Source organism: Agelaius phoeniceus, chromosome 2 (genome assembly GCF_051311805.1).
Source record: "Agelaius phoeniceus isolate bAgePho1 chromosome 2, bAgePho1.hap1, whole genome shotgun sequence".
NCBI lineage: Eukaryota > Metazoa > Chordata > Aves > Passeriformes > Icteridae > Agelaius > Agelaius phoeniceus.
This window is the reverse complement of record NC_135266.1, coordinates 90,667,995-90,939,316: the sequence shown is the minus strand read 5'-3', so window position 1 is coordinate 90,939,316 and position 271,322 is coordinate 90,667,995. Positions and strand designations below refer to the sequence as shown.

The 271,322-nt window shown below is 40.6% G+C and overlaps 3 protein-coding genes and 1 long non-coding RNA gene across 6 annotated transcripts; 2 read left to right on the top strand and 2 right to left on the bottom strand.

Annotated features, from left to right (window-relative positions):
- The first annotated feature begins 95,083 nt into the window (after positions 1 to 95,083).
- Positions 95,084 to 103,052, top strand: HAO2 (hydroxyacid oxidase 2). 2 transcript variants are annotated; one of them, XM_054628001.2, is made up of 7 exons: positions 95,084 to 95,214; positions 95,822 to 95,973; positions 96,742 to 97,042; positions 97,439 to 97,616; positions 99,372 to 99,530; positions 101,215 to 101,284; positions 102,997 to 103,052. In XM_054628001.2, the coding sequence occupies exons 1-7, from the start codon at positions 95,084 to 95,086 to the stop codon at positions 103,050 to 103,052; spliced, it is 1,047 nt and encodes a 348-aa protein (XP_054483976.2). The 2 variants fall into 2 exon arrangements, with proteins under 2 accessions (XP_054483976.2, XP_054483977.2); XM_054628002.2 differs by lacking the exon at positions 97,439 to 97,616 and having other exon boundaries at positions 96,742 to 97,025.
- Positions 103,053 to 108,250: 5,198 nt separating this feature from the next.
- Positions 108,251 to 118,991, top strand: LOC129117501 (3 beta-hydroxysteroid dehydrogenase/Delta 5-->4-isomerase-like). Of its 2 annotated transcripts, none has more exons than XM_077174236.1 (4): positions 108,251 to 108,349; positions 108,608 to 108,821; positions 113,607 to 113,771; positions 117,652 to 118,991. In XM_077174236.1, exons 2-4 carry the CDS (start codon positions 108,668 to 108,670, stop codon positions 118,464 to 118,466), a joined length of 1,134 nt encoding a protein of 377 aa, XP_077030351.1. In that variant the 5' UTR covers positions 108,251 to 108,349; positions 108,608 to 108,667; the 3' UTR covers positions 118,467 to 118,991. The 2 variants fall into 2 exon arrangements, with proteins under 2 accessions (XP_077030351.1, XP_054484173.2); XM_054628198.2 differs by having other exon boundaries at positions 108,322 to 108,349; positions 108,612 to 108,821.
- On the bottom strand, positions 113,052 to 123,921 carry LOC143693384 (uncharacterized). The gene is made up of 3 exons (XR_013181014.1): positions 123,167 to 123,921; positions 114,776 to 114,867; positions 113,052 to 113,343 (listed from the first exon to the last, which is right to left on the bottom strand). It is a non-coding gene; the product is annotated as an uncharacterized LOC143693384 (long non-coding RNA).
- Positions 123,922 to 134,662: 10,741 nt separating this feature from the next.
- MAN1A2 (mannosidase alpha class 1A member 2) lies at positions 134,663 to 265,106 on the bottom strand. The gene is made up of 13 exons (XM_054653295.2): positions 264,285 to 265,106; positions 234,708 to 234,963; positions 220,581 to 220,677; positions 204,232 to 204,350; positions 201,821 to 201,901; positions 178,057 to 178,151; positions 176,536 to 176,659; positions 176,027 to 176,120; positions 157,616 to 157,731; positions 151,667 to 151,886; positions 144,633 to 144,805; positions 137,444 to 137,559; positions 134,663 to 134,987 (listed from the first exon to the last, which is right to left on the bottom strand). The coding sequence occupies exons 1-13, from the start codon at positions 264,590 to 264,592 to the stop codon at positions 134,855 to 134,857; spliced, it is 1,932 nt and encodes a 643-aa protein (XP_054509270.2). The 5' UTR covers positions 264,593 to 265,106; the 3' UTR covers positions 134,663 to 134,854.
- Positions 265,107 to 271,322: the final 6,216 nt, after the last annotated feature.

Genomic DNA, 271,322 nt, shown 5'->3' with positions numbered 1-271,322 from the left:
GTTGCAGCCTCTGGGAAAACAAACCAGCCATCAGGAAAGAAGGAGCACTTGTAGCTCTGTTACCAGTGGCACCGTGCATTGGACTGGTGATTATTTCCAGTAGCCCACTCCAACCCTGTCACTGAGGATATTGTTATGGAATGTTCCCAACTCTAAAATCTGGGTTTAAAAGTTAAACACTCTATAGATTTACATAACTGCTTATTTATTTTCACTTTGATGCATTGATTAGTGACAATTTTTTTTATTTTAAAACCATATATGAAGAGTGCTTAGTACATAAGAGTATAATCTTAATTTACGTCCCCAGGCACTGCTCTGATACAAATTGTAAAAAATTGATTTGATTTTTTAAGAACTTCTACTTGTTCTCAGAAATAATATATATAATTTTTTCATCATTTGCATCATCACTATAAATATTTTGCATAATTTGAGCTGAAAACTTCTATGTATGATGTTCATCTTTGATGGTTTTTTTCAGTGTTTCAGGAAAAATGTATCAGCCTTTTTTGAGAACATAACTAGACAAAAATGACGTGAAACTCGACGTGGGAAACATCAGGGAAGAAGCTGAAAAATTGAATGTTTTGAGATTTTCTAGTTCTAAGACCTAAAAATGGTTGGACAAAAGCCTGTGGCTGCTTCACTAATGTGAGACTGAAGATATGATCTGAGTGGAGCATTAGGCAGTATCCCTGATGGTGGGAGGGATGGACAGCTGCCCTACCCCATCTCCCAACTAGAACTAATCTCTTTTGGAGACTAAATGGAGCAGGTAGAGCTGTCTTAAACTGATGCCATGAAGAGCATGATGCTGGAGACAAATGGAATATAAACTTACCTTCAAAAAGTTGTGAAGAATATTGATGTAATGTGATAAGAAAACGTTAAGAAAATTTTTCAGTTGCAGATAATTCAAACCAAAAATCTTTTTCCAATATGTTTACCAGGGAGAAAGCTTTAGAAAGCTTTAGGGAGAATCTGATAAATATCAATATTATAATGTGGTTATAAATCAATAAGTTAAATATTGGTTTGAGTCAAAATTATGAAGAAAAAAACTATGTAGAATTCAGCAATAAACTAAAAAATGAAGATGAAGTTAATACTGCTGAGAAAGCATTAGTGCTAATTTTCAAGGTTATTGGAATTTGAGTTAATAAATGGAACAATAAAAGGTGAAATTTTTGAGACTTTTGACTTTTGTAGTACCTTTGACTTAGTATCACAGAGATTTCTGATAAACATACATGAAATGGCTAAGGGCTGATCAGATGACAGGTCTTCAAAAGTACCCATTATAGTAGAGTTGTATGGTGAGCTGTGCTTTTTCCTGCTCAATACTGCTGCTGGGAATCTGGAAATAGATTCTGAATAATTTATGTTTAAATATGCTGTTGTCACAAATATTGTCAAGCTTGTAAATAACACTAAAAACATCGTGATCATACAGATAATAGGACTCTATTAAAGCAAAGCGTGTTCTGAAATCAAATCGAAACTGAAGTAATAGGTTGAATTAAAGTTGGATTTTTTTCTTTAACAAGAACTGAGCCTGTGTTATTACTTTTAGATCTTTATTTAACCTGAACAAAAAAAAAAAAAATCAATACAATATTTACAACAGCTGTTTAACACAAGAAGAGCCCACTGCTATGGCAGAAATCTAGGCAGGGGTAGAAGAATAAGCATGGGATGTTCTCGGTGCAGGCAGAGAGGGAGAGCGGTGTGAACGTGTAAGGCAGGTAAGATGAGGAAGAGGCTGGCTTGAGAATCCCCGAGGAGATGACAGCTTGCATCCTGAAAGATAGGCAAGTTAGGAAAGGAGAAGGATTCACTGCTAGTATTTGTCCTCTGAAATCTCCCACTGCTGCCAAAACACCTCTGGCCTCTCTTGTGCATTATTCCTAGACACTTTCCCCCTACCCTTATTATCCCAATGCACATTATGAATACATTCATGACTGTTGAGATGTGAGGAATTTGCTACAGAGCCCAAATTAGGAAAATTTGGTAAACCAGACCTCAGTCAAAATATCACCAGTGCAATTTGCTGGTTTTAATACTACCAAACTGACAGTGGATTTAAAAACAAGAGTTTTATACCAAGTCTTTCAGATCAGTGTGTCCCATGGGACAGGGTGATTTTGCAAGAGATCTAGAGATTGTGTTGGACAAATAAATTGATTTCTAATGCTGTCCTGTAGCTCATATAGTCAAGTTTTTAGTACTGGGGTACTAGTCAGAAATTGCTAAGTCCACCTTGGATTTCCATGCTTAGAAAGCAATCAAAATCAGGGAAATAACTACATATGAGAGCTGTAAAATTATTTAAGAAAAGACTAGGCACATGCACAGTTAAGTAATTAGTGACAATGCGGGAAGACCTAGAAGCAGAACAGAAAGTCTGATTGTTTTTTTACAGGTATGAAGACCTCTGTGGCTGGGATACAGCCCACAGAACTTTTATTTTTATGAAGCCTTCAGGAGACAGTGCTTTACATAGGAGCATGTAACATTCTATGATGTGAACAGGCTTCTGGGGATCAGTTAGGGATGTGTAGAGAGATTTTAAGCCTTCTTGTCTTACCGAGCACAGAAATTAGAAGTTTGGATTTTAGCAGCAGAGTGTAAAATGGAAGAATTGTTCAAGAAGTTGAATAAATTTTGAAAACTTGGCTTTGTTTCTTTCCAGTGTGAAAAATCATGTGTGCTGAAGTATTTTTTGTACCTCACCTGAAAAAATATCAGAAATTCTGTGCACTCCAAGCTAAAAGCTATTTTTTTTGTCACTATGCTTCCAATGTACCATATGCTAGAAACATGAAACAGTATAAAATATTGGAAAGATATCTCTTAATTTAACATGTAAGATTTATGTTTTATGCTTACTCGATCTGCACTTTATCTCCCATCTTTAAGATAGAGTGACAGGTCTGCAAGTCAGCATTGCCAAAATAATTTCACTAATATTCTTGAATCATTCACATCCGCTGATAAAAATAACAAAAAAAATGTATAAGGAAATTAGTAACTTTCTACTCAATGAAGGGATTATGACAGGAAATCCTATGGTAAGAAAGATTTCGACACCATTTTGGATAAAGAAATTATTTAAAAAAATTAACAATACTCAATGAACCAAGACATTTGCAGAAAATGTCTACTATGATATTGCTAGAGACAGTATCATCATACTTACACAAAAGAAGAGAGGGAAATTAATTAAATTACATCACAGGATTGATGCTGTCATTTCTCAATATCTGAGTGATCATGTATTTTAATGTAGCTTGTGGGAGGGGTAATTATAATTGTTTTTATTGTTTGCTACAGCATTTCTCAAATACTGTCTAAAATAGGATGCCTTTGTGCTGTGCATTATTCAAGCACACACCAGATGACAGCCCCTGCCCCAAATATCTCTCAGTTAAAAAAAACTGAACACAGATCAAAGATTGCATCACACACAGAGTGGTAAATGAATTTGCAGAAATCAGTATGCAAATATTGTTGTTTTTGACAAGTGAAGATTGTCATTAGCAAGGTAATACTTGAATGAAAGAGCAAGGAAAAGGGATTTAGGCAAGCTGGAGAAGGGAGACCAGGGAGGTTGTGATGTGAAGAAGAGTGAGAGGAGAAGTTTGAACAGGCAGCCAAACAGCATGGGAAAGAGCCCAGTCAAACCCTTCACACTGTCATACATGAAGAACTTCACTTGAGATGTGTAGTTTGCTGTAGTTTAAAAAGCACATCTTCATAATTCTTGAGAGCCTAGAGGTTAGCAGCAAGACTGGCTGAAGAGGGTGAATCAATTACTCTTACCTGCTTCATTTTGCATTTTACACATGCTATGGAAGAATCTTTTGGCCATTTTTATACATCTGTCTGTTCAGTGAAGCTTTAGCAGGGGAGTCACTTGGAAGTGCTGAAGATGTGGCAGAGAGCAGGAAGAAGAGCTGTACTGTCTCTTGTATGCTGAAACTGTTGGTAGTATCAAAGCATTGTTGAGATCTGTATCCTCTGAAGTTAATGGAACAACAGTGTTGGTAGCCACTGAGAAATAAAAATACCTAAAATTCTCTGAAATCTGTAAACCTTTTCTCCCTATAATATGTTGGGGAAAAGAAATCTTTCCTACGTGTTCTTTTGTATTATCATCAGTTATGGTGACTGTGTTCTTTACATTCATTTTGAATCTGTGTTTCCTGTCATGAGCAGATTAAAAACATAAGAGAGTGGAGTGAAAGTTTTCTATTGCAAACATCTGTTTCTGAAAACGGATTGTATTTCCATGTCCTGGAACATCAAGGGGAAAACCTTGCCCTCCCCAGACACACACCTTTGGTTTGCAGCAATAAGGAGTTTATAGACAAGGTTGCTTTACTACAGTAAATAGAAAACCCATTTCTGTATTTCCGGTGAGTAATACAGCCTGGATGTCTGAGGAGACCTTCAATTATTCCCAGCAGAGAGCTATCTCTTTGTATATCTTTAAAATGGTTAACAATTTTTTGGGGGTAACATGAGCAATGCTTTTAATAACTTCTGTCTTTTGTATCTGAAACTGTGTTTTATATGCAAATATGGTTGTCCAGATAAGTTTTCTTAGGGAGTGTCATTAGAAATGGTGAATGGACATACTTACTCCATGAAAGTCAAATGAAATCCACAGAAAAAAAACCCCAAAACTACAGCGTCAACAGACTTCAAAAAGAAAAAAAAATGATACTGATATATTGTCCATATCTGTCTCCTTTTAAATAACACAAGGCTGGAAAAGGAGAGAAAAGATGTAAGAAACACTTAGGGCCAGATATACAGTACTTTCTCATAGTTTTTGGTATTCTTACAGGAATTTAGCCCTGGAAAGGAGTAAATTTATTTGTTTAGAAGCTACCCTGAGAACTTCCTATCTCCTACATACATGCCTTCCTTTTAAAATTTCAATATATTAATATTGATCAGTGCAAATATCATCCAAAATATATTGCACTAGATTAATGTACTCCCTCACCCCTTTGAACCCAGAGATCTGTTGTTCGCAAAACTGGAACAAATTTGAGACACAATTTGATAGAATCATCATTTGGGTTGGTTCTTAATTTGTAATTGTCTCGGGCAGTGAGGAGACTTTTGCTGGTATACAGCAGTGATTTTTCCTTTCCAAAGGGAAGTACATCTTCAAGTAATAGTTTCACTTAGGGCAACATTATTAGTGAGGATGGTCTTCTGTCTCCTAAATATTTCCCTCATCTGCCAAATCTTCATGTATACACAACTGATTGTGATATTTCCATATCTGTGAACATATTAAAAACTCAAGGCTTCAAATATTAATACTAGAATTAATAGAAAAAACAACCAAAGAAAATGTAAAATTAGAAAATTCTTGTAAGCAAACAGATTTGGAAAATTCAGGAATAGGTAGGAATTCACAGTCTGAACCTGTGCTTTGTAACTCTGGTTGTTCAGTTTAGTAAGAGAACTGGCAGTTGGCTGTTTACAGTGGTAATTAATATGACATCTCTCTCACCTTCTCTAGAGGATATATTACAGTGTGAACATCTGCCCGTGACTTACATGGTTGTCCAAGATACTCAGAAGACAATCTAGAAAGAATAAAGAAGTGAATTCTTTGTCCTGTTTGTTGGAATAAGGATCCTTTGAGATGTGAGAGGAGGGTACAGGGAGATCTGCTTTTCTAATTTGCATTTAAATTGGGGGTCATTAGACACCAGACACTTACGTAAAGACGTTGATGTAAACCTTATTATTTATTTTTATAAATAGTTCCAGTTTCCATTAAATATACCCTATTTCCAATATAAATTAGTCTACTTTCCAGTTTTAGATTGTGTAACCTCATTGCCTTTTAAGCTAAAACACATTTTAGTTGAAGAAATCTCCCCTTATAATCAAAGACTGCTTTTATTTTTGTTTCTTAAAGAAACAGCACAGACTTTTTTCTCCCCCCCGCAACTGTTGTAAAATAGGCTTTACACATTTTAAATTACAATTGTGACTCCTTAATCTTTTCAGCTTTTTAAGCTCTTCTGTTCAGGGTAAGCACCAAAATGTGCTGCAATGCTATCGCTATTCTCATTATCATTCATCTGCTTCTTCTCAACAATATGCTAAGAAAAAAATAGAAGCTTTACTGAGAAAGTTTGCAGATGATGCACAGATTGATAGAACAATAAATAGCATTTATGTGTTTGAGAATAGGGTTACCTGATGCACCAAACTGAGCTCAATTTTTTAAATCTAATATCAATCAATTTCAGTGTCATTGTTTACCACAGTCCCACAATTTGTAAGGGTGACAGGTATTTTAGTTTCTAGATGTGTGACCTTCCCCATTTATGTGTGTTCAGACTCATTGCTTGAATGAGTTCCCCTTCCTACCAAATAACCCAGCTGTGTACAACTAGCACAATGCAGTTTATCATTCCACCAAGCTGTGTATCATCTCCAAACTTTATTAGCAGCACTTTCCTGTTCTTTTCCTTGTGGTTAATAAAAATGCTAATTGCTAAAATGAGATTAGAAGCTTAACACCTGTTGATCCGGTAATGATTTAACAGCCAGTTAATGTACAGTTCAATATACACTTTACTGATTATTTCATATTAATCTAAAAAATAAGACTATAATGAAGTACCAAAATAAACTCTTTTCAAAAAATGTAGCTATGGCACAGCCAAGTGTATTTCTAGAAAGAATGAAGTACGTAAAATGCAGAATTGTTATAATTATCTCTAAAAAGATCACTGTCATGTGAATATTTAATAACATTCCTAGACAAAGTTCTCAAAGTTGTTCTGGTTTTTATTTTACCTTTTATATGCACTTTTGTGGCTATGCTGTGACTATTGTGTTCCCTTCTGGGGAACACAAACCACCTATGGTTTATGGGACACTTTGACTGGGTATGCAGCTGCTTTGTTTCATCAGAGCAATGAAAGGCTGCTGAAAGAGATTCTAGCACCCTTTCCTTTCTGAACTCCAAATCCTTCCAGATTTGTAACCCCCCATCATCAATTATTCTTCATACCCCCTTGTTTGCATTCCTTTATCTTGGCTTTATCTGCAAATATTAGGACTTCCCCTGGCTCACATGATTCTTCTCCCCTTGTATGCCGAACTGGTACTTAATTCTGGTGGAGTGACCAGCTGCCAAGGGCACCAGATTTGTTGGGGGTGACAGCAAAACCTCCCTGCTCTGCCACCTTCTTATCTTGTGCAGAGAATGCACATGTCCACTTTCCTCTCACCACTCCTCCAGGGAGAGGGCTCCTGGTTTCCCCTTTGGTGCAGAAGACAAGCGTAGTGCCTCCCACCTTCCTCTCAGCTTGCCTGTAAAGAGGGCCTGGCACAATAGGTACTTTCCTCCCAGAGGCTTCATATGAATGGCCATACTTGCTGTTGGTTTTTGTAACTAAAAGAAGTTGTTTGGTTGTTGTTGTTGTTGTTTTTCCCCCCATGCAGAGATGTTCCCTTTTGTACTGGCCACCATCATCCATTGTTCTCCATGAAACAGAAACTGCCGTTGCCCTCGGGGGAGATGGCGGCTGCCTATACTGTGAGGCATCATAAAACACAGACCCCGTTGGGAACAATGGGGAAAAGCCTTCTCAACGTGGCCACCAGCTGAGGCCCACGCTGAGCCCTGGGGAGCAGCAGCCACGCTGAGGGGAGGCAGCTGTCCACCAAGGAGCCTCTTGGCCCTGCCTGAGGGAAAGCGAGATTACATGCAACAGGAAAAACATCCAAACCAAACCAGCTTAATTACAAGAAGCAAGTGAAATAAAGTCTTTGTGCAAGGTTACAAAGAGTTCTACTTCTGTGTGAGCTAGCAGAGCTCTTAGCCAATTTTGTAAGGGGGGTTGAAATTCTTTTTGCCGCTTTCTCTTTTGGTTGCCTTAACTCCCACTTAAAAACTAAGTGAACAAAATTCTCATTTGACAGTTTTAATAGGCAACAATTTTTGTCGCAGAATAATAAGCATTTTGTCTATGAAAATATTATATTTTTCCACCCTCACTCCCTTTTTACTGGACAGCCTTCTTCCTCATAAACTTTTGGCTCTATGGACTTCGTATTATTTTTTTAACAAGATTGGAGATAAAGAAAGGTCTAATAATGGGTGGTTCATTTTCAATCTCTAAGTAAATCAATATATTCAAATATGTCTTTCAAGTCACTGTAAAATATGTAACCAAACTGTATGCATTGTTCTGCTAAGGAGAGTACACTGGATTTTTTTAATGGAGAGTAAGGAATCCAGAAAGCATGCCTGAGTCTGAAAATTCTGTCTAACTCTAGAATATTTTGTTTTCTCTGAAACATGAATTTAGTGAGAGAAAATATTTTAAAATATGAAAAATTTGAGAGCAAACATCATCAACAATTTTGCACAAACCATACTGTAGGAATGTTGCGATTATTTTTGAAAATAAGCATTGTGAGTGACGGAAAAAAATTGGAAGACCTCTCTTAACAGGAATTCAAACTGTTCAGGTAATTAAAATCACAGTTAGCATACTCAACCAAGTCAAACTGTAATCTGTTAAAATGTCTTGTACATAAGCCTCCAGATCTCCATTCTTGTACATTTACATTTCTGTAGAATGAACAGTCACTTGCTGCCATTATTCTTTTTAGCAGAAAATTTCTTCTTGAGCAGAAGTCTTAACCCTGCCACAGAGTGACACTTTGTGATTATGGCCTGTGGCCATCTCAGTGTCCTTGTAATTCAGTTGATAAAGTTGATCTGTAAAGGTTTAGCATATGCTCTCTGCTCTGCAGAGTAGGGACAGTAATTTTACTTTGAAAGTAGCAATTGATCTAGAATGAAGAAGCCGCATTCTCAACAGAGACAGTAAGTATTTACTGGTACTGTACACTTATTAATGTGACTTTGGGAGCTGAAAGGCAGAGTTTTGGTTTTAAATCACCATAAATCCCACTCAGGGTGCTAGGTGTGCTGGTCACCTTCCACACTGACTAAGAGAGTGTTTAGGAAAAGTTTAAAAAATTGAGTCTGTTACCCCAACATAAGCATTGAATGCAGGGTCAGAAGATCGATGAGAGTGATTGAAACAATGGAAAGCTGGAGGAAGCAAGAAGGGAGCAAACCCAAAAATCGTGATACAAGAAATGAAGTGAATACACAATGGTCTTGAAAGAAAGCCAAGGAAAGGAGTTTTTTGAGCAGAGCCCTGATGGCAAGCAGATCTGGGATCATGAGCAAAGCAACACATTCTTGTTCAATCTTACTGTTATTTCAAGAAGTGGGACTTTTTTTGTAGTAAAACAAGATTACTTCAAAGAAATACCTGGCTCTTGTAACCAATTTCTCATTCTAATGGAAACAGCCTGCTATATCATGCATACAGGCGAACTGCTGAGGCCATGGTGGAGTTAGACACTAAAACCAGAGAGGGCAAACAGTGAAGAAAAACAGGGAAAGAGACAGAGGGAGATTTTAGAAAAAGACATGGCAAAGTGGGAGAAATGAAAACTTGCAGGAAATTAACCTAAGGCACAGAGATATAAAAGAATGTAGTCAGGATGTAATCTCTGGTATGATAGTCAGTCAACCAAGAGATGCTAATGTCTGGGGGAAAGAGTAAACCCTAAAGTGTACCCATGTTCAAATTTCTGATAAAAAAAGAGCCTGTCCCTCCAACCCCTTTGCCATTTCAGAAGAGCAGCCCTTTCTGCCTGACAGGCAGCCAGGCATCATGATGGAGGGCTATAACACACGAAGCTGCTGCCCATTTGGAACACACTCTGTCTCCTTTCACATCTGCAGAGCATTTAGCTGCTTGCATCTGGTTGTGTTTGCGCAAATATAATTCCATATTCACTAATAATTCCCGAGGCTAAAGGCCCCTCTCCTGTAACCTTGTTAATATTCTCACAAGGCCTGGTGTGAACGCCTCACAGCATTTGGATTAGAATTCAGTCTGGTGGGTTTCCCCCCCGCCCCCGTCTCTTACTCCTTCTCTCACTCGTACTTTTCTGGCCTCCAGTTTCCTGGCCACCCACATGACGAGACACTCTCCCTCCCGCTCTCTCCCCATTCTCAGTTTCAAGGAATTTCCTTTTGTCAAAGGCGAAGTGTGATTGACATATTTTCCCCCTCTTAAGTGCAGTCTTCTTAATACTTGATTTAACTATGTCCTTATGGGGCTCGTATAATCATTACCTAGGTGAGAAAGAGACCCCCTGCTCCCTCACTAGCATCCAATCTTGGCCTTCAAGCGCCAGACAACTGGCTACTTAGCGCTTTTTACATGGTTTTTATTCACATTTAAAGACATTTTTATTAATTTGCTGATGATGAGGTGTTCCAGATTGACAGCATTGGAAACTGAAGTAATTTGTTTGTCCACAAAATGGGTACCACTGAAGCAGCAGAATTGCTGGCTCCCCTACCAGTGTTCATGGGGATCCCCTTTCAAAGCACCTCAGCAAAGCCAGAAGAATTGCCTTCTCCTCTGGCCTTTGTGGAAAGAAGGCAATTCAATTTTCTAATCAGTACTCAACCCTGATGCTAACAGTGATAAAAAACTGAGCTGGTGCTCACTCTGATCACAGCGTCACAGGAATGAGGGACACAAGCATTTTGCTGGCCTGCTTCTGGTTTTTGAACTCTTTAGCACAAGAAATGGTTTCCTGTTGTTCTCCAGACTATTTTCCATATGACCTGCATAGCATGGGCTGTGAACACATGTCCACCCCAGGTAGAGTCAAGGTGTGTTAGTGAGCGGACAAAGAGTTAAAGGAAAATGGCTGTGAGATTTGGGAAGGCAGGTGGACTACTGGCAGAAAAAGAGGAAGGTGACTCCCCAGGCTGGTAATTTGGAGTTCTTAATGATTCCCTGGTTGATCTATGTTGGACACCCTGCTGCAATGCTCTGTTTTCATCCATGTCTTGTATACAGGAAAGGAAAATTCTGGATTATGATGTCTGTGGGTTGGCTGTGGGAATGGAGTTTAAGAGATTGCTCAGACCGAACCAAAAATTTTCAATACAATGTAGGAAGGGCTACTAATGAGTTTTTGAATTGATATTTGCAAGATTTTAAGACACCTTTTAATCCATATGAGACACGTTTTAATCCAACCAGAGCTTTGTATTGAATTTAACAGTAATAGTCCTGAAAACTGATTGGTATAACCAACATAAAAGGAAATGTTTCTAATAATGCATGTTGAAAATTTATGCCACAACACTGTAACACTTTGTTTTCTGTTTTGTATTGTCTTTGCTGCATTTGAAATAACTACAATGACATTTCCCATATCAGGGATTAATCTCTGTATCTTGCATCCTTCTTTTCCCCCTTCTGTGAAAAATGAAGGAAAAATAAATAACTGAGTTTTCAGAAAATATTTTAGGAGACTATTCTCACATATGCTGAAAAAACCTGAAAGGGATGCTGGTAACAATTAATAATCCCTACCTAATTTGGATGAAAGAGTTGTCTTTTGATCAGTAGATGGTGTGGAAGATCCCTCTGATGTCAGGAATGTATTCTTGCCCATTTCCACAAAAAAATTCCCACATTTAGTCAAGTTGTGAGCCTCAGGAAGTCCCACTTCACACAAAGACATTAGAAATGCATGGAAGGAAGGATTCTTGGAAGGATTTCTGCCTGTTCTCAACCCCAGAGGTGGATGGCAATCTTCTCTCCCAGTGGCGCAGCTGTGCCCATGCTGTCTCAAGTCAGGGGAGATGAACAGTGCTGCTCCCTCCACTGTGCTTGCAATGTTTATCTGACAGACCCTGGGAGAGGAGAAGAACCTTCCTGACAAGACTGCAAAAGGTAGGGACCTAGGACTGAGGTGCTGTGAATTAAGGCATTGAGACAAAAATCTGCTGAGCTCAATGTCTTGATGTTCTGAGAAAGGGGTGGGAGGCTTACAGTGTGATGAGGGAGAGGCATGGACCTCAGATACTTGGCTCCAGAAACAGAACAGAAATTTCCACACATTGGAATTTCATCAATATAAGAGGGGAAAAAATCACCCAAAACTAGAACTAGAAAATTAATGGTTCAGGCTTCAGAGCAGTTTTTGGATAATATGCAGAGTAAGACATGAGGCACATATTGAACAATGAGTATAAAAGAAGACCTTGAACACCCAGAATTTTCAGCTGTGGTCCAATGGAAAATTGTGTGGTTATGGAATCAAACATGGTAAGGTAGCTCACGGATAGAGCTGACATAAGGTCAGGCTTGATCCTTGACATCTGAGTTGCAACATTGCAACATTAATAGTTTATCAGCATATTATTATTCATAAAGTACATTGACCTGGTATAGTCTGTAGGCCAGGAACTCACTGCTGCAAAGTGAGTTAGGTTCTTTATCTCATTAACAGATTAAATTAAATTAATTAACAACCTTAGCTCTGGTTTCAAGCTGTAAGGATTCAAAAGAACACATCCTTTGCACAGCCATATTCTGTGTTTTCTGCAATGAGATCGGACCAAATGGTAATGATATAAAAAAATCCTTTCATTCTTGTCTTCCTTTCTTCACACAAACATGTGCAGCTGTGGCCCATATCTGCTGAAAATAGTCATCACCACAATATGGCAATGAATATTTTCAACCATTCTTTTAAGAAAGCTTTTATCTTTTCTTGGCCTCACAATGTCTCCAGGCAATCTATCTCCATTGTCAGGGACTTGTTTTGTGAAGTATTGTTTCAAGAAGCATAGCCCAGGACTTTTTTTTTCCTGGTATGTGCCTGGGAAGGAGTTAATTTGTAGATGGCTTAAGCAGTGTATCAGATCACAGTCCTCAGCCTTGCTGCTGCCATGTGCCAACTGCTTCCCTTGCCACAAACACCTATGACCTGTTTTGCCCTGGCTTTGCATGCATTTGGTTTGCAAACTGGCCAGAAACTCACATTGGGTACTTGACTACAGATATTGGTAAAATACTGTGTTTATGAGTTAGAGGAATGTGCCAGATTCCATTGCTGTGGAGCAAATGTGTCAGTGCTTCCAGAAGGTGAGGAGAGAACTGTTGTTTCCAGCTCCAAGGCAGCTCTGCGTTGCTGCAATGGTTTGCCCTGCTTCCGGTTCTCACAGTTATTTCTGTAACTGCAATAGTCAGAAGTTTTTTCTTAAAATCAAAGCTATAATTTCTAGAGCATGGTTTATGGTAGGTGGGTTGTCCATGGCTGCAGAGCTTGGGAAGCAGAGTCTCTGAGTGGGCAGCAGAGCAGGCTGTGCCCCCGGAGCAGCTCACACCACACAGGATTATTGCTGTTCTGCCTTTTCCTCTGAGACATTTCTGTTGAACACCTTATGCCACACATTGTTGTGCACGCCCCCTGTGAGATGAATTCTCCACCCTTGTGTCCTGTTAGCCCAGTTCTTTTGTCTAATGTTAGGTGAAGCATGGCTCACTTTCCTGCCTGCTCAGCCTCAGGGCTGTGGTGTGGTGTTTGGAGGGGTTCTCAGGCTTATAGGACTGCATTGTTAACCACAGTGCTCTAGGTGAAAACCAGAAAGCAGCTTCTGCAAACTGTCAACCAGCCTTGGCTTTCAGAATGACCCATTAGCTCAGGAGATAAGTGACCTGAAACCTGTTAGAATATTTATACAGTCTGGTTTTGCTGAAGAATATCCCCTCTGTTCTCTGCAGTCAAACACTGAGTGATACCATCTCTTCTTTTTATTTCAAAGTAACAAATAATCCTACACCTTCCTTGCCAGATTTAAATATCTTTAAATCTTTTTTTTTTCCAACTGTTTGAATTGCTGGTGGAGTGTCTTGATGTGTCAGGTGTTTTCCAGGTATATGTACAGTACTAAATATTGCAGCTGTATGTAAAATAGTCATTTCCTTAGTGTTCTTACAATGTCAAACAAAGGGTACAGAAATTCTGGAATTGGAAATTGGGAGTGGGATGAAGCCAGTAGCAAGTACCATCATGGTCTTGGAGAATAGGTCTGGAGGGACCTATCAGCACCAGGGTTCAGTTTGGAGTATGGGGAACATAATGCAGAGAGCATTTGAATCACTCATTTGTCATCAGGTGTGATGTCCTGTCATCAGGACACAGTCATCAGGACTGTGAAGTCCACAGGTGAAGTACACCTCACTTCATTTAACAGCCAGGCCAGATATGAAATGGCAGGCTGCTGCTTCTGCTTGCAATTTGAGAAGCAAAGACATTTCTGTCCCATCCTTCATCCTCAAACAAAAAGCAAACATGAGGGATGCTGGGCCTTCTGTTTTTGAATCAGTAGTTGGACAACTACATTGTGAACCTTGACTAATAGCAAGGATAATTAAGATGTGGAATAAGAGAACAAGAGAATCCCAAACCCAGGATATCCCTTGGGAAGAGGGAAAACTGGGATATGGCACCTGGTGTTTCTGTTGAGACATGAGTGATCAGGAGCTCCCTTCTGCATCTGATTTTGAGCTGCCTGCAGACATGTAAGGTGCTGCTGTGGGCTGAGGTGTGAGACAGGGTACCTCCTTTAGGCTTTCCAGAAGCAGCTCCTGCTCCTGTGGATGTTTTGGACAGTGAATAGCATTGTTCTGGGGGCTGCAGCTTGCACCGAGAGGATTTATACACCATGTCAAATCCCTCCTGTCTTGACCCTTCCTGACTCCTAGACATCTGTAAGGGAACACCCCTGAGAGGGTATCTTCAAGAAACTGTTTATTTTGCAGTGAAGGGTAATCTCATAATAACCAGGGAGTTCCTCCAAGTTCCTGGGAGTACCGAGTGAACCTTGCCCAGCATTGCTGGCTGAAATGTTGCAAACACAAGTACAATGGAGGCTCTGAAGAAAACAGAGGAGCTCAGCACCCAGAGCCCGTGTTTATTTTCTCCAGAGATGAAGGGAGGACAGCAGGTCAGCCAGAATTGTGCATTTTGACTGGTATTTATTGACTCAGAAGTCCTTGCTGACAGACAGACAGACAGACAGTCAGTCAGGGAAGGGTTCCATTACAGTGACGTCGTTTCTTTCCCTCTTCTCCCCGGAGGCTCCCACTGCTGGCACTCTTTGCACATTGCTGTGGCTTCTCCAGCTGGTGCTGGGATGAATGGCAGCTGCCTTTCACCTCGCTGGTGCTGGAAGCTTTGCTGCCCCCAGGGAATACAACTGCCGGGCTCTCAGCGACACCCAGCAGCACATCTGTCAGAGATGGGGCAACAGCACAGAGACTGGTGTCCAGCCTTCCCCCTGAGACCTGGGAGAAGGCTGGAGGTCTGGGTCAGATGTTGAAGGTGATGCTGGGTGGCTGCAGGGGGTCAGTGCACAGTGTGTGTCTGGAAGAGAAATATATCCCTGAGCTCTCTTCAGCCCTATTGCCTCCTTCCATTCCCCGATGCTGCCTCTGCCAATTAGGCCTCTGATTGTCCATGACTAATATTGTGCTTAAGGAGAGATTCGAGTCCTTTCTGTAAGTGACAGTAAGGCAGATCTAGTGGCAGATCTAGATAGCTACATGCAGGGATGCTGCGACACTGAGCAGCCTCTGTTCAGGCCAAGGGGCATGGCTTTAATACTTTTGATTCCTAGTATGGGTCCTCTAGTGTGTCCCTTTGGATTTAAGACCATGCTGGAGACTTGTATCTATTGCAAGCAGGACAGTTTCCTATGCTTTCAGCCATCAAGAGCAACTTTTTTTGGTGAGTCCTCACTGGAAGTGTAAAATACTGTATTCTTCATACTTTGTCAGAATTGAAGGCAAAATGTGTGTGTTTAAATAGCATGAATTGTTTCTCTTGTCCCCACACTCTCCATGGGTTTTTTTAGGATGAGTTATCTCATTTTGAGTCCATTAAATCAAAGGGAGCAGCAAGCTGAGACAGGAGTGGTTTGGGTTGGAAGGGACCTTTAAGATCATATAATTTTCAAACCCCCTGCCATGGGCAGGGACACTTCCCACTAGACCAGGTTGTTCAGAACCCCATCCAACCTGGCCTTGAATGCTTCCAGGGATGGGACATCCACAGCTTCTCTGGGCAACCCATTCCAGTGTTTCATCAACTTCACAGTACAGAATTTTTTTGCAGTATCTAACTTAAACTCTCTTGAAGTTTGAAGCTGTTTCCTCTTGTCCTGTCACTCCATGCCTTTCTAAAAAGTTCTTCTTCAGCTCTCCTGTAGCCTTTTCAAGTACTGGAAGGTGCTATAAGACCTCCCTGGAGCCTTCTTTTCTTCAGGCTGAACAACATGAACTCCATCAGGAGCGTTTGCAGCAAAGCAGTGCCAGATAGATCTGGTCAGAAGTTTTTTTATTGGCTTCACAAACATGGTATCAGCAGCATGGGCACACAATGAATCACACTGATCTCTTGGTTAGTGAAACTTACACTAGGGTTGCTACAAAGTGACAATGAGGATGCCTTTTCAGATACAATCACAATGAACATGCTCTCTCTGCAAACACAGATGGATATGAATGAGAACCCAAGCATCAGATAATTCAGTCCACTTTTTGATTGCCAATGAAGATTATGTACAACAGTACACATTTTGTTTTAACAGTTTTTAATGGTGAGATATCTTCCGTGTTTAGATTCTGGCTGTTTTTCCTGTAATTTGAATCATGCAGTCAGGCATGGCTGCAACACTTTCTGTTCTGTGACAGAATGCTTCTTACATCACCTAACATATATGGAATTCTTTTCAGGCTCTACCTCATTAAAACCTGTTGCTTAGATCTCCTGTGTCTCTAATGTACAGGGGCAGAACTAGGCATATTTTCACTTTGAAAAGATTTCCTTTCCTTTTCATTAATGACAGCTGTACAGCTGTCTAAAGACTGTGGGGATCTCTCTCTACACTGCTGTATTTACTGTCTTTGTAATCTGTTTTGGAGAGCTACATGCTTTTGTTCCCCCAATAAAGCTCCTTTAAGTAGAACCTGTTTTCCCTAGTGTGGCCTTCCCTAATGTGGCCCTCCTAGTAAACAGGAATAAAGAGGGTGAGGAGCTCAGTATGTCTGTGGTGGATGCCAGTGATGGGATGGTATTACAAGGAAAAGACTTTCCCAGCTGTGTCTAGGCTGCTGAGAATGTCTCATGTCAAGGGGCTGAAAAAGTGCATCTCTCTGTGAGGGTGCATATGGAGCACCTTCAGGGTGCTTGTACGTGCACACCAACCTGCAGGGCTAAGGATAGGAAGACCAAACCAGCCCCTAAGCATTTTATCATCTAGTCTTGCTGAGCTTTATGTCTAGCAGAGCAAAATGCATTACAAGTACTTGCCAGAGTTATCAGCACTCTAATGGCCTTCTGTGCCTGAAGAGGGAGTAGCTTGACCATAGTGTTTCACCTGGGGACTGACTTACATAACTGGGATGCCCCAAGCTAATTCCTGTTTGAATAAGAGCACATACATAGAAACAAAGCTTGATTTAAAAGCAAACTAAGTGATTACCAGTCTATTACATGACTATCACACTGCAACTTTTAAATTTTTTCTATCTCTACTCCACTGCTTTTCTTAACTTTCCCCATGGGGTGCACTGTCTTTATGGCAGTGGCTTTCAATCTGTGACCACAGAATCCTGGAAGTCGGGGGACTGCTTCTAAAGGGTGTGAGAAATAAGAGCAAAGTACATGGGGCTGTGATGTAATTTATGTAGTGAAATATCTACAGTAGATGTTCCTGTGCCCATTGGGATGGTCAGGAAAGTAAGGTGATAGGTTTTTCTCATGGGAAGAAGCAGAGTATTTGAATCCCAAGTTTATGGCAGTTTTGTGATTTTTAGATTCTGCTTTGTTTCAAGAGAGGCATGGCACTTTGTACTTGGTACTTTGCTGGTACTTTGTAGCTTGATGGCACCTCCCAGGAGTGTCTTGTACCTGCAGAAAGAAAGGATACACAGTGCAGAGGGTGTTCACATGTGATTGGAAGAGGTTCCATGCTACAGAGGTATACTGTATCTGGCTCAAAATTCTGTGTGAGGAAATCTTGGACATGACTTCCATGCACTGGAAAGATGCTGATATCAAAGAGTGAAAGTAATCTCTTTAATAAAGGCAGACACAGATGCAAACCTGTCCTGGACTTGGAGGTGAAAATTTTTTTATCCTGTGCAAATGATACATCAAACATAAATCAGTTATGTTTGGTCTCTAATTCAGATCCTATTTAGTCCCTTTCAAGGACACTCCCTTGTGTTCTATTCCATTTCTTCTACCCTTGCTTGAAGTGCTACCATGGCCCATTTGGCCACCTGTTAACTTTTGATTCTGGTTTTGCTCAGCACCTTGGAGCTCCTTTTCTTCAGAGCCTGTGGTTCCATCTGTTTGTGTCAACTGTGTTCTAGAAACAGATTTTTTTTTTGCTGTTTTTGTTTTCCCTCCAAAGCAAGTGACAGGCACAGTGATGCAGCAAAAGCTCACATCCATTGTTACTTGTAGCTAGCTCTTAGCTTTTCCTTGCAAACCTCAGTCAACTCCACTTAGCTTTGCTGTCTTTGTCAGAAGGGGAAACAGACTTTGCTGTTTTGTCTTCTACCCCAGCAAAGAATGGTACTTACAATATAGAAAACCTACCCACATAGTGCAGATCTGCAGTCTTACTGTCATTGATCCATGGCTTAGGCCTCGGAAAAATTAATTTTGGCAGTTTGGCTAGAGGCAGATTAAAGCATTTTTTAAAAATAACAGATCTCTGGGTTCTTTCACAGATCTCCTTTTGGTTTTGTTTCTTTCCCAAAGCATCTTGTGTTTTCCTGCAGACAAACAGAATGATGTGAGATACTACGTATACCTAATCTATGCATAATTTCTATATAATGCAATGCACATATTTGATTCTCCACAGAAATATATACTCACAAAAATTCTGTAGGCTTATAAATTTAGATACCTTAACAGATGCTGATGTCCACAGGTGCTAGATGTTGTGAATGCACAAAATGAAACTAAAGTTTCATTCGGTGGAAGCTTATGAAATTCTGTTGAACATTAGGGCATTTTGACATATATGAGGAAAAATGCTTTATCAAGTATTTTATTGTCTAAAATAAGCAAGGGTGCACTTACCTAATCCTGGGTAGAAATGAATTTTTTTTCACTGGCTCTTGAACATACATATTTAAATTGGAAGACCTTAACTTTTGGGTTCTGTTTTTGTAGCATGGATCAGCTGTATTATGAACTGGGAGCTATGAAATATGAAGTGGGAAATAGCGCTTTTCTTTAAAGGCTTGTCTGCTTCCACTTTTGTCAAGTTTATGTTCTGTGTTTATCCTATGTCCCTCTACTTTATTTCCATGTCTCTCAACTGCACCTGGATGTCTGTTATTAACGTGTACTGTTAATACTGCAAACTTAATTTTCAGAAGCGCAGCACAAAACCAAAAGCAGTTGCCTTTGGTCTCAGCTGGAATCCAGCACCTCTGAAAATTAGAGACTCCTGTTTTTCAGTTGGAAGAACTGATTCTCATCTATAAAATGCTTTGAATTTACAATTTAAAGAACTTACAATCTATGTAGGTTTTAAAACACTGTGTACATGCTATGTTTGCACAGGAATCTGGCAGCCATTTCTAGGGAGCATTAAGCAATAAGATCTTGTAGTGAGCAGCAGAAATATTTTTTATTTAGAGATTACATAACTCTGACAAAATGGAAACCAGCCCCTGTGCTTCACTGTAGACCAGAACTTTCTCTTCCCAGATGGAGGGTGACCTTTAATTGTGTCAGTTCCACCCCACATCCTCAGAAAACAAGGGCAGCTGCTTCACACATGAAGGGAAGCAGAGACTGAAGCAACCATGTTGATCAAGGATAGATCAAGACTGAGGTAACCTTACAATGGCTCCACAAATCTGACTGCATCCCTCAGTCAGGTCTCCAAGAGAGTCCAGGTAAAAATAATTGGTCTTAAATGTCTCAAAATGAATTATCCCCCACCTACCTGTGTCCCTTTAGCAGCCAGTGCCCTGGCAGTACTGATGCAGGCAGCAAAGCCGCCTGTCACTGCTAATCCATGTGGGATGGATCAAGCAGTGTTTGATGCTAGCAGTACAAAGAGTGACACTGAGCTGGAGTGGGAGGACTGGGCAGACAGGGAGTTGATGGTGCCTTCAGGCTCAGTCAGGGGAGGAGGAGTTCCCATGTGGACTTCATGTAACTGGGACTCATAGCAAAGAGAGAGAAACTAGAGCCACACTGAGTGTTCTGTCCTGAGTTAATCAATCCGAACTCTTATACCCCTTAAAAATAATTGTCCTAAAAAAATCCACCACCAGCTATGCTCCCCTACCTTTCACTCCTTTTGTCCTAGACACTCTGCTAAACATTCAGGATTTTGATTCTCTTTCCCTGTTCCTTTAATGTTTTCATGGTGTGGAGGGGGTGGGTAGGCAGGAGTTGCTGGGACCCCTTCTGTGGAGCAGCTGGGATTGCTTCCCGAGGATGTGTGAGAGTTGGGAAAGATTTTGAGGTATGATTTTTTACTGTACGCTGAAAGGCTTTCTCCATCACCCTGAAGAAGAGAACCTGAGGAGTTGTGAAAAGGTATAGAGTTGTCAGCCCTGAAACAAAAGCGTTTGCACAGTTGGGAAGTAACTGGACAGTGTCTGTGTCCTCTGATGAGCTGAGACAATTCCATTACCCACAATTTGCCATAAATCAGCGAGTTCTCCTCTCTGAAACAGATATTCGGTGTGTACTCTGCTGTTCCTTAAGTTCAGGGCTCTTGGTCAGAGAAATGACTTGAGCTGTGTGATATGGAGTCACAGCAGTGAAGACTTTGCCACTTTGCCAAAAGAAGGCAGTTGCTTGCTAAAACACAGTTTTAAAATAGGAATTCACTCTGACTCTGTTTATGTTAACTTTCTGTGAACAGTCAAGCAATTTACTTTTATTGATGAGAAAATCTGTAAAAAGTCAATGTCAAAGATACATATGTGTGCATTTAAGTAAACTAGTTTAAAGTTCTCATGCATAAGCATTCAGTTTTGAAGTGCTTACACATTCCCTGAGCCAAAGGAATGGAAACAATACAATGTGATTTATCTGACCAATCAAACCTAGCCCAGACAGCTGCGGCACAGGCTCTCCTGCTGGCTGCTATTTTCATGCCGGCAGAAGAAGAGGGTAGATGCCTCGCATGATTGTGTTTTTGTTGTGATCTTGGCACTCTGCTCTTCTTGCTGATGACTCAGAAGCTAGAAAAAGGACAACCTGCCTCAAAGGGTCAAATGGGAAAAGCCCAGGAAACCTGGTGCTCACCAAGCAACTGCCTACCCATGGTCTTCACCACGTTTGATCTTTCATTTCTGTATTTGAATAGGGATATGTTGATAGGGAGCAGTTTGCATGCTGTGCTGGATATGAAATCTCAGCCCCCCCCCCATAACTGATCCAAAATCATTAAAGGAACTGTGGACAAATTCTATGCACCATGTAGCATATTTGGACAAAATACACTGACATTTTGTGTCACAGTGTTGTTCTCATGTAGCATGGGGAACAAGAGATCATCACTGAAGTAACAGCTTCAAGCTATACCTTGTATCACTCCTGTGTATATATCCCTGTGAACAGCTCAGAAATAAAATACAAAGGCCTCATTAAAATGAAAAAAAAACCAACTCACTAGCACCAAGAACCAACATCAAGATTGCTCAGGGACATGCCAAAACACCAGCAAAGCTACTGCCAAACCTGAAGATGTCTAAATTCCTTGCTGGGCTATTACGTTGCCAGCAAAACTCCTTGTGATCTTGAAAGTGCTGCTGAGCAGGTAAAATCTGACTGCATTGGGTGTTGCAGCAGATAACCTGCAAGATCTTGAGAAGAAAACCGGAGAGGTATGAGCAGGATTTCCCAGCACACCCCTTAGGTCTCTGTGACAGAGTCTGCAGAAATGCATGCCTGGGATTCAGGCAGGTTATGTGCATGCTTGTGATGTGCTGGTGATCCCACCTGGCAGCATGGACTAGTTCATAGCTCCCTGTCCATGCTAGTTCTTGGAATCTCTCTTACTTGTCTTTTCTCCACCTGAATTTGTTACAGGGAGTCTTAGCAAAGAACTCGAGAGAAAAGGTAATTTGAGGACGGGTCTGTATTTTCAAGGGGCACATTTTGACTGGGCTGTGCACTTGGAACAAAATGACTCAGAATGCAGTGCTCCTCAAATCAAATATTTAATTAGCTGCAGTAGCATGACCTGCTTACTGTCAAAAGTCAATTGTCAAACAGAAACTTCCTTATAAAAACATTATTTTGAAATCAGAAAAATTGAATGCTTTTCCCTTTTTGAACCAGAAGTCAAAGACAGATGGATATAGCATGTGTGAATGCTGCCATTTTTGGTTTGTTGCTGATCCCTCCCATGCTTTAAAGCAAAACCCTTGTGGCTCCCAAGGTGTCTATGGCTATGAAGGAACCATTTTCCGAGGTGTGGGGAGCTTCTGGTGGCCTCCACAAGGGCAGGAGCAGCAGACATCTGCTGCACATGTTTTATGTAGCTCTTGTTTGCAGCAGCCGTGTGGGCAGCACGGTGCATCTCACACATTTTCTCAATCTGTACCCAACCAGGTAGGATTGACAGCTGGAGAAAACCATATATTCTGGGTGCTAAATAGGTTATCCACCATACATAAGAAAGAAAAGCAGTGAGCTTTGCAGCCGTGCCTCCCAGCCCTGCCCTTGGTTGTGACTTTGCCACCGGCAAGGCTGAGTGCCTGACCCCTGCTAACGTGCGGTGCCTTTAATAAGGAGAGGGAGGGAAGTAATTTTATACTCAGCATGCAAGTGATTCATGTTCTCAAAGGGGATAAAAATGTTATTAGAAAATTCTCCTGCCAAATGTGTGGCAAATGAAACCAATTTATTAATGCTGTGAAGCCAACGTGTGAAATTGGGATAAAAGGTGAAGTGCAGTCTCACCGCTGTGCTTGCTGTGGCAGAATGTGTGCAAGACAAAGGGCTTTTGTCCTCGGGAAGGAGATGCTGCTGTTGTGACCACACGCACCAGCAGCAAACAAACACAGCAAGTTTTCTTCAGCACAGATGCACTTCAAAGTGTTAGGGTGAGAGATGCCAAGACATAAAGAGCAGATCTTGATCATGGGCGATCAAGCTGCTGCTTGAAACCTGTAAAACATTGTCAGGACACCTTTGGAAATGCTTTTATTCATTTCATAGTTCAGGGCTTCCCATTCATTTAAGGTTATTAATTTTATTATGTGTTAAGCAGTCTCAGTGTTCTCTGTGTCTCCAAAGACATGAAACAAAATCAGTCCCAGGCCCCAGAATACTCCTGACCTGAAATGAAGTCCACACAAGCAAGGCATGGGTTTGGAGCCAAGAGGCCCCACACATGGCCCTTGCTTTCATAGTCATGAACTTTACATGGGATGACAATGAAGGTGACCGTATGTTCATGAAGTGCCTATAAAGCAGATGCTGTACCCTTGACAAAAACAAGGTGAAAGAGGTTTATAAAGTGACCCTTGAGAGGTCAAGAGTCCTTTGCCTCGGTGCCCTTAAGCTGAAAAGGTCTGTGACTCTTGCTGCATACCCCTAGTTTTTGCTCTCTCTCTGCCAACACCATGCTTGATGTGCCTGAACAAGTCTGAAACAGTATGGATGGAGCCAGAAACAGGATGGAGCAAGTCTTAGCTCCACTTCTTTTTACCTCATATGCAAATAGCATCATCTGCCTGTTTTCAGTACCTGGAAAAGATCAGCATCTGGACAAAGAACAGTCGTCCAGAGCCTGTCAGGACAAAGGAAATCTGTGGAGGAATTTCTGCCTTGGAAAGCTTATCTTCTCCAGAACAGTATCTGACTTCAAATTATCATGTAAGTAGTCATACACAGTTCTTCTTCCTTTCTCTTCCTGATCAGCCCCCAAAGTATAGATTCTAAAAACTCATTTTTTTTCAGCTGCAGGTATCTAAAAATCTGGACCTTGTTTAATCAAATTCTGATTTCACTGGAGCAATCATCACTTCTAAGGTGGTTTTTTGCATGATTTCGTAGTCAGAAACAAGGCTGAGGATTGTTCGGATCAATTTCTAGAGAGCTTTGACCCAGGCATCAGCTCACTTAGCCCATCCAAGACCAATCTTTCTGATCACATTTCATTCAAGAAAGCACTTGCCATATTATCCCCACATGCTGGCAGTGGAGCAGAAGGGTCAAGCTTTGAACACAGAAGTGAAATGGATTCTGAATGTTCCTGGACAAGAAATGTGAAATCTTCCTGTTGTCCTTTTATGCTAAAGAGGAACACTTAAGAATTTTCTGTAAGACTAAAGGGCATAAAATTTAGCTGCTCTAGTCAAGCCCATGTTGAGTTCGAGTGGCTGCTTATCTTTTGTCATTTACTTTATTGATTTGACCTAGACATAAAGTTGTGCAGATTTAACTATATTTTCCCTCCCCCCCCTCCCCCCTTGAGTCCAGCTTCTATTAATGAATCTTATACTGGTAAATTTTTTCAGATATGGGATTTCTTCAAGCTTCTCTCAGCTTCCATTGTATGACTGTTCTGCCTGCCATCAAACCAGCAAACTCATTCCATAAGATCTTAACATTACTTGTATTTTGTCTAAAGAAGGGATAAATCAATTAGTTTCTGGCATAACATGAACATTTTATTAGCATAAGTCACAAAGCCAAGTGATTCAGAATTCAAATTAATTTTTGGGATTAGTATAAATCCGAAGTCATCTGTCAGGTAAGTGTCTCCATCTGTCTGTGTTTATGGCTGGATTTGAAAGGTGCAGTTTGCAGAATGAGTGGCTCACTCCCTCACCTTTATATCACCAGCTAACAGCACTCAGCTTTCTTGCCACTAGACAACAGTCCTTCCAAGAGTGAGGTAACCACAGCTGATGCTCAGGACACAGTATTCTCAAGTGGAGTCCAAGGTCTCTAACCCATAAAAAGCCATAAATAAATAAAACCTACCACTGGTTGGCAGAAAAAAATATTCAGTCTCAATATATGGTTCAGAGTTCCCAGATTCATGAGAGGGTCCAGTATCACACCTAATCCAAGCCCCACAGTGTTTTCACCTTCACAAGCTGCTTATTGTTGATGCAAGTTCCTATGTCTCTTAACTTTGTGAGTGAGCTTCTAGGTACTCAACATTTTAAGAAGATTTTTGAGACTCGAAGCTTAATTCCAGTATTTGTCCACCCTCTTTATGGAAGTGACCTCAGAAATACCTGGCTGTGGGTTCGCTCAGTTAAAGCCAAGGAAAATCTTACGCGTTTATTGCACTTTGAAATAAATTCAAATATGTGCTTGCCCAGAGTATGGATGTACTTAGTATGTTCTGTCTGATGAGTTGATTCCATGTGTTCTTTGGGCTCTTCAACAACATTGAAAACCCAGTATGTTAAATTCAGGAACTTTCCTAGAAGAACCTCTGGGGCAGGTAGAATCTGTAGACAACTTAGGCAAAGGATATCTGTGCCTAAATTAAGGCATGAGGAACACCTGAAGCTGCAACTCAGGAGATGAAGCCTGAGATGAATGGGCTGTTCAAACCCTTCTCCAAAAATCTGCTAATTGTATTCCCACTTTTTTTTTTAAATTTTTTAAAATTTTTGTTAACACAAAAATATTACTACAATCCCTTCAGCTATCAGGAAAGCCAGGATATTGTCCCTCCCTGAAGAAGTCTTCTCCATGGGACCCCTGGAGACCAGTGTGCTGCATTTCAGGAGATCTAAGAGTTTACAGTCCGATGCTAATTCTGGAAATGCATTCCCTACATAAAGACTATTATTTGTGCAGTTCTAGTTTGCAGACCTGTTATCTGAATTTGCTAATCCCTTGCTAAAATCTATCATGGGTCTGTGATTACAGAAGAATATATTCTGACTATCACTAAGCAAAATACAAGACAAATAACTCCATTAATTATAAAACTGAGGGAACATGGATGGCAACTTGTGGTATTTGTGTGGCATCCACTAAAATTTTGACGCCTAATAATGACATCAAAGAACTGAACCTCTTTCTCTAATTACCTTCAAGAGCAGCTTCCTGAATGGATTCTCTGGGGTCAATGAAGAGCTAATCTTGCCTTGTCATCTCCCCATCAGCAGGGAAGAACTTGCAAGGGCTTTCCTGTACAGGTAGACACTGTCATGTTGACTATCTGGAGTCAATATCTGTGAAATATTGTCACTTGTGTCAGATATAGTTGAAACTGGCTAACCTGTTCAAGCAACATTGTGAGGGGAGAGAGAATAGAAAGGAAATTCTAGGAAAATGAACATCCCAGTCTTCCATTTTCCCCTTTGACAGCCCACATGTCTTCATAAGCCTTGCTTCCTCAGGAAGCATTTTAATTTACTCTCTGAGCAGCAAAAACACCTAACAGACTTTTCTGCCACAGTTTGATAATTTTGTGTCCTGAACAGAGACTTAACAGTCAAAATGATGGAAAGGACAATTAATGAGTTTCTGACATCACCTGTGCTGGTGTGTCTAACCTTTGGAGCTCTGTTGAAGTCACTGGGATTACTCTGTATTTCCACTGATGTGAGCAGACTAAAGCATAGCCTAATTTGTGCTCTAATTTTTTAGGGAAGCATAGGACTTTCCATTTTGTATTACAATGCCTAATTGGGATTTGTTTGTTATGTAGCATTATTTTCATGTGGCCTAAGTGTTAGTGGGCAGAATAATTTGTCAATGTAATTTTGTATTTCCTGAAATCCCAGATCCTTGGATGTCTCAGACACGGTGCTCCAGCTAGTAGCAGCATAGATGTGACTGAGCTGTAAAAATCTTTTGGTATTGCCTTGCCACATAAACTGTGATTTATTGCTGTGTATCTCATTGTTGTTGTTTGCAGCTATATGGCAGCAGTGCTCTTCACAGTGTGCCAGAACTGTATTTGGCCTTGGATGTCAACATTTCCACAGCAGGACTGCATGATTTTGGCTGGGCCAATGAACATTCATATGTAAATGGATATATTCATACACATACCCTCTTGTGCCTGCTCCACTGCTCTGTGTATCTGTCTGATGCTGGTGTTAGAATCATACAATAGTTTGGGTTGGAAGGGGCCTCTAAAGTCATCTTGTCCCAACTCCCTGGAAAGAGCAGGGCACCTCCCAGATCAGGTTGCTCAGAGTCCTGTCTGACTTGATCTTGAATGTTTCTAGGGATGGGGCACCCACCAGTTGTATTGTTTCCCCACCTTCATTGTAAATATTTTCTTTATTATAGCTAGTATAAATTGACTCTCTTTCAGCTTAAAACCATTACCCCTTGTCCTAATCCACAGGCCCTACTAAAAAATTCAGCCTCATCTTTCTTATAAACTCCTTTTAGGTTCTGGAAGGTGCTGCAAAGTCACCCACAGCCTTCTCTTCTAGAAGCTGAACAACCCCAGCTCTCTCAGCCTTTCTCCTTAGTAGAAGTGTTCCAACTTTTTGACTGTCTTTGTAGCCCTCCTGTGGACCTGCTCCAAGGTGCAAGACCCTCACTGAGAGATGAAGGTCGCAGTGGAACACATAGTAAGGTATGCCTTTACAAGGAAGGGTCTTTCAACAGTCTCTGTAGTCACAGTTGGATTAATTGACCTAAAAATTCAATAACACATTCTTGAAGGGTTCTCTTCTTAGTAGCTAAGTGGGGGGACAGTAAGGGCATGCTGGTTTTGGCTGGGGTAGAGTTAATTTCCTTCACAGTGACTGGTATGGGGCTGTGTTTTGGTTTTGTGCTGAACAAAGGGTTGATAATATAGAAACATTTTTGTTATTGCTAAGCAGGGCTTTCACAGTGCCAAGACCCCTTCTGCTTTCCATACTGCCATGCTGGCAAGGAAGCTGGGGGTGTATGGCAAATTGTGAGGAAACACAGCCAGGACAGGTGATCCAAACTGACCAAAGGGACATTCCAGACAATATCACATCATGCTCAGCATGTAAAGGAGGGGGAGGAGGGAGAAATGGGGGATGTTTGGAGTGGTGACATTTGTCTTCCCGAGTCACCATTACCTGTGATGGGCCCTGCTCTCCAGGAAATGGCTAAACACCTGCCTGCCCATGGGAAACAGTGAATCAATTCCTTGTTTTGTTCTGTTTGCGTGTGCAGCTTTTGCTTTCCCTATTTAACTGTCTTTATCTCAACCCATGCGTTTTCTCACTTTTACCCTTCTGATTCTCTCCCCAGTCCTGATGGTGGGGGAGTGAGCAAGCAGCTGTGTGGGGCTTGGCGCCTGGTTGGAGTTAAACCATCCCAAAGGGCAGCTGCTCCCTTAGGGCTGGGAACCTGGAAGCCAACAACAGTAACATGCCTGGCAGGGCAGCAGGTTTACCAGGCTAGGTTTACTTCCATCATACCTAAATGATATAAGCAGAGTAGACCAGGGTCAGCTGAAACCAAGAGTCCAGATCATGAGGCAATCTTGTGATGATGAAGCAAGTGCAAGGTCAAGATAGGAAGTCAATCCATGGGACAGAGTCCAGGATTGTGGGGAAGGTCTGCAGTGACAAGACAGGTCCATGAACGACAGCCAAAACACGGGGCTCAAGATCAGGCACAGGCAAGGCTGTGGCTTCTCTGGAAGGCCTTTGTAGTAGCCCTACAACAAAGGTCAAGCAAGGGCTGAGTTAGCTCAGGACTGAAGTGGGAACCTTCTGGGCCCATGGTGAGTGTGTATGGGAGAGTTCCAGGTGTAAGGCTAGTCACAGAAACTAAAACCAGTTAGTGCAGTCAGGGCACTGACAGCTTTACACTGAAAATACTGTACAAATAGTTAGAAATATGACCCATTATTTAGATGAAATTTTTCTCAGTACAAAATACTCTGTAAGTATCCTTTCTATGTGCCTGAATTCTGTTTGAACTATCCAATATGAAAAAACATTTTCTATCTAAAATGATCATGGTCTGGAGCTAATGTGAGCTCTAGAGCTTACAGGAGCTCACAGACGAGCTTTAACTGCAACATTCAATGCATTTCCAGGGATCATGGCAAGTGTGTATTCATTGAGTTTTTTCTTAGTCTATTAGTCTCATTTTGTGTGAAAGGGAGTCAAGGGCATGATCTCTTAATGGAAAACAGATGCTGTGCTTTCAGTTTGGGGCAGTATTATATTAACAGAAATACTCAGCTGAGAACAGGTCTCCAAAAGAACTTCTTCTGCAAAGGAGAGAATTGTATCTTCAACTTCTCCAAAAGACCTGTAGGCCAAGTGATTTAGCTGCTTTGTGGGAAATTGTCTGAAGTCCCCACAGTACTTAATCCACACTTGCAGTTCTTATCTCATGTATTCCTAGTAAGAACTTAGTCCAAAGATCTGTTAAGTCTTTTCTGGAAATCCAGCAGTTCCTGTGACAAATGTCACTTTTTATGATTATTAATTGGAGTAGGGACTTAAATCTTGTTTTCACCTGCACTGGACAAGTGCCATATCTGCTAAATGTGCAGAACCAGTCACTTGGAGTCAGTAGGAGTAATGCTGTGCTGACTTGCATTTTGGCCCACCAAATGTCTGATTGTTTATCTGAAGAGGAATCCTGTCAGTAGGAGAAATCAAAATGGAGAAGGCTAATCTCATGTATTGGTCTTTACATAGGTAAAACTGAAATCCACAGCTCTGTTCAGGAAAATGTGTCTTCAGCAAAGAGTCCTACTATAAAATTGATACAATTGCAGCTTTTAGTGATTGCCATCTTTCCTAGCACCGGACTATATGGTGTTGGAATCGATACTCCACAACTGAGTGGAAGGAAAGAATGCAAGATAATAAGAATAGCATGTTTCTGTCTTGATAGGGTGCTGAGCACTGTAAATCAGTGTGGACTTCAGCCAGAAAGAATCTTCAGCTCCTGCTGAGAGTGTCAGCAGCAGAGAGCTCCCCAAGTTTATATTCCTTTGCACAAAATTTGTACAAATTCGAGCTCCTCCTCTCTGGTCCAATAAATTCTGAAATAGATCTTCATTCTCCATTCCTGGAACTTGTGATATCAGTCTCTAGGGACTTGGCTTTTCTGTGTATTTTCCCCTTAATATGTCTCTAGTTGAATGAAATAAAGTTGTTTTTTCTACAGTTTATTGGCAGAAGTAATAGAACATCAGTCATAGAATTCCAATATATTTTCAGCCAGTGTCTAATGCCTGTTCAGATATGCTGAGAATGGACAGTCAAACCCAATGCTGGCCTTAACCAGCTTAATTAGCTAGTAGCACATTGTGTTCGGAAGAATTGCATCACCTTACCCTAAGGTTAAATAGGGTATTTGAGGGCAGTCTCTTTATGCTTTTGCACTTGTTTTGATAGAGCATGCCCTTTGTGGTGAGCTCTTTGAGTGAAATTCCATAGTCCTCAGCTGGAATGTAAATACAAGTGGAAATCGTTGGGTGGTGAAAAGTGTTGTATCTTTAGCTGGCCAAAAGTCAGGTGAATAAATACAATTTCCCTAGCAAACATAACCCATAATAAATTAATAGCATGGCTGAGTGGTATGTGGTCAATTTGTTTGTCTCTGTGTGTAGCTGAGCTCTTAAGTGGGATTGTATATCTAGAAATAACTCATACTGGGATCCCTGCAAGACTCCTCATAGTTAGGTTTCTTCCTTTTAGTTTCATGTTCTATTTCCCTCCCTCTCAGGAGGTAAATGGTGCATCCTGAAGAATTCTTATTAAGCTGTCACACAAAGGATATTCCTTAGCAGGAAATGCAGCTCAGATAGGTTTGAAAAGGAACTGGTTGCTTCTGTTACATCCCCCAAATAGTGTTGTGCTGTAGGGGTGAGTCATCTTACAGTGAAATTCTGTGTGAGGCTGACACGGAGTGCCTCACCCTGATGGAAGAAAGTAACTTTTTTCCTACCTCTTTGAAGTGAATGGAATGCTGTTCAGTAGCAGGACAAAGGCAGTAGGTATTGCTGCTGCTGAAGCCTAACTGGGAGGCAGTAACTGTGGAAGTCCAGCTTGTGGCAAATGACTATAAATATGACCTTTTGGTGCAGGGCTATGGCTGAGTGAGGCCAGTGAGTGATGGCTGGGTAATCACTGGGTATATAAACAGACAACACTGAATAAAGGGATCAGATGTCCTCTGCAAACAGCACTGGTCATATGTATCTGGCACAAGATCTGTCCCTCGTTCTGCTGTCCACTCTTCAAAAAGGCGATGAAAAAATAATGAGAGCTTAGAAACTACTGCAGATAGGACCCACAAAGGGAGTCTCTGCAATGAGAAAGCAACTCCACGATGGCCCTTGGTAACTATACAGACAGAAGATTTTGATGAACAGCTTGGGCAAAGGCAGAAGTCACCAGGAATCTGCAAGTTTACACATGGTGAGATAGACAAAATCAAACAGAAAATCAAGTTTGGACACAGGGTGAGGCCAAAGAGTTGCTGGAAAAAAACTCATCAGCAAATGCAATGTGTTCCTCTTTGCTTGAAATAACTAAGTAAATTTACATTATGGCTGGCAGTTTGCCTGTGAAATGTCCTCCAGCTCAGAGTAGTTTATATGGCATTTCTGTGCCTTGTATTTCACTGGAAGTGAAAATAACCTCCTATTTTTCTCCTTTAGCCATAAAATCTATGTCTACCTTCTCTCCTGCTTCTTTGGCCTGTAGGATTGCTTCTTCTCCTTTGTGGTGGGCTTTGAGCACAATTCTGAAAACTGAGATAGTTCATATTCCTAATCTACAGGAAGGGTGGATTAAATTCACTGGGATCATTTTTCAAATTCTCATCATAAACAAAGAAGCTTGCCTATGCTTATTTCAGTTGTGTTATTGTATGAAAATGTCACGTTTAGCAAATAACTGGGATCTTGCTGCTGCTGCTGCTTGTGTCTTCACCTCACTCCTCATCTTCTTCGGGCCAACTGCAGCTGTTGTGTTGGTGCTGAGTGGCTAGGAAAATAATGATCTGGAACTCAGCAGCATATTGTGTGCAAGCAATGAATTTATTGCCAAGAGTATGTATAAAATAAATTACTGCCACAATCCTTTTAGAAATCCTCACTTTCCTTAGCTCTATGGCATCTCCTTGGACAGTGCTGCTGGGCTGGAGCTCTGGCAGGGACTGTGTGTACCTGGACAAGAGGTTGTGATTTGGCACGTGGCTGTGAGAGGGTGGGACAGGAAATCAGAAGGAGCTGGTGGAAAGGCTGAGGCTAAATTTTGCTCCTTTGTGCTGTGGGACCAAGGTAATTTTTCTGAGACAGGCAGCTGGAGGAGGAGAGGAGGACCAATGTGAGAAAGAAGCAGGAGAGAGACACATAGTAGGATAGGTTAAAGAACCACATTGGGAGGAAAAAGAAAGGCCATCATTCTTTTCCAGCCTCTGGATGGAAAACTGAGAATCATTAATTTTTTTTTTTATTCACTTACCTATGAACAAAACTGTAAGGGGGCTTAATCTTTATATGTAGGATTAAAGACATTGACAATCAAATATTTCTCTCTATTTGATAAAACAACATAGATCTGTGTTATTTGGAAAATAACAGGATCTGTGTCCTATTGTCTGCCATACATTGCCACTACTGTGCCACATTTTTGTGTTTCTGATTTTTCAGGAAGCCTTTATAGAAAATGTGTCATATGATTGTATACTTAAGGGTTGAACCATAGTGTGCATCCACAGGAGAGCCTAATTAATGCAGGCAGCATAAAAACCCAAGCACATTAGATTATTTCTGATTTGTGATTATCTGGCTAGCAGTGTTTTCATAATTTCATTTTTCTGTTTGTTGAATCATACGGTTCAACCCGATTAGGCAACTCCCTAATCTAGTAGGGATTGACCTGCTGACTGCTTTTTGCAAGACTCATGCTTGTGCATAAGCCAGCCTCTGCTGAAATCCCTGGTTTGCCGTCATTTTCTCATACTCTTATCATTCCATTTCTATGGCTTCCCTGAGTCCCAGCTGTCCAAACCAGTACATACCAAATTCTGCTGCCCATCTGTTCATCTACACAGTGAAGCGTGACCACATCCCCACAGCCTCAACCAATTTCATTCACTTCCTGCTGTCTTTGGATTCCAGATAAAGCTTTTTTTTTAAAGAAACCTGCCCCTAATCTGTCCGTTGACTGATGTTAGTGGGCATGCTTTCATTTAGAAGGATGTTTTATCATAATGGTTGTATTGCTTTCATAACAATGCCTGCCTAAGTAGGTTTGTGAGTTGAGACCATGGGAAGAGCAGGCATTTCTTTGTTTTTGTTCCTATGAGACATTCAGTGCTGGGTGGCTCCACATTTCCACTGTCACCTGGTTTCCCTAGGAAGTTCTTGTATCAAAAATTTGCATTTATCCATTGCTCTGTTAGGACTGGTGTCAAAAGCCCCAGTCACTAATATGGCCCTGACACGTTTGGTGTTATATAAGCACATGAAAATACAGCCTCTTCCCCCAGTTGCTGACAATGTGCTAGCACCATGCAACACGTACCCCTGCAACAGGCACTTCTCATGTTATTCCCTGGTATGGATGCCTGCAAAATGAACATCATCTGGAAGCAATGGATCATTTTACCTAGGCCACCAAACATGTGTTTGTTGCTAATAACTTTGGTTCACTATTCAGGCATGTCCAAGCAAAATGAATGGCCTGGATTCAGAAGCCTTTGTATTCCACCTCCACTTTTCCCCACACATTATTCTACAAGTCCCTGATCTATGGACATTTGTTTTATAGCCCCTATGTAAAGTACCATGTGTTTTACAGAACAGAATAATAGTGACTGCCACATTTTCAGTCAATGTGGTTTGGAATTTGGATGTCTTTCCTCTGCCTCTCTCCCTGCTTTGGGACACTGTATTATTTTCAGAACTGGCGTATCTCAGCAATCAGCAAGTTACTATGACTGGACTCTGCTTTACCTGGGGCCTTCTTGAGTCCTGCGCTGTGAGTTTGTCCCGAATTTAAACATGCAGTTTCTAGAAAAGGTAATCCCAGCAAGGCAGTAATATTTAGCTTCTTTTTGCAGCCATGACATCCAAGCAATGAGTAAGCCCACCAGAGTACCTGTCTGGCAGTGCACACGCCTGTTGTGCCGGCCTGTAAGCCAAAACACTTCAAGTGATGACCAGTGAAAGCAGGACACCATTGCCTGGGAAACCAAATAAATAGAAGCACACAGCCATCCATCACTGCCATCTGGAAAAGATTGGGCTGAACGTCTTCCTGTCAGGATCTGCTACAGTATTTATTTGTGTAGCTGAGCTTTGACTTTGGGGATTTCAGCAAAATATTTTTTTCAGCGACGACTCGAAGAGAAGATATGGGTCTGATTGTCAGGCTAGTGCTAATTCCTCTGTTCAGTTTTGCAAAATTACAACTGTAACTAATAGTTATGTTACTTGTTTTTTTCACAAGTATGGACTTCACATGTATGGAAACAACATGTAAGAGATGATCTTGTTTTGATATTGTGTACATGTGTTAACAAAGTATGGTGAATGACCATGAGCTGGTGACAAGTACAGGTGTAAATTATTCATGATGGATGAGTTTGCTTCTCCAGTGGATGTCTAAACCTCATAAGAAGAACAAGGTTTTGCTTAACACAAATAGTCTGGTGGGTTCTCCTAACACAGCTGAAAGATGGAGTTATTTTAGCATTAAAAATAGAACCATCTGAATTTACCTAGTGTACAAGGAGCTTGTGGGTCAGGTAAGCAGTTCAGAGGATAAGGCTGTACTAAGGAATGTATATTGCAATACAGTAAAACAAACCTTGAAATGTACTAGAGCCATAATACTGGAAGAACAGCATGAGGTGTCCAAGTTATTCAAAACAGAAAAGGGCAAGGAGGAAGTTGTACTGACTCATTTCTCTAAGTGAGAACACAAGAAAAGGAAATAAACAAATATAAATGTGCTCTTTTTTTTTTCCCCTAACCACAAGCCAGAAGGAGAATATGAACAAAATTTTCTCAAAACAGGATATCATAGAATCATAGGATCATAAAGTCTTTAAGGTCAAAAAAGACCTCCAAGATCACGGAGTCCAACCTTTGACCAATTACCACTTTGTCAACTAAATCATAGCACTGAGTGCCATGCCCAGTCTTTTCTGGAATACTTCCAGGGATGGTGCTGAGTACAGGAAGACAGTCACTGCCCTGGTCCTCCTGGCCACACTATGGCTGATCCAGGCCAGGTGCCATTGGCCTTTTTGGCCACCTGAGCACAGCTGGCTCATGTTCAGCTGCTGTCACCAGCACCCCCAGGTCCTTTTCCTCTGGGCAGCTTCCCAGCCACTCTGGCCCAGCCTGTGCTGCTGCCTGGGGCTGTTCTGACTGACAAACAGAACCTGAACTTGGCCTTATTGAACCTCACACTATTGGCCTCAGCCCATCAATCCAGCCTATACAGATCCTCTGCAAAGCCTTCCTGCCCTCCAGCACAGCAACAATCTCACCCTGGTGTCATCCAGGAACTTAGCCTCAATCCCCTCATCCAGACCACTGATAAAGGTTTTACACAGGACTGGCCCCAGTATGGAGCCCTGGGGAACCCCACTGGTGACCAGCTGGATGTAAATCCACCCAGCACCACTCTCTGGGCCCGGCCACACGGCCAGTTTTTAGCCCAGCAAAGAATGCACCTGCTCAGGCTGTGGGCTGCCAGCTTCTCCAGGAGAATGCTGTGGGAAGTGGTGTCAAAGGCTTACTGAAGTCCAGGTAGAAAACAAGAACAACCTTTCCCTCACCCACTATTAGGGTCACCTGGTCCTAAAGGAAGGTCAGTTTGGACAAGCAAAATACCACAAAATGTCAAGTTTAGGGAGAAGCATAAACTTTGTGCATGCTGACACCTGCCATAAATTCTCTTTAGTCAAAGAAGGGCAAAATAATTTTCTAAACTGAATAGAAAAAATAATATTACAGAAGAGAGGGAGTGTAGTCAGAGAAGGCACTATGAGGTATCTGCTTAGCCATCTGAGAGGGCTGGAGAGCATGTGAAAGGCACAGGATAGTCTGGCACTTGGGGTTGTGCCAACAGAGGACATGGACTAAATTACTGAATTCTCAAATACACTGAAGAAGTAGAAGAAAGAAAAGGAAAAATTAATTAAAAATAGGGATGACAAAAGAAGAGGGAATTGCAGTGGGCTTATTCAGTGGGAAAACAGGCAGGCATTTAATTAACACATTCAGAGAAAGATCTTCTAGTCAATAAAAGTCTAATAATCAAGGTTAATAGTCAAGAACAGAATGCAGTAGTACAACAATCTGTTCTGCAAAGCTGAAGCAGACATATCTGAGAGTAAGAGCTACTATAAAGGGAGAGATTATGGTGCAGAAGATTTTGGTGTGGGCAAAACCAAGTACTGCTGATTTGCAGGAAATTTATTCAGAATTGTTTTGGTCCAGAGAAACCAAACCTCAGAGCATGTGCAGACAACAATTTCTTTACCTTTCAGCTGTTCACTTTAAGTGCTGTTCTTCCCAGTTGAGTGAAATATGTTTTGCCAGATAGTTTGCAAGAGCAGTAATACATAGATGAAGAAATAAGCACTGAGAAAAGGTGAAATTAGGGATCAAGCAATATGGTGTGCAGTTTCTGTACTATTTTACAGGAGGTCTGTCAGACTTGAAAGCAGTGGCCTGAGAGCAGAAGAGGAAAATTTCTCAGTAACTGGCTTGCTTTCCAGAGAAGATGAGACTTTGGCATTCTGTAAATAAAATGTACAAACTCCTGTGTTCATTGAAGTTTATATCATCATCAGCAGCACCACCACCACTGCCAACAACAGATAGGAGTGGAAAATGAGGAGGAGAAATAAAATCAAAAATTCTCTCAGCTTCTGGACTGTGGCTTTATGTTTTTGGAACAGTAACTCTGGGACTTCATCATGGTGATGTAAGTCTACCAATGCTTAGAATTTAGATGGACAGATGTTGCAGAGATGCCACAATAATCACACCTGCTTTCTATGTCCAGCATCTTGCTTACTTAGGACTCACTCTGGAGGTGTCAAACAGCTTTGCTTCTGTGCTCCTTGCATCTGCTCCCTTGGAGGAGGCAGGGGTTTATTTTCTGCCTCGCTCCCTAGAGAAATCCTGAGGCACAGTTGTGTGGGGATGGTTGCAGTGTGAGCGTGTGCCTGATGAGCTCAGCTCGCCTCTCTTCCTGTGCAGTGATGCCTTCTTGGCTGCCCTGCTGGCACGTGGTAGCGAGCTCACAATGTCCTGCCAACATGGAAAGCATGATCAAGTATTCTGAGAGCAGATGTCTTTTTATTTTTGATACCTTATATTCTGTAACAGAACTTGGAAAAAAGGGAGCATTGGTGTTTTCCTAAAATGGGAATGAACTTCTACTGTGCCTTTCCACCTCATTTCATGGTGCTAATTCACACTATTTACCTGTTTGTCCTGTGACAGGTAATATTTTGGTTTGTTTCTTTTGCTAAAGGGATTGTGTATCTCATCCTTTGTCCATAAAAATAGCATATTTGTATACTAAGAGGGCAAAATGTGAAGACTAAAAATATAGAAAGACATAAAACCAATTTATTATTTTAAATATATTTAATGACTTTTAAGTAAACCTAACAATCTTCTTGCATTTGAATAGTGGCTTCTGAGCTCTCTGATGGGCAATGCAGTAGCCTGAAGCTCAAGGGGAATTTTTTCTGTTGACCTTCATAGGTGCAAAACTATACCACCATGTGTTACTGCTAATAAACTCTATTTTGTTTGTATAAGCTGCCTCCAAATATGCAGTGTGCGCTGGGCTGATGAAGGAGAGATTTATATCATTTTAGAAAAGACACACAGGAAGTCTCAGGTGAAAAAGAAGGAAGGAAGGAAGGAAGGAAGGAAGGAAGGAAGGAAGGAAGGAAGGAAGGAAGGAAGGAAGGAAGGAAGGAAGGAAGGAAGGAAGGAAGGAAGGAAGGAAGGAAGGAAGGAAGGAAGGAAGGAAGGAAGGAAGGAAGGAAGGAAGGAAGGAAGGAAGGAAGGAAGGAAGGAAGGAATTGCCTGCTTGGTCAGAGGCTAGATTTTGTTTTGATAAAGCCACAAAGAATGTGAGCACATATGAAGAATGCCTTATGAAAGTTTTTAGAACCCAAATAAGACATACTTCACTTCTTAAAGCATTTCCAAAGAGCAATGTCCCATTTACTACAAAAGCCACAGTGCATCAAGCACCTTCAATTTATCACTCTGGCATCTCTCAAGTACCTTCTGTTCAATCCTCTCCTTCAACCTAGGCACTTGTCTTTATTCCAGCAAGTCTTTAAATGCAGGAAGGCTACGAAGGCAGAAGGAGGACAAAAAACACAGCAGCTTATATCAGGCTACTGACAATTATTTTAAAGTGATAGAAAATGAAGGACGAAGCAGAAGACTTAGTGAAAGCAAATGTAGAGCCCGTCATCAAAAAAAGGAGTAAGATTGATGCTAGTGAATGCTGTGGCTGTCTCACATGGCATGCAGGCTACCAGCTGGACTGTTAGCTGTGATATAAATACTTTGTTGAGGTTTTTTTAAAATATTCATGGCAACTTTTTGAAAACATTTTTCTCATTTCTGGAGTCACACTCTATGAACTCTAAAGTCACAGTAATGTGCTCGTAGGCCAGGAATTGTTTAGAGTCAGGAGTAGAGCTGGTAGATATTTTTCACTTGAAAACAATTTTTTGATGAAAAATGGCCTCTTTTGTGAAACCTTCTGTATTTAATGAAAAACAGAAAGCAAATATGTTCTTTGACTTTAAGTTAAGAGTAAATATCATCCCAAGGCAGTGTGAGCTCCACATGAAGGGGGAAATCAAAGAGTGGGAAAGTGCACACACTCCCTAGAGCTTCTTTCACTCAGAACCTGTCATTTCCTCCATAGGGGTGCTTAATTGAAACTGGTGCAGGATATAAATGTTGAATACAGAGGAAAATAGCAGTTGCAGGAGGAAGACTGCAGCTGTATGCCTCATCAGAGAATATCAGCTAAGGGCTGATACTGTTGTCCTTAGAGTCAGAGTCCATGGTCTACCTGTTTGAAAGATTTACCCATGCAATGATACTTTCTGGTCACTTTTCATCTTGGTGTTATTCATAACCTTCTAGTGATTCTGGAATATTTATGGTCTGATGTGGGTTCACAGAGTGAGCCACGGCTGAGGCATTTTTCACTCTAAACATAATTACCTTCAAGTTGTCATCATTTCCTAATGTGCTTAGTCTCTGTTCAGAGCTAGTAATAAGCTGGATTAATCTCCATCACTTAAGTATTTAAGTAGTAAATAGTTTTGGAGTGATATGTCATTGAACATCTCTTACTTAAACATATGTGAACTCTCAAGGACTAAATTTAATCCCTGACCTCTTGCTTTGCAGGGAGTGTCAGCCTTGTGTGGTGCAAGGGAACTCATTTATTGATTAACCTGGGGCTTCATTCCTTAGGCACATGGCACAAGACAGACTGATGCTGTGACTGGCTTCATTTCACTGATACACTTCTATAAGCTGATGTCTTAATTACATTTCTGGTCAAGGCAAAGGGTTACAGACAGTCCCCAGAGGCAGATATTTTTAACAGGACCTCTGTGACTTGGACTTTTCTTATGGGAAGCTTATCCCAGATAAAGGTCCCTCTTTGGAGGAGCAATAAGCAGAGGCCCTGGATCACCTAGGGATTCAGCTGGCAGCTCTGACAGCTGTGAAATTGTCCTATCAGCAGTGTTATTGAAGGGAGTGCCACACAGATCTCCAAACAGAGCTAAATGACTAGGAATTGCCTACTAATTTCCTCGTGGTGCTTCACTTTGGAATAAACTTAACATTTTCCCTTTAAATCTGATCTGGTCAGAGAGCACTGAGAAACCTCTGTGTGAAGAAATGAACATAGGGAGGGAGTGGTCCCTTGGGGGCCATCCTGTGCCCACTGTAGAAGGTCCTCACTGTTCTGCAGGACTGTGTCCCACTGAAATGCAAGGAACTTCCCTGGGAAGGGAAGTCTTCCTTGGTGAGCAGTATTCAGAGCTTGTGAGCAAGCAAAAAATCCTAGAAAATACATAGCAACTTGCCATTGTCTTAATTTTTTTTCTTGATTCCTAGATTAGTAACACTTTTGATGTCGCAGGTTGTTTCTTCTGCACCAAGGTGAGTGTTAGATAGCCAGGGGAGGCATAGGGCCTTATAATAGATGTGCTACTACACATCTGTGCTCATGCTCCATGATGAGTTAATTCAACTTGGCTTGAGGGTCATGTTATTTATTTTTTATTTCCTTTTATTTATGCTAATATTTGAAAGAAAAAAAAGCATGTTGTTTATTTCTAAAGAAGGAGAAGTTGCAAATAAATGACAAAGCTTATAAATCAAGTGGGAATGATTGCTGAAGCTGAACATGCAGAATTTTTTTTTTTTAGTTCAAAGGCTCTCTTTAATTTGTTCATGACCATCTGTAATTTTCACCTCTGAGACTCACATTTTCAAGTCTGACCACTGGTCACATTTTTTTTTTAAAGTGCGAGAAAAAGTGATTTAGTAATTCCTAAGTAAGGGGAAAAGTGCAAACTCCATGCTTTCTGATTAAAAAGGGATGGAAATGTTCTTATAATACTATAGCTGCAGACAAAAACTTCAAAATCAGCAAAAAAAAGTGTCTTCACTGAAGACAAAAGCTTGTGGATGTCCTGGTGAAAACTGATTTGCTTTTGCCTCAGGGATCAGACTCTGCCTAGGCTCAGTTAGTTTTAAAGTGCTCTTGTGGTACTCTTAACAAAAAATGCCCACTGGAGCCTTTACTGTGTCCATTGTGTCTCCTGTATATGAATTATTTTTGTGAACTGTTTGTCTGGCACATGCAGTAGTGGAGGGCACTGAGCATGTGTATTTGAAGTAGAGAAAATGGTATGGCAGAAGTAGGCAGGTTTCATTGGTGCTGCAGCGTTATGATCTCTGCTTTAATAGTTGCCTTGGCATTCTGAAGGATCAAAATGCTAAGGAAATACAAGTTATAATGTAGTTATATAAAATTAGAGCCGCAGTAAAAATGAGAGTGGGCCAGAGCCAGGAGAGGATACATGAGAAAACAGTTCCTAAAGTGAAACATGGCTTAAAGGTTCATTTAAACAGGTTGCTGTGTAGCTTTGTACTGACCACAAGCATGTTAAGGCAGCATTCAGCTCCTCTGTAAAACATTTGCTGGTCCACAGGAAGAGTTTGTTGCATTAAGTAATTTATGGGGTGCTAAGAAGTTCCTTAAGCTATTATTAAAAACATACAAAATCTTCCCTGGTTAGGACTCTAGTAACTCAGGCTTCTAACTAAGCAGAACTGATAGGGCAGGCCTTTTGATGTTTAATGAGTTCTGAAGCAGATGTGAGATGTGATAGACAGGGGAGCTGGGGTGATTTAGTGCTCATGGAACAAAATGATGAGATCCCCCCCGAAAAAGAAAATGTAGCTAAAAAGGACAGGTTTTCTGGTATTTTGGTTTTTTTTTCTTCTTCCCCCCGTCTTCCTTCTTGGTGCATGTGTTTTTGATTTCCTCACCCCGTGCCTCTCAGTGCTGGCTTGTTTCCATTCAAACACACACAGAACACTGAAAACTAATTAGCCCTGGATGCAGCCACAGGAAGTTAGGCTGCCAAGTCCCCTTTCCCCCACAATTCCTCAACTTTCTCAGCTTGCCTCAGGCCAAGGGCCTTGCACTGGGCCTCTCTGTGTAGGTTGCCAGGTCTAATTTTACAATTTCCCTTCACCTTATCAAGTATGCCCCAGGCCCAACAAGGGGAAAGGATCAGAGCCAATGTTGTGTTGTGGGCCTTTCTCCCCCACACCCAGTCCCCACCCACCTCTTTTCTTTTCTGCATCAGTTTTGGAAGTCTTGGTCGTATCTAGTTTCGGTGTTGACTTGTTAATCTGACCTTTGCTAATGCTTTTTAAAGGAACTAAAGAGAGCTTCACCATCTTGTAAAACTTGAAAGTCCCTCCTCTCCAAGAGCTTCTCTTGAAGGTTAACAAATTTTCCCGAGAGCCAGAGGAGTACAGGTGTCAACCATTTTCAGGCATCTCATTTCAAAGCAGAGCCCACCACAATCCCAATGCGAGAAGCCAGAGTCTGATTAGAGGAACGCAGCAGGCTGGATGCCAGCCTACAGCGGGCAGAGTTGGGACATGTGCAACTCAACTAGAAATTACCAGCATGGCTGCAAAGTTATCACGGGCTGGGAGCATATTGGGGTTCTCTTCCTGATTCTTATGCTTGGCTGCTGTGGGACATTGAGCAAAAGTCACTTCAGCACTTTTGATATGCCTTTCTAAGCTGGTTTTACCAGGACATAACCTGGTACTCAAAGAGAGTACTTTGAGCTTTGTGGATAAAAGGCACTGAAATATGATGCCTATTATCAAATCGCCATGGAAAGAGTTGGAGAAGGAGAGGCATCGGGCAACTGAAGCCCACTCACTTCCTCCTTCTGTGGTATAGAGGAGTGGAATCTCCTGTTGGACTGTTGCCCATCCAGTCCAGTGTCCAGAACCCAAAAGTCTTCAGAAGAAGATTTGAGGATTCTGTGGTACAATAGCTAAGGAAAGATAAGAGGATGGTTTGACCTTGTGTCCCAGTGCCATTAAGATCTCCAGGAGTTGGGAAGTGGCAGAAGCCCTCAAGTATGAAATATTTGCTGTTGCTGTCTGTGGCAGCTGTGGATGTTCTTGGTCTTTTTCAATTGGTGTTACGTTTTGAGCTGTGCCTGTTTCCTGAAGCAATGAGCTCCACAGTGTAATTGTGTGTTGTGTGACCATCCTCTTTCCATTGATGGGCTTTGCGAATATCTGGAGAAACTCATGCAGCATCTGCTGGCACTACACCTGCTCTGTAGACAGAGAACTCCAGCAGGCATGGCTGAGAGAGGGGGAACCAGCTCTAAATCAACTCAGAGTTTGAAAAGAACCTGAAGAAAAATATTAAGTACAGTGCTAGGAACCACTGCTGTAGGAAAGGAAGAATATCCTATTTATATTCTTAATATTCTTATTTCATTCTTCCCTGATGCAAGACTTGAGAAGAGTTTTGTAGCTAAGTTACATTTTAAACACATTTACCATCTTGCCTTTCATTTCCATGAATGTTCTTCCTGTAGAAAAGGTGGAGGCATCCGACGTTGAACAATGTATGGGGAGCTATGCCTGCTGCCAGCCTCTTTTCACAGCCTGCAAAATGCCTGTTATGCTGTTGTATTTAACATTTCATACATTTTGTAAGTGTTAGAGACAACTAGAGAAGTGACTTCACTGCGCAGGCACACTATTCTGGAGTGGAGACCAAGCAGGAGCACAAAAATATGATGTTCTAGAGTCCAGTTCAAAGCATTCTTAAATGTGTTGTGTATAACATGTGACTAGTCCATTCAAATGAAAGGGACTACTCTGGTGACAGCTGTAATGCTAAGTTCAAATAGCTCATTGAGCTCAGGCAACCTAGATAAATTTTAGGGAAAAAAACAACTGTCTTCTTTGGGTACAGACAATCCTGCTCATCTGATGTCAGAGATATCAGTGTAGCATAAGTTCTGATGGGCAGTCTGTTTTTTCCTCTGCATCTAGACCTGGCACAAGTGACTCCCAGTGTGTTTGGCCAGTCCCTATTACAACATTACAAATATAAATTTGGCAGGGTTGTAGAACTAGCAGCTCACTAGCTGGACCTGTAGGCTCTTCCTCTGGATCCAAGTTTCAACAGTTCTTGCAAGAAAATAGCCTCTTAGTTTTTTGATCTCTGCCTGAGTGTCAGGACTCTTGGCCAAGATTATCACATCACTTTTGGTTGCTCTGGAGGAATCTCTAAACCCCAGTGAGAACTAATCAGCAGGACCACGTGTGTCTTAAAAGAACAAAAGAAAGACCATTTATGCAAACACCCATATTTCTTTTGCTGAAATTCCGCATTGCACAGGATGCCTCCCAGACCCCACCAGTGCCAACTCGGGCTGGTTTGACAGTGCCAAGCACCTCCTGCAATCTGCCACCAGGAACCTGGGCTGGTGAGTTTTGTTTGCCAGGGAAAAGGGCGGGTGTTGGTGTTCAGGGGCTTGTGGTGCTAAGTGGCTGGCTGTCTGCTAGGGCTCTGAAAACCAGGCTGCCTCTGCCCCATTCATCACTCTGCCCTTCACCCCTCCCCATCCTGCCCCTTCCCCGTCACTCCCCCCACCGCCCACCGGTGACTCCCTGCAGCAGCACATGGGAACCTGAACATGAGCTTTGTGTGACACACAGACATTGTGGGCTGAGGGGCAAAGACGGGGTGGCTTGACAGGTGGAGAGCTGACACTGAGGATTGGGGCTGCAAAGGACACAGGCTACCAGGTAGGGTTAGGGTACAGGTGCAACCCTAATGGTGGGGCAGCCCCAGAACTCTCCCAACAGGTGCAGGCAGTTACCCCAATTAATAGGTAGAGATGATGTTTGGAGGCCACAGAGTTACAGGTAGGGGTTGAACAGTTTTTTAGGGGTTGTTTTAGGTTTGGGTTTTTTTTTTCCAGTATTTTTTTAAGGATATTTTAGGGGTTTTTTTGGCAGGAGTTTTTTAGAAATTCTCTGAGAATGTTTAAGATGCCTTTAGGGCTTTTTCAGGGCTGTTAAAAGAGTTTTTTAGGGTGTTTTAAGGGCTGTCTTACTACTAACGGGAATTGTTAGGGGTGTTCTTGGGGCTCTTTTAGGACTACTTAAAACTTTTTAGGGCTTTTTGAGGACTATTGAGGGTATATGGAGAACTTTTTAGGACTGGGGTATTTCTAGGGTTTTTGTGGGAAATTTTTAGTCTTTTTTAGGGTCTTATCAGGGCATTTTCAAGATTTTAGGGGTATTCTCAGAGCTCTTTTAGGACTATATAGAGCTTTTTAAAGGTTCTTTGGGATTTTTTAGGGGATGTTTTAGGGGCTTCTTAAAAGTAGGGTATTTTTAGTGTATTCTGAGGCTATTTTTAGGTGTTTGTGGGGTGTTTAGGACACTTTGTAAACTAGGGCTTTCTTGGGGAATTGATAGGGGTTTTTTTAGGGTCCTTTCAGGGCATGACAGAGGCTGGGAGCTGAGGGAGGAGCAGGGAGAGGGGACAGTGGGTGACACAAAGAGATGCTGAGGGTGGCAGGGGCAGCTGGAGGGCGACACAGAGAAGCTGGGGGCTGAGGGGCAAAGGAGAGGGATTAAGGGTGACACACAGGAGCTGAGGGGCAGCTGAGAGGGGGCTTGAGGGGCAAAGGGAGAGGGCTTGAGGGCTGGACAGTCCAGTGGAGATCAGGGCTACAGGGTACAGCTTAGGAGGCAAGTTATGGTACAGCTGCACCACCCCTTAGCCCTGCCCTAACCTCACCTAACCAGCCCCACTAACAACAGCCCTTTGCCCCAACAGCAGCACAACACAGCAACCCAAACAGTGAGACCAGGAACCCTCCTGGTGGGACAAGACAGCAACCCTCACACGAGGACAACAACAGAACTCTCAGAGGACAAGATCCACTGCAAAAAGGTAGGGAAGACATCTGAGGGTTAGAGAGCAACAGGTGGGGCTTGGAGGCTGAGCAGATTTCTTCAGGATTTTTCCACAACTTCTAAGGATATATAGGGGATTCCTGAAGGTTTCTTAGGACATTTTTGGCTTTTCAGTGTATTGTAAGGGGTTTTTAAAGGCTATTTCAGGATATTTTGGAGCATTGTTATGGCCAGGGACAAGATCAGAGGGGATGCTCGATGAAAATGTGGAGTTTTAGGACTGCAGTGGAATGCATTTGAAAAGGGCCAGTGGTAACAGAGTAGATTGGGTAAGACATTGCTGGTCTGAAGGCTGTGAGTTCTAGGAGCAGAGGAGTCATTGTGGCTAGGGTCAGATGCTGGCAGCTTTATAACAGAGAAATCCAGGACAGTAAAACTCACCACTCCACCAGTTTGCCACATGTAAAGTGAAACCAGGAACCTGGGCTGCTGAGTTTTGTTTCCCATGGAAAAGGGTGTTGTTGTTCAGGGGTCTGTGGCCCTGAGTGGCTGATCGTCTGCTAGGGTACTGAAAACCACAAAGCCCAGAGCTCCAGGCACACTGCCACTGCAAAAGGCATCCCAAGGGGAACACAAAACTGCCACAACATGGCTTCCTCCACAGTTTTTCTGGGGAACCAGCCTTAGCCTAAGCCTGCGTTTAGTGCCTAGTGTTAGGGTTACACCTAGCGCTAGGGTTTTTAAAACCACAAAGCCCAGAGCTCCAGGCACACTGCAGCTGCAATATGCATCCCAAGGGGAACAAAAAACTGCCATAACATGGCTTCCTCCACAGCTTTTCCTTGGAATGAGCCATAGCCCAGGCCTGGGTTTACTGCCGTGTTTTGTTTCCCTGGTGAAAGGGCTGGTATTCGTGTTCAGGGACCTGTCATTATAGAGCACGACACAGTACAATAATACACGACTCCATCAAAAGGGTGCAAGAGAGAGATTTATTAGAGCAATGTTGCTTTTATACTTCTTCCTGATATTTACTCCCATCCAACGCACATGCAGTGCCCACTGGCCATAAGAGAGAAACAAAGTTCCCAGTAGGTGACCAGGGAGCCAGGTCACTCTGCAAGCCAGCCAGAGTCCATAGCTCTCAACTTTCTCTCCTTCCTCCCGTCTCCATGGTAACAACCTTGGACTTCCTTCAGGAGAGATATGGGGCTTCTCCTTATCTTCAGGAGGCCCTGCTAGCTCACAAGGACAGCACAGAATGTCTTTCCCACAATTCCCCCTTTTTGTATTTGACCCAGAAATACAACTGCTAAGGACTTCTGCAGGGCCCTTGCAAAAATCCAAGCAGATGGGAGATCCATTCTTCATTCGCTTACAGATAACCAACTTCTACCAACTCCACAACACACACACACCCTCACAATCTTAAGGTTCATATACAAACAGAACACATAAAGACAGATCTTCAAATACCGTTACAGACCTCGCAATTTCCAGATGACACATTTGTAGCAGAATGACACCTTCACTTCTAATCAAATAACTTTCTCCCACACAGAATCAGAGACCAAGTCATCTGCCTAGTCACCACTCAGAACTAAGTAGCATCCACTTAACCTTGGAACTGGTTGCGCTATCATAACGGGCAACCAACCTAGTTGCTCAAAGTGTGGACTTCAGCTACTAGTTCGACTCCTATGCAAAGGCAACACTTCTCCCTTAGGTACATCAAATTCCCCTATTTTGAGACTGTTGGTGCCCTGCAAAAGGAAATGGTACAAGACACACTTCTCAGTACTACCAAGCTCTCTATAAGAGAATTCAAGGAAACTAAACAAAAGTAACATCCACTAACTTAACTTTTGGAATTTCAGTGTAAGCCTATAACTACCTTTACTCTGTCTTGAATTACCATCTTTACCACACATTCCTTGAGGGTCCATGCTTCCATCTACCTAATAACCAATGCAATTACCTATTCATTTTTTTCCCACTGTAGAACCACTCATCTTGTCCTTTTCTGTGTGCTCCAAATAAGGTTTAACACAATGGGCAGAGACCCATCGAGGGCCATTTTCTGTTAAAACACATGCATATCCTCTTCCCCATGTTAGTAATTCCACTGGGCCACTCCACTTTCCCGTAATTAAATCTTTTACCCAAACCTTAATACCTTTCTTAAAGTTTGGTTGTTTTGAATTCAAAGATGAAAAATGATAGAATATACAAGAGACTTGTAAGTCGGGTAAAGGACCCAAAAAGTTTAAGACATAAATGGCTTTGTCTCATCTCACTTGAGACGACTCCTTCTGCATTCCCCCTTTTTGTTTTTGTACCTGGCGCTTCAACACACCATGAGCACGTTCAATAATTGCTTGGCCTGTCGAAGTATGAGGGATACCAGTAGAATGACCAACACCCCAGGCACAAAAAAACACTTGCAATTTCTTTGAAACATACACCGGGCCATTATCCATCTTTACATGTGATGGAATGCCTAAGATGGAAAAGGCGTGGCAAAAATGACGAATAACATCCCGAGCTGTTTGACCTGCCAATGCTGAAGCAACCATGGCATGAGAAAAGGTATCAATTGTGACATGAACATACTTTAAACAGCCAAATTCAGGCATTTTTGTAACATCTGTTTGCCATTCTTGCAAAGGGAGTAAGCCTCTAGGATTAGTGCCGTAATATTATGAAACATGAGACATATGACAATCAGGGCAAGAAAAATAATTGACTTTGCTTCACTATGTGATAATTTAAATTGCTGCTGTAGTGCCTGAGTACCCTGATGAAAAAATTGGTGAGATAGAACAGCTTGCTGTAACACATTAGGCACCGTTTTTACTGCTGAGGCAGCCACAAGGGAATCCACATAGGTGTTACCTTCAACAAAGAATCCAGGTAGCGATGTATAGCTACAAATATGCATAATAAAATAATAATGCTTTCAATTACGAATAACAGTCCACAATTTCAACAACATAAATAATGATTTCTCCTTTACATTATACAACACATCTTGATCCAACTGCTTCACTAAATTAGCAACATAAACAGAGTCAGTAACTATATTTACGGAACTAGGAAATAAGGTAAATGCCAAAAGTATGGCACAAAGTTCAATTAACTGAGGAGACCCTTGTTGAACCATTACTTCATATTCCCAGCGGTCATCTTTCTTCCAGGCTACAGCAGCTTTTCTGGTTCTTCCAGATCCATCTGTAAAAACTGTTGCTCCTTCCACAGGTACTGAAGAGCAAAGTTGTTTCCCCTGAAAAGGAATCCTCTTACTAAAATTCAAAATAGGATGAGAAGGTAAATGATATGCTATTTCACCTATAAAAGAAGATAAAGCAGATTACAGCTCGTGATTATTTCGAAAACACCACTCAAAATACCATTGTTGTACTGGTATGACAATAGTTACAGGATCACAGCCTAAGATTTCATAGCAGTGTCTGCAACCTTTGATAATGCTGTCTGCAAAAAGCTCATACAGACCTGGAGTGGTTTTTCGGGACCTAAGAGACAAAAATATCCACTTCAAAATATGCAATTTATCTTCCCATTTGTCATTCCATTGACACAACAATCCGCATGGTATTTCATCATCTCTCAAAATTAATAATTGCACACCAACAGAAACATCTATCCTGGTAACAAATTTAGATGTTAAAGCCTATTCAACTTCTTCTACAGCCTTTTTTTTCTGCAGCAGTCAAATGTCTCTCATCAGTAGAGGAAGTTATCCCCGACAGTAATACAAAGGTTGCAGTTGATGATTGGTTATCCCCAAATATGGCCTAAGCCAACCTATTGCACCAACCGATTTCTGCATGTCAACAGCAGTTTTAGTATCAATGTCCAATTTTACAGATTGAGGCACAATTTGTATATTGGTGATTATCAACCCCAAATATTTCCAAGGCATCTGTCTTTGAACTTTTTCTGGGGCGACAACCAAACCAAAGGCTTCTAAATTTTTCACAGCATATTGTTCAAGAGCCAACAATTGTTGTTTATTTTCAGATGCCAACAAGATATCATCCATATAATGATAGCAATAACAATTGCTAAATTTCTCTCAGACCTTAGATAAAGCCTGTGCCACAAACCACTGACAAATACTTGGAGAATTTCTCATTCCTTGAGGCAAAACCGTCCACTGATATCTTTGTGCTGGTTCCTCATGATTTAAAGAAGGCACAGTAAAGGCGAATTTTTCCTTATCCTGATCAGCCAATGGAATTGTAAAAAAGCAATCTTTCAAATCAATGATAATTATTTCCCATCCTTGTGGAATCATTGTAGGTGTTGGGAGACCTGATTATAAAGCACCCATTGTGGCCATCACAGCGTTTATCCGCCACAGATCATGCAAAAGTCTCCATTTACCGGACTTCTTTTTTATTACAAACACAGGTGTATTCCATGGGCTAAATGAGTTTTCAATATGTCCAGCTAGTAATTGTTCTTTCACTAAGCTTCACAGGGCAAGAAGCTTTTCAGTAGGCAGAGGCCACTGCTCAATCCAGACAGGCTTATCTGTCAGCCATGTTAGGGACACAACTGGACATTTAAAGCCCTGCATCCCAGTGGCCTCCACTAAGAATCCGTGGTAATTTTAACACCCCAGTGGGTTAAGCAATCACGTCCTCATAAATTAGGTTGAGCATTAGTAACATATGGTCTAATGTTAGCTTGTTGGCCTTCCGGATGTGTTACAGTGATTGCGATTGCAGATAAAACAACAGCAGCTGACCCACCTAACCCAACAACTCCAAAGGTTGATTGAGTAAGGGGCCATGTTGGAGGCCAAACAAGCTGTGAAATTATAGTTACATCTGCTCCTGTGTCAAGTAAACCTGATATTGTTGTAGTTTCTGGGTGACATCACTTAGCAGTGACCAAACATTGTATTACTGGACACTCATCTGTCACCTTTTGAGTCTAGAGAACCTGAGGTGGTCCTGTAGATCCAAAACCTCCAGTGCTGTGACTCTGGTCTACTACAGTTGGAAAATAACTCATAAAAGGAACAAGTTGAGCAATACAAGTACCTTTTTGAATAACAACAGGAGGTTCACTAACAGGCACCATAGCCTGAATTTGTCCCACATAATCAGAATTAATAAGACCCAAATGGACATTAATACCTTGAATAGTGCTACTAGATCTTCCCATCAAAAAAGCACTCAAACCTTGGCCTATAGGACCATAAGCATCAAGAGGCACTTTACACATACCTCTTGTCAAAATGGTCACTGTGTCAGCTACCAGTATATCAATCCCTGCCGAGCCCTTGTGGCCCCTGTGTATCAGTCACAAATGAAGATCTTTGCAGAGCTGGCAGACCTCGTGATTGTCGTCAGGGTATTTGTGTCTCCACGCACCCCTTTGCATTCCTCTTCCAGTTTCCCTGTGCTTGTCAACAACCTGAAAAAGATCTTAACTTACAAAATTTAGCAATATGGCCAAAGTTACCACAACGATAACAAGGCACTTTACTAGTCCAAACTACCCTAGAGTGTGCACATCATCTAGCAGTTTGAGGGCATTGGGTCTTCACATGCCCTGATTCTTCACAAGCAGAACATCTGGGTGAGGACTTCATGACTCTTGCTAAAGCAGCCATTTTTATGTTCAACCAAACTGACCTTTGAGCAAGCAACTACAAGATCAGACAGCAAGGGATCTCCTGGTAAAGAATCAATAATTCTCCTACAATCGTCATTAGCATTCTCTTGTGCTAGCTGTCTGCATAAAATTTGCCTCAACTTATCATCTTCTACTTGCTTCTCAAGGGCTGCAGCAACCCTCTTCACAAACTGCAGAAAAGGTTCCTTCACCCCTTGCTGAATGGTAATATACCTTGGTTTCGGAGCTGCCATCTCCATTGTTTTAAGCAAGGCACTCATACCCAGCTGCTGGGCCTGTGCAAGAACCAGGGAATCCCATCTTGCCTGCAATCCAGGTTAGAGAATGGTCCATTGCCCAGCAAGGCATCAGCTCCCACAGCGTGACATAGATCCTGCTGAGGTAACTGCATATTGTCCAAAGCTACCCTTTCAACCATTTGTTTCCAGGTAGCTTGAAACACACCATACTGCACTGGTTGAAACAGAATTGTAGCAAGGTGAACAATATCATAATGTGCAAATACGTCAGCATTTAGAACACAAATCACTTGTGTCACCTGCGAAGAGTTAACACCATACTGGTCTGCTTTTGACTGAAGGTCCTGTACAACCCTCCATGAAAAAACCTGATGGCTGTCTTCTTGTCCTGAATTAGGAGCAGCTTTGAAAACAGGAAAAGCCACGGGCCTACCTGTGAAGCAGTCATCAGTCATCTCCATCCTTCTAGGTGGACCTATTTTCTCTAACAAATTCCAATCTCCTACTTCAGCTGCTTTAATTATTATGTGCTCCCAAATTTGCAAAGGGTGTCGAGGAGTCACAGCCACCTGGCAGGGAGGCAGAGTCCAAGAAACAGCAGGCCTGGATCTGCTACAAGGTTTAACAGAAACAGATTCCTGTGTCTTTTTAGATGTACTTATAATCGGCAGTTTATCGTCAGAGCTATCACTAGACAGGGAAGGACACAATGTTAAAGAGTGCATTTGTTCGATTAGTTCAGGAGGCGGGGGCGGGGGGCAGACGGCTCAGCGGAGGGTGGAGCGGAGGCAGACGGCTCCAAGGGAGGCAGAGGAAGGGTGGATGGCTCAAGGGAATATGGAGAGGAGGCAGACGACTCGAAGGAGGGCAGTGGTGGGGCAGATGGCTCAAGGGAAAGCGGGGAGGGGAGCAGCCAATCCACGGGAGGGTGGGGGAGGAACAGCCGACTGGGGGATGGTTACAGGGGGGGCAGCTGACCCGCGGCAGGGTGAGGGGGGAGCAGCCGACCAAGCGGAGGGGGAGGAGGGAGCAAACGGCCCAGGAAGAGACAGAGGGGACGATGACCCAACCTGTTTTTCACTTCGCCTCTTTTGTGACTCCATTTTTGCTAGTTGCTGTGCAGGCGTGAGATACTTTGGTTTAGCACTCAGTTCAGCTAACTGTTGAGCAGGCGAAGTATACACAGGTTAAACATAGTCTTTAGGAGATAAATACTGAGGAACAGTCTTAGCCTGCTGTTTGATTCTCACGATAGCAAACCCTGGGAGAAGCTCTACAGCAGCTGCAGCAGCTTCCTCAGGGGGAGATACATCGACAGGCTCAGCCTCATCTTCCTCCTGTTCCTCTACTTCAGTTTCTTGCTCTAATTCCTGCTCCTCCAATTCCTCCCCTCTATCTTGTCCTACTTTCCATTCCTTCAATGCCTCTGTCCTGGTTTAGGGCAAATTTGGTAGAGAATCTCCAAAGGGGGCCCCTCCAGTAAGCAAACCCACACAGCCCCTCCCCCCAACCTGCTCAGGAAGAATTCCTCGGAGAGAAGTGGAAAGAACCTGTTTATTTAACAGGCACAACACCCCCCAGCACACAAAATGAACAATACCAGATGACACCACTCTGAAAAAGATGACAAATTCAGAAAGTCTCTCTCTCGGGGGTGGTCGCTCTGTTATCAGTCCCTCCAATGCTGGGGCAGCTGCTGCAGGCCACAGGGTGCAAACTCTCGGTGTTCCCAGGTCCCAGTCTGGAGCAGGTTCAAGTTGGTTAAGAAAAGGAAAGGAGAAACAGTCCAGGAAGAAATTTGGACAGTTTAGCTAAACTAGCTAATGAGCAGAAGCAAGAACAAACATAAGCAAAGCAGAAGTAAGAGCGAGAGAGCAAAGCGAAAAGCAAAAGCCAAAAAAGCAAAAGCAGCACTATGTACTACCCTGTCTCTGTGTTCTGCCAGGCTGATAAGAAAACCCAAACAAAACTTTCACTCTTCAGAGCCAGTCTTAAAGGCACAGAACATAATATCCAGCATAAACAGAACACATGAATGGGGATACAAACATCATAACCTCACCCTAGGACAGCCTCATACAACGGTCTCTAGGTAGCAGCCAAATCAACAACCGTCTTATCCCCCTTAGATATCACTTCCCATAGTCACTTCCCATAGTCTCTTCCCAACCTTTTTCCATGCCCAGACACTGAAGGCAGTGTCGGCATCAACTTCAAAGTCCTCTGATTTGCACCATATCAGTAAACTACAAAGAGCATAATGAGAAGTTTTAACATTTTTCCTTTTCAGTAAAGTTTTCCATGTGGACAAAACAGTCATTTCCTCCTTTGATAAATTATTTCCCATTATTTTTCCCAATCACTCACCTCAAATTAGATGTCTGAATTAGGTCTGGACTCCACAGAGTCCCTGCTCCTTCACTCATTTTTTATAGAGTACCCTTCAACATTTTTTTCTCTCTTTTTACAGTCCAATTGCAATCACAAAGGACGGCCACCAGATGTTGTTATAGAGCACGACACAGTACAATAATACACGACTCCATCAAAAGGGTGCAAGAGAGAGATTTATTAGAGCAACATTGCTTTTATACTCCTTCCTGATATTTACTCCCATCCAACGCACATGCAGTGCCCATTGGCCATAAGAGAGAAACAAAGTTCCCAGTAGGTGACCAGGGAGCCAGGTCACTCTGCAAGCCAGCCAGAGTCCATAGCTCTCAACTTTCTCACCTTCCTCCCGTCTCCATGGTAACAACCTTGGACTTCCTTCAGGAGAGATATGGGGCTTCTCCTTATCTTCAGGAGGCCCTGCTAGCTCACAAGGACAGCACAGAATGTCTTTCCCACAGGGGCCTGTGTCCGAAAATGGCAGGCTGCGTGCTGGAATTCTGCATTGCGCAGGATACATCCAAGACCCCAGATGCCACCTGTGCCAACTTCTGCTCGTTTGACAGTGCCAAGTGCCTCCTGCAAACTGACACGAGGAACCTGGAATGGTGAGTTTGTTTATTGGGGAAAATGGCTGGCAGTGGTTAAACGGAGTGCTGGCCTATGTCCCGGAGTGGATGGCTCCCTGCTGGAATTCTGCATTGTGCAGGATGCATCCACACCACTAGCCACCACCAGTGCCAACTGAAGCTGCTTTGATAGTGCCAAGTGCCTCCTGCAAACTGACACCACGAACCTGGACTGCTGAGTTTTGTTTCCTGGGGAAATGGCCTAAACATCTGTAGAGGCGCCCATGGCCAAAAATGGCCAGCTGACAGCAGGAGTTCTGCATTGAGCACGATGCCTACCAGACCCCAGCTGCCACCTGAGCCGATGTGAGCTGCTTTGATAGTGCAGAGTGCCTCCTGCAAACTGACACCAGGGACCTGGCATGCTCAGTTTTGTTTCCTGGGGAAATGGCCTGAAAATTTGTTCAGGGCCCTGAGGCCCAAGATTCCCGCCTGCCTGCTGGAATTCCACATTGTCCAGTATGCCTCCCAGAACCGAGCTGCCACCTGAGCTGCTTTGATAGTGCCAAGTGCCTCCTGCAAACTGACACCCGGAACCTGGCCTGGTGAGTTGTGTTTCCTGGGGAAATGGCCTGAACAGTTGTTCCACGGCTTGAGGCAGAAAACGGCCGGCTGCCTGCAGGAATTCCGCACTGCGCAGGATGCCTCCCAGACCACAGCTGCTGCTTATACCACTTTGAGCTGCTTTGACAGTGCCAAATGCCTCCTGCAAACTGACACCAGGAACCTGACCTGCTTGGTTGTGTTTCCTGGGGAAATGGCCTGAGGAGTTGTTCCACAGCTTGAGGCCCAAAATGGCTGGCTGCCTGCAGGCATTCTGCATTGTGTAGGATGCATCCGCGCCACGAGCCACCACCAGTGCCAGCTGAAGCTGCTTTGAGAGTGCTGAGTGCCTCCTGCAAAATGACACCAGGAACCTCGCCTGGTGAGTTTTGTTTCCTGGGGAAATGGCCTGAGGAGTTGTTCAGGGGCCTGTGCCCCAAAATGCTATCTTCCTGCTGGAATTCCGCATTGCGCAGGATGCCTCCCAATCCCCAGTTGCCCCCTGTGCCAACTTGCACTGCTTTGATAGTGCCAAGTGCCTCCTGTAAACTGACACCTGGAAACTGGCCTGCTGAGTTTTGTTTCCTGGGGAAATGGCCTGAACAGTTGTTCCACTGCCTGAGTCCCAAAATGGCTGGCTGACAGCAGGAGTTCTGCATTGTGCAGGATGCCTCCCAGACCACAGCTGCCACCTGTGCCGACTCAAGCTGCTTTGATAGTGCCAAGAGCCTCCTGCAAACTGACACCAGGAACCGGGCTTGGTGAATTTTGTTTCCTGGGGAAAAGGCCTGAACACTTGTTCCGGAACCTGAGTCCCAAAATGGCCGGCTGCCTGCTGGAATTCCGCACTGCACAGAATGCCTCCCAGAACCCAGATGCCCCCTGTGCCAATCTTGGCTGTTTTGACAGCGCCATTGCCTCCTGCAAACTGACACCCGGAACCTGGCCTGGTGAGTTTTGTTTCTTGGGGAAATGGCCTGAACAGTTGTTCAGCGCCCTGGGGCGTGATATGGCTGGCTGCCTGCTGGAATTCTGCATTGTGCAGGTTGTTTCCCAGACCCCAGCTGCCTCCACTGGAAACTCGGGCTGGTTTGATTGTGCCAAGTGCCTCCTGCAAACTGACACCAGGAACCTGGATGGCTGAGTTTTGTTTCAAGGGGAAATAGCCTGAACACTTATTCAGGGGCCTCAGGCCAAAAATAGCTGACTTCTTGATGGAATTCTGCATTGCGCAGGATGCCTCCCAGACCCCAGCTGCTGCCTATACCACCTCAAGCTGCTTTGACAGTGCCAAGTGCCTCCTGCAAACTGACACCAGGAACCTGGGTGGTGAGTTTTATTTCCCAGGGAGATGGCCTGAACTCTTGTTCAGAGGCTTAAGGCCCAAAATGTTTGGCTGCCTACTGGGATTCTGCATTGCATAGGATGCCTCCCAGGCCCCAGCCACTACCACTGCCAATTTGAGCTGCTTTGATAGTGCTAATTGCCTCCTGCAAACTAACACCAGAAACCTGGCCTGGTGAGTTTTGTTTTCCGGAAAATGGGCTGGTGATGGAGTTCCATCGCCTGTGGCCTGCCATGGCTCGCTGCCTGCTGAAATTCTGCATTGCCAGCATGTCTCCCAGACCCGATTCGCCACCTGTGCCAACTCAGGCTGCTTTGGCAGTGCCTAGCGCCTCCTGCAATCAGCCATCAGGAGCCTGGGATGGTGGATTTTCCTTTCCTGGGAAAAGGGCCAGTCTTGGTGTTCAGGGGCCTGTGGCCTGCAGTGGCTGGCTGCCTGCTGAAATTCCTCATTGTGCCATATGCCTTCCAGAGCCAAGCTGGCACCACTGCCAACTCAGGCTGCTTTGACAGTGCCAGTTGGCTCTTGCAATCTGCTATCAGGAACCTGGGATGGTGAGTTTTGTTTCCCAGGGAAAAGGGCAGGTGTTTTTTTCGGTGGCCTGTGGCTTGGAGTGGCCATCTGCCTTCTGAAATTCCGTGTTGCACAGGATGCCTCCCAGACCCACCGCTGGCACCACTGCCAACTCAGTCTGATTTGACAGTGCAAATCTCCTCCTGCAATCTGCCATCAGGGACCTTGGCTGGTGAGTTTTGTTTGACAGGGAAAAGTCGTGGTGTTTGTGTTCAGGGGCCTGAGGCCCGGAGTGGCCGGCTGCTTGCTGAAATTCTGCATTGCGCAGGATGCCTCCCAGACCAAAGCTGGCACCACTACCAACTCGGGCTTGTTTAAAAGTGCCTAGCATCAGGAACCTGGGTTGATGACTTTTGTTTCCCAGGGAAAAGGGCTGGCATCGATGTTCAGGCGCCTTTTGTCCTGAGTGGCCAGGAGCAGAGCAGTGGAGAAATGGAGCACTTGATCAAGATTATTTCTGATTTCTGTTTTGCAGTTTTCTGAGAAGTATTGCTAGTATAATGTCCTACAATCCTGAAACACAGCACACCTGTTTTGTGTCTCTTTTCTGAGATTGGATTCCTATAGTTTGGCTCATTTTTCAGAATTCTTCATTTTTTCTGTAGAGCCAAATGAGAAAAACAGATGTTCAATATGAGAAATTTTCTTTCTTTCATATTTGTGATATCAAAGAAGTGCCTATATTTTACTAGAGTCCGAGGAAAAAGAGCCCATGTGGCTGGTCCTAGAGGTATGACATTTACCTGATTACAAGTATAACAAGCTAAATAATTTCTATCCACACTTTTCTAAAACTCAAAAAGAATTTTCTACTGAAAATGGACAATTACTCAAAATAATCCTTATCTCTTTAAGTTGTTCACCTAGTCTTCTTAAAACCTAAACAAAAAATTTCAGAGGACATTTCTGAGTTCTTTGTGGCTAGGATTTATAACCTTTTGTCAGTGGTTAAAAAATGCTTGCCTTGCCTTGCTTTGCCTTGCCTCACCCTGCTTTCCCTCTTTAGTTTGTCCTTTTTATCAGTGATAGGCTTTTAAAAAGTAAATGTTTGATGTTCTCCTGTCAAGTTTCTCCCTCAGAAATCTTCACATTTCTAGGGGTATTACTGTAAAAGTTGCAGTCTGTCCACTTTTGATAACTCTGTGGAGGAGAAATACAAGTGTAGCCATTGGTGATGATGCCTGAGTATGGTGAACAGCTTCAGCTGAGTGCATATGGTTGGGTTTGAGGAGATGAAATTGCCAGATTGTAATGTCTTAACACAGCAATCAAATTTTAAAACATGTGAGAAGCTGATCTCTCACCTGTGAATTTGTGATCAATGATAGTCCTTCTCCAGTTAAATAGGCCTGACTGTACAAGATCTTAATTATCTTTCTGTGTAGTCTTGCAAATTAGTCTAGGTTCCTTCAAGATTCTTCTAATCTAATACAGAAGATGATGATCTCTGAAGCCCTTTCTCTGGAAAATGCATTTGTGAATATGTTTACAGAGACTCACCAGAATAAAATTTCTGCTACAGTTTGCCATTAAAATCTCTGTGTAAGAATGGTCTAGATCAGGACTAGGGAACAGGGAAGGACAAAATTCATATTCCCCAAACTTATCAAGCCCCTCCCCCCAAAATCAAGAAAATGTGATAATAATGACCGCAAACCACTTTCAAATTTCCATAGTTGGATGTATTATCTTTTTTCTCACCCTCTCATTTTGGTTGTATACTAGAGCTGGTTGAGTGTTGAATTTTATTTGATTTGGGCACTTTCCCAAGGAACTTGGATTCTTTCAGTAAAAAAATCAACATGTGCACAGAAAGTAAGTCTTACAATGCAAAATATCTGGTTTATGGAGTTTGCTTGATGCCTCTCTTCTCCCCAGTCTTCATATTTTTGTCTCTTACAGCATCTGTCTTACCACCAGCCCTTTCCTGGTGCAGGATTGTGCCAGAGCTTTAAGAAGTTATCAAGGACTACACACTAGAGAGGCACGGGGGCCTGAGTGACCCAACAAAGGTGAAAGCCAACATTGGTCAATAGAACTGTCATTAGTGATGATTCTGGTATCTAATATCCCATGGGTGTTTTACACAGATACATTACATTTATTTACATTTACATTATATTTCTGGTGCTTAATCAGTCACAAAAGAACAGTTGCATGGTGTACAATGTGGTAGATAGGAACTAGCGAGAGAAAAATATTTATGCTGGAATATGAAAAGCAAATAAATAAAAACAATATCTCTCAAGAAAGTGAAATCAAAAGATTAATTACTACTACTCTGTTAGGGGAAAACAAAGAGACTTCTCTAGTGCAGCTGATATCCTTAGAAAGTCTTTGATGTCACTGTCATCTGGGCTCCAATTTCTGAGAAACTATCTGCCTCGTTCTCAAATATATCCATGCATATAAACATGGCTTTTTATTTTTGAATCGCATGAAATAATTTAGTATAAACTAGAAAATAACTTCCAAATGCCCTTTTTTGCCTGCAGTCTTCTGAGAACACGTGGGGAAGATAGTACATAGTTTTCTTACAAAGAAAATGAAAATGTCATTGTTTTCCCCAAATGAATTTGAAATATTGGTTTTGAAGAAATGCATCTTTGAGATCAACCCCTCCCATATCAACTCATCAGAGGAGTAACCAGTCACCTCTGCAGAAACATTTATTAGTTTCCATCATGTTGCATTGTTTAAAGATGAGACAGCATATTCTGCAAAGGGCAGAACTTCCTCTTCTCTCCACTTTAATTGCATTTCTGTTCTCAGTATTACATAACTTTAAAGGCATGTTATAAATATTGCTCTGCATGATAGATCATGTCTATAATTTATACAGCAGTTTCACGTAGACATAGTCTCCTAAAGAACAAGTTAAACATGGGAATTCAAAATAAAAGGGGCCAATATACCCATTTGAAAGACATTTGGTGCTTTTTTTTCCCCCAGAAGCCAATTTGATATATTTTGTGTAGCATGGTAATTCTTCAAAGTCAGATTAGAAAGGTTTGATAATTTTGTTGGAGTCAGAAAAAGATTTTTAATGGAATTTCCCCTCCATGTCCATAATGTCATGTAATTATTTTTGTTGTATTATTTTAAATTCGAGATGAAATCATGTCTGATTTCCACCACAGTGAGGTAACCAGATTAAAGATAGTGGGCAGATGTGTGAGAACAACCAACAGGGCAGATGTGTGAGAACAGCCAACTTCACTCCTCGAGATTTACATAGTGGAGCAAGAAAGAGGAGTGCTGCAGGTACAGACATTTGCTCTTTTCACAATTTGCTCCAGGAAGGTATAAGTTAAACTCCTATGGCAGAGAATAGGGTCATAATGCCAAGACAACTTACTGCTTATTGCAAATTCTGCTCATTGGCAACCTTGCAATCCAGCCTACATTTTGCCATTTGTTTGTGAAATCATAGCTATGCAAACTGTCACTTTTATCATTCACGGTATGAATATACTGTCATTTGTCTCCCAGTTGAATCTTTTTAAGTCTACTGTGGATGATTCACCGTAATTTTGAACTTTAGTAAAGAATGGAAATATGTATTTAAATAACAATTATTTTTTCTAAAAATAGCCTTACCATTAGCATATCAAATGCTCAGACCATCCACTTTCCTGCAGAATAGAAGTTCTGAAAAGCTTTATCCAGGAAGATAAATTTTTTGACGTCTTCATTTCTAAAACACATTTCAATATCTCTGAATTATGTTTTCTTGGGGATTTTTTTTTTTTGAACCCTATTTCATTATTAAAATAAGTTTGTGTACTGCATTACAAGCTATGTAGTTCAAGTTCCTGCTCTCTCTTAGAGGTTGAGTTCCCTGGCTGGACAACATCCTTCCATGATGTGCTCAAAATCTAGTGATTCCCAGGACAAACTTTCTCAGGAAAGGAGGAGAATGGAAGTGCATATGGAGATGGGATGGATCTCACCTGATGGTTTCGGTACAAAGCATAAGAAAGTAATGATGGCTTTGTTGATGGCACAGACCTGGGGACATCATGAGCACTAAAAAGGTCTTATTTTACACAGGAAAAAAAAAAGGATATAAATACTGGTGCATGGAAAGGGGAGGGCAAGGTTGTTTCAGAGCAGGATGAAACCTGAGGGTTTACTTGATTGCACGTTGGCTGTGACTTGCCAGTGGGATATGAATGGAGAGAAAACATATGTCATCCTACAGTGTCCTGTAGCATTTCTACCAGGTGTTGTCTTTTAATATCATGATACAAGAGTTCAGTGAGAACACAGTTCATGCCTGGCAAAGCCTAAACTTTGAAATTTAGTAGTAAAATTTCAGGGGATGCCTTGCTAGCACGGTTGTAGGTAGAAAGCCCTGTCTTATGTGTGGACACCAAGATAATTTGTCTTTTTTAACTAAGTTTTCAGAAGACCAGGAAGAAAATACTCGTATTTTCTGTGCGTAATCCAGGGCTGAGCAGCCAGGGTACAGAAGAGCTGTATAAGCAGAGTGACCATCCTGGCACAAGAACAAATGGCTCTGAGCAAACATGTGCTGTGAATTGGAAGAGTTAGGAAAAGCATCAGTAGGAATAATGGAAACTGGAAGCTGAACAAACTCTAAGATGGAGCTGGTAGATATTCTAAAAGGATTACATGATGTGATTGCCTGCTTTGGTGACTGAGGAGGTTCATTATGGTTCTGCTTTCTGCTTCCTTTCAGCCAGTGTAGCCCTTTCCTGGACACCAGCCCTTGGAAACAAAGGCTGAGAGAGACCTCATGAGCTGAGATGTCTGCCCACACATCAATCACATAGGCTGTGCCAGAGGTCCCTTTGCACATCTCAAAGGATGGCAATCATCCCATTGTGTCTCAGTGGACTGCTTTGGCCAGTCATGCAGCATCTGCCCTAGGTTTGCCAGGAGCTGGGTAGAAAACTTCCACTTCATGTTCTCCATATAGCTGCTGTCTAGCAGATGACATCACCTCAATGCCCACAGTCCTGGCTCTCCCCTCAAAAGGCAGTGTGATTAGGGAAAAAATAAACCAAACCTCCTCCCTAATCCCCCTCATCCCTAGAAAAAATGCAGAAGTCAAAAGTCTTAATGAATTTTGTCAACTGAAGAGCAGCAACCCATCCTCAGGCCTCATAATTTGTTACGGATACTTAATTGCAGGGTTGGTTTTCTGTGTTTTTGTTTGGGTGGGAAGCCTGCAATTCCTCTTAAGGCTCTGTAAAAAACTTTGTGACATGTGGTAATGCTGGGGAGAATAAAGACCGGGAAACATATGTGGCTAGACAGGCAGGGCCAGTTGTCCTCCTCCTGCCAAAGTAGGCTGCCTTCATATGTGTTTCTGGCAGGGAGCTGCATGACACCTCTGGTTCCCTCCCATGTCTTTCCAAGAGTAACAGAGATTTTCTTCTTTGCAAAGGAAAAATGAAATCATGACAAAAAGTAATAAAAGCCATCATCCCGAGGCACTCGGAGGAGTATAAGACAAGAGTTGGTAGGTTTCTAGCACAGAATTATTTCTTTTCAGATTATTGCTGGTTAATGTATTTTATCATTTTGTATTTTATTTTGAAGTGTTTCATTTCTTTAAGGTTGCGACCTTCAGCATGCTGACAGCATAAGTGGATGATCTTACCCTGTTTTGTATGGTCCAGTCATCCTTATGCATGTTTCGAACACTATAAGCTGCTCCTAAGGTACTTTGAGACTAGAATTTACTAATTAAATTTTTTGACTAATTAAATGATGACTTTTCCCTTTAGCAGTGCTTGCATTCAGGGGGGCAATGGTAGTTTCCCTGCAGTGCAGAAGGAGCTGGCAGCAAGGTGGGTGGTGGTGTACCAGAGCTTTCCTGCAGCACAAATAGTGGGGAGATGGGTGTCCCAAGCCCTCAAAAGTGATTAGCCCATCGAATTTTAAATATTTATGGATGTATGATTCTTACAATGGCATAAAATCTCTTTCCCTTCACTCAGTTTTGTGATGTCTCTAGCCATTAAATCCTCTCTGAGAAAATTACTTTTTATTTCTTTCTCTTTCCTCAGGAGGGTCTTCACCTCCCCAGCCTCTCAACATCTCTTTGTTCTTTTGCTTCTGACCTTTACAGTCCTCTATGGCTCTTAAAATCCTACTACACCACAGAGTCCCCTGAGATCCTTGTCAGCCCTTCCTTGCACACAGCATGCACACAAGTTTTTGTAACTACTTCCTCTTTATTCTCTGCGGTTTCCCCATGCATCCCTATTTTCCTTCTGTCTCATCCTCCTCCTCTATGTTTAATGATCTCTGTGCTAGTGCAAAGTAGTCCCCAGTAACATATTTACTACTCTTTTAATAATTCCTAATGATTTAAATGTCATGAGAGGCAGGACTTGCCTAAATAAGTGATAATTCAAAGATGAGATCCTAATTCTCTCTTTAAAAATACAATCCAATTTGTCTTCCTCCCCAGCTTTGCCAAAACTACAAACCAGTCTGTCTTACATTTCATATATATGATCTCATGTCAGAGCAGAAGTTTTCTGGAAAATTTGAGACAAATTGGATGAGGCATTTTTGGACTTGTAGAGAAACTGAAGCATTCTTTAAAAGATTTTTTTTTACACTTTTTTTTTTTTGGCATGTCATGACTCAAAAGCACATGGGCTGGAAAATTCCAGATCTGCCAAAATCTTGGGTTTTCTCCCCACAGTCTAGGTTTTCAGGTTCTTCTTGGGGCCCAGAGAGTAAAGTCAATGAAAGGAACAGCCCTTTTTGGTTGGTTGTCTTTCTCCCTTCCCTTCCCTGACTGAGCTGTGGTGTGTACCAAGGGACAGCCTTCCATGTAATTACCCATCACTTCTCAATTCCAGAAACCTAGGGTTAGAGAATGACCTGGGCCAAACTGAGCCAAGCCCATGGTTTTCAATATCAGCCTTTTTTATGGTTACTGAATGTTGGTTTTTGAATAGTTTATCAATAGATGGTTTTTCAGCTTGAATTCTGATTCAATAGTTCTGAAATAATTTTTTTTTTTACTAATACAATTTTTTTTCTCCCAGTAAAATAAAACATTTTTTTCAAGATGACTTTTTTTTTTTTTCCTTCAATGCTAAAGCAGAGGAATAATTTAAATTTAGTGAATTGTTTTTTAGTCTTAAGACTATTACCTGCAGGCAAATTTCAAAACAAAATATTTTGTGGAAAAATGAAAATGTTTATCAAGAAAATGTCAAAATTATTTCTTTCCTGTCCTCCCCCACCTCACTCTCCCCTGCAAAATTTCTGTAGATTTACTAAATTCAGTGTGGATTTATGTCTTGATTAACCCCAAATGATATTTTTCTGAGCAAATAGGTTACTTATTTGCACCAATATACTTTGTAGCTCCATTTTACAGTCTTTCTCTCAGTGATGATCTCATCACTGACTGTCACCTGTGACTAGTTTGGTAAAAGTTTGAAGCTGAAATAAACCAATGGATGCCTTTAGGAACTTTGCTTGCTGATTTTTATGAGCCTGAAGAAGCCCACCCCAGCCAGCTATGACATATTTAAATATTTTGTAGCTTCCCTTTTTGGATACAGCATAGGTTGAATTCTCAGTGCATATGGGGGAATTTACCCAAGCAGTTTTAAACACAGAGAAGGTGACTAGGAGCTCTGTATTTCTTCCATGATAGTGCCATCATTTCGAAGATTGAGAGGGCTTTGTCTGCTGTAGTTGAGGATCACAGGTGCCCTCCCTGTGCAAGCAGCAAGCTATTAGTATGGTTTTTATTCTTGCTAAAATCAGTTCCTATCAGAAATAGAGGAAATGTGCATAGAATACTAAAAAATAAAACATAAAATACTATAAAATGTGCATTCTTTTATCTTTGGAGTGAGAACAGTGGAAAGGAGACTCTTCATTTTTTCTTTCTCCGTTTTTCCTCCTCCTCTCTTGTACGAGCCCTGGGATAACTCACGAGTGGCATGGGTATGGTCTGCCACGAGGGCCAGAGCTTTGGGAGGAGTAAAGCTGGAAGCAAGGCTTGCATGAATTTTTTATTACACACAAGTTGACAGTGATGGGCAATGTGGTGCAGTGCTGCCAGGAGAACAGTGTGACTGTCAGGGCAGAACATGATCACAGCTGCCAACACAGATTTCATGTCCTACCCTGGTATATAAATCAGGTCTTTCACTGGCCTTTTGCATAAGATTAATTTTATTCTAGAAAGGAGTGACATTTCTTCCACAGAAAAATGAGCACTCCAACAGTCTAAATTAAATTAAAATTAAGAAAATACCATTCACATCTGAAGAATGAAAAATAATGGTAAAAGACTAGAGTTTAAAGTAAGTAGGCTTAATGGAAATTCAGTGAGGTAATGTACAAATATAAAATCTCAGTGAGTTCAAGGTCTCAACAATCTGTAGCCTGTTTTCCTCTTGTTGCATGTCTTCCATTTTCAGTAATGAAAACAACCCACACAGATCTGCAATCCCTATGTACATTGACAAGATGAGCCATCAATGTGCACTGTATGTGATTTAAGAACATCTTAAGCTCCCACTCAGGACATGTGGACATCTACATAACCAAAAACTCTCTTCCAGCTCTTATATTTATGGCAAAATCCTGACCTTTACAAAAGGAACAAAGATTCCCAGATTCCCATTTAAATTCCCCCTTCCATGTACTGAAAATATTAAAACAATTTAATCTCCTTACAATTCCCAGTAGTGCCCTTAAAATCAGCTTTTCATTGGGAATTGAATACATACTTTCTGTAACATAAACTGAAATCTGGGAATTGTAGGCTGCCAGCAAAATATGAAGGTATGCTCAGATATATAAGATATGACAATATTTAATATATATTAAATTTAACAGGTGCTATGATCTCCTGCGTAGATACACAATATTCAAAGGTGTACTCCAGAGAACTCTACATTCCCTGCTGGTTCTGCATTTCTGTCCTTTGCAGCATATTCTTATCTCTAATCTTACCTCCCATTTCTTACAATCCAGATTTGTTTTATTTAAGCAACATTATCCATATTTTTATCAAGTTTCTAAATTACAGGCAACATATGCAACCTTAGCTCTGGCTTCCCAGAGGTGTTAGTTGGGGCAATTGCAGACTGTTTAGCTAAGATTTGAGAGAAACAGAATGAAACTTGGATGTCACATTTCTCACCCGGTCAGAAAAGCTCTTTCTCTCACACGCTTTCTATTTGAAACTTATGTGGAGAAATTATGAGGGAAAAGGTGGATGGGAAGAAAGGATATTTTTATTTTTTTAAGAGCTCCTTAGTCAGTGAAGAGTCATCCATTGCTACCTTGATCAGGGATGTAAAGTATATCAATGTGTCCACATTCTAAAATTTACACATTCTAAAAATTACAGGTCTTCCTGTGAAGACATGGTTCTTGATTGCCAGTTACAGCACCCACACGTTGATTTCACTGATGCTGCAATGTCCCAGGCAGTGACCTTTAGTTTGTTTAATGTCTCACCCACTCAGGCATTAATAGAGACATCATCCTATAGGCATGATCGTGCTCCATGTTCTTTGAGCATACGATGCACACCCTCATTCGCTCAGCACTCCCACATCCACCCATCCTTCTGCAGCTCAAGGAAGTCACAGTGAGCTTTCCAGGCCAGCTTTCAGTGGGGATCTGCCAGCTGGTGAGAGGCAGGTTCTCTGAAAGTTTGTTTTTCCTTTTCAGTAAAGGAGGATCACTTACTGGGAGAGCTGTGTGAGAGGAAAACGTTATCATCTCAGTGAGCTAAAAAGAACCATATTTTGCTCTCTGCCTGGTTCAGTATTTTTAAAAAGGGACCTGATGATGATGCACTGTACACAGAAGGAAGGAGGCTGCTCAACACAAAAAGAGAGACACTTCTACACATAAAGAAGCTGCATGAGGTTAAAAGCTGAAGACCAGCCTATTAAAAACAGAAGAGGTAAAATAAAAACTAAACCCCTTAAACACAGGACACTAATGATGTTCCCAGAGATTTTAAAGCCCAGAGTAACCTCTACAATATTTGTAGTGTAGGCTTTTCCATAAGATAGGCCAAGGATTGGTGGTTCTGTCAATAGAATGGTATCTTCTGCTTTATCTCTAAATTAGCTGTTAGAAATACATTCCATTTTTTATTTGAAAATGTCAGCTGATGAAGTGTTTCTTGGGTAAGTGGCTTCATGGACAAGAATATAATCTAATTTATTCTCTGAGATGATCTTCTTCAGTTTCCAGTCATTGATTTCCTTTTGCTTTTATCTGTCTTTCACTAGGTATCTTTTGACTATCAACATGCTTCCAATAATTGCATGACAGTTAACTTCCACTTGTATAAATTAACCAGGATGATGGTTTTTTGCTTCAAAGAAGACCGTGTCACTGAAGTTTGTATGAAGTGTTTGAAATCGTTGAGTTTCCTTTCCAAACCTAACTTCCTACAATTCTGTGGTGAACAGGACTTCAAATGAAATCTTTCTATCAAGATGCAGTCTCATTCTAAAACATTGAAATGTCTTTGTCAGAGGTATCTTGAACGCCATATAGAACCTGTTTTTAAACCTACAAGCAAACAGGAATTAAGCACTTTTGAAATGTGTTAGATCATGCTCCATGATCAGAATGATACCTCAAAAAGAGTTAATCCCATTCTATGTAGTTGTCCAGCAGAGGGCTTGGGTACAGATATCACTAGTTGCCTTGAGAGGAGAAAAATGCTGATCTGAGAATGCACATTATATGAGGAGTTTGGAGGTGTATCGATTCTGGATGTTGGATGCATAAGTTGCATCCTTTGTGTGGGAATCTAGTGCTTTTGTGGATTTCATTGGTTTATGGATGATGTGAATTGGTGAGTCCATTTACTGCAACAACGGGCAGGTTTCAGGCCTCTGCAATCCTGCTGGGAAAGGTGTCATATATATTAGCTACCAGAAAAGAAAACTCCAAAAAAAGTTAAAGATTCTTTAATGCTGGATCCAGCCAAGATAATTTCAGAATCAGCAACAATATTGCCAGCCGTCTGTGGAATACACACACCTCTGACAGCCAGAGGTGCACTGGTCCAATCACATTCCAAATTTATGAAGCTTTCCTCTAGAAATATGAGTGTTCCATAAAAATTCCTAAGCATTTTGTAATAAGGCATCAACCTCGATATATACAGCAGAGGTGCTAACCCTTCCAAGGGATTAGCTTAAGTTGAGCCACAATAATAGCATTTAGATTTTAAAAGTCAATAGGGAATGTATTTTAAGGAATGTATGTTGTATGACATTTTGCAACTCTGGCACAAGAGGCCTGGTGTTTGAAAGCCAAATCTGATCCAATTGAGATGGGGTATGAAACATGTGCATGGCTGTGGAGTCAGTTAACAACTGAAGTAACTTACTCAGGCATATGGTGGAATTTCCAGTAGTTGGAGACTTTAAATCAAGCCTTTGAGCACATGGAAAGGTTGGGTATTGGGACTGGTGTAGGGAGAAATGTTTTAGATAATTTGTTTTGTCTTTACATTCTAGTAAAACCTACAAGGGAAAAAGATGACAGGAAATCAAGCTAGCCTCATTTGTTGGGAAAACACAATTCATACAGAATGAATAAACATCCTGTGGTTCTGAAGTGGAAGAAGGAGAGAAAATTAGGATAAAATGTGGAGCAAAATATTTTTGTTTTATTATTTTGGTGGGGTATGCCTAGGCAGCATCGGGTGCCTACTTTATAAAACAAATAAAATGAAAGAAAGCATGGTATAAACAGCTGTGTCCAGTATGGTGGATATCCCTGCCACATGGAGAAATGAAATTTATATTTGGTGATATGACTTGCTTCTTCCAGGTGGTTGCGCTGGTTTTGAAGCTTGAGGAGGTGTGTAGACACTGCAGCCACAGACCTGATGCTGGCAATTCCCTATAGGTTCTCACAGATGTCCCACCTGGGCATTATTTTGTGGCAGGAATTCCAGCCATTGTAAATACACCTCTGAATGGGTGTGTCCCAGCCCATCACTCATACACTGCAGATGTGTGATGGTTCCATTATGGACAACCAGAAGACAAAATGGGAACACAACAGAACGTAATCATCTGTAGCACCCTCAATGCTATTTGCTGTTGCAAACCACTGATAACCAAAAAAAGCAAAACACAGATAATCACAGACTAAACCAGCAGGAATATACAGGGTGTATATGGTTAGCCCTGAAATCTGATTCCCACTCTCATAGCATATTCACATTGTGATGCTGCCCTGAAATATCTCGTCTCTAAATTCTACACATGTTTTTCCAAAGTGATTTTTTTATGCTGAAAATTATGCATCTTTCTAACCCAGAACTTGTTAGTTAATTGAAAAACAATTAGAATACCATGGAGCTAGACAGAAAATGGTAGCAAAATTGAGTAAGAAGCTGAGATTACTGGAAAAATTAATATATATGGATTGAAAACCTTCCTGAGACCCACAGTGAATATATTACTTGTCATTTTGAATGACATTTGGCACTTCAAGACCTACCAGTAATCGTCTGAACAAAGAAAGGGAATGCTCCATGCAGGAAACTCAAGAACATGGCCAGAGTGTTGGGGGAAAGACAGTTATTATACTAAAGTGAGTACTTCAGGAAAACATTCCTAAGGCAGGAAAAAATGTTACATGAGGGGCTTATTAATGAAACAATTGGATGTCTCCAGAACAGGAAATATAATGGAAACGAGTACAGCACTTCTTAATTAAAACTAAACAAACAAATACATGTACAAGAAACTCATATGAGCAAAAAGTTTTGTGGTTGGTATTCTGTTACACCTATCAGGACCCACAGAAGGCATAGATGTAGCAAGTCACAATGTAAATCTAGAGACAAATTCCCTGTCTGCGGAGCGCGGATATCCAGTTAAGAAACTTTACTGTGTTGCCATTAATTATGAAAGACTTGATGGCTGTTTTCTGCACTCACTTTCAACAGGGATATGCAGGACAAGTGTTTGTTAGCCAGTATTTTTGGTGCTCCCATTGTCTGCCTGACAACATATGTTAAAGTAGGAGTAAAAATTACAGAATCATCTTTGGTTGACCTTGAATATTACCTAGCACAGAGGCTGCCAACAACTTAAGAGGCTATTGGCAGAGTTACAAAAAACTGTAGGCCTCTACAGGATTTAAGATCAAAGTTGTAAACCTAAAGGGTTTAGAAATTTTTTTTCAGTGACTTTAGTAGCCTGTGGTTGAGTTATAGCATATCCTTTGCAAATCTTTTCAGTTTTGATGTAAGGTGTTTTTGTAATGAAAAATACCTCATGTCTCCCCATAGGTGATTTCATTGTTTAATTAGAAATCCTTCTCAACCCAAATTTGTAAGTCTCATAGTCTTTTCTTGCTAAACTAAAGAGCTCTTTCTTATCAGATACCTCTTCCCCACAAATGTATTTGTTGTTAAGGTTCCAATCTCATTTCAAAACATCTATTTGATAAGGTAGGTTTGCATTTCTTCCTTTTCCACTATACAGCAGATATTCCTGATGTAATATTAGTCACTAAATTATTTTCTGGAATTTTTTTGAATCTATTCCAATTTTGACCATTCTTTCGTGGGTGTGGACACCAGAACTAGAATCATTGCTTCAATCACAATACTTTAGCTGTGGGTATAAACTGTTCAGCTGCCCATTTCTCTGTAGAAATTAGAAAGATGAGAGACACACAGTTGTGGAGGTAACTCCAGGAAGAAATGCAAAAGTGCCTAATCTCCAGTCCTCCAAGATGTCTCTGGGAAAAGCCATCCTCTTGTCAAAGATGATAGGGGGAACCTAGAGAGACCAGCTTCCCTAAGCTGAAGTTAACCTTAGTAAGAAACCTTGGAGATAAAAATTGCTTTGCCCATATTGTCACTACATGATTATCTAGCACTACATGAAAATCTAGACAGATTTTCTCAGGCAGCTGATTCAGACAGAACCAGATTTACTCTTTGGCCATGAACCAGGTTCCTGGTTCAAGAACTTTCCTGACAGTTTTCCATGTGGGATGTTATTCTGATTCATGTTTGGTCTGCAGCAATAATTCAGTCCCTCCATACAGTAATTTTATGCGTTTCTAGCTTGTGTTCTTGGAAGATCTCAAACATGTTATAAATACTCATTGATTTACATTCAGGATGATCTAAGGAAGAAAGTAAATGTATCTGCCTTAATAAGATTCTTCTGAGCCTTGTTTTAATATTACATGTGAGGTCAGTTTCCGAGAGGGAAATAGAGCCAGTTTCTCATGCAAACTACTGAGTCCATCATATCTCTCTACTTGATATTAGAATTGTTGTGCTCTGCACTGAAAATTCCTCTCCTTCTTTGTCTGTGTAAGTAGCCAACCCTATTGCTATAGTACAAAAATACTTGGCTATATGCTGGAAAGCAACCTCCAAGTATGTGTTGAGTGTGGCTCCTTTTTTCAACAGGAGGGTTTTTTTCTCCTCTCAGCATTCAAAAGAAGAAGGAAATGTGGAAATAACTTCCCCAAAAGCATAATGGAATATTCCTGGTTCATACATTTCTCCTCTTGGACCACGCCCCATTGGCTTGAAGAGGAAAAACTTCAAAAGGAGAGGGCAGGGAGTTCTTTTTCAGTACATTTGTCTAAGCTGTGGTCCTTCGTGCTATGAGACACCTCTCAAGCAGTTTCAGCAAGAATCTTCTTTCTGCTCCCTTCCACATCCTCCTTTATTCCTACCTCCTTCTCCCCCTCCTCACTTTCTTTCATGTGGATCAAGGCCTGGAAAATGACAAGCCATTTGATTAATAGATACAGAAAGTCTTCTTATGTAATTTATTTGCTTTCTGCACCTGACTAGAATCACTAGGTTTATCTGAAAAAGAAAATATATCGTCCTTCCTGACTCCAAGTGGCAGCAGAGAGGGCTGAGCATGTGATATCAAGCTGCGCATGGAAAGCAAACAAAACGCCATTTCTGTATTTTGTAAGCATCTCAGGTCATAAAAGTGTCAGCACGCTATATTTCTTGCTGGGATCCTCTCTGTTTTATTATCTGAGCCCTTTCCATTGTGTTGAATGTGCAAGGAGAGTCTCCAAAGCAGGCAACATCTGTTTCCCTGCCATGTTTTGATAATCAACTCCATATTCCTTGCAAGTCTCTCACTCACATATTCCAATCAAACTCAATGGGGGCTTCAACAGTGAGGACACTTCCTTATCTCCCTTCCCCCAGACTCTCCATCTATCATTCTCACATGCTGGCTCACTAAATGCTGATGCAAGAAGCCTGTTCTTACATTTGGGTAACATACTCATAACCTCTCCAATTTGTTTTGTTTGCTTAAGTCTAATTGCTGTAAGGATGCCTGCCTTGTCGTCCTTGATGGGGGAGAGGTCAGAGGAAGGAAGCAGGTGGGACATCTGACTGATTTTCACTTTGGTACCTGTGGAGAACAGTTTTCTAATGCAGTTTTAGATGTGTTTCCCAGTTTTCTTCCCTCAAGAGGAAGTTTCTTCCCCTCTTTCTCAGTTCCCAATTGCTAAATCAATCTCTCTGTCTTTTGCCAAGAGATCTGTTTTACCATTTATTCAGGAATTTCAATCTGTGGATGGGGATTCTGCCAATAAGAATCAATTAATCAATTGTCTTTTGCCTGTATTGCACTTAGAGAATATCTGGCACACTGAGATTTGGGAATGCAGAAATGTAAGTTTCATTGAACTATGAGTTGTTTTTCCAGTGATGTTTTGTATTCACTTTCACAGGATCTGTTTGTGACCTTGTGCAGAACAGCACTGAAGAGTCATAGGATGATGCAACCAGTGTTGCAGTTGAGATACAGAAATGGCATTCTGTACAAGAGAATTGTATTTATTTATTTAAACTGTAGATTTCCACCACCACAGGTCATCCATCCATCCATCCATCCATCCATCCATCCATCCATCCATCCATCCATCCATCCATCCATCCATCCATCCACAACAAAGACATGTTGTGAACCCACATAGCAAAATATCCCAAAATATCTCCTAGATCTGGGGAGACTGGACTTCATACTTGCCTTGGTTCCTCTTGCAGCTTGATTAATAGGTGTGGGAAAGAGATCAAGGGTTCAGCAGGTCAATACCAGCACCAAGCTGACTCAATGATGAAAGGCCATGAGGACTGAATAAAGAAGAAAAACAAAAGAAAATGGCTCCTTGCAGAGTACCTGTCACCAAAGATGACTGCAGGAAACAAAAGATAAGAGTGAGGAAAACTGGGGAGAAGTGATGGATGGACATAGCTCAGGTAGGAGCCAGACATGGAAGACCCCAGTCTTTGTTGGTGGGCTCATAGAGCAAACTGTGAGTGCAAAGGCAGAGTGTTGTGAGAAATTGCAGTGCTCAGGCAGCTGCAAAACAGGAGTGTCCTAGAAAGGGGGGTAGGAATCCCTGAGAAAATAAAAGGTGGGGGAGAAGAAAGGGAACTGCAGTAAGGTGGGAGAGTCAGATGGTGCAGGGTATGAATAGCCTGAATGGGAATCATGGACAGGGAGAGAGAAATAAAAAACAGTGGTCAGGAAGAGAAGGAGGTAATAGAAAATTGTGGTGGAGATCCACAGAGTGCTGTGTAGGAAAAAGAGGTAGGACAGGTAAGGAAAGAAGATAAAGAGTGTGAGTGAACATGGGGTGCCCATAAAAGGCAGAAAGAGAGGGAGAGCAGAGATCGCGGCAGAAACTTCCTGTCAGGGATCCAGGAACAGAACATGCAATCCCACAGCTGAGGTTACTCATCAACAGCTTTTGCTTATGTTTCATACACCCTGTATTTATTAGATTTTTTTTCTTCTTTTTTTTTAATATGAATGCTATCTTCCCTACCTTCATGATCAGAAATGTATTTACATAATATATTATTTCCTGTTTTTCTAAACACTATTTAGAATTTTTTGTGTTATTTTAGTATTAAAATATTTATGTATGATTAGATGCATACGTATGATTGGAGCTAGCTCAAACTATTTCCTAGGCTGACTTCTTAATTCCGATTCCACTATATAAAAGTGTGAATGGCCTCATTAGTTTTATTGGTAAAATTTGCCATAATGTTTTTAATAAGTTCATTGGGAAATTTCTAGTATTAGACTCTTCTATTTAATACAGTATTTTTAAAAATGCATAATAATTCACTTTACCCTTTTATACCTTTTAATAAAATACACAGCAGCAAGTTTGCATTAATGAAATCAAATATTTCAGCTTGAAAGTGAATAATTGCCTAGAGAAAGTGCCTAAAGAAAGTGTTTCAGTTATCTTGAATTAAAATTTGAGAGAGGGGTGGGGGGGAATATCCTGTCCTGCCCTGTTCCTTTAAAACCACAGGATAGGAAAAAACAGCATGAAAAACCTTGGATTGGATATCTGGGCACAAAAAGCCTTTGGGAGGACACTGCACTTCTGAAATGGGAGGTGGGAGAGAAGGTGGCTGTGTGTGTGACACTTTCCAAAGGCTGCTCAGCTGAACATTCAACAAGAGGCTCTTGACCATCAATTAGTTAAATTTGTGAAGGCAGTCACTCTCATTGTAGAAGAAACCACATATCTAGACAGTATCAAGAACTGAATGAGATTATAGGGAAATGTGGATCCTGTTACTGGGAGTTAGTGACTTCAGTTTTCATTCATGGATATTTTAGATGTGCTCACCAGGAAACACAATCCAATAAAAGGCAATGTACTGTGCAGTGGTACAAGGAGAGTTGATTGCAAGACAGATTGACTCAGGGCTTAGCTCTGCAATGGCTGTAAAAGCAAGAGCCAAGGAACATTGAAATTCCAAGTGCAGTTTGGCCTCAATTTGCTATGTGGTCCCTTACACAATATAAAGATGCCACAAGGGTTTGCCCTGTCTTGATCTCATGTGCTTGACCTTCCCAGTTTTCTCCCCCATGCTGTGATGACTCTTCTGCCCTTTCTGCTGCATTTGGGAACTTCTGTCTTGCCTCTGCCTTCCACACAGCTCTCTTCAATGCTCCTCCCCAGCCACAGAAAGTTTACAACCTTCCTGTATACTTCGCTGTCCCTTCATCTTTTTGTCCTTTATGGGTTTCTACATTAAGTTTGAACCATGAAGCAGTTGCAGTGCTTTAACTGGGAGATGTCAGATCACCAGTTCTAGTGGCTGGGCCTGGCTGTTGATTAATATTTCGGATAGATGCAGGCTATGATTTTTTTGCAGGCAAGTTCCCATTCCATTTGAAAATGCTGTTTTTATTGAGTATGCATGATTGATAACAGCAGAAACTAATCTGGAAAACCTGAGAAAAGCAATTATAAAGCTATTAAAAACAAAGAAAGTATTGTGTCTAATTTCTATTCTATTTAAAAATATTTGTTCATAAGTGCCATGTGCCAGTCATTTGTGGTGCAGCATCACATCATCTGCAATTTTATAGTCCAGACAAACTAATTCAGACTGGGAGAAAAGATCTAGCCATGTTTTGCAGTTGGGAGTGTGCCACCTTATGACCTGTGCCAGTTTAGGATGGGCTCCTGGCAAACTTTCTGTGCTTCTGATCTTGCCTTCTGCTGCAGCTGCTTGCCTACAGCATATACATCATTTGACTGCCTAAATCCAGTGCTGTCTTTGAGCCTTGATGCTGTGCATCTGAGCTCACTTGTCAAAGGATAAGTAGCAGTAAGATCTACAGTATGGAAACATGAAGAGAAAGTAGACTTTGTCAGACAGAAGCTTTTAAAATAGATTTCAGTAGTGTGTGAGATGAATGGGAAGAGTGAGGGCAGTAGGTGGAGCAAATATGACACGAGAACTTTAACAGAGAGCCAGCTTCAAATGTGCCTTACATGGCCCCCTGAGTATCCCCTGCTCCTGTCCTGCACTGCAGGAAGCCAGTCACACTGCCTCCTTCTTTGTCCCTTCTCCAGGTCACCAATGCAAGAATGTCACCTTCACATTCTTCCTGTCCTCACCTCATCTGGATTCCACATGCCTGAGGTCAGTGAGATTAATCAGAGCAGCCTTCAAGCAGTTTTAGCTTTTAGGAGGCACTTGCAGGCAGCCACACTGGGAAGTGCTAAGAGTGCTTTGCTGCTAAGTTTCACAGTGCTAAGCTGCTTTGTCCTGTCTCTTTTTTAGGATTGTGTCAATCATGTTGTAACTCTGGACTCAGACCTTTGGCTTTAGTAGGACAATTTAAAATGCTTTGTCACTAACAGGCAATCTGAAAACTGCCCAAAAATCGGCTTACAGTCTACAGCTCTCCAGAATTTTGCAGAACACATTGCACACTGAACAATAATGTTGATATTTTCTAGATCTTTTGGGCAAGAGACTGAGGCTCAAGTTTCTCATGTCTGCAGGCATGAGGGTACTACCCAGGTTGGTGGGAATAGAGAAAGCCCAAGAATCAGAGAGTAGGTAACTGGGTGACAAAATGAAATCCTAGTTGGGAAAAGATAAAAACCAGTACATATGGGGAAAATTATCTAAAGCACATTATTCACCAAGGGAGCCATGGCAATATGTAGGCTAAGGAAAGGACCTAAGTTTGAGAGAAGCCGGTAAATTACACATGAGTTTCCAATGTGTCAGCAACAGAGTTTGGGGTGCATACACAAATGATACCACATGAGAGAACGTGACAGTAAACCCCCTCTCTACATGCCTGCTGTGCCTGCACCTGAAAATTTTAAGGACTTTGAAGGCAAGTGGAATTGTGCCAATGAACACCAGCTGAGTGTCTGCCTGTTGGGTTTGGTTATAAGGGTGTCATTAGAAATCATTATTGACAAACTGGGCAATTCCACACAACAGGAACAAAAGTTATGACTCAGATGGCAAGGCCCACACCTGTAAATGTGTATATATATTTATGATACTATGTATGTTTGTGGAATGGTTGGGTTTGCATAGATTTGCATAAGAACAAAGGTCTGTGAACAAACATGGGTATGGGAGCAATATTGGGGCAGTGCTGTGCTCTCTTGGCATGCCTTTTGTAGTTGCAGCATCCCTGGAGCCCTGGGCTTTCTGGTTTTTTCAAACCTAACCCTAAGCAGAGCAGTAAAAGCAGCCTTTTGCTGAGGTGCCCAGCACATGGGTTGTGCCAAGAAGAAAGGTGTGGTGGGAGCAAACTTTGGGCAGTGGGATGTTCTTTTTTTGCAGTGAAATGGACCAAACCTCGCCAAAATGATCATGAAATCCCGTAATCAGGGAATTAAGCGAAATAAAGAGAACTGGAGAAGAAATTGATTAAATGAACCACTAAAAATACCAAAAAGAAACAACAACAACAAGAAAAAATCCAAAGTGAAAACAATAAAAAGGAATGGGATGACATGAAGTGCAGGGAAATGGGCTGAACCATGCTGAATTGATCCTCATTGAAATCACAAGATTTCATTTCCTTTCACAAAAAAAAGAATTTCATTTTGTGAAAGGACATGAAATCTAAAAGAGAAAAAAATGAAACAAACTGACTGGGATGGACTTACAATGAAAAGAAATTTGATTGAGAGAAATACAAAAAAATTCTGAAAAGAAGTGATTGTAATCAACTGTAAGGACATGACATGGAGTGCTCCAGTTTGGATGCCTTTTGTAATTGCAATGTCCCTGGAGCTCTAGGCTTTGTCATTTTCTCAAGCCTAACCCTAAGTGTAAGCCTAAGCCTATGTGCATCATTAAATGACACATTTTGTTGAGGTGCCAAGCACATGGGTGATGCTGAGCTGAAAGATGTGGAAGGAGCAATACTGGGGCAGTGCTGTTCTCCCCTTGGCCTATCTTTCATAGTTGCAGTGTCCCCAGACCTCTAGGGTGTTTGCATTTCTCAAGCCTAATCCTTTAAGCTTGTTTTCTGTCCATATCTTAGTTATATAGAAGTTTAGACATATACATCTCAGTATAAGTGTCTAGATTTTTGTTGCTTAGTGTACGACAGTGAAGTGGCCATGAAGCTCCAAACATTTGCCATTTCATTTTTAAAGGTACACTGGCCTTTACAGCTAGTCAAGGCCATTTAATGCCACGTCCCTTGAAAAAAAAATCCTGAAGATGAAAGTTCCCTGTCATTCTGTATAAGACTATCCAGGACCTGATTCAGAGCACCGGAATTCAGTGAAAATCTTTCCATTGACTTCAAAGCATTTTCAGTCATTCCTAGATAACAGCACAAATGTCACTTCTTTCTTTCTTTCCAGTTGGGTTGTCTGAAACTGCACAGTGTATGATTGAATCCCTATGTCCCTTGCATATCTTGCATGCCAGCTCCCTTTAACACATTCTGTGAAGCTGGTGATATTTAATGACACACTTGGTTGCTGTAGGCATCTTCTTTCCAATCTGGACCCCAGCTGCTTGAGGTCTAACAAATTGCTCTCAAAGGACAATGTGAAAGCAACATTTGATGTATCTACTCAGTTTAGCTGAGCACCTCTAAACAGATAACTATGAAACTTGGAGAGTTAATCTAGTTTCAGGCACAGAAGCCTCAGCAGCAGACAAGTGATTACAAACTTACCTATTCATTGAGCTTGATAAAGGTAGGTATTTTTCTTGTTTCTAGTGTTTATAATACAGAAGAGTCATAATGCTGAAGTGCCTACAGAGAATTTAACCTCTTAACTGTCAGAGACCCAGATGACCCACATAACATACACATATGAATGTGAATACATGACCAAGTCTGCAGCAAGGCTTTTACTCACAGAAAATGACAAACTTATAAAGTCTGCACTCAAAAGAAAAAAAAAAAACCAAACCAAAACCAAAACCAAAACCAAAACCAAAACCAACCAAACAAAAAACACCCAAAAAAACAAAAAAACAAAAAAACCCCCATGCTAAAGATAGATAAACTTCCTATGGTGTAAACTCCTTGAGTTTCCGTCATGTTTTTTTGCCCCTAGATGATGCCAGAGGTCAATATAGGGTTGTTCATCTTTGTATGTGAGATGGGAAATAAAAATTCTGGAGCTACCTCTCTGGTGTCCCTGAAACTGTTCAGTCTTTCCACCACCTGACTGATGCCAACGCCCTCCAGATAGTATTTAGCTGCCATTTAGATCCTATTGTTAGCTCTGGAAACACAAAGTTTGCTAGTTTCATTAACACTTGGTATCCTTATAACAAAAACTTGAAGGAAGTGGAATTATCTATCACAAATAAATTATGTCAGGTTTTTTTCAGGGGATTCAGTCCCACCCCTGAAGCTGGTCTAACCTGTAGGTAGTTCTCCTAAATTCACAGACACTGTTTCTCTCTAACAGTGTACAATCCACCTGTGCTGTCAGCCTCCTCACTTGGACATTTCTATTGCATGTGACAGTGCAAAAAGACATAACTAACTAGTATTGATGTCTAATGAATGCAAAGACCTGAAGTTGAAGAATACATACAAGAGGAGGCAAGACTATTTGCCCTTGTCATGCTGGCTGACTGGTGATTAAAAAAAGAACAAGGTTTAACAAAGCAGATGAGAGGTCAGTGTGTTCCCCATCATAAGGGCAAAATAGCAGGATGGCTTACTAATAAAACCTGCAAAGAAACAAATAAGAAAGCCTTCATATGTAGAAACATTCTCCAAATACCACAAGCACTGATGGGGAGAAAATGAGAGGTTGGGCAGTTGGGATGGGTGAGAGCACCTCTGGCCAATCCAACAATAACTCCTGGACACAGATTTCAGACTCCAGCCTGAAATTTGGACATTCTCAGAAGCTTCTCTGACCATGCCAGACAGGCCTGCCTTTGTGTTTCCATATCAGTCTCAGACACGTGTAGGCAGATGGAGTATTTACTCTGTCACAGCTTCACACTCTCTTTTTTGAATTAATCCACATCTCCTAGAGAAGTGCTTGATCCCTGCTGTGCCATAATTTTGACTCTTTGTGAAACTGAGTGCCCAGTCCTCCAATCTGAAATCCTCTCTCGAAGGTATTAGGAATTATGAAATAATTATGGACTATGACCTATGGTGACACAGGAACATCTTCCATAACTGAGGGCTTAGAGGTGGACATCAGACAAAATCATGCATAATCTTTTGCAGACCAGAGGAGAGGAGAAGAGAACAGACAAGAGTGGAATGCACTTAAGAGAAATAGATACACAGATGAAAGAAAAAAGCCTTGATATTTAAAATATTTATTGTCTTAAAAGGCATGAAAACTGATACTAGCCATTAACTAATAGACGTTCTGCCTTTGTGATGCAGCTTACATCCCTAACTAAAACCACATCTCTCTTCTGACTTTGTCTGAAGCCAGGTGCACAGATGATTAAACTTTGGTCCAGCTGTAAGGAGAGTGTCTCCATCCTGTCCTCTCCTCTAAGCACACACCATCTGTATGATACTTATTCATCTCCTTTTGCTGGGCTGACATACTGAGCCCATATTCTTCCAGCATCAGTTGTCCTTCCACTGTCAAGCTGTGCAAATGGAAGGGATCTAAGCCTAAGGGAGTAACAGGCTCTGGGAGAAGGCTTCTGCTGTATTAAAGCAGTATTAACTGCTCTGCTTTAACCTTGATGCTGTTCATATGCCTTTTCACAAGAGAGATTTGGGGCTCTCACTATTCACTGTTTCCAGAACGACTCATACATCTGTACTTACCACATTGAAACGCTGCGCTGCTGTGAATGTCCCCCGTGTGAATCAGAAAGGGAAGAGGTTGGCTTTGTATCTCCAGGCATATGGATTCCTTGTAATGAGCGGAGGGTAGATTTCTTAAAGCATTTTTATTTTATTTTCTGAACATAATTTTTGAGCCCCTGTTCCTGTGTCATAGGCCTGCTTGTAGCAGGAAATTATAAACCCAGACCCTGCCTCTTTGAGGAAAGGATAGGTGGAGAAAAAGACTTCAAATACATGTATGTTTTTCATAAAAAGATAAGACAGCTACTTTAAGTGTGCTGAACATACCAGAGAATAGAAACAGATTTAATTTTTTTTTTCTTTTGTTTGCTTCTTCCTCTGGTCTAAGCCACGGAGCCTAACCAGATCAAATGTATGCAGTAGGTTTGACCCACATGCAAATGTTATTCAGACCTGGATCCAATTCTTTCACCCAGGTTTTTCACCCTAACAGATATTGAACCACACAAGAGGCATTCAAACTTCCATTTCAAGAACTTCCTCTAAAGCATGTCACTATTGACTAACCTTACCCTTTATTCTCGCTTCATTTCCTCTAAAATGCAAAAAGGCATTTTCTTCCTCATTTTTCACAAGACTTTAGGATCTGTTTTCTGTTGAGGATGGTGCCTTCTAGATGTGATTCTGCCCTGTACTTCCCAGGATTATTTCAGGGGAGGTGGACTTGGGCTGCACAGGGCACAGGTCTCAAATGGAAAAATTTTGAGAAGGGCAGGTAGAGAGCAGAGAAAACACCTGATGGATTCCACAAATAAAGAGGCTGATGGTGGAGATTCAACACTGCTTGTTGAATATATCTTGTCAGAAGACAGCATCATCCTTTACCTCACATCACCCACAACTGGTGTCCCTCCAAGGTACCAGAACAATGCTCGAGAACCCAGAAGGACGAGGATAGATCTGTGCTCTCTCTGCTTTACCAGTAGATCACCCACCAGTACTGCATTAGTTTCCATCTTTCAGTCGGATTAGAATCTAGGGTGTGATAAGCCTAGGCCAGGTCACACAGCCATGCCAAAGTTTCTAGAGATAAGGAGAAAAAAATTGAAGTGTTGACAAGAAGGTGACTGCTTGCCAATAGCATTCTGCCAAGTGTCCTACACCATTGTTTGGATGCCATAAATAGCATATGCTGCAGGACATTGTCCCTTGATAAAAATAGAAGCTCCAAGTGAAAGAACATCCAGAGGAGTGAATTGCTAAAGGTGAGATAGAGGAGAGTATGGAAATTACAAGCTATGCTTTGCAGCCACTCCCTAATCACAAAATCCTTGCTTTCCTCAGCCACCTAAGAAATTTTGTAGGGAAAAACTGTAATTCAAGTACAATTACAAACATATAAAAATTATAATAAATAAATAAATATTTATGGAGTAGTCCATTTGGCTAGTGGGTTAGCAAACAGATGTAGGTGTAAAGGAAAAGTAGAACAGCAGATCATAGAAAGGGTTCTTCTAGGAGCACCAAGTTCCATATCAAGATAGCTTTTAGTAAACTCTTACAGTAAATAGGGCAAGAAATATTTTTCATAATGAACAATTTCCATGTAAATGTAACAAACATATTCAGTCATGGGGGTTTTTTGTTTTGTTCAGTAATGGGCAATAAATTGTTAAACCTGTAACTGCTCACTCTGTCACATGTAAACCACAGTCCAAACATGGGACATTAGGGATAAAAAATAGATTTGGTTTTATCTAAAATTTACCTTAGGGTCATTCTTGGAATCCAACCTTAATTCTGCTCTGAGAAAGGCTGTATCTCCTCTTCTCTCCTGCACAGAGCTGGATGAAAAATGGGAAACCACTGCAAATTGATTAAGAATAATGAGATATAAAAACTTTATGGTGACATTATTAGTGAGATGATTTACTATACTTGAGATTATAATGCTTTCACAGGGGAAAGAATTGGCCTTGCTGGAGAAAAAGTAAGCAGGAGAGCAATGCAGTAGCCAACAAGTTAGAAACATTTCTCACCAACACCCAAACTAACAGGGCAATGGCCAAACTTCAGGCTTCAAAAACAACACAGATGGAAAATCCATTGAACATTTACAAAGATCTCAGTACAGAAAAAGGAAGAGAAGATGAATGTACAGGACTGTGAGTGGGTTCTTTTTCCAAGTAGATATGTTGTTCTGCTAGATTAGAACCTTTTTACTCTAAGGTTGTTTTTACTTTCAAGAAATAATCCTTTTCATTGGGACAGATGCTTGATTGGAAGACAGGACTGCCTTTGCTTCTGGAAGGAACAGAGCAGGAAGTGCTACAGGGAATCAAGGCACAGCAAGAAGTTCTGGTGTCCTTCAGGCCAGCCTGAGGAACCTTTCACAGCCTCTTACACCTGCCCCTCACACAAACCTTGCCAAGGCTCTGGCCTCCATGAAAAGGTTTGGGAAAGGGCTGCTTTTAAAGCTTCTGCCATAGACCCTTCTTACTAATAGGAGCCAGCAGAAATGACATGCATGAAATCTGTGTAAATGGTGAAAGAATGCTACATTTGCATAATAATGATTCAACTTTGTTGTAAGTGTTCTGTCTAAAGGATTTTTTTCAGTAGGCTGAGAAGACTGATAAGAAATTGATTCCTGGAGCAATCACATATATTATTTTCTGTATATACTTCTCTTTGTTACAGAAGTTCAATACCAGAAAAAGCAAGCAGAATACAAAGTCTGTTTTCTCCACTATACCTCAGTTAGCATAGTACTGTATCTTCCCCTGCTACAGTAAAATAAAAGATAAGACCAGCCCTAAGGAGCTAGAAAAAGAACTGGAAATTTAATTCACAGACAAATTAGCTGCATTGCATTTAATATTCCCAGTGAGGAAATGAAGAGAAATTTATTCTGTTCCCGCTCTCCACAAATTCACCAGAGGGAATGATAACCCTTAATTAAAGAAGACTGATTGCTTTTTTTTTTTTTCCCCCAAGCTTTCATTTGCCCTAAAATAAAATGATGAGAAATAAATGGTGCACATAAAAAAATATATAAAAACCTCACTGGAAATGCTGCAGTCATTCAAATTTCTCATTGTAGTAGATATTACGTTCTAAAGAGCTCTTTAATAATCTAGCAGGAGAGGAGCTCAAATTGGACAAATCCATTCAAGAAAACAAACAAAACCCAAGGAATTCTTTCCCTTATTTCAGGACTCATAATTTTGGATAGTTTGCAAGTAGACAGCCTTTTTTTTTCCCCCATAAAGGCTATGTGTAAATATGAAGAAAACAGGAAGATCTGGATGAAGAAGGAGATGGATGGCAAAGCAGAAAGGAGCCTAGGACTAGAACTATATTGATGACACCTTGGCATGGCCAGATGAAATTGAATAGGAAACACAGGCTGAACAGCAGAACTGATCCTAATGCAAGCTTAACAAAGAAGTGTGGTTATGCCTAGAGAGCTGCAAACTGTTAAAATATTTGTCAATATTTAAGGAATATTTGTCAATATTTAAGGAGATGTGAACTAAAACCTTTATTTGCATCTCGTTTATAAAGAATGTTCATCTTTCCATTTGCTTAAAAATGCAAAATAGAGGAGTTGGAAAGTCTAGGTAGAGAGAAGACATCTCAGTACCTTCTACTGCACACTTAGACCAAGAAGGAACTCTGAAGAGTCTGATGGCAAGGGGGCCTTTGATAATGGGTAGGTAAGGTAGAGGATGACTCTTGCATGACTTGTTTCTCCTGGCCTGAATGTAGCCACGGTGCTGCCTTAGACTGGTCACTCAAAGGGGTAATTACACTGTATAGACAGTCTCTGACCCATTTCCCACAGCATTCCACTGGGGGAACTGTTACAGATCTTTTCCAACCCAAACTTCTAGGATTCTATGTTAGAAAGAGGTCTATGAAAACTGTTATCCTGCTTTGATCCAGGATACTTTTAGCTCTGGCACAAATCCTTGTGCAACTTCTCTGGAGACATCTGCTCTGAAAAATATGTATTGCTACTCTCTGTTTCCTTTGTTTCAATTAATTCTTTTTCATAAACTTCTTTCTTATACACTGGCTATTTAGTGTACTTATCAGGCTTTGGTGAGGCAGATTCTGTCTACAGGGCTGTCTTTGACAATCTGCTGATGATCCTTTCAGAGATATGCAAGGAAAGCTCTCAGAGAAGACTTCTCTTTACATAAAGATTTTTACTCACTTGAAGTATATTCTATTTCTTCACATATGAAGAATGAATTCTCTACTGAATGCTAACAATTTGTCAACAGCAGAATTTGCCCTCTGACACAAGCAAACCCTGGTCTTCTGGAGCTGTGTTGTTCACATTTCTAGGCTTAGAAAGTACTATGAAACATAAGAATTGTGTTTCCCCAGATGTCCCCCGGGATCTGTTTTAAAGATTGGCTTCATAAATGTCACCTTTCAGTCTTCAGGTCCCAAAGAAGTTCCAAATGAAAGGCTGCACACTGTGAACAGTAATTCAGGGTTTACATCCTTGATTTCTGCTTGGTATCATCTGACTCCAGCAGCTTGTAAAAAATATTTCACTTTGAAACAATTTGAAATATTTCACTTTGAAACAATTTTGTCTATTTGAAACAAAATCTCATCCACAATTACTTTGACTTCAGATGTATATTCTGCAGTTTCCTGCATATGAAAACTTTTCCCCTTTTCTTCCCAGTGAAAAACACTGCAGAATGGCTTAATTGTCTCTGATTTTTGTCTAATCACTAGCTGGCCATGCAGAGCCCCTAGCAAGATTTTTCTCCAGACATTTTTGATGAAGTACTAGTTTTGATTTCTTTAGCTAGTTCTCCTCAAACTCTTGTAGGATTTTTGCTTTTAATCTGCCTGACAACACTATTCTTTTCATTTTATTGGTTTGGATACAATAGACATCTTTTTGGAAATTGGCTTTTTGCTGCTAATAAACTTTCTTACTTGGCTGTTCATATGTGCTGGCCTCCTTTAATCCATTCTCCGGCCTTTCTCAATAGGTCATACGCAGTGGTGTTATGCTTCCAGTCTGGTGTTCTTCAGAAGTTTCCATGCTGTTTGCTAGGATTTCTCTTTGTTGACCTTTCTAGATTCTTTTTAACAAGCTCCCTCATTCCTGCATAGCTTTTCTTGAAGTGGAGGACAATGGCACTGGCGTATTTGGCCTGCAGTGCTCCTCTAGAGCTGGTGAAGCTGAGCCCTCTGTGGTCACTGTCACAGAGTGGAGCTGCCATTAGAAGGGCTAGAGCCACAAAGCTGAGGACTGCCTTTGCTCCTGTGGGCTCAGACCAGATGCTCCATGAAATAATTGCTGACAGAGCCCAAAAATGTCATCTCTCTTTCATCTGCTGGCATGACATTTGTCAATCTACAGGAGGGCTGTTGATGTCTCCCATTGCTACTGTTTTTCCTGCTTCTCTGATTTCTTACAGTGTATTGAATTCAGGGCATTTGGCTATCCTGGGTCAGTAACATTATCTATCATAACAATAATCTTCTGTTTAGGCCTGGAATTTCAACAAGCACAGACTCCATGTAACTTGAGATAGTGAACTTGTAAATTTTTTTTTTTCTGATGAGCCTTTGATGAGGCAGAGCGATGCTCTGCCTCCTGCACAGTTTATCTCTGTATTTTATATCCTGGGTTTAGTGTCCCTTTAATAGTCTTCTTTGCTTCAGGTTTCCAATATGTATGATTGATCGGCATCTGCATTTTGGGTCAAACATTCTGCTTCCCTATTTCCTTTCTGAGATTTCACATGCTATGTGGAAGTGAGTGTAGCACTACTTTGGTTCTGTTATTGGCATCTTGTATAAAGTTCATTATGTTTGTTCTCCTTTGCCTGCTGGGTTACTTGCATCTTCTTGTGATTTTCTTGCGGATTCAGAACTTCCCCATTTTTTAATCCCATAAGGATACTCATGTTGAATCTGGCCTTTTCCACACCTATTAGCTTGCCCCAGCTACCTGGGTTTTCCAGCCTGTTGGCGAATATTTTAATTCCAAAATTACTGTCTGGGGCCTTCATTTTGCTAAGGATGTTTAAGAGTGTTTTCAATTTGCTGCAAGACCAAGCAATATCATGAAAGAGACTTAGATATGTTGGATGTTTTCAAATCAGCTGGACTTGATGAAATTCCTGCTAGGATACTGGGAAGACTGTCTGAAGTGATGCCAGCACTATTAGCTGCTATCTTTGAGGAACTGTGAGGTACAGAGATAAATGTGTTGCCTCTTACATTTTTTTTCAAGAATGAGGGAGCAGGGGAAGCAATAGTTGAGCCTCCAGAAGTCAACTACAAGGTGAGTGGAAACCAGGGTGGATTTATTAAGAACAAATCATACCAAACCAATCTAATATGCTCCTGTGATGGGACTTGTGGCAAGGGAAGAAAAACAGATATTATTTTAACTTTAGTGAGGCTTGGAACATTATCTCATGTCTCATAGCTTCTAAGAAGCAAGCTAAGGAAATATTGTCTGTGTACAATTTTCAGCAGTTGAGAGCAATACAGACTGAAAAATATAAACAGACCATAGTCCTTGATATTCAGACTTAATTTGATTATCAAGATCTTTATTGCTAACTTTTTATTTAATCAAATAACACAGAAAAAAAAAAAACCCCACAGAATATATTTGAAGAGTTTGAAATTAGTTTAAATGATCTTGATGACCCGGAGAAATAATCTAGAAAACCTAGTCTGCAGTTTTGTGAGGAAAACAACATCTTCTGCCTTTAGCTGTCAGTCACCAGCTGTTTGTGATTGGACAGCAGCATTGCAGGGAGGAATCTGGAGGCGGCAGAGTGTCCCAAGATGAAAGCTTCGTGCAAAGCTGCTGCAAAACAGAGAAAGCCCTCAGTAGAATGTTGCCACAGATCAGTGGGCAAACAGGGTCACACTGCCTCAGCTCAGCTGCTTCCCCACTCTCAGAGTCAGTGTCAGCCAGAAGAGTGCCTCTGAGTGGGCTGGTGCGGGTGGGGGCAGCCTCTGAACCCATACTCGGGCCTCTTGAGAGCAAATTCTCTACTCTCAAGAGAGACTAAAGCTCTGCTGGGTGTCTAGACATTAGCAATAGTAGACAAACCAACTTCCAATACACCAGTGGAGGTTTGCTTCCTGAAGACAGCAGTTCAGGGGTTCCAGAGCCCTAGGTTCAGCTTAAGCACTAATTCAGTCTCAAGGGTAAAAGCAGCCTCTCATTTATACTTCTGAGTCCACAGTCTCATTAACACTGAGATTCATTAAAATCTCCTTCTTTTCTGCACTTCCACCACCATGAAATCTCAAGGCTGAGGTGGACCTGTCATGATAGAGATTGTTCATGACACTGTTGCTCAAGGGCTTCCTTGATACCATAGCAGTTTTCTCTGCCTCTTTTTCTCTGAGGTGACTTCCAGAATGTATTAGGGTGTCTCTGTCATGTATTTGGACGGAGTCTTTTTAAGTCATCTGCCACCTCTCAACATCTTCAGCAAAAAATGAGAGTTCTTTGCTATGTGGTTGATCTCTGAGATTTGAAACTTCTATTACCCTTAGCCTGACTCTTATCTGAGCTGAAGAGGAGATAAGACTACTTCTTTGTTTGGAAGAGATGAACAAAAGTGTTTGTCTCCTTTCTTCATCTCAGGATGGAATGGCACATCTGAAGAAATAAGTAAAGAACATACTGCTGAGTAATGAACACAAAAATACTGTCTATCATCACAGCTGAATAAACAGTAGTATTGGCAAAATCTGTCTTCTTTGTTCCATATGAGGGCCAGAAGAGGACTCAGCTGGAAGATCATGTCCAGTTCCTAGTGCTTTAATTAAGGGAGGGTGTTGAACAGCTGGAGAGTCAGAGGACAGAACTTGGGATGACCAGAAGTCTAGAAAATATGGTTCATGATGAAAAGCCAAAGGAATTTGCATAACTTGGTTTAGAAAAGAGACAATAGAGGGGGTGGCCCATTGATGAACTTTAAATATTTTAAAAATAGACATAAAGAAAAAGGGACTGAATCTTTTTTGTGCCCATTATGGGTGGAAAATAAGTGAAATTACAGGAAGGGAGATCCAGATGAAACATCTGTAAATTTTCATTGTATAGTCAATTGATGAAACTGGTTTTCTTTGGAGGAAGTGGCATCTCCATGAGTGGAAACAGGCATGGGTGTAGCTAATTCTGACTTCAGGAACAGGAGTGGACTGGATGGCTTCTCCTCCCCAGCCTACTTTTCTGTTCTTCTGTGAATATTATCCAGTGGCTGACAATAATTTAATCCTCACTGATTCCCAAATGTTACTGCTGTTAGCAGGATTACTCCCACTGCAAGTAGAAGCTACCAGGACTTTTTTCAGCTGATAAAATGGAAGGGGAACATCAAGAGCAGAGCACTCTTTTGCTCAGACAGGGGCAGGTCCCAGGAACCTCTTGTTTCTGTTTTTAGTGTGCTCTGTGAATTTGAGTAAGCTACTGCTTTCACTGCCAGCACCATGGAACTTTAAAAGCAAGGCAAAGAAGGAAGGCCACAGCTACAGAAGCTGGCCCAGCAGGCCAGGTTATGCTAGGGACAAAATAATCCACAGCTAAAGCTACATTTATCATTATATATGTCAGGGTATATCAGGATTAATGTAATTTCCAGCTGCCTCTGACTCCCTGGCTTCAAGAGGGACAACTGTCCATGGAAATCAAGGGGAAAACCCCAAGCTGAGTCTTGTCTGAGCTCCTCTGCTGCTCCACCCTGTGTGAGCTCAGTGTCTTTGGAGACAGCTTTGGCAGCAGCTGGTGAGAACCAAAGGGTGTTCTGGGAAGCAGCTTCCATAGATCTTCCTCCCCAAGTCTGTTCTTGCTCACCTCACACTTTACACCAACTTTTCATAAAGGCTATAAGTTGCACTTATTTGTGGAGTTCTTTGCCAAACAGTAGTCTTAGATATGTACCTGAGGGGTGCTGTATGTTTTCATACTGAGAATATACAGTCAGTGTCCTCCCTCCTCCAGCATTTCCCAGCAATAGTTCAATGACTCTGCATCTGCTCTCTGAAATCCATTTTAAAAAATGTTTTGTTATGCTTAGCATGTGACTCTGCTTGCACACACCCTCCCTGCTACCTGCAGGTCATCCCTCCTAACATGACCCACCTGGGTCTCCTACATCAAACACTGATGTGGTCCTTCCTCCCAGCCTGTTGGACTTATCCAAGCATTGCTGGTGTCACAGTTTACAGCTCCAAGTCTTTTATGGAGAAAGGTAACCAGGGGAAAAGATTGCATTATCTTTCTTCAGTGCCACAAAGCACTCCAGATCTTCTTCATCTGAAGAAATACAGTGGAACAGACTTCCACAGTAGGACACAGAAACAGGCTCCTGAATTCTTCTGGGTTTTTTGGCGGGGAGGGAAAGGAGGAATGAAAAAGGAAATCATAAGGATGAGATGAAAGAAAGGATACCACAAAAATTCAGATGAATGCTGAGCATAAATCAAGTTCTCTTCTGGTTTTTGGAGGCAGAGGTTTTTGCAGAAAGAGCAGCCAAATGCTTGGTAGTCTTCTAGAACACTAGAGAAGTGTGTCACGGGCCATGCCCTTCGACTTCCTTCCCAAATTTCTCCCCTTCTCTTGATCCTTTTACCCCCCTGCAACCCCAAGATATCCCTGTCTGTTTTGTTCCCACCTGCTCTGTCTCTGGCCTTGTTGCCTCTGCATATCCCTCCCTGCCTGTCCCTGGATGCTGTCCTGTAGGTCCTGTTTTGAGCCATTATTTTTCTCCTCCTCCTCCTCCTCCTCCTTCCCTTCAGTGCTGTTTAAGGCTGCATCCAACTCTGGGTGGCACAGTGTGAGGGAGAGCAGGGCACAGTCAGTTCTCTGCCCTCTGCTCATACTTGGGGCTGAGCTCCTGTGGCACCAGCATGCTCTGCACCAGGCAAGTCTTCAGCAAAGACAACATCTGCATTTCAGACAGGCTCTGCAGGCCACATGCAAGAGGAAAGCAGTGATTTACAGCTAGGTCAGATCTGACAGGATTTTCATATGGCCACCAAGTACCGGCTGGTGTCTCCAGGGATCAACCCCCGCTAATTTCAAGCCCCTGCACGAAGCACTGAACTGCAGTGAAACCACTGTAAGATATTTTCGGCATGGGCCAGCCATATTTTTCACTAACTTCATTCTTGGAAGTTGTTGACCAACTTTCAGTGAAATGTTCCCAAAATAAAAGTTCAGCCTAACACAGAGAACAAGGATGGAAAATTTCAGCCTAGAATGATTAAAATATGAAAAAATTAAAAGCAACTGAAAAACAGATCTTATGATCAAAACTGTTAGGCAATGTAAAATATAAGATTTGTTGCCCTCTCTACCTGCAACAGAGGGATGGCTATTGAAGTATTCAATTTGGGAAAAACTTTCTTGCATAACTGACCTTCTGCACATGAGGCATATGCCCAAGAAAGACATCTGATAAGGAGAAACAGTGGTGACTGTGTGCAAACTGTTATGTGATCTGAATTATTCACATTGCTTGGAGTTCACCAGATTCTTCACCAAAGTGTTTTAAAGTCGCTGAGCACTAGTGGATGCATCAGGGAGAGAGGTGTCAGCTTGACCCACCGTGATTTGCCATCTGTGAAAAGCAAACAAACAACCAGCTGGAGGAAGGAACATTGTGACTGTAATAGGAACTGGAGCACAGATTTACAGAGGATCTTTGTGTTTGGACTCATGAGCCTTTGACTATGTTAGCACTGAAAAGTAAGCAGCTGCAAAAGCCCAGCTACACAGATCTGTGAAAAAATCAAGCTTTGCCTGTTGACTGCTTGACATTCTACCTGCAAGGGTGGACCAGATGTGTGTAATTATTTCCTATACTATTTTCTCTAGTTTTAAAAAGATGATAGCTAGGTTTCCAGCAAAGTTTTTAGAGAGTCTTTGTTAGGTTTTTACTATACTCCAATGAAAAGGCTCTGGGATTTTAAAACTTGTCCTCCTTTTTCAAGTATATACAGGGGTTATAATAAAATATATTATCTCTGTGGCAAATTCTGGTTTCCTCAGATTACAGCTTCACAGCTAAATCAGGAGTATACTGCTATCAGAGAAACTACCACTTTTGGAACAACAAGTCACTGCTACTTTGAATTGAATCCATTGCTGAAAGAAGAAAATATATCTAGATGCAAAGTACAGCCTCTTAAAAGCCACAGCATAAACACAGAGATTTTTTCCCTTTTCTGATCCAAAATACAGTAGTCACAGACTATTTTTAATTCATGTAAAATTATGATAATCATGAAAGCATAAACTCTATGGTTTGCTGAATTGGCTGCAATGTGCATCCCTAAAGCAGGGAAGTACTGAGATCAGCAGAATGAGAAATATGACAGAGGACCCTGCAGATGACTTGTAGGCTGAACCAAAGATCATGCCAGACCAGATGTAGCTACATTTATTGCTGTGCTGTGCACCAGAAAATGTTAAAAATAAGGCCCAGGGACTGAAGATTTCCAAACATATTAGCAGTACTCTGGTGGTGTGATTGTAGCAGTTTTAAGGCCATAGTGCCTTGCAGTGCAGGCCAGCAAGTACTGCATTCTTTTTATTGCTTTTACCAACCTAGATTGAAATATATGACCCAAACCTGACATCTAGTGGAGGAAGAACGAGGGCAGAATTTTCTTTGCCTTCCCAGGGATGCACTGGGCTGTGAGCACACACATTGCTCTTTTCAGAAGAGACCTGAAGGCTGTCTGCCCCACGGCTTGTGCTGGGCAGGGAAGCAAACCAAGGCGCTTGTGGGCATTTCAGCTAAACGTGCACAACTTATCTAGCTCATGACACCTGTATCCACAGCTATCCATGCCAGAAACTGGTTCCACAGTGCTGTCAGCAGATAATGAGCTCTGAAGGCTGAATTTAAAGTTTCAAAAGGCAGTAGTAGAGACAACCATATTTGGCTGAATTTGGGCAGGGTCTCATGAGTGCATCTAACAGGAAGAAGAGGTGTTCACTACAGCTGCACAGATGGAGTCAGTGACCTACAATTTCTGCTGTCATAAATGTCAGGTCTGCTCTCCTGGACCAGACCAGCCAGTTCAATGCTAGCTCATGAGGCTGCAGCTCTATTTAGCTTCCAGCTTTTCCCACCACAGTAGTTCATTCACTCCCCCATCTGGGCTCCTTGAGCTGGGAGGCCAACAATACTTTGGGAAAGTTTTAACAAGTTTCTGAGTTGTCCTCTGCACCTGCCACTGTAATATCTCATTTCTCAGTCAGCAAAAAATCAAAACTTCAGGCTCTCATACTTGCACAGAAATATTGAAAGCATGAACCCTAAAGGCTAAAATAATCTAAAAGCCAAATAAAACTGTCCAGTGTTTATTTTTCACATCTTAGAAATTTAAATCAATATCATAAATTGATAGAAATTTAATAAATTAATAGAAATTTAAATCAATATAATTTTGTTACCTCTGTCCTGATGAGAGCACTTGCAGGCCATTAAAAATGGCAGAAGAGAAAGAGTATTTTAGTTGTTTATACACTGCAGGAAGCAAAAAGCATCTCCCACATGCTAGTAAATTACCCAGGCTTTGTAGCTGGGAGTTGTAACTACTCACACTGTCTCTGAATCATCATTTTGGGAGGATGAAGCAACAAGTTACCAACAGTTTAGAGATTCATTAAACCCCCTGAAATACTGTTGCTTGATTAATGAATGCAGAGCCATCAGCCACTGCCAAGGAGCTCAGCTACAGGGCTCTGTCCCAAGCAATCACAATGCTGACAAGGTGATGCATTTTTTAGGAGGGATTTTTAATCTCCTGATAGCAAAACAAAGTTAGTGTTATACAAACAGTACAAAGTTTACCACAGGATTGAGCTTTAATCTCTGGTGGTTGCTTATTGACTGCAGAAGAAACAGAAGCTACTCAGTGAAAAGACCTCAAAATCCTGTTTGCAGGCAAACTTGAAGGAGAGGCTCTCACCCCCTGCAGCTTTCCCTGAAACCCAAAGTAAGTCTGAACTGAGGTCTGACTTGGAAGACAGGACTGGGCCTGGGTTGCTTAAAATTCCTGTTTATTCTGCCATGAGAGGATTTGGTTTATCTTATCGTGCTTGATGATGTTGACCTTTCTAAAAGTTAGAAAAGCAGAAGTTGTGATAGATGTTTAAAGAATGTCACAGTACATTTATGAAGACTTGTGCTATCAGCATAATTCTCAAAGTCAGAGAAAGCAGGCTTGAAATACTTGCACTCCCTCCTACCTGATGCCTGTCAGAGCAGACAGAACAATACTGAAGAAATCAGTTGCATTTCTTCTTCTTCTTCCAATGAGTTCCTGATCCTGGGCTCTTTACTAGCAGAGAATTGTGAGTGCTAATTCTCAGATGCAAACATGGGTACTTCAGTCAGTGAGAAGCAGGGTGCCTGCAGTTTGACAGGTTGTGTCTGTGTACAGAACCTGTGTGTTTATCTGTGCCAAAAGTGACCAACATGGGACACGTGGGGCTGATTTGGGTGAAGCTTGCAACCCTTGCTAATCTGGGGTGGGAGGTGAATCCTGAACATTAGGATATTTACTTCTTCCTGTATATTTTTTAGAGAAGTCAGACCGAGCCACAGCTGTTTTAAAATTTCATGTTTCCACATATCTTGCTAAATACTTATTTGAATCAGGACCGCAGAAGTAATTGCAACAAACAATTTAGAAAATTGACTTTGTCTGTGTTTTGTGCACACACGGGCATGGTTTGCTAAAACATTCATTTGCATAGCTTTCAGTTCTTGCTTCTTCAAAAGTATGTAAGTGCAGGCATTTTCTGGGCAGCATTTATGTTGGTTTGATTAGACATCTGGGTCACACAACTTTACTTCCATTCCCTGAAAGGCTGAGGTTAGTTCTCAGAAACATGTTTCATACTGTGGAATTTGTTTTTTGCCAGTGTTTTCTCATGGTTTGTCCAAATTCTGTATGTTCCTTTTACAGTATATATCAGTGCTCCAGCATGTAATGCAAACACCCAGAAGGTATTTGTTACAGAAGAGAAAGGAAGATCTGTAGAAAATGGGGTTTTTTCCACAGCACTGGCCTCTACAGTGACTTACTCTCAGGGTCTGGACATAGTTTTACAGTGTGTTCATCCTGGAGCAGGTTACATGTAGACTCTGTATTTACTTGTTTCCAGATTTCATGATCTTGAATTCCATCCCTGTGCTCCATAACTAATTGTTCAGTCACGGTGCCGTCCTTAGGGGTAATCTGACAAATTATGTTCTGGGACAACCTTTGAGCAGAATTAGTGGAACAAATAATGCAGCTTGTTTTAAGATGGAACTTATGACAGAATTACACAATTGAAATAGCAGAGGACCTAAAATGTCCTCTTCAGGCTGCTGTTTAAAACAGAATGAAGAGAAGCACAGAGATGCAAGCTTCCTCCTGCTCTCATGGCTGCATCTGCAATTTTTCCTCATACTAGGGTAGAGGATTTGTAGACCAATGTGCAAGACAGACTGAGACAACTCAGCAGCTCTTCTATAAAACAGATGGCTCCAAGTTTTGCATTCAGTGACATTAGAGCCCCTGGAAGAGAGAATGACAGTTCAGGGATCTAATTTTGCTCCTTGTTATTCTTTTCTTCAAGGTTCCTTACACCTCTCTCAGCAATGTCTATGGTGTGTCTTTCTGACTTCGAAGATTATGCTAAGAAGTATTTGCCCAAGATTGTTTGGGATTATTTTGCAGCTGGAGCAGATGACTGTACCACACGAGATGAAAACATCCTGGCATATAAAAGGTAATGTGAGAAGGGAATGAAGGGAGTCGTACTGGGACCTCTTAAACCGTTTTTGTGCAAGTATTTGGACTTGACAAGCAAAGGAACTTAAAACCTTGTCCTTTCCAGGAGGTCCCCAAGCTAAATGCAAAATCTGAGCACTATATGCTCTGATGCCACACTGAGTATGACACAGGTTGTATGAAGCTTTAGGGATGCTGAGGGTACAGGCAGGTGCTGGGGTAGGGTAGGGTAAGGTACAGTGTGCTATGGAGCGTGTGGCATTACAGGAAAGGGGATGAGCAGCTCTAATATAATGAGTTGCAAAAGGGAGCTCTTGGTGAACAGCAGGAAGCCTATGTGCAAGTAGGGTGGGATTTGGGGAACATGCTGCAGAACCTGAGGGCAGGCACACTGCACAGTGAGGACAGACACATGAATGGTGAGCTGGAAGACCCAGCCTGCCTGCAAGTAAAAGGAATCTGGGGGAGGACAGTGGGAGAACAAGACACGGTGACCTGAGGCAGGAGATGCAGAAATTATGTGGTAAACCAAGACGTGGTTTCCATGAAATTTCAGAAAACTCACTGAACATCTGCTATCCTGAAGGGGTTTTTTTGCCTTACAGAATTCGTTTCCGGCCACGTATGCTGCGGGACGTATCTGTGATGGACATTAGGACTAAAATCCTGGGTTCTGAAATCAGCTTTCCTGTAGGAATTGCCCCTACAGGCTTCCACCAGCTAGCATGGCCTGATGGAGAGAAAAGCACAGCCAGAGGTACTCTTCTGCTCTGGTGCCATGTAGCACCAAAGGGGGTTATAGAAAAGCATCAAGAAGCTGTTAGGATGACTTGAAGTGTGACTGAGAAAAATTTTCAGGCATGAGGGGGCAAACTCCATTACCACTTTCTGACACCCTGCATAGGAAGCTGTATAGATGGTGCCCTTCTTCTCCAGCTACCAACATAAAAAATCAACCCCATGGAGCCTGCTGCAAATTGAAGATAAGGGCAGTGGACACATTTCTGACTCATACCAAAAACCACATAAGGTTTTCAGTCCTGGGAGCTCTAGATGGGTTGTAAAAGTGGTGGATGGGACTCAGACTGTAAATTCCTTGTTACTTGTTAAGAAATGTCTCCCTTGGACAAAAAGATATCCAACAAATCCTGTGGAGAGTTTGGAGACCTGACCCCTAAAAATGTTTTTTTCTTCTGTGTACACTGAGTAGATCCAACAGTACATCCCTGAGAAGACTCAGTCATAAAGATAAAATTCATGCTTTTTAAAAAATGCAGATGCAAAATGAAAGCACAGCTTGGTTAATTACCTCTCCCTTTTCTGCTTTCTTAACCATGGACTAACAAGAGTGCATAGTAAATACAGTCATTGCTAATCCCAGGACATAGCTGCCCTGTGCTTTGTAAGATACACGTGAAATCGGGAGTTGGGCTGGTCTCTGCAAACAGTGCATGGTTTTGTGTCTGATATTTGGCAAGACCCTTCTGATGCCTTTGTTTCTGACTCCTTCCCAATGCCCCCCAAGCGGCCAGAGCAATGGACACCTGCTACATCACCAGCACCTACTCCACCTGCACGCTGGAGGAGATCTCCGCGGCTGCGCCCGGCGGCCTCCGCTGGTTCCAGCTCTACATCCACCGCAACAGGGCAGCTTCCCAGCACCTGGTCCGGCGGGCAGAGGCCTTGGGCTTCCAGGGCCTCGTCCTCACTGCGGATCTGCCCTACACGGGCAAGAGACGCGACGATGTCCGCAATGGTTTCCGCCTTCCTCCCCACATGAAAGTGAAGAACTTGGAAGGAGCCTTTGAGGTTTGTAAAATGAGCCTGTCCTTTCATTCACTGCGCTGGCATGTACCACATGAGAGAAAAACCACTGGGTAACTGCTGCCCTGGCATTTGCTGTACCAGGGTCTATCTTCTCCCCTGGTTCTGCAGCATCCTGGCTTGACCTCTTCCTGGACTGGGTTCTGTCTTCAAAAATCCCCACCCAGCTGCCTCAGAGACACAATCTCCACCCCCATTGTAATTATTCTCCTCCAGAGACACGTGACATTTCTGGAGCTGATGAACATGTCTGTTGGCAAGTTTGATTAATCTGTTCCAGGGCAAGGAAAGACACCAAGAGACCTGTGTATTGTTGCAGCCTGGATGAGTTTTCCTTTTGCTGTTTCATTGTGGCTGTAGGAAGATGACTGCTCTGAGTACGGACTGCCACCCAACAGCTTGGATCCTTCGGTCACCTGGAATGACATCTACTGGCTGCGGAGCCTGACACGCCTGCCCATCATCATCAAAGGCATCTTGACAAGAGAAGATGCAGAGCTGGCAGTGAAACATGGAGTTCAGGGAATTATTGTGTCCAACCATGGTGGAAGGCAACTGGATGAAGGACCTGCCACTGTAAGTGAGAAAAGATGAAAATGGATGTCCCACATTTTCCCCGTTGACAGTCTGCATGTTTGCATTAACCTGGGTGTCTCTATGCCCAGGTTTGTGCGTACACTTCTGGTGGACTTGAGTTTGTCCAGTGGCCATGGATGTGTGCAGATATACTTTAGCTTTAAACTGGCGAGATCCACACCTTGGCATGGGGGCTATCCACTGAAGTATTTCCTCAGCCTCTTGGGAGGAAATACTTCAGTGGATAGCCCCCATGCCAAACTTCTTCACTTAAGTGCAGGTAAACTCCTGGCCTAAGCCAGGGAGAGTTCCTGCCTGTGTCTCCATGAGCTGGTGTGGCACACTCAAACTCTTTGCGCACTGCAGCAAAAAGAAAACAAAGCTCTGGAACTAAAATTGTACAAATGAGAGCATAATGTATTCTCATTGTTCACATCTGTCAAAACATGCAAAACAATGCAGCTAGATTTAGTGAGAGGTCTGCTTGCGTATTTCCAGGCTCAAGTCTAAATGGGAATTTATTGACTTACACGAGCCAGAAAAAGGATAGCTTATCTGGAGAAAAATTCCCCTGCTTTTAAATTTGTACAAAGAAATCATGCATTGTTTAGACATGTGTGTATTTCACTGGATTAATTTGGCTTCTGTCAGTTTTTCCAATTGCTCTTATTTTACAGTTCTGCATTGCACAGTATCTTACGAACTTTCTTTTCTCGGTTTTCTTTTGTTAAATAAAAATAGGTACCAGGGAATTCTGTTCTATTCTGCGTCAAGGCTGACAATAATGAATAAAAAAAATTAATAAACTCAATGCTAAAGGCATAATAACAGAAATGGCATCCACATTAAACTGTTGTTCTACCTTAAAAGTTGTTTTACATACACAGACAAGGCAGTAGATGCCTAGTTGGGCTCTGCTATTTTTCTAGTGCCAAGCCTGGCTCTTCCTGAGTTAGTCCTAGAAAATTTCAGCCTGAAGGTTTTCAGTTTGAAATTCAGAAAAAAAAAAATTAAAGGAAGGCAAAAAGGTATAAGACATTGCAGAAAAGAGCCTTTTGGGATTGCTCTGAAGGAGAGTTAATTATGTCCAGTGCCTTGTCCTGCCCCTGGCTGTACTGCCTTTGGGGCCAGAGCCAGCATCTGTGCGTGGTGCTGCCCTGCAATAACATCTGAGGCTTATTCCACGCTGAACTCTACGGAAAAGACCTTAGGGAATCAGGAGACCTAACCTGGAGGAAATTATTGACTGTACTACATAGCAAATGAAACCCTTCACAGATGCTTTAGAGGGAGGCACTCAACAAGTGGTCACCAGGATTAAGCTGAAATGTAAGCTTAGGTAGTTTGAGCAGTAGAAGTCTGACATCAGCCTTTCTTGGAAACAGCTGTATTATTCATCATTGTCTCAAATAAAAGTAAAATACTGATGACAGTTATTCCCATTGAAATTTATATTTTAAAATCTCTCATAAATCTATTGAAAATGTTGCTTTTTCACTAATCAAAAGTGATAGCAAAGAATATCAGTATATGCAAAGCACTGGAAAATGGCATTGTCTGGAAAGCAGAGCAGGGATCTGCATGTTTGTTATTCTGCAGCTCCTGGTGCTGAGCTATTTGTGATGCATTGTCATGTTCCATTTTGAGAGGGTATCCTACTAAAGCACTGTATCCTCACCTGTGTCTTTGGAATATATCCTCCTTCTCTGGGAATCAAAAGCTGCCCTCAAGGTGAGACTGACTTCTTCTTTGCAGATTGATGCTCTGGTTGAGGTTGCGGAGGCAGTACGAGGCAGAGTGGAAGTTTATGTTGATGGAGGGATACGAAAAGGCAGTGACGTGCTAAAAGCACTGGCACTGGGAGCAAAATGTGTCTTTATTGGAAGACCAGCTTTGTGGGGCCTGGCTTACAAGGTGAGTAAGGAGCTCTGAGTCCACATGCCTGCTTCTCACACTCTCCAGCAGTCCTGCAACTGAAGTCACACAGTTGTCACGGGTGGAGAATATATTATTTAATTTTATTTTGCTGAATTTGAAGTGGAGTGACCCCAAATTGAATGAAACCCCAACATTTCCTCTGATTTAAAAATATCACTGAATTTGAAAATTTCCTGGGATTTTGGACAATGGGATTTTGAAGGTGATAGTGTTGTTTTGTGGGACCTGATTTCTTGATGTTGCAGTTTGGTGCTAAAATACTTTAGGACTCGGTGTTTTTGCAAAGTGGAGCTGGCTTATTTGCCAGAACGATTAGTCTGACAATTTTATTTGCTGTCAGGAAATAGCTGGGAACAATACATGGTTTTGGTAGAACAGTTTCACAGCAGTGCTGTGAATTCTTCAGAAATACATATAGAGCTCCATCCCACGGATGGCTGAAACATTTTGGACCAGGCTGAACAAAATTGTGTCCTGGAGATTTTCCACTGTGGCCTGGGTTTTCCACTGCTATTTCAGTTCCAGCTTTGCTGCTTCTCAACTCCAGGCATATTTCTATGATCCAGAGTCATGAATTAGGCCTCTGATGCAGGAGATAAACATAATATAATCAAAATTAAAATAATATCATTATACCAGTTGGGGTTTTTTTGCTAATTTTTTGCTTTTTACACTCTGGATGGAGTCTTCCAAAACTTTTCTTTAGAAGAAAAGACACTTTTTTTGTGTGGTCTAGACACATTTCCTTTCTCTTAAATGGCACTCTTGTCCAGTGGTGTGATTGCTGTGAGTTCCAGTAGCAAGGCTTTGATCAAGAAATCACCTGAATCTCCTGAAAAAACCTGTAAGAGTTGGCAGTACTGTTTTTTTGGCCAGTAAATATCAACAAAGGGCCTAAGATGAAAAAGGTGTTCCTGTGAGTTGCCTGCACTTTCTCCACAATGGAAACAGAAAGGAGATGGGATTTTGGGGGGTTCAATTGTGCTTTGGTGTTGTATTCCACAGAGTATTCCTAAAGATGTATCTCAGTGGCATTACCAAAGCATACAACAGAGGAAGGGCATAAACAAGTGCTAACATTGAGTGCACCCAAAGCATTCATTATTGCAAGACATAAAAAGAAAATTCAAGAGAAAAAAATTAATCCTCCAGTATTTCATAGGAAGATCAAAATCTTCTATGCATTTTATTGGCTTTTGAGCTTCTTGGTGTCACTTACACAGAGGAAAACACATAGTCTATTATTTTTAAAGATTCAGTCTAGTATTTGAGTAAACTACAGTTTCTGGAGTGGTAACATATATAAAACTCATTACTTTGTTAAAACCTGTCAGCATTGTAAGGCTTGACATTTTAAATAGCAAGCCCATTGGTGGGGGAAAACTAAAAGCTAAAAAAAAGAACCAGCTACAAAATGTCAGAAGTGAAAAACAGCTTTGTTTTCTTTCCCTGGTCAGATGTATCCCAAAAGGAAAAGCATCTAAATTAATCTGTGATGAACTGAGCACATCCATCATATCATTTTAATCATTCATCTGCATGAAAGACTGGAATTGGCATGGATTTAAGGGACTATCCCAGCTCTCAGGGTGCAGGCATCCTGCAGCACTGCTCTGTGCCAGTGCTCCTTTTACCCTGACTGCTTTATCTGTTGGTGCAGGGTGAAGAAGGTCTTCAGGATGTCTTGAGAATCCTTCAGGATGAGTTTCGTTTGTCTATGGCCTTAGCTGGTAAGTATTTTGTTAGTAATGGGTGTTATAGATATTTCTTCATGCAAGCCCTATAAAATCAGGAGTGTGATGGATAGGTGACAAAAAGGGAATCCACAGGAGCTGTGATGGTTCTAGCTGCTATACTTGAGATTCTCTGCTTCCTGTGAAACCACTTGGCATTCCAGCTGTCACAGCAATGAAGTTTGCACAGAGGGAGTAGGTTAGAGCAGCTTTGTGACCCAAGTAAACAGATGCAAAACTCCGAAGTACAGCCAAGCAAAACTTGGAATTTCTGTTCTCCTGGGAATGACAGCATCAGTTTTTCAGTATTTAGTGTTTATCAAGGTGAAATGCACTGATCTTTTTCTGCATGAAGAGCTCATTAAAAATGGATGCAGAATTTTTCTCTGTGTCTTAGAGAATACAGTCTGTAGGTGGTTACACATGTTTTAAAAGCTTTTGTGTCTCCTCCCTTTACTCTTGCTCTGTTTTTCTCACTCCTGCTCCCAGCTGTAGCTGCCCTCTTTGAGCCTCTCACCAAACAGCAAATTTGCAGAGCCCAGTGCAAGCTCCAGTTTTACTCTTGGACAAGAGGGTTAAAGCACTGGAACAGGCTCCCCAGAGCAGTGGTCAAAGCACCAAGCCTGACAGAGTTCCAGTAGCATTTGGACAGTGCTCTCAGGCACATGGTGTGATTCTTGGGGTGTCCTTTGCAGGGCCAGGAGTTGGACAGGACGATCCTTGTGGGTTCCTTCCAATGCAGGATATTCTTTATATTATGACACATAGAACTCAAGTGGTAGCAACACTGACTGGGAGACTGGAGCTGAAATCCCTCTGGCCATAGTGTGGTTTTATGGGTTACCTTCTCAACTAGTAAAGATTCCTGGGTTTTTTCCCTAGCAGACTTTTACAGTTCTTTTCATGAACAAGGGCACAGGATTCAGCAAGAGCAGCAGGTTGGGATCCTTTTGCTGAGGCTGTGAAATTCATTGAATGATACAATCTTTTAGGTTGGAAAAGATATTTTTAGATCATCAAGTCCAACTGTTGACCCAACACAGCCAATTCCACCATGAAAACATGTCCCTTAGTGCCATATCTATGTGTCTTTTAAACACATTCAGAACTGGTGACTCAACCATTCCTTGGCAGCCTATTCCAGTGCTTGATAACAATTCCTGTGAAGAAATTCTTCCTAATATCCAATTTAGACCTCGCCAGAACAGAGGATTCAAGGTGCAGCCTCACCAGTGCCCTGCACAGGGGGACAACCACTGGCCTGGTCCTGCTGTCCACACCACTGCTGACACAGGCCAGGATGCCTGTACCAGACCTGGGTACACAACTGGCTCATGTTCAGCCAGCTATCAGTCAGCATCCCTATTCCACCCATATTTGTCCAAATTAAATGGCAATGCAAATCTTCACCTCTGGCCATTTGGCACACAGCAACCCCTGTCTTTTCTCTGTGTTTTTCTTCTGACTTTACTGGATCAGGTTGCACCCTGCTCAGCTTGTTATAAAAATTTTTTTTTTCATCTTTCTGACTCTTCTTGTGAGGGGACTCCAGTGCTGAACCTCAAAGCTGAAGATGCCGCTGAGGAGTGGAGATATTGAAGTACCAACCTATTTCAGCCTGGCTCGTACAAGACTGGGGTTCAGAGCAGGGGGGCTTCCAAGCTTCAGCCACAGACCTTTCTCTCTCACCAGTGTTTCATTTATTGCAGGCTGTGCCAGCGTCTCAGAGATTGGCCAGCACCTGGTTCAGTTCTCAAAGCTGTGATCAGCCTCCTGCTATGCCCACCAAACAGAGGCAGCTGAAGCTAAGGTCCCAGCCAGACTGAAGATGAAAAAGGAGGTGCAATAAGTATCTGATAAGGCCTTCTGGACACTTCTGAAGAGATTAGGAAAGGCTCTGTTAGCAAAGGCTGTTCTCTGCTCTTACTGAATGAATTCCATAACAGTTTGGGTAATTGTTACTTGTCTAAATGCATTTTCTTTAAACTGGCTGTTCCACAGCATTACCTGTGTTGGGTCTTCCTCCGAAGTTCTGCTACACTGGACAGCCAGACATGGAAAACCCTGTGCCTTGCTTTTTCCACTTATCATGCCAAGTCTCACTGTAACCTGATCAACATACCTCTCCTGCTCTGGGACAGTAAGTGTTGTTACTGCTATCTTCCACAGACTTGGCTTTTCCTGGATGTATTCATAAAAGATATAGAAGTAAGGTGAATCAGCTGCCAGGCACCCCAGCTGCCCTTTGCAAGTGGGGCAGTCCTTGCCCACTGCTTCTAAATGCAAAGCAGGGAAGGGGTGGAGCAGAGTGCCACTTGTGGGGAAAGAGCCAGCTCTTTTTTCCAGTGGTGCAGCCCCCTGCCTCCCCCTGCTTTGGAGCCAGCAGATACCCTGATACCCATTTCCCTGGCATGTGCAGGGGGAGCCATGCTACAAAAAGGTGACCTTTTGCATAATTCCCACTTTAAATCTGCTCAAAGAGGGCAGAAGGAAGAAGCTAACCCTGTTGGCTTGCTCTGTTTAGACTTTGGTTTCTCTCAGAGATAACAGTGTCTGCAGTGATCTTCCAGAGGCCTTCACATGGAGGCCTTCCTCTCTGTTCCAGTAACAATAAACCTTGTCAGCAGACTGACAGCCCGGCAGATAAGACTTGGGAATTACAGCACATCACACACATTGATGGATTTCAAGGATGTACAAGAAGAGAATGAGACAACTGGGAGTGCTCAGTCCCACGAAGGCTAAAGGCAGGGGGAGGGGGGATCACATCACTGCCTTTCACTACTCATTTGGAGAAGATCCAGGCCAAATTCTTGGATGTATGCAGGGTGAAAGGCAATGGGCACAAGTTGCAATGAGGAAAATTCCAGGCAGAAATCAGTGGGGGGGAGAACCACCATGAGGGCAGTCAGACACTGCAACACAGGGTTTGTGAAACCTCCATTGTTAGAGATATTCAGAGCTTGCCTCAGCAAGGTCCAGAGCAACTTCTCTGACACTGCTGTGAGAAGAGGCTGGCACAGAGATCTCCCAAGGTTGCCTTTAATCTGAATTGTAGGAAGATGTCACAGAATCATAAAATAAGAGCTGCACATGAGATCTGTACCCTGCCATGCCACTGTGCTGCCATGACCAACTACCTGGAGCTGCAGAGGCAGCACGTGTATCTCCGTGAAAGGCTGCAAGAAAGCATTTTCTGAGTGAAAAACAATGATATTTGGTGAGTGAACCTAAAGTGAGAGGTCACAGGGTTCAATCAGGATAAGAGGCTATTGAACAAGCCCAGTTTTTCCAAGACATTGAAAGTTTTCTATGATCTGAGTTAAGCGTAAGCCAATGCATACCAAAGTTTTGTGCCCCATTGTCTGCCCCCCAGTTCTGCTTTATGTACTTGATGTCTGATACACATTCAAGGAAGGTTAAATCTTACAAAAAACTGTCCTCAAAGATTGTAAACATGCAGTTTAAGGACTAATCAAACCCTGCTGCTTCCCAGCATCCCTGGAGGATGGGACAGAGAATCAGCCTACTTACAAGGGTAGTTTATCTACAAAATGGATCCAAACATAAACATTTTTCTTTGGCATACAATGCAAATTTCTCCAGCCTTTAAATATATGAGTCACTCATCAATTTCACCTGAGGAAATAGAGTTCTTCCTAAAACTAAAGGGAAAAGGAGACTAAATGTTTGTTTCTAGATAATTGCCCAAATCATGTGCTGTCTAATATGGCAAAGACTACTGCAAGAAGCCTTTTTGATCTTGGAGATAATGTCAGAAATGTTTACAATCACCTTCTCCATTCTACTGGAAGAATTTTGGTATTACTGAAATAGGAGATTTCCTTTGTCAGGTTTGAAGACACAGAAACATTGAGGCCTCTTAAGGTGGTTTTCTTCATACCAGGATAAAAGTGTCTTAAAACTCTTCTCCACTATGAGAAATTGTGTTTATTCGGAGTCCAATACAGGACAGATGTCCACAAGTTAATTGTTTAAATATTTTTCCCCTCTTGTCAATATATAACTAGAAGAGAGGGAAATGTTTCCAGGAGGGAACAGTGCCTCCCACACTGAAGGGCAGAAGTTTTCCTTGAGTAAAACTACATTTCAAAGTCCAGCCTCTCTTCCAGAGCTGCCAGCATGATGTGAGAAGAAACATAGAATTGAGTGTGTGTGTGTGTGTGTGTGTGTGTGTGTGTGTGTGTGTGTGTGTGTGTGTGTTTGGTCACAATTAGTCTATATTTAGAAATCAAAAGGTCCAGCTAAATAATGAGTACTCTTTTGCTGCTTTTGCTTTTCCCTGCTTCAATTCTCATAGGTCTGGGCAACAGACCAGACTTCAGAAACCCCTTTCCTGAATTAAAATTCTTTCTGGACAAATAGATCTGTTTTTCCTTTCTTAATTCTGGATACCCTGATTGATAGCAAAATCAGTTTACCTCATTCCATAATTAAACAGCATTGCCCTCTGTAAAAGTACCTTTTATCCTACAAAACTTCCACACTCATTCCAATACCATGATACAGTTTTTTCTAATGCTGCTGGGAATTTTCCCTTCACTATTTCTCTTTGTGTCTTCTCATCTCCACTACACTCCCTCCCAATCCATTTTTCCCCTTGTGAAAAGGCTAAGAAAATACATTCTCTAACGCCTGCCAGTCATTGCCCCAAAGTATCTGTCACAGCAGGCACCAGTAAAATCAGAGGAGCAGCTGTTCCTGGGCCAGGCTGGAATGGGACATGGGGCATTGCACATATATTAAGCTATCCACTTAGTCCAGGAACAGCATTTCTCCAACATTCATCAAAGTGTACAAGCTCTGATTTTCTAAAATGATGCTCTCAGTAATGCAGCCCATTCTACAGCAAAATACCAGATTGTGGTGGCTTCATTTTACAGTGAAATCAAAGAGAAGAAAGACATCAACATAGTTAAAAAATGTCTATGCCTTGACACAGCTTGGTAAACTTTTCAAATGCTGCTCAATTATGTTTTTAATCTGTGGGTGCAATAACTCTGAATTTCATCAAGCTGTTCCTGGTGGTTGGGGGTCTGGTGGACTTGGGCCTTGCTGCTCACTGGCACCGTTCTGGGGTGTGCAGCCCATTCCAGCATCTGCCTCCCTGACCTTTGGGGAACACCAGAGCCAGTCCTGTCTGCACAGGAGGAGCTGGCATGGCACTCAGCAGCCCCAGCAGCAATGCCAACACAAAACAAGAGGTGAAAATGTTGTCTCTAGGTGCGATTGCAGGAAGGACCAGTAGGTGTGAGCTGGAGTTGAGCAAATTGCTGCTGTCTGACCACTGACATTCACACACAGCAGTTCAGATGAAAGCTGCTATGCAGTGATGTATAAAATTCCCTCAAACTAAGCCAAGCATTTGTCTGAGTAGTACCTAACAGGACAAAGCACAGCAGCAGTAAATCTCCCTGCAGTCCCTTATGAAGCACTCATATTCTCATATAAGCACTACCCCTCCCAAGCTTGGTCATTCTGATAGGCAAGCTTGGTGCACAAAAGGGTTTTGTATTCTAAGAGGCTATGTGGTGCTGTGTGGTCTTATAATGCCTCTTCAAAGCATTTTATTTCCTTTTGGAAAGCAAAAAGGAAGCTTTGTTACAGAGAATGCCACTCAGAGCAGCAGTATTTGGCCAGTTATTTTTCCTTGCAAAGTGCACAAAATTAATTTGCAGCAGCTTCTGATAAGAATATGCAATGTCAAGGTCCTGAATGTGAAAAGCCAAGGAAAGAAGCACTGATAACAAATTTTTTAAAGCTCTGTTGGGGTAAGTAACAGATTTTCAAGGACTCTGGGATTGAAACAGTTGCCAAAACTTTGTCATCTGTGTCAGCTAGAAACCTTTCTCCTCCAACAGAAGTGGTTTTGCTTTCCTCCTGAGACTGGCAAGCCCAGTTTTGCTCTAAAAAAGTAACAGTGTGGGGATGCTTCTTCTACAGCTTTTCTCCAGAACTCCCTTTAATGAGTAAACAAAACCTATGATAGAATAAGAAAGGAGCTTAGTAGTTAGTGGCAAGAATGGAAACAAAGCATTTTTAGAGATCCATTCCAGCTATGCCCCAAATCAAGGATCCTTTCTCCAGTGATTTCAGCCTAATTAATTGTGTTGCTGGGCTTCTTTGTAACTTCCTTGTCGCTCAAGGCAGCTCCCTATTTATCATCCTGCATCAGCAGGGATGGCAGCCTATCCCTGTGTGAGAGAGAGAGAAAATACAGCTGCAGCCAGCGTGTCCTGACAGACCCAGGAGGGCAGTGATGGCATCAGGAGGCTCAGGCTATTGCCCTACCCTGGTCTCACACTGCAAAACAGTTTTGCTGGAACTGGAGTGAAACCCCAGGGAGAAACACCTGGGCATTTTCCCTGAATGTTGGAGATGTAAAGCAGTAAAGACACAGATCACTGCAGAGGCACAAACAGCCTTGCTTTAAATAGCTACTCTTGCACAAGACATTTCCAGAGGTGAATCTTTCCCTCCTGCAGCTCGAATTTAACTTGGATGGTACATTAAACAATTTCATCACTTCAAATGCCTGTAGTGTACTGAACAAATACAAAATCCCCAGGGTTAGTTTCTGATCTTACACAGAGAGAGTGAGAAACCCATACTGTAATGGGGGAGCCCAGTATCCAGAAAATATACAGCAGCAGAATTCACTCCTCAAACCACTTCAAATAGCTTCTCCTCTATTTACATTTAATTTAAATGCTCCCTAGCTTCAATACTGGCACAATATTGGCACCGTATTACACAAGCAAGTGCAGCTGAAGAGAATTATGAACATGAGGGCTTATTCTCTGGGGATTTAGGGATGAAGGACTACATCTAGGCTCAGACCTCACTGTATTCAGAGCCTTCCTCTTTGGTGGGAGTGGTGTGGAAGCATCACATTCTTTTGCAGCAAAGGAGGCCCTCAAGAGGGAGGGGAGCAGAACGACCGAGGTGGTGCCCAGCAGGGTATAAATACAGGCAAATCTTCCCCACGGTCTTCTGAGTGCTAGGGAGGTGGAACCGAGACTCAAGGCAGACTTTTGTGGGGTTTGTTTGGCATTGAAGTTGATTTTGAGCATTTTCAGATTTGTTAATTGAATTGGTTTGTAATGATTTGTTAGAATGTTTTCTTTGCATGGAAAAAATACGTAGACTACTTCTGAATAGGAATAGGTAGCAAGAGTAAGGCATGCTTAAACAATTGATGTAGGGATTAAAGTTTGTTTTTCAGTAGTCTCTCCTTCTGGTAACACCCTTTGATTCGCAGTGTTTCCAGAGGTTGATGTCATATGTTCCTTCCCTCAGGCAGGAGGAGAACCAAGCTCAAGAGACAGCAAATTCACCACCAAGGAGCGACCCAGAGCAATGTCCCTGGCTGGGGTGAGCTGCCTGGTGACAGGGGCAGGAGGCTTTCTTGGCCAGAGGATTGTGTGCTTGCTGCTGGAGGAAGAGGAGGCTCTGGCTGAGATCCGGCTGCTGGACAAAGCCTTCAGCGCTGAGGCACTCGGGAGGTTTGACAGTAAGTGCCATCTCCTGGGACGGTGCTGCAGCTGGGGTGCTGCAGTCTCCCACGTGGGCAGCTGGGAAACCTTTACCTCTCATCTGAAACAGCTTTGCAGACAGAGGTTTTAGCTCAAGGAATCCTTGCTCTATCCCTCCCTCTCCCTCCAGCACAGAAATCAGATGTAAAAAGTGAAAACAAGAGGGTTTTTTGTCAGGCCCTGAGGCTTCTGTGTACTGTTCATGCAGTAAACAGGCTGTCTTCAACCTGACTCCTCTTACAACAAAACCCACAGAGCAAAATTAGTGCAAAAATCTCACATTTCTTCTTGGGGAAAGGGAAAATTCAAGCATTACTATACTAGGTGGGAGGGTAGAGATATCCAGAGCATGCTGTGCTGGGCTCAGGTGTGCCAGACAGCGAAGGCAGTGAAAAAATTGTGGGTGCAAATTCCAATGGTTTTCTTCAACCTGAGATTAATTTGATTAATAGTAATCTTCTGGCTGAGAGCTGTGGTGAGGTATTTTTAAAACTGCTTCTGTTAATAACATTATTGCAGTTTCCTGTTTAAGCAAATGCTAAACAGAAGAGACAGAACCCATTTGCAAAGTGCAAGGCAGGATTCTTGAATGGATTGGAGACAGCACAAGGGAGTGATGTGCCCAGTGTCAGAAACAGTCTGTGGCAGGACAAGCAGCTCAGGGTGTTTTATTTTGAATGTCCTATTTATTGAGATACACTGAGCACATCTATAAAAAGGCATCTAAGGGGCCTAAATTCAGTCAGGTTTGTAAGTCCTTACATTATACTTACTTAACAATAACTTCCCCCATCACATCTTCACTGCAAGACTCCTCTTCCTCAATGCAGGAAACTATATGGGAACCCTTAAGGAATATTTCTGCATGATTTGCTGAAGAGCCTCAATCACTCTATAGAGCATTAAAGTGTCACCAAGGGACAGCAACAGTGCACAATATACCTGGTGCAAATTGCACAAGCCTTTATGATGGTTTTACGCAACTCTGCTCCATTTTACAAACTTCTTCTCCATTAAATCTGACTCAGCATTTCACTGAGGATTTCTAAATGCCCCTGAGCCTTGCAGCAGCCCTTCCTGCTCTGGTTTCCAGAGAGTTTCCACAGAAACAAACCCAAAACCTGCAGCTACAGTAGAGGCTGAAGTGTGTGTGGTTTAGCAGTGATGCAGCAGGCCAGAGGCATCTACACTGCTTTGGGCCAGAAGAGTTTTGTGGGGATAATGGAGAATCCTAGGGAGTGAAAACCATTGTTTGTGTGGGCACAGTCTTGGCTGGGCTGCAACAAACGTTTTGATGTTTTGTTTTTTTGTTAATAGGCAAGATCTATGCCCTCTTTCCTTATCCTCCCTTCTTCCTCCAGGGAGCACTGCCCACACACCCCCTCTCCTATTCTTTTAGCATTCCTTCTGCCTATCTGAGCAGCACAGGAGGTAGGGAAAAATCAGTTACCAAAGCCTTTTCTTCCCCATAAACAGGTAGTAGGGACCATAGGCTGACATTCCAGATGTGTTTAAACAGATTTGAACCCCTGCATTTTGACTGGCAGCTCCTCTATCTGCATCAGCCCTTGTGACTACATCTCTTCTAGTGTCCTGCCCGTCCCTGTGCTCAGAACAACCTGAAGTATTTCCCTGCTGTTCCCTTTCAAGCCCTTCTCTGTCTCAGTGACTCATTCCAAGTGCTGGGCTGCTACAAAACCTGTGGGTGGGGCTGGAGTCTTCTGACCTGCATTATTTTTACTACAGGGACTTTTACTTGCTAGCAGATGTTATCTGGATTTCTGGAACAGCCAGGAGCAGAGCTGAGTGGGTTTTTTCCTCACTAACCTCTTGAGCACCTTGCACTTGCAATATCTGTGCAGAGTCAAGGCTGTGGGTAGTGAGACAGAACAGTGTGTGCAAGTCACAGGTCTTTGTGCCAGAAGACACTCAGGGCCACTCCTCTTTTGTCCAAACCACTTTCCTGCTGAGAGCTTGACCATCCCATCAGTCTGTGCAGGACAGTGGCATTTGTGGTCTTCCACAGCCCCAGGGAGTCTGGGATGATCCAGTCAGTGTCCAGGGCTGTGAGTTGGAGTCCACCCGGTTCCATTGTGTGGTTGAGAATGGATGTCACATTAAACATGGTTCTTTGGTGCCTGGGTTTCTTACTTCCCATCTCCCATGTCAGATTTATCTTTCTGCCTTTCCTGTGCTCCCACTTACACAATCTTTTTTGTTGTTGTTCACTATTGCATTGGCACTTCTGGAGAAATCAAAACTCCTATGTTGTTCTCATGTTTAGGGCAAATAGTCTGACTGTACTGCTGAGTCAAAAACTGCTCACAACAGGACACTGAATTTTATTAAGAAATCATTGCATTTTAAAGCAAAAACTACCCACAGCAAGCAGGGAGATTACTTACAACTCAGAGGACACAGAAACCACTGGTGAAGAAGAACAAGTTTTCCCAGTGAGTAGGCACTTTGTCATAATCACTTTATGCAAAAATGGAGAGCTGACTTGAATTTATTCTGTTCCTCCCCCTCTGACCTACCCACAAGTGTTCTTTTGCTGCCTGGGCAATGGTTTGTCTAGATGGAAATCAAGAGCATTTCTCTCTGTTGGCCATCTCAGACTGAAACCACTGCCAGTCATTTCTTAACTCTCTTTTCTTCCAAGCTCACCTGTAGTTTTCTCTTCACCCAGAGCAAAACAAGATCAATCTGCTGATTCCTGACATGCAGCTGATGCTGCTAAAGGGAGCAAGGCCCATATTGTACTTACCATGGCAACTTCTGCTGGCTAAAACAGAATAGAGGAGCAGATTTCCTGACTCATATCATACACAGACAAACTGCAAGCCCAAACAAGGCACAAAGCACCTAGACAGCAGATTTCTTGTGATCAGCTTTAAAAGGGACAGGCTTCTTCTGTACTTTTCCTGAAAGCTTTGATTTGCATGTGTAAAACTTCCATTTTCCTAACCTCTTCCTGGGCACTGTGATAAGTTTAAAGAGGTCACATGTCAGAATTTATGTTGTAAAAACTATTTCTGTCTGTTCTTGGCATAATTGCAACCCCAAAAAGCCTTGTTCATGGAGAACATCAACCTAAGGGCAGTACAGACGCTAATATTTATTAGAGCACATCTAACTACCAGGAGCTTAAAAGAAAGCCCAGCCCTAGTCTGACACTTTTGCATCCATGCAAGTAAAGATCAGAGTGAAGCTTCTGGAGATAGAATCCTAGGAAATGAATGCAGTCTGTAAAATAAAGGAGCAGAAGAGAGTATGTGGCAATGACTGTGCTGGGAGGGCAGCAACTCTAGATTTAGTAACAGTTCAGCAAATGTTCCACAAACCTTAAATCTCAGACCAACTGTCTGTGGTGGGAGAAAAAAGCCCCTTAAGCCTGTTGCATCAGAATAATTGTTAAATTGACATAGGATTACATTCTTAGCATGCTATAGAGAAAATGAGATAAATCCATTTTAAAATATATTCCCACTCAGTTCCAAATCCAGCAGCTGTCTCTCTCAGTGTTTCCTGTTAAAGACATGGAATGAAATACTGCCTGCTTTGGAGCTGGTGACAAAGCACTAGGATACACAGGATTTCAGTCATGGCAGAAGCTAAAAGCTGTACAAATTGATCAGGTTCTTCTCTTATCTAAAAGGAGCGTTTGATGATGCTGGAAGAAGACAGAGGCTCTGCCTGTGCTGCAGAGTCCCTGTCCAGTAGCTGTGCCTGGGGAGCCATCTAGTGCAGCCACAGCAGAGGCTCCCAGAGGACTTGGTGATGGCACCACTTTCTCACAGGCTGCGGTCATGCTGAGGAAGTCCCCTCCTGTCCCGAGGCACTGCTGCAGCCAGGCCAGCTGAGGTCCCTGCACAACAGCACTGCCTTGGACTGGGCATTTTTCCAACTGATTGTCTGGTGCTGGCTCATTTTGTGTAGCTCTGGGCTGCAGAAAGAATCTTGCTGCCCAGCACAGGATGGCTCTGAGACCTAGAGTTCCTCTGGGGTCTCACACTGCAGCTGCTGTGGAGGGACAGGGCTTAAAAAGCAGGATTTAATCAAGCCAGGCTGAGGTAGCTCGGGAGAACACTCTTGAGAGTTCAGGTATGAACCAGAAAGATGTGCAGGCTAAAAATGACCCCACAGCACAGACACTGAAATGGAGCCAGGGCTGGAGCTGCAAGAGGCACTGTAGGTCCTGGCCAAGGTACAAGAAAAAGATGTCAGAATTGTATGTGATTTATTAGAAGAGCTGCAATACAGGCAAGGTAAAGGTGCAGAAAGTAAGTATGAACACATCCCTGTGCTCACATGCTCTGGGTGGAGAGAGATCATTCATCAGCCTGAAGACAGGAACATGCAGTGCCTGTTCAGTGCTCTTGGGTTAACACATCTATGGCCAGCCAGCCAGCATAACATGCACAGCTAAAGCTACTCCTCTGTGAACTTCAACACAGCCACAACTCAGGGAAGCTTGCTAGCAGTGGAAAAGATCTCTCTCTAAAAAATAAAATAGAAAGAAACACATTGAATATTGGCTCCAGATCTATGGCAGGTAATGCAAAATAAACCTCTGTAGCACTGCAGTTGGCATTTGACAGTGGGGTACTGGGGAGACGCCTTCTGTTTCACAGCCTTAAAATATCCCTGCAGTTCCTGGACAGTCAGCACCTGCCAGGCAGGGTCAGCTCTTCACCACCCTTCCAGTGCTCTTCTTAGGGTGCCTGTAAGCTCTTGTGCTCTGTTTTCTGCTGCCCCTGCAGAGTTCAAGGGGAAGACTGAGCTGAAGATCCTGGAAGGGGACATCCGAGATGTGACATTCCTGCACCGTGCCTGCCAGGGGGTCTCCCTGGTCATCCACACGGCTTCCCTCATTGACACCCTGGGCCTCATCGAGAAGAAGCTGCTCTGGGAAGTCAATGTGACAGGTGAGCAGGGGAAGCACCTCCCTCAAAGCCAAATCTGTGTCCTGATCACTGCCCAGGGAAGGGAGCACCTGAGCTGTGGTTGTTTGGAGCCAGGTTACTTGGGTTGTCCTGCATCTTGCACAGACATACCCAGAGGTGCAAATCCCATGTCTCTGCAGCCCCAGGAAGTTCTGGGCCTCTCCACACCCAGTCTTCCACTTCAGGGCAGTGCAGGATCACTCACTCTTGTCAACACTTAAGTATGTCCATGCTGAGGTCTGCACAGGCTCTGTCTTCAGTGGTGATAGTCATAAACCCATGCTCAGTGGAACTTTCTGGACGAAATTCCCCTCTGAAATCCCAATGCTCACCTCAGAAATTGGTTCTTATTCTCCCACTCCACTTGGCATTCCTGCCTGTGTACATTTTTCAACGTTTACAACTACTGCAGACTTTGGCTGCAGTTACAGAAATGTTGCACTGATAACATCCCAGAGCCTGTGGCTCTCTCCTTGCTATTCTTTTTCTTCTTCTTTTTCTCCTTTTCCTTCTTTAGCCTTTAAGTCTGTGTGTGCAAGAAGGCAGTTGAAAGGAACAAGTGCTCTCTCCCATTGAGCTTATAATTTAGAAGTCCTCAACAAACTCAGAGCTTTGGGAGGGGTTTCAGTGACTCAGTGATGGGATTTTCCCTTCCACTAAGGAACCCCCATTCTTCAGGGAAGATCAGGTGAAGGGAGAACGTTTTGACTGAGGAATGGCCCATGTAGCATCACCTACCAGGAAGTTTAAATGTATTTCCTAAAGGAACAACTTCACCCCCTGTCTGTGATGCCAAAACCCTCAGTGCCATTCAGAGAACTGGCACTGCCTAACCTGCATGCACACTGGCCTCCCTGGCTGTGCTGCTTCAACAGCTTGAGGTAGATTTGGGGAAGATGTTCTTTTTTACATGAACAGGTTTCCCAGTTCTTTGTTCCTCTCTGCCACAGCCACAGGGCTTCTTGACAGAAAAATAAGGAACATACCTGTACAGGCATCACTTTCACAAATATTGGCTGCTCACCAGTGCTCAGAGGAAGAGAGAATTCTTGGCAGTCAAGCTGTTTCTTACATGTACCTGAAAAACAGTGGGATGGCATTTTAGTTGTTTTATGTGCCTCATTCCCTGTATCATTAGCTTCCAGACCCTTTCATTTTGGTTCAATCAAAGCCACAAATTGTCAGTGATCAAAGCATAGAGCCCACTGGGCAGCTTCTTAGGCCCCTGTCAGGAGGGAAGAGTAGAAAGGCAAGTTCCTGGAAACCTATGCATTGGGTAATATGAAAATATACCTGGTTGGTAGTTCAGAGAGAGGATTTCTAAAGCTCTCTCTTGATGCCTGTACTCCTGCTACAATCTGGTTTTTCACAGCAGAATGTGCTGCTTAAACACATTTTACCATGGGGACAAATGAACAAACAAAACAAAACAAAACAAAACAAAAAAAAAGAAAAAAAAAAAAGAAAGAAAAGAAAAAAAAAAAAGAAAAAATCAAACTACTGTTAAAATGTCCCAGAAAGCTCTTTAGCTCTGACTCCCCAGTACTCACTCCCTTGCCAACAGTGTCTGCCTATGGGTGAAAAAAGCCCACTGGGCCAGGGAGGATTGGCTGATAACATTTGCTAGAATGAAATACCACCCACAGTCCTGCTCCCAGAGCCAACTGGCCACAAGGTCAGTGAGTGAATACTGCTGTCCTCTCATCCCTGTTTTCTTCTATTTCCATTTCCATCCATCTTCTGGTTTTCTGACCAGCCAGGGCACTGCTATGTATTTCATGCGCTTGCAGGATGAAAGTTTTGTTTCTCCTAGAAAATAGAACTCTTGTAATATAAAAATAAATGTTTCTATAATATAAATGTTTCAAGAATCAGATGTGGATGTTCACGAACCAGGACAGAAGTGAGAAAGTTAAACTTGCCTTGATGCAGGGCTTTCCTCCATTGCCACACAATATCTCAGAGCAAAAATATCTTTTTTAGGAAGAAAGGGAAGCAAATTTTTAAAAGGAAGGGAATAGAGAAAATAATTAATTACAATCTAAACAAAGTACCTTCTGTGAACCAGACCCTCAGCCAGAAAGGCAAGCAAACCAAGGGGACCCTCTCACTGAATAAAGCATGTAATACAGTAATTCCCATTACTGTAGGAATCTATAAACTTCTACATACAATTCTGATTTGCAAGTAAGCCACATTTTATTTGGGTGAAATTCATCTTCAACAGATATAAACCATCAAGATAATTTTATGATTGCCTTTTTCTAAAACTTGCTATCTCATTTGATTTCATCAAGACCTTCTGTATTTGATTACATTCCCTCATTTTCCAAACAGTATTGAGAGCAGAAATAAAGTATTATTTTTAAAATAATAAAATAAATACATTTTTTTCCAGATGACCCTGGCTTTTATGTCATCTAAACAGGGTGACTTGCATGAACTCATTTTTCACATTAATTTATTCCTGTCTGTGTAACTTCTTTTCAGTGCACTTCCTTAATGTTTCTGAAAGCCTCATCCAGATTTGTTTTCCATTTTTTTCTATTTCTTTCTTTTTCTTTTTCAAGATTAAGAAGACAAATTCTGGTGCCTTAACAATATTCAGTTCAATAATTCTTCCTATTTTTCACTCATTAACCAGTCCATATTTTGCTGTCAATATTCCTGGCTCTTCTGAACCTCTTTAATTCTTTATATTTGTTTCAGTCACACTAACTTGGTCTGCCTTGTGCTGCCTTCAGTTATTCTGTAACAGACTGAGCAGACTTGGAAGATCTTTAATGTGCCTCACTGCTGGTGCTTGATTTTATCCCCTAGATTTTAGGCTACACCCACCCACTGATATCACATCAGTCATTTTGATTTAATGCTCCTTTTCCAAAGATGTTTTCAAATGTCTTTGAGCTGTGTCTTCTCTTCCAAAGTCACTGGCCTTTTTACATTTAATTTCTTTCATTACACCATGCACAACAAGAAAGGCAACTTCTGCCTGAAAGTGGGTGGAAAAAAGATTCTAATTGCAACTATAACAAGACAACTTATTAAAGTATTTATTCCTCCCTTCAGTGTTCTTTCCTTGTTTAACCTTCTTGGCTATTTAAAAGACTTTGAACAGCCGACCTCTGCTGCCCCCGATGAAAGCATTAAAGGATTTTAAATGTAAGAAATCCTGTACTACTGCAAGGAAAGGCCAGATTATGCCAGAAAAGGAGGCATACATACACAAGCTTCTCTTTTCTCATTGCACTTCATGATCTTTGACTACATGTTATAGTGCCTTGCTTCACCATGTTTCTCTCCAAGCCCTTCTCTTTAGTCAGTCAAATACTGGACAGATTTGCACTGGCTGTGAGTGCACTGATTTTGGAGCAGACCTTCAGGTCCCATAATAATTTTGTCCCTTCTTAGCAAACTAAGAGCATCCTCAAACCTGAAAAACATGGGCTTCACCATAGAGCATGGATGATACCTAAGGAGAGGGGCAGCTTCTTAAAGTTCTCTGCCTAAAGCCTACTCAAGTTGGCACAAATCCCTGAATCTGTGGTCAGTCTCCATGCTAGGTTAAGGAAGAGCAAAATTTTGATTCTTGGCATAAAAAAATCTCCCACAACATGCAACTAAGACCAAATATTCACCCTTGTTTAACTCTGGAAGGTGCACTGATACCACTTAAATAGACATTCAGAGCAGGTTCAGTGTCATTGAACATACTGCCCTGTTCAGGACAGGATTCTTCCAGCTGCAGGGAGGGAGATCTGGCTACGCTCAGGCCAGAGTTGCTGTTTCTGATCTGAAACCCCCACTTTTTCCTGGTTAGGGGGCCCTAACCTAGACTGTTTTTCATGTTTGTTTTCTGAAGGTACTCAGCTGCTGCTGGAGGCGTGCGTCCGCTGTAACGTCCAGCACTTCATTTACACCAGTACCATAGAAGTGACGGGCCCAAACTGCAAAGGGGACCCCATTTTCAATGGGGATGAAGATACAGCTTATGAGAGCACATCCAAATTTCCTTATGCCCAAAGCAAGAGACTGGCAGAGGATGCTGTGCTGAAAGCAGATGGCCAGGTGCTGAAGGATGGCAGCACGCTGATGACCTGTGCCCTGAGATCCATGTACATTTTTGGGGAAGGCTGCCCCTTTCTCCAAGGCCATCTGGACAAGTGCCTGCTGAACAAGAACATCTACCTGCGCTTCTCCAGGAAGGAGGCTCTGGTGAACCCCGTGTACGTGGGCAACATCGCCTGGGCGCACGTGCAGGCAGCCAAAGCCCTGCGAGCCCCACAGAGAGCCAAGCACATCAGGGGCAAGTTCTACTACATCTCAGATGACACTCCTCACATGAGCTACGCCGACCTGAATTACGAGCTGACCAAGGAGCTGGGGTTTGGGATTGAGCCCCAGCTCCCCATGCCCCTGACAATGCTCTATTACTTCTCTCTGCTGCTGGAGATGCTCAGCTTCCTGCTGAGGCCCTTCATCAGATACGTGCCCTCCACCAATCGCCACCTGGTCACGCTGCTCAACACCCCCTTCACCTTCTCCTACAGAAAGGCACAGCAGGATTTTGGCTACGTGCCCCGCTACACGTGGGAAGAGGCCAAGAAGGGCACTGGTGAGTGGATTGCCTCTGTGATCCCCCAGAGAAGGGTGTTCTTGCAGAGCAGCACTGCCTGAGCCTGAAGAGGAGCTGAAACCCAGCTAAGCAAGTAGCGCCTTGAGCCAGAGGAGAGCCTGTCACAGACATGTTTTATGAAAAATCCTTTCCTTAGGATTTTTCTCCTGAGAACCTGAGAGGGCTCAAGAACAAAATGTAAACAATGGTTATCTGCGGTGGTGGAACGCAACAGGTGCATCTGTGATTGGTCTCATGCAGTTGTTTTTAATTAATGGCCAATCACAGTCCAAATGTGTCTCTCTCTGGTCAGACTCAAGATTTTGTTATTCATTCCATTCTTCGTCTTGCTTGTTAGCCTTCTGATGAAATCCTTTCTTCTATTCTTTTAGTATAGTTTTAATATAATATATATATATATATATCATAAAATAATAAATCAAGCCTTCTGAAACATGGAGTCAGATCCTCGTCTCTTCCCTGGTCCTAGGACCCCTGTGAACACCACCACAGAGAGCTGAGAGAGCAGCAGCAGCAGCAGCAAACTACAAAGCATTTAAATGAATTCTTTGTGTAAGAGCCCACTGAAACTCTTCACCCCCAACCTCAGAATAAATAAAAGTGAAATGTTCATTTGTTTGTTGAGTACAGGCTGATGAGGGTAACTGTACTGCATAGTCCACACCCACTTGTACATCTCTGCAGCACAAGGACTTATTTTAGCAAGACTCTACACAATCCATGGTGTGAACACTTCAGCCCTTCTTTCACTCCACACCACCTCCAAGGCTTTTGCAAAACACAACTTGTCCTACAAGTCTGATCACACTTTACAAATGTGCACCACTCAGCTACACCCTATTCACTCAGAGTTTGCCAACCTCACCAAACAGGCAGCAGGCAGAAGCCACCTGATGGCAAAAGCTGTAACAAATCTTGTTCACTTTTTCAAGGGTGTTGTGCATTTCATGTTCACCTGACAGTCAAACTCTGAGCACTGTAAGCATCATGAGATCAAAAGTACAATGTAAGTGCAATACAGTTTTACTTAGGACAGCATGGGGAGGGAGAGAAGGGACAGATCTGGTCAGGTGAATACTTCTTTATACACTTTCATTTTGCAATAAATTCGGTGGGTGTCCAACAGAACAACTTCAAGAAAATGGAAAGGAGAAAAATATTGCAGGAAGGCCTTAATCACAGAGGGGTTCCCACTGCAGAGTCAATGTATTTGTGAGCGCTGAGGAAAAATAAAGAGTGCTGAAAAAAATCCTGCTCTTACCACATTTCAGCTGGGAACAAAGGCTAACCTTAGCTGATAGGTACACGTGTGCTGCCCCTGTGCTTCTCTGATGGCCACATGAGCTTCTGCAGAGAATGTGTAACTTGGCTTGTGGGCAAAAATACAGATCTTGTCTGAACAAACAAATCTGATCCAGTGTTTGTTTTTCAAACATGCATCTCACCTTCTGAAAACAACTCTAAAAGATGGGAATTCCTCTGTGGTTTTGGAGGTGTGAACAGAAACATTTTACCTGACTCAATACTAATGTAAATAAATCACATTTCCAGGGATGCTGAGTGCTTGAAGTCTGTGCTGAATTTAATTATTCAGTGCCCTAGACATTAGATAGTCCCAGTGCAAACATAACTATGTGCTTTAGTAACATGTTTGGTTAACTATGTAAGATCTGAAGCAGTAGAATAGCAGACACCAGAATTGTCAGTCATGTTCTGGGGACACAGACCCTCCACAAGGCTTTGGTTTCCATCTGCCTGAGAGGAGATTACTTAATCCCTCCCTCCCTTCAGATGTGTGATGATTCACCTTTTCTGTCATGGTGACGATGATTATCAAACATCCTGAAGGAACACAGGACCTCTCTTCCAGGAGAGCTGCTTTAGGCCCCTGAGCATCAGCTGGTCCTGTCAGGCCTCACCTCTCCCTGCAGCTGGGACACTACACTTAGATCTCTGTGCTTTCTTATTCTCCATCCCCTTCCATGGACACTGTTCCTCTTCCTTCCCCTGCAGGCACACTCTTATTTTATTTATTCTGCTCTCTGCACACCCTTAGAAAAGCAAAAACATGTTTAAAACGGTAACACCCACAGTTTTTCTGGGCTAGTGATATTTCATCCTAATGCTCAGTGAGTGCCAAGCAATGGGTGCAGCCATGGCTGCTCTGTCACTGAGGTAGGAGCAGGAAGGGCAATCCAGGCACAGGGAATTTGATCAGGAAGGGAAGAGGGACAACAGCAGCAAAGCCACTGTTTAATAGGGGGAGACACTTCACATATCAAAGGGATGGGGTATTAAAACACATACCAGAAAACTGGGACAACTTTCCACATGTTTAACAGAGGTCCTAAAATATTCAAAGATGCTGCCAGAGAGAAGAAAGGACAATTTTTCTTCCACAGTTCAGTGACTTGTTTCCCAAGTGCAAGCTCCTATTGCCAGACCTTTCTTTGACATTTTTGCCTTCACAAGAAGACATTTTTCATCTCTCCAAGAGCCTTGCTCCCAACAGTCAGATTTCTAAGTGCCAAATTCCTCCTTTGTTGAACTCTCTCCCCGTGTCTTGCTACCACATCCCTTCCTTCAATCCCCACAACAAGCCATTCCTGCTTACAGGAAGCTAATTCCCCACTTCTGTCCCTGCCTGAGCACCCCTGGGTTGGCATCTGTGTTGTCTTTTGTTTCAGGTGGCTGCCCACAATAGTGGAGTGCCTGCAATAAAACATCCTGGAAGCCCAAGGGAGTGGCTACCTGAGACATTTATCCTGCTGCCCAGAGGCACTGGAGCTGTTGTTTGCTGTTACCCAGTAACAAACACAAGCCAATAGAGATATTCCAAGGATACCAAGAGGGAGAACAGGCAAACTTACTGCAGAGGGTTGATTTTCTGCAAGTCTGCACTCCAGTCTACTTTGCAATAGCTTGTTTCCATGCTCTTACCCTTGGCAGGTTAGCAAAATGGCCACAAAATGCACTTGATCAGGACAAGCCTTGTTGTTTTTACATCAGCTGACCAGGACCATTCTTCTGATTTAATTAGTTTGTCTGGCAATCAAGAAAGCAAACTATTGGTTATCAATGAAGCTCCACTGTCAACAGGACTGCAGTCATTAAGAACTGTACTTCTGTATAAACAATGGAAAAGCAAAAAAACCCAAAACATTAAGGCTGCTTTGCTGGAAAGGTGTTTTTTTACCCTTCAGATATGCAGAAAAGGAAGAAATAGCAAATATGTATCAGTGATACTGACCTGCTACAGGCAAATTAATGACCTCTGGTTCCAGAAGGTTCAAAACCCTACATTTATAAAGACCACCATTTGCTGTTAAATATTTTGTCACCGCAGAGGAGCAGAGTTTTGCTTGCTAAAAGGGACCAGGAACTATAATAACACATATTTTGAATAGATTTAGGAATAAGGAGGAAGCTCCAGAGGAACAGAAGCAAAAGTGGCTATCATGTCAATACCAGAAATCCATGCCTGGAATTGTATCATTAATATAGGATACAGTCAATGGAGGACAGTTGGATAGTTGATGCCAATGAGCATGTTTTTGTGAAAAATCTATTTTATCAGACAAGCATGATATTGGTATTCTGAGTACATTGCAGACTTCAAATAACAATAAAATTTTTTTATATTATGGAGTTAAATGGATTCATGCAGACTAAATTATAAAAATCACAAAATTAACATTAACTTTCTCTATTATGATCTTTAAATTTGCTTTTTTTCTTTTTTAAAGCTTTGGCTCAGTTCACAGGCTTTGTGCAGAATAACAATGTGAAAAGTTATGTCCAGCTCCTGTTATGTAAGAAACCAAAAGTACCAATTGTTTCTTGACCTGAGATATGTAGATATAGTAGATTATAGTGGCTGTAAAGCTAATTTGGGAAGTGGGAGCACAGTTGGGTACATTCCCAAAGAACAACTTCACCACTCCTTGCCATGACCCCTGCAGTCCCATGTGATACTCTTCTCCCTCCTGAAAGCTCTCCATCTGCATCTCCATCTCAGTTCAAAATCCACTGGATAACTGGATTTCATGTGTGGCTGTGCAATGGATTTCTTACTCAGACCAGTGATTGCTATTTCTAGACATTCCTCATTCACAAAGCTAAACTTGTCTCATTTCTTAAATAAGATGTGTCTCTCCAGTGCTGGCAGCAAGCACTGAATATTAAGCAGTTAAGGATTAATCTGCAAAAGGGAAAAGAACATTAATCAAATATAAAGATTTATTAAATCTCCAGCTTGATCCTATAACAGGTGCCACTCAAAATGCTTAACATGCATTGTGGAAGACCATCAAGACAGAGAAAGATGGGGATTTTTTGCTGCCTAAAATGTGGAAAGACAATCTAGAAACTTGAAAGGGAACAAAATACATGTGGACAAAAATTGCTTTGAAGGTACTGATACACTCCGTTATCATCTCATCATTTCTTTTTTTTTAATTTTTTTTTGTAAAAAGAAAATAAATTACAGGAATGAAGCATCTTCAGCTTCTCTATTTTCTTTTTCAAATATTCTTGCACCTCAAAATTTTCTATGTGGTGATTTCATCAGAAGCTAGATATATATTTTTTCTGATAATCCTACATGCAGTTTTAGTTATATATTTAGGTTTAATTTATCTAGACCAAAAGCACACTGGATTTTTTACATGCACTTGGGCTTTCTACATGCTTTATTTGCCATTTATTGGTGTTGATGACATAAGGAAAGCTGCACACTCACCACTAAGTCCAAGAAAGTTCACTTTCAGGGTGGAGTTTCTTTTGGTCCATCTTGAAATTGATGTCTCTTGTCTACAGGGCTCTTGAAATAACCTCTGGGCCACAGGTATTGCTGCAGCAATGGTCTCTCTGGCCAGCCACCAGCAGTCATCAAGAGGTGAGAACTGTCCGATCCCGATCATGGCACGGTAGGTTTTGCCTGTACAAAGTGGTTGAGGCAGTGTGGTTCTGCAGTGTTCAACTTCTCCTGCTTCTCCAGGAACTTTCCCTCAGCCCCCTTAAATGTACTGGCTATGTCTTTACAGAGAGGAGGTAGTTTTACAATGGTCTCATTTAATTTGAACTCTCTGTTCCTGGCATTGCTATAAATGAGGGAAAGGAACCAGGACAACTTCACAGCAGGAGCTGGATCACCTCTTGCAACAAGCTCTGTGATTAACTGCGAACTGACCGGGTCCTGCTGCAGGACAGGGATCCCAGCTGAAATTTCCTGCCCTCAGTGCCTCCTCCTGGGCTATGGGAGCAGCCGGCAGCTCTGCGAGCCAAGCTGGGCATCAGGGGCTGGTAGCAGAGGGCAGAGCTCCCTGATGGACTGGAAAGGCGGGTGGGACGTGGCCACGGACACATCTGGGAGAGGTCCCGGGGTAAGGACCAGATCTGTGTAAGACTCCGTGTCTGGGCGGGCTGCTCAGGCCCAATCCGGCTAGCTGTGGCCCTTAGCCCACACGATCTTACATGGAAGAAAGCAAAAGACAAGAAGCGCTCTTCTCCACGTGGGAATGAATGTCCTCTCTTTATTCCCAGGTGAACTACCAGATGCAAAAATCCACACGGACCAAGAGAGCGGCCTGCTCCCTCTAGGGCATTTTATAGCCGGGCATGGGGGGCGGGGGAAGAGGATCACAGGCAATGGGACACCAGTGAGGAGGGGCGAGGGGAGGGACTGACCGGGGGAGAGACCACCAGGGGGTACTGGGGAGAGGGGCGAGGGGAAAACCATGTGGTAAGAGAGGGGAAGAACAAACCATGTGATATAACATCAACTATTCAGTGCAATGTAAAGACTACTCAGTGCAAATCTCCAATCACCCAGTGCCAAACAACAACTAAATAAACTATTTAGTGCAATACAACAGATCTGCATTCAAATCTCGCCATCCTGTCACAGGGAAAGTTGTTTAGGGCAAGGGATGTCCTGGAGCAGCCGCTGGGTGGGGTGAGTGCAGTGTAAACCTGGGGCTTTCCCTGTGTGTCCCTTCCCCGCAGCTCCTGGGCGAGGACACAGCGGGATCTGAGCCCAGGATCAGGGCTTGCTCCTCGGTGGCATTTCCTCCTTTTCTTGGAAAGGGAGGAGTGCACGATCAGCTGCTGGGTAGGACTGATGCTTTGCTTCACACAGCTTAGATCTGCTGGCTCTGTTGGTCTGTGCCTCTTACTGCCACAAGATGGTATCTTCAGCGATGGTTTCCCCTCACTTGCTTTGCAAAGCCCGACTTAATATTCCGACTGCAGAGTTTCTGTCTTCACAAAGTCTGCACTTTTATCACAAAAAACACCGTGCAAGGTTGCTGGTGTGGGCTGCCTGCTGCTGGGTACGGGGGATCCAGACAAACAGAGACAAATGATCAACCCTGATACATCACAGAAGTCTTCATCCCACCTCCTCTTCTGCATTCTTGGGTGCTTTGCAACCCAAGACAACTCTTCTTACAAGTCAAAATTTCTCAATGTCACTTTAAGGGAATGACTTGATACATGTATTTTAAGAAAAGGTCTCAGGTTCATCCTCTGACGCTGCTCCAGTGGGAGTGATGCCATGCTTAGCTGTGACAACACAAGAGCTACAGCACAGCTGAGATAGTGTCTGGAAGAACCTTCCAAAACTGGAGTGTCACTGTCTAGCTTTTTGTTCCTGTCTGAGAAGAAATTGGTTAATACACTGAAAGTCTGCTGGGTCTCTCTGTACAAGCAGATAAGTAGCACAGGATTAAAAAAATCCCTCGAGTTTCTCCCTTGCTTCCTCCCTCCAGCACTCCTGCTGCAAGTGATGGAAGAACTACAGGTGATAGACTCAAGATAAAGTGTATGAATTCCACTCATTATTCACTTTGGTGTGGAAAAATTATTCTGTCCCTATAAAGATCAGTGCAAGAATACAAAAGTAATTGTGGGGCTCACATTTATATTACAGGCACATTTCACCTGAATGTCCTGGTTTTGAGTGTTATGTTTTGTACTTGGTTACTGTGAGCCATCTCACTAAAACCAGGATGCTGTCAACTGTTTGAACCAGAGCAGTCCACAGGATCAATTGTGTTGTATGTCTATGGAATGAAGACCCATGTCTGCTTCACATTTAAGCCGTAAAAAATTTTGAAATTTTGTCTTCTGAACAGCAAGTTGCCCTTAAGTATCTGTAGCAACGCTCTGGGTGAGCCTAATGCAGCAGTGCCCACTCTTGATGGTTTCATGATGCTGGAACTTCTGCCAGATTGAAAGATAAGCCAAGTTTTATTTTTCTTTTATTTTTAAGGGTGGTTCTCACCATTCTGGGAAAAAAAAAAGGTCAGGGCTTGGAAATATTAAACTCTGAGTGGCACAAAAGCTCAAGATTAAATAAAACCCCACAATTGCAGACATGGAAAAAGATCCTCAAAAAAAAGATCCTCAAACTCATTATTTAGAAGCAATCTCATAATTCTTGCAGACTGGCTCATCAGTTAATCAGTTTTTGAAAAATCAGGCTTGTCAAGCAGCTGAAGTACAGCCTTTTCCCAACAGGAGCCAGTTAAAATCTCATGGTGCCCACAGAGGTTACAGACCCTCCACATCAGGTGATCTTTTTCCCTTCAGGAAGAAGGCTCCTCACAGTCACAGTTCCTATCCCACATCACAAATGCATTTTCATCCTTTGTATTGATTTTCTGATCTGTTCAGGGCAGACTGCTGTGCCCCCTGTGCCTGGCTGGCTCTGCTCAGCCTCACTGACTCCCCAAACCAGGAACTTTGTACATCCGGGCAAGTTACACACACAGGGGTGGACAAAGGTTGTTCAGCATTTGGGAAGACACTGAGAGTGTTTCACATATGAACCTTAATGTTCAAATGCCACCATTCTGGAAGTCAGTCTGATACTATTATTGAAAACAAACTATGACTTCCAGATTCTGAGCTGACGTGCACCAGAGCACACCCAGCCACATCCTTGCCCTTGCCAGCTCAAGCTGGCAAAAAGTTTCTACTGCAGGGGTAAAAAAAGGATGTGGGCAGAGCATCTTCCTGATGCAGCTAACCAGCGTCTGGCACCAAACATAACCTGTTCAGAGGGAATATCTCCAGGGCTACACACTGTGCTTGGTGAAGCCTGGATGTGCTTAACCCATAGACTTCCATTAAGAAATAGCATGAGCAGGATCTGGAGGAAATTTGAGGCAGTATATTGAATGGTTTTCTTAGGGGACACACTTGAAAAAGCAGCATTTGTATATTATTTAAGCTAATAAAAAGTCAGCGTAACGATGTCACCTAGATGTGGCAGTGAATTTTTCACTGTTGTCGCTGAACTCATCAAAGCCTGCTTCACAGCGAAGCAATTAATTCCACAAGTTGATGGCTGGTGTGTATTCAAAGATTTGAAGGATTTTTTCCTGTGGAAAATTTCCACTTCAGCTGCAAAATATCTAATGAGAGCCTGAAAACCTAACCTTGCTGTGATACAAGTAGAAGTACAGTGTGGGAGTTTGGCATAAGGTTTAGCAGACTGTAGTACTGGTCTGACATAAATGGTTGCTCAAGTTACACTGGTTTTAAGATTTGAGCACACTAACAGCAAGAATGTGTGCACTCTTTGAAATTATGTGCCTGGCTGAAGTGTACAAAATGCGTGACCATGTATCAGTGCCGAGCTAAGAGAACACTTGCAAAAATGCCAGAGAACTGTCAGGGAAATCCCTTGATGTGAACATTAATTAGTGCAGAAATAGCCCACAGGCATAAAGCGCCCCAAGTAATAATGGGATGTGTACCCAAAGGACAAGATGAGCCATCTAGAACTGGGTGCAAAAAGAATTTAAATGCATGCAACAGAGAGTATCTTCAGAGATTCTCTCTTGAGGGTACTGATGATCTCCCCTTATTTTGCTGTGTAAGAATTACTGCACAAAGGATTCTACTTGCAGACTGTACCACTCCTGTGTTTTAATGTAATATTCTTAGTTACTTGGGGTTTGTTCAGTAACAATCTTCAGATCAAAAGAAATTGGTGTCCCTCTGTTGTTAACACTGTGCTCCAACACCCTGCAATCTGTTTCTGATTTCTCCACAAAAAATCCAGTGGCGAAAGGTCATTGGATAACAGTGTTAGAATATTTAATAGGCAGTCTTTTGGTGAATTTCTATTCATCAGTACTCAAACAGCATGGCAAATGTGAGTGAGTAACTCCCATCCATGAAGTTAAGGAAGGCTTTTTGCTTCCTGATATCATGGCCCTTTACACTCACTCTGCCCTAGAAACAGATAACAGAGCAAAGGAAAAAGCTTTTGTAAATTCAACCCTAGACTTAGAGATCCCACAGGAGCTCTGGAATGCAGGACAGCAAAGGACCTCCTACATCCTTGATTCAGGTACATGAAACTGCAGGCAAGCACACAACATCACCCTTTTATTCAGCAGATAAACATGTTTTCTACTCCTAGGACCTCATTTTCAGAAATAATTCAGGCATGGCAGGTATCAGTTTGTGCGGGGCCTTTGTGCAAGGTTTGTCCTCCAGGAAAAACAGCTTTTTTCTCTCCCAGGCTGACCAACCAAGTGATGTGTTGTGGACAGCAGATACCCCCTCTGTCAACCTTCCACTTTGCCAGGCTGAATTCCTCTCACCTCCCCTGACACCAACTCTCCATTCCCTGGTAAGCCTCAATACACCTGTCTCACCTGAGACAAGCCCTCCTGAACACAGGTGACCAGAACCACAGACCACATCTCAGAGGCGTTCACCCATCTCTGCACAGCACTGACATGCTTTTTGTGTCATCAGAAACGGCCTCTCAGTGCATGGATGCCTTGCCAGCACCATGAGGCTCCTTGGCAGAGCTTGCTCTGTCCCTGACAGCCACTATTGATTCAAGAAGTGACTGGACTAATTCCAGAGAACAGCCCCCCTCCATGGATGTCAAGGCCTATTAAATACCAAGATAACCACCTATGGCTCAGAAAGCTGCAGATCACTTCAGGGTACGTTTGTGAAGTATCAAAATTCACTTTCCTGCTCTTCTGTTGGAATTTGCTCTTGATCAAAGTAGAGTCAAGATATGAGGTCAGACAGACCTTAGTTTTGACTCAGCACAACCATTTTAATTTTGACTTGCTTTTTTCACCCTGCATTGGTGATGTGTGTATTATGGCTGACTGTATGTTCCATTTTTTCTGTTACCAATTTCAGATTGAGAACATCCCAGATTATAATGAAAGGCTTTGCTCCTCATCCCAGGAGGAACAAGTTCCCATTTTAACTTTTAAAATTTCTTTTGTCTTCCGTTCCAGGCCTCAGCATTATCTGATCCTTCATTCTCTGTATTGACAATTCTTTCTAGATTTTTTCTACAAACAAGTTCTTCTTACCATTACAGACAGACATCACACCTGTCACCTGTGATTACTTGGAAACCACCTAAGAAAGCAAACAGTGACACTGTTGGTACACATGAACACACAGTGCTTTTCCCTTCCTCCCCATATTCTTCCCTGAATTTTTACCTGCAAGTAAGTTTGGCTATATGAGTGACTGCTCTTTCTCAAATCCTTTCTCATGGGAGGTGGCTCAGCCTGAAATATTGTCAAAAAGACTCTTGCTCTTCATATTAAAAAAAAACAAAACCACCATCACCAGCCTTCACACATCCCACATGTGAGCCAGCACAGATAGAGTAATGCTTCCTTTCCAAAGCCCACAGAAAGCCTATGACTTTGCACTGAGAGAAGCCAGCTCCCAGAGCTACAAGACAAAGGCTAAAAATAACCCATTAAAGGATTAATTTCAGGATTTTTAAATACAGCTAATTAATATGCATAGGAAAGGCACATGGTCTCCAGGAAGGAGCACACACAATCACAGAGTCTGCAAGGGAAGGGAGGGGAGTGGGTGACATGCAGGCAGAGTGCCAGTGGAGAGATAAAAGAGGATATTCCCTATATATATCCCTTGGGCAGAGAACATGCAAAAGAACTTCTGTTTCAGAGGAGGTGGAAGCAGAGGCGGGAAGCACTTCACTGTTGAAGAGGCACAGACAATGCAGTGCAACCACAAAGGACAGGACACACCTTGCTACAGCAAGTGAATCCCAGTGAGGTGGCTCAGGGCCTGAGGACACCACAGGGAGATCAAGGGATGCAAAAGCTGCTGCTTCAGAAGCAATGCTGCAGTTTTGGGAGCTGGGCGCAGCATGAAAGTGCCAGTGCAAGAAGCTATGGAGCAGCACATGGATGAAAAACTGGATCTCAAGGTGGATGGCATGGCAGTACACCAGGGGCCAGGTGTTGCACTCAGTTATGGCACTTTGGAGGCAATTTCCTCTTATGATCATTGCATCCTGAAAACAAGGTACCATGTATGAGCAACATGGGTGATGTCAGACAGAAAGGATTATCTACAGTTAATGTGAAACAGAAAGCAAATCTGGTTATTCATAGGCTGTACTGGAAAAAACAGAGCTATAGCAGCAGTTCCAGAGAATTTCAAGGTGCAGGGGGAAAACAAGCTCAGTTGAAGCCATTTCCCCATACCAGTTTCCCTGTGAATAACACTTAATTGGAAACTTTTTCCATTTCCCAGACAGCAGAGGAATGGACGGACAGACATTATTGCCCAACTCACTGGCTACTGCAGTCTCAAGAAAAGCTGGGGGTTTAACCTGGTGGCTTAATAATTTAGTACCACTGCTTGTCTGCCTGACCCTTTACCCTCATCTAAAAGGATCTTTGAACCTCTTAGCCACTTTCACACAATTTGAGAAATGGGGAGAAATCTCAAACTTTTATGAGGTTTGGTGGCTTTCACAACGACACCCAGGAACAGCCTCAAAGTGTTGTGCAGGAAGCTGCATCTTGAGAGCCACCTGAGCACTACAGGGACCTGTCAGAAGCAAGTACAAGGTACAGGGGTTTAATTTTGCAACAAGCAACAGGAGTTTTGATACATGTTTCATAAGTTGACAAAGTCCCTAGTAGAGCTACAGCAGAAAGAAAAGTTGCAGCACCACCACGCCTTTGGAATAGGGTCAGCTTCACACTTCAGTGCTACAGCATGCTGCTTTTGGAGGCAAAGGACAAAAACCACACTCTTTTCACTTAAAGACATTCTTTATTCAATCTTTTTTATATACAATATTATTTTTTAATCTGTAAAAAGTACATATGCAGGATTCCAGGTCAGAGGCAGAAGGTTTCCACATCAGAAGATAGATTTTTGCCCTTTTATTATTTTGGAGGAAAAAAAAATCTGTCAGTTTTAGACAAAGCAAGAATAAAGGCAGAATGCAAATCCAACTTCCACCAAGCAATTAGGATTAAAGGCAACAATTCACTGTAACAGGTCAGGCTGTCTCCTCTGACTTTGGTGGTTCCCAACTTTCCTGGGCAATAACAGAGCAGTTTGTTAGAAGGCGCTGACAGCTGAAGCAGCTCGTGCTTATCATCTCTGCTACAGCTTGCACACAACTTGCAAAAGAGCCTGGGCTTCCTCTTTGTATGGCAACTCAAACTCTTGAGTCAGAAGACTTTTCTCAAAATTCAAGGAGTAAAAGAGGGATGTCTTACTCAGGGTGAAGGGATCTCCCAACTACAGCATGGATCAAGAGCTTGCTTTCATTTTTCTCTGGTATCAAGAAGCCTGTTTCTTATTTGTCCCCTTATAAACACCGGCTAGGCTCAGTAGTGTAAATACCAACAGGGCTTTGCTTAGGGGGTGCACCTCTAACCTTAAAGGATGGCATTACAGGGAGTGTGTAATTATTGTCACCTTTCAGAACCCAGGCAATATTCAAATCTTGTAAAATACTGTGAGGGAATGTGTCAGTGCTTGGGAGCTAGAACACAGTGATACACAAATGTGAAGCAGAGAGCTGAAGGAACAGCAAAGGTGTGACTGGCACATGGAACTACTTGCTCTTCCTTCTACTCCAGGGCACTTTCTACTTTCTTTACTTTCCTTGATCATTCAGTTTGAAGGAGTATATTGTGCAACAAAATTAACACTCAGAATATCCTTCAAGGGTTTCTTTTGTTTAGAGGACAATGCTAAGAATTTGACTTCTTGACTGCAGGACATGCACAGCTCCAGGGTTGTTAACGGAACCTGCAGAAATCTGGCCTCTTTGAAAAGTCAAGCTCTACTTTTTAGAAAAAAAAGTACTGCTGACAGATCCCAACCAACAGGCAAGTTTGAGGCTTGGATTAGGAAAAGAACCATACATCCTTGTTTTGACTGCATGCAAACAGGAAATAGACAATTTCGGGATTTCCAGGCTCTTGCCCAAATGCAGTGTGCCAGAAATGCACATGATTTTCTGGTTTTTATTTTATTCTGTAAGGGAAGAGGGTATTGTAGAAGTTGTAAAATGGGACAGCTACCTAGAGAAAATGAGGATTGTTTTGTTAGAGAGTACAGTGCAAGACTCAGAAACAGCTAGGACTAAAAAGTCATTTTTGTGCTTAAATTTACACTCTTATCTTCAAGAAAGTAAGACAGCAGCAACAGAATGAAATGGCAACATTCTACTGTACCTTATGTACCCAGAGGGAAAACAGTCTGAACTTTGGGTTGCACAAAATGCCATTTTGCAGATCAGAACCTACTTTTCTGTGAAGGACTCAGAAGGAGGGCACATCACTTCAGTCTGAAGTTTCAGTATCTGTGGTGCTTGGTAATTAAGCATGTACCTTGGCCAGAACCCATAACCTCCCAGCTCTGCTTGATCTAGGAAATCTCAGGATGAAATTTATGAAAGAAACAGCAATTAGTCCTTAAAATGCATTGGTTTTGATAGACTCTGCACATCATTAGCTTCTGGAGGAAAAGGCCAATTGGTATTTTAAAGAGTGATAGAGAATAAAGTGACTGTTATTAGGGTAACTGGGAAACAAGAAACAAATATTCTTTATTTGGTTCCTGCTGCTTATCTACACAAAGAAGAAATAGCAGTACTGTACATCTTCTTTGAGAAGAACACATAAGCCACATGAAATGGCTTAGTCTTCAATTCAGGCATTCTTGTGGCAATAAGTTAACCCAATGGGATTCATGGAGAAGTTTGAAAATTTGAAGGGTTCCTCTTTAATTCACAAGAGGGGGATGGAGGAGGAGAAGCAAGTTTGCTGTTTCTGGGACTCCTTGACATTTCTCTGAACAGACTGGCAGCCATTCTACACCTGCATTTATCAGGAGGAGTGCAGGGACAGGTCTATGGGGCAGAAAGTGCTTTTATTATTTTTAATTCTTTTTTTCTTTCTTAACAGAAAGGTCTGCTTTTCCTCTTTCTTCTATATACCCAGAGACATGTAGGAGAACAAGGCAATCGAGTGCAGTTTTAAACTAATAACAGTTCTCATAGGATCAGAAAAACAATTTGAAAACACAGCATATCTGAACTTGGGAAAATGAAAAATTACTAGTTCTTCAGTAAGTCACTGAATAATAATTAGAAAAATAAATTAATGTGGGGCCAGTAAAAAGAATCCATTTATTAAGCTACTTCTAATTTTAAATAAACAATTACTGAAATCAGTATTATTTACTATACCGATTACTTTATAAGTTCTCAAATTATTTTTAGAATACTGCTGCAAATTACAGTAACAAAGTAACTGGTATTAAGGTACAAGCACTGAGACTCAAACTTTTCCCAAGCCCCATGTTTTCTTCCTCTTAAACTAAAGTAACTGGAAAAAAAGGAAAAAAAGCATCTGACAGCATTTTTACTTGAGATCATATGATGATTTCTATGTCTAAGTTAGTGACACAGACAAATGAAGAGTAATTTTGGGGGGAAACTCTACAGTCAGATGCAATATAATACGATAAGGAGCAAAGTTTTTTTTTTTAAAAACTTCATATAAAAACATTTTTGAGGAGGGAAAATAGCACTCACTCCCTTTAAATCTGATGCTGTACTGCTGTAGCTCACTGAAGAGTTCTCCCACTTGCTTCAGTAAAAAACATCATCAAGATTTTTTAAAGACTCAACCTGTGCATTAATTAGGAGGGAAACCTGCAGGCTGTTTGTCAGCAAAGGAGCCAGTCACCATGGCAAAAAGATCTGAGAACTATATAGGGGAATAAAAAGCTGTAATTATTCTGAACAACAGTAAAAGAGATTGGGGAAGACAAAACTGAAAAGATAAAAAATCTCGAAAGATGAAACTTTTTTTAGCAAATAAATGAAGACTGAAAAAGACTCCATTTAAGGGATACTATCCAGCCCAGCCACGAAGTACTTGAAAATACCCCATGCATTTAGCAGCATAATAAATTAATGAAAGAAGAGACTCTTCAGTTTCTTTTTCCAGTCACATATAAGAGATTTTAGGCTGCTTCCAAAGATCATGTTGAATTTGTACTTCAGCACCCAGAAGAAAAGCAATTTTTGTAAAGTAAATCAAAGGCAGTTTTAGGCTTCTGTCAGACACCCATTTACCTGCAAAGAAGGTTCTGTGAATAGTATCCAAAGAATGAAATGTAATAGATTGTGTACAAAAATACAGAGCAGCAAGCTCTCACTGCTTAGCTCAAAGGGAGCTTCTTTTAGTTCCATATACTGTATCCTCCTATGTAAATAATGAAACAATTATGCTCATGTTGTCATCTCTTTTTATTTAGCTAAAAGAACCAGAACTAAGAGGAGAATGGTTTTTTTCATGTGACATAATTAGTGAGGAAGGGAAACTTAGGCTCCTTCCTACTCCTGTGATACGCTCCAGACTCTGACTGAGCTTGCCAAATGAACTAAGCCCACTCTGCTGACAGTGAACTACAAACCAAATGCTTACTAATTGTTTTTTCTTTTTTGGATATTAGCATTATTCTGAAAAGGGAAAATGAGGAGGCAATATTTTTTGTACTTTAGGTCTAACAGATAAGAGGCTCTGAGAATGGCTGCCAGTCTGGACAGATGCTCCTTAGAAAATTCAGACAGGTACAGAAAGAAATTAAAATCCTGATGCTGCTGGTGCAGTGGTGTTGCTTTGTTCATGCCATCATAAAACATTTTGAAAAAAAGAAAAAAAGAAAGGAAAAGAAAACCTAGGTATTTGGAACCCACCCAATCTGAAGAGGTGACTGTGTGTTGTTCCTTGCAACAGCAAGCAGCAAGTTCCTTTCCCTGGATGGGAAAGCCTCTTCTTTCTCGTGCTGCTGCATTAATATTATCTGTAGATTCCATGTCTTGCCAGGGTTCAAAGCATGTGAAATCTCCGTCCTGCAAAAATCACACTCAGGTGTTTTGGTCATGTATAAAACAGAACTTTTAACTTATTTATATGTTGAAGAGCTTCATTTCCCATGCCAATACTTGCTTGACTCGGGGGTCTAGGTTTACCAAGTGTCTGTCTGTCTCCCCTCCTGCTAAAGTCTCAAGTGGTCCATGTAAACAAAACAGAGCTGAAAACAGTCTCTCTTCCTCTTCATAGAGCTGTTTTTATCGATATGCAGGATTTCCTGACAGTGTGGTGTTGGCTAAATGTAAAACAGGCAGAGGATGAGCTTCTGTGTTAAAAACCCAGTTGTCTAATGGTAGAAGATCATCATTGGAGAAAAGCAGATACAAATACCTGGACAACAAGACAGAGATGAAAAACATGGGTATTAAAGCAGAGCACAGGCAGGCAGGAGCAAGAGACCATCTTCAGGCCTCACAGCTCAGCAGCTACAGCTATAAGCAAATTACTTGCTTTCAATCTTTATACAGCACACATCCAACCTTTCCTATTATGGTGATCTGCAGTCATTTTTATTACGATCAAGCCCTTCAATGAAAAGTTGTTATAAAGACAACATTTTAATCTTTCCAAGAAACTTTTGTTTTTCGAGTCTCCCTTCAAAGACCTGCAGTATAAAACAAACATCAAGACCCCAACCACAAGTATTTTGGGGACAAGAGAGCAGAGAAGAAGTTGTCACAAAGCTTTTCTTAATGGAGGAAACCCACTTGGAAATGACTAAGCCTCTTTAATCCAAATCAAAGATTTCATGGCATCACAGGAGAAGCTACTCAACCATGTCAGGTATCTGATTTGTCATCACCATTCTGGAAGCTGGTTCAGCTTCTGGTGAGAGGAAATGGGACAAAAGATTGTGCAGAGGGTTTTCACAGATGTTGTACATTATAATAAAATGCAGAGGACACGAAGCATGTAACAAAATAAGGATTACTGGACATATGCAGAGAAAAAGTATTTGTTGTTCCTTTTTTCTTAATGCACACTTTGACTGTGGCTGTGCTGTAACTCTGTAGGACATACTGGTAGTAGGGATCTGTCAAAGTCCCTAACACAACAGCTAAAACTCAAACGACATTTCCCTTGTTACAGAACACCTGGCTGTGTGAGTGCAAGCACAACAGCGTGCATGTACAGGATCTCTCACCTCCTGCTTGCTTTCCTGCCATCCAGAAAAAGACAGCTCCTTGCTGCACTTGACAAGGAAAGGGTGTCATTCCCATTAGTGGACTCTGCCACATCCAGAATGTGCACACTTGTTCTGCTGCTCCTTCGCTCTCTCTCCAGCAGACACTGGGAGTGTCTGCTGCTTTCAGCCCTTGTCACTGCCTGATCAATTCTTCTGCTGCCTTTATTTGCCAGCTCTATCCACAATCTAGTCAGCGGAGCCCTACTTTTTCTTTCCTTCCTCATCTATTCACTGTTAAAGATAAGAATTTCTTGCAGACATGATTCAGTTTTGTCACACATATCTTGTTTCCTTCTCCACACTCTTCATTTGTCTTTAAAGCATCAGGCCTTTCCTTTCCTCAATACTTCTGCCTCGCTCTCTGCTGCTGCAGCTCTCCAAGCTCTTTCTCATCACAGCAGCAATATTTCATCTTACTCAAACTCACCTTCCTCATTTGATTCACACTTTTCCTTTGAATAACTTAAGCAACCTATTTCTCCATCTTGGTCCTTCCCACTCAACAGGTACCTTCATGCCAGGTACTGCTCAAAACTCTCAAATTTGCTGTGCATCTCTAATGAATTGAAGTATCCAAGCAGCCACAAAGCATATTTGGGACAGTTACCAAATTTAAATTTGAGAGGAATTAATATGCAGAAGTAATCATCAATAGCAGAAAAGACCACAGCAGGTATTGCTTAAGACATATTTTATGCCCCACTTCTGAGGAATATCTTCATTTTCCTCAGGACATACCCAACCCTTCTGTCTTTATTTTCATTTGGGCTATCTCATTGTGAAACCAGTTTCTGGTTCGGGCTATGCTTGTATCAATGTCAAAAGCATCTAATATTCAGCTCTTTAATAAACCTTCATTTTGTTCCACAAGCAGGAAATGCTCCAAACCAAAAGTCAGTAAAAATTTCTGAGTTCTTTCCTAGAAATGCCACCATCTGCAATGCTTGCACTATAATATATCCAGTTTCTGAATGATGCATCAGTGAATTTTCAGATCTCCTTGTGATTATTTAAGATGCAGACAGGATACTGGTGATACATCAAAAGTCAACCTTGCCACCACAGAAGTCCCTTAGGAGCAGATTTCATTCTCTTATTTGGCTTTTATAGGCAGATCAATCATATAGCATCAGTTCCTGGAGAGGTACTGTTTCTCTGCCCTGACCTGTTTGAAACTGCTGCCTCTCTCTTTGGGACCACTGCTTTTAGTCTCCAGAAAATGAACTTGGAGGAGTAAGTGAAATAAAATTAAAGAAGACAGCAGAGGAAGTAGCAGTGGCTGACTTCCTTTTTATAATGGTAACATGAGGCAACAAAGTATTGTGATTACCTGGAGGAATTTGGTAAGAAGCCAGCAGAAGGATAGAATAGCCACACTATCCCCTTAGACACATGAACTTGGAGTCCCTTTTTCCCAGTGAAACATGCTGTGATGCCTGAATTAGACACAAAACCTGCCATTTTCAGGACCTGTTTTCTGTTCTGTTTGGTGCTCCTAATACTCAAAATCAGTCTTTGTCTCCTTTAGCTACCTGTGGAGCATCTTCTAGAATTTAGATGTGAGTTTTTACAGAAAGATGCAGAAGTGAAAAGGACTTACTTCAAAGTTTCAGCAAGGAAAAAGCTCTGCTGTACATCATCATATGTAGGAGATGAGGAATACACATCCTTGACACCAGAAAAGCCACCACTAACTCGGCAATACTTGTCAATTGCCTGCAAAAAGGAAGGGAAAAGACACAGAGAATTTAACTGTAGAACAACATTTGGAAATTTTAAAGCATCAAGCTTGATCAACAAAGAAGGTGGTTCTTTTTGTGCTGCATTTTTCTGCTGTGAATCTCTTTGTTGAAGGATGCTATGGACATTAACAGTTTACGCTGAAAAAAAAAGAAAAATAGACTGGACACATATAGAAGTCGCATCCTTCCAGGGTTATTAATGACATCACATTTGGCAAACTGCTACATGCCAAGAAAGTATTCTGGGGAAGAACACTTTCTTTCCTGGGTATTTACTGTTGGCTGATATTGATGACATGACAAGGACTCCGTAGACTTTTTCTCTGAGCTCATGCAGTTCCTCATCGGACTGGGTAGAACATCACTCAAATCAATGGAGTAAGTGCTGTGATGTGCACAGGAAGGTAACAAACATCCCTGGATTTTGGAGCTGGAAAAGTCTGAAGAGTTATAGGAATTCTTTGATTGGTAGCTACTCATGGAGACTTACTGAAAGTAGAAATAAAATACTGTACTCATCTTTATGGACTGTTGATTCCATCCTGTAAACTCTTCTAGCTCCTGCTTTCTCCCCTCATCTCCTTCTCCTACCTATGCTATTCTTTGTTTCCTGTTTATACAGCTGAAACTCAAGTCAGCTTGCATGCTGGACTGCAGCAGAGCTCTTTACCTTTAAAGCATGGAGTTTAAATCCATGCACATTCCATGAATGAAGGGGCCAATGGATTCTCCCCCTCCCCAGCTCCAACACAGTACTGTGAAAAGGACAATGGAAGAGGAGGAGACTGGAAAGAAAGCATTAGTAGCTCAGAGCACCTCTCGCCTACACTTTCATTATTCCACTCGCATGCGTGACCTTACAGCACACAAGGATATCAGCCATTAAAACTGGCTCTGAAGAAATGATTCACAGGTTATTTGTGCTTCCCTGCTGCTTTGACTGTGCTTCCTCAGCAGATACCAACTCTTTTAATAGATTCATGCAGGGACAGAAAAGAAGCAGGGATGAAGGAAAATGTTTGTCTCGGGATGTCTGTCATTACCAACGACTGAACACAGCCACCTGTAGCTCAGTAATCTATGATTCAGCCTGATAGCCTTGTGTGAAGCTCCTCTCCACATGGTGCTTTAGGCCCACATTTCTGTTAATTCTGATTTTTGCTAGTTATACTCAGCAGAAGCTGAGGGGAGTCAAGGCAGGGGAGCAAATAAGGTTAGAATGATGCCCTTTTTATGCAGAGAAAACAGATTCAATCAAAACTAACTCTTCAAGGACCTCAGTATTGCCTTTGCATACTAGAAATACTGGGAGAGGAATTTTCCACTGGGCAAATGGGCAAAGAATGTCAGCAGATGCTGTCCCTGAAATCAGGAGGAAAAGCAAAAAATTGAGCAGGATACCAGGACAATAAGTCACAGCACAGCAGGTACTACAGCTGACCTCCTCCTAGAACATACTCTTACCCTGTGGAAATCTGAGACTGCTCACGGACTAAAGAATAATCCAGACTGTACAAAGTTCTTTCAAGTTTCCAAAAAGCAAGGTTTTAGAAAAGCAAGTGGAGAGACTGGCAAAAGGATGTTATTGGAATGGCTGTGGCTCTAGAGTCTGATCTTCTGCCAAGAAAGGTACATTCTTTCTTGGCAAAATCTAATGCTTGCTGTAATTCCTTATCTCAAGCACAGTTTTCTCCAAGTTTGAATGGAAACGCTCCATTTTTTGTTAGGACTTGAGTCTAAAAGGAGAAAGTGTCTGGATGAATTCGTTTCAGATTTGGTTACTGGTGCAGGATAGGGCTACAATGAGAGTGCTCACATGCTGAGAGCTGGGTGGACCAGATTTTCTCTACAGTGAAGGGAAAGGTGTATGTGACAGATCTAACCCATGACAATCTCTTTGCACGCTCTTGCACAACAAAAGTGATGCTAGCTACCACATGGCAGCCAAACAACAACATCAACAACACAAACAACCCCAACACCACTCTCTCCACACAAAATCAAATCACACCAATCAACCAAACCAACAAAAAGGAAAGAAAAAAATTAATTGCTTAGCTTCTGAAGAAATAACGCATAAACTGTTTACAGAACCATTTGCATATTCCTCTCCAGAACTCCTACAGCCACCAGGCAGGTGTTATATGAATAAACAAGAGCCAAAGCACTTTTTAGGCAGAAAATGAAGTGCCTGCTCTTGGCACTATCCCCTTTTATAATAATGAAGAACACGACCTTGTGTCTGCTCTGAAGCATGGCAAGATGGAGGAGGAAGCCCCAGTGTTTACAGTAACTCCTGCCAGAATTCCTAGCATACAGCCTGATCAGGACTCTGGTCAACCAGTCAGCAACCCTGATGCTGTCTGCCACAGCCTGTACAGGAGAAATCTGCTAGTGACTGTGACAAAATGAAAACAAGGAATACATGGTACCACTGTTAGGACACCATCTCCTTCCTCCTGAAGAATTAAATCCCCAAGCCAGTGTAAGAGACAAAACTTGCTTATTTTGGAAATTGTACCTAATGGATAGCACTGAGATCCTCCTCTGTGCTGTAGAGGTTTCATATTTGGGTGACTAAGTGCAACACTGGTGAAGCCAGCAGGCCTACAAGACTGGAGAAAGAAAATGTACGATCTATATCAACTTTTTTTTTCCTTACGGTTACTGAGTAACCTTGTATCTTCAGAAATTTCTCCTTAGAAAGACAAACTCATGTTCAGAATAGGCAAAGGATTTATCATAGCTGATCACAGTTCTACATAATACAGGTAGTAATTAACTGTATAGAAAAAAGCCTCTGAAAAATTGCTTTACAACTATTCATCCAAACAGAAAATTTTAAAACATGAACAAGTAATTTGTCCTTGACTCCAAGATGTACAGAACTTCAGGACACTGGCTGAAAAACTTGGTGCCACAGACAAGCTGCTTAAATGCCACTTGAAATTCTCAGTGTTCTGTCTTCACACAGACCTCAGAGCACTTGGTATAGTGGCATCTGCTTTGCCACCCAGATCCACTTTCACTCCAGAGCTGAAGACCAGTCTCCCTGATAAAACAATGCTTAATTTATTGCATCAGAGAATACAGAGAAGCTCCAAGATGATTGGAAGAGTATTAAGGTAATATTGCTACCATTATGTGCCACTGGCAGACTGAATAATTTTAGGATGGCATACCTGATGTTAGTTCCAGTCACTTACAGAGACACATGGAGATATATATTTATAAGAATTAGAGGATAACTGACACCAATCAGCATGGTTTTGTAGAAAACTATTTTGGTCACAAGCTTGATTTCATTCTTTGAGAGCTACAAATTTGACAAATAAAGGTAACTGCAAAGCTGTAATAAACTTAAAAGCTTCTAAGGCAATTGCCATGGTATTTAAGATGTTATGGGAAGACAAGGCAACACTGTACCATATAAATATAATTCCATTTAAAATTGACTGACAGTGCTCTAAGAAAGAACTAGCAATGCAAAATCATCACAAAATAGAGCTGCTTCTCACAGAGATCCACAAGGAGCAGTCTGAAGTTTTATCAATCACTGCAACACTGCTGCTGGCTAAAATGACATACGTAAATAACAGCAGACAGTGTAATCTGCTGGTAACTGGGTGCCAAACAAAATGAGTTTCATAAAACCAGGCACATAATCCTAAATCTAGTCATTGAGACTGTGTAACTGCAGACCCAGGCTAGCCTGGAAGGTAGAGACAACCTTTGGAATGCAGAGACATTTCAAAGACTTCCATGGCCATGTAAGACAGTTCAGTCTGAGTTCCTGTTAGGACATTGCTTTTTATAAACTATGAAAATTCTTTGGAAAGAAAACATGGGGGAAAGGACATTTAAAAATGGCATAGAAAGTCATAGGAAAACCCAATGATTGAGAGCTGAAACTAGGCAAATTCAAATGGGAAATAAAACATGGGTTTTTTAACAGCAAGAATAAATAAATAATGGACCAAACTACAAGAAGTAGCGGGTTTTCTACTTTCCTTTATTCAAATACAGAATATAACAGGAGAATATTCAACAGTATGCTCCTGCCAAATACATGCGTCTCGATTCAAAAGTGACACAAAATGAAATTTCAGTGCCTGTAACATACAGGGAGGTCAACATGAACCTAAGTTCTTTGGAAGTAAAATTTTATATGCTTCTAGAATGGACCCCAGCTCCCTCAGTTTCTCTGAGGGTGTTTTTTGTGGCATATGCAACTTTTCTTGACTGTGCCAACAACATGCCCACAAAAACTGTGCCAGTTTCTTCACCAGCTGTCGTACTCACAGCTTCTAACCCACGAAACTGTGAAACCATATTTCTTTTACCTCCAACTTATGTCTGGCTCTTTTCTGTCTACTCTTCTCTAAGTAGAATCACAGAATAGCTTGGGTTGGAAAGGACCTCAAAGATCATCTAGTTCCAACCTCAATGCCATGGGTATGGATGCCACTCACTAGAACAGGATGCTCAAGGCACCATCCAACCTTACCTTGAACACTTAACATCCACAGCTTCTCTGGGCAACCTGTTCCAGTGCCTCACCATGCTGTCAGTAGAGAATTTCTTTCTAACATCTAATATAAATCTGTCCTCTTTCAGTTGAAAACCATTGACTTTTGTCCTGTCACTATCTGCCCACATAAAAACTCCATCTCACTTCTTTTAATAAGCCCTTTTTAGGTACTAGAAGGCTGCAATGAGGTCTCCCTGGAGCCTTCCCTTCCCCAGGCTGAGCAACCCCAGCTCTCTCAGCCTGTCTTTGTAGGAGAGGTGCTCCCACCCTTGAATCATATTTCTGTCCCTTCCTGGAACCTGCTCTAAAAGGTCCATGTCATTCTTGTGCTGAGGACCCCAGATCTGGGTGTAGCTGAGGTCTCATGAGGACAGAGAGCTATAGGTCTTTCTCCTCCATCTTAGTACCAATCCTCAGTTTGCCTGAAGTTAGCCTGAGCTTCAGGTCTTGGCTATTTATTTTCACTGTTAATAGAAGCTCTGATGAACTCAGCAGCCTCTCTCTGGTGCAGTCCCATTTAGTGAGATACACAAGTCCACAACTCTTAATTGAACCCTTTATTCACACAGCTCAGATCAGTAATTGGCTTTACATGCCTATTGTGAAATGGTGGCTCTTACTGCTTTCAAATAATTAGCTTGAAAAGGATTTTAGTAATTTTCTGTATTTACCCTGAGTATCCTCCCTGCATATTTCTGTAATACTTCAGCCAGCCCCCCAGCACACCATCATCCAATTTGACTGGCCCAATACAATTGAGATGAATGCTGTCTCTAGTGCTAAGTACAGTATTAGGGAGAATTAGCCTTTTTTTCATCAGGAAAGAGACTGAGATGCTGTCACAGGGATTTATGATCACTGAGGGAATGTAAGATTGAACTTTCTGTTTTTTCCCCCAGAGACACTGGATTTGGAGAGATGCAACAAAACAGGCCATGGAAAAAGCATAAGATTTGCACTAAAGTGCATAAGTTTTGTCAAAAAATATAGATAATAAATCCAAGTATGCTTCAGAGGTTGGAAGGCAAAAGGAAGACAAATTCAGAGAGTGTTGTACAACAGCAGTAAGCCAACTGCTCTGCGTGTCACACCAGCTTCTTCTCTATTTATAAATGATGGAATAAACACAGCCAGGGCTGTGTATGATGAGGAAGAAGAAAAAGTAGTGAGTAGGTGTGAGGAATAAACACAAGAACTTATTATCTATATGCAATGAACAGAAAATCCTGGGGAACAAAAAGCTTCAAGCTTCTGTGTCAGTACGATGGTGGGGTAGGAAAATTCCTAATTGTGGGAAGGAGGGGTTTGCAAAATTATTTATGAAGAAGTCAAAAATATTTTATGGCTATGGTAGATAAAGAAATCTTGTATCAAGGAAACAACAAGCAGAAGAAGGCAGTCTGTAAGGATAGAGGCAATTAAGCACAGGGGCTGCTTGATTTACAACTTCAATGGAGGTTGACAGAAGGATAAAATAAAATCCTACCCCGCACACAGAGAAAATTGGAGGCAGGGGAGGAGGAAGGGAGGGTTTGTTTTGAAAGCATTAATGGGAACCAAGATAATGAAAGCAAATGGAGAAAACTGAGCAAAACGCAATTAAAACACATGCTTTGCAGTGTGCTTAAGAGACTGATCCTGGCTTGAAAATCTTTACATCTGTATATTTTTTAACCTATTACAAAGGATCCCGCCTCAGCTTGGATTATTCAGCCATAGCTTCTGAAAGGAGCTTGGTTAGATCAGCAAGAATTTGTAGGATCTACACAGGCAAGGGACAATGTTTTGGAGACAGCAGCAATGCATTCTGGAATACAAATGCGGAACCTGTCTCCAGAATAACATAATTCTTGTTGGAACAAAACAGACTAAAAGGCAAAACCACACTAATACACAACTGTAAAATACCTGGCCTCTTCTAGGTGTTGCAGCTGTGCTGAGGAATGGATAGTAATGAGCTTGGCTAAATATTCTGAATACAGGCATCTCAACAGATCTCTTCCCACCTTTTCTTGATGTCTTGCTTCTGGAGCAAAACTGGTTTTCAGCCACAGAATAAACTTACCCAGTCTCCTGGTTTGTCTCTTCCTTTGCTTTTCTCTCATCTCCTCTGGATGTAGTCAAAATATTTCATTACTGTCTTGTTATCTTTAATGTTTATTCTCATCTTTGAAACTGGCTTTGAGCTGTTTCCAAAGAATGCTGGAGCAATTCAGGGAAGTAGAGAAACTCTCGGGGGCTGCACACTACTGACGACAGTAGGAGTCATGACTAAGGAGTTCTGTTTCAGCGCCTGAACTCATGGGCTGTGTAATGCTGAATGCACCTCTCACCTGAGCATCTGACTCAGCAAATGCAAAATAGCAATAATTGTGTGCACCTTCATATGTACCCTGGTTTACAGGAAACTGTGAAAATCAATTACTACTCCAAGTGTTTCATTACCATGAGACTGAAGTGGCTTCAAAGGGGAAATACACAAAATTAAATTACTAACAGATGATTAATAGAGTTACCTGTGCTGCCTCCCAGCCCCACTGCCTGTACTTGGGATCGTGGGTGAATCTCCACATATACCAGTAGGTCTCAATCACCTCTGGCCTTAGGATGTAGTACTTCTCATTCTGCCGTACTGCCACCGCCTCCACGCCACCATCAAATTTGAATGCTTCTGGGCCCAGCTTTAGTGCTGCAGAGGAAACAAACAACCAAAAAAAAAAAAAAAAGTAAAGGTAAGAAAAAATTTGTTCCATACCAATCTTTGCAGGAAGGATGGGTAGGAAGGAGACTGCTTTATCCTAAGGTTGTGGAAAAAAAAAATAGAACCTTTAAGCAGTCTCATAAATATTTCCTACTTTTGAGGCCTATAATTTTTCTTATGAATAATTTATCTAATTCCTTTGAGAAAACGACCTATTTTGACAGGACTACAGTAATCCTCTTGAAAACTAATGGAACACTAAGAATATAAACACACTAACACATTCAATTATAGGATAAAATTGAAGTGACCAACATCAGTTCCTTATAAGAAAATGAAAAAAGAAGAAAAGGGTCAACACAGGTTTTCCTGTCCTTTGATCCCACCCAGCACAGTAGGAAAAGATCTTGGAACTAAACCAAGTAGTATCATACCAAATAACCTGTATCTTTATCCAAACTGTTGGTTTAAGGATGTACTGTCAGGTCACTGTAACTGATGTGCTGTGATCTTCAAGTAAAGGGTTTACAACTGGGCAATGAAGTCTTAAGTACACCAGAAAATAAATCTCTGAAATAAGAGATTCACTGTTTAAGCCCTTAAAGGAACCTGTAAAGGCCCTGTGCCAGCACCTGGAAGACTACTCATATAAGAACAACACACCTGTAGAATAACTGTCTATAATAAGAAGTTACACATATTTTGTATTAGCTGCACATTGGTCCTCAAATTTAACATTACTTATGCACTCTTATTACTGCACCTCACCATTTATTTTGGCAGAGAATTTTTAAGGTGCTGAACTCTGAAGCTGCACTCAAGCTTTAAAAATTATCAAAGCAATTAATCGTCTAATTCCTATGGGCTAGATGCAAATTAACCAAGGTTTCACGGGTCTGAAAGGGGAACCTTAGAATGCTATAATGAAAAATACAAGCAACTCTCAGTGCAGCCCCAGCAGAAAATCTTCAGAAGTTCCTTAACCTTTTTGTTTCAAGGGACTATGGCTCTGGATGCCAAAAGAAAAAACATCACACCGCTTCAGCCACATGAATGGTAAGAGAAACTCCATCAAGAAATGTTTATTGCACTTCTTTCAAAATGGGCCACTTTACCCACTTAAGTTTCACTTAAAAAATTATATAAATCTCACTATAAAATAGACGGGATTAGATACAGAGTTCTACCAATCCAAAATTCTGAGTACAAGAATGGTTATCCTGGACCAGATGGAATTCTGTCTGCTCCAGTGTCACATCAACAATAGCCAAGATCACACATTGATGGGGAAGTGGAAGCCATCAAGTATATGAGATACCTGTTTCCATCTTTTCTATCAGCCTCCACTGTTTTTGAGCTCAAGACTTCTCCCATACTAGACATACTTTTTTAGGTGGTCAGTAATTCTTAATAAATTTATTTCCCAAGTACTCATCTGGTGCTTCCTTAAATCTGTGTAAGCCTTGAGCATCCAAAACAACCTCTGCTAAGGAGTTCCACATCTCTAATACCTATTTGATGCAGAACCACTCTCCAATCCCTATGTGATTTCTGATGAATTCTACCTAGAATACTATTCAATTCAGTTGTGCCTTGAATGGAAACTGTTCTATGCCCCTAGTTAATCTTTTTGCCCTTCTCTGCAACTCTTCCAGTTCTACTATATCCTTTGTTAAATGAGAAAGGACCAGCAAATACAGGGAAAAAAAGTGCAGGTGAGATTAATACAGTGACATAATGACATTTTCTATTTTTCTCTTTCTCATTTTGTTTTTCCTGAGTGCTACTGAGTTGACGTTTTCATAATCTCAAAAGCAATTTCCTGAATTGCAATGGTCAGTTAGCACTCATCATTTAATATGTAAGGTTAGAAATCATTTTTTCAGAGGTGCCTCACTTCCCAATTAACTACATTGGATTTAATTTAGCAATTTATTATGCAGTTACTCAACCTCATAAGGTCCTTGTGAAGTGCTTTTATTTGTTATTATCAGCACACTTAGTTTATTATTCCTGCCCTTTGCTGATCATTTATATATGTGTGTGCTTTATTTATAGATAATACATACTAAAATATGAAATGCAAATATACTACACACTTACAATGTATATAAATACAGTATACATTTTACACACCTACAGACATACATATATGAAATATATCAAGAGTACAGCTGGTTAACCAGCATTTATACACTGCAAGAGTGGAGTATTTACCTCTATCCTCTTTTCTATATTATGCCCCTTTTCTTCCTCCATGCAGGTACTGGCTGCTTAGATTGTAATTGTTTAATGTCGCCAATGGGCCTTAGTAAAACACTTGTTAAAAAGCCTTTTGGAATCAGGGAAACATCACAGCTATGTTAGTCTAATCCACCAAAGAAGCTGGAGTTCTGGTGATCCACAACCTACAGAAACTGTGATGTCTTCTCTTGCTTTGTAGCCTGCTCGTGCATTAAATCCTTAATTATTTACTCACACCTATTCCTAATGCTATTGAGCACTACAAGAAATTAAACTACCCAAGGATGGGTGACCACTGCATGTTGAGATGATTTCACCAAATTCTTATCTGAAACCAAGGACGTAAAATTATAGCTAACTAAAGAAAAGAAGCTATTATGGACACAATACCTTTCAGGGGCCATTCTTCTAAGTCAAGAACCATCTAAGGCCATTTTACAATGCTATAGTGATCACAGAATAATCCAAATGTTTTCATATTAATAGTGCCAATAGACTATATTCTAGGCAGGGAGAATAGATGAGAAACAATTTCATACCAGTGCAAAGCTGAACAACCACCATTTAAAAAAATTTAACTGACATAAAGTTGACTTCAATGAGAGCTGTATTTAGCACTGCCAAAAAAAGGGGCAAATCTTTGCACTTTTAGATAAATATATTTCTAATTCTGTAAGTATTTTTGAAAATATTGTCTGTTTTGTATGTTTCTTTAAGACTACAATCAATCTACCAATAAATTTCCTGAAAGTAAGAAAGGATTCATAACTATAATAATGCTTGCTAGGCTCTAACTCATACAAAATTGGAGGAACAGAACATTCAAGACACTTCTCTGTGAGACTCTGATTCTCATTGCTATTTCATACATCTCACAAAAACATGTTATTATTCTCATTTCCTCAGCCTTGCCTGTTTAGCTGCTTACTGAAAGTCTTGGGGCAGAGACAGCATCTACTCATACCATTGCATATGTCTCAGCTGAAATCTTAGTCATCTGGCTTATTCTGCACTAGAATTGTCACACATAAAAAACAGCTAAAGCTGTACTGCGATTCTGAGGACAGCTCTTGTCAAGAAACTTTAAAGGAGTGCAAAAAATTTCATCCTAAAAGAAGCTCTCTGTAGTCAGTCAATACTTTACACACTATCAGCTAATGGCTAGAAAATTCTTATGCATAAGGGATGGTAGAGTGTACTAAAAATACTGCATGCTATAGATCAGCACACAATACCATCTAGACAGATAATTTTGCTTATTTATCTAACCTCTACAATACTTATGAAAGCTGGTTATTTAGATTGATTTGTTAGTGATCTTTCCATTCCTTTGATTTCATTGGACTTGTTTTTTGTAGCCATCTACAGATTTCGCATTGCCAATTATTTTATGCCTGTGTCATGGTGCTCAGTGGTTCACATTAAGCATGAAAAACAAAGAACTAATAACCAGAAACCAGAACACCTCAAGATGTGTAGTACTCACACAAGCTTAAACAGCAAGAAACCTTGTGCCATGAGCACAGGAAGCTGTATTTTTGTACCCTTACCAATGCCCACTGACAGCATTGTGATTTCTTCTACTGGCAAACGGGCACACTATCTTTGTTTTTCTCAATCTTCTCTTCAAACTGAGAGCACACAGGACTACAGGAAAATGCTGAAATTTCCTGTCACAGGATGGGAAATTTAGGATGGCTGCAGCATTCATCCATTGATAGTTCGTGGTACAAAAAATAGTAGAGTTGGTAGGAAGCAGAGACATGTACAGACTATACATCATAAGACTATTCTGGTTACAGTTAAGTTTTCTCACTGACCATCAATAAGCCTTTTCAAATCCTTTCTAAGGGGTGCCACATGCATTCACAATTTCCTGAAGAGGGGAAGAGCCTTGGAGGGGGCTCTCATGCTGCCATGCCCAAGAGATCCTGGAAACACAAATCACTTGCTCAGAGGCAGACCAGAACCACGACTGCACCCCCTGCCTTCACCTTCCAAAATCCACCAGCCTCCTCCAGCTGCTGAATTAGAAAGACATTCTTTGAGCAGTGCTACAGACTGATCTTCAGCTCAAGCAGAATATACAAGGATTTTCACAGGGCCATGGCAAGGGCCCAAGCTTCTCACAACATACCTAGTCAGTTCTCCAGCATCTCAGTCTGGAGTCTAAGGTCTTCTCTCAGGTATTCCTGGGGAACATTGACAGGTGACTCAGATTATCAGTGGGACTACATCCCTGCATAAACTTCTCAATTACATGGCAGTGATGCTAGATGCCACTGGGACATAATCCCCAAGAAAATACATCAGGAGTAGTTTCAAGGACTTTCCAGCTTCTCTGTACCAGTCAGCACTAAAATAACCACCTTTCTGAAATATCAGGGGTTTTTTTCTAACAGGTTTTAAACCTGCAATATGTGCAACAGGTTGATGATAGTTGTCAATATAATGCCCTCATTTTCCAGAAATGCTTTTATTCTGTGAAATTCTGTTTCAATTTTGCTGAGCCTGAAGCTCAGCTATGGAAATTTAGGTTGCTTCATAAAGTAGTATTTTCATACTGAAGTATTACATCACCATTACTGTAATTTATTACAAGCAGCTGTGGGATAACACAGGAAAGGGCAGCTCTGCTGCTTTATCTAAAGAAAGAGCTGCCTAACCCCTGCCTGCAGTCTCTGCATCCTTCTCCCTCCTCTGGGCATGCCCAATGGGGCAAACTCTCCCATGTCCATAGGAGAAAAATCAGGAAATTCCCTTTGCCTGCTGAACCATAAACCTATTAGCTGAACCAGGATGACTGTCTGCCCTCTTAAAGATGCTTTTTCTGCCATCAGCCAGTTCTGCCATTAAAGTGTACCATTATGCTCAAATCCTGCTGTTGAAACATAACAAAGAAGTTGACATTTTTGCATATATAAGTTCTTAATATCCTTTGAAAAATCAGGCCAGAAAATTAAAACCAAAACATCCAAATACAAACAATCCACATTCCTGGGACTGCATGACTGAACAAAAGAGAACAAGGGCATTGCAAATTTATAGCTGTCTGTACAGCTTTCAGTCTTTCTTGCTCATGTGTTCTTATACAGTCATTAAATATGTAATCAAAACTTTTATCTCCCCCATCTTTTGACTTATTTAGGGTACAGAATAAACATCTGAAGGAATAAAATTAGGTCTGCTCAAACAACTGTGAATTTAACATTGCTTATTTTTAAATGTCTAATTAAACATTTAAATGCAATTTTTCAGAATGCAACAATAGCTGCTATGTCCTACCTTTTTTTCTTAAGCATACTCATATTTTTTTCTTTTCCTTTTTTTAAAACTGTTGCTACCCAAATAAAATTATCACTTCTGTGACTGAATTATTTAGAAAGACAGGCAACTATACAATGATACGATGTAATCCTGTGGATAAATACATGAATTCTCACCTTAAAACTGCTTAAGTTATAGTTTCCATTATTTCTACTGGGAAGGTATTCCAGAAACACACTTCTCTGATAGCCATGCAAAACCATTTCCAATCTCCAACCTACATTTATGCACAGCGAGCTTAAAAATCTTGCTCTCGTTACAACTGTGTTCTTTTATATCCTAAAATAACTATTTCTCTTCAGTGTTTACCCCCTGAGATGGCAATAAATTTGTTCCTTTCTTCAGTATTATTTTTCTAGCCTGGGCAGGCCAATCTCTCATATTTTCGCCACTGTAAGATAAAAGCTCTGTCACTCTATTCATTCTCTTGGTCCTTCTCTGCATTTGTTCTGCTTGAAATTCAGATTTATACAGAGTATTCAGGGTGACAAATTACACATGTCTTCTAAGGCAGTCTTAATATTATCTAATCTCTGCTGAAATTCTTCATCTGATACAGACCAGGACATTTTTCAACTCCCACTTCAGACAAAGAGCTCCTGACTTTTTCTGGCAAACTTCTTATTTCTGATAGTCCAGTTCTCAAGATGTCCCTGACTGCTATTCTGAGACTCTTCCATTTTAATTATGTTCTACAACTATAGCCACCATAAGCATACTCAGTACACTTCAAGCATCAAGGTCACTATAAAATAATCCTGGTCCAAAAGACTGACCTTGAGAAACTTCCAGCCCAACAATGAAGTCTGATGCTGCCTCCTCACTAGCCAGGCCTTTGGCCTTCTCACAGTCTGTAGAATACTCTTCGTCCTCTCTTGTTTAATTGTACCCACTCAGAATGGACTATTACTAAAACCAATAAAAAGTCTATTAACAATTTTTTTCCTCAACTGTAAGAATAGAATATATGAAAGTAAAAACTTCCCTATAAATCTCTGAGAACAAGAGGTCACACAAATTCCTTCCTCACCATACCCATATAACCCATCTTAGCTGACTGATCCAAAACTGAGGACAAGCATGCATGAAGGAACCATAAAATCTGGGTTTAGATTTACTCACCATGATGAAGAGCAGAAGTAAATACACAGATGTTAAAAATCCACACTGGTATAAAACCAGTGCATGTTAGACAAGGTCCATAACAAATCCTAACAATAATTACAAGAGGTGCTGTATTTTAACTATTGAAATAATTAGGTTAACAAGAGGTCTTACTTGTCCTGTCATATGACTCATGACATGTATGTGCAATTTCAGCTCCGAGCTGCAAATAATGTCCAGCTTTATCATCTCTGGAACCATCTGCTCCAAGGGCAAACATTCCACCTGCAAAACAGGTCAAATGGCCCATCTTTCTTTCAAGATGCCCATTCTTCCACTCCCCAATGAAGGTCAGTCCTCCATTGGACTTTCTGATGAGATGTTTTTCTATGGCCTAGAAAGAGATTAAGAGAACATTTAAATGCTGTTTCACATGCACTTTTTACTTATTAACATTCCTTTATCGAGCAAAGTCTGGCTTTCGAAACAAAAATAATTTTCTTTTTTCAAATGCACTTCTGAGCACTACTGGAACAGACAGCTATAAGAATATAATTTCAAAGCACAAAAAAGAAGAATATCCTAACTGCTAAAAATGCTAATGACATCTAACATAGGAAAATCACAACATAGACAATACTGCACTTCAGAATTCAAAACTTATTTTATGGCTCAAGCAGTATTTGTCTAACTGCTAACTCTGGGAAGTACCAGAGCTCTGTGCACTCTGTGAGTACTCAGAAAACACATCCATGTTGGAAACTTTTGGTCAGCAACATATGCAAATAGTCAGTCTTTAATAGGAAGTGGCAGGAATGCTCCAGCCACCTTCTAGCTTCTCCATAGCAGCTTTCTGATTGCACATTCTCAAATGATGGGTGTTGGAGGAGCTGCTCACAAAAAACCCCTTTATTTTATACGTGACGCAACTGCTGCTTTCTTTTTGCACATTTGTACCAAAACATGCTGTTGCTTGTGACTTAAAAATTGTATCCTTCTCTTAGAAGAACAGCTGACTTAACTTCCCAAAGTTTGCAAACTAGATGGAACAATGTTTGCTTAAGCCTGTTTCAGAGAGGATCACAATTCCCACCAACTACTTCAGTATCTACTATGTCTAGCATTAGACAGTGAGAAAGTAATGAAAGAGAAGTGCTGGCCTGCACTCCTGTTGGGTTAATTCCTTCCCTAATACCACTGATAGATCTGAGGTTTGTGCTCATGGCAGGATCCAGAGAGAAGAAGGCAGAAGTAACTGACAGAGCAGAAACCAGTAAGTCTCTGACAGCTGCCAGGGTGGTTGTCTAACCATCAGGCAAATTGGTATTGACGACTGCCTTCTGCTGCTAAGGAGCCTGATGTGGTTAACTCTACAAGCCTCATTTGGGCAGAAAGTACTGGTACAGGAAGTATTGGATCTGCTGAAAACTGCTATTGGAAAGGATATCAAGATCTGGAGCACTAACTCTGTTGATTCCATTATTCTAGACTGTGACAAAACGGATGTTTTTGGACCACATGGTACATAAAAGTTGAGCCCTCTTTGAAGGAAAGTCACTTGAACTGTGAAGAGCAGAAAGGCATATGGATTATTTATTTCCTAGAGAAAAGCATTTTTTTCCAAATGCTAAGTGACATCTCCTTTTGAATTGTATCTTCCCATAATTTCATAACTGTTGAAGAGCAAATGGTTGCAGAAGCATTTCCAGCAGGACAAAATTGCTGTGGCTAGCACCAGGATAGCCAACAAAGGCCAAATTTATATACTTCTCCATGAGCTACACTTCTACTCCAGATTTGCTTTCATGGTTTGACTGAAGAGGATGTTCTAGGTGCAACATGCTCCTCTTCTGAGCAGAAAACACATCTTCTGAACTTGGAAATAACTGCCTGGTAGAAGGGGTAGTTTTTGAAATCTGAAAATCAAGTCCTATCAGCTACTTAATAACTAGGTTAGGTTCTGAGAGTCACAAAGGAAGCACCTCAAGAATATAAATGCAACTCTCTCAAAATACTTTATCGTTCAACAACCTGCTGCCTGCCAACTGCAAAAAAATGACAATTGGTATTTACAGTAATTAACAAGGGACAGCTGGGCATTGCTGGGAGCCCAAGGGTGCAGGTTGGGATGGGTGTGGCATTTGTACCCTTGGCTGGATGGCTGAGGCCACAGAGCACTCCAACAAGAACTGCAAAGCAGTGACATCCAGCTGGACTACAAGGAGTATACATGTACCAGAGTGGACATGTACACCCCAACTCCCAAAGGGAAGATTTAGTTCACATCAACTAAGAGATTAACTAATGGAAAGAGCTTCCTTAGTCTGAGCAATGCCTGAGCAACAGGGGTGGTTGAGGTCCCTTGGTTTGTTCAGCCTAGAGAAGAGACTGAGGGGAGACCTCATTGCAGCCTTCAACATCCTCACAAGGGGCAGTGGAGGGAAAGGCACTGATCTCTTCACTCTTGAGACCAGTGACAGCAGCCATGGGAACAGCCTGAAGTTGTGTCAGGGGAGGTTTAGGTTGGATAGCAAGAAAAGGTTCTTCACCCAGAGGGTGGCTGGGCACTGGAACAGGCTGCCCAGGGCAGTGGTTACAGCACCAAGCCTGACAGAATTCAGAAGTGTTTTGACAACCCTCTCAGGCACATGGTGTGACTCTTGGGTTGTCCTGTGCAGGGTCAGGAGCTGTATTCAATGATTCCTGAGGGTCCCCTGCTATTCAAGGTACTCTGTGATTCTATGCAAAACCTCATGTTCCCTGAACATTCCCTGTGCTTTTCATGACTACAAAAAAAATAGCATTTTCTGAGCTGTCTTGCAGCAGTACTTGCTATGTTGTGACAGTCAAGCACACGGCTGAATCCTTCTTTTAGCTACCTAATGCTGTGCAGTAAGAAAGAGTAAGGATCAAATTTATGAGCCTAACAGATTAGGCTACTCAAGGCAGCAGATCAAAAAGAAGCTTACCTATCCTCCAGCTGATGTGAGAAGGAAAAAGACACTTGAAACCAGACTAGCTGGAAGGCCCACATGGTGATGTTGAAAGCAAAGTTAAGAGGCCCATCCTCAATTTTTATCCCCACAAAAAATTCCCAGCAGGTTTCACAATTTCAGCTTTTATCACAGCTGTGAATTTCCATACTAGGACATGGCACTGAAATGTCCTTTACAGTGCAAGATTGCACCCGTGTTATATACAGAGGGGTGATGGATATACAAATTGTTTGTATGTATGTAAGGAAGTATGTGGTGACCTGGATAAGACTTCATATGCCATGGATTGGAAACCATGACATCTGAAGAACAGATGCTGCATTCTTCTTCCCTGTGATAGTTCCAAGGAATGAGATATCACTGTCTACTGCAAGACTTAGGACTGAGGTCATGTTGTCCATCTTCCACTCACACTGCTGTAATAAGATAAGGGAGTGAAGTGTGGCTGGACAGAGACATTCTTTTAGACTGGTGGGTGCTGAGAACATTTCCAACTCTGTGCTGTGAGTGGGAGGAATGCATGCTACACCTTTCCCCTTCTGCTTTCACAAATGATGCAAAGAGCTTCTGCTCCACATTTTGAAAAACAAAGAATAAGAAGTGTTAGCTATGGAGGAAGACCTATATTATAGGCAAGAACAAAAGAATGGTAAGGGAACAGCCTCTTAAAAAAATTTAAATAAAAATTCGAATTGCTGTTATGCAAAGCGAATCCCTCTTAATGACTCTTTGCCTATGTCTTTCAATGTCAAGTAGAACCTGGGGGAGACACAAACCCTGAAACAGAGTATGTTCCATAGCACATAAATCAGTACAGTTAATGCAGACTCAAATGTACAGGGTGGGTTTAACTGAGAAAAAGCAGAAGGAACCCTCTGATACTTGGACTGCAGGACATATCACACATGAATAAGGAACAGCTTGGCTTTTCCTCCCTCCTATCCACAGAGTGTTTTCACCTGGTCCCAAATTTGCCTTGCTCTGTCTCCATTCAGAGATGTGCCCAAATAAAATGTTTGCAAGATGTTTTACAGTGAAGAGGATGACCAGGAGAGTTTATTTCCTCTAATTTTGAAGTGTTCACAGTTTAAGAATCAGAGTAAAATATTTCAACAGTAACCACAATGGAAGCTAAATATCAACTCCTAAACATCTCTAAACCCACACGACCTCATACACTGTATTTTAACATAAAATATACACAAGTAATGTTATGAACTAGTAATATAGATTTTAACAAACCCTTGAAAGCTAAGTTCAAAAGGACTGGGAAACAGCCAATGCTTTATCAGTAGTTAAAAAAGTTAATAAAACAATTATATAAAATGAATGATGTGGTTTCAAAAATAAATGTTTGATTGATATGTGTATGCTGATAGTAGAAATATTAGAGATTTTTAGAATTTCTTGGCATTTTACAAAATATTAGTCCTGAACAAGTAAAGAAAAAAAAATTGTGAAAAAATCAAAAAAATCCTTATCCCATGAAGATTCTGCATAGCTACTTTATTCAACACCAGGCAGTATTTCTAACAATGATCTCCAAGAAAAATGCTAGGAAAAAAAATTGCAGATGACACAAAAATTGATATAACTATAGATAATGATAAAGGAAAAGTCAGTTCTGTAAAATCACTGAGAGCAGGTGACAAAACGGGTTTTGCCTGAACAATGTGTTGCAATAGAGATAAGTGTAAGGTCAAACACTGAGGAATCGGGAATGTAAATCACAGTGGTAGGAAAGCAGTAAATCGAAAAGATTATAACCAGCTTCAGAATAAAGCAACTGGAAAGTGGTTGATGGTATGAGGCAAAGGTTAAGAGTACAAGCAGAGCTTCTGGCTGGATGAAGAGGATAAAACCAAGAAGGAATCGGTTACAAGAAGAATCACATCAGAAGAACCATTACATTGCTGTCTCCATACTGAAGATACTGGAAAATACATAGAAAAAAGCTTAAGAAATAATTCAAAATATGCTTTATCTTGTGAGACCCAAAAAAGAGAAAGAAAAAAAAAGGCACTTTTACTTCAGGAGAGAATGTCTATTGTACATTTGACAGTAACCATCTATATGGTGCAGATAACCCTTTAAAACAATGTAGAGAAGGAAAAAGTCAAAGCAGCTGGAAGTCAAATGTAATCAAATTCAGGTCAGATATAAGACATATTACAGCTTCAAAGCAATTTTGCACTAGAACTTTCACTATATATCTTGTAAAATGTGAATTTTGAGAATTCCAAGAATAGGTGTTTTGCTTTAGAAGACCGACCACACTAAAACTAAGCTGTAAAAACTTATGTTGAAAGCAACAGGGCATGCACAGAGCCTGGAACACGTCAGGCACCAGCCACACATCAGCATTGGGACACAGCTACATAGCCCCTGCTGCTGCTGGTACCACGGCTCACTCAAACCAGCTCAGTTACTCTTTATGTGTCTAAACTGTAGCAGGGGAATGATGGCACAGTGAGAACCACTATGAGAGGCTGCTGAGAGAAGATGGAGAAACTGGGAAAGTAAGAGCTGGGCAGCAAAAAGCTCAGAGCCACCACAGAAAGGCCACCAACCCCCAAATCCCACTGAACCATCTGCAGTACTGCCCTGCTTAGGCAAGCATTTTGTCTGTGACAGAGAGTAAGACCATAGCACAAAAGAACAATAGAAACAGGAATAGATTTGAACTGCATTTTACAAGGCAAATATGGAATATAACATGTAAATGCTCTAGAAAATAATGCAAAGAATAAAACAATTTGGGACTTCAGATCCTAGAATGATGAATTCTCAACACTTTGGTTGTTCTGCACACATCTCAAGGTTGCTAGATCTCCTTCTAATAAATTAGAGCCTGGGCTTTTACATTGTACCATTTGGGACAAGCTGATTATTTTTAGCACAATAATCTGCATCACATGTATTCTACAATAATACTTTTTAAACTACTCAAAGTGAAAGCTAGTATTATTCATCACTTGATTTCTTAAAACTTACATAATCAAAACAAGTCCTGTGGTTGGTGGTGGTTTTTCTCCCTAGGTTTCTTTTTTTTTAAATTTAATTTAATTTCCTTGAAATCATTCAAGATTGTTCCACTGTATTGGAAAACTCAATGAATCATAATCACCTCAATTGCATCGTCGTACATTTTCCTTGCCTCCGTGTCCGTCTTGTCTGACATAAGCCAGGCTTTCAATAAATATTCATAAAAACTGTCTCCCAGCCCGCCCACGGATGTGTGATCTGTAGAAGGGAAAGAGGGAAGAAAACAACAAAAAAAAAAGGTTGAAGTTGTTATGTAATAGCACCTTAGATTTATTCAAAACATAAACTTATGTTTTTAAGGCCTACTGCTGCAGAATTATAAACACTTTTAGCCTGTTTAGAAAGCTGCACTGCGCTCCTTCCCCTCAAAACTTACATCACAGGCATAGAACCTTCTGTATGTGTTCCCTAATTGCCATTCTGCACAGGCTATCCCTCATATCAAAAATGTACTTTAACCTCTGTTTTTACTTTATTCCAAAGAACCTAATTGTTTTGCTGCCAGGATTTGGGGGTTTTAGTTTTTGGGTTTTTAAGGTATATGTGAAAAAAGCATGTAGAAAACCTCCCAAGACCTCTGTATCCAGGATGTAACCAGGTCATGTGGCTGGCTACAAACTGTCATTCATTAACTACACAGAATCCAATCTTTCCAGCAGATTTTTATTTCTTACAGAGTAGTTACTCAGCAGACTAATGATTTCCCTAAATTAAATGTTCTTATTGAAATTATTTCTGTCCAAAGGGAAGCAAGGTGCCTTTGCAGTGTACAGCACAAGCCCTGCTCTGTTCCACTGTGCCTGAGAAGCTACACAGAGCTGTGCCATGTGCCACAGGGTAAGAGTGTTTCACTACTAGAATCCACCAGCACATAAACTGAACCTCCTAACACACAGATTTCTTTTTTGTCCCCTTTTTTATTTTATTTTTTCCCTCGCAGAGGTTGCCTTTCACAAATAGTGTCACTGCTATTCTGTGCTGATAGACCATTTGAGAACTATCTGTATTTCTCTTTGGCTGAACTATCATACTTCCCCCACAAAAAGCCTACTGATGGTCTGGCAGCCTTGCAGCTCCTGCTCCAACCAGGGTAAGCACTCACTCAGTACACTCTTCATTCAAAAAGCAGCACTCTGTGAGATTTAATAAGTGACTTCAACCAGAATACACATAACCTTCTCTTTCCTAATGTTACAGCTCTCAAAACAGTAGCATCAGAACAAGTCTTAGACTCCTGAAGCTAGGCAAGGGAAATGTTTAACACCAACATTGTCACAATGCCAGAAATTCACTGCCCTAAGCATGGCTGGTTGAGTCATGCAAGTACCCTTTCACTGGGTGAAGAAAAGATATGACACTTCCTTTTACAAAATACCTCAAAAAGTGGTATTATTCACAGTTTTTCTGGGATAAAGGTGCAAAAGAGAGGTTGAGCTCTCCTTCTGTTCTTTTTTCCTCCAAGCACCACCCTACCACAGCATGTCTGCTTGTCTCTGAAGATGTGAGTGGGAGGTTAGAGCTGGTAGATGCTGCTATCCTAACTCTTCTAGCTGCCTCTTGGCTCCTCTGCTACTTAAAAATGGATTTCTAAACAAAGGCAAGTAGAGAGCCTGTAGCTTTCCCATTTCGTTTCAAGTTGTGAATTTGAAGCAAATTACTTCAGGCTCTTCTTTTGTACCTCAGACTCTCCCTGACTGCCTTTTCACACCCAGTTACTCAGTGATTATGAGTTTTCATAAGCTTTCTCACCCTGAGCTATAAGAGGACATTCAGGTCATGAGTCACTTTCTCACACAAACGCAAGAGCTAGAAATTACTCCTTCGATTTACAATTACATTCTTAAGCAGACACAAGAAACAAGGGTCTGTGGTTTTCAGGAAAAAATAAAAAAGCCCACAAACTATCCCAAGACTTCAAAGCTACAATTCATGCCAGCATTGCTCAGGGACTGACTTCACAAGAGACAGTTTAAAACTACTTCTGTTAAGCTGCTGCCTTGTCCCCAGCTGAGCTCTGTCATTTGAGTAAGGGATGATCCTCAGCCGGATTTCCTTGACAGATGCACTCAGGTCCCAACAAGGACAGGCTGTTGAACCCTCAGCAGTGCTCTTGTAGTAGCTCCAGCTGGGATTGGGACAGGAAAGAGCAGGAAGATGAGCAGAAAAGGTTCATTTCCTAAACAGAGAAATCCACATTCCAGGTGTCTTTCAAAAGTCAATTATCAGCAACATGTCCCATTTCGTGACTACTTCTCCAGGCATTCATTTGAGAATTGTCCTTCTCTTCTGTCAGCAGCTCTTCTCCTTCACATTGCTTCTCATCTTAGCCAAGAGTATAGGGAACACAGGCACCAGAAGCACTGGGAGACACAAAACTCAGAGCCATTCCCTAGACAGCCTGTTTTGTACCTTCTTCGTACAGAGAACAGGGCTGCTCAAGCCTCTTGGATTCAGATCCTCCTCCCATTCAGAAGCAGACAAGCACATGGTAAGAAACTAAGGCCTTTCAAGGGCCTTCCAATTCCCAGCAGCAGCATTTTCCTTGCTCCTTTTATGCATACCTCACTCCAGCTCTGACCAGCCCAGAGTTTTCAAGGCTCCTCTCTCATTCAGCAGTGGGCTACTCCACTCCCCAGCTGATGCCTTTCACAGCTGGACCAGAGGGAAGACCTGTCAAAAAAGGCAAACGGATCCGGTTCCTTCTCTTCAGCAGCAGGAGAAGGACATATGAAATACTTCTGGTGGGAACACATGATGGGATTTCAGGGGAGCTGGCCACATCAAGATGCAGCTGTCTTTATGTCCTGTCCCCTCCCCATCCACAAAAATAGCCAAAAGGGGATGGAAGTGAAAAGGAGGCCAATGCAGCAGCTGAACTGAGGTTTAAACACAGTGAGTTTTCCAGCTTCTGCAGCTGCATTAACTGCACTCTGGCAAGGTCTTCTTCAGCTTTTCTGCTAGTGTCTGCTAAAGCAGAATTTGCTGCCTTTTATAAGAACTGTAAGTAGAAATTACTTAAAACACGGTTTGCGACAGATTGTGGGTCTTGAACAATTTGGTCTCACCTAGAGCAGAAATGCTAAAGAAATATTTTCCAAGATTCCTTAGCAAATATATAGCTGGTGAAGACTGTAGAACTGGGTCATCGCATATCATTCTCTCCTAAAAGCAAACCTCCCTATCCAAACTTATCAGAAGGTCCATGGTGGCTATCACTTTCTCCTGCTCTTTGAGCTATAGCTCAGATGGCTTCAAAGATTTAAGTCAGCTTAACTCAGAATATTTTGCTCAGAAAAATGTTTTCCACATAAAATTTACTGACGTTTTCACACTGGCCCTAACCTTCTGTGTTAATCCAGAGTACTAAAAAGGAATAACTTGTGATTTGAATAACTGAGCTTACAATAGCATCTTGACACTGGGTACTCCACAGTAAACAACTGAGAAGATAAGCATTAAGTACAAGCATTATGAACATTTTAAAATGGATTCGTTCTTTCACAAATTTGATCTACAAGAATCATTTAATTAGCTCTTTGTCATGTAAAGGTTTTTATTTTGAGCTGTTTTTGATGAGTTGTTTTACAGTGAAATTCTGGAGTAGAATTCATTCCAAATTAAGACAAATATAGCAAAAAGAACAGAAGTATGATAGCACAAGAAATGTGGCTGAAGCCACATGTTCTGTTCAATGTATATATTTTTAGAACATTCATTCCTTCAAATCAAGACAAATTTGGGTAATTTCTTCATTCCGCATTTTTTCAAATGTAGGCCCAGATGACTGGGCAAACATAAAAGGATTCCAGTCAAGAATTGCTTTGGAATTCTTTTCAAACTGAAAGACAGAGTAACTGCAGTTGGAAAGAATACCTTCAACTTTTGCAACCAAAAGCAATTAGAAGAAACCCTGTATTTTTTCTGGTTTGTCACATTTGAAAGCATTGTGTGAAAACCTGTGCAGTTAGTCTGTCTGCTTCTTCTTCCCAAAAAGAGACAAATAAAACCTTAATAGAAAGACAATGATATTTCGAGTTCATAGCAACATTTTTGCTCAGCTACTACAAAGGATCTTCATCCTGTTAAATATTGGCATTTTTCTTCTTAATAAACAGCACTCAACTGTAAACAAAAAACCTTCAATGAACAACAAACCAATCAATCTCAGAGCAATACTTTAATGAGTTTTTAAGGTATTGATAAAAGATCTGTGCTTAATAACATATTGTGTCTCAGCTAATATGCCGAAAACCAGATCTACGTCTTTCCCGCAGACTGAGACGGGGACCTTCTTGTAAAACCTCACACCATCATTATCTAATATTCCAAAGATAGTTTCATTCCAAATGATCTTATTGGTATCAGCAACCCATGAGCTCACTGCTGACAGAGTCTCCCAGACAAGAAGCAGGACAGCACTAAACCACAATACAGGCAGGAGGTCAGACAGGGCACATACAGTCTCGCTGAAATGCCACTGGATCTCAGCACCAGAGAGGAGGGAGGGTCTGCAGAGCTCGAGTGATTTGTTCTCTGTAAGAGATTTGTTCTCTGTAACTGTTTCTTTACAAATCTGGGGAGACAAACAGTTTTTTTACTGCAAACAGCTCTTCAAGGCATAGGCAACAAGGCTCCCCCCTCCTCAGTGACAGGTGAGGCACTGAGACGGATCTGGCTGTTCTTTCTTTTCAGGACTAATTTTTGAGGGTGGTTGTAGATAACAGGGACACTATGCATTCCCACAGCTCATCCTCATTTGTCATACCCAGACCTACCTAACATCTGTAAATAACTTCCTCCACAGCAAGCCAATTTCCACATGAACGGCAGTGGTTCCCAAGAATACGGTTATGGCCACAGACTGCAAGTTACCAACACATAACTTTTGTTTACAGGGAAAGTTTGGTTCAGTGAGCAATAGCATGCTTCCCACAACAACTGACAGCCCCCTAAAGATAACATGAATAATGAAGCCTGTTCTAATGAAGGTCTACCTGCTCTCTAGAGCAAACTTAAGATGTGCAAATTATTTTTAAGCAGATGGCTTTAAGTAGTTAACAGCAGCTTAATGAGGCAAATTAAAAACAGTTCATGATTTGCTAAACCCTCTCTGCTTTGTGCCTTAATTGTTCAATTGTCATTTCTTGGCAAGGAGCAAGAATAAATAAAGAAGCCAGGCATTGTATTAAAGGCAGCACCTCATGCCAGAACTGATGCTGCAGTCCCAACACCTGAGGGTGAGGCTTCCTGCTAGCCAGGAGCAGAGGGGAGCGAGCCACTGCCCCTCCCTGACCCCGGGGCACATCCGCCCTCGGCAGAAAGTTTCTGCATGGCTTACTGCACATAGGATAAAAGAGATGAAATACAATACTGAGCAGAGGTATGTTTAGCATGCACAGGCTGCCCTGCTGGAAAGCAAGACAATGAGATAACATTGGAGCAGTGCAGAAGCACAAACAGGTGGAGAACAGGATCAACCATGCCCACAGTATTTTTAATTCAAAAATTATAACTACAACACTGATTCAGTATTTTAAACTAGAGACAGAGAGAGAACAACCAAGCAAAAAGTATTAATTTGGCTATTTGTAAACTGAAATCTCAGAACTGTAATTGTTTAAAATAAAGCAAAACTCACTAAAACCTGTGCTATTGTCACTAGACTGGAAATGCCAAGATAAACAAACCACTGATTAATTTCAACCAAGAGCAGTAGTACAGAATTACTTTGCAACAAAAGAAGAAAGCAATAAAAAGGGAGGCTGATCTTCCTCGAGGATCACAAATTGACAAAGTGCTATTGTAATATGTCAGAGAAGGAGTTCAACAGTGGAGAAGTTAAACGACCAGGAGGGGGTAGCAAAGTGATTAAGCTAATACTGACTTTCATTAAGAAACCCACATATCCCACCACCATTAGTTGTTCTGGCCTGCACCAACTAGCCATATACTGCAGGAGCCCTCTTTCTCTGTGCAGGAAACTTCCAAAGAATTGTTTTTCTGTTTGTCTTTAGGCTGGCTCTGATTAAATTTCAGTTCAATCTTTACTTCATGTAGTTGGTCTTAGTGCTCCTCAGCTGCTCTAAATAGGTGCAAGCTCCCCTTTTAATCCTTTAATCCAGAAAGCTGAGGCCCTGGAAATTGCAGCTGCTGCAATTCACAGCAGAAATTCAACCTAAGGATGTCATAAGCCATAGTGGTTGGCTTAAAAGTGCAAACACTTTTAAATTAACTGCAGCAAAGGCAGCCCTGGTAAAAGGAGGTGGAGGTGCAATTTTAAGTCAAATATAAACTATGTATCACTAAGGAACACATTACCAGCATGAGAATTTTCCTGAAAACATTCAGGGTCTCATGTAACAGAGCCACTTTTGGAGAATTTAAGTTAAGCATTTATCAGTTGGGAGGTAGCTGAAGAGACACTGCTTCCCATTCTACAGTCTGGTGCCACAACAGAATCCAGCAACATGAAACACCTCGCTCAGCTCCTCCCGACCTGGGGGTGCATGAGCACGCCTGCTCAGCACTCACAGCTCTGGAGAATGGAGCAGCTGAACTCTAAATACTCCAGATGGAGAACCTAGATGTGAATATTTTAACAAGACTTGGAAAAATATGGATGGTTCTTGAATTCCTTAACTGTACTCTTTGAAAAAACAAACTTTAATCTGAGTAGAATCACGTTCCATTTCTAGTTTCATTTAGAGATGACTAAAGCATTTTTGTCAAAGTTGTTTAAAGAAACCCCAAGAGAACAGCTTGAGGCAGACAGAATATTCCAGTTGGAAGAACTAAAGTCTGGCAGCTACAAGAAACTGAAAACACAATCATTTAATGGAAAGTATTAAGCAATCTTAATTATAAGTGCTACCAGTTTCTTATATAATAAAATTAAGCAAAATTAGTCCCTAGATCTGTAGGGACTATCAAACTACAGATTAAAAACAGTTAAACTTGCACAATTCAAGTGAGTCCAAAGACAATAGAAATACTTTGAAACAGACCAGCAAGTATAACCAGCCAACTAATACACATATTTAGCTAACTAATGTTCTTAGAATCAAAACATTTCTTCAGACTGAATGTAATTTATGATTCTGTAATGTCAAAGGAATATCCTAATTTGGTATCTTACAACAGACTGTACTTTCACTCTCAGGAATTCACAGCTGGAACAAACGTTTTGTTTTTTGTATTCAAACTTTCCTGAAACATCAAAACATTCCAGCTATTATTTATAATTCTGGAAAGATGTAGGTCATCTCTCAGAAGACATATTCAAGAATTAAACACCAATCAACTAAAAAAATCAAGTCCACATGCTAAAATTAGAAACGCATTAAATCCTTATGTCAGTGTGTTTACTGAGAAGTTTACTCAGAAGCCTTTTATCACCTGAAGTTGTCTTTTCAAGGTTATTACACTCACCACAGAGCCACCCAAATGAAGCACACCTGCCTCTCAGCCAAGTTTGGAGTCAATGTAAATCCCAACTGTGTGGGCAGCTTTAACAAAGCCTCTGGGATTTGCAGTGATTTGGTGGGAAGTCACATGCATGCTTGTCTCTGATAACTTTTTTTTACTTGACAAGGTGGCTGTGAAAGAGCTAAAAGGCATAATAACATCACCTGCTGCAAGTATGCACCCAAAACCCAAAGAGTCCCTTTTGAATAAGAGTTCATATATAGGGGGATTGAAAGTTCTTAAGGTTGTTACACCCTTTACTTTATTCACCTAATCTTCCTTGAAGATCTTGATTCTCCTCTTCAAGATTATAAACCAGAATACGGAAGAGGGAAAACTTTATTAGATTAAATCTAGTCCAACATTCATCTGCACCAAATCAGCTGGCAAAACCACTGTCAAAAACTTCACCCTTCAAGCTGTATCAAGACATGGCAGTTTATATATTTACATATATATATATATATATATTTATATCTCCCACATGGAAGCTGACAGTCAAAAGTGATTCTGAGGAGCAAGGAAAGACACTCCCTGTTTTTGATGTACTTTTGGATTATACCACATGCAATATAAATCCAGGTTATTCTATTTCTTTCTCCTGAATTTCAGTCTATGTAGCTAGTATTTTTCTTCTCATGACAGATGTTTGAAATGGCACACACAGCCGCCTGAAGTTTTGATCACTCTCTAGGTGCTGGGAAATTGTGCTGATTTTAAGACTTGTTCAGTCCATGCTCTGTGACTGACACTGAGGTACCACACCATACATGGACTGCATTCATCACCACCCCTCTCTTACTTGACTATATATGTCATATGGGACCATATCACACAGATCTTCAAGTCGAGACAGTATTTTAGGTTGCTGTTAAAAGGACAGTCCAACTCCCAGTGAAACCTCAGGATTAAAAGAAGCCATTGGTAAGATACATTCAATGTTCACAGAACAGAACGAGAGACCCTCTCTTCTCAATGTCACCAAACTGGAAATGTTTCTCACGTGACCACCAGCAGTTACATCTCCACATAGAACTCAGAATATGAAGGCTCACATACTGAAGACATAATAAAAAGACACAGACGTCAGATATGACAACAGATGTGTCATCTGAATTTACCAATCGTCTAGAGAGCATCGATAGAAACACTTAAGTGCACAGCCTCCAATACGTTACAGAGAAGGAGTAAAATAAAACCAAGAAAGTTTAATAAGGCTGTAACAATTTTGTAAGTGGACTTTGATAGGCTTCCCTTTCGTAAGAAACTAGCAAGTCAAGAATTATTCAAAAATGCAGTTTTAGGCATAAAATTATCACAGAAATAATGAGATTCCACAGGAAATCAAACTCTAAAAACTCACAGAGATGTCAAAGGATAACTTTCTACTCCCCACTGATTTCAAGTTAATGTCTTCAAAGCCAACAGTGTAAGCTCTCAAAAATATCAGGCGGTACCCTAAACACGCTAGACTTCATTAATACAGATGAACATACTGAATTCACAGTAAATGACAAAGATGAGAAAGACAAATGGAAAAGCTGCTGTGGGACAAATCACAAATTCTAGATATTGATGCACTCCCCATCGAGATCATGCTCTAAAAGTATAGCTTGGTGGTACAGCAAAATGAAATATTAATCTCTTTGCCTAGCAATGTATGCAAGCATTCTCATAACCCAAAGTTACACCATATCCAAATCCTCTCTTTAGGAATTATTTATAGACACTCCTTTCCAAATGCATAATTCATATACATGTTTAACCTTCCAATAACACTAGAATCTTTAACACACTAAACAAAGCTTTTATTTGTTCACCTTTTTCAGCATCTTGCTCAGCAGACCAGCAGAGCATCTTAACCTTGTAGTCTTATAAAAGCATATTCCCTGTAATGCACAGTTCTGTTGTATTTCATTAAAATAAAGTTTTAACAGATTATCTTGCTCTTGGCTTCTAATGAATAAACAAATTTGAATGCAGCTTTTTCCTGGAATACAGCTAATTACATTTGTACAAGGTTGTAAAGCAAAAATGCCAGGGGAATTCCCCAGCAGAGATTACACAGATTATCTTCTATTCAAAACACATGCATGTTCCAAAAGACAGAACAACACAAAATAAATTGGAGAGTAAAATTAAGGACACCTGCCAAGATAGCAAAAGAAATTAAACTGCAAAGAACCACCCCCACCTCCTCATATGCAACAGCATGCCTACTATTGGAAGTCTAGAAATACTGCGGTAATTTTATTTGTTCATAATGTAATAAACTGAAAGCAGATTTCAAATAGCAAAACCTCCATAAATAAATGCTTACATAAATGTCCAAACTATCCAACACTATCCAACTATCCAGAACACATATCTCCAGTTCTATAAATTATGTTCCAAACACAAATTAAAATAGAAATTTACTTGCTAAATCAAATAAATGTGCAAAAATGCAGTCAGGTTGGGAACTACTCTACATGTAATTTTACAATATGCCATTAATTACCTCTGTACCATTTCTATTAAAGAGAGAGAAAATCTTTTCCTTATGCTGAAGGGGAAAAATAATCATCTGCAAGTTTAAGTATTAGAAATTATTATTCACAAGTCCAAATAGAAAGTAGTTATCTGATAAGTTTTGGAAAATACTTTGGAATATACAAAGCTGACTTGACCCAATTCCCTTTGCTTCCTTTTAGGTTATGGATGTTTTGCCAGAACTTGACCTTACATTTCAGAGTTTTATTTTCCTGACTCATGGCACTGCTAGTTTCTTTAAAGAAGGTACAGGTATTAATAGACATAATTTAAGATACTCCTTGTGCTAAGCAAGGCATGTAGTAAATAGGTAAGGGTACAAGAGAGAATGTATAATATCTTCACAGTTAAAGGAGATTATGAGCAGCTGGAAAAGACGGGTTTTCCACAACTAGCATCTTTGCACTATCTCTAACTACACTATCAACCTGTTAATTTATGCTACAATTACATTTTTATCTGAAATATTTATCTGCAGTATTTCTTTAATCTTTTCAAAGACTACTTCATTCTTCAGTATTATTCACTTCACCTTGCCATCTGCAAGGGTTTTCATCTCCCAGAGGCAGGTGTAAAGACTGAAAGGGCTTCTGCTTAATTTTAAAAATGAAAGGCTTGATAACTGATAAATAAATCAGGATCTGGATTTCTATCTCTGTAGCACCCTTGAAAGTTTGCATTTTAGAGAGCCACTCTCCCTATGGATCAGATAGAGCTCACACTGACAGGGCAATACCCTTCAGCTGACATGCTGATTTTTCTCAATGTTTGCATTCTCACAAGGGGATGCGCAGTCTGACAGCACCTTCATCAAAAAGGGTCTGCAGATCATAGGGGCTGGGAGAGCTGGGTGGCAGAGCTCAGAGGCTGATGGTGGGTCCCAAGGCCCTAGGTTTACATGCCAGCAACAGAAAACACCTCTGTGTGTTTGTTTTTCCCAGTGAATTTAATCCTGAGTGCATGTGTAGTTCATTAGCAAACGCCCAGCTGGAAAGACCCAAGCTCTGTGCTGATGGCTGCAAGGTCCAGGGTGCAACCACAGGTATTGGACTGAGAGCCTCTGCTAATATTTGAAGGGTCCATGAGCATGAGGATACTTGTGAAGGATAGAAGCCCGTGCATCTATTTGACAGTGAACGTAAGGAGGAGGATCAAAGCCTGGCTACCTGTGGCTATGTTGCAGGTGAGTTGTGGCAGGACTACACAGGGGTGCTGCCAAGGCAGGGCTGTTGGTGGCTCTCTGTGTGGGCAGCTGCACCAGTGTCCTCTAAATGCACCTCTGGAATAATATGTCCTGACTGCAAATGGGAAGTTCAGCAGTCACATCCATGAGAGGGATGGAGACACTTGGACCTGGCTGGCCTTCAAGGGCTGGGAAGGAGGAATCCCCAGGTCTTGGAGTCTGCTAAATACAGTGGTTTCCTTATCAACTTTAACCATGTTATATACATTAACATCAAATTTATTTTCACTGTTCCTTTAAATTCTGAAAAATAAATATAGACAGATGGTGCTGTGTATTTGGTACCATATCATATCACAAATGAAAATAGATAGGATGCATTGCTCGTGGTTTGTCTATTACCTGCAAGAGTTTAAATGAAGCCTTTTGCTTAATTACTTTGCTCAGCCCAAGGGCATTAGCCTCAAACCAGCTGTAAAGACAGGCATAAAAAATCTGGAATATTCACCCAGTATTTCCACTGGCTTAATGACAGTAATTTAATGGTTTTTTCCAATGTTTGAAAATTGCACCATTTTAAAAGAAGGGTAAATCTAACACAAATAAATTAAATCTACAGATGCCTCCTCCAAGTAGTATTTTAAAAGTGCTTAGTTTAATTTAAGCAGTTATTGTTGAAAATTAAAACCACCTGAAGAAAATGCAATGTGCACATCCATAAAGATACTTGCTTAAGTTTATCTGAAGGCCAGTCTACAGCACAACCAGCTGGGAAATAGAGGATGTACCTTTACCTACTCTGTAGTAACAGGTACAACAAGCTGCAACAAAGTGAGAACATCACCAGAGGGGGCTAAGGTAGTGTAACAGGCTAAATAACCTCTGTGAATCTTCTTATTATCTTTAAAGATAGCAATCACTTTGACATGGAAGACACTATTCAGATTTAGTGCATTTAATATTCTGATCACTTGTGATCAATATCACACTGTCAATGAGTCCTTATAAAGATGATGACAGTGTCCCACACTGGGCTACTTGCAAGTCTGAGTAAGGGGCTTGTTTTCTGTAAGGAGACATGAATAAAGCAGCAGAGAACAGACTGCAGCCTGAATCACATCAGCATTTGGTGGTGACAAATTTGGTGTCTGCTGCTACATTCCTAATAGCAATGCTCAGCTCATGCACTCTAAATTCACAGGCTAGCTTACTTCACAGCAACCTGTCAATGTGCCCACATATCACTAAGGTGAAATAAACATGTAAGTTTAACACAGTATGATATTTCTGCTTATTTTCTTGCATATGGAAGCCATATTTGGCCTAAACCCCAACCTTAGTTAAACTGACAACTCTCTTAGTAACCCATCCAGGTAACTCCATAGGTAGCCCAGATGCACGAAATGAGATTTGAAGTTAAGAGTATTTAGAGTTCCCCTTCAACAACATTATTACTTGCAAGAGATGTTGGAACCAGAAGAAATTAAGTAGTTTATTTTCAGTGTTGGAAAGCAAAAAGAAGAATGCCCGATTTACAGAAATGTGCAAACATGACATGTGTGCCCTGACTTTGCAATAACATGCAGATTTGGCTTTTCTTTTGTTATTGCCTTTCTAGTTGGTACTCTCATCTAACATGTTTGCAAATGCAAACTAAGTTTTTTCAACATACTTTAATTTTTTAAGAAACCAATTTTCTTCAGTACCAATCAATTTTCATAATTTTGAAATCCCAGCTTTTTAATCAACTTTTTGTTATATCTGCTTAGGAAGCTTCTCTAGAAAGCACTGTTACTGCTTTTGAAAATAATCTAAATTTAAAGTTCTGATGCTTACACCAATCCAACTACTCATCATGTGTAAACCAAAAGCTAACAAAGTCAACTGAAGGTTAATGTGAGAGATTAGAAAATCCTTCCTGACAGCTATTTTCCTTTCAGTCTTACAGAAACTGAAACCCCAAAGCAGAAGTATTGTAAATAACTTGTTCCTACTGGACCATCACCTTAGCCCATACGTAAAAATGGAATCTGTCAACACTCCTGTAGGCATTATAGCTCTGCTTCTAGCAAATGCCCCAGTGAGCTGACAAATACTGAGCTGAACCCATTCAAAAGATGTCTGTCATGACCCCCATGCTGCAACAATACCTGCACATTATAAGCTTAACCCCAGATATTTAGCTATCATTTTCCTCCTCCTGGGTATAATGAACCCCCTTGCTGCTACACAGCATTAAGTGTCCAGTTGTATTACAAAGCATTTGCATTGGAAAGGCTGGGGATTTAGCAATGACCAGTAAACCATTCACCCAACAGTTCTTAGAATTGGAGTTTACAGCATTCAAGTGGAAAGAAATTATGGGATGAAGCAGTAGTCCCTGCTCAGTCCTGCCTGCTCTGGCTTCAGACCCTGGCTGCTGCTGCTTCATGGAGGCAGGCAGTAAAAGAAAGAAGTAATTTGTTGTCGCAGAGATCTTTTTATGAAAATCCTTTTCTTAGGATTTTTTCTTGCTAAGAAGCTGAGAAGTTTCAGCAACAAAATGTAAACAATGGTTATCTGCTGCTGTAGAATGCAACAGGTGCATCTGTGATTGGCCCATCTTAGATGTTTGCAATTAATGGCCAACCACAGCCCAGTTAGCTTACACTCTCTGTCCGAGACACAGCCCTTTGTTATACATTCCATTCTATTCTTAGCTTAGCTAGCCTTCTGAGATGAAGCTTTTCCTTCTATTCTTTAGTATAGTTATAATGTAATATATATCATAAAATAATAAATCAAGCCTTCTGAAATATAGAGTCAGATCTACGTCTCTTCCCTCATCCTGAAAACCCCTGTGAACACTGTCACAATCTGTCACCCTTCTTCAAGGGCTATGTCAAGTGCATTAAATACAAATGAAAATTTATATTAATTAAATTGTAATCACTTCAAAGACGCGCCTATAGATTAATGCCACACTGACATAATGATTTGACTCATCTCTATAACTTGTTAAGAACCTGGAAGCAATGGTCACATCGTTCATGATGAAACAATTATTACTAATTGACCGGTAGGTTACTGCACTGCTTATAGCTGCTCAGGCATTTGTAAGAGAAACTTTGACTGGTTTGAATGAAAGAGCACGTCTTTGTAAGCTCCAGCAGACGAACAAGTGGAAAAGATGGTCTGCACATCTCAGGGCAGTGTCCCCAGCACATCACTCCCAGCAGTGAAATTGCAGAACATGCTATTTATACTGAGATCAAAAGGTCTGCACTCTGATAAATCAAACCCCAGCAGAAATGACTCACTGGACCCTGTACCCCAACATCAGAAGGATGTTGACAGAGTTACAGCATATCACATACACCACTCCCCTTCTCCTAACCCAAGAACAGCACAGACCACATTTTGAGCAAACATTTAAACAAGGCAAACCAGACAAGACACAGCAACATGGCCTAGGATCTATGGAGGCTAAGACAGAAATATTCTGAGGCACAGAAAAACCCTGTAACGACTGCTGATCCCCAAAATGCCTGAAGGACCTTTACAAAAGCTAGGTCATCACCGTTCATGAACCCTGGATATGCAAAGAGGACTGGGGGGCCAATGTACCTTTGGTTAAACCCTACAAAATTAGGGTGTGCCTAGGCTCCTAGTGCAAACAGCTCTGAGAAACAATCAAAATACTCTAACAAGTATTAAGATAGAAGGTACCAAGAACTTTCCACAAGGTTTTGTTTGCAAGTAGAGATGAATCCAGTTTACAGCCCTATGGGGCCACACCAAAACCACAGAAAATGATGCTTCCCTTTTGTCCCACACTCTTGCAACAGGAATTTCCTTTAAATGTTCAAGTTTATCTATCAGCTTGTTGGAACAAAATTAAACAAAACAGTAATACTTCTAGAAGGGAACAATTTTTCTTCTATTCAAATAATGTAATTTTTTCTTTAAAAAATAAATAAAAAGGCAAAGAAAAAAGTATAACTGCTGAGAAAATTTGACCTAAATTAATTCTTCCACTATATATTTTGTCTAATACTAAGAATCAACTGGTAGTAATAGCATTAATTGGTCTGACTGCTAAGTTCCCATCACCACTGATTTTATTACTACTTTGAATAAAAGTACTCACCACTAGAATAAAGGGTACAGAAATAGAAAATAAACCCACCACTAGAAAGATGCTATATTGCAGCTATATCCCATAGTTCTTCAGCAGAGTATTTAAGTATGTATTTATGCGGATTTATTTTATCTATTTCACACCCCTTCTGACTTAGTTTGAATACTGCACAGACTAACAAAAAAACTAACTAGAATTGAACCAAAAAAGTCTGAGCAGAGAAAAAATTATTAAAAGGAAGAAAGGAAGAAAAAAAAAAAAGGAAAGGAAAGCAACACTAGAAAGGTCAGAGTGAAGTTACTTGTATCTAGGCAAATAAAGTGTTCTGAAATAATTCTCAGAAACTTATCTGCAGAAAGTACTTTGTACAAGATAAGATGCATCAAACTAAAGGTCACAGCAAAGATGAAAAGGGCAGCTTTCCCAGAAGCTGGAAAAAGAAAAGCTATGCTTTGATACTCTTTCCATTGTCTCAGTCTTTCCAGTACAAAGGTATATAACAAGCCAAATACAATGCTCTTTGAAATTACCTTCTGAGGGGAACATAAAAGCCTTGCCTGCCTGTAATACCAACCATGGGACTCAAGCCAGTAACAGTGTAGGGGGCTTAGACACGAGTCCTCTGGTGAATTGGGATGTTGTGTTAAGGCATCATCCTTACTTGGCTCACTCATGCATAGCAGAACACAACCTCTGCAAGGAAGAAAGAAATTCCTGCCCAAGCCCCTGCTACTCCATCCCATCTGTCCAGTGTTTCAGACCATGTGCGTCTTTACTGTAACTTAAATTTTTGCAAGTAGATGCACCTAAGAGTGATCTACCAGGGATACAGCTGAGACATTTTCTCATCATTCCATCCAAGTTTGTGAAAGGAAATAGAGAATTATGCTATCCACAATATCAGTATTAGGTTTCCAAATGCTGCTTGTCCTAGTTTCAGCTGGGACAGCATTAATTTTTTAGAGTAGCTGGGAGGGGGCATGGCCAGACTCTAATGCTGTTCAACACCATCTCAGGTCATTGCCAGAGGCAGGGAAAATGACTCCTCTCAGGAAAAGGGCACAATTTCTGGTCAGGGAGAAGAAACTGGCTGGAAAGAACGGGTCTTCTCTTCTATGTAAACCATTTCTTTGTCTTATACCTTTTGTTATTAATATTCTTGCAGTTATTGTTCATTTTCTTACCTCACTGTTGTTTCCAGCAAACTGTTCTTATCTCAACCAGTGATCTATTGTGCAGGAGGCAGGCAGATGGCAAGAGAGCAGCAGATGTGGTTTTAGCAGAACTACTAAAATGGAGACTACTATCCTAAGCCATGATATTGTTGCACTGTAAAAATCCTAGAAATATTACAAGAATATCTGAATATGCACTTGGAACCTTATTTGCTCAAAAAAAAAACCCCAAACCCCAATCACTAAATTCCAGAAAATAAATTTATGACTCATGATCAGCATAGAAAAATTAAAGGTTCTAAGAATTTGTATTTCTTTTTATCCTCAGAACGTAAGTCTCAGTTTGTACTCCTAAACTTGAGTCCCAAATGTATTATCTTGCAAAATCCATTTAATAGTATGTTTGAGCTCCATCAAACTTCTGCAAAGTTAAACTTTCCACTGTATGTTTATTTTTAGTGATGAGGAGTATCTAATTCCCAAGAGATACTAATTCTGTGCATTGTAATTACAAGAAAGCTGGACAGGGACTTTTTACAAGGGCATGTAGTGACAGGACAAGGGGAGATGGATTCAAAGTGAAAGAGAGTAGGTTTAAATTAGATATTAGAAAGAAATTCTTTACTGTGAGGGTGAGCTGCCCAGAGAAGTTGAGTATACCCAATCCCTGGAAATGTCCAAGGCCAGGTTAGAGGCTTTGAGCAACCTGATCCAGCAGAAGGTGCCCCTGCCCACAGCAGGCGGGTTGGAACTAGATGATCTTTACTTGCCCCTTCCAACCCAAGCCATTCCAAGATTCTATGAAACAGCCTCTAAAGAATCCTGGTGATACATCACATTAGACTACTTTTGATAAAACCAGCACAAGCAGATGGTTAGGAATAAAAAGAAAATCAATACAAAAAATTGTTTCAAAACAAAAATACAAAGCTGTCTTTTGAATAAATAATGCCTGAGTATTTGTATTTGCATATTTTCTTATTTCTGAATATGTTGTTAAACTTAAATTTATCAGAAGAATTTGTCCCATCAAACATTTGCCCATCTCAGATGGTGTCATGATCCACTCAAAGATATAAGATGCTTTGGAGAGAATTTTGGCTTTAAAGATGGGATTAGACAAGTATTTCACAATGACTGCAATGACAGCTGTATTCATCTCCCTCACATACCAGATTCAAAGTCAGAAGCAGATTCTCAGTTTGCAAGCCAGAACATGTTCTGCAGGATATTTACAGCCAACCACTGAAATCCCCAAAACCTATCAATGATGTCAAACAGGACAGAAATAGATCATCTTGCCTGTTCTTCCTAAATAGACCTGCATTTATAAAAGATAAAGAAATAAAACCTTGAAGAAAAAAATTCTCTTTTATCACTGCCACTACCAAAGCACAAAACCACTCAACTTTTTTTGAAAGAACCACTACAAGAAAGAAATCATGTTTGTGTCTCTCTCTTGATGTTTTATCTCTCCTCTTAACTTGTCATCAATAATGCCTGCTTTTTCTTTTCATTCCAAAGCTTTTTTTTTTTTACATCTATAAGGAGGTTCATCATGCCATTTCACATGCCACTAAGGAGATGAATTATGTTTGTAGATGTCAGTGCCTAACACAATTTAACCACCACAAACATGCATTAATGCACGTCACCTTACAATAATCCACTTACCAGATGGTTTGCAGAACAAAACCAGGAACAGAATCAAAATGAGGAAATACTTTCAGCCTTATTCTTTATTACTGAAGATTTTATTGACTGATAAACATAAGGACAGGCATCAGATTAAGTAGCAAACTGTTTTCAGAAAGTACCCTAAAAAGTGAGCTCTGTGACTTCAGACAGAGACAGGAAAAGATTCATTTCAGGAGATTTCAAGTTCAAGCAATCCTTCTGTGTTTTATGTTCTCAAGCAATGCTGTTTGTACCCTATAGAATAAATTTTCTGATCTCCAACTCAACAACAAAGTAAGAAGTAGACTTCTAATTAGGAATTAATAAAATAAGAATACTTACGCTGACCCCACCGGCCTGTTCTTGGATTCAAATAATTTGGATAAAGTCCATTAGGACGATCCATTTTTTGAAGTAACTTCCGAATGTGCATGACCTAAATTAAATCAAGAATCAGGTTCACCGCTAACAACGTTTGTCTGCCCTCTGCACAAAGTTAAATCTAATCTTTTTTTATTTTTCTTTCGTTTTTAGAAGCAAATTTTACTAATCTGAACCACAAGCTTTCTTGAGGGCTTTCTTCAGATTTGTACATTTTTGGTTTTAAAGGACTGCTCACATAAACATGCTTAAAAATAATGATTTTTAAATGTATTCTGAAACAAATAAAAAAACCTGTGTTATCATATATTTCTAGTTGAAAAATACAACTATTTGGTAACAGAAATACAAGCATGAAAATATTTACTTGCTACCAAGAACGGAAGTAGAATTCAATATAGAAAGTACTTCTCCTTTAATGAAATTTATGATAAGAAGTATGACAAAAAATATTGATTTTTGAGACTCACCTTGTTGTAATATACAGGGTCTCCTGTCAAATAACTAAGGTGGACAAATTCCATGTGCAGAGTACCAAACTCAGCAAGGATGCTGCTGCCAGCAGAAGCCCAGCCCCAGTTTCGACCAACACCACTGAATTCCAACAAATATGCATAAAGAAAGGAAGAAAACAACAAGAAAATTCAGAATTATTGTGCACAGCACAACTACCACAGCCAATTAAGCAAGCAACAATAATATTTTAACCCACACTTAAGATTACAGGAGTTGTGATTTGATTGGTCAATTGGTTCACTGGTTGGATCTTTTTGGAATAAAGATACCATAACCTCATCAACAAGAAGTCCTATGTTTAAATAATATAATACCATGAAGTCACACAAATATGATGACTTAACACTGGGCTCAATCACAGTTGTTTCTTATTCACTGCATCTTCTTAAGAACAAGAATCAAGGTAAGACAAGTTTTGAAGGTGGCAGCATTTGCCGCCTTGTCCTGCTGATCTGCTGTGTTCCCTTCACTTGTGTGAGATGGGCTTCCCTATCTTCTGGAAAACAGGATGTTTACTGTTGGCACAATATATGAGTTCCTCAGGCTCACCTAAAGAATCAGCAGAAAGCGTGACATATCTATTTTTTGCACTCAAAGTGATACCATCTTGCTAATCCTAACTCCTAAATTACCTCTGATTTAATCTCATCTGGGAGTTTTCACCACCTTTCAGGATTGGGTCTTTTAATTTCTGTAATTAACTACGTATTTCTGAAGATTACTTCTACTTCCTCTCACAAATTACTTCAGTCACGAGTAAGTGTACAAACAATCTAGATATACATCCCAATTCAGCTACTGTTTAAGGACGTAGTGAAAATTTAAAGAATCGTTTGCATCAAAAACACTCTCAAAATCTGAGGGAAATCCTAGCACTGAGCAAGCAATACAACATAAATTAGGCAAGGCAGTTGTCTTCCATGAGGCAATGCAGACCATCTAAGTTCAGAGTGATCTGAGCAGTCATCTAAAGGAGCCTCTCCATCTGCACAGACCACAGTTCACTTTAGCACATCAGACCCCAAGCTAAAATGTAAAATGAAATAGTAACTTCAGAGTCCCATCATCTTCTCAAATGCTGGGAATCTTCTAAAGGTAACATACACCTCAAACAGCACAGAAAACCCAGTAACTTCAACCATGTCTTGCAAACAACATTAATTTTTTAACAGATTTTGTAATGAGTAAAGAAACAATTATTAAGCTCCAGAGAAACACACAGAATAATACACTGTGTGGTCCAATGGCAAATTGAATGTTTATTGCAGAATCATAAAAAAAACCCAGGATCAAAATGTATAGCAGTTATGAGTTAGAACATGCTGAACTCTATCAAAAATATTCTAACATGCCAAGAATGACAATTTGTCTGCATTTTCTACAGTTCCACTACTAAGAAAAACTGATGTATGCCATTATTAATTTTAAGTTGGAGGGAGGGGGAGGAAGACATTTCACAAAAGAAAACTCATTACCTTTTCAGATTCACCATTGCCCATGGTATACCCGTAGGTGTGTTGAAGGCTGGAAGAAGTTTTCCTGCCAGTTGCACTGCTTTGATCTTGAAAACCTAAGATAGTAGGATCAATTGCAAATAGTTACAACGTCTGATTTATCTCCCAGAACTGTAAAGACTGAAATTTCCTTGCCCCACCTACCTCTTTGTATTAAAAAAGCTTTACGTTGTAAAAAACATATTAACTTATAATTTTTTGCCACTTGCTCACTTTATAACTTTCGGTTAGATTTGAACATGAAAAGCAAACTTGTCATTTTGATTTCTTTCCTTCCAATCTCTCCAGCAACAGTTCTTAGATTCCTATTACAGAAGAATATCAGGTCTCCTCCCACCTCCCTCCGCAGCTATTAGGAAATTCAAGTGCTTTTTAAAACAGTCTTTAAATCATACCTTGTATTTTTCAGTTAAAAACCAAGACACAACTCTCCTACCCAAGCATTTTAGCTTTTACAAACTTCCAACCTCTTTTTAATGAGTTTATTGCAGACAGAGCTCCCATTCTTTTATGAACATTGTCTATGCATAACCAGATATGCAGTTTCCTCTAGTTTTTCCTTCATCGATAATGCATATGAAAAATAATTCCAGGGCTAATCTTCCCTCTCTAGTCTGAACCCCCAAAGAAATTATTGACAGGACAAAATCTCAGTAATTTTTACTGTTATTTCTCCTTACTTTTAGAACATAAATCTGTAGTAGCCTTAATCAGAGCGCAGCATTTATTAGACAAGCAATTGGGAGAATTCTTCTAAGCCTAACTGCAAGCATGTTTTCCAAAGGCATATTTGGTATCTAGATATACATAATATCATCTAGATATACGTAATATAATAATTCATACCCCATGGTATGAATCTGCTTTTACCAGTTAGTTGCTAGCACACATTTTAATCAATGCCCTCTCAGTATTCACTACATTTCTGGACAAGTATCTCCTTAACCTGAAGATAACATTATTTGCCAATTTGATGCACCATACAAACCCGTTAGAAAAAAAGCTACCACATCCCAGAATAACATGCAACACAGACGTAGCATAGAAACATCATCCCTTTGGTCACCAGCAATAGGACATGAAGAAGTCTAATGAAGATGCATAAGGGCAATTTCAGATAGGGAAAATGTTCTTCACTAAGAGACTGGTCACAGCACCAAGCCTGTCAGAGCTCAAGGAAATTGTGGATGATGCTCTTAGTCACATGGTTCAGTTTTAGCTAGTCCTGAGAGAAGCAGGGGGTTGGATTCCCCAGTCCTTAAAGGTCCTTCTAACTTGAGATATTCTACAATTCTATTGTTAACTACCTGACCAGTAATCTGTAATCAAAATGAATAAAAACTTTAGGAAGGACTGCAGCAGCTGATTTGTAAGGTCTATGGGAAGAAACTGAAGAGATGCTCACTAGAAGCAAGCTGAAAAATAAGCAATCAAGAATATCCTTATTTTTCATATGAAGGTGGGAAAAAATCAATATCCTAATGTTTGAGGAAATGACTTGTGAGACATGAAATAAACCAGAAGAAAATATTAAAGATGACATCTAATTGTATTTGATGCAGTGGAGTATGGACAGATAGAGGTGAATCTGAAAGTAATGAGCCAGGATAAAGGACTTTTAGAGAGGTTCTCCATATGAACTGTAAGATGGGATATGTCTAAACTGAAAAAGGATATACCTGAGAATATGATTTGGTATAACTGTGAAGCAACAGAGGCAATGCAGCTTGAATGATTTTTAGCCAAGAAACAGACAAGAGACAGTCTTTGAGAAAATACACAGAAATTTAGGAGTAAAATTCATATAGCATTTTGACCTTGAATAAAGGACAGATTTGGAACAGGAAGGCATAGTATAAGGAAGAGGTATAGTACAGGTGGAATCTACGGTAACTGGGAAAAAAAGAAACCCTTAAGAGAACTAAAACCTCAGTCTTGGCCCAGTTGCATAAGAACTACCTCATTTGAATCCATAAAGAAGCGTCAAAAATTCATGTTGAACTTTTCGAATTTTAAGTAGCAGATGGGTCAAGACCAGACAGAACTATCTACTGGGAGTCATCTGGGGGAACTCCCTCTACAGTGCAGGCAAGCTTCAATACCTAATCAAGAACAGAATGATGACTTCCAGTGAAATGATAAATAGTTTGGAAAGACATTTGTAACATGAATTTGTTTATCTTCAGCTTTCTTATCTTGCACCCTCTGAAAGTGCTATGCACTATCATATGGTTCATTAATAAAAGATACTGAAACATTAGGGTAAGAATATTCAATGGAAGAACATCCTTAGAAACATCCTTGCTCAAAAATATTCTTAATGGCTATTTAGATTGCTATCCAGGTTTTAATTAGTTTGAAATGTATGGTATCTGAGGAAGGAGTTTTTAGCTAGACTGTATGAAGTAAAGGTTGAGCTGATCTAAATGTGCATGAATCTGGATAAGACAGTTAAAGCAAGGCAATCACAGAGCCATTTCAGCATCAGAGCACCAGCAGGAACTGCTAATTCAGACAACCATGCTGTTAGCAGTACCTGCCCAAACTGGCTGTGATTAAAGGCACTTTCCTGTCACCTCCATCGGGCTGGGGACTCTTGAGCACCACTGATGTAGCATCAGAAGGGTACAACACTCCCTCTCTATAAGCTTCACATCTAAAACCAAATGTACAGAAACAAAAAATTGGTTGAAGGCATGCCTTTACTTTCTATTACTGTCATCTCAGTCTGATCTCGCTGCTACTTCTGCATTAAAAAACCACTGAGTGCTTGGCACAGTGTTTACCTATGCAGGCTGGAGTAAGAACTGGGAGACAGCTGCATAGGATTTTATCAGAGCCAAGTGACCACAAGAGCATTTTTGGAGAGAGGGAGAGAAAAGAAATGTAGCAGGCAGTGGTGAGTGAGGTGCCGTTTATGGGAAACTGCGTGTGTCCAGATGTGTCCAGAGAGTTCTGCTGTGCTCATTAAAGTGCCTTCTTTAGCAAGTTTCAAACTCACCATAAGAACAACAGTAAAAGCCTCAGGCTCTAGCTTATAAATAATGTGCTGGTATCAGACAACACAGTTACTTATCATGTAATATTTTTACTTTAATTTTTTTTACACTGAGTTGAACTCATAGATTCTATTTCAGCCCTGGCAGTTCCCTGTTGACAGGCAATGCATTTCAAAAAATGCATAGGCAAGAAAAACAGAAAAGAACAAAAAATGAATGGCTGCCTTAAAAATAGAGCTCATTAGGAAACAGCAGAAGAATTGGGGTTATTTAGTCTAGACATAAGATGTTCAAGAGAGGACAAGATAATGACTTTTCAGTATATAAAAGGCTAACAGAAGTAAAAGGAAATAATATTTTTCCCATGGACACAGAGAACAAAAAATAACACCAAAATAGACCATGGAAAAGTAAGTTAGTTATTAGGAAAAATTTGGTGATAAGAATAACTACTAATGCAGCATGATTGTGATTGCTGCAAAGTCATCACTAAAGCTTTTAAAAATGCTCTGTACAACACATACAAAGACTTAAATGATGTAATTTTGCCAAGGAACAGAAGAATAACTGAGAATTACTCTGCTGTCTTACCACTCTTCCAGCCATGTTGCTGCATTTTGTTTGCATGGTAAGGTTTTGGTAGCAGGGGGACACAAGGATGGCTTCTGTGAGAAGCTGCCAGAAGTTTCCCCATGTCTGGCTGAGCCAATGCCAGCTGGCTCTAAAACAGGCCAACCATGGGTAAAGGCTGAGCCCATCAGTGATGGTGGTAGAGCCTCTGGGATAACATAGTTAAGAATGGGGTAAGAAAAACAACCACAGAACAGCAACTGCAGCCAGAGTAGTAACAATATGTCATGGAATCAATCCTGCAGACTCCAAGGTCAGTGCAGGAGGGAAGGGAGGTGCTCCAGGCATCAGAGAAGAGATTCCCCTGCAGACCATGGAGGTCCATGGGGAAGCAGCGATCCACCTGCAGCCCATGGAAGAGCCCCACATCAGAGCAGGTGGATCCCCAAAGGAGGCTGTGGAGCCTACACTGGAGCAGGGTCCTGGCAGACCTGTAGTCCTGTGGAGAGAGGAGCCCATGCTGGAGCAGGTTTGCTGGTGGGACTGACAACCCTGTGGGGGATACTCACTGGAGCAGTTTGTGAAAAACTATGGCTTGTGGGAAGAACTCATGTTGGAGAAGCTCATGGAGGGCTGTCTCCTGTGGGAGGGACCCCATGCTGGAGCAGGGGAGAGTGTGAGGAGTCCTCCCCCTGAAGAGGAAGGAAGGGCAGAGATAACACCTGATGCAACCCCATTCCCTGACCCCTGTGCTGCTGTGGGGGAGGAGGTAGAGAAAATTGTTAGTGAAATTGAGCCTGTGAAGAAGAGAGGGTGGGGGGAAGGTGTTTCAAGATTTAATTTTTATTTCTCATTATCAATTAATTACCCCTAGTTGAGTCTGTTTTGCCCATGACAGTAGCTGGCAAGTGATCTCCCCCTGTCCTTACCCCTGACCCATGAGTCTGTTCATTGCTTTTTTTTTTTTGTCTCTCCCCTGTCTAGCTGAGGAGGGGAGTGGCAGAGCAGTTTTGGTGGGCACTTTGCATCAACCCACCACAGTTCCCAAGTATGAGATGGCTTGTGCACATTCCGTACACATAAGATTAAAATGTTTTGCCCCTCAGGTGTGGTATCTACTCTGCAGATACACAAAGCACCTTTCATGGATAATGGAGACCATCAATCCCCAAGTTTCTTTGTTAGCTACAAGTATAGAACAGATACACATATATATATACAAAGCTACAAGTATAGAACAGATCAGAATCTTAAAAGACAGCAGCAGCAAGACATCCTGCTTTGAAGATGCAAAAATACTGTTCTAGGTAAATGGGTATTAATCCCAAGGTAGCTGTTCTGTCCAACTCCCAAAATATGGGCATTCTTCAGAAAAGTTTTAGAAGCCACTGTAGCCTTGGAAAAGTGTCTCCATTTTACATGACAAAATCTAACACATTAAAGCCATCAATCTACATGGCCTTTACTAGCCTAACACTTCTTTCTTCAAACACTGTAAACCAATAGAAGAATTTTCCCCCCTTTCAAAAACAAATCAGGCTGTAGGCAGCTAGAAGGAAAGAGAGTGAAAATTGGCAGAAAAAGCAAAATCTAAACCCCAAATCGGATAAGTGGATCCCTCATTAAGATGAAAACAGCAATCAGTATTTACAAACTAGTATGTACAGCAGACCAGCTGTGAGGGCCTGAATAATTTTCATCCATTAAATTGATGCTTAACATATCAAACCTGCCACCCACCTGACAATATGAAAGCTTGCTCCTGAGCCGATTAATCCAAGCAAGGCCATTAAAATATGCAGCAGAAAAGGGCCTTAAAGATTTCAATGATTCTTCAAAAGCCTTATTGATGTATCCAGTGTCTGCCTAGATGCATGGCTTCAGCTCTCAGAAGACTGTATTATGCTAATACTGCAGTTAGGTGTACCCTTCCAGCACTATGAATGGCAAACAGCACCGAATGGCCTCTGCTCCTAACTTTGAGAGCGATGATAGATGTTTTCTACAAATAAGGAATCTCTTTCATTTATGTGCATAGAGCAGCCTTTGAATCGTTCTTATTAAAAAGTAATAAATGCCAGACTTCTCTCTAATCTGATGGTTATTAAGTAGTGAGAATCTATGGCCTTGCAATGTGGCTGGATCTGTAGGCTTGATAGCCCTGGATCATTGAAAAAAACATCAGACAAAGCAGACATACTGCACAAGTTCACAGAAATGTAGTGCTTGGTTCAAGATCAGTACTACTATATTAGTATCAAATGCTGAACACATTTCCTTTGAACACTAAGGATGAAGATGATGGGGGAGATCTATCAATCTACTAAATGTAGATGGAAAAACCAGAGCCCTTGACATAAATACCAGACTCAGATCCTTGAGGAAACTACGTGGTATTCCTTGGCCCAAGCAAGAATAGTCATCTTTCTACCTTCAGAGTTCAATCTGCAGCAGTCAGCTCCTCACTGCCTTTTGGTGGCTAAACACTCATTTAAAGGTCAACGTCTTAGAGAGTACTCTCTGCATGAGTAGAGATAAAGGTTCATAGTGAAAATCAAGCAGCATTATCACAAAAAAAAAAAAGAAGAAAACCAGAAGTAGCTTAATAAGCATTGCAGGTTTGATGATTGTTTATATATGTCTTACTGCATAAGAAAAAGATGTCTGCATGTCAGATAAATAGCTCCAAGTTCCTAGATGAATAGTTCTTAACTTCCAACATATTTTGCTTCTGTAAATTTTGGGGGCCCCCAGGTTTGGGAGCTTCCACTGTTCCTTGGGAGCTTCCACTGTTCTCCCCTGCTAGTAGGGGCCATCTTGCTACCGAGAAATGGAGAAACAGCTCCCTCTTTACACATCTGGTCTAGTAATTTTCGCTTTGTAATTACAAAGTCATCTTGTGAGATGAGGGAGATGCAGTAAGATCCTGGTAACATGTCAGCTATCATAGTATGAAATCAGAGTGGGAGAACACTTGAGGTATATTTCATAGATGTTTGTTAGTGATGATCGAAGAGGTATGCCACATCTAGAATTGGTCCTGGAGAATGTAAATCATGTTCATTGTGAAATTTAGCAAGGCAGTTACAAACTATACTACCTACAGAGGTGAAATGATGTAGAAATACATAAATTCAACAGCACCTCATCAGCACTATAGGTTTCTTGAGTTGTAGCAGATGTTCAAGGAGGGAAAATTTGCAGATACTGTAAACACAATGCCATAGCTGAGATACTATTGCAGTCCTTGGTGAGCTGCAATGATTACCAAAGTACTTGATGAACAACACTTAGCATTTCCAAAAGACTGAAACTCTTTAAACAAGAGAAGACTTATTCTGCAAAGGGAATGCTCTATGAATTTATATTATTTTGTGACAGAAAAAAATCAATATGAAAATGAAAAATCTAAACCCATCCCAGCACTCTAAGATCAGAGTTAAAAAACCAAGAATAAGCTTGAATCTGGACTACAGTGACAACTTAAAATGGCTATGATGACAATTTGTTCTACTTTCTTTACTTCCTCCCTTCAGATATTTGCACACAGTGATGGGGTCTCTCCTGAGCCTTTTTTTCTCCAGGCTGAACAATCCCAGCTCTTTCAGCATTCCCTCAATTGAGAGATAATCCAGTCCTTTAACTATCTTTGTCAATCCTTTGCTGGACTCTCTCCAGTGTGTTCATGTCTCTTATACTATGGAGCCTATAACTGGATACAGTAAAGGCTAAGAACTACCTCCCTTGACCTGCTGGCATATTTCCGAATGCATGCTGGGACACCATTCACTTTCTTTACTGCAAGGACACATTGCTGCTCATGGTCAACTTGGTGTCCACTACTTTTCTGTAGAGCTGGGTCTGTTTGTTCCTCCCCAGGTGTGGGACTTTGCCCTTGCCCTCACTGAACTGAATGATGTTCCTGTCAAGCTTATTTCTCCATCCTACTGAGGTTCCTCTGCATATCAGTTGCTCTTCCTGGTCTGGTGTCATCAGACATCATCAGACACCAAATCTGCTGAGAGTGCCACCTGTGTCATCACCCAGATCATTCCTGAAAACATTGAATAGGATTGGACTTGGGGTATGCCTCCAGTTACTATCCTCAAACTCTATTTTGCACAGCTGATTATCACCCTCTGAACTTGTCTGCTCAGGCAGTTTTCAATCACCCTCACATCTGCTCATCCAGCTCATACTTCACCAGCTTCTTTATGAGGATCTTATGAAATAAAGTCAGTTCATCATAAGTCATCAAGGTCAGCTGAACATGAGTTCCCCAATGACCCTGCTGTTCTGGGGAATAGTTTTCTAAATTAGTTGCTCCATCATCTTTCCAGGGATAGAGGTAAGATTGGCCAGGCTGTAGTTCCCCAGACCCTCTTGCTTGCCCTTTTTGAAGGCAGAAGTGATCTAGGGGTGATACCATCACAGTCATCTTGAGCATTAGCTCTGGTGCCCAGCAATACCCACTGAAACCTTTGGCAGCAAAGCTACCACACCTCTGCAAGGCACTCAGCTGTTACATGCCGGCAGTTTACACAGGCAAAGGCAAAGAAACTCTGCCTAATTCTGACAGTCTCCAAAATTTTAAAACACTGCCAAATTCACCCTCAAGGAAGTCCAGAACTGGTTAAATCTGCTGCTGCAAAGTACTCCTATGGTAGAAGAATTCTGGTCTCTCAAGAGCAACAGGATAAAGCAGATAGTACTTAAGCCATAAATATTACATAACTTGATGATTTGCTCATTTCACAAGGCAGTAAATGCTTCATGGAATGTTCCTTCTTTGTGGAAAAAAGGAACTCCCTTAGTTTTCAAAATATGTTGACTAGGTTGACATTTTCTTTAACCAGTAAAATCACAAACAAGACTTCTACATACTTTTATTTAAAAAAGTCACACTGGATTCCTCCCTGAAAGATACACTCTTGCTGACAATTTTAAAGTACAGTAGGAAAGACAAGAAAGGCTGTCCAGTTTCAGATGACACATGAAATTAGGTGATGAAACACCTAACCTAAACTTCATGGCTACACAAGCTTGGCTTTCCTTAGTTCCTCTGCTTAAGGGTCCAGAGTCTCAGCTTGTAAAAATATTCTATTGCAGGGTATCACAATTATCACAACTTCCAAGGTAAAAGCTGCAACTGTGCTCTACACTCTACTTCTGAACCCAAAAGCTCAGTAAAGCCCACAGGACTGGATAGGTCCATTCATACATCCAAAGCTGCTTCTTTCCTAGAGGCTCTACACTATTTTGAGATGAAAATACAAGTATTGATTTTTTGGAATAATGAATACAGGGACAAAGACGATCAAAACAGATGGGAAGAAACTATCTATCTTATCATAACACTCTAGGAGAACTATCCTAGTTAAGAGTTGTACTGAAAAGCATAAAATGCCTACCTGATCCCACCGTTCAGCTACAGTCTACAAATGAGCTGAAAAATAAACACACAAAAATACTCCAACTCCATCAGTTAACTGCAGATAAGATAGATATTATCTGGTAGACTACAACTTCCTCTATTTACATTTTACAATTTAGCAATTATATATTCAAATAGTGCTTCTTAGATAAAAGATAAATACTCTGGAGTTTCTCTATGATCAGCAGGGAAAGATTTCCAAACAGAATTCTTAAGTGATACTATCTTTACCTTCTTCAAAAGTTTTTCAAAGCTGGTTTCCTGGACAAGAGGCATGAGGAATCCAGTTACTGTTGACTGAGGCATCTCAGGATGTAATGAAATATTCATTGGTTTCACACTACTGATATTTTTGAAAAATCCATATGAGAAAGTCTGTGCATATATTAACTTATTAGAAATATTCAACATTTTTGCTTTAGAAGATCTGAACATAAAAATTTGGCATGAACTGGACAACCAGCTAATCACATTTGAACTACCTGGCACTGGCTAATAATACTTCAATTAAACTGCATAATTTCCATTTACTTCAATAGCTGTATTAGCTTCCTTGGCACAGATTTCATGCATTTCTGAGTAGAAATGTTACATGTTCTCAATTTTTAAAGGGCCTTCAAATCCAAGGCACTTTACAGCAGTCAGTCAACATCACAGATTACTTAAAATTCAGAATAAATGTGATGAAAATCTGGCATATAAATGCCTCCTCAATCTGATAATTCCAGGAGATGTAGCACATTGCTTCACATTCTGTCTGAGCCAAAAACCATGGCAGTCTTGAGTTAATTTTCTCTTCTGCTATTATTATTAGAGTAGTAAGCAATTTTTGTACTTCATTTTTCCTGCTTTTCATATCTCTGGCTTCTTCACTCTAAGTTTACCTGCACAAGCAGTATTAACCTGCCAGTTTAGTTACCTTTGTTAAAAAATGGTCCCTGAACTAAAAGCAACAATCTTGAATTTGCACAACACACCAACCACAATCACTCATGCCTAAGAACAATCTCCTTTTTCTGTGGGAGCTACTCCAGTAGCAGAGGGAAACAGATGTGACAGCATGGACAATGCCTGGCTTCTGGATTAAATGTTCCCCCACTAGCAGCTGGCACAGAGAAAGACTGATTTAAACTGTGGAGAAAGGGAACAGAGAAAGAGAAAGGAGAAAAATGAATTGGAATGGCCATCAGGAAATTGAAGAGCCATCAAGGGACAGAAGATCAGCATGGAGCTTTGCCAGTGGGGAAGCATAAGTGGTAAAGCACAGGGCTTCTAGTCCCCTACCTCCTACAAAGTTAAGTGTCAGGGAGAAGCTGGTAAAAGAAGGAAGCATAAATAGGCAGTGAAGGGGAGAAACAAAGGCATCAGGAGGAAGGGCAGGGAACAAATGGAGATCTAAAGAAGGTAAGACATAAAATGGATGGACTGCCAAGAGTACAGCTGAAAGTAACAGGATTATGAGAAACATCCTGGGGAATGTGACAGGGGAAAAACACTTTCTCATCTCCAAAACATATTCCTAGGAACTGGAATTGACTCTAACATATCAGTCTTTCAACATGCCTTTGTAGCCAAACACATCCAGGCAAAGCAAGGTATCAATGAATCTTGGGGTGTCGTTTTTTGGTTTTTTTCTATTAATCAATGATCTTTGGTATTTTGGTACTACCAGCTGTTCTCAGTTGAGTTAGACTGCATTACATGCCTGAAGTTCACGACTCAACTGATGATCCAGCCACTCTGTGGTTTTTAAGAAGAAAAATTTGTGTTAGAAACCTTAAGAAATGGTTCTGAAGTCAAATAATTAAGATGTTTGTACTAAGCTAACAAGTTTTATTAGAACCATTTTTGTGCAATAAAAGTTAACTACTTCCTCGGGTTATTAATCTCTCTTGACATTGGTTTCTTTTTGGTAACACCTTTGCCTAGCACCTTCTCTATTCATGACAAGTATTTCCTTAATTTCTCATATATTTTTCTATGCCATGAAATATATTTCCCCATATATTTCTCTTTTTTGTCCTTCAGCTCTATGCTTACATTGTCTCAATTTCTACTTTCTTTCTCAGTTATTCCTCTGTTTCCCATTTCTCTTGAATGTGCTGCCAATCTTTCCCTGCCAAGCTTTCATTTTTAAATTTACCTTGATTTCCCCTTTAGTCTTTGTCAGAAATGAGTTTAGACTCATTGTTGAATTTAGACTGTATTTGCTTTTACAAAGGAAAGTTAAACACAGATTAAGTTACATGTTGTTTTACACTATGTGCAGTCATTATACACATAGCCTCCCTTCTCCCACTGGTACAATGTGACAGATTACAATGCAAAAATCACAGTCTAGGGGGATAGAAAAAGGTAAAAATCATACAGCTTTTACATCTTCTAAAACATATTCCTGACACAATGACAGATGCAAAGCACATTACACTGCACCTGATTAAAGTAAATAGTGTTTGGTGGTTGTTTTTTGTTTGGTTTTTTTCTTTTTTATGAACTGGCTTGTTTTCCCCAATCAACAGATATGTAGCTTATCTACAGTTTATATATACATATATGGACTAAGTTCTGACAGAAAATTAGTTGGCAAGCAAAACCTATGAGCAATGAATTAGTAAGCACTGAATCTTCATAGTAGCATAAATTCTGCAAGGCACTTGAAAAACCAGACATTTGTTTTGACAAAATGGTGAGATAAATATCCAGTCTCCTGCAGCATAATTTATAGTTCTCAGGATCAGAACTATAAGATAAAAATGTTGCTCTTTTATGCCACACAAATGAAAATAAAAAAGGTTCAAGAGCAACAATCTAATCATCTGCATAAAATAAGGAGCAAGTGTCGAGATACCTTTACACAGAGATATTAATAAGCAGCACTGAAGGGGAAGATTTCATTCAGAGAGATATCTGGACTGTGTCCTGTATTACATCCTGACTATTCATGTGTCCAGGAGGCACAACTACCAGTCCTCTTACTTTTCACAACTTTCTACTGCTTCTACAAATCCTTCTAAGAACATTATTACCAAGAAGCTTGCAGCATACCAACAGCAGTCTTATAAGTCTTGTTAATGACTTCAACAGAAATAAATTCCTCCTCATATGTGAAGTTCCTATTTATAAACCCAAATGCTCATAGCTCTTTTGCCACAGGATTTCATACCAGAGGTTCAAGCTGAGCAGCTTGCCTCTTTTGAGTTACACGTACTCTTCCAAAGCCACAACTACTCAAAATGCAATCCCTTATTCTGTCCCCATGTTGGTCTGTTCAACATGAGTCGTTCATTTTTCTTGTAGCTGCCAGTCTGCACCTACACCTTTGGCAACACTAAAACGGATTTAATTTACACAGGCCTAGTTGAACATTCAATTAAATTTCTCAGGAGTTTTCTACTTATTTGCCATCCCAACAAGAGCAAACCTACAGTCAGATATAAATTCTTAAGACTTTTATTGTCAAAACACTAATGTACTGATCATGTCCTATTTTCCATTATATAAATTTCTGGTGTGGGCAGAAAAGGTGATACCAGACTATCTGGCTCACAATTACCTAGGTTACCTTAAAGGCCTTTTCTTAAAATGCACATAGTTGCATTATTTTGATATAGGTGCTTATCTTCAATCTTGTGTTTTGAATTGAAAAAAAAATCACAGAATCACAGAATATGCTGAGTTGGAAGACTAGAGAACTTCTTGGTCATTCCTTTAAAAATTTGTTTCTTGATTTTCCAATTCATAAATGGTAACAGAATGTTACTGTAGACAGCATCCTCTTGATTCCTAAGATAAGAAGAGTTCATAATCTTTATCATGTGGTAGGTGCACACACCATCAGAGGCAACATATTTTTTTGTTAATATTTTCCTAGATTCTAGTGGGTTTGCTTAGCATCTATTGTAGCATTCCTGGCATTTATTTTTCTCTCACCATATCTGTTCTCAGCTAGCATGCAAATTCCTTTTCAAAACAAAAACATGAAGAGTTAGTACTGAATGAGAACAAGTTCCAAAAGGCAAAGCCAGCCAAAGATGCTCGATTTTAAAGCAGTATGTCCAGAGTTGTATTTTAGTTCTGTTTCTAAGTGAAAAAAAAATCCTGCTAGAAGAACTGTGTTTTCAGTTGACAAAAGACAATGCCATACTTCCTTTCTGGATCAGATAAAGTGTGAAAACCCTCAGGAGGAAAGAAGAGGAAAACTCCATGGTAGAAACTAATGTGTTACTATGTCAAGAGTAATGTTGCCAATAAACAAATGTCTGGAAAAACAACAGGAAGGATACTGTGCTTGCTGTCACTGGTGCCCATCAGCATCAATGTGTTTCTTAAACTACTGAAGAGGGACAGACAAACTAACAGACCTGGTGAAGAGGAGATACATGACACGTGAATAATAGTTACCAATTACCTGCTCCTTCTTAGCTTTTACAGCCCTCCACAGTAACATGGCCAAAGAATGAGTTTTAAGAGTAGCTATCACTGCACAGCTATTCTATTTTCTAGTGCTAAATCAGATTGTCCTTTATTTCCACCAGTTTAAGGTATATTATACTAACAAAAAAACCTATTTCCAATCAGAGTGGAAGAAACAAATTCAAAATGAAGTCAGTTTTCTCTGCTTCAGGTGTTGTGCAGCACCAAGATGCAGCAATAAACTGGGCTAAGTGTCCTTTGCCAGTCAAGAAAAGGTTTACTACAAGCCTGGTAAACAGAAACTGCACAAGCATTGCAATCTGCACTGCAGTGAGCTGTAGCAACGCCCAATATGAGACAACACTTTAAAAGTCAAAGAAAAATAGAGGGTTTTTTTTTCAGACTGTGTCCTGTTAAGAGACCAGTGAGCTGTCACAACTACTTATGAATAAGCAGCTCATCTCCTGGCAACAAGCTCAAATCTCATCTTCATTGAACAGGACATACACAATGCTGTTAACTCTTCTGAGATTTTCACCCTTTGAAAACTTAATTTAGATAAGCCTTAAAGCTTTAACTTAGGTAATTTCATCAGTACAGCTAAGAATCCTGTGAAACCAGTACACACAGTATTGTCTTACTTATTGAAGACCTATATTTCATATATTTAGGTTGGTTGTTGGGGATATCCATTGACACATATAACATAATTTGACTAATGAGTTTTCATGAACAGAGGAGATGCTGCCTGTCAGATTCCTGGAAAGGATTAGTTTGAGTATCTGTTAATAGAGTATCAGGTACTTAACATCTCTTGTGCTCTACTTTAAATGAGATTTGAGGCTAGATTTATCCACACAAATGATATTACTATTTTGCCCAGAAAGATATGTCATTTTGATGGTGTTTAAAAAGATGAAAAAGACAGTCATGTAAATGAACTGCTTTATATCTAAAGCTGACAAAAGTAAACAGAGTAAACTATTAATCTTCTTTTTTTTATGTTGCAAATACCATAAATAACTTTGCTCAACAAAAATAAAACAATAAGCTACCCTTTTTATTATATTAATAAATTAGCAGCAGACAAGAACACTTTGTCATAATGGTGTAAGTGTCCTCCTGCTGCTATCACACAAGAGACATTTAGAATAATATTCACTTTGTTTTCCTTACTTGACGCTGTTCCTCAAGCACAGCCATGTACACTGTGCAACAAGTGACTCTCTATCCATCTCTGGGCTTTTGTCATTCCGTGCAGCACTGCTAGCAGGAATATTTTATTTCCAACTGCCACTCACACCATAAGTTTTAAAGATTCGTGAAGCTTCACTTCATGAGAAAAGCAAGCAGTCAATGGGTCATTTGTGCACTCTCTCCTCAGACAAATGCTGCTCCTACCAGAGAACGCTTAGTTACTCTAAAGGCAAGATGGGGTCACTCCTGCATACCCTACAAATCTCTTATGGACTGCTAACAAAGGAGCTCTTGGCAGAGAATGTAAGTATCACTTACTTAGCCCAATTCTCAGTCACTTTTCCTACAAACCAGAACACATGCAAGAACTGGAAACAACCTTCAAATTCTGCTGCAAACAGCTGCAGATGAACTTTGTGGGGAGCAATTCCAAAGCCATGGGCTCAATGTTTGGTTTTGTTACAGACTTTCTACCAGATACTAGTCAGAGGAGTTAAATCCAAGTTTTAAGAGATCATTGTGGCATTCCTTTTTCTGGTTCTTGCTTCAGAAAATGTGCTGAATTGTCAGAAGCTTTAAGGATTCTAATCTGAGAGGGCCACAGGAACTCAGAGTGCTAACTGCTGAGAAAAGGTAATGTCATACTCCTGATCACTGAAGCACTCCAAATCCAGTAACTATCTTCAGTATTTTTATCCTCAAGTCTATCCACTCTGCAATTACTAATGCCTGAAATGAGTGTGACAACACACTCCCTCACTACACTGTAAATCTTCATGCACATTAATGGGACATATGTCCAATACAATTCCACAAAAAAGATCAAGAACACAAAGTACACCCTGGGCGCTCATAAAGACAGATGTCACCCACACACCTGCCAACTCTCCTTCACAGCACCTAGGGGTGATAGCTAACTAGCCCTTCCTCTGTGATCACCTCTCTGGCTGAGGTTGCATTTCATGCATTTGCAGAACAGAGCACTACTTCTCAAGCACCCTGGAATGCAGTGACCATCTCAGACATGGAACAGAGAAGTGCTGGTAGCATGATACTATAGTCAGCACACACACTGCTTTGGTGGAAATCTTAGCTCAAACAACCAACTTGGCAGATGCATTCTAGAGCCTGTGATACAATTTTTTTAAAAATCATAGAGTAGGCACATCAAAACAAGCAATGACTTCTTAAGGATCAGAAAATAAAAAAGGCTTACTCACTGAAATGACCATTAAAGAGTTTGTCTGTATAGATGTGGGCTCTATTTACATGTTTTTGTACTATTTCTTCTTTAATGTTCAGAAAGACAGGGGAAATCCACACATTCAAAGGATCCATCTTAATTTAGATAAAATCTAGGTACCTGAAAGAAAGTCTGCAGTGAAACAAAATAGATCCATGTAACATCATGTTCCTCTGACTCTCTTAGCCTCAGTTAACTACATCTCCTCAGCCTCCTGACAATGATATGCATTTTGCACCCTGCCTTCTCCTACTTGGAGACATAGCTCCAGCAAGTGCCTGCAGATGTTTGCTCCAGGTACTCTCTTTCAGTGTTAGAGGATTTTATTTCCTGCTCTCCATACAAACAGTATCTCACTTCACACATATTATGGGAAAACAGAAAATAATGCATGCTGGGAACACACAGGGGAAACACCAAAATCCCTAGCCCAGGCTGAAACTGCTATTTGAGGGAGTTTACCAACTCCCACAGGTGACGCCAAGCCCCAGAAGGGATCCATGGTCATGAGGGCTCGTCACCACAGCTAGCCACCAGAGAGCCATGCAGTGTCACAGACTGGGCTGGAGCCATGGGGAAGGGGAAGGCTGATATATAGAAGGTAGAAGACTCCCTCCCCTCCTGGCGAGATGCTGATAATTCTGTAATTATCAATGGATGAGGCTCTCTTTTTTTGGCTAGGGCTTGCTGTGTAAGAAGTAAATATGCCAAGCCACTCTGGAAATACAAACTTTTCTAAAGCAAGAAGTGGTTCCACAGCATGGAGAAGAAATAGTACTCAAGGATTATTAACCTTTAGGGAAGATGTCACAGCATCCAGAGACAGCAGACATACCTTTGACTGGGATCCCTGTGAAGAGATTACTATTCTTGGAGATTTGCTCAAAAAATTGGACTTTATCTATTTTTCAAGAAGCTGGACAGACATTTGGCAGGCAGTCACATTCATTCTAGCAGCGGGTATCCTCAATGCTGGAGGCTATTGGGCAGGAGCCATAGAGGAGTAGTGACAGCAATTCATCAAATACAACTGTAAAAAAATTGGATTTTGAACACAGAGCAATAACCTCTGGTACAAGATTGTTCTTTGTCTTATTTGGGCTTTATTGCTCCAATAATCATTCAGTGTGTTTAATTACAGGATGATTCTGCATGTATGCAACACTTGGGCTCTGCAGATGTCTGTCCCTCCCTCCTTGAACAAATTCCCATTTGGAGAGCAGAAAGTTCATCTACAGTGTGTTCACAAACACTTGGAAGTGAAAATACTGCTCATAGCAGGGTTCAGTATCTTCACTGCTGTCTTTTGGATGGGTTTCAGAAATAAGGAACAATGGGTCCTGCAAGATGCTCTAGGAATCTCCATCTGCCTTTATGAGCTCAAAGAAGTTCATACACCCAAATAGGAAGGCTTGAAGCTGATTTCTTCTGGCATTGTCATCTGTGAAGTCTTCCTCATACTGACTGCTCCTTCACTAGCCAGGTCTGGGGACAGCACACCAGAAATCACAACTCTTGGACCACTTGATGCAGCACACCGCAAGAAAATCCATCTTCTGTTGAAAATTCCAGTGTGATATCCTACATCAGGTTGCAACAGACCTTTTACTGTTTTAGTCCTTAAGGACACTGGAACTCCCGGTCTCCTGGTAGCCTACTCTCACAAATTCTACATTCAGACACAATCATCATGGATCTATTTTGTAAATTCTCCTGCAGCTTATTGCTGTGGTCTGTTGGCAAGTTTCATTCTTTCAGCATTAACACGGAGAGATCAGCCAACTCATTTCTGCCTTGTGCAGTTCATTCTTACTGCTTGCCTGCTTGCTGCTCTTTTGCACCAGGAGTTGAAAGCTTTGTAGACATACAGTGATTTTACAAAACAGTGCTCTTATCCTCCCTCAGAAATCAGTATCAGCTACCCTGATGCCCAAAAAGACCCAGATGCACAGATGTGACTGAAAGAAGTGGAAGAACATATAATCAATCACATACCAAATAAAGATCAATTAGATAATTTGTGTTGAAAAAAAGAATTTACCAATACCAACATCCATATAGAAGAGAAAAACCCCATCTTACCCAGAGAAAAACCAAGCACCAAGCACCAAACATGACTGATCTTGAATAAAACCTTGAACTGCAGTACTAGATAGACACCAAAGGAGATCAAAGAATTCCAGAGGCACATCCTCAGAAACCAGCCAGGCACTATGGGTTCATTTCCAGACAACCTCCCTGGAAAATGACTTTAGAAGACTGTATGAATGGTCTAATAAGAGTACAAATTGCAATAGCATTCTTTTTTTTTTTTGTGAAATACAAGTAGTTTATCTTGCTCTAATCTCCTTGTATACATGATACTCTTTCATTAAGCATTTCTATCCTGATGGTGTTACATACAATAGAGTGATATCAAGATATTTTATTTCATTAGTGCTGGATACTGAGTTAAAGAAAATCATAAAGAATACAAAACATTCTTATACAGTAAGTCTAGGGAATGAACTTGGAATAAACAAAGAAGCCTCCTGTTCTAGGGAAAATGCTAAACAGTGCCTTGCCAGGCATCACTGAAAACTATAAAAAAACACATGGATTCATAACTAAAGACAAAAATTATATTTGTGCCGGTACTAAAGAAAGAAAATGCACTAAAGAAAGAAAATCCCTTAATGCAACCACATAAAAAAAAGTTGGTTTTTTTGTTATTTTGTTTTGGGATTTTATTGACAGTTTTTGCTTGTTTGTTTTTTAAATCATGTAAGGCTGGTTTTCATCCTAAGCCACCATACTCAATGTTTACACCAAACTAGACATATGGAACATTTAATTTCTACCTATTTCTGTTACATTATCAGCTGTATCATAGTGTTGTCCTTCACCCCCAACCCACAAGCATAATGAAGACTGTACATAGTTCTTACAGAAATTAAAGGATTGTTGCAGGGATTACCGAGAAACAGTCTGGCTCAATTTAGATAAGAAGTCATTATATATTTTACCATCAATATGTTATTTTGGACTATTAACTCTATTTGACAGATGCAAAAGAGGAAGCACAGTGGTTCCTCTGAACTCAGAAGGTGGGAAGCTTGCACTTCACACACTTTAACTACAATCCTGTCTGATCAAAATGTAAAATAAAAACATGTTATCCATTCTTTCACAACCTGGGGTAGAAAACAGGAGTGCTTAGTTTTCACAGTATGTCTCCCAGTCACTCACAATTCTACTAAGCAACTCTCATAAACCCTATACCTCAAAAATATTTAATTAGTGGCTCCTTATTAAATATAGACACAATGAATTTTGCATTTCTTATTTAGGTATTTAGGTACTTAAGAGATTATACCTATTAGCATACAATTTAATAAAGAATAACAATGAGTGAACACTTTGCACTGGTTGCTTACTGGAACTGGGAAGAAATCTCTGGCATACAGCAAAATACAAGAGAGTCTGCCTGGAGAGGCTAAACTCTATTGTCAAGGTCTTTTCCAGCCTAGATGATTGTATTATTTTATGACACACAGCACTCCCAGGAGAGAACATGCTTTTTTCCTTCATTTTTTATTGAGCCTAACTCTGTTGCACAGAATTGGTTAGGTTGGAAGGGACCACAGGCGATCATCTGGTCCAACCTCCTCTTTCTTTCATTTGTATCATTTCAAAAGAAATACACTGAACTCCCCACTTATACTGAGGACCCTAATACCATTTGCAGCTCCAGGGTCCCAATAAAAGAAGAATGTGGCCCTGTTGGAGCAGGCTGAGAAGATGGTCACAAAAATGATCTGAGGGCTGAAGCACATCTCCTTTGAAGGCAGGCTAAGAGAGTTGAGGTTGTTCAGCATGGAGAAGGCTCCAGAGGGACCTTCTAGCATCTTCCAGACCTGAAGGGGGCCTTGCTTCCAAGAAAGATGAAGAGGACTTTCTACTACGGCCTCTAATGACAGGAGAAGGAACAACTGTTTTAAAGCTGAAAGAGGGTAGTTTTAGAGTGGGTATTATCACAAAACTGTTTACATTGGAAGACAGTCCTAAAGATCATCTAGTTGCAACCCCTGCCATGGGAAGGGACACCTTCCACCACATCAGGCTGCTCAAAGTCCTCTTAGGGCCCTATTAGGAAGGCATTTGTTACAATGAGGGTAATGACGTTGTACTGCCCAGGGAAGCTGTGAACACAGCTTCCCTGGCAGTGTTCAAGGCCAGGTCAGAGAGGGCTCTGAGGAATGTGTCTGTTGAAAGCTGTCCCTGCCTATGGCAAGGGGGTTGTACTAGATGATCTTAAAAGGTCCTTTCCAACCCAAACCATTCCATGATTCTATATTCCATGATTTTAGCATATATTCACGATTTAGTTCAATAATGTACCCTGGAGAAAAGTCATTGCCTCAAAGAATCTCAAAATTGATGACAGATTGAGACGTCATTTCTCTGTGGGAACTGAGACAAAGAAGGAACACACTTTTATCTGGTAACATACACCTAGCCAGACACCAGATGGCCTGTCCACAATCAGCCAGGAAAAACATACTGTGCAGAGGATTAAAACAAGGGCCCCCCAGACTGCAGACCTACAACCTCTGCCACCAGAGAGATATCAGTGCTGCTTCAAGTTCAGAAGACTGAATCAGAATGCATGGGCAAATTTTCCACTGTGTTAAGGTTTGCAGTTGTATCTTGATTATCTTCCATTCAAATGGCATGCTGAGATGGAAAAATGGAGAAAGATGGTGATCTTTCACACATCAAGAGAACAGCCTGTTAGAAAGGGAAACAATTTTGTCTCCCTACTTTAGCAGACAGGTACACGAAGGCAAGACAACCATGACATTTGTACCAAAATGCATCTTTCTCAAGCTTTAGATTTACATGCTCATCACTCATGAAAGCCCACCAGAAATTCCCACATGTGAAAGGCTGAGCTGTTAAAAAATTTACACATGTCATGTTTCACAAAGAAAGGCCTGTGACTCAGCACTGGACAGGACAAGTCCTACATCATTTTCAGCCAAGCTGTCAGCTGCTAAAAACAGCAACTTTATTTTTGGTGATATGGGAGATATATTTCATTATTCACCCATTCACTGCAGTGAGCAAGAGGGAACCCTTACTGATGAAAGGACAGCAATACTCACAATTTTAGCAAAAAAGGCTTAAAATTCTACCTTCACCTATAATCAGCATTATTAAAACCATGATCTCAGTTGATGCTCCTCTAAGTAACAGCAGTAACATGACAGTTAAAATACAGCACGGAAGCCACAAAGTCATGCCACTAGACATGCTAAATAAATTTTAAATCTAACATGTTTTCAATAAAAGCATTGAAAAGGACTATTTAATCTAAATTAATAATCTGCTGTACTTGAAAACTATGGTCAATAGCTACCATTATGAATCAATCAGATAGAATCCTGTCAAGCACAGTTACTATCTCCCTACAAAGGGCATTGTAGATACACCATGAAGACTTTAAAATTCTCCAGATGTGGCCATTTACAAATGATTAAAGTTCCACAGCTAATGGTGAGTCTTGGACATTGTTTTATGGTTGTCCCTACAGCACCTTTATCAACGCTAAGTGGCAGAAGTCCAAATGAAGTAAGAGCAGCTTTAGTAACTATCACCAAACAGCAGTAACTCCTGTTTCAGACCTAAGCAGAATTTATATTTCTTTAAAGGAAAAAACAGAATTAATTCAAAGCAGCAGTTCATTGTACTGGACCTTACTATAAATACATCAAACAAGACATGCAAAAGTATGGAAAATCAGTATGAAAACCTTCTAAAACCAATCTAGCAACAGCCTTGCAGAAGTAGAGGCTTGGAGGTAGGAAGATGGTGACTGGAATATGAACAAGGTGTGGTAAGTGAATATGATCAAGCAAATGATGGCTTGATGAAAAAAGAAAGGACATCTACCAGGAGACAGAGACTGCCTAAAGGTGTAAGCCCACATGCACATTCACAACCTGAGCAGGCAAAACACCCAAAAGGCTGGGAACAGGTTTGTCTGTCTTAGCAATGCTAGAAAGTGCTCCTCACATGTCAGAATGCAGTGAATAAAGAAATCAAGCATTTCCTCACTGCAGTGAATAAAGAAATCAAGCTAGTCCCAGTCCTGAGCTAAGGAATATGTTCCCTTTTTGGAGAAGAGAGAGGACCAGATTGGAAATCACATCTCAAGCAACCTGTTTCCAACTCCAAGGAGTTCCCAGACGCAGGTGTCTCTCCTGAGCTCAATTGCTGAAGAGCCTCAAAATCCCTTGCTTGTCATATCCACAACGACAAATTGCAGAGAAAACCCATCCAACTTGGCAAATGAAGCAGTGTCTCAGATACCCAAAGCAATCCTAGCTGCCACACTATTTTGAAAGAAATGAAGTCTGAGCACTTTTTTTAGCAGTTCTTTAGGAAAATAAAGATGATACATATGGACATTTGACGGGAATCCTGTATCACAAGCCATGAAGCATTTGAAGTCTGTTGGAGAAAATGATGCCATAAAAATCTTAAAAACAAAAGACTCAGCCTAGCCAACATTTAGGAAAGAAAGGGTAGATGTTTTTTAAGAAGGAAAGAAATTAAAGCTATTTAAGTGAAGGAGCTTGTTCTGACTACCAAAAGGTTAGAAGCAAATTTAAGAAGGAATACTGTGCTTTACAAATGCAGGCAAAGCATATGTTTTGGCAGTGCTTGGCTGCACCCATCTGCATATTGGGGCAAAAAAAGTTCTTTTTAAGGGACTTGTGCACAAGTGCAGTATCACTATATACAAACAATCCAGCTATGAATGTGTAATCCTAGCTCTTTCTCTGAGGTTTTTCATATTCACAATAGATACCTCCAAGGAGCATGGTCCAGTTTGAAGAAGGTAAAGCAGGAGCACCGGATGAAAAATAAACCACCCATTTCTTTCAAGATGTACACAGAATTTTTGCTTTGCCACTTAGCTCTTCTTCCTAAGAGAAGACCCTCATAAAGGAGAAAATTCACAGATAAAGAGACAATAAATTATGAGTTTTCTCTTGGATACTTTTAGGGCTCCAGTCTTAAAATCCCTGAGAACTTGTTGGTACGTATGTGGTGCTTCCTTAAACAAAGGCAGAAATTACCTAAAAACACCTGAAAGCCATGAAATACATCTGGTAGTGGGCTACAGATGGGTCATGAAAAATAAAGAATCAAAGACACAGGCAGTAGGTTAAATTCATGCAGCTCCTAAGATATGAGAAGAGCTGGGGTTCAAGCTCTAGTCTTGTTAAAGTATGTGAAGTAAGAGGTCACAGCACTGTGACTGCTGGACTAAGGAAGTCCATTGTTGCAAGTCTTTGGGGACATGCATCCTGTCAATCTAAGCATGTCTCTACATCTTTTTTAACAGAAGTTTCAGAAGCTGTATAAAATTGGCTTGCTATTTTTCAGTTTGTCACCGAGAAAATGGTAAGAAGATTGAGTAGGACTTTGATGAAGCAAACCTACATCCTTGCAGGACAAGTGACAAAGCTATTATTTCTACCTTCATGGAGCTACAGAATATCAAAACAAGTTATTGTTGGCATGAAAAGGGTTGACATTTCACTTGACATTTCAAGCTGATGCTTATTTGAGTGGATATCTTCTGAAAACATCTCGATAAAAGAAGCATTTCAAAACTGTAACCAAGTGTCCTAAATGCCAAGAGACCTACTCAGAAACAAACTTTAAAGATCCCATACTCTAAGAATTTGGTTATTTTGGACAACTGACTGCTGTGAAATTAGTTTTCAAGCTACTGAGAAATCAAGATTCTACAAAGTCTCCATATGCCACATTTGTAGAATACAATGAATTTCAGCCACCTTCCAATCTCCTTACCTCTTGTCCTGAAAGGTAATATGCTGCTAGAAGACCGCCAATGAAGCGAATATTGACCTCAAAAACAGACACTTCGGAATTCTAGAACAGAAAGAGAGCACTAATAAATAACTAACCAACTCCTTAATGAAGGAAGAAAAAAAAATTGTCAAGGCAGAAGAAAGTACATATCCTAAGGCAATCCACATGCAAGGGTCTGTACTGTTGCAGTCTCTAGATCCAAACTGAAATTCTCATGCACATCTTTGTGACACCAAATGACAATTCTAGTTACAGCTTCAACCGATTTTAATAAAATCAAATTAGTTTTTCTCCTGCCCTCTAACCATTTTATCACCACAAAGTGCAATTACAGTAATTTGGGCTGGTGGAAAAGAAGGCAAGGACTACACATTTCTATAATTCAGCATCTTCTCTCTTATCCTTCAGCATAGCACCAAACCTTCTAGTTTTAAAAGATAAAGCAAAATAATAATTAGAGAATTCCCATAATGCACTTTTTTAACCTAAATTACTAAACTCAAATTCAGAGCTCTATTTTAACATAATCTTTGTCTTGGAATAGCCTTTCTGTTATGACAAGTAGTACTGCAGGACCACTGAGAAATTCAAGAGAATAAACGATTTTATTGCCTTCTTCCACGTTATTATCCTTAGGTTAAATTCAACAGTATCTTTTGACTCATTTAACCCACAAAAAATTAAAAGGAATCAGATAGTTTTAGCAGCTGACTCCCTCTGTGCCCCATTCAGCTAATTTTCCACATACACTCCATCTGTCTCCCCCATAAACTTCTCTTCAACCTATTAGACACAGAAATGTAGTTTTATTAAGAGATTCTGAGATAGGCAAGACTTTTGCTTTTATCCAGAAAAGTCACTACAATGTGCACTGAATAAGCTGACTCACCAATCTGCACACAGCTGAAATGACATTTACAGGTACATCTTTCCTTTTGTGCTATTTCTCTGATACCTGCAGTGCTTGGATCAAAACTAAATTCATTTTGCACATATTACATATTTCAGAAAGATTACGTGAATAAAAATTAAAAACTTAGAAGTTTGAAATACTCCCAAAGGTTTTTAGTAAAAGGTTTTCCCTTTTCACATAGAGGTGATACAAGAAAAATAACACCAAGGCAGCATGATTCCACTTAATACCTATTAAAGTCATGAATCACACATGCAGTGGGACAGTGTAAAGTGAAACCAATGATTTCCATTTCCCAGTAGAAGAATCCAAGAGGATCAAATTTATGTATTTATTTATAAACTCCAAACTATGTAAGGAAATTTTTCAAGCTTGGTATATACACAAGACAACTCATTAACCTTCAGAAATGGTTTTTGAAACATAGGAAGATGTAACTGAACCCCAGAGGGTCATGTAAATTTCTTCCATCCAAATCCTAGATTAATACTGCAAATTTATATTGAAATTGCCTTAGATCAGACAAAAGTTATGGAAGCAATTTAGTTCATCCTCATAATGGCATCATTATGTCTACACTGTCTCTGATATATTTAGGATTTCAGTTTTAGACTGAATAATTATCTAGCACTAACTGAAAAAGCAGAGTTAAATTTCTTTGATGTTTGCCAGACAGTCAAGGTATAAATCAAAAGGAAAAAGCCAAACAAATAATTTTTGAAAAGTGGGTTAAAATAAAGAAACAACAGTAAGCATTTGCTGAATTCGGAGTATACAACTATATTTCATTAGGTTCATTTACTGAATGAAAAATTATTTTTGGAACCATAGGGCAAATCCAAGGACTGAAATACAAATTCCATCACAGAGTCTGTGACAGTCCCAAAATTAGTACAAAGAACACTAATCAATAAGACTAAAATAGAGCCATTTCTTCCATTTAATGCTTCGCAAGAATGTCAGATACTGTATGACCAACTGGGAAATTCTTGTGATAGATTAAGAGCCTGTAGGAAAACTCACGAATTCAAGTGGCATATTTTGTGTTAAAACTCTTAAGAAAATGGAAGAAGAGATTGTATTCTTAAGTAATTTACACACTGTAGTTTTGGGGAAAATTGTCTTTCATAGCTCAGTTATTTGCAACGACTATCAGCCCATAAAAACTCATTTTTCTGTCTTCATTTCTGAGACCTGGTTGTTTCTCACAAAACACTTCCTCTTACTCCCATTATCCAGTTATAATTTGTACTTTGAAAATACAATATATAGATGTATCTCAGAATCATAACTGTGAAAAGGTCATGGCATTTTTTTTTCTAAAACAAAGTTAGATACACAGGGAATGTCACATCTGTTACAAGTTTACATCTAACTCTTTGATCCGTAATTTTTATTAAGTTTCACCTGAAAGACCTCTTCCAAGATGAACACCTTGAAAAGAACTACAGAAATATTTAGGGCAGGCTCTACTCACCACACTGAAATCAAGATTTTTGTCAATCCATTCTTGTCCTTCTCTGAATTCATCGTGAAGGCCCATGATATAAAGAGTATCCAATGCATCTACTATGGTAGCACCCATTTGTGAGTTTCCTACAGGCAAAAAAGAAGGGTTTCTATTACAAGTGACTATTTCACTACTTTTCTTAAACATCACAAACATGAGAAAAAAAACCCAAGCAGTAGCAAAGCAAAGTTACAACAAAGGTGTCAGCACAAAGAATTATCAAAGAATTACCCTTGCTCAAATAATGAGCAAGGAATTATCAGGTACATAAGAGAATTCCCACTTCTCTTTCAAAGTATCAGTCCTCTGGCACAGTTTGGCTTCTGGAGAGAAAAGAATGCTAAAGACAGAAAAAAAGAGCCCTTCTCATCTGCATTCCCAACTTGAACTTGAGCAACTGTACTTTGACACAAAACAAAACAAAACAAACAAAAAAAAAAAACAACACAAACAAACAAACAAAAAAAAAAAAAAAAAAAACACAAAAAACCAAAGGACAGAAAGACATTCAGCTTCAAAAAGCTACCAGGAATTCTAGTACAGAAGCATTAGGGGAGGGGAAAAAAAAAAAAACCATAGGCAAGATAAAGCAATCAGCACTTGCAGTAATGCCTTAGTAATGCCTTGCATTTCCCAACATTTACTTCGGAAATATTCAAAGTTTGGCAATTATGGACGCTAGCTAATGATTGGAAAGCACGGCCCGATGAGCAGGGAAGCGCTGGCCGGGTGTGACTGCCAGAGCCGCAGTCCCAAGATGTTCTCCTGGGCATCTGCAGGGACGTGCTAGGAGCGCTAATGGATTTCTCAACTGTCACCACTTCAAGTGGAGCATTGAAAGCCAAATAAAAATCAATGGTGCTTTAAGCTAAAATGCCATTCACTTGAAACAGCAGCAATTTAGAGCTGATTGATGAGTGACTCATCGGTCTGTGCAAGGGATGAGGAGATGGTGAGCCGTGGCCCATGAGCGCCCTGATCTCCCTAGGCCATCCCAACCAAACCTGCTGCCCACAGTAGGCACAGGTCTTGGTTTCTAGAGGAAACCAAAATCATCCTGAGTTATCTGTTTTCATGAAGTGTTTAAAATTTCCTGTGCACCAACAAAGTAGCCAAATTTCACTGTTCATACCTGTAATCTATAAACAACTGCACTCTGGTTTATAAACTCTTGTAAACTCTGATTAGCAATTTAATGACGCTAGTGACAAGTCCATTTTAGGGTTCTTTTAATGTGCTTTCCACCCATAATGGGAATCTCTACAGCAGTGTTCCTGCTTGGTAGTTTTTATTCATCCATTTCTGACTTTCACATGGTTAGAGCTATATTTTTTCCCCTCAAACATAACAGTAATTGAATGAAGCCATCATCTCCAATGTGTTTCTTTCACACATCTAAATGACTGAGAAAGCTTAATTCCATTTTCAGGGACTTCTTTCTCCAGATAATAAAAATTAAACACAACAGTATCCACGACAAAGTAACCACCAACTAATTTTTAAAGAATAGCCATGCATTGCTTTTAATTAATTTCAATTAGATTTGGAAAGCCTGAAGTTGGCAGTGTTTGTTAAGAAAATTCAAGTACAGATTCGGACATGCTACCTTTTGCAAGATTAATTAAAGACAAATTCTTTGACAAATTGTCCACCAGCCATACCTATAACTCTCAGAAAATGAATTCACTGGGGTGCTCAAGTACTGTAAGGTTTAACACCTTCAGCCAAATGACAAATTCCACTGCTTATGCTAAAGTGGAGGTTGCTTTGAGCAGAGCCACAGCACTGCACTTAACTTAGCACCTTCTCAAAAGCATAATGTGACAGTTATCTAATTTATCACTTCAAAAATATGCAAATAAGACCATGACACAAGGACTACCTTCAGTACCAGCTGACAAAGTATTTTTTTTACATAAAGTTGGAATGTGTTATACAGCTTCCACAATACACTCAAAGTAATTTCTGTTCTTTTATTTAAATCACATAGATAAAATTTTCAAATACACACAGTGTTTGAACAAATAGGGATACGTAAGTCTTGGGAAATCCTGGAAGTTCCTCTTGCAGTAGTTTCAAAAAGTAAAAACTTTCCAACTTAAACACAGTGGTTATCAGATCAGTAAGCTCTCGTATTCTTCAGCTTGCAAGGGATGCAGAAAACACGTTGCATGGAAATGGCCTGGTGTGTCATTGTCCACAACCCTACCTCCTCACACCTACTCCAAAGGACTTCAAACACCATGGTACAATCTTCCACAGTTTTCTGAATCTCAGAACTACATTCCACTGTCAACAATATGGGAGAGCAGTACGTTGGGGGCAAGAATATCTACTTGCCAGACGTCAAGAAAGTATCTTCAAAACCACAAATTTAAACAACCTTTTTCACAGAATTCTCTTTGCACAGAGACACAAAAGAAGGGCCATGGAAATTAAAAAGCACATAACGTTGTTATGTGCACATAAATCCAATAGATGAATTCAGAGAGAACAGAACAGAGCTCTCTCCAGAGCTGATCAAAGGTGTTCAATGTTTCCCCAGAGCATCCCATAATGACTAAAAAAATGACTTCGCCAAATACAGACAAGAAATTTGCTTTCACTATCATTGTGTTAAAAGTGAGCCCTCAATCCCATATACAGAGATCTCACCTAAACCAGTAGGCCCCAAAAGGGATTGCCTACAACCCACTTCTACAGATCCTTTGGTGCTGTTTGCAGCCCAATAAAACTGGCTTGTTCAGCACTTTTTGTCCCTAAGAGTCAATTCAAGGCATAGGCACACTTTGAGATTTTTGTCTGGGCCATACCCTAATACATTGTTCAAGCCCTCATTTCAGCTGCCTTTACACTCCTTTCTTTCACCTTTTATGTTTATCTTTTCTAGAACCATGAACGTCCAACAAAACATTACTGAGAAAAGCCTCTTCTATTCTCAAGTACCTCTTCCCTAAGCAGTGATGGGCACCTGTTTCTGAGGCACAAATCAGTGCGGTTATAGTTTCTAAACTCCACGTGAGAGCTCAACTCTTTTATATCCCAATCTCTTAAGGATAGCATATACATCCCAACCTATAATAAATTATTAGTTTTTCTTTTTTCATATAAGCAGACTATTTCAACCAAACTTGAGTTATTTTTCTTTTTTTTCTACACATGAGTACTTCTTCCTTGAGGAAGACTCAAAGAACAATCTTTGCATTTTCAAATCCTTTTGGGTGAAAACATTTCCAATAGGTCAAGAGATGACAAGTCAAAATTTTGCAACAGATTGTCTGCTCAGTTTTCTTCCTCTAGTGTCACTCAGGCAGCAGGAAGCAAGCTAATTCCTTTCTCATGGGCATTGAGGTGGAAAAGTCCAAAATGCAGAATTCACACTCAGAAGTCTTGTGTCTACAAGAATACAGGGCAGAACTGAACATAATGCAACATTCAGAACAATACACATTTAACACCTTGGCTGCTCCATACTGTAAGACAGGTACAACTTAAAACTCTTTGTGGGCTACATGATGCTTGGTCAGAGAGTAAAATTAGCTCTCAGCTTCTTTCTTCAAGGACTATGTGGAAAGGATGTCATTCTTAATTTGTTCTTAAGTAAGACCTTCCACTAAATTCTTCAGTATCTACAGCTTGACCAAAACAAGCAGTGACATTCTTCATCTTAAAATGTACTGCACTTCCAGCAAGGCATAGACTGAAAACTGAAGGAGGAAGAAACAGCAAGTGTTCCAATCACTAGCCTGCACTAGGGTCAGTGTGCTGCTACAGGTAAAGGAGAAATGGATAGGCAGTGGTGCTTCCCCCTACTGATGCTGATAGAAACCATTCATCTAAAATCACAAAGTGTAATCATTTTCCATTCATAACAGAGAATGCTCCTTTTTTTTCTTTCACAGCCATGCCAAGATCCATAAATTTTGGATCAGAAAGGACAAGGGGATAACCTTCCTGGAATTAAACTGCAGAAGGTATCATTTGAAGTGCCATAAAGTAACCCTAAATGATGAGATAACAGTTTATAGCATACACTTCTTGCTACCACTTCAAGCAGTCTATTATTGCTCCACATACAGAGGGAGCAGATGTCTCATTGTGGTGAAAAAAGCCTATAAAACAATTAAACTATAATAGAAAATAACACTTCTGCTAGCTGAAGGCACTCCTCCCAGGGTCTGCCTCTGTTCAATACAAAGGCTCAGCTATCATGTCGCAGAAGATAATAACCAATTCCAAAAAGGCTCCGTTTTAAAAACGTCAGATTAGGAAGTTTCCTCTCCATATAATTATAGTTCTAGTTGATTGAGCTCCAAATTTAATGAAGTTTGCCTAATGAATGCAATGCCCATTCTTCTAAATAAAACAGAACATCCATCATGAGCTAATGGAAAGAATTTAGCAGCGAAATAGCTGAACTATTAAGAAAATCATGCACACTCTCATTAAGCAAAAGTATTATTCCAAAGGACTGCAAAATGGTAATTCAAATTTGTAGTTAGATAGACTTCAGTTTCTTAAGTCAAAGAATTCCTTCACTTGATACCACATAAACTACAGTTTGAAATTTCTAGCAAATAATATTACTAAGTGTAAATATCACAGCCTCTAAAAGAAAAATGATCTTCTTATCTAAAATTCTTTCAGTATGCCAAAGCACTAGATGAAGAACTGGCTTATTAGTACCATTTGAAAGTCTCACAAGAGACTATCAAAGTACAAGGGAGACAGATCGCTGTCAAGTGTTCCACAACAAAATGAATATGAAGAAAATAAATAGCCCATGTTCATTATACCATAAGAAAAAAGTTTAGAATCAGATTTAGAACGTCTGATATCAGCTATATCAGCTCAGGGTTGCTTTGTGTATTTATTATGTGGAAGCAGAAGAGACTATAAGCAGTGAAGTATTAGAGAAAATACATTAATAGATCAACTATGCATAGATCAATTATGAACAGAAAAGACTAAAGATATGAGACACAGACAAGTTAAATAAGGAACAAGATGACAAAACTCTGCACCAACGAACTGAAGTCATGCACTAAGCTGAAAGGCAATTATCAAACAGGTGCTTCACAGAAACTTTGATTATTTAACCTCTCACCCAAACCACCTCATTACTTCAACATGTATACACCACACACAAATCTCATTACCTCTCCTAAAAACAATTCCATGGGAGCTTTCATTGGCCCAAGTGGAGGGTTGAGCATGGATACTGAGTCTGCATGGGAGCGAGTTAATTTTCTTCACAGCAGCTTGTATGGTGCTGTGGGGTTTGGATGTGTGACTAAACCAGTGTTGGAAACACACGAGAATTTTGACTATTGCTGAGCAGTGCTTGCACAGCATCAAGGCTTTCTCTTTCCTGCCCCCCTGCATCCCCACAGTGAATAAGCCAGGGGAAGGCATAAGGTTGGAGAGACAATTTCCTTCTTAGCCTTTCTCCCTCTGCCTGTGCTCCAACACCTCTGTACCACAAGTGTGTGAGTGTCTTACAGTACACTTGGCATTCACCCAGAGACTTGCTAGAGGAGTAACAAACCTGAAGGAAATCCAGCCTACTCAAATGGATCTCTCATTACCAAAACGTACGCTGCTGCTACGAAATCAAGGAAACCTGCCTAAGTGGAAAACTACTGAGGCCACTCTGCTTCCAAAGAAATCATATAAATACAAAGAAGTCATATAAATAGGCCTAATAGATACATGTAACCATTCCTACTCTTCTACCTCAAGCAGTAACTGAGAAGGAAGCATTTTATTTTTCCTCAAAAAAGACAGCAGATGACACACCCAAAAGCAGGATGCTCATCAGTCCATTTACAATCAAGATAGGGTTTTCATATTTCCTAAACCAGTGACAAAATCACACAGGAATAAATAACAGTAATAAAGACTCTTATTCTCCCTGGCAAGGATAGCCTGCAGACATCAGCAGCAGCTACATTTTGAAGAAAGCTAAGGGAAATTGCAAGACTGAGAAAGAACAAGAAGTTAGATACACTAAAAGCATTTGGGCAATTACTGAAGACAATTGTCTCTACACCACACAAAGAGCAAGTATCTCTGTGTTAAGACATCCCTGCAATCAAAATAAATTATTTTATACTCTAGAAAGCAGACTTATCTTCCTAAGCAATAAAAAGCTGGAATCCATAGTTAGTTATGTGCAAAGACTAGAGATCTAGATGCAAGAAAATAGCTTTCATTCTCAAAACAGCTTCCCATTGCCAATGGGATGGTCATATTGACTGACAGAACCATAAGAGACAAACAGAAACAGTGTCAGAAATACTATTGGTCTCAGCCTGTCTCATATCTGATTTTTTTTTGCAGGGCCCTTAACAGACATCACTTAGTGGAAGCTGAACCTACTCCTACTGGTACAGAACATGCTTGGTTGGTGGTGAAGCTACTTAGGGATGGAGGCAGGATCAGCTTGCAAAAGGAATGTAAGAGGACCAAAGCCCCAGGGGATAATTTACCGTAATTTCTAAGATAAATCTCCACTAAAGCAGGCGACCTCAGCTTCAGACTGATCCTGCACTACTGACAGAGCAACCCAACCATTGGGGTGTAGACAAGCATAAAGCAGATCCTCCCTTTTCCACCACAGTGGTTCCAGAAACAAAAGAGGAGATGTAAAGCCTCCCCAAGGAGAAATATATACTCTCTCAACACTCTGAAGTGTTACACTCTGAAGGTAAAAGTTTAGTTACTTTTCACATAGGCAGTTATTTTAATTCCCAGCAACTGAGAGAAAATGCTTCCTTGATAAACTCAGCCTGACATTCAAAACAGAGTTATTGCAATCCTAAGGAAAATAAATATTCTTGTTATTGTTATTCCTGTCTGCCCAGATTCATAATGGCTCAAAAATACATACTGGGCAAGACTGCACTATATATTAGAAAATACACCAATTTCTAGTCCAAAAGATTTAAATAATTCAAGTTTTCAGATTGTAGCAACAGAATTTCTTGATGTGACAGACAATTACAGACATAGTATGAAAATATGTAACATGAAAATTAAAAGCAAACAATTATCAACAATTTTCTGTATCTCTAATGAGAGTCTGGCAATAAAGCTGCCACTACTGAAGCATACCACTTGCAAAATATCTTAATGACTCACGAGGAACAAGATAACGTTTAAGAAAATTAATTAAACTTTTGAACAAGAGAGTTTAATTTCACTGAGAAAACAAGTGCTTCAAAATTAGTCAATGAAACTATACATTTCATACAAAACTGCAGTGTATGATTTCAGCTCAGTCATAAAATGCAATGAATAAGCCTGTAAGTATCCATGAAGAAACCAATTGCCTTTAACATTTTAGACTAATTAAAAAAGCAGAACAAAAAAATAAGCATGTTGATTGCTTAGTTCTGTTAAATTGCTGATAATAGACAACATGAAAAGGAGGTATTAATGTTTTGTACCAGACAATAGAGTACTTTAGCATATAAAGAATACCAAATGATCAATTTTAATGCTTTCCTTAATTTCATAACTGAGGAAGTCATGGGAGTAGAACACTGAATTGTATGCTAGACTTTGAACCTATTAAAAACTGGACCTGCTAGTATTTGTTAATAATCAACAAACTGCTGCCTGAATACCCATGCTCTTAAGACCCGAATTTTAAAACTTTGTCTAAAAATCTACACTGCAATAAACCTTCCTCTTGGCTGCTCTTCACTTGATTGCTTTACTTTGCTCCATAAATCTTACATGGCCCTTCAAATTAATTCAAAATTCATGCAAGCAAGAGCTGAATGCAGTCCCTCTAGTACAAAGACTGAATATCCTCAGACCATTTCAATTTTCTACATTTCTATCCAATTTCCTCCATATTTTTTGTTCTCTTATTTTTAAAGCACAAAGACCAAACTCTATTACTGTACACAGGAGGAGGACTGTGTGCAGACCATAATAAAGATTAATGTTGGAACTATGATATGAGTTAGTGGAAGGTTAAGATCTGGTGATAACTGAAAGCCACAATGTCAGGAGAGAAAGGTTAGGATGAATTTCAGAGTAGGAAAGGAAAGAGGGAGAGAAGATGGCATTGAGTACAAAGGAGGCCATGGAAGCACATCAGAAAGAAAGCAAGAATAACGTGTGAAAAGTGAATGGTGACAGCAAATCTGCTGTATACACAAAGCAGTCAATCAAAACTAATCAAAAATATAGATCTGAAGTAAGCCCATTTTAAGAAAACAGGAAGTGGAAGACTGAAGGGAAAAGTATCTGTGAATGATGGCCTGGAAGTATGAAGAGCCTAAACACTGGCAGCAATCAGTAAAACACCACGGCAAGCAAAGCAAGACTAATATTTGAGAGTAAATAAGAGAACAAGATGTTATCTGGACTTGAGTATAGTTGTGTGACTTTATATAAAGCAGCTAAGTACAGGTCTTCCAAGACAAGATACAATCTCTCACAGATAATTATAAGCTAAATTACTTTGTCAGCTAGGCAGTAGGAAAAGGCATATCAAAAAAAAAAAAAAAAAAGCCACCTAAGAGCCATCATGGCACACAAGTTTTTCTATCTTTATATCTGGGCCACTTCCACACACTTTGGTCCAAACCACGTCCTAAATTTTCTTTGGGACAGCATAAGAGGAGCAGATTTTCAGTGGGATAGCCATAGAACTTCACCAGATGGGTGCAAAACTTGATTGAACAGTAGCAGTGTATCAGGCACAAGCACAGTGCTCCACTCACGTGGTTGAGCAGTTCCTGAATTCCAGCTGCCTGGTACATCTGCTGGCTTCAGATGGCAGCAAAGCACCCCCACACCTGACTCCCTCACCGTACACATGCCCATGGAGTTGTCCTCAGCAGATTTAGTTTTAGAGCTCAGAATGCCAATTCTTACTCAGCTGTCATGCCTGTTCATATTTTAACACTGTCCAAAACAAGGCTGCATGGCCTTATCTTCATTTCCTTATTATACCCTCTGCTCTCAATTCGAAAAGGTAGGAAAAAAGTTTAAATTCATGAATAGCATTCCCACAACCTAAATAATTCACAATTCAAAATAAACTGACAGTTAAGTCCAAAGATTTCCAACAAGAAACAATTTTTTTTCCTCAGAGCAAACCATCTGGTTTATAAGAGAAGAACAGAAGAGAATGCTATTGGGAAGAATCAAAATTCTGAGCCTCAGCCCTGAACTCTAGCATGATTAATTTTTTCATTGCCATTTCATGCAGATGTTTACCTCACTATCCTACAAGGCAGGTTACAGAAACGAGGTGTGTTTATCTAATTTCACTTTGCATTTCTGCATCTTTTGTTCGTTTTGTGGGATTTTCTGGTTAAAGCAGAATTTTCAATCTTCTGAATACGATTTAACATAATTGCTTCAGACACTTAAAAAAGTCACTGAGTACAACTACCCTAATTATGCTGTACATAAACTAACACAAACTGTGTGAGAAGAATTCAGTAGGAACATTGTATTATTAAAAAGAACAAGACAACAGCTGCTTGTGGTGACTTTTCCTGTTTTCCTGATATGCATAGGCACACTTGACAGTTTGATGAAATATCAGTGACATTCAAAAAACATTCTTACTAAGCAGTTGTTTTTATCTACAGCACCAGTACTGTAAAACACTTAAGAGGGAACACACAGACAGATTGTATCCTGTCTGCACAAATTTGCAAGTTTCAGAGAACAACTATATTCTGAATAAGCACGATGCACATTGCAGTGAAGCAAAACAGTGTTAACAAATCATTATTTGCCCAATTGGCAGCATCAATCAAAAAACAGCTCTAAATGAGATAAACGAAGGAAAAGTCAGAAATTTTGTAGAGGGAAGTGTTGTCTTAGCATCAATGTTAAAGTCTTTTTAAGAAGTGAACTTGCATATTGACAGAGAACATACACAGAAGGGATGTGAGACCACCCCTTAACAAAACTCTGAGAAAACTGACCTGCCACGCAGTAAAAGAAAATTGTTCTTGTGCAGATAAATAATGGTTTAAAAGATAGGAAATGGGATAAGTGTAAACAGCCATCAGCGTGACGTAAAATCACCAGTGGGATACTACTGAAATGATTAGGTTGGACAAAAGCTTAAATATGAAATAACTAAAAATATTTATAACATTAGATTTATAACATAAATCATTGGGTACAGTGGATGAGGATTTCCAAAAGGAATGCTATTGCAGAAATGCTACCCTGTACTGTGTTTGTAGACTCAACAAGGAGCCTAAAAGACAGAGAATACAATTATTAGGAGAGGAACAGCAGACAAAACAGCAAAGTTTTAGTCTTCGTCTCAAAGACCAAAAAAGACCCCAAAACCAGCACCTTGAAAATATACAAAGAAAGAAAATAACAACATATTAGGTATGAAAAATATAAGTAAGATAAATAGACTAAGACCCTCCATGCAGGACATGGGCACTACTGAGGGCATAGGCAGTTCTACAAACCCATGAACGGCAAGCAAGAGATGAATAATGGATTTACTTCTTTTTTCCAACACCAAAACCAGTAATCCAGGACCGTGAGCAGCCTTCAAAACTAAAAAGTTTTCTACACAATATCAAATCAAACTATGGAACCACTCATAATGGGTTATGTTGCTCTTAGGGTTGGCCAGACTCCAAAGCAGTTTGGACAAAATCAAGGAAAAATAAACTAGAAGTGATGAAATAAAACTTGCTGCCTCTGACCACAGAAGCACTAGCACTATACAAACTTCTGTAAGGCTGTGGAGTACTCTGAGACAAGCTCACTATGAGCTTTTCCTGCTCTTACATGTCTTCCCTAGGTACCTGCTGTGAGCAATTTTTGAACACTGAGTAACAATCATGTTTGATCTGTCATCTGACCTGAAGGAACTTTTCTTCTGATATTAGAACATTGTTCTAGTTTCAAATAAAGCCAGCAGCTCAAGAGTTATGCTCTTTCTCAAAATTTTATCTTTTCAAAGTTCGTCTTACTAGTCAAAAAAATACACATTCAGTGTACTTATAAAATTCAACATTATCTTGCTGTAATCACTCATTATGGAGTTTGCAGAGGACACAGATGCACAGGCCTGTCTTAAGGCCATTTCCATTTATTTTAAAATTGACTTGAACCTGAAATACAGAGATTAGGCTGAAATTTGCATTGTGAAATTACCTCTCTTCCCTAGTTAGCAAGAATGGATTTTCTTTCCCCTTCCATTAGCCACAGAAAAAAGCAATAATGACTAAATTACTTGTGCATGTACAGTTAAAAGATAAGAACTACTGCTCACTAAGGAGGCTTTTGTTTATCAAGATAACATATAGTCAAGAACATTTTTGTTTACATATACACCTCACAGTCCCTTTTTGTGCTCATTTATCCTCTACATGGATTCAGAGGCTGAACACATGCACAGAAAAAGGATGTTGAGCAGAAGCTGTGATTTCCATCTGTCTTTTTATTAGGATTTTACAGTGAGAAGACACAAGAAGTTTTCCACCATATTTTTAAAAGGTCGTTCCACAGTATTTAAAGTGTATAATCTATTTTCTTTCCAGGAAAAGTGTGTGTCTCCATCCTGTTTATAAACAGGTATTTTGCCAGCTAAAAACTAAACAAATTAACAAACCAGAAAATACAAAAGGCTTACTAAATCAGACACCCTTGACAATTAATGTGAACTTCAAAAGTAAATTACAACTAATCAGGTGACAGCAGATGATAATGTCAGAGCAGCTCAGGCAGCCCACTAACTGCCACAAGGACAGATAACAAAAACGTCTTATAAACTAAAGAATATTTCCAAGGGTAAATAATAATAAAAACTCTGTTACAGTGTTTTCTTTTAGTGCTTAGAAGAAATATTCACCCCTCACTTCAGGAACCACAAAGTGGACAAAGAAATCACATTGCTCTCCCAAGCTATACTGTACTTGTCAAAGGTATTGGAAAAGCAGGCTCCTGTGCCTGACTCAGCTCCTTCTTGCAACAGCCTCCCATCCTTGCAGTGTGACAGATGCATTTTCTTTGGGATGTTTTGCTGCTCCTGCTCCCCGGCACAGGGAGAAATGCACTGTCAGATCTCCATTGCTTAGCAACACGAGGAGCTGCTGCAGGAGCTTCCTACGCTGCTGCGGCACCGGGCAGTCACCTCAGCAACTTTCCCCCATGTCACCAGCGTGCATCAGTGGCACTGGCAGCAAAAGGCTGAGGCTGGACATGCTCAATGATGTGGTACAAACCAAGTAGTCCACTGGTATATCAAGGAATATTCAACACATGAGCTGCCCCACCTGAATCCTTGAGTTATTCCCTTGAACATATCTCACTCACCAATGACACTTAAAATGCCAGACAAAAAATTCTTCATAAAAGAGAGGACAGATTTATTTGGTCAAGTTTTAAGGAAGAGATAAGGCACTGCATTGCAGCCTTGGGGCTCTACCAGGTACCACAAATGCAATCACAATGTGACTTCACTGACAATTCTCTCTTCCCCCTTAGAAGACAGGATCCCAAGAGAGAGCTGGCAGGCAGCTCGGGTAATGACTGCGTGAGGTGAGAGAACAGGAGAGGCATGAAAGCACTATCAATGCATGAGACAGCTCTAGTGTGACAAAATACAAAATAATCACTTTATTAAATCTTTGTGCATGAGAAGAGGCATGTGTATATGCAAGCATCCACAAATTCTAAACTTTTAAAACTTTTAATCACTATTAAAATCTTTCCACACCCTTCAAAACATATCTAGATATATAACTGTCTATGGATTATGTGCATTACCAGATCATCTTCATATAAAGCAGCTCATCTCTAGACAGAATACATCCAAATATAAGGTTTAGAAGTGCACAGCTAGTAATATAGGAAGTTTTCAATTTTGCAAGAATTGTATCAGTACTTTGCCATGTACTTATTACTTGACAAATTGCACATCTTCACTTTATTTTTAGATAATTAAAATTAGCAAAACAAACCAAAAAACAACCCCAAAACAACAAAATAAAACACACCACAAATGTCAGAACTCTAATTTCAGAAAGCATCAGGTTAGATGACAGTCCACAATTTTAGTTTTGGCGAGGACAGTGCTCCAAATTGCCCAAGAATTGTCTATTTTCTTTATATTGTTCCTTATAGTAGTTCAGGTTCTCAAATAAACATATTTCAGAAAAACACAGATTGAAGACTGATACAAACTAACTAGTACAAACTACTCAATTTAACTCACAATAAAGCATCCTTACAGCTTATGCAACGGTAATTAGTTCATATTATACTGGATACAAACACATACAGTTTAAAACTCTGAAGCATATCAGGACTAAATAATTTTGATTGTGTTTTCAGGAGATGTTCACCTATGGATCATCAGAGACAAATCATCTTCAAACGGCATGTTCCAGGTGGTTACTCTCATCCTCAAAAGCAAATCCAATCAGATTTCATTACAGGGAGAGAATCCAACAATACCATCAACTACTCTGGTTCATGCTAAACTCAGAAACCCTCCTGAAGCAAGCTCAGTGTTTGCTGTGCTTGCTCATTATCCTACATGCATCATTTTTCATCAGCCTCCTTACCCTTTGTGTTCTAATGAGAACTTGACCAACAAACCCCCTCTGCAACAAGACCCTGCAGCTGCCATGAATTTTTTCACCAATTTAAGCAGTCCAACAAAAAAGGCCAACTTTTTTTTCTTAGCTTTTTCTCTGCTACAACGTTCAGCAGAGCTGCAAATAAAAATTTAAACTGGAAAGAAAATTTACACCTCTCTGCTGCACCTTTTCCTTGACTTTTATATTTCATTTTACAGGGTAGGAATAAATGCCAGCCTTTTCAAAAGCAGTTATCACCCCATTTCACCAAGAGAGAACCTATTAAGGTTTGTTTCATATATCATCTAAACGTAAATATCTTTAAAAGTTCACCCACTCCCAGTCATACTTTCTCAAAGCAGTATACCATACTACTAATGCTGTGACCCAGCTGTGGAAGAGGTGCTACTCAAGATACTGCCCAACTACACAGTCTGAAAGACAGTATTTTTAGCAGACTCTCCTTTACAATTTACAGTCAGACATCTCAAAAAGACTGGCAAGAGTTTCTTGCTGCAGGCCAACTAGAGCAACCTACCATGTTTTGTCATAAAAGTCAAACTAATAATTGAGGAAGCCCATAAACACCCTTGCTGGCGTGCTTCAGCAAGGCATAGAGCATCTTGCTTTAAAGTTTATCCTTCCTTATATTTTTAATTACTCAAAACTAAGATTTATAAAAGCAGAGAAGGCCACCTCCTCTGCCCTTCTCTGACCCCAGACTGAAACCTGCTAGACCTTGAAATGTTAGAAACACTTGTGTTCTCCTCGGCATAGATATAGATATACACTGCTTTAGACAAAAGTGGAGTCCAACAGGGAAGACTAATGACTTATTTGTCTTCCAAATTGAATTGTGTTTAACCTCACTTGGGAGTTATCAGCAAACCTGATTTCCCAAAGATTCATGCAAAGGGCTGCCTTTCATTCAACCAGCGATACCATCTCCTTGCAGGATCTCTCAGACGTGCTAGGAATTGAAATGGAAGCACAGTAGATTGCAGTAATGGCTGAAAATAGTTTGGATCAAATCATCTTTGAGATGAATAATAAAAACAGATTTTGCTGAGCATCTTTTTATTAAAACTAGCATGAGGTTTCAAAAAAAATTAAGCAACCCTTCTATAAAGGCAAATACTGCTGGGAATCGTGTCAATAGGGGTAATAGAGATTGGTAAAGAGCTTGGAATAACAATACAGCCTAAGACAGTCCTTGACAAAGACCAATTTCCACACACACATCTCCCCCATCAACCATCCACCAAATGAACAATAGCTGATTCTATTTTAGACTTGATATATGCTGAAGATTATGTGTTTCAGAAAAGTTTTTCATATGAAATAGCCTTGAATAGAGCAATCATGACATGATTTGGCTAAAAACTAAATGGCACAAAATAGCATCTGGATTTTAAAAGGACAAACATGTAGGGCATTGGCTGCTAGAGTTAGCTGGAACAAGAGGAGCAGAAACTTCAGCATGGACAAGGCCTGCAATTTCTTTCAGAAAGCAATGCCAAAATTTTAAAAATAAGCTCTCCAAAGAATAATCATTCCAAGAAAAAAAAGCAGAAATCCTCCAGACTCATTAGCAGACATGTTAGAAGTAAGCAGAGGAGGAATGAAAAAAAAGACTACAGTGAAATTGCAATTCGCAACCGCTTCAAAATATCATGTCAGTCACATTAAAAACAAACATCATAAAAATGTCTTTCTGCCACATGAAGGAAAAAAACTTACTTCATAGAGTCTGGGTTACAAACCAAGGCTAATCTAGAATTACACATGGCAAATTAGGCAACAGATTTGCAAGTAGCAAAGACTACATGATCACAGAGGTGAACACTAAAGATTTTTCCCTGTCAAATCCAGTTTCATCAGCTGTAAAAAATATAAAGGAAAACCATCAATTAATCATAACATAAAACTAAACCACAGTAAGTGCAGAAGAGATTTTTTTAGTGAAACTTATGGCAGTGCCTATGTACAAGATAACAAAGTATCTAAGAGTACTACACGATGCTGTCCTGGTACCTAAGAAATGCCCTTCTGTCATGGAAGCAGCCTTTTGCTGCAGTGTTGCACTCAGCTCACTCTCTCCTTTGCACTGCACTAAGCACCACTGGTGAGGCACTGGCACAAGCTGCTCAGACAAGCTGTGGGTGCCCCATCCCTGGCAATGCTCAGAACCAGGCTGGATGGGGTTCTGAGCAACCTGGTCTCATGGAAGGTCCCAGCCCATGGCAGGGGGGTTGGACTAGATAATCTTCAAAAGGTTCCCTCCAACTCAAACTCTTCCATGCTTCTCATGGAACTAAACACAAAGATCTAGACAATATGAGGTGGGTTAAAAAAAAAAACAAAAAAACTACCCAACACATTTATATTCATTGCATCTCAAAATATAACCAAAAAATAACCATCATTGCATCAGGACTTTCATTTATATAGATACACGCACACAAAGCATCAGTGCACATAGACACAGCTTAGCCTCTGCAACAATAAGAACATACTACCCAAAAGGATAGGTCAATAAAGTAATTCAATGAAATACCACTGAAATAATACATTTCTGTCACTCACACTTTGAAAGATTCTTTATTAAAACAGAGTTTGCTGGAAAGTTTGGGTAGACTTCCAAAGAAGATACATGGACAGAAATAATAATAATAATAAAAAAAAAATTTACAAACAAACAAACCAGAAAATATAGCCTACCAAATATGTTGGTGGAATGTCCTTTCCGGGCAATTGGTTTGAGCTCATTATGTCCCCATCCATATTGCCTATAATTGTCCCAGGCATGCTTCATCATCTAAGAAACAGGAAAAAAATAGGATTTGATTACATTATAAAACTACTCTCTATGAATGCAGTATTATTTGAAACTTCATCTTCACAAGCATCCCAGCACACTGACTAATACTTTGTCACTGTTTCTATCTGTTACAGAAATCAGATTTTACAGCATGAATAAATTCAGAAAAAATTTCAGGCCTATTTGACTTGAGCTACAGATCCTAATGCTCTACATTAGGTCGTTTTCTTGTTCTTTCTTTTCCTTCAAGATATGCACAGACATTTAAGAATGTAAGCATAAGGAATGGATTTAAGTGTAAAGAATTGCTGTAAAACACTGGCAAATGTCTTAAGATGCTAACTAAAAGAAAAATATATCTACTGATACCTGAAGCATAAAAAGGATTCATTTACACTGGTACATCCAAGTAGGAATCAACAATTTTGCAAAAGGCATAACAGATTTCTCATTAGCAACACCTACTTGACAAAGATGTACCGTCATATAGCCTCTACCAAAAGAAATGCCAAAAGCTTTGCTTTTTAGAAAGCATAATGAACAAAGCAGTATAATGTTATTAATATTTACTACACAAAGCATTTAGCTTTTCAACAGATATTTCCACTACCTAGTAAGGAAATTGCATCTAAAAAACCCAAAAGGTCTTGCTGACTAGTTGTGCACATGAGCCACTAAACAATGTTTTTATGAATTTGCTAAAACTCTTCAAACTCCTTACTTGTTGGAAATTCAGCAGCCACCAAATTGCAAAGTGAATGCAGTTTTAAAAAAATAAATATTATTAGTACATAAACAGATAAAAGCAAGTAATAGGAAGAAATTAGATATCAAAAGATATTGACTGCCCCAGACACAAGAACAGTAAGAAGAAACCTTTAGAACAGCCATGTGTCTGTAACCACAATATTGTACATATTTTATTTTATATTTCATTTTAAAAAATGGCATTAAAATAGTGTTAATATAAACAAAACCCCCAAGAAAATGTATAGGACTTAAAATCATGATTTTCACAAGTCTGATAAATGCTTTCTAAGAGGAGAAACTATGTGAATGTAACTTACAGAACAATACTAACCATTTAAGAAACTGAGGCAAGGCAATATGTTTTCACTACAATTTACATGACTGTAATTTTCTTATTTTAATCAGACAGCCACCATACTCACAGAAAATGTGAAGGAACAAGCAGATGCTGGCTAAAAAATGAAGTGCAGCCAGCTGCCTTACCAGCACTACCTCACATCTCTCCTCTTACTACCTCTCATATTCCTCCTCCCACCAAATTCAAAATTTAGTGGAAGTCAGCATCTTTCAAACTGCATCTAAACTGCCTGCTGAGACATGGAAAACAAAGTTTCTGTTTCCCTACAAGCATCAAGAGACCCCTACCCAAACTACAAAGCCATAATTCCTTTAAATGTAAGCTGCCTCCAAATTTCCCATGGCCCTGTTAAGTCACGCCTAGACAATAAATTTGAACCCTCTACAGGCCCAAGAAGCTGGGGAGCACTTCTGTGTTAAACTGGCATCAACCTAAGCACAGCTGCCCCTCTCAAGATGCCAAAGTCCCACTCCTTTTGTCATTCAAAGTCAGCTCACAGGTTGCTTTTAGTATTTGCACTGATTTTGACACCTGATTAAGCCATAATACTCTAGAATGTCTTTTAGCGCCATGAACTAGCAGGGTAAGAAAAAGAGGAGAGAAAAGCCATTTCCTTAGCAGTCACAAACTCCTTAGTGTTTACACAGCACTTACCAAACTGGCCAATTCATGGCTACTGAAACATCAAGATGAATCAGGTAAAGGGACCCTCTCTTGACAGGTAAGAAAACTGCAGCGTGACAAATCCAATAAAAACCTGGTGACAGGCAGTAAGCACAGAAGTTCCTCTGAGAGTTCTCACTAATGTTATCTAGAACAAACCTACAACTTTCCATATAAAATTGCTCATTAATTTACTATCATAAAATCGAGACTCACAGCATCATTCATATGGGAAGGAACCTCAGGATGCCTCTCCTGCTCAGCCTCCTGCTCAAAGTATGATCACTTATGGGATCACTCTGGGCTACTTAAGGCTTTATCTAGTCAGGGTAGACTTAAGGACTGGGGACAGCCAAGACTTCTGTGAAGGGTCCTGCTGTAACCTGCATCCTGCCAGTCCTAAAAACTCTACTTGGAAAAACAGACTTAAAGGTTTAGAAACAACCAGAGGATTAAACTAAAGACTGACCAGTGCACTCTGTGTTTGAAAGCAGAGAGATAACTAAACAACACGTGACCACGACGAGGCAGATCCAACCAACTGGCTTGCACATAAGGGAAACTGGGTTTCTGAGATCTTTGGATGTCCCAAATAAATATTTCATGAAGAAGAATCAAATAGCCATTAACATTCTGATAGCAAATACCAGAACAGACCAAAACTAGCTAAGTCCAGGAGAAGAACAACTTGTTTCCTCACAGCAGAATGTTAGTTGTGGAATATTTCACTGTCCTAACTCGCTGTACTTCTGGGGGGAAAGTACATAATTTATTACAGAATATTTCATTCTGAAGAAACCCAAAAAATGCATGCAAATTACAAAGGGCTAAAACAGAATACATACAACACAAGATGTTTCTATATATATAATTTATCCTAAGAAAATTTTAAGAGAAAAACTGAAAAGGAGTACATTTCAATGGATGCATGAATTAAAGCAGAAGTAACTTAAGAATACACTAGTGAGACCTGAAACAAGTCAACACAAGAGACTAAGACACAGTTGACTGCATCAACTAAGACTGAGATAAGAAATCATATTTTGAGGAGACTAAGCTACTTTGGTAACCACAAACACGCCTGTCCTGCCTCTCTGCCTGCCCCAAAAACTAAGAATATGGTGTTTTAAGTCCTCAAGAATCATTTATGACACTAAGCAGCCAACTGATTGTTTCCAGATGAATGCTGGAGCGTTACTCCAGCACTCAACTCGCTGCTTTCCTCCACCACAAAGCAAGCAGACTCCATGATATCATGTTAGCAGAGAGCTGCACATTACACACAAGTGAGAAGCCCCAGAGCTCTTGCATACAGTATTAACTTTTGTAAGGATGATATGCCAAGAGATCTTGTAACAACATGGAGGTTTCTGTTCCTGCCAGAACAGGTAGCATGTTATACTATAGACAGAACATCTATACCATTGGGAGCAGTTGTGCACATGAAAGCTTTGGAGAGACACAAGAAGACAGATGCCTCTGACAGCTACAAAATTTAACTGAGGATAGCATTTTGGCTCAGAAAGTACAAACAACATGAACTCCTGATTGAAAAAACAAAATTATTTCTATAAGTATGCTAGGTAGTGTTTGCATAGTGCAAATTGGAAATGCTGAAGAATAGCTGCAGGGATAGACAGGCTTTTCCTAAAACAAAGCTCTGTCTTTAACAGGACAGATTAGTCTCAGAACTGACTGGAACATCGGCACTACCGATAATAGCAAGAAAGTAAAACTATTTAAAAAACAAATGTACCCAGCCCTTAAAGAACTCAAGAGAGGTACCTCAGGCTCAGTAGAATGAAAATTACAAGCATGGATCAGTTAGTGCGAAAACTACAAGACACACATTTCCATAGCTGAAATTTTCATACCTGATAGCAGTTTGTCACAGGAAAGGATTGGAACTTGGGCATGTCATATACACATCTTGCAATCTGGCCACCAGAGAACAAGCAGTTTAGGCAATGGACTTTTAACTGACACCATTAATGACAGATCTTGCTTTTGAAAGCAAATCATTCATGGGGTATTGGTCTGCTGCATCCTAATCTTGAAAATGTTTCTTATGGGATGTAATGGAAATAACAACCAGCAAGATGCTGCTGTAAATACAACTTGATAATTCTACAAAAAAGACTAATTTGGACTCTGCTGCAAGACAGACAGAAAAGCAAGAAGCAGGACGTGCCAAATGAAACTGCTTTTCTAGGTACACCATTATCTAATTGGTTTTGCTGACTTTAGAACATGTTCATGGGATCTAATCTCCTACAGTCACTGGGAAATCAGATTTTTATAAAGAAGTTTTATAAAGACAGAGTGGCAATGATGTCTTTTGACAAACAATAAAAGAAGGCTACAATTATTGAAAAGAGAGTTGTAAGGAAGTTCTACCACTACAGCAGTATGTCAAAAACAGTAATTCAAGGTAAGAATGGGTTCAAAAACCCCTGTCCAGTCTTAAAAACAGGACAGGCAACTGGCAAACAAAGTAGGAGTCCTGAGAAACAAGCAAAAGAACCAATTTTCTGGCAAATTGCTGTATTTACTGGTTCCTGACATTCCATCAGGAACATGCATAACAGACAGCAAATAGGTTTTGCTTTCAAAGCAATGTATTCTGATTAAGGATACAATTTTGAGAGATTTATATAAACCACCTTCAAACTCTGTTTTAAAATTAACCAAGGACTTGCTAGACAAAATTACTGCTCAATTGGCAGATTAAAAATTAAAAACCATTTTCCTACTGTTGGATGTTAATTTTAAAAATTATCTTTTCCTTGTATACTCAGATTTTTGATGAAACTTAGAAAACTCATACATTTATTTTTCTGGGAACTCTATCTCAAAAGAAATTATTTTAGGCATCAGTTCATGCCTTTGTCATGCATTTTTAAACACTGTCACTGAAAAAGTCTGTTTGGAATATGTTCCTAACACACAGAACACTAGATTTTCTTTTACTGTCAAATCGGGCAACAAATCCATTAATAAAACAAAATCACTTATCAGATGGGTGCAAAGTGGGAAACTCTTTTTGCAGGCATTAAATATTTGAAGCTTTAGATGCCTGATGAAATAACATAGGAAAATCCGTCAGATTGGTGAGAACTGGAACAGTAGATGTAAAGAGCCTAAATCTGGAGAGCTTGCAGCAGTGAACCTTGCTCAAAAATGTTCAAGAAAGCTAAATATTTTTAACCCAAGATGATGCAGGTATTTTTGACCTTGGGCATCATCATGGTTTCAAGAGAATATGGTATTCACGAGATTGATTGGTGCTGTGCTATAAAGAAAAGTAGAGCCTCTTGGATCAACTTTGTAAACAACCACAGCTGCACATCAGCCAGGAGAGAGAGGTTCCTATAGCTCCTTTCTTCCAGTCTTGTCCTTTTAGGCATCAGTCTAAGCTTAGCCATCATCTGCTTAGCGCTGCACCCCTGCCAGTTCTACCCCATCCTTTCTGAAGCTGAAAGACTAGAACTACAAGAAGCTTACAAGATGCAGGGGCACCTGAGCTTCACAGGCTGAGGTAAAGAACCTCATCTGTTCTCTTCTCCTTCTCTGAAATGCTGAATATCTGCTCACTGTCTGCCATTAAGCACTACAGTGACATTTCCAAGGAACTATAAAAAACACAATTTCTCATTCTCAAGTGTACTAAGTCACCTCACAGCTTTTCATACTTAGCATGAAGTTGGAATCTCTCCATCTCCAACCCCAATATGCATCATTTTACATTTAGCTGAGAAATAAAAAAAGAGATTATCACTCAGTCCCATAAGGTTTTTCTGCAATTCTTCATGTTGGCAGCAAAGTTGTCATACCACTACACATCCATTTTCAAACTCTAAATAATTCATTTGTATAATTTAGAGCATGGATCCCCAGCACATGTCCTCTGTGACCTTCAGCACTGTTTATCTGCACTCTCCATTTCCTGCCTTCTAACCAGTTTTCCAGGCAAACACAGAAACTATCCTCCATCCCATGGCTGCTTAGTTCAACACCTATTAGCAGTGAACCTTGCCAAATATTTTTTTAAAACTATGTATCCAACCATCTCTCCATTATTCACATGTTTGTTGACTCTTCTGGGGATCTTCTATGGCTTTGGAATAGAGCAGGACATCATACATATCTATATGCTCAGTGATTCTATTCCCTGTTCTGCTTTCTGGTAATCTGCAGTTCATTCAGCAGGCACAGGGTTCTGCAGTGCTTTGGTTTCCCCTTGAATCCCTTTCAAAAACTGATGCCTTGTTAGCCACTATTCCTCTGGTAACAAAGCAGAAAATAAGAATAGATGCCAGTGATGCAAATCAGGAATCCAAATCTCAGAGTGAACTAATTAGAGTGAACTGTAGGGAGTTTCAGGTAGTTCAGTATTGTATGTAGAGGGTCTCTGACTAAATGGAATGCACTGTGAGAGGTTACACATCAACTACCAAGTAGCTCAGACCATGTATCAATAACATCATTACTATCAATACTTGAGAGCTAACACCATCAGGAAAGCTGCATGTTAAAAACGCATTGGCATATATCCTATGGAGCTGCTCCAGCAAACACAGAGGGGACTACAGGAGAAATTATGTAAAGATGACTAACAAGAACATAACAGGATGCTCTGGCTTTCCAATCAAAGTCTCCATAGCTCAAAGCACACTATTGTCACTTGTATAATAGATCATGTGTAATTTAAAACAGAGATCTCTTCAATCTAGCTGTAATTCATGATTTTTGCTACCAGCATTTCTGTTTCACAAGAATAAATGGCATAAAAAATACAAAATTAAAAAAAAAATAGAAGTAAGGTCAATTAGATTTCATGCAGTCTTTTGATTTACCCAGTTCTGAAGATAAGAAATTTACCTGGAGTTTTGCTCATTTTTGTTTGGCTGATAATATCAGGTAAGTGAAATATTCCCATATTTCTTTGATTTTAATTTGCATTTATGAGTTTTAAATACTGCAAATGTGCTAATTCATTGTTGAAAGACAGGTTCTTCTCACAATGGTCTGGAAAAAAGACACCTTTAATAATGAACACCTTCCTGAATTTTTAACATGCTTCCAATACTGCATGAGCACTGGAGAATTCTGTAATTTCTACAACTTGACTAAATTGATTCATTTTTAAAATAGCCTCAAACAAAAACTTGCATTCTTCATGAGTAGCGCATTTTAAGTTACGAATCAAATCAACATATCCAGGATGTGCAGCAGAAATATTGCAAATGAAGCTGCACACTAGGAGTTTTATTTCCATTCTTCTATTCCAGTAAAATAAATACACCAAGCTGCAAAGCTTCTCACAGACATAAATTATTGATTTAACAAATGTAAAATGAGTTCTTTATAAAATCATTCCAACAAGCTGGGGCACAGCTTTGTTCAGGGCCACTCCTAACATGCCTGTACTGGCCAAAGTGCCAACTGAACAATATTCATTGTAATATATAAATGGAAAACTAGTTTACCAACAGGCTCAATCAAAAAGATTTTATCTTTAATTTACAGATTTCACTAATTCAGTAAAATTAAGATAAGCTTTAAAAGAGTGTAGTGAAACTAACTGAAAACAAATTTACCTGTTCTCAACTTGTCAGATTACATTGGAAAACCCAGAATACAGAGAATCCAAATAATGTGCAAACAAAACCAACTAATAAACAATGTGTATGTGTATACACGTGTGTAAATGCAAAGAGATTTTTATACACACACACTTACATATAAAATGTGTGTGTATGGATTTTATACAAACATTCACACTGCAGGGAGTGTTACCTTAAATACTGAAAAAGTTGGGTGATGATAATTATGTCCTTCAGTTTCAGGAAATAACTAGAAATGCAAGTCAGGAGCAGTGAGCTACAAAACACAATGCAAAACCCTTCACAGGCATGGATTATTACAAACTGATATTGCAACCAACTAGAAGTCTAAGTACATTTGACCAGGGAAACAAAGACTGTAAAGTGTCAGCAGTAATGAAATTGTTCTTAATTGGTTTTAGATATTGATAAAAGGTGCCCCAGTCAGAGAAGGCAGCCTATTTGGCTAGATCAGAAACACTGCAATGAGAAACAATAAATGAGATTAGCTCTGAAAGTTGTATGAATAGTAACTATGAAAAGAGGATTTAGGTAGCATGAAAAGATTCTGGATGATTAAGTAATTCTTTCTTCTACACAGCTCTTTCCTCAATAAGCACAAAAATTACAACTCAGGTGAAGGGACACTTACTATTTTTAGCCCAATTTCTTAAAAGAATGAGGCTTATGCAACCTTGCTGTCTGTATATCCATCATTTGACACATACATTTACAGTAGCCTTTTAATCCCTTTTCTAATTTCACACTTGATTTTAAAGAGCTGGAGGAACCAGATACTCTACTTTTTGTGTTGAGGAAAAGAAAAACTATCTGTGGCTAGATAAAGCAGACTGATACAAATTGGTACCCTGACTGAGACAAATGCAGTTATAATTCAACATTTTCTTCATTCAGGGGGGCAGCATTTAGCACACCAGTAGCTCTAAAGAAGGCACAGAACACACTGCAATCCATGCAGTCAAATAGGAAGCTAAGAGGATATTCACAGCAACAAGTGCATGATCAGCAGAGGGTGGTATAAGGGGATATAGGTCAAAAATCCATAGGAAACCATAAGTTTTGCTGCTTATAAAACAACCTGTTACTCCTTAACTAGTATTAGCAGCCTCTAGAGTATCATCCAGAGACCATGATGAAAATACATTTTAATCACTTTTCTTCTTGGCACATATCTGTAAGTGCTTCTGACATTGCCTCCACTAATATTAAATAAATTAACTTCCTACCTTCTCTTCAAACAGGCAATATATTACAACTCTAATTTTAAAAGAGGATAAACGGGAAGTTGTGATGAGGGAAGTTCACTGGCAAAAGAACTCAAGTCAGAACATCCCCAGCTTCCCAGATAGACTTGCTCCTCACTTGCGCAAAGCATCCAAACTTAACTCTTTTTACAGGTGTCATATGTCACAAATGAACCTCAAGTTGTGCTGGATGACCTTTAAAGGTCCCTTCCAACCCAAACCATTCTATTATTCAATGACCTTTAACTCTGGCACCTCTACTTCCTGGATGTCCATTTCACAATAACTTTTGTTTAAATGTCTTCTCCACCTTTTTTTTTTTTAACCAGAAAGCTGTGACACACAGGAACACAACCAGAATTTTGCTGGGTTGAGAACAGCTTATCAGAAAGATACCACCTTGCCCTCCCATCTCATTAAAAATAAGAGCTTTTAAACTGCATAAGCAAGAATGGTACAGGCAGCAGTTTCAGTCACTTCATAACTCTACCTTACCTCTGTGGACAGCACACCTCCTTTCAGCTTGATTTTTAAAAAGTGCATTTATAATTAGCACTGTGTAATTACACAATTGCATATCACAACAAAGAACAAGTAATAGAACAGAAGCTCCAGAGAACTCAGATTTCCCAATCTATCTGATACCTACAGCATTATTATTTAGCTGTTAAGTTTACCATGTGCCCTCATGTAACATTCTGGAGAAGCTGTCTTCCAGCTGACAGGCTTAGTCAACAAACATCATCTCACTTCAGAATAGCTGAGGTTGGAAAGGATCTCTGGAGGGTATCTGGTCCCACCTCCCCACTCAAGGAGGGTAATTTTAAACAAGCTGTCCACTCCCAGTCATTACCAAGGAGGGAGACTCCACAATCTCTGCAGGCAACCAGCTCCAGTGCTTGACCACTCTCACAAAAAACAATGCTTTATGATGTTCAGGTGCAGCTTCCTTCCTGTGTTTCAGTGCATGCCCACTGCCTTTGTGCCTGCCACTGGGAATCACTGAAAAGAGCCTGCCTCTGTCTTCCTGGCATCCTCCCTCCAGGTATTTTGCAAAATTCCATCTCTTGCCCAGCCCAGCTGCCTCATCCTTTGCTCAGATGAGAGACTCTCCAGTCCCTTAACCATCTTTGTGGTCTCTCTCTGGACCCTCTCCAACAATGCTCCTGTCTCTTTCATACTGGGGAATCCAAAACTGAACAAAGAACTCAGGGGTGGCTTCACCAGTGCTGAGCAGAGAGAAAGGATCACCTGCATAGGATTAAAACCAATATTGGATGAAATACACTATTTTAACAAGTATCCTAAATGAGTGCTGGCAGTAAGACAATACTGTGACATCTCAGGCTGAAATTAAAGAAAACATGAACCATGAATAGAGCAAAAAGAATTACAAAATTTTCCTTATTTCACTGGGTAGAATTTACCTTCCCATGGAAATAAAACTTACTATAGACCCCAGAGCACTATGTAATGATTACCTTGAAACTGAAAGAAAAAAAAATGCTCTGAACACCTTTAAAGAGTACAATAATGGAAATTAAGTGCCAAAATTCCAAGTGCTCAAGCAATTTATGGCTAACTTAAGTTGGAAACGAAGCCAATGACTTCCGAAAGACAGGATTTGTTCTTAATTTCTCTGCATTAACCACAATGAAAAGACACATCTTAAAGCCTTGCTGTAAAATTATACAGGTTGCACTTAAAATCTTAAAAAAAAATCTCTTTTCAATATTTTTGTTCTACATAGTACAAAAAGCCAAAATATGAATACAAAGCAAAAGTGTAACAGCAAGAATATGTGTTTGTTCTTAAAGTACCAGTTAATTAAACACCACAGCATCTTCTAAAAGCCTGAAGAGCAAGCTAATACACCAGAGAAGTGCTATAAAGCACGTATGGTAAGCAAGTGGAAAACCTTTATTTCTCAGAGTTGTCACTGTGCATCTAAAATAATCAGTCAACTCATATAAATTCTCCTTATTGAAATAATTAATAACTTCTTAGAAGAATATAGACAAATTATACAATTTTATAAATTAAACCTGAGAATACAATGCAACACTATATATAATTATCAGAACCAAATGACACACAAAAAACTCCCCAGTAAGATGGAGATTCTGCTCCCAGTTGTATTCCTTGACCTTAAGAAGCTTCCCTCTCCGTGCTCAGCAAACATTCCTATTATATAAAGTTTCCAAATGTTTTGCAAAGCTCTCTTAAGAGCATTACAGAAATTCTTTTTTACTTTTATATGCACTTTTTTCTAAAATCAAAATATGCCTTTTTAAAATGTTAAACTACTGCCAAACCACTTATAAAGAGATGTTAAAAAAAAACAGCCTTCAACAAATTGCTATTTGGAAAGAAAAACTGGTAATATATTTTCTGCAAAAATAATAAAACTGGATCCTCATTTGAAAATTTTCCAGCCTTCCTCACATATGTAAAGACTCATGTGTGTTACAAACAGCCCCCATCATTCCATCCAATTCTATACAGTTTTTCACCATTTGATAGGAGGTGAAATAGGCTGTATAACATCATTAATTTTGTGAATTTGAACAGTCTAAAGCTGCTCTTTGAGAGTGAAATTCCTCAAATATTTATCAGGACAATTCACAGTAAACCAAAGCAGGTCAAATGCTTTCTTGAGAACACCAGGAATTCTGAAGCCAGATATGCAGCCACCAGAGTCAGTAGCTTCCCTGGGCTATTTTTCAGGCAATCATCATGTCTTACATGCCAAAAATTATATATATATTTTTTTCATATATATCAGTTGTGGACCTACACTAGAGATATTGTCTCCTGGAACTTGTTCATTTTTTCTGCTGTGTCTCTATCTCCACAGACTATTTGTTTACACTGGTTACATAAAACAGTGAGGGAGGACCTCAGTGATGAACAGATTTCAAAATGCACTTCACATCTCTGAAATCGCTGCTGTCTTTTCTGACACATGGGATGCTGTCAAAAACAGGCTTCAGATAAAATATTGTTCATTTGACACTATTAATATATGTTTTAATCTCAGCCACATTGTTCATCAATGGTTCCTCAGCATTACTGCTTATCCATTCTCCCCAGCAGACCTCCCACTGCAGTGTTCTATGCCTTCACACACCTAACTATAGAAGTGACAATCTCCTGCCCTGCATGAAACAAAAATTAAGAACTCTGGAGATCACCTGGTAGGTACAGTACTAACGTGGCTGAGTCAATGAAGGCAATTCATATAACAAAGAATTTGCACTCATGCTCCCGTGATCCTGGGCTGTAACAAGCACAGTGTGCACTCAAGGGAAAACTGCTCAAGACAAAGGCATTATTATCCTAACTGAAGGACTTACCCACTTAAAACATAGTCCCACAAACACCTATGGTCTGGTAATGAAAAGCTACACTTCAGAAACCATAATAGTAGTCATCAACAAGTTATGCAATAGAAAAACAGCTTGTCAGTGTGACTCACACGTAGGCTGATCATCAAAAAAAGAAGTAAGCCTTTTACAGCATGAGGTGTGTGGCAACTGCAGCTAAGGATCACCACCTGGTGATTCTTACTCACAAACTACTCTGAGTTCCTTACACTTTGCTATACCTCTAGGTTTAGATCAGCAAGAATGGTCCAAATTTTACTACTTTTTCATGAGACCAAGAAAATTGCCATTCTCTACTAACCTAGAGTTTATAATCTCTCAATCTACAATCTGACCAAACAACCTCAGAAAGGCAAATACTAATTTTCAATCCCCCCTCCAATTCCAGACTTGGTCTATAAGAGCTTTGGTTGATTATTTCTTCTAGCTAGTTCTTCACTGTTAGCTGTGCTCAGTAATTTTGCATTACTTGGTAAACTCAACTTTATTCTATGCATTAAATCCATCTCAAAGGTATTTTGCTACAGTAATCTGTAGTAAAAATTAAGAAGTGTTGACAACCATGCTGCTCACTGTCCACCCTACAAAAACATTTAGAAAAGCAAACTGTTATATATATTCTCACTCAAAATGTTTGCAAACAAATTAGTAGAGCCTTTTCAAATTCACAATTCAATTTTGTTCTTCAGGAAGTAGCCCTAACCAAGCAGGGTCAAGGAGGTCCAATATTCCAGACACAACTTCCTAGCAAAAGCACTTCTGCAGTAATCACTAACAGGCACAACTCTCACAGAAGGATTTGCCACTTCAGCTATCCAGATTGTGACAGGGCTCTATATGGAGCACATACTACAAATAGTGATACAGCTCGACCCTGCATCACTCATGTATAATAACCAGCTGCTCATTACTTTATAAGAGTGGATTCCATCTAACCATCATTAATATTCAAAGTAAAATTCCAGCTTGGGTGGTCTACCTACAGAATGGGTGATCTACCCACAGAATGGCACATAATTCAGCTACAACTACTTCCTACAACAAGGACAGGTGAATGACAGATTTCTTTTTGGTTTTGTAAGCGAACTGAACTTAGATTGCAATTTAAAATTAAATTTATCTGATGTAAATACTAAGTGCTATTGTCCTGGACATTCTTTAGTAACAGAGTCAGTGCTTGTCTGCATCTGGCCTGAAGCATTCCTGCTTTGCTAAACCAATTTTTTGGCATAAAACTCATCAGAGTGCAGGAAAGAAAAAGAAAAATGGAGGCTGTACAATGTTTTTGCTATACTAGTTAGAAGGTCAGACTCAGAGAAACGTCTGGCAATAGTAATAGAAAATTGGCATTGCCAGGACAAAAAGGGGCAATGAATCTCACAGTCAACCAGTAGTGGAGAGGATAAGACCACAAACAGCAATTCCCATAGTGTAAGCTGCCACAGAACCAAAAGCCTAAGCAAAGATCTCAGTTTGTCTCACTTACCTGTAACACATTCAATCCATTTAAATTTACTGAATTTTTAAAACCCATTTAAAATACATTTTAAAAAGTATGTGATAATTTGGTAATTTTCAAATATTAGCAGCAGGTCTTCTTTTTCCTTATCTTTTCAATCTTATGTTTTAACATCTAAAATCATCCTGTGACACAGTAAGATATTCCATTCTTTGAAAGGAAACTCACAAAGTCACGCCCTACTTTAAAGATGCCCTTCTTACTCTTCCATGTGTTAATGACAAAATCACTTTGAATCCATACCACCAAGCTCAAGAAATTCCTTAAAATAATTTTTAAGTTGTTATCCAGTGAAATATTAATACTCCAACAGCATACAATAATGCTGATGCTCATTACTACTTGTCCACTTTTAGTTTACTACATGATTTGCAGATCTGTTTTTCTTTCTTAACATAAATCACAGCAACCAAATTCCACATAAATAACTGCTGTCAGACACAAGAACAGGTAGGACCACATCATCATCATCATCTTTACCTCTTTAATTTTGTTCCTCCTCTCTCGGATATCCGGGTCTGCTGGTTCTCCGCTGTTTATCCCTACCAGGTTTGGTAAAGGAACAGGGGGCAGTGGCTTGCTGTCTTTCTTTTTCAATTCTTGCACTACTTTGTTCTTTTCTGTCTGAATCTCAGCTTGAATCTCATCCCGTGATTTCTTCAATTTCTCCTTAGCCTCTTCCAGAGCCTTTTCATGATCTGCTCGGATCTTATTTCTCAGACGTTCCTCTTCTTCTCTAGAGACACAAATGCTAGTCAGCATCTCATTACTAAAAAAATATTGGTTACAAACAAACTGCAGCTTCAACAGAAGCCACATCCTAACCTGGTTTTCTCTAAGCAATTCTAATGATTTAGACAAGTTTATTGATTTACGTTAGTACACAATCCTACACTATTTTTGCCAAGAACCCCAAAAGAACACCACACACATCCACCACACTATTGTAGAAAAATTTATCATAGGAATTTTTTAGATTGTATTAGCAGCTTTGCTTGTCCACTCAAGAATTTAGAGAGTTGTACTTCAACTACAGGATGTGTGCAGAGGCATATCTAGCAATAATTCAATAATATTTTTTTAAGAAATCAGAAGGGCTCTTCTTCACTTTCTCCACAATAAATAAATCATACACAACTTGAAAAGATTGGAAGTAACCACTACAAAAAAACTCCACAATCACTTCGTTTATTAACAACCCCCACCACAGCACGTTTTCCCTTCAATTCACAACTCATTGTTCCAATCAGTAAAGTCCTTAAACCATCAGTACTAAAAGCAGAATTAATTATAAAGCCATTTAGGCACATAAGAGCTTTTAGTAAAACATTATTTTGAAATTCACTTTCAACAAGACCAACATCATCTTGATTTTACTCAGTATCTTACAGTGTGATCTTTAATGATCAGTCAAGGTTTTAAGATTTGCACATAGAATGAAGAGTTCTAAAGCTTGGCTTAAAGAGGTTATTCTAACAACAGACAAAAATGGCCCATTCCAGTCCTAAACTATTTCAAGGCATCAGAAAGACACACATCAGATTCTCAATATAGCACCACCTTTACAAGCTTCTTTAAAAAACAGAGTTGCTCAATGACTAATGTAAGCCAAAAAAAGTTGTAGGCATTTTAAAACAAGCATTAGGTAAAAAAAATGCATTGTTACGCAGAGTACTTTATTAGCTCTTACATTTTTCCAAAGTGCTATTAGGTTTGCATTTAAAATAAATTATAGCAGCATTATTACCTTCAATATATCAGTAATAGGAATACAAAGCAACATTTTAATAGATGCACTGATGGAAATGCTTTCAAACTGAAGTTCTTCAGCCACTTTTCTCAATGATTCCCACCACATCCATATTTCTATATTTCTTCCAAACAATAAAAAAACAAAGGACTGAGCTCCTCAATTTAACTGTGAAATCCAAGATCATTAATACTGTCTAATGGTATCAGTGCCTCTCTCCCTTAACTGAGAAGCAAAGAAAAAACTTCCAAAGCAGCAAAACACTATTCTAAAAAGAGAAAACAAGTAATACCATTTAGGATAACTTTTACTTCTACTGTGACCCACTTATATGAGAAAAAAACTTCCTTGTATTCCTGCAAAAGCTACTCACACTCTGTCGTGGCAGCAATATCATGCTCAAATAGCAATAACAAAAACAGAACAAATTTCTACCACTTGGAAGATCTGAAGCTCTGGAAAGCTTTTCCAAGGCTAGCAGAGGGCTCTGCATAAGATGCAACTAGAGAGAATGAGGTCGCCAGAACAAGACATCAGTCCCACAGTCATGCTCTCCCCAAGAGACAGTAAAGGAGACAAAGAGGTGCTTGACAGAGAATGAGAAATCTGAAATGTTACTGAACGGTTAAGAGTCAAAATATTTCAGTGTGGGAATAATGTATTTTGCAGGTACATTTCCCATATTCAAAATTCAGTATCTTTAGGCAAGTGACAGTATTTACTCTCTGACTAAATTCACTAATATTTTGCTGATAGGTACTGAAATTCTTTTTGCAAAGGATCAACCATCATTGAAATAACTGCATTTTTATGAGGGAAAAGGTAACAGTGTATCTCAGACCTTAATAAAAAGCTGGTCAAGGTATATTTACATTAACCTAATTACTTTATTGATAAATAGAAATATGTTTGGTAAAACACATGGTTAACTTGGAAGTGCCTAAATACAATCCCCCTGTGTGAAAAAGAATTATGAAGTTTGAGTAGTTACAGTGAGCCTGATTCACTGAAATGAGTCACTGCCGATGTGCTTTGCCCACCTTAACTTTGCACCGTCAATATCAAGTGCCAGGAAGATTTTGCTTTTACCTTTTTTTAACTTTTCAGTTCCAGGTGTGACGTGCAACAACCATAATACAAGCTCCATCACTCTACAAACTTCATCTGTTTCCAGATTCAAAGTGCATGAAACAGCCATAAATTGGCAAACAAGTTTTGAACTCACATCTGTCTACACTGCAGGAACCACTGTATAAACATACAAAAGCTGTTCATTTCTAGAGCATGATAATCCAATTAGAGCCATTAAGAAAGTTTGAATGGCACAGTCTGATTTCCTTCAGTCACTCAGAAGAAAATAAACAGACTCAATAGAGATGAAAAATCCCAATGCTAACTTTATGATCAGCTCAAAGCCTTTCTTCCAGGAAGTGACATTTTGAGATAAACAAACAGTAAGATGAAGAGAAAGGTCAACAGGTATTTGAGGGAGTTTACAGGAGATAGCACAAGAGCTTCTTCTGCAGACATATATTCTCTGTGCAATTACCAATGATGGACAGCATGAGATACCTGACACCTCATATTCTACATGCCAGCTGAAGACATATTTTTAAATGTATTCAAGTATAAGACCCTGATAGAAGAAAAATCACACCCCTAAATAACAATACCATATATTTCATGTGAGCTCTTAAGCAACAAGAATTCAGTGAAAATACAGAATAAAGTTAAGAGAATGAGAAGACTGATTATGTGTGAGCAGCTGACACCCCCTCAAGTCACCAAGCTTCCTGGCCAGCAGAGGAAGGCGTAAGCAACAATTTAATACATGCAGAGAGCACTATATTAAAATACTCAGAAACCTCAGAAGGATCAATCTAAAAATATAAGATTGGAGAAAATCCCAGCATAAACACGTATACCAAAACCTGTCAAACTGTTTCCGTATCCCACCCCAGCTTCCAAGCAACATAAGTAAACTCTTAAAATTTAAAGTATTTTGAGCAAATCTTCAAAACCTTATCTAAGAGAAAGCTACTTACTTCTAGACATCCCTAATCTTATTCAAGTGTCTCAAGAGATGTTCAAGTACCATGAAACTACAGCAGTAGCTACTTTAAAACAACCAATGTTATTAAAATAACCAGTGATTAGAATGTTTTTGCCAAGAAGAACCATAAATAGATCTAATAATTAGAATCTGAAACTAGAAACAGGTGCAAGTTCTTTAAACAATCACTGCCATGAGCTATTGCAGCTGCCTATGCAGGAACACTGTATGCTCTCAAAGTGTCCATGAGCTGCCCAAATATCATTCAGAGAAGACCACAAATTATAACGCTTGACACCCAAATCACCAACTGGAACTTAATGTGCTTTAATTATGCACACAGTAGCAAGCCTTCTGAACAGCTCCCAAGCCTCACTTGTCAAGACAATGACTTTTAACAAAAGTCTTTCCTATCTGCTGTGACACAACAGGCTCTTTAGAAAGCAAACTGAAAAAAAAAACCCTCTAAAAATTTGTTCAAATTTCTTTGTGAGATTCAAGATTTTAAAAAGAGAAATGAAAATTAGAACAGAGTCAAGAAAAGCAAGCAGGCCACCAGCAACTGTTCTTGCCACTAAAAAGTAGGCCACTGGCTTACTATACAGAAAGGACACACAGTTTATTATCATTTGGATTTTCAGCAGATGGATAGACAACTGTCAGAGGACACAAATATTTGTGTAAGCCTATCATTCATAAATAACCTCTTGTGTGGAAATCGTGAACTTTTGCCCTTTGGCCACACCTGACCTTTAACCAGAGGCTACTTTCAGAGACAATGAAATAAAACAGGCACTAATTAAAACAAAATAGTTTGAGAGTCAGCACCTAAGAAGCATTTCACACACTAACTACAAGACTTTACTTCAGTCTTTCAGCATACACAGTTTATAATATCCCCACATATCACAACTCCACTACTTTCTCTCAGTATGTGGTGAATATGCATTCATGGCATACATGAGGCATGGAGATACATATACTGCCGCTCACATGATTGGAGTCTGAAAGAGGAAGAACTGAAAGAACAGAGCAGTTGTGCTGGGTTTTGATCTTGCTGGATCACCCTTACTGTATGGATGGCTGTATTAGTGTCAAGCACGTACAGAAAAAGAGGCCTGATTATTTGTTCTAATGTTTGGTTTTCATCATGATCATCCTGCAAGTTACCACCTTCTCCCAATTTGCTGGGCTGCTCTGAGACATCAGAAGTAGGCTCATGAAGGAGTACCAGAGCTGTATGTGTCTGTGACAGATGAAGAGGGAAGCTCCACCATTAACAGGGAGGCTGTTACTTAGCAAGAATTTTCTCTTTCAAGGCAAGTGAAGGTTGTTATTTATTAGACTGAATTTCTTTTCTTCAGGTAATGAACAGAGTCAGAGATCACTGGTTAGAAAGGAATATTTTTATTGGAAAATAAATTAATCCTACAGGCATGGAGGTAACTTTGGTGTATCAAAAATGCTGTCAAAGTATTGGTTATAAAGATTTTCCAAACAGACTAAGAAGAATCTTATTCATGTTTTCAACTGAATGTTTCATCCTCAAAACACTGTTTCTAAATACATTTTCACCTTTGTTTAAAACAACCTTGCAGATGGACACAGCCTAAAACTCTAGCACAGGCAGAGTAAATAGATGATAACTTAATAGGAAAAAGTTTTTGTTATTTAAAAAAAAAACTACTAAGTCAAACTGTCCTTTGTCAATGTTCTTAACTACTTTAAGAACATTATGCATTTTTAGTTATCTGCAAGCATCCTACCTGCTCACTGTTTTACTTAAAACACCAATACCTACATGGGCTATATACACACACTACACAGTTACTTGTGCATCTATGTGGTGGCCTGGGAATGAAATGCTGAAATGCAGAATATTCCCCATTTCAACCCTTCTTCCCCAAGGGAGTTAATAACAGTTCATTATGACATCAGAAGAGAACATACCTAATACACTTTGAAAAACTACCAATGAACAACTTTTCCATATACAGAAAACCTCTGGAAAGGAATCTGGGATTCCTGGTCAAAGGTAAGTTGAGCCTGAGTCAGCAGTGCCCTGGCAGCCAGGAGGGCCAACATTGCATCAGGCACAGCATAACCAGCAGGGCAAGGGAGGGCATTGTCCTGCTCTGCTCTGCACTGGAGCAGTCTCGCCTCGAGTGCTGGGGCAGTTTTGGGTGCTACAAGAAAGACATTGAGTTATTAGAGAGTGTGCAAGGGAGAGCAATCCTCTGATGGTGAACAGTCTGGAGGTGAAGCCTTGTGAGGAGCAGCTGAGGTCACTTGGTCTGTTCAGCCTGGAGAGGAGGAGACTGAGGAGAGAGCTCATTGCAGGGTGCAGCCTCCTCATAAGGGGAAGAGGAGGGACAGGCACTGATCTCTCCTCTGTGGTGACCAGTGACAGGACCTGAGGAAATGGCCTGAAGCTGTGTCAGGAGAGATTTGGGTTGGACATTAGAAAAGGTTCTTCACCCAGAGGGTGGCTGGGCACTGGAACAGTTCCCCAGAGAAGTGGTCACAGAACTGAGCCTGACAGAGTTCCAGGAGCATTCTCACAACATTCTCGGGCACATGGTGTCTCTTGAGATTGTTCCCTCAGTACCAGGAGTGAACTCTAAGATCCTTCTGGGTCCTTTCCAACTCAAGATACTCTCTGATTCTGTGATTTACTGCCCAGAAAATTACCCCAAAAAACAGATGCCTTGAGTGGTTTTTTAGACAAAGATGACAGTAAAATCTTTTTCTAGCAAGTGGTTAGATTTGCATATGACATGAGCACTGTTCCTCAAACAGAAGGAAGATGAGACAAAATCTTATTCAACTCCTATCCCTTTCCATCCAGTTCTAGCTTTTCTTCCTCTCGCTGTGACACTTCCTCCTGACCTCCTTCATCTTCCTGCTTCCTATCTTCCTTTACTATTATTTGCACCAACTTAGGCTTCACTAGCTTCCTTCCTTGGTCTTCAACAAGGGCATGGCCACCACTCTGGATGCCAGTCCTCCTCACTGTAATCATTCAACTTGTTTGGACAATACTAGGGAGAAGAGAGAATTCACTGACACAGGCACTCTCCTTGAATCCTAAATACTCCCACAAAGTCTATGCAGACCTTCTCCAAATAAAATTTCCTTCCACCCCTCTGCAAGAAATGATGCCCCTAATTGATCTTGTTTGTAGCCCAAATTTCAGACCAAGAATCTGGGCTTTTAGCCACCCTCATCACTGCCCTCAAGACTTCTCATCTCCATGACGGAAGCTCACAGATCCAGTTTCAGATCTGATCTTGTGTTTAAACCAAAACCTTAGCCCCTGACATTTCTTTGTAGTAGCTGGGTGTCACCTTCAAGGCAAATAAACTAACTTAACTTTTAATCTTCCTTCCATATCTTTTGTTTAGCAGTGGAAACTTTGCCATTGTCCAGATTGCCAGTGTCTGGGCATTCTTCCCATTTTCTAGAACCTGACTACATCTAATTTATCTGCTTAGTTGCCAAGTATTCTAAATTCAGTCTTTCTTAACCCATATCATTAGAAGCCCTCAGAATTTGATTGTGCTTCTTTCACCCAGCAATTCCACCAGGAAGACAAGCCACTTAACTACTGACATCCTTAGCCTGCCTTTCTGTATTTTTTTCCCCTGCAACTGTAATTCATTATATGCATTTTTTTAGAAACACGCAAAAAATATGTCTATTTCCAGAAATCCAGTATGTTAAACTCACAGATTTCTATGCTAGTCATTAGAGGCCTTGTGCTTGTTACTCCTTTAGTGTCTCTACCTAATTGTTTTCCTTTGTCCTCCAATTTAGGTATGGGCCTTGGAAACAGCACTAGAATGAGGACAAGCAAAATCCTGGGGGAAATACATTTAGAAAGAATTTCAAAAACAGAGACTGAATGGGCACACAGAACTTGCAGAAGGGAGTGCAGAGTTGAAGCACATCCCTTATGCATGAAGTCCTCTACAAAACGAAAAAACACTGAATATTCCTTGGTATCTTGTATAGTATTTTGGAACATAGCCAGGACCTTCATGAATCTTCATATGCTAATAATTTATTAATTAAGAGTGTTAACATAAAAGATAACTCATAGGGGTTTTTTACAACCATAATAAAAAGAAAAAAACATACCTTCCAGTTAAGACCAAAATAGTACAGCTAACACTATCAAATGTGGAACATGTATAGCCTTTGAAGGAAGAAGGAAAAAAAGATATGAAGGTAAGGGATCATCCTTTGGGAATTATTTGCTTCCTATGTTATGAATATTTACATGAACAGAATTGGTAAAACTTATTTTGAGAATCTGTCAAGTGGTGTGACCATTAGCAAAGGCATTTGTTCCTCACCTCTGTCTACAGCAGCCATGTAATCTGAAAAAACAACTTAAAAAAGGACAGGGATGCCAAGCTCAGGAAGCACTGCTGGTACAGTCAGCTCAAGTTTTACTAGGGAAGAAAAGTAGTTGTTTTCTACAAACACTCCTACACTTGCACTTACATGAGCAGCCAGGCATTTGTCAATGCTAAGAAGGGTCACTAGAGACTGTAAACATTTAAAGTTTACATGAAACTTCTTTGTTTTGCAGTTACAGTATCAGCTGAAACAGATTTTCAGAAGAATCAGATCAACTATTTCAGGAAGAAAAATAATACTTTTTAAGACCCCAACAGCAATTAATGCAACATTCACTAGTGGTGAGCAAACAAAATTACACATTTTCAACTAGATATAAGCAAACTCATTTAGTTTTTACTGTCTTAATGTCATTCGGGTACAAAACCACTTCATTAGAAAAAGCAGTAGTTGCACAGAGTTCAACAATGTGGAGTTTTCAATCACTACAGCCCTATCAAACACATCTCTTTTGTATCTCTTCTGCTCCTCCACTGTAAAATAGAATACAACCACATTTGCCTCAATGCACTAACACAATCAAAAACAGGCATTATTTCAGTTTTTTGATGATTAAAGGAACTTGAGATAACATCTGCAACTAATTACTTCTGTGCAGAATATTAAGCATCTGCAGAACAAGGTCTTAAATCTGGTCCAAGCACTTAAAATGCAAATATAGAGGGGAAAATATATCTTTTATTAATCAATCTTATGCCTACAAAAGGACTCTGAAAATTCTACTAAAAGTTCAGGAAATTTAGGATCTCTTCCTGTTTCCTCAAGAAAACTGAATGAGAAGAATGGTGGTACGTTGTCCTGTGTAAAACTGTTTTAAATAACTTCCTGTGTCCTAGCACCATACTGACTCGAGCATTAGATCTTCCTTTCCAACTAGCACCCAAATGAGAGAGACTTTATTTTTTTAAAAACAATAAAGATGAAAGAACTTTATAAGAAATGGGAGAAAAAAATACATATAGACTAGGGGAGTAATAAACAGAAAAAGAAATCAATACCAAACAAGAGAATTGGGTAGGATAAAAAGCTAAGAATTCTCCATTTGGAAATGTAAGGTTTATTTTGATGTGGGTTTCAATCCACCAAAAACCAGCAGGATTATTTTAATTCAGGATTAATTTCAGAGGCCCATTACAATTAACAATGTCAAACCACAGTATTTTCTACTACAAATGACTCTAAGTCACTGGAAACACTGCTGTTACACAAATTTAATTATGTATGTAACAACGTATTTACACTCTACTCGCTACAGTCAAGTCTAAGACAGCATGGACCACCACCTTGCATTCTGTATTATTTATCAACACAAAGAGCAGTTTGATGAAGGCAGAACAATACATAGTTGGTTGTGTGACACTGAGGAAGTAATGAACTGAGTTCTCATGCAAGACCAATGCATCATCTCTGCTTCCTCTTAAAGAAGGAATTTTTATAAATAAGCACATTTACATATAGGACAAGGCAGTCCCACTGATGTTGATGGCACAGATCAGATACTGAAGCATATGCTCAAGCAGAAATAAAAGGAACCAGAGAACTCCCACATACAGCATTAAGCTCTTAAATATTATTTCTAGTCTACTACTATTGCCCAAAACTAAGTTTCCAATAGGAAAAAAACCCAAATATTTAAACCCAGCAACACAAGACATAAAGGAAAATAAGAGTGGTACATTCTGTAAGTTGGCATACATCACAAAAGTTGCTGTAGAGTCTGAAGCTTTACTGCATTTTCCATATCGCTCAAAGCTCATCTTTTGCAGAGGTCACCACGTTACAATCTTCACAAGCATTACCTATTTTTCTTTATTCCATACAAAACTGAGTATTTGTAAACTCAAGTTTTTCACTATAATAAACAAAGCTGCTTTAATAAAAGAATTTTCAGGGAAAAGGTGGCTAACTTAGCTACCCAACATTAAACAGAATCCTAAAATTAGCTAGACTTAGACTTCTTTTCTCTTTTAGTGGTCCTGTAAAAGCAAGCTCCCTTACTCCTTATGCTGGCACTCAGGAGACTGGGAAACAAGCCATTCAAGGCAGTGGTGAGCTGAACCAGCTGAAAAATTATGGTTTTTACTCTAAAATTAGCTAGACTTAGCTAATTTTAGATTAAAAACAATAAATTCAAACACCTAAACCCCAAGAATATCACTGGTTTCTGCTACACCTTAATTTTCACTCTTTCAAGCACATGCAGACCCACAAGTTGCATGTGCAACTGCTATTCTACATATTTTAATATTCTTGGGAGTGAGAAGCTTTTGACTTTTCAGAAACATAATTCCTAAATATTTTTTACCCAAGGAAAATGAATCGTGGGTTCCATTTTGTACACTACCAGCAACTGTTTCAGCGCATACTCCACAGAAGCTTGTTCTACATGTTCAGCACTACAGTACTGACTTGCTACTCCTTCACCCTCTCTACCACCCACATTGCCTAAGAGTTGTGCCAAGACAGGATGCTGGGTTCAAACCTCAGATTTGTACAGCAATTTTGGGAGGATATGGGGACAAACACAAGAACAAAGTGACAACAAAGGAACTACAATCACACATGTGTGTTATACACAGTACCTTGCACTCCCTCCTCTTCTGATTTTCCTTGACCCCAGAATTATAAATCTCTCCTTTTACACATGATACTACCAGAAGAAAAGAAAGTTTCTGAAGTCATGCCAAAAAATCTTCAGGAGTAATGGAAAGGACCCAAATAATAGCCTCCAGAAACTGAAGTTCTGAGTAGGAGCTTTAGTCAGTTGAAAAATTTAGTTTCTGCACATGCACATGTTAAAGCAAAGGAATTTTTAGCACATCTATTGATGTGCACATGCCTTTGTTCAGATTGTTCAGCCCAATAAGAGAACAATATTTGTCTGCGAGTTTTTGAACATTTCACCTGACATACAGAAACAGCAATATATGAGAATCTTCAAGCAAAAGAGAAGCAGGATTTTGCCTGTTACCCTCATAAAGTTAGAGCTTGAAAACTTTCATTCAGCAGGTATCAAAAGCTTGCTGCAATCACTATGTAAGATTATCACAGTGAAAGCTGCATTAATTCCTTGCAATGAGAAGTGCTTGAAGATATGCTCTAAATACTTAATAGAACAGGACAGCCTCATTCTCCACATGTGGTAGGACAGATGCTTCTGTGACATTCTACACAGGCATTATAAGCTTGTTCTAAAATGAAGGAACAAGAGAGGACATACTTGAAAAGAATTTGTCCAAAAACACCCACACTAAATGTATTATTCCAGGATGAAGAGTAGAAAGAAGAAAACTCCTGGTCTACTGATGTTTCGGATAAAAGACCAAGCAAATCATAACACAGACTAAGAAAACTTTTCAAGCAACATAGTTAACAAGCCAACACCTCTATCAACCCCCCGTTTGTTTTTTTTATTAAGAACAGGGTTTGAAAACTTCCTTTAGTTTCAACTAACAGCCAGGAAAAGTTAGACAGCAACTGTGAGCAGCAATGTCTTACTGACTTCTAGAAGCATCAAGTAAGCAGCCTTAAGAACAGAACCTGAGACAACAGAAAATAGGCTGACAAAAGACATTCATCATATAGAATTGCAGTTAGGGATAAGGGTGTGTTTTTAAAGAAAATTAAGAAGCAGCAATCACTGAAAATTATGACAATCATTTAAATATTCTTGTATTTCAAAACAGAAATCCTGGAGCTTTTTGTCATTAAGAGAATCCACCATTTGAGCTAGTAGCAGGAGGCTGTCATTCTCTATCTATGTAAACAACAGAGGAAGAGAAAATACCTTGACAGGGTTTCACACATCTCAGCTCACAGCAAAAAAAAAAGAGACTCCAGTTACAGTTGCACATTATATTTAAGCTGATTAATACCTAGCTACTGACAAGTGAAATGTCCCAACAGCAATACAGCAAGGATCTGCTGGAAACTGAGGACTATTGGATAAAAACATGGTGAGATAAATGATAACTGGACAACTGAAACAGCACCTACAGCACAGAACACCAGTGCATGCACAAGCCTTGGCAGGTTAAGCTTTGGGAAGCTCTTCTCTGACAAACTGAGAGGGGACCCATCTGCAGACCCTACTTCCAGCTGCAGAAGTAACAATACTGCCTTCACTGCGCACCTGAGATTGAGAAGCTAACCTGTGTGGTAAGAAGATATCCCTGGGTAAATAAGAGTTGCACACACCATCAATATGGGTCCCCTCTGCTGACCACCAGCCAGATAAAGCCCAGAATACAGCTTCCCTGGCATTGTCACAGCCAGTGACAATGTGCTACAGTGCTACAAAACTAGCACTTCTGCAGAAACAAGAAGTGGCACGTAAGGATGCTTGGATGTCCATACATGCTGCTGATTTAGTAGGTTAAAGACTGATTGTGTGTGACTGCAGCATTACTAGAATGATCAACTGTAACAGCTGAAATATTGGTTTATGGATAAAGGATGTTATAACCCTATATTCCTTACACTGGTCACCATCTCTGTACAAATCATTCTTTTCTCTTTTAGTGGTCCTGTAAAAGCAAGCTCCCTTACTCCTTATGCTGGCACTCAGGAGACTGGGCAACAAGCCATTCAGGCAGTGGTGAGCTGAGCCAGCTGAAAAATTATGGATCATTTCAGGCCAAATCAGGTCTCCTAACTGGCCGACTGCCCAAACACTGATGTTGAGGCTAGAATATAGTCAAGATTAAATGTCTGGGGACACAGCAGAACAGGAAATGAGCTTCAAAGTGTTTAGACCTGCATGTTCAGGGGTGTTAAACTAAAGCCCAAGGTACAAGTAGCGTGTTTTCTGCACACAAATTCACGTGGCCATTAACCACTACTATCCATGGCCATTCCCTACTATCACTTCTATCTATTCCATCGCTCAGCTACATGGTTTCCTCTACTCTACCCCACTGATACTGCTTCTTCCATCAGCAAGAGTCACTTCCTACCATCTTAAATGTTATTTCTGCCTTCCTAACTATCAACTTCCACCAAATGTCTCCTCTCCCCAAGGCCTCTGATTAGTCTCTGGTATCTCACACAGCCAATGCCTGCCTCTTCTTACACCTGAGACAACAATAATCTTTTTCTACTTAGGGAAAAAGGGAAGGAAACCAAAAAGCAGTATTTCAGAGTTATCCTACACTCATCTATTTTGCTCCAAGTGCAGTTTCCAACTCCAGCTTTCAAATAAACTGCTGCTCCTCATCACCACCAAGGTCCTCTGCAAGCTCTGGCTCAATCTCACCCCTCTCCTCTAGGTTCCCATTCCTAACCAGGTACTTCCTTCCCTTTTCCCACCCTCTCTACTTGGAAAATGAGAAGTATATTACTGAAGGAATATCCTCTTCTGGTGTCTGTAGGGGTATCACAGTAAATAAGATAGCTCCCTCCTTTTACACTCTGAGTCTCCTTGGTAGCGTGATCTCCAAGAGTAAGCACCAAAGCGCTCACCAACAGAAGAAAAACAGCCGGAGAAAGTTAGCAATTTAAAGCAATAGCCATGATATTAGTATGGTCTTAGTCTGAAAGTTCTTAATTGTTCAAATACTAAATAATTAGCAAAAAAATCACAAAGTAAAAATGGCTGTTACAAAGTAAAAGTAGCAAGTGGCACATAATGCAGACTCAGAGATGGCAAACTTTCAGGTAAGCAGATGGTACCAGGCTTCTCTGCATGGGAAACCCTCTGGCAGGTCCTACAGAGCTCTAAGGAAGTGACTACCCTCACACAGATGTTCTGTCAACTCAAGCTACCACATTTCCATAATGCTATTTTAATCACCCAGCCAAAGCTGCCTTGCACATCCCAGAAGCAACACTGCTTTAAATATCTGATTGGAAGTTCACACACATTGCTCAGATTTCTCTTCCTCCTGTACCAATAATTGTTACCGTATGTCTATATGGTAAATTGACACCTCTCTATCAATGTGTTTAAAATCAGAATAGCACTCAACATGTATGGTGCCACAAGCCCTGCACTGAAATGTTGTATGGCAGAGGTTGCAGAGAAAGAGGAGGGGGACTATCCTGGGATCTCCCATAGGAAAGGGAGACAAGCTCTTTGCAATGGGGAATCAACACTATTATTATTAGGGGTGGGCAGCTCTGTCCAAACACAGGCCTAGAACAATTTTTCCTGACTTGTTCCTCTTGCCACCAGGACACCACTATGCACAACCCTCCTGGCTCACACAGCATCAGTGCTACTCAATTTGCCTGGCTGTGGCACAGCAGCAGCACTGGATTTGTCTGAAAGACACAGAGCCTTGCAGTGCAAGATTGGCAGGATCACTCCCTTCCTTCAACGTGGCAGCAGTTTAAAATGTAGCCCTGCTCTGCAGAAACTGGATAAATTACAGGGCAGCAACAGTAACAAAAAAAACCCAAAAATTTAGTTTGAACTCAGTCTCTGAATATCAATAGTTTCCAGAAGGTATTACGTGACATGTCGTGAGAAAAGCTCTGACAGAACAGGAGCTGCAGGCAATGTTCTGCTGTTAAACACAGTTGTCCTTGTTTCAGGGTGGAAATACACACACACACACACACATACATATATAGTACATACACTGTGATTCAGAAGGTTTTCATATAAAATGGCATAGGCTGCAGTGTGGATATACTCAACAGTATGCTGCATTAACTAAAACAGAAATGTGAGTTCTTCTCACATTCAGCACTGCTGGGACTAGTCAGAAGGAAAGAACACCAAAGCTTTATACCTCTCCACTTAGCAAATCAGCCAAAACAGTAACTAAAGATAGAGCAACAAAATACCTGGAAATCATGACGTACGGTCTAATCTGCGCTGTTTCCACAGAGCAAAACTCTATCTCATTACTCCCAAAGTTCTTTAATCTTGTCAGTAAAGCAGAGGATAAGAGGCAACTATATGACAAATTATTTAGCCTTCCAGGTGCTTTTAATAAGTTTCCACATGACAATAATCCCCACTGCTAATAAAATACGCAATTTTGATTCAGGAGACAGATAAGTGGATGTTGGTTTTTTTCCTTTTCAAAAAGGCCAGAAAAGCAACACTAGTAACTCCCCATCCAAAAAAACCTAGCAATGCAAGGCTCAGACTACTCAGTACATCTATAAATATGGAAAAGAAGGTATTTGCATGTCAGATGAGAACACAGTCCTTGGCACAGAATGACAGAAAGGTTAAGGGGGAAAGGGGTCTCTGGAGGTCATCTGATCCAACCCCACTGCTCAAACAGGGTAACCTAGAGGTGGTTGCCCAAGATCACATCCAAATAGCTTCCAAATATCTTCCAAGAATATAGATAAAGAATATCATTGCCACAAATTATGCAGGAGTTTGTTCATTTGCTCCATTCCATGAGCAAACTGCACAAAATATGAATGATAAGCTTCACTCCGCAAAAGATACCTTCCCAATTGAAATGTCTTCCCAAATGACTAAACACTGTTGACAGCCATCTCAGCTAGCAAAATCCAGGATGCAGTCTAAGGAATCACTGACCCATAAACAAGTAAGGATGGTAGGTAGCATCGTGACAGTAAACACCACAGAATGCAAAAAGAAAAAGCACAAGAGAAGAAACTATGATGTGTAAATTACTCTTAACACATTACAAATAATTTCGCCAAAGATGACTTGGCATTCTTTGGGAATTGCTGAGCAAATCTTTGTTCATGTGTATCTGCAATCAAAATATTGTCAGGACACAAGAAGGGAAACAAAATACAGCAAATGAGCAATGTTTCAGCAATATGTACACTTCGAACTACCACGTGGGGTTTTCACAAGCCTATCATAATATTAACAGATTAAGCTAATGCAATGAAATGCTGATTTAAATCTATCAGTGCTATTTCCAGTATCAGTGAAATACTTTTAATACTAACATGTTTTACAAGCTACATATACAGGCTTTAAATGTATGCAGCAGCAGATGAGCTGGACACAAACTACTCTTGACCAAACCAGAAAACACACAGAAGTACCACAGCCCAAAACATGAATCTAGAACAATGGGAGGCTGGGGGTATAAAATGTCTCAATAATTTGATCTTTGAATTGTGTTCAACAACAGAATCTCAGGTTTTTCAGAGAGCTTTAGAAACAGTACATAGTACACAGCATTGTCTTCCTCTGTTCATTTGCAGAATAAAATAACATGCATCCAGCATGTAAAGTCTAATTCCTTCTTCCTCCACTACCACATAGAACTTCCTGAACTCCCAACAACAAAGTGCAGTTCATGGATAGTTGTAGTTACATATTTGACTCCTTCAAGATTAAATTAAAATCTGTTTCATTACTTAAAATTATTATGGCAATGTTCTTACCTCATTCATGAAAAATAGTTCATTTCACTAACAAATACATCCACGCTATAACAGCACATAATTAAGAAAGAGATTACTCAAGCAGGATAACACTGTCAATTTGACTAATGCAAGTTTTGGAAATGGAAAAAGACCCACAACCCTTTCCTTCACTTCACTGGCTGTAGGCAACAGTCATGTTTATTTTGAGTTCTGATCTAATAGTTTCAAATACACTGGTCCAGAGTAAACAAGCATGCAGTCCCAAGATCACCAAACCAAGAATTGTACTCTTTTACTACCCAAAAATCCAGTGTGAGCTTGGGCTGAGCTCCTCCAAAAATAAACTGGTACCTTATAAGAGGATTCTCTCATCACTGTAAGCCACAAAAGCTAAGAAAAAGAGTATAACTGATGAGACACTAACTTAATTCAAGAGAAAAATATTGAATAAAAGAGGCATAAAAACTGAGAAAAAAAGTGGAGCTGGAACATGTTGACTCAGCAAGATCAAGAATCAATCCACTTCAAGATCAAAGGAGGCTGGTATTTTCCTACCTTGTACCTTCCAGGCCAGCAGGGACTCCTTGAGCTGGTAAGCACATTAATCCACAGTAAATTGCCTAACTGGCTAGGCTCTCTGCATGAGCCAGTAAATAATTGCTGTGTATCTCCTGCTTGAAGAACCTCCGTGCATGGTAGAAGATGCCGAACACTCACCCATGGGAATTTTAAAGACAGACTCTATTTCTCAAGACTAATGGTCTGGCAAAAGGTCATGTCCTTGCAGCCAGTGTCCTGCATGGAAGATAATATTAGCTAGAAGTTCTTTCCAATCCTAAATACACTGCAAAATTAAGTACTCAGACTAAGAATTGAAAGTTTTATTCCATCTCCAATAAATATTATGTCAACATCAGTCACCATTTTGGATTCCAGAAAGAAGGTATGGGGCAAAATAAATAACACAAAACTTGGTATTTAAGACTGGTGTCAAAGCCTAATGTAACTTCTTTTCTTGAGGATTTCTTTAGTTTTATGGAGACTTTTATTAATTTCTTCTTTTCAGAGGTTAAAGTTCAGTCATTATCAACAGGTTAAAAGAGGCAGTATTACCTATCCATCACCATAACACATTTCAGGACCACACCAAGCCTTTGTAGGAAGAAGGCTGGGGCAAAGGTTGTGATGTGAAAAACAGCATAGCTGTCCTGGTTTAAGGCAAATTTAGGGAGCAAACCTCCAAAGAGGTCCCTCTAGAAAGCAAATTCAAGCAGCCCCTCCCTCACCCAGTTCAGGAGAAAAAAAAATTCCACTGAGAAAAGTGGGAAAAAAACCTGTTTAACTAGCAAAGTACTCAAAATATGGAAAAATGAATAATATTAAACAATGCAAGTTCTCGTTTTTCTGAAGAGATGGCAAATGAAGAGAGTCCTTTTTGTGGGGTGTGGCCCAGCTTGCTCAGTCTTTGATCTGTCCCTCCCATGCTGGAAAACGCTGTGTCCCGGGCACCGGTGGGCTACAGCCATTGTTTTTCTGGGTTTTTGGTCCAAAGCAAGGCTCATCAGTTCCAAGAAAAAGAAAAGCCAGTCTGGGGAACTCCTCTGCCTCAGCTAGCAAAAAAACTAACTAAAAGCAACGGATAGCCCTCTCCTGCTGTGCATGCTGCAGACAATACCATCCATAAGAGAGCTGGCAGAAGCTCTCATCCCTTTGTTTTTGAATACAGCCACCTCAGACATTCCACTGCTTCCCCTTCTCCCTCCCTTCACTCTCAGATCTAGTTTAAAGGTGCAAAACTTATTTCTAGGCTAAACAGATGAATGGGGATACAATTCAGCATCATAAAGTCACCCCATGACACTGGTATAAAGGAATACAAGAAAAATTTCTGGGTTACACTTCAATCCAACTCTTCCTATCCTTTCCTCCCTTCCCAGCTTTTCCATCTCTAGAGAGAATAGAAGATGATGCTGCTATTTGAGAAGTTCTGGACTAGAGAGCCACTGCATAAGCCCTTGCCACTTCACTGCCTTGTTTTATTTCAACTGTTGAGCACTGAACTAAAAGCAGTAGGGTCAAATTACTAAAAATAAGTGAACAATTTTATAATAAGGAAAGGTAGAGCACAAACTGAAAATAAAATACAAAACCAAAAACCATCTGCCACAAATGTGTTTGAACAGTTTGATGTAAATATAAGAGTTTCTAAATCTCAAAAGACATTCTATTTTAAGCATTACTGAATACACTTTAAAGCTAGAAAGAGCAAGATTATGGCTGATGGAGTTTTAGGCAATTTTTTAAGACAGCTTGGAAGAACTCTACTTACAGTCTGTACAGGCTCCAGGAATTTTTTCTTCTTAAAAGAATTCAGATATAGAAAAATGAATTTGTTAAGTATCATATTTAAGGAGTAGCTAAATTTTTTTATGCTTCCATATATTTTCTAGTTAGTAAAACACTAGGCAATATTACACAGGCTGCTTTTTTCCTAAAAATTCCACACTATGAATCCATGAAGGTTCAAAACAAATTTGTTACAGAACCAAAGAAGAGCAAGCAATTACAACTGACTAAAAAGTTACACACACTGCTTTGGAGTTTGGGCTAGTTGCTAGTTGGTAACTTGTTACTGTACGAAAGGAAGTTCCATAGATGTTTCCTTGGATTTTTTTTTTTTTTTCCTTTTAAACTCAAAAGGTTGTTTAAATTTTCCCAGGATCATCACCACCACCAAATTCTAGAGACTGAAAAATGTTTAACGAAATTAAATACCTTAATGGACTAAATCACAATCTTGTGATGGGTACTGATCAGGTGGCTTGTGTCAGTATCTGAACCTCCCAGCCCAAGTAAGGGTGGCATTTTCCTTGCACTGCCTCAAGTTTCTCCAGCAAGAGCTCCTGCAGGTTACATTCCCACTTGAAATGTCACATATTTCATTGAGCATAATGATTCAGGCATTTTGCCAAATTGACACGAATATGTCAAGCCTCATTTTTCTTTGTAATAGCAGTAGATTGGATGATCTAGTCCCACTGTAGTGTGATGGCCAGATGCTATTCCGAGAAAATTATGTCTGAAGAGGGGAGACAGGGTGTCAAGCAAACGACGATGCATAACTGCAACAGCAAATCCATCTGAATAAAATTAGTGCTCAAGTGATTTATGGAAATCAAAACAAACATATCAAAAGACCACAGATGTATAAAACCTGGATGAAACTAAGGACCTGGGGTTCACATGGAGTGTTTATAACACAATCACAAAAATTCCATTGTTTCACCAACACACACAAGAACAAAGTTACCATTAGGCTCCTGGCTTAGTGAGTCAATAAACTGTTCCCATTGCCTAGTCTGGCCAGCAAGCAGCTGCCAAACACTGCAATGCCAACATGGGGCTAAGTAAAGGCTAGTCAGAAAGACCAACAAAAAAAAAACTGGTGGAAAAGAACCTGGAATCTTTTTCACATTGAGGAATACCAAGAAGGATGGAGTGATGGCAGGGTTTATTGTTTGGCTTTGGGTAGGTGTTTGAGGGGATTTTGGTCTTATTTTCACAAAAGAGCTTCCTTTGGTTACCAACACAACTCTGAATCATTTCCGATCATTGTGTTCAGATAAATACTGAACCAAGTTCATACAGAAGTTTTCATAAAAACTGCCAGTACAGTATCAGTCATCTCCTTAGCCATTGGCTTTGAAGTGTCACATTCAAGTACTGAAATGATGGCAGTGACAACTGATTATCCACCTCACTGGGCAATTTATAGATATTACACACACAGATACCTTGGTATCCTTCCATAGCTATCAGACCCTCAAAATGACAAAGCTCCCAGACATGATACAAAACTAAAAAAATTCTTAGTTATCAGTGTGACAGCTACTGAAGAGCAGTTAAGTTCCCTTCCAGCATCTGGAATTTGAAAAAGTAACTCATTTCACATAAAAACAGGTGTAATGGTGAAGCTTTTTGAACTTTTCACTGCACAGATCTGGAGCAATTTAACAAGTGTAACAATTAGGAGATCCAGCTTGACTGTTTTTAAGTATCTAAATCAGAACAGTTCACAGTAACAACCAGTTAAAATCATGTGAAAGACAGTGATAAAACTGAAGTTAAAGTTTTGTTTAATTGCTTGCACTATTTCCCATTGGTTCTGATTTTTTTCTGCTTATTGGAAAATGTCTGTATTACAGACCAATTAAAATTTTAATTGTCATAGATTCCACTGTCTGTAGAAGGCAGATTTATTCACAAATTAAAAATCTGAATTTCCATTATACTCCTTATAGCGTCAGAACTCCAGAATGCAAAGAGCCTCTTACACCTCTGCAATATTTTCTTCTTCAGAACACTGTGCAGTGCAATTCAGAATTCACTACATGTGTTACTTAATCACTTAGAGAACACTTTCCACTCAAATAGAAGCCAGTGACAACAGAACAGATGCCTTTAGGAAACTAAGGATGTGTGATTACAGTACTGGAAAAACAGACACATGCTTGCATCATCTGCAATTATTAAGTTTAGAATTAAATAGTCATCAGTGTTTCCAAGATAAAACTGATTAAGAGATTTAAAAGGTCACTAGAAACACAGTTCTAAGTCAAGCTACTTCATGGTATCATTTTTTCAAGACAAAACACTTTCTTTCTGTGAGAGAAAAAAAAAAAAAAGGAGGGGGGGGAGAAATATTGTATCTTAACCAGGAAAATAACCTCCCTCTTCTCTAAGCATCTTTCCCACTACTGTACTGTCACCTCAAACAACCCAAGAGAGTGGTAGGTCTTCTGTCAATTTTTATTTTTAAAGTGCACAGTAAATTTTATTTCATAAAAGGAACGAAAACAAACAGGAAGTTTGTGGTCCAGAAAGTCAGCTCTGGATTACGATTCTGTAAATATACTGCAGAAAGGATGCAAGTATTTTGGAGCAAAAGCAGATCTTCTAACTTGCATTGGGAAAACAGTAAATAGCCCTCCAAATGCAATACACTGGTAAAGATAGCAACACACCCAGAAAAATCTGCTGAGGAAACAGCACATGGCTGTAAGCTATTCTTACTTGCTAACAAACCTAAACCAGGAATACAACGCTGTATATTCACCACCAATAGGTTTGTTTATCCAGCAGGACAATCAAAGCAAGAAGATGTGATTCCCACTGAAGGATTTAAGGGATATACTGCTCCCACAAATGGTATGTTTTTCTCACCCTTTGTAAGTACATTCAGGTTGATCCAATAAAAAGCAAATTGGATTAGTTTGATTTACCACTGATGGTCACCTGCTCTTAAGTGGCCTGATGGTACACTTCAGCCTTAAAACATGTCAGCAGGTCACAGAGAGATATGATAACAAATTACTGAGAAAATACTTACACAGCTTGTTGGTGCAAGCTTCAGATGCCTTGCTGACCTGCGAACAGTGCTAAAACTCAGCAGAAATAAATGTCATCATGCAAATGACTTCCAAATGGGTACTAGCATACAGAAAAAGCTGGAGCAGCTCTTTATGAAGACAGGCTGAGAGAGCTGGGGTTGATTCAGCCTGGAGTGAGCTCCATGGAGACCAACTACCAGCCTTCCAGTACCAAAAGGAGTCCTACAAGAAAGCTGGAAAGGGACTTTTTACACGGGCGTGTAGAGACAGAACATGGGAGAATGGCCTTAAACTGAAACAGGTTTAGATAAGATGTTAGGAAGAAATTCTTTACAGTGAGGGTGATGAGGCAGTGGAATGAGCTGTCCAGAAAACCTGTGAATACCCCATGCCTGGAAGTGTTCAGGGCCAGGCTGTGTGGGGCTTTGAGCAATCTGGACTAGTGGAAGGTGTCCCTGATTTTGGAAAGGGAATTAAAAATTGATGTTCTTTCAGATACCTTCCAAACCAAACAAAGTTATGTGAAAGTTGACACTTCTGCATGCTGGTGTTAACAGACACAAAGTAATCTCATTGAGGAGCTCTTAGAGCTTTATATAGCAAGAAAATACTTTCGTCACTCCCTTAAAACTGTAATTTTGCTCATGCCATACTGATCAGATTACATAATGTTAAGCCTAGTGAAAACCTCAAACTTGCTCTCTCAAATAGAACCACAGAAAATAACTAGCTGGCCACTGGAAGCTGCAATGGCAGTGCTGCTGCGAGGAGCTGGGGAAGCACTTCCAAAATCCTCTGGTGGGTTAAGAGTTAACTAACAAGTAACAGAGCACATCAAACATTAACCAAACTGATGCTGAATACAATATGCAAGGTAATCCAGTTCATAGGTGTGCATCATAAGAATATTTAAAAGAACAAAGGCAGCAAGACAGAATGACAAATATGATTCAATGTTTGGGCAAATAAATCCTCTGAGAAACAGAACTAACACACCCCTGTATTTCAAACCTGAATGACCTTTAGCCTTCTGTCCCAATGTTCTCTACTACTTCAGTAAACACATCCCATTGCTACTGCTATGCCACAAAACCCAGGTTTTCCTTACCACAGCATTCATTTCCAACCACCCTTCTCTAACAATCAGTGGAGAACAGAAGACTCATGCTGTGGCTGGCTCAAAATTACACTTGTGCAGACTGACTAGCAGCAGCAGAAGTATCTCAAGCTACTCTTGGGCTCTGTGATCCTTCCTTCAGCACAGCTCCCAATTAAGGTCTTTCCCTCAGCACCAGGACACACAAGATAGAGAAATGTAATTCTAACAGGTCACCCTTTGCTGCTGATTGACTGGGAAAAGGAGGGAATAGAGAACAGCAAAGGATCAGTGAGAGCTAGAATGTGTCCACAGCATGTCCACATAAAGCTTGTTGGCTTCCAAGCCAAGGCTAAAAAGACCTTTCAAAACTAGTCTCTAGATAACAAAAGAATATTACAGGTTACTTCTTAACCTATCTTCTCAGCTTTTTTTTTTCTTTTTAAATTTTAGAAATGCTAGTGTACCTGGTTAGGTACTCTAAAAAACAAGCGTGGAAGGAATGGAAGTTACCAGGGAAAGTTATCTCCCTTACTATTTATCATTAAGTATTTGTAGAGCTGAAAAATAACACAGAACCTCCACATCCTTCAGTGAATAGATGAAGTTACATAATTTGCTCTATACTGGGCATTACATTAGACAACATAAAGACAAAAGGAATCAAAAGCCTACAAATTTTATGAGCAAACATATGACAAGAACTTAGTCATCACAACTTTTCCCTATCTTTCCCCCCATGAACACATGTATTCAATCTAAATGAAACAGTTACAGGCATACAGGACATTTGGAGCACTCAGAATTTTTATTTCAAGGTTTGAGGTGGCAGGAAAAAGGCATTTATTTTTTCCCTTTCTTGCCTCTTACTGGCTTATTGGCCACAGTTTACTTACAACAGAACTCTTAATTCAGTAAAAAAGTGATGATCCAGTTACTGAATTAAGACAGATGACAGCACTCACTTGAGCTGAAAATGAAGGGAAAAGAACAAATCCCATAAGCTATACCCAAACATGTGTCCCCAAGTTCCTACTCTGTTAGCCTGAATAACTACTGTGAGAAACAACTGCCTACCCATGAGACCAGACTTTTCTCAACACTGAGAGCTGCAGTAATTAAAAGTGAAGGATGGTGGAATAAAAGCACTGACCATGTTTAGAATTTTACAGGCTTCTTAGGGATGGTCATAAGAAGAAGGGCATTACAAATTTTGTCCTCTTTGCCCATATTCAGCCTCATTTCAAATGTTATGAAAACATGTACACATACCACACATGGATTTAAAACTAATTACAAGTTTGGTAATATTTGCTGTAAGGAAGAAAAAACCCATCATTCAGAACTAGCCCAGTAGGATCGAGATGTTTGTATTTACTACAGGAAACTGAAAGAATCAGAAGATGGGGGAACTCTTGTAGTGCTGTATGCCCACAACTAGCCATACTGCTTACTATTGCCTGCACTGCTACCATCATCAAGCAACCCACATTTATGCTAAAGTTCTTCTGAGATTTTAATCTACAAAACTCCAAATGAACCAAATTGCTACTGCCTTCCACCCACTAGCTGGCATAAATCCAGCCAGCAGGCTTTCTGCAGTTTTCCCACGCCTGATTGTTTCCCATCATGTCGACAAAGTGTAGATCATGCAGAAAACCAACAAGTTCAAACTTTTTTTTTTTTACTGGAAAGGGTAAGAATTGGAGAATACCAGCACTCAACTCCTCTCTTTCATAATACAGGAAATACTTTGACTAACTGGAGTACAGCAAGAGAACATGAAGAAAGCAGCACTCTACATATGATGTAGGCTGCTCAGCAGATTGGGGGGGGAGGAGGGAGGACATCTAAACAGATGGTCTAAAATTTGCATTTTGTATTTCAAAGCTGAAAGCATTTCTCAGCCTAGAACATAAAGCATTAATTTCAGCAGAACCTTAGAAATAATCCAAGAGGGCACCTCTCCCACTGTCCAGTGCAACTTCGGGAAAAATCCCAATTATGTTTAAGGTTATAATGTGGGCACTCCAGAAGACACCAAACTCCCATAATTCTTCAAGTACCAGCATCATCTCTCAAGTCTCTTCTCAACACAGGCTCCAGAGAAAAGAATAACATGTGGCTACTAAAAAGTCTAGCTAAGAAAAGTCTTCAAATAAAGAGAGTCAGTGCTCTTTGCAGAAGCTTCAGCAGCTGAAGATGACACCATGCAGTTACACCTCAACTTCACCCTAGACATGCGAGAGGTTTCTGAACCTGACTTGGAACTCAATATCCTGCCCTCACTGGCTCCAGAGATGTCACCACGAGGACTTGCATTTCCTGAAAGTGGCACTCCAGAAAATCCTTGCTTCTAGATCAGGCATCTCAGCTTAAAATCAGTGCCCACATTTCAGAGAGGCTGTGGGGAGCCTGCTCCAAAGAAAGGCTCAATCTCATCCACTGAAAAATTGAATGGAATAGGAGCTGGGGTACAGACACTAGAGTGGCTCCTGATTTTTCAGGGGAAAAAAACAGGTTTCCTGAATCACAAGAGCAAGTACTCTTAATTTCATTAATGAATTGCGCCTCAAGAAATGTTGGAGAGGAAGAGCAAAGAGTTTTATGCACTTTTATACTCGATGGCATGGCAGAGGACGACAGAAGACACTGATCCCACTGAGTAATAAAAGCTAAATTATCTCCTCTGCCCACTTTTACTATAGCTAACTAAGTAATATAGATGAGAGAAGATAAAGGGATTCAAAATCCGCATATTAAGCTTTTCTTGTTTCTTTTTTTAAAAACTGCAGAAATTAGAAGAAGAAATTAAGACCAAAAGCACCTCAGAATAATTTTTGTTACTTTCACCTCCTAAGAGTAGAGACAGCCACATACTGAGCAACAGAAGAAAGAGCACTTTTAGGCTATTGCCATACATCTGCTGACCCACAACTCATCCTATCAGACTGCAGAGCTTCCATCTTTGCATAATACAGCAGTCAGTAATCCTCAGCATTCCAGAAACAGAGTCAAAAGCATGATTTAAACTGATCTATACCCACTGCCACACAGAGGCCAAGGCCATTGAGGTGGGCACACGTATTAGCAGCAGCTGCTGTCAACCTGATGACTTGAAGGTTGGAGAGGTTTTTTTCCAAGCACAGACAGAAATTTTGAGTTGAAGTGATACACAGGAATTCAGGAGCTGAAGATACATCTTCACAAATTCTGAAGGATTGAACTGTTTGCCCAACAGCAGTCCAAGTGCTGCTACAAAGTAGCTATTAGCTCATAAAATTACATTATTCGTTGCCTCTAAGATTAACACACTTTCACCACAGAAACGGCCTTAGCTTTTGTCAAGTAACACAGAGAGCAGCTGCTTTGACAGATCATTAAAGAAACAAGTCTTCTCAATTTACATATTGCAGATAATCTTATTTTTAAAAAAATCTGAGAAATCAAGGAGATTACAGGGCATTTGCATTCTCACTCATTTGCATCAGATGCAAAGAAGCTATAGGAATGTTTTGGTTTACTTCCAGAGCTATCTTTTAGATCTGGTACTGAAGAATGAAACACCACAGATACTTGAAAAGTAACTGAGTAGTAAGAAACACCTTAAGTATCTTTGTGTGGCAAGAGATGCAGAAGTTTGGGGAAAATTACAGTTATCTAAAATCATGTAACAAATTTTGAGTGTTACACAAGTTTGTTTGGCAAGATGTGTCTTCAAAACCATGCAGCTCTCGTTGCAGAATCTCTGCAATATCCTATTTGAAATGGAAAGAAATTCATCTTCGGGAAATGAAATTGATTTTTTAAAAGTGTGATATGTGTATGCACATATCTTCCTAAGTCCTGGACTAATCCTTTCCATTCTCCCTCCTCTCAAAGGCAAAAATTTGTGGTACACCTTCCCAACATTACTCAGTCATTCCCTGTGCACTACCCTGCAGGAAGAGCTTACAGATGAAATGAACAGCTGAAAGTGAGACTTGCCCTGCAATACAGCCCGTCCATCTCCCAAATACAAATTGCAGTTTTACTCCAGATTTTAACCACCTTCTTAGAAGAAATGTGTTTTTCTCAGGAGATAGGCAAGAACATTGTAATTCTTGAATAAATATTTAAAACCATCAGGAAGGGAGTAGGGCTTTACCCCCACCCAATTTTTCTGCCTGGCAGGGGAAACCAAAAGACAGGAGCAGTAAAGAAAACAATTTAATGGAAGATGTAAAGTTAATGTCAGCAAGGGGTAACCACTGTAACAATAAAAATAAAAGCACTCAAGAATGTCAAGGGGGCCCAGGGGAAGAGGTGGGAAAGCAATGCAAGGAATACAGAGAAAGTCCAGTGGGAACCATTGTTTGCACACCCAACTCTAAAGCATGGTTTTTACAATGATTTTCTACCTACATCACTGCTGCATTTTTCTAGAAGACAGAAATACAAATATTTTCCAGTAGCCTACAAAACTAAAGATTTGAGAAAGGCAAAATGAGCATTAAAATATTACAGCCTATATACCAAGGTAGCAGTATAATAAGATGTTTTATCATTTGATAGATATCAATAGCATTCACAGAAGAAACACTTTCCTTTTTAGTGACTAAACAAAACATCTGTCACTTCATAATCAAGTGTATACTTCATATGAATGACCTTTGATCCAATGAGTTCTGAAGCCCCTCGATTTCTGGAAACAGCTTGTCAATCCACCCTCACCCTTCACATTTTAGACTGCATCCTCCTTCATATTAGGATTAGGTTAATTTCTCTTGACCTTTTCTACCCTAACTCCTCTGCCTCACTCAAAAAAACAGCACTTACAAAGTAGCTGATGCTTGACTTTGCCTCTTGATAGTAAGCAGAACAAATTTTTCCATCCCAAACAGCAACAATAAGTAATCCAGAGCTCACCACTGAAGATCCTACACTTTCTCAAAATACCATCTGTCAATATCCCTGCAATCCAGGAGCAAGAACTCTGCAATGAAAATGGCAGCATGTGTTTTCCATTATGGTAAACAACCACATTAGCCACAAGCTGATGGGAAATAGTCTGTTGATAAAACTGTGATGATCAGCCAAAGTTGCTTCAAAAGTAAAGCACATAACCTTGCTTCACAATGCATATTGTGACATTCACACAAGGGTCTTACAAGCAGGTAAACAGGCAGGCTTTTAAGTAGTTAAGACATGCCTGTTTTGCAAAGCTAAAACACAGGAATAATAACTATTCTTGCACAGATAACTCAAAAAATGAAGATGACAGGGAAATTTTGGATGGAGGGCAGGTGGGAGGTACACACAGCCATAGAAATACAGGAACCATAGGACAGTTAACTGATGTCAGGATAACCACTTTGTTTAAGAACAGATCCCGAACAACTTAGCTCTGACAGTTGTAAGCTACTGCTTATCTACACATGACACACAAAAAAGTAGTACTTCATTCCTAAAGATGTGGCCTCAGTAACTAAAAGAGGGAACCTGGAAAGAATATGAACTATCACTATCAACAGACTCCTTTTTTCTACAGCCCATCTACTGGACAACACAAGGTACAACAGCCACAGCTGGAGTTCTGAACATTTCTGAACTCTTCTTTTTCTTTCATCTGTCCTATATTTTAGAAACTGATTTTGACTGCATGTGCCACAGGGACTGGGGAAGCTAAGAAATAAGATCACACACACATACAAAAAGAAATAAACCCTCACAGTGAAAGACAAGACTTCAAAGGCATATTAGAGACTGTCTAAACCTACGTTTAATGCAGCCTTTAACCACACCAGCAATTAACACCATAGACAAAATAAGTCCTTGTTAAATATTAAGTACCTGTGCCCTCTCAGATAGGGAGAAAGGGCTCAACTTAAGTGCCCAAAAACATCCAACAGCAAAGGTGCCTTAAGGAAAAATACCATAGTATTCTTTATTCACATATTCTTTATAACTCATAACAGATTAATAAAAAGAAGTAAATTAAAACCTCTCCTTTTAATCTCATACAAATAACCTTTAAATAATTCTTATGCCAGTAAGATATATTTCAAGGTGTTTCCAAAGGAACGCTATCAGCATAAGTAACCTTTCTTTAAAATCCCCTGTATTACTAATTTGAGTATGGAAAAGCAGGTATTTTATCACCCACCATCATATTTTAACACATCTTTGACAGTGAAGAGAGATCTGTCAGCCTCATTAAGATCCAGGCAGCAGGATAGGATTTAAGCAACTGAAGTATGTTAGAAGCAAATATACTGTATAATTACGATTTAAGGTTTTTTACTTCCGTTTTGAATGCTTAACTTCACACGATCCAGTCCTGAACATTTAGAGGTGTGCACCACACAAAGCTTTAGGTGGCCCCCCAAAAGCTGTTGATACAGCCTATCTACCCGTGATACTCTTTTTCTATCCGTAATTTCTTTACACTGGCAAATACAATTAAGGAAACTCAGCCACCGGCACCTTCAATCGTCTGGATTAACATTAGAGCAAGTGATTTTAAGGGCCAGAAAAAGGCAATTGTGCCATCTGCACTGGTTCTGTGTCCTGCACGTCATAGGCTGACAGCCTCTGGATCACAGCATGAAGTCTTTTTCAGATCAAAGTTCTTGTGCACTATTCAGCAACAAGCAGCTGTTTTGAGTAAGCACATAATAGCTGTAGAAGAGATGCGGCAGTTTTTCAGTCACTTATACTGCCTCCACAAATGCCATAACTTAACCCCCTTCTTTCCATGGCTGATGCATGGAATTGGCTAGGGTGAGAAAATAAATTAGCCACTGGAGGACACTTCATATTTGCCCTCCCAGCTGTAGCTCGCCAGAAGGCTAAATTCACACTGGAGAAGGCAACACGGAGCCTCAGTTACATATGGCAGCTGGAGGACACAAGGCTAGCGCTCAGAAGTTGATACCCGTTTGGGAGGATGTCGGTGAGAGGAGGGACAGCAGCACGGGAAACACACATTTTAAGGGATCTCCCTGTCACCCAGTCCCGCTCCCTTCCCCGCGAGCGAGGCACCCACCTGTGCCGGTGCTCGTCGTGCCCTTGCCCGTGGATGAGGAAGCCGCCGAGGTTCTTGCCCCCTTTGCTGGTGTCCACGTGGGGAATGAGCACATCCTCCAAGCCCAGGTCAAAGCGCTTGTGCTTCGAGGAGTCGGGGAGGAAGAAGAACGCCCCGAAGCACAGGGTGATGAAGGCACTAAGAATAAGGAGCAGGATAAATTTTTCGGAGAGTCTCAAGGTAGCCCTGTGGTGCGGGAAGGAGGAGGCCCCCAGGTTCAGCGGGGGCAGCCTCCGCCCGGAGAGCGGCAGCAGGGCGGGAGTGGTCATCCTTCCGCTAGCGACCCCCCGGCGGGGCACGGTTCATCCCCTCAGCCCCTGCGGAGGGCGGCCCCGGCCCGCCTCGGGGGCTGCGGGCGGCTGCACCATCACCATCCTCCCCGCGGGTGCCGGAGGAAGGGAGGACGGGGGGGAGGCCGGGCCGCCCCGACGGCCCCCGCCCCCACGGGGGCTCGGGCCGGGGCGCGGTCGCCCCGCTACCTGCGCGCCCCCTTCCTTCCTTCCTTGCCTCCCTCCCTCGCCGCGGGACCAGCCGGGCCCGAGCGAGCGACTCCGGTCAGCGGCGCTCCCCGAGCTCCGCGGCCGCGGGGCTGCGGGACGAGCGGCAGCGGGGAGCCGGGGGCCCGGCCTGGCGCGCGGCGTCTCTCCACCCGCGTCCCCTTGTCCGGGCCGGGCGGAGGCGCATCCCCCTGGCCGCGCCGGGGCCCCGCTGCGAACGACGCCGGGAGCGGCCGCCGCGCCGGTCCCGCTCCGGACCCTCTGCCCGCCCCCACGGCGCCTGCGCGGCGGCGGCGGGCGGCGCACGCGCGCGGGGCGGGGGCGGGGCGGGGCGGGGCGGGGGCGGAGCGGCCCCTGCGGGGAGCGGGAGTGGCGGCGGGGCCGGGTTGAGGAACCCGCGTCTCTCAGGGGAAACACCACAGGGACCAGCAGCTGCGGGACAGGGCCCATGGGTAGCCACAAAGATGCTGAGGGGACTGGGGCATCTCTCTAATGAGGGAGCTGCGGGAGCTGGGCCTGTTTTGTCTAGAGAAGGCCGAGAGGGGATCCTGTTAATGCACATAAGTATCTTAATGATGGGTGCCTAGAGGATGGTGCCAGACTCTTTCCTCTAGTGCCTGCCCACAGGGCGAGGAGCAGTGGCCATAAACTAAAACACAAGAAGTTTCACCGAAACAGGAGGAAGAACTTCTTTACACTGAGGGTGGCAGAGCACTGGAACAGGCTGTTCATGGAGATCCATGGAGTTTCCCTGTCTGGAGACATTGAAAGCCCACCTGGACGCATTCCTGCTCCCTTATTCGCACACAGTAACCTGCTCCAGGTGACCCTGCCTTGGCAGGGGGGTTGGACTACAGAATCTCCACGAAGTCATCCTGGGCACCCCATAAGACAGAGCCCCATGAGAAGGTTTCATGCGAAGGCAAAGTGCTGGTCAAAGGAGCTGTAAGAACGAGATTCAGTGGAAGTCATAGAACAAAAAGTAGGTTCATAAATTTGGGAGACAAGTTTCACTGGCAGCTTTTTTCAGAGTAAGGTTTTTTCCACATTATAAAGGTTTAACAAAACTGGAGGCTCAGGTACTCCCAGATTATGGAGACCAGAGTGTTTAGTGAAGCTGGCAGCAAATCTGAATCACAGCTAAGGAGGTATAAAGGCAGGGGAGAGAACAGGTCAGCTCAGCCTGCTGAAGTGAAGCTAACTGGGCTGGAGAGGACTTCCCAGGGGCAGGCGTCACCCCCGGGTTCGGGTAGGAGTGACAGAATCAGAAGTGAACTGAAGAAGCAGGCAGCAGCTCCCTGCAGGGGAGGGAGCTTCCTTCTGAGACAACCTTCCCACTGAGACAAGCTCCAGAAGGAAAAGGAATCCCATCTAGAGGTGTAAATACACAAAGAGAGTGAGAGAGAAAGCATTGAGACACGTGTCCTGCAGGTAGACAAAGCAGACATGCAGCCAAGAGTGGTTTCCAGTACCACAAATGCTGCCAATGCCCCTGAGTGGAGTGCCTTGATCCCTGTCCCAGCAGCTGGAATCTGAGCAATGCAGGTTGGATAACAGCAATCCCAGGCATTTAGGTTTGTTATGTGGCTTGTACTTTGTTTTACGTATTTTGAATCTGTGGAATTATGCTGGCCTGTGGAAAAAGAACTCCAAGTCCAACTGGATGTGCTGAAGGTTAGTCCTCAGTTTCTCATCTAAGTGTGGTTTACTATGAAAATTAAGCCCTCAAGAAAGGTTACTTTGGGATTTTTCCAGGGAAGGAAAGCAGCTGAGCTAGAAAAAAAATACTCTGGCAGTCGATATAGCGGCACAGGTGTGGGTGTGTCAAAAAAATCCAGATTAAGGAACACTTAGGGCCAATCAAGTTAGTTGAAGTTAACTGCTCAAGGTAAGGGAGACCTTGACAAGATTAACTTCTCTGCTCTGACCACTCCTTATGTCCTCACAACCAAGCTATGAATCCCCCCTTGCTGGATCTTAGTGCGTACCATGTCGGAGCTGTTGGCCTTTCCCATCTCTCTGCCCAGCTAAACTCTTCCATCGACTTATTTTGCTTCCTCTTCTCTGTTTTCTACAAAGAGGACCCGTGACAATGCCATGCAGCAGACAGCTGGGCCCTGCTCAGTAATCTCGCACTAGTGAAAAGCAGAACAAAGTGAGAACTGCCATGAGGTGATAAAACCCAAAAAACCAGTGTGGGACAGAGATACCAAAGAGAGGAAATGCAAAAAGAGCTGTATTATCAATGATACTACAATACACTCCAGTCAGTGCAGAAACTAAACCCAACATTTAATGTTGTTAGAACAGGATCAGCATGCTTCAACTGGTCTGCTGGCCATTTCAACTGTCTTCTAGTTTTGATCTGGTAAAGTAAATTGTCTTCAAATATGTTCATGTCTTCACTTGCTAAATTGCTTTTACACACAGTCTGGAAAACAAAGATCAGCCCATGAAGACTTTTGTTCTTCAGTCTTTTTGCCCTTTGCTTCACTCTTCTCTGCCAACTGCTAGTTTTTCCTTTGCTTTAAAAGACTGAGCAGAAGCTTCCAATTTCTTTAGAAAATGTTTCTTTGTGTTTAGCTTGTTGGAAGAAAGTGACATTTCTGTAGGTTTTTTAGTTTATGATGACCTTTCCAAATTGTAAAGCATCTCTGTCTAAACCATGATGAAGTTTTGTATTTCTACAATTTTGTGCTTGTTTTGACTTCCTTACTTTTTACCAAAGTCTAATAGTAATTTTTCATCCTTTGGTTCTTTCATACTGGGTAATATGCATATCCCGGTACGTTTGCCAGTGATTTTCCATGCTGCAGTGCTGTTACTCCGTAGCTGAACAACATTAAATATAGAACTATATTGAATTAGTTGGATTTTGTGATCCTATGCTGTACTATATAGATTTTGCATCTATTAGTGTTTTATCACTGACACCCAGAACACTCTTGGAAGTGTCCTGAGCTGAAACAGAAAGGTTTTCACAAGAACCAGGAATTTCCTGTACTCACTGCCTTGACTTTGATCAATTGCTAATGTAACTGGGAACTTGAGGTCCAAAAGCGCTTGATCATCAGTTCTAAAGTCACTGTATTTCTACAAGCCAACATTTCTGGAAAGCTATTAGGGTAGTTCACATTTTTCAAAGGTACACAAAGTAAGTCTTGTAGAAGTACAGATCCATATCAATGTACTATTTCTTTCTTCTTGAAAATGCAGTGATCCTTTCTAGCATCAGAATTTGGGCACACAGTCTGGATTCATTGTTTGCAAAGCCTCTTCTTCAGTTTTCTCTCCAAAACTGTCCAGCCTTTCCAGGTTCCATGGAAAATCCGATGTATCTTGAAACAACGTTCATGTTCTCTTGGGCTCAATGGTGACTGTGGTCCCAAGAGCACATTCTTTATGAAATCTAAAGTCTAGAGATTCACTAGTGGTTCCTGTGGCTGTCTTTATGTTTTTCCCCCATCCCTCCAATCACAGCCCATCTGAAAAAGACTTTACCCTCAACCAGGCTTTGTGAATAATCTTTGGTCTTTGGCCCATTGCCCTGCTCTCTATATCCTCCTCCTTGTGTTGCTGGGTGTATGTAAACATACACTTTACTATTATTTCTATCAAAATAATAATCACAAATTGACCTTTGCAATTCAGATCCCATCTTCTTCCAAGCAACCCTTACCCTATAATTTTATGAGGAAGTCTAGCCTTGTTCATCCTTAATGTGGCTATGGCAGGAAGATTATTACTGTCCTAATCTCATTCTCCTCCTTCCATTTTCAATCGAGATGAGAACACACTCTTTTCCTAATTCAGACCTATATCATGTGCAAGCCACTGCTCTGAATTCTCCCTGTGTCCTCACATCCAAATTCTAACTCACACCTTGGCTGAGTTTTTTCTGTGTAACATACCAAAGATATGAACTTTCTGATCCATCACCTCAGCCAAACTATTCCACCGGGTATTATCATGCTTCCTTGTCTCAGGTTCTGAAAAAGGCAGTATTGCACTTTTCTTGTCCATTCAGAGTTCTTCTGGAAAGGCATTTTTCTTTGTGAGTGACTGCCCTTGCTGTGTCACTTCAAGCTTTGCATCTTCCCAATCTTTCCTGACATGCCTTCCCCCTCTCCTAGGATTTCTGATTCATCTCTAAGACACCAGCTCCTCCTACACCCAGTTGGCCCATAATACCAGCCTCCAGCACCTATTTATTAATGTTTCAAGTACTTCCATGCTTTCTTCTGTGCTTCCCTAAGGCATGAAAGGACTTGCACATCAAAAAGAAATTTGGGAACCATGAAAGTGTATTAGACTGCACCAGAAAATTTGCAGCTATGAAAACTGAACTTACTCATGGCAACTTCTCTACAGAGACACAAAATGGGCACAAATATCAGATTGTAAAGGAAAATGTGATATCTATGAGTGTGTATTTGAATCAGCAGCAATAATGCCATTCTTTGGCTTAAAAGTGAAAATAAGTTTTCCAGGGATGGTCAGATAAAAGAGCCAAGAGCTGCACAGCTTCAAGGCCTTGAAACCAAATAGTTGCCTGTAGTGTGCACTGGGAAGACCATCCCTGAATTATTGCAGCTTGTTAAATGCATGGAAGAAATTGTGTAACGAGTTAAATATATCACCTGCTTCATGGTCTGGGTTTGCATATGGTGGGACTTGATGGCTGAGGTTGTCCCTGGAAATAAAAACCAAGCTGATCATTCAGATGGACACGAATCTCACACATTTGATGGTCGACATCCTAGCACAATCTGCTTTAAAAGAAAAACAGGATTTATGCCCCATTTGTGCAATCCTAAAAATAGAATTGCTAAGACATCTTTACGATAATAGAGATGAGAAATTTCTAAGTAAATAAATTATAGCTTCCTGTTGCCAGAAGTTTATTACAGAAATGAGTCAAGATAAAGATTTTCAACATTATAAAAAACAAGTCAGAGTCTACTTTGAAACATAATTAGAAAAACCTGTCACCCATTGCCACAGGCATACTGAGATGGACAACATTTAACAGTGGCAGATCAATCAATGCTTGAAAGGGTCGTGTTTTTCTTAAAATTCCATCCCTAGTCTGGTGAGCACTACAGGAGAGCGTGAAAATCAAGTTCATATTTCACAGTAAAGCGTTCTTCCATTCTGGAGAGGGCAGATTAAAATTTGGCTGGAAAAGAGAGAGATTCGCTCCCTTGCAGCTGTGTTTTAGAATATCTGCATGTCCCCTGTTCCTCTATGCAGATCTTCGTGCCTGTCTCAATGAGCCTCCCTGCAGGCATATGGACCCAACTGCACTGATTACTTTGCAGAACTGGGGGTTAGAAATTACAAAGCCACATGCTTTATAATTGCAAAGTCACTAACTTATCCCAGTCTCGTTCAACGATCTTCTCCTTCCCAGCAGGGCCCATCTGTCACCATTTCACTAACTCCATGTTTTAATGAGATCCAATTTCACTCTTTGCTTTCAAGTGTTTTTATTCTATATCTGTACATTGACAGGAAAAAAAATGTTTTCTATTTAAAGAAAGTCAGTCACAAATATGTGGAAAATTGAAGGGCCCCTGCATATATCGCCATTTAAAATTTTATCATTGTATTATTGATAGTTTTGCATTCTCTTCCTTCAATACCAAAAGAGCAATTAAAACCTGTTTCACTTTAGAAAGAGAAAAAGCATGAAGGAAAGGTGAACATTCAAGAATAAACTTCCTTAGAACTACAGCAAGCTGGATAAGCAAGTCCTTTGGCAAGCCTAATCTTTGGGTAAAATGTTCTCATTCAGCTCATGCTACTGAATGAGCCTTGGACCATGAACAGTCAGTGAAGAATTCTGCTGTTACAGGAGAGTATACCACTTGATGTAAAAATAACAGCGTCAGGTCTCACATTCTTACCTCCCTTCATTAGCCCAGCCATACATCTGGAGGGAAGAAAGGTTCTATGCAACTTGCAGCTCTTCCAGGCTTTACTTGTAGTACCTTTATACATGGAATCCCCTAGGCTGACTCAAGCCTGACAGTGGAGTTGAAGGCATCAAGACAAATTGACCAGGTGCAGTAGCTGTCAGTTCACCGGATACACTATGAATTTCATGTACTCTGTACTCCCTTCTTCCAAATGAATCAAAGAAGCCAGATCAGGAGCCATCATCAGCTACAGTGGCAAATACATTACTTTGTTGCATAGATGCAGTGTCACCCAACAAATGTCTGTCAGACTGTTGTCTGTCCTGCTCATTTATCCAGCCAGTTGCAGGGTGATGTGCAGCTGGGAAAGCTGCTGTGCTGTGTCCCCAGCATTGTCCCAAGCATTATGCTCATTCTTGCTACCCTGTGAAGCCATCAGGGAGCCTGTCAGGACTGATAACAGTAAGACAGGGATTTTTCCATCTGCCTCTGTGCAGGTTGAAAGCCAAGCCAGTGGAAATGGAAGATTTCCATTTCCAAACACAAGGCTTCCTCTTGATTTGTTAGTCTGCCCATTACAC

Coding starts and splice junctions, on each gene's coding strand:
- HAO2 (XM_054628001.2), top strand. CDS start 95,084: ATGTCTATGGTGTGTCTTTCTGACTTCGAAGATTATGCTAAGAAGTAT. Junction 95,215..95,821: donor AACATCCTGGCATATAAAAG/GTAATGTGAGAA, acceptor TTTGCCTTACAG/AATTCGTTTCCGGCCACGTA. Junction 95,974..96,741: donor AGAGAAAAGCACAGCCAGAG/GTACTCTTCTGC, acceptor ATGCCCCCCAAG/CGGCCAGAGCAATGGACACC.
- MAN1A2 (XM_054653295.2), bottom strand. CDS start 264,592: ATGACCACTCCCGCCCTGCTGCCGCTCTCCGGGCGGAGGCTGCCCCCG. Junction 234,964..264,284: donor CACGACGAGCACCGGCACAG/GTGGGTGCCTCG, acceptor TTGTGTCTCTAG/AGAAGAAGAGGAACGTCTGA. Junction 137,560..144,632: donor GGGGCTGGGAGGCAGCACAG/GTAACTCTATTA, acceptor TCCTTTTTGCAG/GCAATTGACAAGTATTGCCG.
- LOC129117501 (XM_077174236.1), top strand. CDS start 108,668: ATGTCCCTGGCTGGGGTGAGCTGCCTGGTGACAGGGGCAGGAGGCTTT. Junction 108,822..113,606: donor GGCACTCGGGAGGTTTGACA/GTAAGTGCCATC, acceptor CTGCCCCTGCAG/AGTTCAAGGGGAAGACTGAG. Junction 113,772..117,651: donor CTGGGAAGTCAATGTGACAG/GTGAGCAGGGGA, acceptor TGTTTTCTGAAG/GTACTCAGCTGCTGCTGGAG.